Source organism: Pocillopora damicornis, chromosome 9 (assembly GCF_964200805.1).
Source record: "Pocillopora damicornis chromosome 9, jaPocDami1.2, whole genome shotgun sequence".
NCBI classification, from domain to species: Eukaryota; Metazoa; Cnidaria; class Anthozoa; order Scleractinia; family Pocilloporidae; genus Pocillopora; species Pocillopora damicornis.
The window spans coordinates 16,251,266-16,524,348 of record NC_142678.1 but is presented as its reverse complement, the minus strand read 5'-3'; the positions used below and the strand labels follow the sequence as shown (position 1 = coordinate 16,524,348).

The following is a 273,083-nucleotide window of genomic DNA, read 5'->3' as shown; positions in this document are numbered from 1 at the left end:
GAACTTTGCAAGGTATACGAGCCGAGTAAGAGAGGGAAGTTTCGGGAATTTCTCAACTCATCTTTGCAGAACACATCTTGTGTTCTGATAGGATAAGACGAGTGGTTGTATGTCGTTAGGGTTTTTCTGTTCAAAACAATGTTTATGGAATTCTTTCCTCTCCTGAATCTGACCACAATAAGCCACATGATGTCTTTATTTACCCATTTTTACTTCTCTTGGTTTTGTTATGGAACTTTTACGTGTTAGTGATAGTTTTCATTTTTTTTTCAAATTCTTCTGTAAATTGCAATGTCTGCAAGCCCATGTTACAAATAATAAATCGGTTTTTTTCATTCATTCCGTCGGATGAACTATAAAGCTTATTGAATTCTATATTCAGTATACGAGATCTGGTATGACACATTTTACCTAATGGTTATTTTGTATTCTTCCAGGTGATAACGAAAGGCCATACGTTTTTGCGTGAGTCCTTTTTTTGGATATTCATAATTCTCTCATTTCCTTGCGTTGATAATTACGAAGAAAAAAACTTGATAATACATGATACGCCAAATGTTCGTTCACTTTGCGTTGTAACCATTACAAGTTTTCACTTTATTGTTTCAGAAAACCTTTTTACTTTATAAAATTTAAAACTCAAAGAATCCGGAAAGATTAAAAAGGTTGTGATATCCAGTAGCATTATCCTCTTCCCTCACATTTGAAAAAAAAGAGTCAGCTCATGACAGCTTTATTAAATCTATTGGATTAGATTTTGAGCCGGTAAAGATTATCTCTGCGGTTGCAGTGACAGACCTACCAATATTGCAAATGCAGATCAAAAAATATTTGATATTAATGACCCCAGTGACATCTGTTATCCCTTCAGCCTGAAATAAACGATGACTACTTTCAGCTGCCTTTTTAGTTATTTTGTTAATCTTTATTAGTGCTGTTTCTTCATATATCTATTTCTGTCCACCTCCGGCTATAGAGTATTTTATTTTGTTTCAATTTGAATTGTTTAAACTACATAGAACGTTAACATATTTTGCTCTGAATTTTTATTCTCTGTCATTTATTTATTATCATTTTTGTCTATTAGAACTGCTGATATGCAGATCCTAGTCTTTACGGGTAGAAATTTAATTCCAGTCATACAAGTAGTGAAGATATATAGATGGAGAGGAAAAGTAATGAACACTATTTGACGAGTTGAAAGTTAGGTTCCCAACAAGGAAAACAGATGGATAAATACAGACGAAATATTTATATTTTCAATAATATAATTAATAATTGTTGATAATCGATTAATCAGTAGTTCTTTTTTGAAGGTTAAACATATTTCAGTTAAGGAGTTAACAATCTCTGATGTAAAAGAGTGATGAGACTTTGGACCTTGAAAGAAAACGGAAAAATTCCAGTTATTTCTTCCTCATGGCCAAAAACGAAAGAAGTTCAATTGCCTTATGTTTTAGCCTTTAGTTTGATTGTTTCTTGTGTAAATATTTTCAAATTTTCCTAGAAGTATAGATCTTTGATCGAGAAAATATGCTATCCATTTTGCTACAAATAAAGATCGTGGCATTTCAGCAATTTATATTTCTTAAAACTGTGACATGTTAGTGTCATATCATGAGACTTGTTTATAATCCTAATCACACGCTGTTTTATCGTGGCATTCCTTCAAAATTTGTTTATTAGCTTGATGCCTATACTAAATTACAAAGATTAAGGTATGAATTAAGGTTTTGAGAGGTAGAAACTAAATATAAATATTACACAAACAGATTTGGATATTTGACTTGCTAAAATAATTACGTAAGACTTCCAAGTTCAAGTTTTATCCAAAACTACTTGAAGGCCGACTGCTTCATTGAATTGTGCAAGTTAAAATTGATTTTAGTCACAATTAAAGCACTCATCAAGAAATTTAAATAGGTCTGTCGAATAAATATCGTCTCTAAATAAGATTAAATCAAGCTTTGAAGTGCTACTCAAGTGATTCATCTTTATCACAAAAATGGGACCCAGAATTGACCCTTGTAGAACCCCACAGTTTATCATTCGAGATCTGCGATTGAGTTTGTCCAGCAGCAAACTGTCTTGTTTCTGAAAATAGCTTTACACCCACTTTAACGAAAGACCACAAATACCTTAATTATAAAATCTATCAGAAAGAATTTCGTGATTCAATGTATCGGAGACTTTAAAAAGATCTGTAAAAACTCCAGTCGCATACACTTTGCGATCAAGAGCAGAAGAAATTTTGTCATTCAAGTCCAAAAGTAATAGAGTTAAGGCAAACAACAAGAAAATCGTTAGATGGCTTTATCCCCAGCTTTGAAAATGTTAATCACGCAAGCGATATGTCTGGAATAATGCCATGTGCACAAGCGGGACAGATCTGATATTTAAAGACAGCTTTACTTTAGACATAGGAATTCCTTCATTGCTACCATCGTTCCCTGACCAAGACTGTCTTGAAAAATCAATAATTTATTTTTCCGTGTGCCAAGTTTTAAAAATCAATAGATTGGATGTTCTAGATGAAATGCTATTATGGGACATGTTAAATTGTATTCCTTGGCCAAGGTTGGCCCGATGATAGTTATCAATAGCTATTGGTCGATATTGTGTTACCTGCCTTAAAATTTGTGTTTAAAGAAATAAAAAATGCGCAAAAAGGCAAGTAAATCATGAAGGACAGCAATAAGGCATGACGAAAACAAAAGAGCACAGTGCAAATTAAAATATCCAGCCGTCCTGCAACGAGGCAGCTTAGAAACGGGGTCCTTGTAGAATACTGCGCTTGAATCAAAATGATCGAAGTGTTTCGAACGGGGAGAGAGCTAAATACTCGTTATTTCCATCTCGAAGCTTAGGTTGAAATTAGTTTGGAATACCTCCACGAAATTCATAGTATTACCCTCGGTGCACGAAGATTACTGTACTCTGGTCTAAAGAGAAATGTTTTCTCTGCTTCTCTTGTTGTTGTTGTTGTTTTGCGCTATGTTTCTATTTGCGTTTTAAAGTCCTTTATTGCTTGACAGCCCAACTGAATGTCTTTCTTAAGTTTCGTTTTTGTTTTCTGAATCCTTTCGAAGAATAGAAAACTTTCTGTTGGGCTGATCCGAGTGTAAACGTCAATAAAGTCGATTGATTGATCGGGTAGGAATATGGCGTGTATTTATATGACCATACTCTGGGACCCTGCTCAAAATATTTCCTTAACTGGTATTGCCTCAAACAGAGCCCCCAGCCCTCAAAATATTACAATTGCAATGTTGTGGAAAATATATCTCACTGCTACATCCTGAGCATAGCTGAATTTTGTCACCACTGTAGCGAATCAACATCTTTTCTATTATCAGAGAAAGTGTAGAAATTTGAGCCCCGAAGAATTCACGCTATGCTGCAGCTTGAGGCACTAAAGAACAGGGCATAGGAAATTCATCAAAACTAGAGTAAGTCACCTCATTCAAAAACAGACCCTTAGTAAAATTTCATATTCCTTCTATTTTCGATCTCCTCGAGTAATATGTGTGTCAAAGTGAGGCAAGTTTGTTGCATTTATGTTTGCTCTCTCTTCCAACTCCCATATTTATATTGCTATACATTTAGGATGAACTCAGTACCATGTATACGTGATCTTTATCTTCAGTTTCGGAACAGGATCCCGCACCTATTAAGGCTTTCGTAACATTTCCTTTTGTATAAGATTTTTTCGAACGACGCGGCACGTGCTCTCAAAAGCTAGAAAGCAGTATGCTGTGACAATGATGAGGCAACTTTTTCAGTTTTTGCTCAGGAGGTAAAGTTTCTCATCTCAAGTTATGCGTAACCTGAGAAGAAAATTTGCTATCAGTAAAAAAAAAAGATTATTATGCCACTGCAGTAATTTATTCGTTTAGCTAATTTGGATTTCTTCGGTGATACAGCATGTTTTTTTCGCCTCAGTGAAACGCTCTAAGACAGACAGCCTTTATGAATAGTCATTTTCCAGAAGGACCATAAAAGGTGAAAGAGGATACTAGAGCAATACTTTTCTCAACCCACGATGTAAGTCAAAATATGATGTAAAAAGACCCTTCCTATTTAGAGATTATTTAGATATTCAATTGCAAGGCGGCTTTTAAAAGTATCTCATGTGGTGAAGCATGGGATCCCAGTTTGTCCTCTTAGAATGAAATTTCAAAAAGATTGAATCGGAAATTTTTTCATTTTTGTAAACAGATGTCAATTATTTGGGAAAAACTAATGAAAGAAAAATCTGAATTACTGCAAACTACAACATTTAGTCAAAACATGTCGTATTGCAGTTATTTGCTGATTCATGTATGCGTAAGTTGGAACAAGACCAAACTCAAGATCTCGTGGTCTTGCGTAATACAACGTAAATGTGGTAAATACTCGATGGCAGACAATCTTCATAAATAGTTTCCGTCATTTTCCAAAAGGACCATAATAGGGGAAAGAGGATACTAAAGCAGAACTTTTCTCAACCCACGATGCAAGTCAAAATAAGGTGTGAAAAGACTCTTGCCATTTAGGGAATTTCCGAATGATTCTTCGAGTATAGGCCTTAAGAGATTTAGTAATTACTCGGTCCAAATCCCTCAGTTTGGAAATGAATGCCAAACACTTTGTTCTCGTACAGCCTGTTGTAAGTTAACTATAGTAAGTAAGACGAGTTTTAAACTAACTCGGAAGTCTTTTATTGTTGCTTAAAATTTTTCGCACCTTTTCCATGAAATGTTGGAAAGTTCAGACTTTCACAAGCTCAATCAGATCGTTCAAAAACTAAAAAAAAAAGTAAACAAAAGAAAACTTTTTTATGATAAACAAAAAAGAGACTGACTTTATTATGGCTGATTTTAATGGTATTCCTGGTCTGATTTTATTCGCTTTTAAGAGTGCTAAACGATACATAGCCAATATATAGCATATGTTATTTATACATCCATTCTTAGAAATATTTCAGAGGAAGTGGGGGAAGTCTTTTCGGTGGAATATCTAGTGATAGATTATAGTGATAAACCTCTTAATTTTCAATCGATTCACCCTATTTTGCATATCTTTTTCATTAGAGATCATGACCTCAGTAGAAACGAATCACAACTTTTACGAATTAAAATCCAAGGACAAGTACAAATTAAGCAAACCGTAGTTTCATTTCAATTGATACATTTTTCATGCCGTGGCTGTACATTCCTATATTTCTGCTACACTTAGGCTAAACATGTCCTCGATCGTTCACATGGATTTTCTTATACATTGTTTTTGGTCTTTTGAGGTCACAGTTATTTTTTTTATATCTTTCTATCAGTCTGTTTTTTTTAATCTGTATTGCCAATTGACAGGTCATGTCTACAGTCAGAATTCACCAAACTTTAGTTGCACAATAAGGTTCATTTAATTTGATTTTATATCATTCCATTTTTTATCAACACGCTTAAATATCATGAGAGAAATTTTGAACTGCATGATCGAGATATTTCAAATACTTGTCATCTTAACACAATCTTCAATTGGCACTGATTGATTTGAACTAAAGCTAAACGCCTTTTTCGCCCACTCACTCAATGACTAGACAAATAGGTGTAGTTATACATGTTACCGTATCCTTCGGTTTTCTTCGCCTCTTTAGAGATATAGTCGAATTTATGGGGCATATTTTACATTTTGAGCGCGTACATTCTTATTGACGAGATGAATAATGACCTCCACGAGCTGTATTCAATTATAAGGCGGCTTTTAAAAATGTCTAATGCGGTTAAGCATGGGTTCCTAGTTTGTCTTCTTAGAATGAAATTTAGGAAATTTTTTCACTTTTGTAAACAGATATCAATTACTTGGGAAAAACTAATGAAAGAAAAAAAAATCTGAATTACTGCAAACTGCAACATTTAGTCAAAACATGTCACATTGCAGTTCAATTTGCCGATTCGTGTAAGCGTAAGTTGGTACAAGACCAACCTCGAGATCTCGTAGTCTTACGTAAGACAACGTAAATGTGGTGGCGAAAATCTTGTTGGGATCGGCACTAATAAGTACGACTTCTAGTCCGGAAAGCATCAATGTGACACGCCGCTAGATATTATAGCTTGACCACACGATACTCCGATACGAGTAAGCGCGTGTAATTTCGCTAATTCAAAGGTTACGGAAAAAATAGAAAACTGCAGAGTCTCAAGGCTGAAGACATTAATCAGAGAATTATTGAAAAAAAAGGAAAAAGAGGAAAAAAGACAATGCTCTTGATATATGGACACCATTGGTCACCGATAAAGGAGGTAAATAGTTTGAGGAGAAATTCCAATGGCTTTGGGACGTAGAAAATTCGTAATGTTTTTATAATCGTTGAATAACTTCACTTGTCCTTACATGTCAGTACAACGAAAGAATTACCCATCAATGTTCTAATTGTTTGAATGTTTATTTTTTGTTTGTTTGTAAAGGATTTACGATCTCAGCAAGCGGAAAAAAGAAGTGCATTCATTTTTTTAACGTACAAGCCGGCTCTACGTATTCAACCAAGGTCAAGAACAATAGCATATTGATTTTTTGAGATGTGCACATTGCGAAACAATACAGCCGAAAACACGAACAATTCAGCTCAACAAGATTATATTCGAATATTTCTTTTTAATTCCCTCGGAATATAACAGAATCCATTTTAAGACCCCTCAAGATTTCTCCTCTGTGAAAATTTTCACTTGACAGACACAGTGCCTGATTTTCAACCAACAATAAAAATATTGTCATTAACTGTTATCTCTCAAAAGTAACAAAACTCTTGACGAACAAACTGATAGAAACGATGAGAAAGAGAAACAGAGGAAAAGAACAAGAGGAAGAAGCATTCAAACTGACGAAGAAATCAAAACGCGATGGAAAATCACATTTGCGCACAAGCAGTCATGTTGATGACTAAGCGAAACAACGTTAAGCCATATCTAAGAGAAGCTCAACATAATTATAATTGTTCTCCACGGGTTAGTGTTACGGTATAATCTAACCGACAGAAAAACACTACAATCCTACAAACTGTACTTCTTTATTTAACAGCAAGTAATGTTCTTAACCAGGAGCGACTCCTAAAAGAAGTACAATACTTATTGTTAATAAACTTAAGCTCACCACAGTCTATATCCTAGCACACCACTGACACCATCTCACTGCTGTCTCCAAAGTTCCTTGAAATGAGCAATCTTCTGCAGTAACTCACTCCCTCGGTATATGGCTTTCGAAACAGTCGTCGCTCCGAAAACAACAACAACTACTACTGCTTCTACTATGACATAGGTGAGTCTTAACATATAATCACAAAGTGTTCTGCTGGGTACATTCCAAAAGCTCATGTAAGAACTATTTTAGTAGTATTTCGTAATAAATAAACGTGACTTGATAAAATGTTCTAGAAAGTTCTATGGTATGCAAGTCAACATGAATAAATAGTCTGGAGATTTTTGGAAGCTTGTATTTACAACAATAGAGACCTTTAGATCCGAGAACCAGGACCAGGACCAGGACCAGTTTTGGCCGCGCGCGCAATGGCACTACAGACTTGTCCTCGAACTGGTACGCGTCAAAATGGCAACATTTAGATTGTAAACAACCAGTGCCGGTGCGAGCTTTTTAGTTTTCAAGCTGCTTTCTCCCTGATTTGACCATGTTATATATTGACGATGTATTTGAAGAGGTGGAGGTTATACAGATTATCATGGACACAAAAAAGGACAATTTGTAATTTTACAATATCTTTCATTTCTTTTTCATTAAATTGTTCCCCGCAATGGCCATAAAGCTTTCAAGAAATATTTTAATAAAGTATTGATACTGCTTTAGTACTCTCAATTTATCTTTTAAAACAAAAACGCAGTTCGCAACATATCAACTTGGCCTCATTTGTTTACATAACAAAGCGACAAAAAATCAGCTCTTCTCTCTTCATTTGTTTCAAATTGGATATCAACACTATAGTTTACACAACTGAAAATATTTTTTTAATGTCTTTTGAAAGATAAAAGCATTGTCAACAATAAGTAAACTTAACCTAAAAAACTGGTTTCGGGAGGGTGACTTTTTAACAAAAACTCGTCGTCGACCACTTAGGGAGGACGAGTTTTTCAGGTTGCCTGACCGTGACAGACCTAGTGTGATGCTCAGTATGCGCGCGCGTAACAAAACTGATCCTGATCCTGGTCTTGGTTCTCCGATCTAGAGGTCTCTATTAACTCATATCACTAGATGTTAATCAAATCAGATTAAATTGACTCCGAATTACTTTTTCCAAAATAACTCTTCCCTCACATATTTATTTTTATTTTCTCCTGTAGAAATCATCCCGTTGTGGTATTGTAAATGATGTTAATTATAAGTTCCTTTCTGAAGAGAGAATTTTGGAAGAAAACTAGTATTACTATGAATGCGATGGAAGGAACGAAACTATTTATAGTGGTAATAGGACCGAGTGGAGTCAAATTTTGTCTGTAATCATACAAGTGATTAACAAAATCGGATGAGTGCGAAGCCCTTTAACTGTCTTATAACATTGTGCAATTACAAGCATGACGCGTGCAGTCCTATCAGTGTTAAGATCGGGCTGGTGATAATCAATCACATTCTAAAGTTTTGTTCTAGTTTTGATTAACCTTGGTCTAAGTGGGAACCGTGATGAGACGCTATTCTTAGCAAAGCAAGCAAGACAGGCGTACACATGACAAACCAACACTTCTTTAAAAAAAAATCGAATAGTGTACGATTACAAAGAACCACACCAGTTATTCGCATTATAGAGCTAATTGAATTACTAATATTGCAACTTTTTGCAATGAGTTAGGCTAAGCGTAACATAGGAAATACAAGGCTCTACTTTGCTTTGAACCCTTGTCGCTTACATGAATCCTTTTCAGTTAAGGAGGGTGAAACGAAGTAATCATGAAATAACAGATATACGTTGATAAGTTGCCATGTGAAAATGTGGTTTTGAGACCGAAAAAAACTGTCATGTAAAAAATCCATTATCTTGAATGATGTTACTTGTCCCAGGAAGTGTATTTGAGATGCAAACTCAAGCAGACGCTTCATTATCTTATTTATAACACGTTTCACCTCCCCCTCCCTCAACACCCTGCTCCTCATGTGATATACATTTCGCTTCTGAAAGTATAGGATTAATGGATTTTGTAGATATCACCAGGCTCTTTGCAGTGCAATACTCAGTTTTATAAACATGGGTAACTTGACAACGTATTGAGTTAATTTTCTACCATGTTTACGCCACAGTTTTAAATTAGCAACGTATTTGTGAGTACATATTTTTTCAGCGTAGGAGAGGCCACTTAATGTGTTTAAAGCTACATTTTTTTGTATTTGCATCACTAATAGTCATCAAGGACAAAGTGCCATCAATGTTTGTGCCTAAGCACCTTGAATTGTGTGTATATGTAAAATAGCCAGAATCACTGTCACGAGCTTCAGTAAAAATAAAGGCATCAGCAGTTTTGTTATTGCAGCCATTCTGCTGTTCCTGTGAATGTAATAAAAACGTAAAATTAATTAGGGAAGATCTTTTCCAGTTTAAGGCCAATGATAAAAAATGCAAAGCAGTTTAAGTCCATTTCTCTAGGAAAGGAGCGATAAGAGGTAACTACTGTTTCACTGAGTGTATGAGGATATGAATTGAAGTACTGTTGTTCATTGTTAAGTAAAGGCATGAAAGAGTGTACAACTCCTTCGTTACATCTTTTATCGACCACGATGATTATATCTCTGATATTGTTTTGCGATCTGCTCACCTCAAAAATGATGCTGTTTATGGAGTCAACCTTCATTGCATATTTAACATGGCTGGGTGAAGTGACTTCAATGCACTTTGTAATGTTTGGGGTTGACTTATAAACTCTAACAATGGTAAATCCTACAAAAAAAAATAATTACCCTTGTGAGCTATCGTTTTTCAAAAGGTATCTCCTTGCACTCATGACTTTAGTTAGATACAACTAGTGTCTAGGTCTGTCAAATCGACGTCTTATTCATGATATCGCCTACGTTATAGCTAAGTGATACTCCTTTCTCTTTGAGGCCTTCTTTCCTTTGTATCATTTCACATTCTATGTCAAGTTCAATGTTAGGATCAGGCATTCTAAGTCTCTTTCGCTTTGATCTGATGGACACGAAAAGCAGGCCAATGAAAGCTGATTACATACCACCCTTAGACGATGATTTGGAAATCGTCATTTTAATGGTATGAGGTACTTTAGCCATCAGCATTTATTCCCATCATTTTTCATTTTTCATTAAGTCACTTTTTAAAGAAAGCACTTCTCATCAAAATGTGTGCTTGTGTCATCACATATTCATAACCATCAGTTTTACAAATCCCATCCTAGTCTATTTCAAGTCGAAAGATAAAAACACCGACGAGTGTAACGAATTCATGTACACTTTTATGATAAAATAAAATTTTCATAAAAGTTTACTCACTCGCTGCTGGATCTGTGGTCGTTGTACCATTAACTCTAACCTGACATTTCCTCTCACTTGTTGAACACCTCTGAATCTTCATCAGACATGCTTTAGTTGTAAGAGCGTCGCATATCGCTGATTTAAGGGTTTTATTTTTACGTTCGTTTGACTCGCTGAAGTCCACGAGAACTACCAGGCACACAACGACAATCTAATGAAAAAGAAAAATAAAAACACTATGGTGTTTCATCAACACAAAAGAGAAACTTTTTATTCTATTAGTTTTCTTTTTTTTTTTTTTTGCATGCTTTCTTCTATCTTGTTATTTTGTCGTGTTTTGAACTTTTTTTCCGTTTTTCTTTTATTTTATTTTTTTAATTATTCAAGAAAGATAAGGTATCTGGAAGGTCTGATGTACTAAGGAAATATTCTTCAAATTCGTTAACAACCCTCGTTCAGCGTGTCGAGAATTGAAAAGAAAAATCTAAATGATTTCAGATGAATTTAACCAGACATTCAAGATAGCGAGACATATTGTCATAATTTCATAAGAACTTTACCATTATCAAAACAATTTCAATACATTAACCTTTAAGTGACACAGAATGAGCATGTAACTGAAACACATACAGAGTACATATATCCTATTAGACGTTTTGGTGTATTATCGCTGGTACCACACGCCAAAACTAGCTATACTCAGCGATACAACATACCAAAACGTCTAATAAGTTACTTATCATCCAACTGCTTTCTTTTGTGCTAAGTCTTTCTGCTCATTTCTCATAGGGGCGGGAAAAGCAAATAAGTTAGAGAAGAGTAGCGCGCGCAGCTGAATCATTATGGTTAAAAAGGTATTTTTTTACAGTACAAAGTAAACAACTGTCCAAGTAACCGTATAATATCGCAGGATATTTGTGGCGATTCATTTGAAGAACCTATCTGGCTGAAACATTTAAACCATAGAATCTATCAAACTAAATCAAATATGTTTGATATGTGAAATTACCCTAACCTGAAAAGGAACATTCGATGTACAAGCAAGGACTGACAATGACTATATACTTACTGGAAACATCTTTTTCAACTCCATGATCTCTGGTTTCTTTTCTTTCAATTTCAGTCAGCTTTGAACAAGTGTATATGTGAGTTCGTCTACCATATGCCATCTGCCACCTCTTTTATACCTGCATTCTCTTAAAATGATCAGACAACTAACTGCCATGGAATGTATTTGGTTACGAAACTTCACCACTTCCGAAAAACAATTTGCAACAAAAACAAATGCATCAGGATTTGAAAAAGCCTTCTTTGTTGCGAACGGATATCCTTTATTTTCATCGCACGTTTATTGTCTAATAATTATTTTTCAAATCTAAAATCATACAATTTTTCGAATATGAAAGTAATTTCCTTGACTTAATCCACCGAAAGATAAAAAAAAAAGGAAATTAATAACTCTGAATGGAAGGGGTATCTTTCTGAGAATCTACCAGGGATTGTGCTCTCTTCCTTTAGGAAGTCTTCCAGACGGAATTGACTCTTCCTCTCTTGGAGGTCTATCGATGAAGATGAAAAATAACTATTCCTCAGTCGTCTATAATGTGCGAGGAGGTACGGTGAATCCTTCACCACATCAGGAGAAAAACGTTTTGGCTAAATCAAATACTCCACCAGATATAATAGATAAGTTGAACTCCCGTTGACTGAAAACTACAAGGAATTTTTGGTTTGATGGGAGTTCTCTGAGTTATCAGAGCAAAGGACAGGAAGCTTTTACTACTATTCAGTCAGAGTACAACATAATAAAATTATATCATCGTAGAGCAAAGACTATAGAGAGGAAGAAGAAGTCAAGCGACCAGATGGTCAATTGGTTTGTGTAAATAAAGGAATGGGAACAGAAATTAAGAAAAATAATTTACGACTGCGTTAATTTTTGGACTAAACAAAAGATTTTTGTGTGACCCATCATGTATTGAAGAACAAGGCTGATGAATTCGTTGGTAAAGAAGTGTTAAAAGGTCAATTCATGAATGAGAATTACTGTACTATCATACATGGAGTAATTTTTTCTTCTTAGTGTATAAAACGAAGGCAATAATCACTCTCACCTAATTTTCGTGTATACTTCAAGTACAGTAAGAGACAAAAAAAACTTTAAATTGGCTCTTACCTATTAGGACAGGACAGGAAAGTAAACAACGTGGAGCGTACAGGAAAAGCGAAGCCGTCAAACACGTGGCGTGTGGGGCATTGAGCCCAAACAAAATTGAAACTGGGAGTGGACGTAAAAAAGTTTAAGTACGATCAATTGTTACTGAAAGAGATTTAAAGTAATTGTTCATGCAAATTTCCTAAAGCAAGGGAAAGAAATCAAAAGACGAATAAATTAAAGTGGAAAATTGATAAACAGGAAACCAGCATGCTAAAAATCTCTAGTTTAATTGCCGCGCAGAAAAGACTCCATAAGCACCCAAATTAACTTCAAGATTTCTTCACATGCCCTTTCACTACCTAGCTTGTAGTTGTGGGCATCAACGATTAAAAAAAATTGTCACTTAGTTATGATTATAATTCCAGAAATTGTAATATTTTTCAATTAAAATCAAAGTGTTAGTTTGAATCAATGTATGCTTACGCGATAACTTTGGTCAAATTAACTAGTGCCTATTTGGAGTAAAGACGCTCGCATAGTTTTTAAACTGTTAACAGTCTGTTTGCATTTGAAATTTCTAATCTATTAATTACAAGTTCTAAACTTCAACTCGCCGATGTAATGATCGTTTCATTAAAGAAGTAACAAAACATTCATGGTAACAGGTTATTTGTCGGTTTGCATCATCATCATCATCATCATTCGCGTTCAAGTTTAAGTAAACTTGAAAAAGTGTTTTTCTATTATGTTTTCCATCTTCGTTTTAGGGAAGCTGGACTAGCGTGACCTAAGCGACATTCCCGATGCATGACTCCCGCTTAGCTCTTGCCTCCTCCCCACGATTAAAGGAAACGGAGGAAAAAAACCGCCAAACAGTCTATTTTGAGATTCTTTAAGCGTTTTAACAATTACGGGCGGTTCATCCTATACTATTAGCAAAATCTTTCCACAAGAGTAGTCCGGAAGGAAACATCAATGTACCCAAGTGTAAAGAATTATCTGGCACGCGAAAAGAAAAAAACAGAGTTATTTGATAACCCTACAATGAAAAGAATTTGTTTCTGTCTGAGAAAGAATTGTGTAGGCGGTAATTCTTCGCTTGAGCAGACCTTGATCGTTAGTTTACTGATAAGGCGTTATGGTACTGCAAAATTTGGCTGAATGTTGCTTTTTTTAACGATCTCACTGAATCTATCTCCTTTCTTATCATCGAAGGTACGAGAGAGATAAATGGGTATGTTTCTAAAGAAACTGTGGTGCTGCGTCGTAGGGGGTAAAGCAAGATGATTTGGAGCTCTAACGAAGGGCTAACGCCGATTTTACGAAATATTATCCAATCTGTTGAAAAAACCAACTCTATGAGAGAGACAATTCGACATAGAAGATGTCTGACTTGTTCAGAGTTATCATATCCGTCTTCTTCATCCAAGATTCTTAAAGACTTCTCTGCACACTAATTTCCACAGGTGACGCAACTAAGAACCCATCACTGGGATCTGAATTACTAACTTCGGACAGAGTTACTCAAAGGTGCAGTGACGCAAAAACGAGCCACGTTTCGAAGAATACCTTTCCCAATCGTGTTTCGTATTCTCTATATTGGATGTTACATACGTAAATAAACGAGGTAAAGATGTTCGCCGTAAATGATAACTTTGGTGCTAAAATACTTGCAAAAAGACGCTACCTGCATTACTCAATCCGCTAATAGGAGGTTTCATCTCCCTATTGATATATATCAATCTTTGGCGCTAAATACTTAAGAGGCTACTTGCATTACTCAATCCGCTAATAAGAGGTTTCATCTCCCTCTTGATATATATCAATCTAAATTTCAAGTAATCTGTTCTGGATTGTCTCAGGATTAGTTTGTTTTGTAGTTCGGTATCAACTCACATAGCTAAAAAAAAGGAATAAGGAAGGTCCAGGAATGGACACAAACTCTAAATGGCAACTCATAAAAATACTTTCACCGCACAAATCAAATTGATCCTTTAATTTCACTCATAACGGAGGGAGTAATTTTGAGAACGTCATGATTGGAAAGGATGTCTTATGAATGGCAACTATTTGTATATTCGAGTAAAAACGCAGAAATTATACTTGATTGTGGTCTGGCAACTTCTGCTTCTTTATCAAATAAATCGACACTGTGGATTCACTCCCGCCATGTTCATCTACATGTTGTTCGTGTCCTTGGAGACTTAAGTTTTGCAATCATGTCATTTGCAACCCGTTAAATCTTATCCATGTGTTATCATCCTCGCGGCCCAATTTGCCTCGTTCTTTCCATTCGTGTGTTTTCGAATTCTGGACCATAGCAACATTTTCTTTCAAACTCTCAATCTCAATTTTCCTTCGTTCATTTGACGCTCATGTAAGATGTGGGGTGTCACTGTTATGAATTAAAGCATTTGTGTTTCGACCCCCATTTGTTGGTAGATCTATTCTTGCGGGAAAAAAAAGGAATATAATAACTGTAAAAAACATAGAAACTGACAAACAAGCGAGCATTTACTGAAAACTGTAAAGCCATGGGACAAAAAGTAAGAGATACGTAATTTCTGGAGGATAAGAGAAACTGAATTGAGACTGCATGTGAATACACAAAGGGACTTTGAACCCCAGCATTAGTAGTTTGGAGATGCATGTATGATAGAACTTGCAAGCTTTAGAAAAAGGGGACACCAATTCTTTAAATGGCTCACGGTTCAGTTACGTTGGCTAGTGAAATGAACCGGCGTGGGAGTGATGGCTAGTTGAAAATTCCACCCACAAAGATGTAAGTCGCTTGTATGTGGAGGTATGAACTCGGTAAGACACGGCATACGTGCCGGCACGTCTAATACTTCTTTTGGAATTCAGCTCAGTTTCGCTCGAATAATAAAGCCTGTGATGGAGCTTGAAAGCGATAAAACAGCCTTTGATTCACACGTAGACTGGCCGTTTAAGTCTAATTGGAAAATAAAATTTACCTTACATCTTAAACCTTCACTTCCTAGGGAACGGAATCGCAACTCGAACGGGAACTCAAAACTTAATCAAAGTGCTTTGTGAGCAAACTCGTGAATTGACAGATGACTTACATGATTTTCGGATTATATTTAATGTTATCTGGTTAGGGAATTTTGTGGTTGATTGTCATATTTAGAGTACGAGCAGTAGTTAAGTGTTCGCTAATGTAGCAAAGAAACAAAGTAACGTTGGGATGAGAAGGCATCACAATTGAAATGATCATGCCATTACATTTGGCAAGGGTGGATGATGTCATGTGTTTTAAACATATATCATTTTTAATTCTGGTTCAAAAGAAAAGGTTGGAAGTAAATGTGGGTAAAAAGTGAAATTTACCGTCTATCATGAAAGACTCTTACTTCAAAACAAACGATGCCAGTATATTCGCCAGGCTACATTCTGAACCATTTACGCCGAAGATCTTCAGTGTGAATCTTTGCCTTTTTCCATATAATCCTTAAAAAATCTTGGCGTAAATTTAACAAACCTTCGCCGTGACCTTTAAGTGGAATGCATCTTGCTATATTCGGCGGAACGGGTGGTTCATTTACGCCAGCAGAAACATTATGAATACAAAACTGTCGAACGTCAATACATCCAAGAAGAACCAAGAATAAAAGCTATAGCCAAAGAAAAAAGCCATTTCTCAAGGGAGTCGACTTACTTCCAGTTCAAACACGACTACGGCACTCGCACGATGTACACTAATTTGAGCCCACGATAGTCCGGGCTTTAATTTTTTTTCCATTGGTAAGCGGCTCAACAAAGAAAAAAGTTCACAGGAATCGACAAAGCGCTTTTTTTCCCCCACACACCTCTTATACTCATAAATGCTACGCATTCACTCGTAAAAATGAATAGATCTGGGCGTTTTTCATTTTTCCATCAGCTTTTAACACATCAGCGAAGCTTTCCCCAGGAACAAAGTAGCTAGAAAGGCATACGAGCGCACGAAAATTCATCACTATTGAATGAAGACAAGCGTAATCTTTGCTCATTAAAGCTCAGTTATGCTTGAGACGTTCATTTTGTCAAGCTGTCTGAAACGTTTAAAATCCCGGCTGTACCTGAACATTTCTACAACTTCCTCCTCATCTTAGATGATAATCAACAAATCGTTATTTTTAGTCGAATAAGTGTATCAATACAAGTCATGAAAATGATACATTACAACCGGCCCTTAGGCAGAGATACTTCCCAGCATATATTTCTTTATAGCGTGGGTAAACCGGCAACAGGTCACTTTTTAATTTTTGTGATAATGCATCATGCATATATTTAACTAAACAACTGAGTAAAAACGTATCTTTTGTTGAAAGAATCTCTGTTACTTTCATTCTTCTTGTGCATCCTATTGGCTAGCACATGCTGGGCTATGGGGTTTCCGTAATGGGCAAAGTCTCTGAAAACCAGAGCCACTTGTACATGGTATAAATAAGGTGTATGGGTGAATTATTTTCAAGGAGAATCCCGAGAAAGATCACACAAGCTGGTGAACACACAATGGTGTGCCGAAAAATCTTGCTTGTAAGTAGCTAAAAGAGTATTATGATCTTATGCAATATCTTCAGCCTGCTCCTACCAAACGATTTAATGATTTCTTCCATTTTCTTGACTTTACATAACTCAGATGCTTAGTTTGAATGAGGAATAATTTGTTTATAGCAACAATCACTTCCCCGCTTTAGAAGTGATCCTTTACAAAGACGTTTGGCTCTTTCTTTTCTTCTCTTGTTATAACATTGATGAATTTCTTCATCTTGTTTTAATGGTCATTTGTGGTCTACCTGTTCATTTCACTTCTCACGTGATTATGATTTGGTATATTTTATTCGACCCAATATTAGTCTCAAAAGCTCTTAAATCGGCCTGGCTTTAGTTAACTGATCATGAATAATAAATAAAATATTTGTCGGCGAATAGGATTTTTATGTTTTGGCCCTCTGGGTTTATTTCTTGTTAAAGTCACGTAATAATGCGTGACACGGGTTACAGGGTGGTGGAGAAGGAAGTCAATGCATCGCATCCACTCAAGGCAAACTGCTTGCTCAGTAACCTCGCTAACGTGGTCGTGCATTAACTTGGTTTTTTCCACCGAGTAAGGACGTTTATTTCCGACGCAAAACTTCCTCAGCCACCCTGTCGACAAGGTGGTCAATCAACTCAAAAGACTTCTATCGTAATTGCCCTGCCCGACTTCAAGTAGCAATTGTTTTTATTCTGGCATGTTTGTAAAGACGTTTTATCTCTCATTCTTACGATGTTTGAAAATTGCTAAGATTTTTTTCAGGACCAGTTTAATATTACAACTTCTGGATGTCTAATAAAGATTCAGACTTGTGCATCCGGTGGTAAGAAATGTGACGTTCGATTAAATGAGAAATGGAAGACAGATCCAACAACGAGTCGCTGAAACACCCAGGCACGCACCAAAAGAATAGAGCTCTATGGTTAATTAAATAATTCTGCAGGCGATAATCATGCCAAGAAACGTCTTTCTCCAGAGGTACAGTAATCATGGGCGTCATCGGAACGCACAATAACAGATATAGACAGCAAGTCACTTTAATCCACTGCCCAAATGGTGTCGCAGGAAATTTGTGGCATGTATTGGCACGTAATTAAACAAATCTCGTGGCAACTAATTATTTTCCAATGCAAACACTGCTGAGGTGATCATACCATTTTTCCATGTTCAATACATTGTTACGTTTCTCGATGACAAGTTCGAATTCATTTCTATTGGGTTGAACGAAAATTTATCGTCGTCATCCGGGGCCTAGCGCTTGGGCAAGAACCGCAAAAACTCAGAGCACAGAGTAACGTAATAAGTCACTCATAAATTCTGCGGTAACGAAGGCTTTCCTTTAGAACTCAAATTTAAACTGCTTCTCTAAATAAACAGTTTCCGTACGTATCTTAATATGTTATAATTGCCGATAGCGTCGGTTAAAATTTAAATGCTAAAAGACTCGTGTGATAACCAAACTAGGTAACCAATTCGAACAAGCCAAAAAATACAGGAAAATAGAGAACCTCATATTGCATTTTCATGAAATTCACTTTATTTTGTTGATACTTGTCTAACATATTACACCCATTTTCTGAAATAGCAACGCTTATCATTAATAGTTGTGTTGTGTAAGTATAACCTAGTGTCGCGACAATCTGAGGATACTCCAACGCACGTTGTGTCACTGTGCTTGTACCTGTACAATCGAGTCGTTCCCTCTACTCTAACCTCATCAAAAAGGAACTCGCTGCCGATGGAATTGTTACACTCCCGTTTCTGTTAATAGGATCAAGATACGCTTATTAAAAATTGCAAACTACGGAAAAAGTAAGTAGTCACTTGATTATTATACCATTCTAACAGATTATAGCGTAGCGGCTTATGCTTATCTTACACGGTGTTTTTCAAAGCCTAAGAGTGAAGGTGACTTACCAAATTTGACTCAATAAGGTCAAACTAAGCCAATAAAAACGAGTTTGGGTAAATATGTCTACAATCAGAATGATGGGTCATTATCTGTAAGTGGTTATTGCGCTTGAATTTTGTCATACGAAGGGGTTCGTTTTAGTGTTACGACTCTCGAATTGAAAGCACCCTACACTGAAGTTTTATTTACGATAGATTTGTCACTTACCTCAAAGACGACATCATTTGTTCTCTTAGTTACTTTCAATGCATACTTCGTACTTTGGTCAACAGTGAACTCAATACATCTCTTTCCGTTGATTTTCCTGACTGAAAATTCTAGATGACCAAATCAAAAATAATATTTAAAAACATACTTATATATTTCTTCCGAAAAGGTTAATAAGGAATTTTCGCATATGGCGGTTCTTGGGAAAAACAGTTAACTGCAGTTTGAAGCGCTGGTGATGATAAGGTGATGATGATATGAGGTCTCATTTGCCTTACAACAGAGCATCTTAGTTGAAATCTGCACCAGAGACTCGATGTCCTCGTCTTACGCTTGCGCACTACATCTATTTTGCATCTTTCTAGAATTTAGCATTTTTTTTATGTGCAGGTTCCTTATTCAGAAGTCATCCTTCCTCGGTTATCAAAAACTTTCTGGAATCTTCTTTTATTGAGAAGCGCTTTCTAAACAAGGACAATGCAACTTGTGGGGCAATCAGAGTATGAAGGCCTTCTTGTCAGTTAAATAATTAACCTTAAGTACTGACTTCAGTTAGATTTCACTGACAATTATCACTCACTTGTGTTGTTAGCTGTTTTTCTTTCACCATCGCACTTTGCCCTGCAAGGCCTTCCTGAAGCTTGACAAGCCCTATCTACGTGAATTGTCATGAGATTGCCTCGAAAACATTTTGTTTCTAATCTAAATTTTGACTGAAGGTGCACCTTTCTCGGGTTTGATAAAGTTGCTGTCTCAGCCAATGAGAACAACATTAGAACCTGTGTAAAAAATCAAATAAGCTCGAAGTCACCTTACCCCACTGAAAAGAGGACGATCATGTAAAAACGTTTAATCACTTTTAGGGTAGGAGGATTCTGAAAATGCCCGTTGCCAATTACAGTGATTGACTCTTTGACAACCCATAACTTGGGTCAACAGAGAAAAATCATGAAGTTTCAGGTTGCATGCTTAGGTCAGGAATTACTAGAATCCAGTTTAGAAAAACTCTTTTCGTATTCCAATTAGCATGTTTTCCAGCCAGTTTTGAATGAAACGAGCGACGCCTTAATTTACGACAGTTGTACGAACCGGCAAATTAAAATGTCAATCAAGTCTAAATTAGTAAATAAAGGGAATAAATCGATAAATGAAAGGAAAAGGCCTTGAGTAGCAGAGAGCACTTTGTTTTGTTCTGTTTCTTTGTTTGTTTGCTTGCCTGCTTGTTTCTTGATTTTGTTTCAGTTAGGAAGGCTTTTATGCCAGGCTTCTGAGATTTTTCAGAAAGGATCTTTTCCAGCAGCACCACATAAAAGTAAAATACTACCTACCAGGAGAGTGCATGAACGATCCCTCAGGCCACTGTAAGTTCTCATAATATTTTACGCAGGTCTTAACAGGCCAGCAACCGAATGTGCTCGCATCCTTGCTCGTATCCATATTTATAGGCAGTGCCCTTAATCTCATTTTCGACATGCAGAGTGTCGAGGAAGTGCTAGATTTGTTTTGGTGTAAGAAGGGGGCAGAGGTCTAATAGTATGTAACTTTGCTTTTAAAACCATGGCTTCCTATAGTTACACATCACTTTTCCGCTGTCCGGTGGTCTCTCAATACACATTATTACGATAATTTCTAAAGGATGTGTTCATTTACTTTCTCTATCCCCTGAATAAACAATTCCAAGCACCCACGAAGAACTTCGAATTTAAATGTTGCTTCTGGAGTTTTTACCGTTGCGTGGGTTGAAAACCAACACCATTAAAAAAAAAAAAAGAAAAAAAAAAAAAAAAGAAAGGAAGAAGGGGGCGTTTTTGGTCGCTGAAACACCCAGGCACGCACCAAAAGAATAGAGCTCTATGGTTAATTAAATAATTATGCAAGCGATAATCATGCCAGGAAACGTCTTTCTCCAGAGGTACAGTGATCATGGGCGTCATCGGAACGCACAATAACAGATATAGACAGCAAGTCACTTTAATCCACTGCCCAAATGGTGTCGCAGGAAATTTGTGGCATGTATTGGCACGTAATTAAACAAATCTCGTGGCAACTAATTATTTTCCAATGCAAACACTGCTGAGGTGATCATACCATTTTTCCATGTTCAATACATTGTTACGTTTCTCGATGACAAGTTCGAATTCATTTCTCGATTGGGTGTCGTCACGCATGGGAAGTCACCTTATTGTCTTTTTCCTTTATGGAGACTCTTATATCAGAATAAAGGGCGGGTCGCACATTGTGTGCTATACCTTAATAAACAAATTAATGACATGGAGACGAAAACTTGACATTGCGCTAATAGTACATCCAAAACAGGAAAAAAATCTTTAATTTGCGTAGTTGATTAAGATGCTTAATCCTAAAGTATACTTATAAATGTCAAATATTTCCTTTTAGTCCTTGTAAAGCTCAACAAACACAGTGAAATCAAGCAGAGATATAAATCGTGAGAGTTCAATGGCCGGGAAATTTCCTGATTTGCCTCCATTTCATTTTAAGTTAGCAAAGACGATTCGGGAATAACAGAGGTTCATAAATGCATAAGTGAGGGATGACTGTCAAAATTTAAGAGTATTTCTCTTACAGTCAGTAGAGTTTCACTTCTGTGAAAATAGTGGTAATTGAAGTTTCCTATGTCAACTTCCCAAAGATTTATTGCTACAAAGGAAGTTTCCTGAATGGCAAGGTTCAGTTTAAACCATCACAAAATGGTATAGGTTTTTAGGGGGAATCAGAAAGAGAAAAAAACACATTTTATTTACATCACATCATTTTGCAGTGTACCCAGCCATTTTAGGGAAACCAGGCACATCCTGCGGAACTCAGAGTTAAACCCAATAGACAGACACCTTTTGTTTCTGGTGAAGTCATCGTTTTCGACAACTTTATTAAAAAAGTTAAATTCCAAAGCGCAATTAAAAATACCATGTAGAGCTAAAGAGCTAAATCAAGCTTCCAAGTTGTCCTCAATCAAAGTTATACATTCCGTTTTTCTGAATATGCACAATAGTAAAGTTGCATCGTAATAAGTTAAAACACTTCCTGTTGTTCAAAAAGGTATGGAAATTCAAGCTTCGAAGAATTTAGCGCTTTGCGGTTTGCGTTGGAAGACGGCTGGCGAAAAATCGGCGACATAATTCATTTTATCACGTACAGCAAAAGTTCCTGCTTAACTGGTCAAATAAGTTAAGAAAAATTTCGCCCAATACCTCAGTAGAAACAAGAGGTTTTATTTTAGCTCTCGAAGGTGTATTAAAGTGATAACCCTTCCAATATTGCCAACACAAATCTGCATGTGAAAAACTTTGAGGTTATTGACCCCATTGGAAAGTGTTATCCCTACAACCTGAAAGAAAAAAGTAACTTCATTTAGTCGTTTTCGATCACTATATAAAAATGCATTCTATTATTATTATTGATGCTTATGCACATATTTCTGAAAAACTTCCGCTTTAAAATATTCTCTGTTATCTTACCTCGAATTGCTTCGACTGCGGAGAACATTAACTTATTTATTTTGCTCATATGCGGATCCTAGATAAATAAAAATTTGTATCACTTTCTGTCATCAAAAGGCAAAAATTACCAAGCTTTTCAGTGATAGCTTAATATTGCCTTTTTTTCTTACACATGAAAACTAAATTCCAATACTTGATTGAAGACAAATAAATGGAGAGGACACCCATGACTAACATTGACTTGAAAAGTTAGGTTTACAAACAAGCAAAACAATATGGATGTGTATATAAAAAGGATATTACAACATTTGTATAACATTTGTAAACTACAGTAGAGTTAACAACTTTTGATAAAAGATTTATTGAGTTTTTTTTTTTTTTTCATGAAGGTTGAAGCAGTAGGAAAGGAAATAGGAAAGCTGACAAAGTTTAGAATTTACGATTTACCCAAGCTTTGAAGTACTTGACCTTTGCGGAACCCTACAGTAAATCTTACTTAACCAACTACCTTTCCACTGAAATTGGCTTTCGTTTACTTCAACGCCAGACCACGAATACCATAGTGATATAGTCTATCAAAAGGAATGTATGAAAGATCTATAAAACCTTCAACTGCATACTCTTTGATCCAGAGAAAAAGACATGTTGCCATAGAAGTCAATAAGTAGCAGAGTGAAAGCAAAGAATTTGAAAATCGTTCACATATCTTAAGATATTATGGTAAAAGATCCCCAGGAGAGGTCAAAAAGCAGCTTTGAAATTTTCTATCACGCGAGCAATACGTCTGGAACAATGCCATACTTTATGGAAAAATTACAAGCGTGCTCAAATAGGTAGATTTACCCGCCTCCCTAAAGAGTGCTTTACGCTGGATATAGGGATTCCATCATTGCCCACAACTTGACCTCACTAAGGCTGGCTTGCAATAGCAATAATTTTTTTCCTCCATTACCAAGTTTTTAAAAATCGATCGATTAAAAGTTTCAGATAAATGCGGCATTTGTGGGAGATGAATGCCTTTGCCAAGTTTGGCCCGATGCCAGAAAATCATGGACAAAATTTGTTTGCAATAACTGTGTGATCCATCGTTTCCTTCTTATCTGTTTTAAAAGTTTTGTTTCGCTTAGACTTTTTCGGTGCCCCCTTAAAAGAGGAAGACGAAGAAGAATAAAAAAAAATTACTTGAAAACAGAAGAGTTCGTGCTTGATTAGTCAAATAACTATTGCAATTGCAGTGTTACAGAAAATATATCTCACTGCTACATTCTGCGCATAGCTGAATTTTGTCACCACTGTAACGAATCAACATCTTTTCTATTATCAGAGAAAGTGTAGAAATTTGAGCCCCGAAGAATTCAGGCGGTGCTGTAGCTTGAGGCACGAAAGAACAGGGCATAGGAAATTCATCAAAACTAACTTAACATGCTCAACAACACTTCAAAGTTGAACACACAATTTTTGAAGATGGAAAGGAAACCGAAGAACGCTGTTGTGATACATAGGCTTTCCTAAAGTAAGTCACCTCATTCAAAAACAGACCCTTAGTAAAATTTCATATTCCTTCTATTTTCGATCTCCTCGAGTAATATGTGCGTCAAAGTGAGGCAAGTTTGTTGCATTTATGTTCGCTCTCTCTCTTCCAACTCCCATATTTATATTGCTATACATTTAGGATGAACTCAGTACCAAGTATACGTGATCTTTATCTTCAGTTTCGGAACAGAATCCCGCACCTATTAAGGCTTTCATAACATTTCCTTTTGTATAAGATTTTATCGAACGACGCGGCACGTACTCTAAAAAGCTAAAAAGCAGTATGCTGTGGCAATGATGAGGCAACTATTTCAGTTTTTGGTCAGGAGGTAAAGTTTCTCATCTCAAGTTATGCGTGACCTGAGAAGAAAACTTGCTATCAGTAAAAAAAAAAAAATTATTATGCCACTGGAGTAAATTATTCGTTTAGCTAATTTGGATTTCTTCGATGATACAGCACTTTTTTTCGCCTCAGTGAAACGCTCTAAGACAGACAGCCTTAATGAATAGCTTTCTTCATTTTCCAGAAGGACCATAAAAGGTGAAAGAGGATACTAGAGCAATACTTTTCTCAACCCACGATGTAAGTCAAAATATGATGTAAAAAGACCCTTCCTATTCAGAGATTATTTAGATATTCAATTACAAGGCGGCTTTTAGAAGTGTCTCATGTAGTGAAGCATGGGATCCCAGTTTGTCCTCTTAGAATAAAATTTCAAAAAGATTGAATCGGAATTTTTTTCATTATTGTAAACAGATGTCAATTACTCGGGAAAAACTAATGAAAGAAAAATCTGAGTTACTGCAAACTGCAACATTTAGTCAAACATGTCATATTGCAGTTATTTGCTGATTCATGTATGCGTAAGTTGGAACAAGACCAAGCTCAAGATCTCGTAGTCTTACGTAATACAACGTAAATGTGGTAAATACTCGATGGCAGACAGCCTTATAAAAAGCTTTCGTCATTTTCCAAAAGGACCATAATAGGGGAAAGAGGATACTAAAGCAGAACTTTTCTCAACTCACGATGCAAGTCAAAATAAGGTGTGATAAGACTCTTGCCATTTAGGGAATTTCCGAATGATTCTTCGAGTAAAGGCCTTGAAAGATTTAGTAATTACTCGGTCCAAATCCCTCAGTTTGGAAATGAATGCCAAACACTTTGTTCTCTAACAGCCTGTTGTAAGTTAACTATAGTAAGTAAGACGAGTTTTAAACTAACTCAGAAGTCTTTTATTGTTGCTTAAAATTTTTCGCACCTTTTCCATGAAATGTTGGAAAGTTCAGACTTTCACAAGCTCAATCAGATCGTTCAAAAACTAAAAAAAAAGTAAACAAACGAAAACTTTTTTTATGATAAACATAAAAGAGACTGACTTTATTATGGCTGATTTTAATGGTATTCCTGGTCTGATTTTATTCGCTTGTAAGTGTGCTAAACGATACATAGCCGATACATAGCATATGTTATTTATACATCCATTCTTAGAAATATTTCAGAGGAAGTAGGGGAAGTCTTTTCGGTGAAATATCTAGTGATAGATTACAGTGATAAACCTCTTAATTTTCAATCGATTCACCCTATTTTGCATATCTTTTTCATTAGAGATCATGACCTCAGTAGAAACGAATCACAATTCTTACGAATTAAAATCCAAGGACAAGTACAAATTAAGCAAACCGTAGTTTCATTTCAATTGATACATTTTTCATGCCGTGGCTGTACATTCCGATATTTCTGCTACACTTAGGCTAAACATGTTCTTGATCGTTCACATGGACTTTCTTATACATTGTTTTTGGTCTTTTGAGGTCCCAGTTATTTTTTTATATCTTTCTATCAGTCTGTTTTTTTAACTTGTATTGCCAATTGACAGGTCATGTCTACAGTCAGAATTCATCAAACTTTAGTTGCACAATAAGGTTCATTTAATTTGATTTTATATCATTCCATTTTTTATCAACACGCTTAAATATCATGAGAGAAATTTTGAACTGCATGATCGAGATATTTCAAATACGTGTCATCTTAACACAATCTTCAATTGGCACTGATTGATTTGACCTAAAGCTAAACGCCTTTTTTTAGCCCACTCACTCAATGACTAGACAAATAGGTGTAGTTATACATATTACTGTATCCTTCGGTTTTCTTCGCCTCTTTAGAGATATAGTCGAATTTATCGGGCATATTTTAAATTTTGAGCGTGTACATTCTTATTGACGAGATGAATAATGACCTCCAGGAGCTATATTCAATTATAAGGTGGCTTTTAAAAATGTCTAATGCGGTTAAGCATGGGTTCCTAGTTTGTCTTCTTAGAATGAAATTTAGGAAAGTTTTTCACTTTTGTAAACAGATATCAATTACTTGGGAAAAACTAATGAAAGAAAAAAAAATCTGAATTACTGCAAACTGCAACATTTAGTCAAAACATGTCACATTGCAGTTCAATTTGCCGATTCGTGTAAGCGTAAGTTGGTACAAGACCAACCTCGTGATCTCGTAGTCTTACGTAAGACAACGTAAATGTGGTGGCGACAATCTTGTTGGGATCGGCACTAATAAGTACGACTTCTAGTCCGGAAAGCATCAATGTGACACGCCGCTAGATGTTATAGCTTGACCACACGATACTCCTATACGAGTAAGCGCGTGTAATTTCGCTAATTCAAAGGTTACGGAAAAAAATAGAAAACTGCAGTCTCAAGGCTGAAGACATTAATTAGAGAATTATTGAAAAAAAAGGAAAAAGAGGAAAAAAGACAATGCTCTTGATATATGGACACCATTGGCCACCGATAAAGGAGGTTAATAGTTTGAGGAGAAATTCCAATGGCTTTGGGACGTAGAAAATTCGTAATGTTTTTATAATCGTTGAATAACTTCACTTGTCCTTACATGTCAGTACAACGAAAGAATTACCCATCAATGTTCTAATTGTTTGAATGTTTATTTTTTGTTTGTTTGTAAAGGATTTACGATCTCAGCAAGCGGAAAAAAGAAGTGCATTCATTTTTTTAACGTACAAGCCGGCTCTACGTATTCAACCAAGGTCAAGAACAATAGCATATTGATTTTTTGAGATGTGCACATTGCGAAACAATACAGCCGAAAACACGAACAATTCAGCTCAACAAGATTATATTCGAATATTTCTTTTTAATTCCCTCGGAATATAACAGAATCCATTTTAAGACCCCTCAAGATTTCTCCTCTGTGAAAATTTTCACTTGACAGACACAGTGCCTGATTTTCAACCAACAATAAAAATATTGTCATTAACTGTTATCTCTCAAAAGTAACAAAACTCTTGACGAACAAACTGATAGAAACGATGAGAAAGAGAAACAGAGGAAAAGAACAAGAGGAAGAAGCATTCAAACTGACGAAGAAATCAAAACGCGATGGAAAATCACATTTGCGCACAAGCAGTCATGTTGATGACTAAGCGAAACAACGTTAAGCCATATCTAAGAGAAGCTCAACATAATTATAATTGTTCTCCACGGGTTAGTGTTACGGTATAATCTAACCGACAGAAAAACACTACAATCCTACAAACTCAACTTCTTTATTTAACAGCAAGTAATGTTCTTAACCAGGAGCGACTCCTAAAAGAAGTACAATACTTATTGTTAATAAACTTAAGCTCACCACAGTCTATATCCTAGCACACCACTGACACCATCTCACTGCTGTCTCCAAAGTTCCTTGAAATGAGCAATCTTCTGCAGTAACTCACTCCCTCGGTATATGGCTTTCGAAACAGTCGTCGCTCCGAAAACAACAACAACTACTACTGCTTCTACTATGACATAGGTGAGTCTTAACATATAATCACAAAGTGTTCTGCCGGGTACATTCCAAAAGCTCATGTAAGAACTATTTTAGTAGTATTTCGTAATAAATAAACGTGACTTGATAAAATGTTCTAGAAAGTTCTATGGTATGCAAGTCAACATGAATAAATAGTCTGGAGATTTTTGGAAGCTTGTATTTACAACAATAGAGACCTTTCGATCCGAGAACCAGGACCAGGACCAGGACCAGTTTTGGCCGCGCGCGCAATGGCACTACAGACTTGTCCTCGAACTGGTACGCGTCAAAATGGCAACATTTAGATTGTAAACAACCAGTGCCGGTGCGAGCTTTTTAGTTTTCAAGCTGCTTTCTCCCTGATTTGACCATGTTATATATTGACGATGTATTTGAAGAGGTGGAGGTTATACAGATTATCATGGACACAAAAAAGGACAATTTGTAATTTTACAATATCTTTCATTTCTTTTTCATTAAATTGTTCCCCGCAATGGCCATAAAGCTTTCAAGAAATATTTTAATAAAGTATTGATACTGCTTTAGTACTCTCAATTTATCTTGTAAAACAAAAACGCAGTTCGCAACATATCAACTTGGCCTCATTTGTTTACATAACAAAGCGACAAAAAATCAGCTCTTCTCTCTTTCAAATTGGATATCAACACTATAGTTTACACGACTGAAAATATTTTTTTAATGTCTTTTGAATGATAAAAGCATTGTCAACAATAAGTAAAATTAACCTAAAAAACTGGTTTCGGGAGGGTGACTTTTTAACAAAAACTCGTCGTCGACCACTTAGGGAGGACGAGTTTTTCAGGTTGCCTGACCGTGACAGACCTAGTGTGATGCTCAGTATGCGCGCGCGTAACAAAACTGATCCTGATCCTGGTCTTGGTTCTCCGATCTAGAGGTCTCTATTAACTCATATCACTAGATGTTAATCAAATCAGATTAAATTGACTCCGAATTACTTTTTCCAAAATAACTCTTCCCTCACATATTTATTTTTATTTTCTCCTGTAGAAATCATCCCGTTGTGGTATTGTAAATGATGTTAATTATAAGTTCCTTTCTGAAGAGAGAATTTTGGAAGAAAACTAGTATTACTATGAATGCGATGGAAGGAACGAAACTATTTATAGTGGTAATAGGACCGAGTGGAGTCAAATTCTGTCTGTAATCATACAAGTGATTAACAAAATCGGATGAGTGCGAAGCCCTTTAACTGTCTTATAACATTGTGCAATTACAAGCATGACGCGTGCAGTCCTATCAGTGTTAAGATCGGGCTGGTGATAATCAATCACATTCTAAAGTTTTGTTCTAGTTTTGATTAACCTTGGTCTAAGTGGGAACCGTGATGAGACGCTATTCTTAGCAAAGCAAGCAAGACAGGCGTACACATGACAAACCAACACTTCTTTGGAAAAAAATCGAATAGTGTACGATTACAAAGAACCACACCAGTTATTCGCATTATAGAGCTAATTGAATTACTAATATTGCAACTTTTTGCAATGAGTTAGGCTAAGCGTAACATAGGAAATACAAGGCTCTACTTTGCTTTGAACCCTTGTCGCTTACATGAATCCTTTTCAGTTAAGGAGGGTGAAACGAAGTAATCATGAAATAACAGATATACGTTGATAAGTTGCCATGTGAAAATGTGGTTTTGAGACCGAAAAAAACTGTCATGTAAAAAATCCATTATCTTGAATGATGTTACTTGTCCCAGGAAGTGTATTTGAGATGCAAACTCAAGCAGACGCTTCATTATCTTATTTATAACACGTTTCACCTCCCCCTCCCTCAACACCCTGCTCCTCATGTGATATACATTTCGCTTCTGAAAGTATAGGATTAATGGATTTTGTAGATATCACCAGGCTCTTTGCAGTGCAATACTCAGTTTTATAAACATGGGTAACTTGACAACATATTGAGTTAATTTTCTACCATATTTACGGTACAGTTTTAAATCAGCAACGTATTTGTGAGTACATATTTTTTCAGCGTAGGAGAGGCCACTTAATGTGTTTAAAGCTACATTTTTTTGTATTTGCATCACTAATAGTCATCAAGGACAAAGTGCCATCAATGTTTGTGCCTAAGCACCTTGAATTGTGTGTATATGTAAAATAGCCAGAATCACTGTCACGAGCTTCAGTAAAAATAAAGGCATCAGCAGTTTTGTTATTGCAGCCATTCTGCTGTTCCTGTGAATGTAATGAAAACGTAAAATTAATTAGGGAAGATCTTTTCCAATTTAAGGCCAATGATAAAAAATGCAAAGCAGTTTAAGTCCATTTCTCTAGGAAAGGAGCAATAAGAGGTAACTACTGTTTCACTGAGTGTATGAGGATATGAATTGAAGTACTGTTGTTCATTGTTAAGTTAAGGCATGAAAGAGTGTACAACTCCTTCGTTACATCTTTTATCGACCACGATGATTATATTTCTGATATTGTTTTGCGATCTGCTCACCTCAAAAATGATGCTGTTTATGGAGTCAACCTTCATTGCATATTTAACATGGCTGGGTGAAGTGACTTCAATGCACTTTGTAATGTTTGGGGTTGACTTATAAACCCTAACAATGGTAAATCCTACAAAAAAAAATAATTACCCTTGTGAGCTATCGTTTTTCAAAAGGTATCTCCTTGCACTCATGACTTTAGTTAGATACAACTAGTGTCTAGGTCTGTCAAATCGACGTCTTATTCATGATATCGCCTACGTTATAGCTAAGTGATACTCCTTTCTCTTTGTGGCCTTCTCTCCTTTGTATCATTTCACATTCTATGTCAAGTTCAATGTTAGGATCAGGCATTCTAAGTCTCTTTCGCTTTGATCTGATGGACACGAAAAGCAGGCCAATGAAAGCTGATTACATACCACCCTTAGACGATGATTTGGAAATCGTCATTTTAATGGTATGAGGTACTTTAGCCATCAGCATTTATTCCCATCATTTTTCATTTTTCATTAAGTCACTTTTTAAAGAAAGCACTTCTCATCAAAATGTGTGCTTGTGTCATCACATATTCATAACCATCAGTTTTACAAATCCCATCCTAGTCTATTTCAAGTCGAAAGATAAAAACAGGGACGAGTGTAAAGAATTCATGTACACTTTTATGATAAAATAAAATTTTCATCAAAGTTTACTCACTCGCTGCTGGATCTGTGGTCGTTGTACCATTAACTCTAACCTGACATTTCCTCTCACTTGTTGAACACCTCTGAATCTTCATCAGACATGCTTTAGTTGTAAGAGCGTCGCATATCGCTGATTTAAGGGTTTTATTTTTACGTTCGTTTGACTCGCTGAAGTCCACGAGAACTACCAGGCACACAACGACAATCTAATGAAAAAGTAAAATAAAAACACTATGGTGTTTCATCAACACAAAAGAGAAACTTTTTATTCTATTAGTTTTCATTTTTTTTTTTTTGCATGTTTTCTTCTATCTTGTTATTTTGTCGTGTTTTGAACTTTTTTTCCGTTTTTCTTTTATTTTATTTTTTTAATTATTCAAGAAAGATAAGGTATCTGGAGGGTCTGATGTACTAAGGAAATATTCTTCAAATTCGTTAACAACCCTCGTTCAGCGTGTCAAGAATTGAAATGAAAAATCTAAGTGATTTCAGATGAATTTAACCAGACATTCAAGATAGCGAGACATATTGTCACAATTTCATAAGAACTTTACCATTATCAAAACAATTTCAATACATTAACCTTTAAGTGACACAGAATGAGCATGTAACTGAAACACATACAGAGTACATATATCCTATTAGACGTTTTGGTGTATTATCGCTGATACCACACGCCAAAACTAGCTATACTCAGCGATACAACATACCAAAACGTCTAATAAGTTACTTATTATCCAACTGCTTTTTTTTGTGCTAAGTCTTTCTGCTCATTTCTCATAGGGGCGGGAAAAGCAAATAAGTTAGAGAAGAGTAGCGCGCGCGGCTGAATCATTATGGTTAAAAAGGTATTTTTTTACAGTACAAAGTAAACAACTGTCCAAGTAACCGTATAATATCGCAGGATATTTGTGGCGATTCATTTGAAGAACCTAGCTGGCTGAAACATTTAAACCATAGAATCTATCAAACTAAATCAAATATGTTTGATATGTGAAATTACCCTAACCTGAAAAGGAACATTCGATGTACAAGCAAGGACTGACAATGACTATATACTTACTGGAAACATCTTTTTCAACTCCATGATCTCTGGTTTCTTTTCTTTCAATTTCAGTCAGCTTTGAACAAGTGTATATGTGAGTTCGTCTACCATATGCCATCTGCCACCTCTTTTATACCTGCATTCTCTTAAAATGATCAGACAACTAACTGCTATGGAATGTATTTGGTTACGAAACTTCACCACTTCCGAAAAACAATTTGCAACAAAAACAAATGCATCAGGATTTGAAAAAGCCTTCTTTGTTGCGAACGGATATCCTTTATTTTCATCGCACGTTTATTGTCTAATAATTATTTTTCAAATCTAAAATCATACAATTTTTCGAATATGAAAGTAATTTCCTTGACTTAATCCACCGAAAGATAAAAAAAAAGGAAATTAATAACTCTGAATGGAAGGGGTATCTTTCTGAGAATCTACCAGGGATTGTGCTCTCTTCCTTTAGGAAGTCTTCCAGACGGAATTGACTCTTCCTCTCTGGAGGTCTATCGATGAAGATGAAAAATAACTATTCCTCAGTCGTCTATAATATGCGAGGAGGTACGGTGAATCCTTCACCACATCAGGAGAAAAACGTTTTGGCTAAATCAAATACTCCACCAGATATGATAGATAAATTGAACTCCCGTTGACTGAAAACTACAAGGAATTTTTGGTTTGATGGGAGTTCTCTGAGTTATCAGAGCAAAGGACAGGAAGTTTTTACTACTATTCAGTCAGAGTACAACATAATAAAATTATATCATCGTAGAGCAAAGACTATAGAGAGGAAGAAGAAGTCAAGCGACCAGATGGTCAATTGGTTTGTGTAAATAAAGGAATGGGAACAGAAATTAAGAAAAATAATTTACGACTGCGTTAATTTTTGGACTAAACAAAAGATTTTTGTGTGACCCATCATGTATTGAAGAACAAGGCTGATGAATTCGTTGGTAAAGAAGTGTTAAAAGGTCAATTCATGAATGAGGATTACTGTACTATCATACATGGAGTAATTTTTTCTTCTTAGTGTATAAAACGAAGGCAATAATCACTCTCACCTAATTTTCGTGTATACTTCAAGTACAGTAAGAGACAAAAAAAACTTTAAATTGGCTCTTACCTATTAGGACAGGACAGGAAAGTAAACAACGTGGAGCGTACAGGAAAAGCGAAGCCGTCAAACACGTGGCGTGTGGGGCATTGAGCCCAAACAAAATTGAAACTGGGAGTGGACGTAAAAAAGTTTAAGTACGATCAATTGTTACCGAAAGAGATTTAAAGTAATTGTTCATGCAAATTTCCTATAGCAAGGGAAAGAAATCAAAAGACGAATAAATTAAAGTGGAAAATTGATAAACAGGAAACCAGCATGCTAAAAATCTCTAGTTTAATTGCCGCGCAGAAAAGACTCCATAAGCACCCAAATTAACTTCAAGATTTCTTCACATGCCCTTTCACTACCTAGCTTGTAGTTGTGGGCATCAACGATTAAAAAAAATTGTCACTTAGTTATGATTATAATTCCAGAAATTGTAATATTTTTCAATTAAAATCAAAGTGTTAGTTTGAATCAATGTATGCTTACGCGATAACTTTGGTCAAATTAACTAGTGCCTATTTGGAGTAAAGACGCTCGCATAGTTTTTAAACTGTTAACAGTCTGTTTGCATTTGAAATTTCTAATCTATTAATTACAAGTTCTAAACTTCAACTCGCCGATGTAATGATCGTTTCATTAAAGAAGTAACAAAACATTCATGGTAACAGGTTATTTGTCGGTTTGCATCATCATCATCATCATCATTCGCGTTCAAGTTTAAGTAAACTTGAAAAAGTGTTTTTCTATTATGTTTTCCATCTTCGTTTTAGGGAAGCTGGACTAGCGTGACCTAAGCGACATTCCCGATGCATGACTCCCGCTTAGCTCTTGCCTCCTCCCCACGATTAAAGGAAACGGAGGAAAAAAACCGCCAAACAGTCTATTTTGAGATTATTTAAGCGTTTTAACAATTACTGGCGGTTCATCCTATACTATTAGCAAAATCTTTCCACAAGAGTAGTCCGGAAGGAAACATCAATGTACCCAAGTGTAAAGAATTATCTGGCACGCGAAAAGAAAAAAACAGAGTTATTTGATAACCCTACAATGAAAAGAATTTGTTTCTGTCTGAGAAAGAATTGTGCAGGCGGTAATTCTTCGCTTGAGCAGACCTTGATCGTTAGTTTACTGATAAGGCGTTATGGTACTGCAAAATTTGGCTGAATGTTGCTTTTTTTAACGATCTCACTGAATCTATCTCCTTTCTTATCATCGAAGGTACGAGAGAGATAAATGGGTATGTTTCTAAAGAAACTGTGGTGCTGCGTCGTAGGGGGTAAAGCAAGATGATTTGGAGCTCTAACGAAGGGCTAACGCCGATTTTACGAAATATTATCCAATCTGTTGAAAAAAACAACTCTATGAGAGAGACAATTCGACATAGAAGATGTCTGACTTGTTCAGAGTTATCATATCCGTCTTCTTCATCCAAGATTCTTAAAGACTTCTCTGCACACTAATTTCCACAGGTGACGCAACTAAGAACCCATCACTGGGATCTGAATTACTAACTTCGGACAGAGTTACTCAAAGGTGCAGTGACGCAAAAACGAGCCACGTTTCGAAGAATACCTTTCCCAATCGTGTTTCGTATTCTCTATATTGGATGTTACATATGTAAATAAACGAGGTAAAGATGTTCGCCGTAAATGATAACTTTGGTGCTAAAATACTTGCAAAAAGACGCTACCTGCATTACTCAATCCGCTAATAGGAGGTTTCATCTCCCTCTTGATATATATCAATCTTTGGCGCTAAATACTTAAGAGGCTACTTGCATTACTCAATCCGCTAATAAGAGGTTTCATCTCCCTCTTGATATATATCAATCTAAATTTCAAGTAATCTGTTCTGGATTGTCTCAGGATTAGTTTGTTTTGTAGTTCGGTATCAACTCACATAGCTAAAAAAAAGGAATAAGGAAGGTCCAGGAATGGACACAAACTCTGAATGGCAACTCATAAAAATACTTTCACCGCACAAATCAAATTGATCCTTTAATTTCACTCATAACGGAGGGAGTAATTTTGAGAACGTCATGATTGGAAAGGATGTCTTATGAATGGCAACTATTTGTATATTCGATTAAAAACGCAGAAATTATACTTGATTGTGGTCTGGCAACTTCTGCTTCTTTATCAAATAAATCGACACTGTGGATTCACTCCCGCCATGTTCATCTACATGTTGTTCGTGTCCTTGGAGACTTAAGTTTTGCAACCATGTCATTTGCAACCCGTTAAATCTTATCCATGTGTTATCATCCTCGCGGCCCAATTTGCCTCGTTCTTTCCATTCGTGTGTTTTCGAATTCTGGACCATAGCAACATTTTCTTTCAAACTCTCAATCTCAATTTTCCTTCGTTCATTTGACGCTCATGTAAGATGTGGGGTGTCACTATTATGAATTAAAGCATTTGTGTTTCGACCCCCATTTGTTGGTAGATCTATTCTTGCGGGAAAAAAAGGGAATATAATAACTGTAAAAAACATAGAAACTGACAAACAAGCGAGCATTTACTGAAAACTGTAAAGCCATGGGACAAAAAGTAAGAGATACGTAATTTCTGGAGGATAAGAGAAACTGAATTGAGACTGCATGTGAATACACAAAGGGACTTTGAACCCCAGCATTAGTAGTTTGGAGATGCATGTATGATAGAACTTGCAAGCTTTAGAAAAAGGGGACACCAATTCTTTAAATGGCTCACGGTTCAATTACGTTGGCTAGTGAAATGAACCGGCGCGGGAGTGATGGCTAGTTGAAAATTCCACCCACAAAGATGTAAGCCGCTTGTATGTGGAGGTATGAACTCGGTAAGACACGGCATACGTGCCGGCACGTCTAATTCTTCTTTTGGAATTCAGCTCAGTTTCGCTCGAATAATAAAGCCTGTGATGGAGCTTGAAAGCGATAAAAACAGCCTTTGATTCAAACGTAGACTGGCCGTTTAAGTCTAATTGGAAAATAAAATTTACCTTACATCTTAAACCTTCACTTCCTAGGGAACGGAATCGCAACTCGAACGGGAACTCAAAACTTAATCAAAGTGCTTTGTGAGCAAACTCGTGAATTGACAGATGACTTACATGATTTTCGGATTATATTTAATGTTATCTGGTTTAGGGAATTTTGTGGTTGATTGTCATATTTAGAGTACGAGCAGTAGTTAGGTGTTCGCTAATGTAGCAAAGAAACAAAGTAACGTTGGGATGAGAAGGCATCACAATTGAAATGATCATGCCATTACATTTGGCAAGGGTGGATGATGTCATGTGTTTTAAACATATATCATTTTTAATTCTGGTTCAAAAGAAAAGGTTGGAAGTAAATGTGGGTAAAAAGTGAAATTTACCGTCTATCATGAAAGACTCTTACTTCAAAACAAACGATGCCAGTATATTCGCCAGGCTACATTCTGAACCATTTACGCCGAAGATCTTCAGTGTGAATCTTTGCCTTTTTCCATATAATCCTTAAAAAATCTTGGCGTAAATTTAGCAAACCTTCGCCGTGACCTTTAAGTGGAATGCATCTTGCTATATTCGGCGGAACGGGTGGTTCATTTACGCCAGCAGAAACATTATGAATACAAAACTGTCGAACGTCAATACATCCAAGAAGAACCAAGAATAAAAGCTATAGCCAAAGAAAAAAGCCATTTCTCAAGGGAGTCGACTTACTTCCAGTTCAAACACGACTTCGGCACTCGCACGATGTACACTAATTTGAGCCCACGATAGTCCGCGCTTTAATTTTTTTTCCATTGGTAAGCGGCTCAACAAAGAAAAAAAGTTCACAGGAATCGACAAAGCGCTTTTTTTCCCCCACACACCTCTTATACTCATAAATGCTACGCATTCACTCGTAAAAATGAATAGATCTGGGCGTTTTTCATTTTTCCATCAGCTTTTAACACATCAGCTAAGCTTTCCCCAGGAACAAAGTAGCTAGAAAGGCATACGAGCGCACGAAAATTCATCACTATTGGATGAAGACAAGCGTAATCTTTGCTCATTAAAGCTCAGTTATGCTTGAGACGTTCATTTTGTCAAGCTGTCTGAAACGTTTAAAATCCCGGCTGTACCTGAACATTTCTACAACTTCCTCCTCATCTTAGATGATAATCAACAAATCGTTATTTTTAGTCGAATAAGTGTATCAATACAAGTCATGAAAATGATACATTACAACCGGCCCTTAGGCAGAGATACTTCCCAGCATATCTTTCTTTATAGCGTGGGTAAACCGGCAACAGGTCACTTTTTCATTTTTGTGATAATGCATCAAGCATATATTTAACTAAACAACTGAGTAAAAACGTATCTTTTGTTGAAAGAATCTCTATTACTTTCATTCTTCTTGTGCATCCTATTGGCTAGCACATGCTGGGCTAAGGGGTTTCCGTAATGGGCAAAGTCTCTGAAAACCAGAGCCACTTGATCTTATGCAATATCTTATGCAATATCTTCAGCCTGCTCCTACCAAACGATTTAATGATTTCTTCCATTTTCTTGACTTAACATAACTCAGATGCTTAGTTTGAATGAGGAATAATTTGTTTATAGCAACAATCACTTCCCCGCTTTAGAAGTGATCCTTTACAAAGACGTTTGGCTCTTTCGTTTCTTCTCTTGTTATAACATTGATGAATTTCTTCATCTTGTTTTAATGGTCATTTGTGGTCTACCTGTTCATTTCACTTCTCACGTGATTATGATTTGGTATACTTTATTCGACCCAATATTAGTCTCAAAAGCTCTTAAATCGGCCTGGCGTTAGTTAACTGATCATGAATGATAAATAAAATATTTGTCGGCGAATAGGATTTTTATGTTTTGGCCCTCTGGGTTTATTTCTTGTTAAAGTCACGTAATAATGCGTGACACGGGTTACAGGGTGGTGGAGAAGGAAGTCAATGCATCGCATCCACTCAAGGCAAACTGCTTGCTCAGTAACCTCGCTAACGTGGTCGTGCATTAACTTGGTTTTTTCCACCGAGTGAGGACGTTTATTTCCGACGCAAAACTTCCTCAGCCACCCTGTCGACAAGGTGGTCAATCAACTCAAAAGACTTCTGTCGTAATTACCCTGCCCGACTTCAAGTAGCAATTGTTTTTATTCTGGCATGTTTGTAAAGACGTTTTATCTCTCATTCTTACGATGTTTGAAAATTGTTAAGATTTTTTTCAGGACCAGTTTAATATTACAACTTCTGGATGTCTAATAAAGATTCAGACTTGTGCATCCGGTGGTAAGAAATGTGACGTTCGATTAAATGAGAAATGGAAGACAGATCCAACAACGAGTGAGTAGAGTGAAAAAAGGAGGTAAGTTTCTAGAGAAACTGTGATGCTGTATCGGTGAGAGGGTATGGCAGGGTAAGTTAGTGGTATCAACTGAGTTGATAACGTAAATTGGCCACCGTAGAGAGTTCAAGTGACATTTCGAGCGTTAGCCCTTCGTCCAGTCGAACGACAAAACACTAGAAAGTCAACTTTTAGACTCTTTACGATGGCTTATTTACGTTATCAACTGAGTTGATAACGTAAATTAGCAAGTGAATAAAGGCTGGTTAAACTTTACTGATACAGAACACCACTAGGAGAACTAAATAAACTCAAGCTTGATGAACTTTGTTGCTGTGGAAATTTTCCTCGTTGGAAAGACTAAACCAGTGTCAGTACAATCAGTAAGTGTCATTCAGTAAGTTGATCAAGTTGTGAAAAAGATTGCTCCTACAATGCCAGACTAATAGATCCATATCCAACATACCAGAGACGGTATTTCTACTTTTAACGGCAGAAGGATTATTCATCATAGAGTCTTTATTTCATTTCGTCCAATGCTTTTTTTTAATGGAGTCATCATCGTTAACATCAATAAAACAGCCAAAAAAACTGGAAAGTGCAATGAATTCACTACAGCCAGCCGAGTTGAATATGCGCTGAAGTCGACACTACGACTATAACATCATTTGTGAGGTGAGTGATTATTGAGTAACCTGACTCTGACAAATAAAAGGAAGCTATGGGATTTTGATAAGGTTAACTGACTAATTTTTTTTTGTCGCCATGCATTTGTTCATTCCCTCATTTACGAGTCTGCACACTGTCCTATTTCATGCGTCTGTTATATTGATTTAATTCCATAAATTTTAATGTTAATTTTGATTTACCCAGACATTTTAATAATTGTAGGAGCACTGTCTATGTCATTGGTGTTCTACGATGAGCAAGTGGTCCATTCAAAAAAGCCAATTCCTTTCTATACTGTTTACTTAAAATAGTCAATTCAGAAATATTTATTGTCTCCGCTACTATGATTGATCGATTTTCATGGAGATTAAGGCATACTCTTGAGGAACATCTTTTTCATTTTGATGCTGAGTGTTTCAAATGAGGGGTCAATATCACGTTCGATAGCTACTGTTGTTGTTGTTATAAAAACGGAACGTTTTTTAAGAGATTGAATGAAATATCCCTTCTCTTCATTCACTATCATTTGTGTTTGTATTTATAGCAGCAAAATGCCTGTCATAAAATCATTCCCGAAGGGTTCATTTTAACAGAAGCCAGAAGCTCTGGATATTTCATATATTCGCAAAAAGCGAGTTGTCTAAGTAAATACCCTAATGGTACCTTGTCTGGAATGAGTTTGAATGATGGACAAAAATATACACCGTATTCAAATACTTTTGCTAATAGCAAGCTTTCACTAACTGCGTTATAATACGAAGCCTGAAGGGAGATTTTATGTCGGTTTATAGTATGTTACTGAGCTCTCTTTTTATTTTAATTTGTTCTGTTGTTATACGAGGCTAAAGCCGTAGCTGTACATGTCAAGAAGCCGTTTACTCTGTTGTAGTAAGTTTGGATTAAGACATTCCCTCTCGATCTCTTGGTATAAAAAATTTTGCCTCGATAAAATGTTTCGTTGAAGATGTTATTGTAACTCACTCAACAGTTTTTTTTAAAAGACGCTTTCCTTGTAATGCTTCAGTTTCAGCTCAGGAGATGCACATTTCATGTAATTCTAGATTTCAAACGCCTCATACTGCCAGCATAATACTAATCAAACTACACATATTATTATATACTCTCTACGTAAACACTGGCCAACCCATTTCCCCTTTGCAATGAAATCGTTGCACGTTCAACACGTGAGGTTACCACGGTAGGGATATTAATCCGCCTGAGGCAAATTTTTGGAGCATTAGTTCATTTCTTTTCCGTAATCAATTTAAATTGGAACTTATCAGTGATCGCAACACACAACGAGGACGGAAACCCTGCGTTTGTTAATGTGAGCGTCAAGCTTTAAATGAACTTTCAGAACTCAGTTTCAAGTTCCTTCGTATTTACCTGTTTTATAGAGCAGAATCAAGCCTTTTACTCTGAAGTTCAGCTAAGCGACCGGTTACGATGAAGTGGTCGGCGATTTACCAAATGACACTCTCCTTAATTTACAGGTAACATTTTACGACAGCGGAAGTGTCTCCGAAAGAAACTAATTTCTGTCCAAAGTTTCATTGAGGTATATAAAAGGGTCCGAACAAAAAATTTATTTGGCTCACATTAAAGCCGGGCTAAGCTTCCTTTTTACTTCTTAATCTGAATCATCAAGAGGTTGGACAACTGTTGGCTCGCTTCATTGATGGTTCGCGATTGACCCCATCGATGGCCTCTAAATATGGCTAAGCATGGTTATGGCGATGTGAACATTTAAACAGGAAGCGGCGCCACGTGCAGCATGTTTCCTTGTTGAGGGTATAATAATTTGCATCTTTGAGACATTGTGTTGTAGAAAATGATGAGATTTTTAATCATGAAAAAAATTAAAGTTGTGTGATCGCAAGGAAGTGGTTTTCTCGGGATGATAGTGTCGCTTTAAGTAGTGGAGAGCCATAACTGAAATAGCTCAAAGAAAAGCTTCTTATGCTTTGAATGGCTAGTCAACCGCAGATAAAGCCTCGGACATATTTTGGCTCTAATTATGCTCGGCTCTGGGCGAGCTCAACGAGTACTCGCTCTCTACTTAACAAATACGTCCCAAGTTTCCGTGCGTCTCTGCAGTTACGGATCACAGACGACAAAATGTAGTAACACTTAGGCTTTTACGTACCAACTGAAATTTTTCTTTGATCGACCACTGAGCAGACTCAACAACATGGAATCTATTTTTTTTTTATCGTGTGGAGGCTCGAACCGTCATTAATTAATGAGAGCTAGGCGATCTCCGTGACCTTGACGCTGGCGGGTAGAAGCCATTGAATATTTTTTTTTGCTTCTTAAAACCTCAGAAAAGATTCTATCAAGTAAAATTACTTTTACTCACAACGCCTAAAAATAACCAGGCTTAAACGGAATGCGATTGCATGACCGCAACGCAATTCCCCTCCTCAACTGATTAGCCAACTTTATTCCAGCACTGAAATGTAAGATTATCACATATTTCTTTCCACATATTCATCCCTCTCAGTCATAAAGAATCAGACTTTTGTCAATTTTTAAATGGCTCGATGGATTAGTTGGCCAGGGAGAGTTACGGCGCCGATAAAGGGACTCAGAGTCATGTGTTCAAGTCTTTTACAGCAAGCCTGAACCTCAGGGGTACTAACTTGACCTTCAAATTTGGGAATTTCTTCATACTTTTTAAATATTTCAGTTAATTAGCAATAAACGTGAAGTCAGTAATTGCAACTCCTTTACCAAAAGTGAACCGAAAACTTTTAATTCTGCCTGAAAGCTTGCTTTGCTGCTAATTCAGTTCGATATTTTTCGAACTCTCAAATCCACTGAGCTTACTATAGATAGAAAAAAAAAAGGCTGAAGCTTTTGATCACAATTAAAATTCGCCATTTCATTTTTTTCTTGGTTGCCGACTAACTCCTGCTGTGTTATTCCTGGCCCTCACGAAGAAGAAATGTCTCCTATGAATAGAAAGAGAACTTAGCATGAAAAAGTGCAAGATCTCATGCTTTAATTTGATATCAACTGTACATTATAAAAAGTTAATGACGAGGACATTTCCAAGAATATTGCCTCCAGATAGCAAGAAAAATGATACCCATGAATTAGTGGATGGATGAGAGATAAAAAAAGAAAAGGTCGCTCTGTCGTAAGCTTTCCAATTTTGGTGCTATAATACTTCTGAAATAAATGTACGTTTGGAGAACTTGATGTTCTCAGAGTAAATATGATAAAACTATTAACAGTTGCTGTAATTAATTTCTCAACTAATGTTTGAATAACATCCCGACAAAATGACATTCTGGTTCAAGTATGAGATCCTTTTAATAAGTGCGTCTTTCTGCACCTTCAAAACTCCGTACATAATACTTTGACTGCTAATAGCGCCTGCTGCAGAGGTTTTTTCCTATAACTCATCACTCTGAACTCAGTGATGAACATATTTATATTTACCTGTTGTTGATCAAGTAGAAACTTTCAAGACAGTTGATGCTTTCGTAGTGTCCTCATACTCACACTTCCACTGGCAGCTGTAATTCCCTTCATCAACCTTAGTGACGTTAAAAATATTCAGGATAAATTCCTGCTTGCATTTGCTGTGTGTGTGTTTCACTACTATGTTGTACTTCTTACTGCTTGCCAAGGGAACGTGATCATTGTTTTTATACCAATGCAGCTCATCTGGGCAGCCAGTCTCGTCGCTGTCAACTAAACATGTTAGGCTTACGTTGGAAAGCTTGTTTGCAGAGACCATAGATGTTGAAGTGGTGGGGGGCTGTGGTAGAGGACCTGTGTTTCCGCGATAAAAAAGTTTAAAACCATGATAACTCATTAACAATAATTAAGGGGCTTTGGTAACCTTTTGATGTGTGGGGAGTGCTTTTTCGTTATGAATTATTCTGAGGCAATCATATCTTATAGACAACAGTGGCTAACAACAGTGGATAATTTAAGGAAATTCTTCGTCTCAGTGTTTACCAACAGATATCAAAATTTTTTAAACATGAACGTTCTTGCATTTTGAGAATGCCCGCTCTTACTTGAAGCAGCCTGCAGCCTGCCCCTATCATTGAATGTTACAATATGAGTGGATTTACCTGTGTGTGAATACCACCATTCATTCATAAAGCATAAAAGTGTGTAATAGCAACTCTGATAGTCAAAAGCTACATATCAAAAAAAAATGAAACGGTCCATAAATCATGCCTACACTCGTGGTTTTGAAGCCTCTATGTTGGACAAAAGTGATTGAAATGACTACTTACAAATGAATATTAGTTGTACCATATAGGATTTATTGCTGGACCAGCCTTGAATACTATCCACTACACTACAGGTATAGAATCCTTCGTGTTCCTCGCTTCCTGATGGGAAACGAAGGACACTACGAATCGCTTCTTCTTCATTGACCCGTATCTTCTCCAGAGATTGATAAATGCCTTTGGTTCCGTTCATCAACGGTAAACGCACTCTATTAGTATTTGGCAACTTATCCTTGTACCAGTTGACAACAGCAGGTAGAGGCCAAGCCGAGAAAACGCATTCCAGTTCATTTTTTTTGTCTTTTGATATAATATTTGGGGAACTACTTCCCCAAAGAAGATTAACAGCACCTGGATATAATAAGGATATTACTTCACCTGAGGTGTCAACACTTGCCTAATGAATTCTCAAGAAATTGAAATCGGGTTGGTAGTTTAACATGTGACTAGCAATCGACAAAGCTGCTTCCTTTTCCCAAAAACGAACCCCTTTTCAAGCCATGTCCATAACTCTAGGCTTCTGAGACACTTGGCTAAATGTAAAGATACACTATTTAGTTCAAACGAACAGCAAAGGTGGTTAAACATTTGCAGGCATAACTTACAGTTCTTTTTTTTAATGAGAGTCGAACAACGATAAATACAAATGAGACAGGAACAAGGCCCCAGTGGGGGCTGAGAACAGTTTCAGCCAAGTCAAATAAATGAGGAGCTGCTTACGTGTAAAATGTACAGCGGTGCACTGGCAGATATACTTCCCATTCTTTGATTTCCCCTTTTCTTGTAAGACCAAATCCAATGAGCCCTTGCTTTCACCAATTTGCTGTTTTGCTTGCTGCCAGGTGTGGATGTTTCCCTTTCTTCTCACGTTGATGGCACAGTTGGGTGGTATCTTGAGACCTGGATTTACTGTGATATTCCTTGTGATTTGGCAACTGGCTGACTCTGAACAGGAAGCCTTTACTTCGCATTTCGAGCTAGGCGCAGATGACACATCTGATTCACAGAACAATAGAAAAATGAGTTTGTAATCTCTTTCAAACGAATGGATGACTTACAGCCCAATCTCTATGTGGGGGAGGAAAAGAGGATAGAGGAGTGGGGAGGAAGGGAGGTTAAAAGGGCGAAAAGGATAGTTGACACATAAACTAAAAATCTATCGAAAATCGTTTTTCGAAAATGCAAAATCGTGCCCCCTAAGTTAAGAGTGAAATTAAGCAACAGCAACATGAAACTGAAGAATTAAGAACCTAAGTGAAAAGTGCTTCTCCTTGCGATGAAAGTCAACAATGCTTTACAAGATAATACTTTTCTCTACATTTCACAAAGAGCAGCATTTGAAATTTTACTGACTATGATCCACTGAACACGCACATTTTGAGATTCTTCTGAGAAGTTTTTTAGGAAGCCCCCCTATATGTGTACATTCCTCTTTGAAAATAAGAAGCGCAATTTTTAATAGGCAAAACAAAAATAAACCAAAAAACAAATACATGAATAAAACAAACTGAATAAAATTTTCGTAATTGATGCTTGGGTAAACGTATCTCTTATTTCGATAATTCGATATGCGCAAGAAGATTTTGGATCAATTAAATTACAATGCAGCTTTGATACAAACTGCGCTTTTTATGCTTTTGCAAATTACTGATTTATTGTCATATAGCCGTTCACTCCACGATCAAATTGACACAAGGAATCCAGAAATTGCTCCGTTAGGTCAGATAAAAGGGTCTACCTTTATCTCTCTGGCTATGGTCATGAAATCAACATCTATAAGAATTGTCTGAGGCAATTGCGCAAGAATACAGCAAAAGTGGAGGTGGAGAGCCACACATTTCTTAGGCACTCGGAAACAGTAAAGGGGGACATTACACATTGCCGAATCTGACACCACAACTTGAAAATGACGAAGGTTGCGAGATCTCTAACTGGCACTTATTCACAATTACCAGACCCTTTTCATATTAAATTTGGTATGAGTAACAGAGTTTCCATGCTGAAAACAATTTTACTCCTTGATAGAGATTGGAACACAACTCTTTATTAAGGTCGACAAGATTTTCACATTAAATTGAACGAAAAAGTAAAAGAATATTTCCTCGAAAAATTATTTTATCAAGTGATACGTCTTAGAACTGCTAAGCGTACAAAGAAACACGTGAAGAAAAGGAACTGCTAGATAAATAAACAGAACAATTTTAGTTGTTCAATCAATCTCCTTACCTTGAAACAAAGTAAATGACAAAACCAACAGCAAAGAGACTTTTCTCGACATGAACCTCACGTCTTGTTCGAAATACTGATTCTTCATGCTCTCTACAGCGTGGTTTAGCGCGCCTACACTTCACTTCTAAAATCCGATGAATTTATACCCCCCCCACACTTTTTCAGAATTATGATTTAATTTTCTTTAAAACAAAACTTATTTATTTAAGCACCATAGGTACCTATTGAGTTCCGCCCCTTATTACGTCAGGGAGGGGATTTACCCCGGATTAAGAAAGCGTCTGTTCAACCAGGTTTAAGAAGACGAGTAAGAAGCTTAAGGAATGAAAAGAAAACGATCCATCATGACTGGGAATTGATTTTCGATAAGTATTACTTTGCTGACATCTTTGATGCAATGATGAAAATACTCGAGAATTTTCAGTAGGAACAGCGAAACAATAGCATAACAATATGCATCACAACAGATATAGGAGCTTTATTAAAACAGGATATATTTATGCAGATGAAAAGCAATTAGCCCACTTTGGAGAAGCTTTGTTTAGAAAGGCGGGGTAATGAAAAGGAGTTAAAAATTACAAAAAAGGTGGGTGTGTGTTGATTTTTTTCTATTATCATTCATCAAAAAGCTGATCATAGGAAAAACAATACTTTTTTTTGTGTGCCCGCGTAGCTGGTGGTTTTGTGTGCGCCTTGGAGGGCTGCGCGGCGGAACCGCAAAGACGAACGACAAAGCCGCTAAAGACCCCGCTCATATTCACGCTCCACTGCCCATCTCTTCATCCAGCGCTCAAAGTATCGCTAGCTAGACAGGCAAGATATAATAAGTCGGAAACAAAAATGATCTTTGTCGCGCAAGATACTTGCAAACCTGTGGGCACAAAACGTTCATCGTTCTCTGCAATGTAACTTCATCGAAATACAGGTGTAAAGATGGCTAAACATTTATTTGGAATCGATCTGGCCACTTCTTATTTCACGAAACCCGAAAACAAAATGAAAAAACAGAATAATAATTATAATAATATTAATAATAAAAATTTCTAGTTATGTGCATTTTGCTTCGTTCGAAGTAATTCGCACATTTGACCCCATTATAAGGAAATCCTAGTACAGCTATTGAGCGTAACGTACATTTTAAGTTGAAAATCCCTGGTTTGGTACAAACATGCGACCTTTATCTTCAATTAGAATGCATATTTTCTTCCCTAAATTTATTAGACCTACTCCTTAAAGAAAATATGAAACAAGAACGACATAATCACTGGAAAATAGAAAGGGGGGAAATTTGAATTGAAAGTGGAGCTCGGGTCTCCTTCTAAGTCTGATAAAATGGCTCGTGGCTCGAACTTTAGTCACGGTTAATTATTACCATTAACATAAGTTCCTAACTACTTACAGAGTGTTTGATGACCAATTCTGCAAAAACCGCGGCAGGGGGCTATGTTGCCTAATTTTGCGTGGTTCTTTTTCAAAAAAGCGTGTGTGTTTCCTTTTCTTTTTGTTAATTACCGCAACATCCGCTAAAGGGGTTGTTATCAGTCCAACGTGGGTCATCTACGTCATTGGCACTTAGAGTGTCTCTCATCACCCAGTAACTGATAGGAAACAGGGGCAAGTAGCAATGGCTCACTTACAGCGTGAACTTGGGAGAAACAACTTTTTAAGTTTCATTTCGTTTATAGATATCGTTTCGAAAGATAATGATGGATTATTGGCGATACGTCCGCCCTTATGAAATGAAAACTTCATCATTCCTTAAACCCATTAACAGTCAATCCGCTTTGGGAAAGAGAGAACTCGTGGCATAGGGCCAAGTGGGTGATAAACAAAAGAGAATTGAAATGTACAGTAAGCGAGGGGCCTGTATATGCTCGTCGATAGATGATCCTATTTTATCTTTATCAGCATAAGAAACACTGGGATTGAAGCATACTCCTGAGTAGCGTTTAAATTTAGCTTACTCTCACTTTGAAGTTAGAGCTACAATAGGAAGTCTATTTATGAATCGATAACAAAGAGCATCAGTGTTACAGATTGATAAGCTTCTGTGACGCGCAAAGCAGATGAAGCTCAGACTAAATAGAAACCTCAAAGCTGGTCTTAAGCAGGCACTGCTAATTATTGAGGTCATATGTGGCAATTTCGCAACCTGTTTTGAAATATTTATGTGACGATGACTTTGGTTAAAAAAAGAAACACTTTTCTGTTGGGTAAACAACGCCCACTAGACAGGAACTTGGAACGCTAAGTGGAAAAGAGTGGTCGGACTCTACTATTGTTCAAAGGCACACTCTTCCGTTGTAACTGAGACTTCCTTCTTTGTTGCCGACCAACGTAGGGCCAACCAAGCACGTGCTTGAAGGATACAGAGGACGTTTTTGAGCAGTCAGAATAATTCATAATTGTTTTTTAACATCACACGACGATGGCATGATAGTTGAATAACTCACATACTCACATTTCTAGCCCTCGAAAGCAGAATTCTTATGTCCAAAAAGACGTCCGCCGTGTAGGAGATAGACGTTCCCGACCTAGTTTTAATTTAACAAAATGTATGTTATCTTTTGGCAGATGAAGGTAATCTAAGTTTAAACGACTAAGTTAATTTGACTTTGAGAAAACAAACCTCAATGGTAAACTGCTGAATTCTCTCGTTTCTTATAAGTTTGACCCACTTAGCGTAAATGACCCATCGTGACTGATATGTGGAAAATTGTTGCGAACAGAAACTGAATTTAAAAAAAGAGAGATATTAAAATCGTACAATCCCATGGGGATTGGCTGAGCGGGAACATTTTGCTGAATATCCCACATTTATTTCTTTATCATTTTATATGATTAAATCGCTCTTGAAGTATATGAGTGATAGAAATGTCGAGCTATTTGTTGGATATTTCATTCCTAGATTCACTTATTTTCCTCTATAAAAGTATACTTTGGATGCTCAACTATCAACTATTTTCGTACTTTAAACTGGTCATAAGAACCTTTCGAAAAATCTGCGAAAGGAAAAATCATTCCATCTCGGAAAAGACAAAGAAGTTTCTTTGTCACGCGGGGGTGGGCGGATGAATTTCATGTGATGGGCCATAGGAAGAGGTTTCACCTTAAGGGGCAGCCTTAAACACGCACTGCTTTTATTCATTATGCAACTTTGCCGGTGTCCACCACTTAGGATTTGTTCCCACGATGCATGAAAGGTAGTCGAACTCCAAATAACAGGAATCACCAAATCGTTGTACCAGCGCCTCACTAACAATGGTGTTCTTCGATTTAAAGAGCACCATTTCAATACCATGTAAACCACGAGAGCCTGATCCTTCGTTACTACTGCCCCAGTTTTATGGAACAGGTTACCCTAAAGCGTCAGATCAACAAAAGATCAAGAAATATTAAACGTGAAATTAGACGATTTTGCATCTTAAGACCTTTTGCTCGTAAACAGATGTGAGTTGCAGTGAATGACATATGAGAACATCCAATTATCCCCACCAAAAGGGCCAGTTAAGATTTTTTTTATTTTAAGGTTGGTTTAGTTCTAAATACCTTTTTGCGTCGGCCTATATGCAAGTGTGTCTCTTACATGAGCTCCTGTCGAGAAAACGAATTGGAGCTGACCTACTAAGAGGAAAACGAAAGACCTGTTTGACAGTCATGCTGAAATTTTGACACTTTTGACGCATGGAAGAATTAAGATAAAATTTACGTTAGATTGAAACTGATAGCTGTTAAACTACCTGATGACTAAAGTAACTTGAATTCAGCAAAAAAGCCACCATTTTTTTTACTTTTTTACATTTTTTTATTGGTTTATAAAATTCAAATTTCACCAAAACTACGTCCTGCTGGACCATTCTTCTTGGTGAAATAAAAAACGTCGAGGAAACCGTAGGAGGATTCTCAAAATAGCCATTTGTTTTTAATGTATCAAAAAAACAATGCCATTTGGAATAAAAGAGGCAAAAACAAAACAAACAACGCTTCCCGTCTCTAATGGGGAACGTGCCGCGCTGATTAAGCTTTCAACTAGAAACAAAGAGCGCAAGTTTACTTTGGCAAGGCTAACTTGTTAAGTAAGACCGTCTTAGTGGTGTTCAAGAACAACACCATGCATGTTCATGAATCCAACATTTTGTTTTGATTTTCCCAGAGACTGTTATTGTAAAATTCTCTGTGCTCAACGAACTTAATTATTTCAATGTTTATAGAGCTATCTTTCGCTTATTTTTATTCTCAAAGTCATTCATACATCGCGCCGAATGCCTATTGTTCTCGCAAAAAAAATATGGATCTGTTGTATTCGCAGCGAAGCGTAATCTGGATCTCTAAGATGGTGACCTTATGATTATCATGACAAGCCGGTTCAGGAATAATAAACATTTCTGTAAGGCAGAGCTTTCTTCTGTGGAGACATCAGTCATTCTATTTCCTTTCCATTTCAGTTGTTTTTTTTAGCCAAAAGAACTCACCGGGAAAATATTCATTATAAAATATCACTGGTAGAGACATTCACTTAAACAGAGGCGCCTTAGCATCGTCTTGCTTACAGCTGCGTCTGTGACAATTGACTGTTGAGTTGAAAGATTCCATGCTAATCAACACGCCTAAATGTACGGAGTAAATCAACCATGGAAGGACATTTTTTTTTTTTTTGAGCAACGCAGCTGTCATGATTTGGGCCAAATGTAGTAGCTTCTTACAGTGCCCATCCTTTCGGTTGAGTGAAATTTACTCAAAGACGAAGCTACATAATAGGGTGATTATTTGAGATCTCTTCTTTTATTCTCGTTTAACAAACACAAAGCAGATCAAATGGGGTTCTTCCGACCCTAACTAAGCCGACAAACTGCACGTTCTTACGTTTTTCTTTTGTCTGATTTTTTCTTCTGGGCGGTTTCGAAAAAGGAAGTGACGTGTAAGGTTGGACAAGTTATTAAATAACACGAACCATCTTATCGGCCCAAGTGCCTAAAACAAAGAAAACATTTAACCATTTGAATTCTTATTGACAACCTCTTCCTATGGGCTACCTTCTTCAAGTTCCTTGACCTTGCGGGCTGGCCACTTTGGCTAATTCGCGTTAAGTGTAAGCCATTATTATTCTGGTATATCTACCGAGTATAGGATACTTATACCAGTTTTTGGCATAGTCACACTCGTAATATGATGTTCAAAACACATTAATATCAGAACATCAAAAGGCTACCTTTAGTGGCTGCAGTTTCAAATAAAACCAATTGGTGCTCCAGCTTTTGGGCCTTAAAAAGTATTGTCTATTTATCACCTGAATTTTTTGTTGTATCTGGGGTTTACCTCTTTGAAAACTCAATGTGTTAGCCAAGATTCTTTCCCTCCTAAATTATTTCCAAGAATAGGAAAATTATTGGTGATGCCGAAAAATATTTCTTACGTGTGCTTATAGGATCCACCAAAAAAAAATGCAACAAGAATTCAAGGAGAATATCTGTTTCTTACTTAGTCCAGGAATTACTACTTTGCAGGTGTTTCAATCCGAATATGATGTAGTCAAATGATTAGGTTAAAAGGGTAAATATTTATTACAGGCTCGAACTTAGCGTCTTAAGTACAAGTCATAAAAAAGAGAAAAAAATACTCGAATGTGGTTGTAACATCAATCTTTTATATAAATATCTTGAAAGTAGGTCTCCTTTGATATGAACAATCGTCAAATGTAAAATAGCGATAACATTAATATAAAAATCATCACATACGATGATGATTACAATAAAGATAAAAATACTGATCACCTTAACCATCAATCATAGGCTAGTTCTAGAAATCAAGTCTACTTATATTTATATTTATGTGTACCTCAGGTGAGTGTATTTGCATTGTTGCTCATTGCTTGGATCGTTAGTTGTTTTTAAGAATAACGTGCCATCTTTCCTTGCAGCAAGGCACTTCGAGTTATAAGTATATGTAAAACTGTTTTTGGATCGAATTCTAGATTCTTTAAAAACGAAGTCATCAGAAATGTTGTCGTGACAGCCATTCTGCTGCTTCTGTGGGTGCAACCAGAATAAGAAATGAGCCAATTTCTAGCAGATATGTCCCTGCCTTATCCTTAACAAACTACGAACAAATCTTAATTCAGAAAAATTGTTGTAAAAAAAAAAAACCAAAAAACCCCCTAAAAAACCACATGTACCCCACATGCAGAGACTGGCGTGCATTCGATGGGTTTCAATTAATTTAAGGATCAAACAGAGAAGTTCTCTGGGAAGAGAGCGTCCCAGTGGGGTAGGAAATCTGCTGTTTACAATACGTTATCCAGGGACAAGAAAGTATCTTTATTTTTTAAAATGAAACCAAGCAGTTTACGCATCATTAAAAGTTGGTCAAACTAATTAAGGTTAATTTTGAAAATCCGTTTCTTACTTAGTCCAGGAATCACTACTTTGCAGGTGTTTCAATCCGAATATGATGTAGTCAAATGAATAAGCATCGCTCACCTCAAAAATGATATTGCTCATAGTGACGACCCTCAGGGCATACTCAACTTTGCTGTTTGTTGAAAATTGAATGCATTTTCCTCTTTTCATGCCCGACGAGTTCTTGATCGTGACGATAGTAAATCCTTGAAAGAAAGTACAATCATTTCGTCAGCAAGCTCGTGTCTTGGATAACATCATTCGCCTACATCTAGGCAGTACGGAAAGCTGCAAAACACTAGAACAAAATTTTCTTCCGAATCGGCATTCTTAATCTCCACGGTATCAACGAGCGCTTTTCATATAACTAATTTATTCTTGTTTTTTCGACACCATATTCTCACCAATAGGGTAGCTCGATATTCTGCACATAAACCCACATACAATCCACAATTCCTCCGATCACCCTGACGAAGGGCTAACGCTCGAAACGTCAGTCTTTAAACTCTTTAGGGTGGCTAATTTATATTTTCAATTCAGTTGTCAACACTAGATTACCAGGGTCCTGAAGTAGTCTTGTTGGACTCCTTTATTTGAAACAATTAATCAAGAAAACCTGTAGTTATTTCATGCACTACCGCTTTAGGACCTTACGAGCTCCCCTTTCAATGTTGAAAGTAGATATCTTGAAACGAGTTGTGTAAGTTTGAATTTTAGCATTCAAGCAGAGACAATGACATACTTTTTCAGTGACGTAAAGGTGACAAAAATGTTTAAGGAAGCTGCTTAAAAGTATGGGCTGTTGAGAGAACCGTTTCAGATTTATTTCAACCTATAAGCCGATTCGTTATAAACGAATTTTAGAATTTCAAGTCTCAGTTATGTTTAAGTCAGTCTCAGGTGATCAGCGTATACTCACTTGTTGCCGGATCTGTTGTATAGGCACCATCAATGCTGACTTTTGTTCTGATCGTGCTGCCTGAATAACTTCCAATCTTCATTAAACAGCGATTAGTTTTTATCCAGCCACAGAAAGCTGACCTGATGTGTCTATTCTTGCCCTGTGCTGATTCGCTGAATTGAACAAGCTCCAACAAGCACATAACAGAAATCTAAAGGGAGAACAGAATATTCGTATTTCGCCGTCTCTCAACATGTAGTGCAATTTCAAAAAAATACTATAAAAAAGTTTTTTTTTCTTAAAACTCCTCAATTAGAGGCAGTATTCGCTGAGGGCCATTAATGGATTCCGTTCTAAATAGAATCGTATATATCTTGACCAACGGCTAAGGTAGAATAGGACGTAGTTGTTACCACTGTAAAAGTTAAGCCAACCCTTACTGGCCAGGCTAAAGAGCTATGCCAAGCATCATCAATATAAACTGACGGAGATCATAAGTAGATGATATCAAAGAATCTTCGAAAAACATAGTACCGTAGCTTAAGTCTGGAGCCACGATAACAATAATGAAACAGCTAAGCTACTTACAAGAAAAATACTCTTGCAATCCATTTAGACAACCTTGTTTCCACTGCTTCTCAAATAAATCACGTATTTTTTAATGAAATTTCCATAGAACAAGGGTCTTATTTATACCATTTCAAGGGCAGGATTTTTTTAACGTGCCAACGTAAGAGTAGGATAGTTTGTTTTTGTTTTGAATTCTTGTTATTGTATACGGAACTCGCAATTCAACCCACTGTTGTAGGGTGGATTGCGGTAACAGAAGCAAATGTTATTTCAACCTCTCTGAACGGAAATTTTGTAAATCTCTAAAAAATTTTGTCGTTGCAGAAATAACCATGTGTTCTTCTTCGTTCATAATTGGTCTAAATATAGCCAGTTTATCAAGAGGTTTCGGCAAGAACTTTGCCAACAAATACAAACCGAATCAACGATAATTATGCAATTTCATTGAGTCCAGGTAAAGCCTGAGCTGTAAGCAACAGTTCCCCCCTAAGGATCTGGCTGTAATCAGCGACCTGTATTTTTATAGATGATATCATGAGAATATGCCACCAAAGAGAATTCGTAACATGTGAACCCTGGGTTAGCTGTTAAGATTGCGTCACTTGAACTCAACAGGGTTGTAGTAAAGGAATTACAAAATTATGCGAGGAGATGGGAAATTTGAAAGGCTATTTTTCTGTATTTCAGTGCGTTGTAATTTTCGATCGATTGCGGTTGAAGTCAAAAGACAAATAAACCGCAGGTAACAGGTGCTTTTCAACGTCCAAACGTTCCATGTCCCTCTTATCACAAGTGGTATCGGAAGAACGTTGGTGTCCTAATAAAGCATACAGTTGAAGAAAAAGTGTAAAGAAGAAGCAATGTTCAAAGTTTCAAATGTGAATTCAAAGTGGACAATTTAACAAAGTGAGCAATTTTGGTGAATCTGTAGATTCAAGGAATCTCGAATTAGGGGATGACGGTGGCCAAGTGTTTCCCGGAATGGTGCCGTAAACAAGGAAGAAAAGCAAAGTTATAGTTAAAACGGATATCGCTGTGTGTTGGAGTTTCACAGAATCAAGGAGAGAATTCGCTCATGGTTCTGGAAGGCCCATTGGGGTTGTGATCGACATCTAAGATAAAGACAGGCCATCCGTAAACTTAAAATTAGGGGATGACGGTGGCCAAGTGTTTCCCGGAATGGCGCCGTAAACAAGGAAGAAAAGCAAAGTTATAGTTAAAACGGATATCGCTGTGTGTTGGAGTTTGAAGACTTCCCCCCGTTTCTTGTCTTACAAAGGTATCCCACATACAAATATTTTTACGATTCCCTGAGCCATTCCATTGCTGTAACGTTAACATCATAATCGGTACGTCCGTGAAACAGGAATGAAGTTAGTGATGGCTGCAGATACTATGCGGCATGCCACACCGCGTAGTTCCGGTCACGCCACATAAGTTCAATTAACCGTGAAACATTTCCGCCCGTTTCAGGGGAAATTCAAAGTTTCTTTAATCGGAACCTTTTTATCCAAAATCGCTTAACCCACGCAACTACTTTCTTCGAGACAAATATTCATCCATCTAGAAGGTTTCATTTTAGAAAGTGGTTGCTTATCTACCTGCTTGTTTATTTTCCGACTCTCAATGTTATTTCATACATATCTGATCTTAATCTTACTTTGCGGCAGGGTCCCGAAGTACCTCCCTCATCATTCTAAACAGTATATGGCAGTTTGCGGCCTTTCCCTTCATCTTAGCAGCTCGGAGAGCTGCAAAACACTAGAACAAAATTTATCTTCCAAATCGGCACTCTTAATTCCCACGGTATCAACTAGTGCTTTTCATTCAACTAATTTATTCTTGTTTTCTCGTCGCCATACCCCCACCAAAAGGGAAGCTCCATTTTCTGCATATAAACCCACACACAACCCACAATTCCTTCAATCGCCCCGACGAAGGACTAACGCTCGAAACGTCAGCCTTGGAACTCTTCAGGGTGGCTAACATTTTCAATTCAGTAGTTAACACTAGATTACCAGGGTCCCGAAGTAGTCTTGTTGAACTCCTTTATTTGAAACAATTAATCAATAAAGCCTGTAGTTATTTCGTGCACTACCGCTTTACTATTTTTTTTTCCTTTTTTAATTTTTGAGATTTTCTCTCAATGTTTTTTCACTATCTTATATTACTCATGTTTTCATGGTATTTTACATTGGTTAGCTGACCTTTTTGAACCGGCTACTTTTGATTATAAACTACACAGTGTGTGTTATCTGTTCACGGTATCTTCTTTGTATGTCAATACAAAATGTTAGTACCAAGTCAAACAAAATGCTTTTAACTGAATATTTTATGTGTCGTCTTGCTTTCCTTTTCTAAGGGTGAAATGTCTTTACCCTCCATATTAATGAAGAGGCAGCGGAACCATCTAATCGGGGAAACTTACGAGCGATCAGCGCTCTCAAGATATGAGAGTTGGGCATTGGCTAGCTCTGGCTGGGTATAACTTACCAAATACGACAGTTGTTTTCTTAGAGAATATTATGATGATTGTTTTACAGAGTGGACACTATACTATTAAAGAGAGCGCAAGCAATCCTCATGAAATAACAGTGGCCTTCTGTACAAGGTTATTTTCATGGGTGCGTAGAGCGAGGTCAGGCAACGATGAACACGAGAGTTTCAATCATGCCTATTTTCTTCGTGAAACTTCATTTTATCTATGATTAGTAACATATGTAGTTTCCACAGTTAAAGGTAGGGGACGGAATTGAGGCCTTTGCCATTCGAAAAAACCAAATTTCCAACGTGTTGGTATCTTGTTTTCTGTTGTTTTTGTTGTTTTATTTTTTCTGGCAACCTGAAGGCCTTATATAATTTTGACGAAGCCAATACGTATTTATCATTATCCCCCGAGAAAATTAGTCTAACTTCTTCTGCAGTTTTGTCCCTATTTACTCACTGAAAAAACTGCTGCCACATTCTAACTGGAATCGAGGTTTACACAGAGCACAAAGGTGCCATAGTATCCCTTTGGCTGCGGGGCCAACAGAGTTACTCATAAATCAACTCATTGAAGCACCAAAAATAAACCCTAGTAGTTTCATTATCTCTCTAACAATCTTCTCTTTCCGGAAGACACCTTATTTATGAATGATGTTATCATTAAGTTATGGACTAAGAAAAGCACTACAGAAGTAAACCTGAACATTCTGGATCATGAAAACATTGTCGTAGATCAAATTACTTTTTCCCTACGTGACTCATCGTCTCAGGGAATAATCTGTATCGTTTGGTAAGTTATTTTAATTCCTGTCACCGAAACTTTAAGCTAACAGATCACGACTGTCTTGGCTTTAGGTCTTTGTGCGTTGAGCAGGTCGAGGAATTTAAGTGAAATTTCCCGTAACTTCCCTGGAATCCGTAGCATTTTTAAGCCTTGGCACCATGCGTGTCTATGGAAATAAAGAAGAACAAACAAAACAGAGGCAAAAAAAGGGAAAATTGGGAAAATTATACATTAGCTACCCTTACATAGCTCTTATTCCAAGAGTACCTTCTCTTCTTTCACAGAAAAGAAATAATTATTTCGACTCTTTCGTCTATCAAGAGACCCTTGAGCAAAAATCAAATGGAACTAAGTTTGCGATCTGAGATATGGGGGATATTTCAGCCTCTTGTCGAGGAACTGATGAAAACGTGACCATTGTTATCTATGCACGTCATTATTAAAGTGCCTTACCTCATCTTGTGTAGTTTGTTATTTACTCAAATCCCTGATTATGAAGGCTGGTTAGAATTTTTGAAATTTTGAATCTTTTGGGTATTTGACAACACTTGTGCACAATTTAAGGACTACGGAGTTATTTCGGAACCCTGGGTATCCGCTTTTTCCTCTTTTTTTTTTTTTCATTTTGCTTTAGGAGATCTTAGGTAGGCAAGTGAAACTCAAGAGCATTGTACAAGTGTGTGATGAAAAATCCAATCCTAAGCCATGCATATTTTATATTACGTCATCAGTTACACCCACAATCCACAAGAATGGGCGTCAAATATACAAAGAGAAAGCAAGTGACGCAGTCGGAGGCTACAAAGTTTGATATATCATGATTAAATCGTTTAGAGGCCCTTCCATGGAACATAACTTATTGTTCTACTTGGATATCGATACTTTCCTTTCTCTCTTGACAGGCCTGGCTCAGGTATACTGGGAGTGATTCCAACCACACCTTTACTTCGAGATAGTCTTCCTCTCCAGAAAACTCTTTCACGTTCCCTGCCGCATTACAGAGTTCTTTGCAAAGTAAAGCTATCTCTCTCATTTGAATCATGTAGTTTCTCTACTTTACTTGTAATTTCGCCAAAGGAAATGCATTTCTACGTCTGCCACTGAGACCCAGTTATGGTCAAGATGAATATCACCTGGGCGCCGGTTTTAAAATCACCGTCTGAGGAAAGGACGTTGTGACACTAAATATTTGTAACGTGCTGCTGAAAGGTGCTCTTGCTCCAGTTTTCCAGTGCTTAAATTTTTTATGTGCTTCAATTTGAAGCTCTGAGCAACCTCTGAAGAAATTGCATGCTATTTTATACTCTTTTCCCTCGATCAGAGTCGATCATGGAAACATCTAGGAAAAGTGATCAATTATTTGTCATATCCTCCTGTGTTACATTGGAGAACGTTGAAATTTTGAAAAAAACCAGGCTGTTTTATGCAGGTACCTAATTTCTTGTAAAATACTTTTTGTTTTTAATTGCAATTTTTTTTTTATAATTGTAACGGGAGAGACTTTTTTATCTTCCTTTCACATTTTACTTGCGTTTATATGAGAAAACTCTCAAAGAGGCAAATTTCATACAAACAAAACATCACTAAGTTGACTGCCCATGAGTCACACAGGTATATCTTTTCATTCCATTTTTTCAATATAATAGTTTCCTATAAAAAAAATTCGCTTTTTGTTTAAAGAATGCTTGGCAGATACGATTTGCGCTGCGACCAGCTTCTGATAAATCGACGAAGCAAATATGATACAAATTCAATTATTCGAGACATCAGCCACTTCTGTTCAAGCTAATTTAACTATTTCAATTCCTTGGATGAATTATCAAATTTGCCAACAGTTCTTATGACCATCTCTATTCAGCCCAGATAAACAAACAAAAAAGCTGTTTTTGCACTTGTTTTAAACATGTGAACAATTCATACCATAACAAAACAATATACTTCTTGAAAACTACCCAATTAACAAGAGACAAGGAATCTTGTTTTAAACGACAGTTCCAAAAGTGCTCCCGATGTAAATTCAGCTGATCACATGAACATTACATCGAGAGGGCATCAATGGGGTGATGGGTTTTTTCGGTTAACCGTTAAAATTTTGGCTTTTTTACGGCTAACAATTAATTTCTTCAATCACAGCTAAATGAAAATGTCTGCGCTTAACTTTTTTTTATGACCTAGAGACCCTTTGTGCTTTTTCTGGGCCCAGCCTAAAAAACCCTTTGCGTTTAATTCAGTCTCATAGTTTTATACCCCCTCAACCGGTGTCCTGAATTATGTTTAATCATGCCTATCTTATTTTATGTTGAACTTGCGGAGCCCTTACCCCTAAGATATTGCACTTAGATTTAGGACGTTATTTTTCACTTCACTCTTTAACAGATTCTATCAGGTCAAAACAAGCGTCTTTTGGATTGTTTCCAAAAAGCCCACGATGCTCCCAAGCAAGGCTCGCATTATTAAAAATAAACTAGAAACAGCTGGAGCGGATATCAAGAGAGATAAGTTACCACTGGCAAGTATGCATCACGCGAAGTTTTGAACCATCTGCGCTGATCCGCTAATGAGAGGTCTACAATGGAAAACAAACATAATTAAAAGAAAAAAAACTGCAAACTATGGCAATAAATTGGCTCGTATAAACAATAAAGAAGGATTTGTCAATACCCATTTGCCTCAACCGCTAAGATTACATTTGACAAAGCCTTCTTCCGATTAGTTTCCTTTCAAACATTTTTCCTACGTTGCATCCGTATATGACGATTTTGGAAGTGCTGATTCCCGCAAATTTCAGTTCACTTGCCAAATGAGAGCACAGCGCCTTTTATGGCTAAAAGCTTGCCAGAGACATCTCTAAAACTCTCGATTTTGTGTTTGGAGGCTAACAACTGTGCCAGTGGATAGGACTCGCTAGCGCGCCACGCCATCTGCGTGGTTGATGTATGACAAACGTTCATGTTCTCCAGCCAGAATTGGTTTAATCGAAACCATCCTTTGTGAAGATCGCTTTAGAAAGACGAGAAATCTAGGTTCGGTCGCTGATGAAGGATACTGTTTAGATTTTAATTTTACATGGGCGTGGGGATAAGATCACACGGTTCCGGTTCTGCCCAAAAGGAAGTTCTTAGCAACTCACCCACAGAGACCTTGTCCTTGAGCCGTGCCATAAACTATTTTAAGTCCCTATTAAACAAGCGGGCTGCTATATTTTTGCTGTTCAGTATTTTAAGAGGATTGGAAATTCCACTTATGTGTGAGGGATTTTCACTGATTGGAAAGCTAAGTGGAAAACAGGAACAAGGAAATACCTTTTTGAGTATTGTCTTAAGATGCAAGGTCGAGTTCGTTCTTCAAGCTGGCCAGTGTCTGATTACTCAACAGGGTTGTAGCAACGGAATTACAAAATTATGCGAGGAGAAGGGAAATTTGAAAGGCTATGTTTCTGTATTTCAGTGCGTTGCAATTTTTGATCGATTTCGGTTGAAATCAAAAGACAAATAAACCACAGGTAACAGGTGCTTTTCAACGTCCAAATGTTCCATGTCCCCCTTATCATAAGTGGTATCGGAAGAACGTTGGTGTCCTAATAAAGCATACAGTTGAAGAAAAAGTGTAAAGAAGAAGCAACGTTCAAAGTTTCAAATGTGAACTCAAAGTGAACAATTTAACAAAGTGAGCAATTTTGGTGAATCTATAGATTCACCAAAAGGTCACAGAATCAAGGAGAGAATTCGCTCATGGTTCCATGGTTCTGAAAGGCCCACTGGGGTTGTGATCGACATCTAAGATAAAGACAGGCCATCCGTAAACTTAAAATTAGGGGATGACGGTGGCCAAGTGTTTCCCGGAATGGCGCCGTAAACAAGGAAGAAAAGCAAAGTTATAGTTAAAACGGATATCGCTGTGTGTTGGAGTTTGAAGACTTCCCTCCGTTTCTTATCTTACAAAGGTATCCCACATACAAATATTTTTGTGATTCCCTGAGCCATTCCATTGCTGTAACGTTAACGTCGTAATCGGTACGTCCGTGAAACAGGAATGAAGTTAGTGATGGCCGCAGATATTATGCGGCATGCCACACCGCGTAGTTCCGGTCACGCCACATACGTTCAATTAACCGTGAAACATTTCCGACCGTTTCGGGGGAAATTTAAAGTTTCTTTAATGAACCTTTTTATCCAGAACCACTTAACCCACACGACTATTTTCTTCGAGAAGAATATTCACCCATCTAGAAGGTTTCATTTTAGGAAGTGGTTGCTTATCTACCTGTTTCAGGCTCTTGTCTTTCCGAGTCTTAATGTAATTTTCATACATATCTGATCTTAATCTTACTTTGCGGCAGGGTCCCGAAGTACCTCCCTAATCATTCTAAACAGCATATGGCAGTTTGCGGCCTTTCCCTTCATCTTAGCAGCTCGGAAAGCTGCAAAACACTAAAACAAAATTTGTCTTCCAAATCGGCATTCTTAATCCCCACGGTATCAACGAGCGCTTTTCATTCAACTAATTTATTCTTGTTTTCTCGTCACCATACCCCCACCAAAAGGGTAGCTCCATTTTCTGCATATAAACCCACACACAACCCACAATTCCTTCAATCGCCCCGACGAAGGACTAACGCTCGAAACGTCAGCCTTGGAACTCTTCAGGGTGGCTAACATTTTCAATTCAGTAGTTAACACTAGATTACCAGGGTCCCGAAGTAGTCTTGTTGAACTCCTTTATTTGAAACAATTAATCAATAAAGCCTGTAGTTATTTCGTGCACTACCGCTTTACTATTTTTTTTCCTTTTTTAATTTTTGAGATTTTCTCTCAATGTTTTTTCACTATCTTATATTACTCATGTTTTCATGGTATTTTACATTGGTTAGCTGACCTTTTTGAACCGGCTACTTTTGATTATAAACTACACAGTGTGTGTTATCTGTTCACGGTATCTTCTTTGTATGTCAATACAAAATGTTAGTACCAAGTCAAACAAAATGCTTTTAACTGAATATTTTATGTGTCGTCTTGCTTTCCTTTTCTAAGGGTGAAATGTCTTTACCCTCCATATTAATGAAAAGGCAGCGGAACCATCTAATCGGGGAAACTTACGAGCGATCAGCGCTCTCAAGATATGAGAGTTGGGCATTGGCTAGCTCTGGCTGGGTATAACTTACCAAATACGACAGTTGTTTTCTTAGAGAATATTATGATGATTGTTTTACAGAGTGGACACTATACTATTAAAGAGAGCGCAAGCAATCCTCATGAAATAACAGTGGCCTTCTGTACAAGGTTATTTTCATGGGTGCGTAGAGCGAGGTCAGGCAACGATGAACACGAGAGTTTCAATCATGCCTATTTTCTTCGTGAAACTTCATTTTATCTATGATTAGTAACATATGTAGTTTCCACAGTTAAAGGTAGGGGACGGAATTGAGGCCTTTGCCATTCGAAAAAACCAAATTTCCAACGTGTTGGTATCTTGTTTTCTGTTGTTTTTGTTGTTTTATTTTTTCTGGCAACCTGAAGGCCTTATATAATTTTGACGAAGCCAATACGTATTTATCATTATCCCCCGAGAAAATTAGTCTAACTTCTTCTGCAGTTTTGTTCCTATTTACTCACTGAAAAAACTGCTGCCACATTCTAACTGGAATCGAGGTTTACACAGAGTACAAAGGTGCCATAGTATTCCTTTGGCAGCGGGGCCAACAGAGTTACTCATAAATCAACTCATTGAAGCACCAGAAATAAACCCTAGTAGTTTCATTATCTCTCTAACAATCTTCTCTTTCCGGAAGACACCTTATTTATGAATGATGTTATCATTAAGTTATGGACTAAGAAAAGCACTACAGAAGTAAACCTGAACATTCTGGATCATGAAAACATTGTCATAGATCAAATTACTTTTGCCCTACGTGACTCATCGTCTCAGGGAATAATCTGTATCGTTTGGTAAGTTATTTTAATTTTTGTCACCGAAACTTTAAGCTAACAGATAACGACTGTCTTGGCTTCAGGTCTTTGTGCGTTGAGCAGGTCGAGGAATTTAAGTGAAATTTCCCGTAACTTCCCTGGAATCCGTAGCATTTTTAAGCCTTGGCACCATGCGTGTCTATGGAAATAAAGAAGAACAAACAAAACAGAGGCAAAAAAAGGGAAAATTGGGAAAATTATACATTAGCTACCCTTACATAGCTCTTATTCCAAGAGTACCTTCTCTTCTTTCACAGAAAAGAAATAATTATTTCGACTCTTTCGTCTATCAAGAGACCCTTGAGCAAAAATCAAATGGAACTAAGTTTGCGATCTGAGATATGGGGGATATTTCAGCCTCTTGTCGAGGAACTGATGAAAACGTGACCATTGTTATCTATGCACGTCATTATAAAAGTGCCTTACCTCATCTTGTATAGTTTGTTATTTACTCAAATCCCTGATTATGAAGGCTGGTTGGAATTTTTGAAATTTTGAATCTTTTGGGTATTTGACAACACTTCTGCACAATTTAAAAGGACTACGGAGTTATTTCGGAACCCTGGGTATCCGCTTTTTCCTCTTTTTTTTTCATTTTGCTTTAAGAGATCTTTGGTAGGCAAGTGAAACTCAAGAGCATTGTACAAGTGTGTGATGAAAAATCCAATCCTAAGCCATGCATATTTTATATTACGTCATCAGTTACACCCACAATCCACAAGAATGGGTGTCAAATATACAAAGAGAAAGTAAGTGACGCAGTCGGAGGCTACAAAGTTTGATATATCATGATTAAATCGTTTAGAGGCCCTCCTATGGAACATAACTTATTACTCTCCTTGGATATCGATACTTTCCTTTCTCTCTTGACAGGCCTGGCTCAGGTATACTGGGAGTGATTCCAACCACACCTTTCCTTCGAGATAGTCTTCCTCTCCAGGAAATTCTTTCACGTTCCCTGCCGCATTACAGAGTTCTTTGCAAAGTAAAGCTATCTCTCTCATTTGAATCATGTAGTTTCTCTACTTTACTTGTAATTTCGCCAAAGGAAATGCATTTCTACGTCTGCCACTGAGACCCAGTTATGGCCAAGGTGGCGCCGGTTTTATCATCACCGTCTGAGGACAGGACGTTGTGACACTAAATATTTGTAACGTGCTGCTGAAAGGTGCTCTTGCTCCAGTTTTCCTGTGCTTAAATTTTTTATGTGCTTCAATTTGAAGCTCTGAGTAACCTCTGAAGTAATTGCATGCTATTTTATACTCTTTTCCCTCGATCAGAATCGATCATGGAAATATCTAGGAAAAGTGATCAATTATTTGTCATATCCTCCTGTGTTACATTGGAGAACGTTGAAATTTTGAAAAAAACCAGGCTGTTTTATGCAGGTACCTAATTTCTTGTAAAATACTTTTTGTTTTTAATTGCAATTTTTTTTTTATTATTGTAACGGGAGAGACTTTTTTTATCTTCCTTTCACATTTTACTTGCGTTTATATGAGAAAACTCTCAAAGAGGCAAATTTCATACAAAACAAACATCACTAAGTTGACTGCCCATGAGTCACACAGGTATATCTTTTCATTCCATTTCTTCAATATAATAGTTTCCTATAAAAAAAAATTCGCTTTTTGCTTAAAGAATGCTTGGCAGATACAATTTGCGCTGCGACCAGCTTCTGATAAATCGACGAAACAAATATGATATATATTCAATTATTCGAGACATCAGCCACTTCTGTTCAAGCTAATTTAACTATTTCAATTCCTTGGATGAATTATCAAATTTGTCAACAGTTCTTATGACCATCTCTATTCAGCCCAGATAAACAAACAAAAAAGCTGTTTTTGCACTTGTTTTAAACATGTGAACAATTCATACCATAAAGAAACAATATACTTCTTGAAAACTACCCAATTAACAAGAGACAAGGAATCTTGTTTTAAACGACAGTTCCAAAAGTGCTCCCGATGTAAATTCAGCTGATCACATGAACATTACATTGAGAGGGCATCAATTGGGTGATGGATTTTTCGGTTAACGGTTAAAATTTTGGCTATTTCACGGCTAACAATTAATTTCTTCAATCACAGTTAAATGAAAAATGCCTGCGCTTAACTTTTTTTTATGACCTAGAGACCCTTTGTGCTTTTTCTGGGCCCAGCCTAAAAAAACCTTTTCGTTTAATTCAGTCTCAGAGTTTTATACCCCCTTAACCGGTGTCCTGAATTATGTTTAATCATGCCTATCTTATTTTATGTTGAACTTGCGGAGCCCTTACCCCTAAGATATTGCACTTAGATTTAGGACGTTATTTTTCACTTCACTCTTTAACAGATTCTATCAGGTCAAAACAAGCGTCTTTTGGATTGTTTCCAAAAAGCCCACGATGCTCCCAAGCAAGGCTCGCATTATTAAAAATAAACTAGAAACAGCTGGAGCGGATATCAAGAGAGATAAGTTACCACTGGCAAGTATGCATCACGCGAATTTTTGAACCATCTGCACTGATCCGCTAATGAGAGGTCTACAATGGAAAACAAACATAATTAAAAGAAAAAAAAATGGCAAACTATGGCAATAAATTGGCTCGTATAAACAATAAAGAAGGATATGTTAATACCCATTTGCCTCAACCGCTAAGATTACATTTGACAAAGCCTCCTTCCGATTAGTTTCCTTTCAAACATTTTTCCTACGTTGCATCCGTATATGACGATTTTGGAAGTGCTGATTCCCGAAAATTTCAGTTCACTTGCCAAATGAGAGCACAGCGCCTTTTATGGCTAAAAGCTTGCCAGAGACATCTCTGAAACTCTCGATTTTGTGTTTGGAGGCTAACAACTGTGCCAGTGGATAGGACTCGCTAGCGCACCACGCCATCTGCGTGGTTGATGTATGACAAGCGTTCATGTTCTCCAGCCAGAATTGGTTTAGTCGAAACCATCCTTTGTGAAGATCGCTTTAGAAAGACGGGAAATCTAGGTTCGGTCGCTGATGAAGGAAACTGTTTAGATTTTAATTTTACATGGGCGTGGGGATAAGATCACACGGTTCCGGTTCTGCCCAAAGGGAAGTTCTTAGCAACTCACCCACAGAGACCTTGTCCTTGAGCCGTGCCATAAACTATTTTAAGTCCCTATTAAACAAGCGGGCTGCTATATTTTTGCTGTTCAGTATTTTAAGAGGATTGGAAATTCCACTTATGTGTGAGGGATTTTCACTGATTGAAAAAAAAACTAAGTGGAAAACAGGAACAAGGAAATACCTTTTTGAGTATTGTCGTAAGATGCAAGCTCGAGTTCGTTCTTCAAGCTGGCCAGTGTCTGATTTACTCAACAGGGTTGTAGCAAAGGAATTACAAAATTATGCGAGGAGAAGGGAAATTTGAAAGGCTATTTTTCTGTATTTCAGTGCGTTGTAATTTTTGATTGATTGCGGTTGAAGTCAAAAGACAAATAAACCGCAGGTAACAGGTGCTTTTCAACGTCCAAATGTTCCATGTCCCCCTTATCATAAGTGGTATCGGAAGAACGTTGGTGTCCTAATAAAGCATACAGTTGAAGAAAAAGTGTAAAGAAGAAGCAATGTTCAAAGTTTCAAATGTGAACTCAAAGTGAACAATTTAACAAAGTGAGCAATTTTGGTGAATCTATAGATTCACCAAAAGGTCACAGAATCAAGGAGAGAATTCGCTCATGGTTCTGAAAGGCCCATTGGGGTTGTGATCGACATCTAAGATAAAGACAGGCCATCCGTAAACTTAAAATTAGGGGATGACGGTGGCCAAGTGTTTCCCGGAATGGCGCCGTAAACAAGGAAGAAAAGCAAAGTTAAAGTTAAAACGGATATCGCTGTGTGTTGGAGTTTGAAGACTTCCCTCCGTTTCTTATCTTACAAAGGTATCCCACATACAAATATTTTTACGATTCCCTGAGCCATTCCATTGCTGTAACGTTAACATCGTAATCGGTACGTCCGTGAAACAGGAATGAAGTTAGTGATGGCCGCAGATATTATGCGGCATGCCACACCGCGTAGTTCCGGTCACGCCACATACGTTCAATTAACCGTGAAACATTTCCGACCGTTTCGGGGGAAATTTAAAGTTTCTTTAATGAACCTTTTTATCCAGAACCACTTAACCCACACGACTATTTTCTTCGAGACAAATATTCACCCATCTAGAATGTTTCATTTTAGGAAGTGGTTGCTTATCTACCTGTTTCAGGCTCTTGTCTTTCCGACTCTCAATGTTATTTCATACATATCTGATCTTAATCTTACTTTACGGCAGGGTCCCGAAGTACCTCCCTCATCATTCTAAACAGCATATGGCAGTTTGCGGCCTTTCCCTTCATCTAGGCAGTTCGGAAAGCTGCAAAACACTAAAACAAAATTTGTCTTCCAAATCGGCATTCTTAATCCCCACGGTATCAATGAGCGCTTTTCATTCAACTAATTTATTCTTGTTTTCTCCTCACCATATCCCCACCAATAGGGTAGCTCCATTTTCTGCATATAAACCCACACACAACCCACAATTCCTCCAATCGCCCTGACGAAGGACTAACGCTCGAAACGTCAGCCTTGAAACTCTTTAGGGTGGCTAATTTATATTTTCAATTCAGTTGTTAACACTAGATCACCAGGGTCCCGAAGTAGTCTTGTTGGACTCCTTTATTTGAAACAATTAATCAATAAAGCCTGTAGCAATTTCGTGCACTACCGCTTTAGTATTTTTTTTCCTTTTTCAATTTTTGAGATTTTCTCTAAACGTTTTTTCATTATCTTATATCATATTTTCATAGCATTTTACATTGGTTAGCTGAACTATTTGAACCGGCAACTCTTGATGATAAACTACACTGTGCGTGTTATCTGTTCACGGTATCTTCTTTGAGCGTCAATACAAAACGTTAGTATCAAGTCAAACGAAATGCTTTAAACTGAATATTTTATGTGTAGTCTTGTTTTCCTTTTCTGAGGGTGAAATGTCTTTACCCTCTATATTACTGAAAAGGCAGCGGAACCATCTAATCGGGGAAACTTACGAGCGATCAGCGCTCTCAAGATATGAGAGTCGGGCTAGCTCTGGCTGGGTATAATTTACCAAATACGACAGTTGTTTTCTTAGAGAATATTATGATGATTGTTTTACAGAGTGGACATTATACCATTAAAGAGAGCGCAAGCAATCCTCATGAAATAACATGGCCTTCTGTACAAGGTTATTTTCATGGGTGCGTAGAGCGAGGTCATGCAACGATGAACACGAGAGTTTCACTCATGCCTGTTTTCTTCGTGAAACTTAATTTTATCTATGATTAGTAACATATGTAGTTTCCACAGTTAAATGTAGGGGACGGAATTGTGGCCTTTACTATTCGAAAAAGCCGAATTTCCAACGTGTTGGTATCTTGGTTTCTGTTGTTTTTGTTGTTTTATTTTTTCTGGCAACCCGAAGCGTTCTATAATGTTGACGACGCCAATACGTATTTATCATTAGCCCCCGAGAAAATAAGTCTAACTTCTTCTGAAGTTTTGTCCCTATTTACTCACTGAAAAGATCGCTGCTATATTCTGACTGGAATCGAGGTTTAAACAGAGCACAAAGGTACCATAGTATCCCTTTGGCAGCGGGGCCAACAGAGTTACTCATAAATCAACTCATTGAAGCACCAGAAATAAACCCTAGTAGTTTCATTATCTCTCTAACAATCTTCTCTTTCCGGAAGACACCTTATTTATGAATGATGTTATCATTAAGTTATGGACTAAGAAAAGCACTATAGAAGTAAACCTGAACATTCTGGATCATGAAAACATTGTCGTAGATCAAATTACTTTTGCCCTACGTGACTCATCGTCTCAGGGAATAATCTGTATCGTTTGGTAAGTTATTTTAATTCCTGTCACCGAAACTTTATCACGACTGTCTTGGTCTTAGGTCTTTGTGCGTTGAGCAGGTCGAGGAATTTAAGTGAAATTTCCCGTAACTTCCCTGGAATCCGTAGCATTGTTAAGCCTTGGCACCACGCGTGTCTGTGGAAATAAAGAAGAACAAACAAAACAGAGGCAAATCAAGGGAAAATTGGGAAAATTATACATTAGCTACCCTTACATAGCTCTTATTCCAAGAGTACCTTCTCTCATTTCACAGAGAAGAAGTAACTATTTCGACTCTTTTGTCTATCAAGAGACCCTTGAACAAAAATCAAATGGAACCAAGTTTGCGTTATGAGATATGAGGGATATTTCAGCCTCTTGTTGAGGAATCGATGAAAACGTGACCATTGTTATCTATGCACGTCATTATTAAAGTGCCTTACCTTATCTTGTGTAGTTTGTTATTTACTCAAATCCCTGATTATGGAGGCTGATTAGAATTTTTGAAATTTTGAATCTTTTGGGTATTTGACAACACTTCTGCACAATTTAAGGACTACGGAGTTATTTTGGAACCCCGGGTATCCGTTTTTCCCCCTTTTTTTTTCATTTTGCTTTAAGAGATCTTAGGTAGGCAAGTGAAACTTAAGAGCATTGTACAAATGTGTGATGAAATATCAAATCCTAAGCCATGCATATTTTATATTACGTCATCAGTTACACCCACAATCCACAAGAATGGGTGTCAAATATGCAAAGAGAAAGTAAGTGACGCAGTCAGAGGCTACAAAGTTTGATATATCATGATTAAATCGTTTAGAGGCCCTCTATGGAACATAACTTATTACTCTCCTTGGATATCCATATTTTCTTATCTCTGTTGACAGGCCTGCCTTAGGTATACTGGGAGTGATTGCAACCACACCTTTCCTTCGAGATAGTCTTCCTCTCCAGAAAATTCTTTCACGTTCCCTGCCGCATTACAGAGTTCTTTGCAAAGTAAAGCTATCTCTCTCATTTGAATCATGTAGTTTCTCTACTTTACTTGTAATTTTACCAAAGGAAATGCATTTCTACGTCTGCCACTGAGACCCAGTTATGGCCAAGGTGGCGCCGGTTTTATCATCACCGTCTGAGGACAGGACTTTGTGACACTAAATATTTGTAAAGTGCTGCCGAAAGGTGCTCTTGCTCCAGTTTTCCTGTGCTTAAATTTTTTTATGTGCTTCAATTTGAAGCTCTGAGCAACCTCTGAAGAAATTGCATGCTATTTTATACTCTTTTCCCTCGATCAGAATCGATCATGGAAATATCTAGGAAAAGTGATCAATTATTTCTCATGTCCGATTCCTGTGTTACATTGGAGAACGTTGAAATTTTGGAAAAAACCAGGCTGTTTTATGCAGGTACCTAATTTCTTGGAAAATACTTTTTGTTTTTAATTGCATTTTTTTATAATTGTAAGGTGAGAGACTTTTTTACCTTCCTTTCACGTTTCACTTGCGTTTATATGAGAAAACTCGCAAAGAGGCGAATTTCATACAAAACAAAGATCACGTTTAAGTTGACTGCCTATGAGTCACACAGGTATATCTTTTCATTCCATTTCTTCAATATAATAGTTTCCTATAAAAAAAATTCGCTTTTTGTTTAAAGAATGCTTGGCAGATACAATTTGCGCCGCGACCAGCTTCTGATAAATCGACGAAACAAGTATGATATAAATTCCATTATTCGAGACATCAGCCACTTCTATTCAAGCTAATTTATACTATTTCATTTCCTAGGATGAATTATCAAATTTGCCAACGGTTCTTATGACCATCCCTATTCAGCCCATACAAACAAACAAAAAAGCTGTTTTTGCACTTGTCTTAAACATTTGTGAACAGTTCATACCATAAAGAAACAATATACTTCTTGAAAACTACCCAATTAACAAGAGACAAGGAATCTTGTTTTAAACGACAGTTCCAAAAGTGCTCCTGATGTAAATTCAGCCGATCACATGAAAATTACATCTAGAGGGTATCAATGGGGTGATGGATTTTTCGGTTAACGGTTAAAATTTTGGCTATTTTACGGCTAACAATTAATTTCTTCCATCACAGTTAAATGAAAAATGTCTGCGCTTAACTTTTTTTTATGACCTACCGTTGAAATGTTTCCATTGTTTGCGGCTAACGGTTAATTTGTTTGGCTGTTTTACGGCCAACAGTTAACCCCATTGAGACCCTTCATCAACAGTTCCCCTGACATTCTGCTAAAAAAAACCTTTTCGTTTAATTCAGTCTCAGGGTTCTATCCCCCCTCAACCGGTGTCCTGATTAATGTTTAATCATGCCTATCTTATTTTATGTTGAACTTGCGGAGCCCTTTTCCCTTAATGTTGCACTTAGATTTAGGACGTTATTTTTCACTTCACTCTTTAACAGATTCTATCAGGTCAAAACAAGCGTCTTTTGGATTGTTTCCAAAAAGCCCACGATGCTCCCAAGCAAGGCTCGCATTATTAAAAATAAACTAGAGACAGCTGGAGTGGATATCAAGAGAGATGAGCTACCACTGGCAAGTGTGCATCACGCGAAGTTTTGATTCATCTACACTGATCCGCTAATGAGAGGTCTACGATTAAAAACAAACATAATTAAAAGAAAAAAAACTACAAGCTATGGCAATGAATTGGCTCTTATGAACAATAAAGAAGGATATGATATGTCAATACCCATTTGTCTCAACCGCTAAGATTACATTTGACAAGGCCTCCTTCCGATTAGTTTCCTTTCAAACATTTTTCCTACTATACATCCGTATATGACGATTTTGGAAGTGCTGATTCCCGAAAATTTCAGTTCACCTGCCAAATGAGAGCACAGTGCCTTTTACGGTTAAAAGCTTGCCAGAGACATCTCTGAAACTCTCAATTTTGTGTTTGGAGGCTAACAACTGTGCCAGTGGAGAGGACTCACTAGCGCGCCACGCCATCTGCGTGGTTGATGTGTGACAAGTGTTCATGTTCTCCAGCCAGAATTGGTTTAGTCGAAACCATCCTTTGTGAAGATCGCTTTAGAAAGACGGGAAATCTAGGTTCGGTCGCTGATGAAGGAAACTGTTTAGATTTTAATTTTACATGGGCGTGGGGATGAGATCACACGGTTCCGGTTCTGCCCAAAGGGAAGTTCTTAGCGACTCACCCACAGAGACCTTGTCCTTGAGCCGTGCCATAAACTATTTTAAGTCCCTTATATTTATGCTGTTCAGTATTTTAAGAGGATTGGAAATTCCACTTATGTGTGAGGGATTTTCACTGATTGGAAAGCTAAGTGGAAAACAAGAAGAATGAAATACCTTATTGAGTATTGTCGTAAGATGCCAACTCGAGTTCGTTCTTCAAGCTGGCTAGTGTCTGAAAAGTTATCAGTCTATTTGTTAATAAGCGCGAGCAGGAGAATATAAATTGTTGATATTCTCTTAGCGCGAGCAATTATTTTTGACACGAGTTAAATCCGTAGCTTTTGTATGGCCTTGTGTCTGATAAGATAATCTCTCAGCCCGTCCGTGCAAAGACTTGTTTGGAAGAGAACGCCTTACTCGATTATCTGTGGAAACGGTAGATCTCTTGGTCGTTGTTGAAAGGCACAATTCGCTCTTGGGAAAACAAAATCCATACAATATTTTATTGTAATCAAGTATGACTGAAAAAGTAATATTTTAACCGCAATAGCAATTAGGGAGTTTAATAAGATCACAGCATTCGACAAGAAATTGGCACTGAAGTGACGGATGCATAAATCAAAGATAGAGTTTAACTTTTAATCCAATTATTCCGATATAAATATCTATACTGATAGACTATTTCTTTACGTGGTACTTTTTCTGTAGCTGTTGAATAAGATCCGCATGATGTATCATTTGCGTGCAGGATCATCGAAAGACATTATCATTATTCTTTTTGAAATAAGGTTAGGGTCTCCTCAGCTTTCGTCCATTCTCACCGAATCTTATCAAGGCTTTCTTTTCTTGCACAATCAGAAAAAAGCAACTGAATAGACGTCAGAACTTCTGGTGAAGTCTAAATCAAGGTTTATAGGAAAATATAAGAATTTCATACAATTAGCTAAAAGCCATCCGCCTTTCAAGAAGCTCCCAACTTAAGCTCCGACAGTCCTCTTACATATTTCTGGGAAACACAGGTTTCGGGTTTTATAGATTGTTGCTCCACATACAGGTTAAACCAATCATGAAGGATATGCCTTTAATCGGTGTAGGGTACCTGTACGACTGCCAAAGGTATTGCATGGTGATACCATTTATCCAGGAGGTAGTCATTACTTATAGTTGTGACGATTCCTCTCAATAAAACGCTAATTATCACTAATCGCTTCATATCCCTATTAACCCGTAATTGGAATCCAGTAATCGTGGGAAATTTGCTAACTTTGGTAAATTTCTTCTGCTTGCAAGCTGAGTCTCAATTCAAACTGTTGAGGAATGCCTTAGAGTTGCGCTTCATTTGCCAATCTCTCAGAGTGGAAAGAGGGTCTGTGTTGGAGTTACCGGATATTATCAGAGTTAGGTGGGAAATAGGGCACGCCAAGAAAAATCGCATGAAAGAATTTTCAAGAGTTACACTTTAAGTCAAGTTTTAGCTTGCAACATTGGCCAATGTTACATTCTTCGAAAAAAAAAAAAAAACGGGAAATAACACTCCAAGTGAACCCTATGTAGTTTACCCCCCTCTGCATTGAAACAAATCCCACAGTCGCACTGAATAATATGTTTCATCTGAGATCATCCGGTGCAGCAATGGCAATCGTTCCCGTCTTTGTCACGAAGGTCACGTCCAGAGAAGTTTCTCACTTCCGCACAGAGGATATAAAAAAAAAGAATCAATACAAATCTCAGTTGCCCTCAACACACAGGAGCTTCAGTATTGTAGACCATTGTGCGTAAAAGATGGACTCAAAACTTACGGTGGGTATGATGGGCAAATTTAATATGTTTTTTTACAGCTTTACCGGACTTTGCTTAAAGCTTGTGGCACGCACATTCTAAAATAATAGTTTTTAACGAACCTCATTATAAGTCCCAATAGTTCACAGGTCTTCCTGATTGCTGGTTGGATAGCGCACCCCTGTAAGCTGTAGATCAATGTTATAAATCCATTTCGATAAAAACTTTTTCCTTAGTCCAGTTAAATATAAAGTGTTTTGATCTTCCTGATTGCTGGTTGGATAGCGCACCCCTGTAAGCTGTAGATCAATGTTATAAATCCATTTCGATAAAAACTTTTTCCTTAGTCCAGTTAAATATAAAGTGTTTTGATTGCAGATTTTAGCCGTCTTTTTGGTGCTTTTGGCGAACGTCGAATCAAGGTCAACTGTTCGAAGCCTAAGCTCAGTTTACCGTGGACAGAATTGCAGAGGAGGAAACCTCCTTAAGATTCATACTGAAAAATGTTCAACGTTTTCAGGAAAACGGCACTGTGTAGCAAAATGTGATGGTTCTCGTACTTCAGACCCTACGACAAGTAAGTTAGGTGTCTGAAATCTTGGTGACATGGAGCGCAAACGGAACTTCAAAATCATAGTATAGAAGCGGCAATTGACAAAATTTGACCTATGTGACTGACGCCAGTAAAAAAAAATCTTACAAAGAAGTAAATTAAGGGCAAGATGAATAAGTTCGTTGATTTTTCTAGTTCTTCAAGAACCGATTTTCACGAAGGTAAAGTTGATTTAGTGTATTTCCCATTTCAAAAAGCAAATTGAATACTTTACTATGTTTATCCTCTCCTTTTTTTTTTCATCGAGTTTTTGTTACACCAATATCAGTTGTAGTTTGAAACGATCTCGCAATTTATCAAAAGGATGTTGCCGTTTAATCAAAGGTAATATTTAACGCCATATTTTCGTTCATAATCTTGTTTTCCTCTCCCATTATCAAAGGAATTAAGATTGAGTCCGTGGGAGGAAGGAAGTGCATCCAATTCACTAAAAACGAAAACGGAACTCAATACCTATATGCCTTAAAGGTCGTCAACGGGACCAGTGTTGTTTTTGAGGTGAGTCAGGAAGTCTTTTGAGAATTGTTCGTGAGCAGAAGTACTCAACATCTCTGGCCACTCCTCAAGAAAACAGCTCATTTAGATCTTTGTTCTCGTACTTGAATTTGGGAATGGTAGACATAAATAAAAGAATGTAAATGTAAGTGTCACTCTGTCAGATTTCTAGAAGAATCAAAAATAGTAGCGAGTAGCATTGATATGTAAAGGTCACGTAAAGGTTTCAGTCGGGGAACAAAACAGTCTTAAAGTGGACTCATTCTGAATTACATAAACAATCGAATTTGCTCTGCATTTCTTCAAAGTTGTGGACTAAAGTTTCCTTTTATGGCAAAGCTGAGAAAGTAGGTGGTACTCGTCTACATGCCTTATTAATGCTCATTGTTCGTATTCATCAATTGAATGTTTATTAATGTTTATTGACATGTATTTTTGTTCTTCTTTCACAGGAAAGTGGTTGCCAAAAACCAATTGAGGACGGTTTCCTCTTTGAAGAGTCAGTAATAAGGATAAGAAGTGGAAACTCGAAACGATTTGTGTATAAAAAATACAACACCATGTGTCTAGCCACTGATTGCGACGGAAATCTTTCTCTAATTAGTACAACAAACAAAATTAAGAGCATGTGCAGGTTTCTTAAGCTTAAATAAATAACAATCATCTGTTAAAGCTGATGGTAATGACAGTAATCTGTTTTTGATTTTACATCTGTCCAGCACTTATATCGCGACAATAACAATTCAGGTAGCGTAAAAGTAATTTACAGAGGAGTTTAAAAGGAGGCTAATAAATGTTATTCATCTGATAACTCAGATGTGTGTCTTTAGCTTTTACTTGCAATTAATTATGATAAACATTCCCCAAGATTCCATGGGAGGGATCAGTCTTGGTGGCCCTAAAAATGACGCGTCGACTTCCGGATCAGTAAGTCGGGTCTCCAGCGCCGGTCAGAGTCAACGTGCTTTTTCATTGGCCGGTTAAGTACCTAACTCTTACATTGCCTTTCATCTTCCGGGGATAAACAATATTTAGAAGAAGAAGAAGACTTTTATTTATTCAGGGTAGCCCATTCAGATGCCTCAAGCACTGCTATCAATTGGAACCTGATAAAAATTAAAATGATAAGAACTACACAATCATGCTAATAAAAACCACATAATCTCAGGGAAACCCTAGCATAAAGGCTATGGACCAACAAGATTAACTACTGCTTTTCTTTTAATTCGTAAGGCAAGTTCAGCCACCTACTGTTTATTTTACGTTCGCTCCAGTCTCTGGGTTATGATCATCGCAGTAATGAATTTGCGGGGTGATTATATTGAGAACGCAAAAATTTTATCTTAACTCGCTCTTTTTTCGTTCTCATCTTGGTTTTTAGTACTGTATTTTTTCTCTGCCTCCCCAGTTACAGTACCTTTTTTATGAATGACGGCTTTCCCGCCCAGTGCAAACTTCTACTAGAAAACAAAAATAATTAGGTCAACATTATTTTCCTTTAGAAGCATGTGGATACAGGTGCCAGATCCAATTATTATCTTTTCATTTTTAAGATTTAAGGGCAAAAAATTTTTCATCTAGCAGCCACTTCACATTCCAAAAGGAAGCGCATTGGAGTTTCCTTCAGCTCTTACATGGCCTGAAAACGTTTGCTATTGATCAAGTCTAGATTTTTATGCTTCTTCCTTAAGTGTTTATTTTTGTTTCGTCACCGAAATATGACAACAAATTAACTAACCACGGAAACGATACATCCTTAAAGGACTCTTCATATGATTGGAAGCGCTTGTTCTCTGTTTCTACTGATTCCCTTCTTTAAAAAAGCACACGATACTTAAACTGATTTCTCTTTTGCTGGAGAATTTCAGATCCTTCCATCACGAATGCATTCTAAAACTCCAAACTTCTCTTGAGGAGATATGCAATGTTTTGACAAGGAACGACTGATGCGCTAAACTAGTGGAATTAATAACAACCTGAAGTAACCAATACAAGACATGAAACTTGACGGGCAGCACGAACGTAATTCCAGAACCATTAACATCTCCCCTGGCAAGCAATCAATAATTTATTGATAAGATCGCATAAACTAGAGGAACCTTAATCAAATAGGACATTTTTCAGGTCGAAAAGGCAATAAAAGGTAAGCCATCGGTATTTTACAGAGTTTGTGTTTCGTCACTGCAATGAATTTGAACTTCACCATTTCTTCCTACAACTTAATGTGTTTTTGTCAGTCAAAAAAACCTAATGCTGGCACCATTAGCATGATAAACCATTTCGACCATCCTAATATTTGGTGATGTTTATAAATCTCTTCCTTTGCTAAGAACCCTAATCTATATTTTTCTTCAAATCCGCAGGAACATGAAGGTCCAGTTAATTTTGTGCGTAGCTGTTCTTTTGGTAGCTTCCGCAGCCGCGAGGTCTCTCGAAGGTAAGCAGAATTAAAAAAAAAAACAGTGCACTATTTACTTCATTTGACCTACATATGACAACTTTATAAATGTAAAACAATAATCCATGTAAAGTGTCAAGAACACAGATAGTCACAGTGCATATGGCCTGAACGAGGAATAATTGTGGGATACAAATCTTCCTGACAGAAGGGTAAATTGCTTGACAGCTATTCATACAAAGTCTTTCTCGAAAAAGGGGAAGTGAAAGTTTATTCAGACGCTCTTTGGCCTTTGGTACGACAAACAAATATGTCTTTCTAAGATGTAATTTTCTCAAAATTGCCTAAGTTCGATACTTAAGTTTATCTCTGAGAGGAATGAATCGTGAATCGTTTAAGAAGCTAGCATGAAAATAACACCTCTGAAGCGATACCTCAAGTTATTTTTACTTAAGCGGTGAGCCAATGTTTTCCGTGGAGTTTTCGCGAAATAAATCTTTGCGGTAGATTTAAATTTAAACTGGTTGAGAAGTGTCGTATCTATGACATAGAAATGATCGCATCGTTTTGAAAAACCATGAAAGTTAATCTGAGATATTCGGGTCAATTAGAATACTATTGACGTATCATGTCCGATTATCTCACGACCGTTATAAGGAATTCCAGCTGAGAATGAAGGCAAAACGAAAGACGAACGATGACTTCAGAATACATCTGTAATCTTTAGGTGACCCCACTAGTTCCACTCTATCTAAGATCTCGGAAAAAAACTTGTAATGCGGGATCCTATCTCGAGTGAAATTCATCAACTGTTGATTGAAATATATGCAAGAGAATTATCTTCCGCTACCGCCATGACCACGATGATGGTCTGTTCCTGTTCTTTAGAGTGGAGATAAATCAGATTGAGAAGAGAAAATCTTTAGATTTAATTGAATTTAGAGTTTTTGGTACCGTCTTCATGGAAGTGTCTTTAAGTAAAATGATTCTGCAGACAGAATTCACCGGCTAAGTTTCCGTCGACTACTAAGAATAACTTGACGGGTACCTGATTTAAAACGGTAAATAAACAAAATGTGTTCAAAGAAGGTATTAAATTTTTCGTCCAAGTTTAAAATTTAAATTTTCCATATAGTCCATCCCTACTTCTAGACGCTCTGGAGCGTAATGGACAAGACAGCCTAACCACTGAATTAAATCATAAGTCTTGAAGGCTGAAATGGCAATCATTTACCCCTATGATATTTCCTCTTTGCTTATCGTAATGAAGTACTATAATATTGATATTGGTATTTAACAACAATGTCTCGCCATGTGCTCACCTTAAATGGTGACGGAACGATCAGTTGGGCTCAAAGTAGCAAGTATATAACATTGTGGTATTGATGCATGTGACGTTTCCTCAACTTTTTTCAGCCTCAAAGAGGTGTTGTCCACCACCTCCACCTCCCCCACCAGCCCCGCCTGTTGTGGGACCCCCCGGACCTCCTGGCCCTCCAGGAGCCCTCGGCTGCGCGGGCCCTCCAGGATCCACTGGTTGTCCTGGATGGAAAGGTGCTCCAGGAGTAGCAGGACTAGCAGGACCAATTGGACTTCCTGGAAAACCTGGTCTTAATGGCGCAGTCGGAGCACCCGGCCCGATGGGACCCATGGGACCATCCGGATGCCAAGGACTTAAAGGCTGCCCTGGACTCAACGGTGCCCCCGGCCCAATAGGACCTCCAGGACCGCCAGGACCACCAGGACCCCCAGCTCAACCTTGCTGCGGTTAGGGTGCAATCCAGAAACAGATCAATCACCAAAACCTGACGCAACAGCAGACTACATTGAAGATAACTGAGAACCTGTTTCTATATTAGTCCTTCTTTCTCCTTCGAGGAGACTCTACTTTCAACAGAAATCGATTAAAGATCTTTTTGAATTACAAAAAAAGTGATGTACCCTCTTTCACCGAAACGTCTAAACTTTGCCTCCACTAAGGTGTTTCATAACCTTACACACAGAGTTGCTAGGGGACTCAGTTCACTCAGCCATATGATCAGATTTCAAGAAAAAGCTACACACATTTTCAAGCTCTCACCTATACATAGCTTATCAGGCACGTAAGGCTAAATTCAAAATATGAAAAACATCACACATACTTAAAGAGCCTTAATTAATAAATTATGCCAGAGAATATTTTTTTACCGAAAAGGCCCATGAATTCCACCACTCCATCTACCTCATAAACAGGACCCCAAAATCACTTCGACAAACCAAAGGTTACAACCAGAAGTGACAGCGCAAACATAACTCGCTCGAAATTTCATGAAATGGAATACCTTCTCTGCTTGCAAACTTTTAAGAATGGCTGCCTGTTAGGATCGAGAATCGTCCGTCAACGACCATTTTGGTGAATTGCTCATATTTTGCCCAACGATACCCTTTGGTAAACTATTTTCAAAAATCAAGTTTAAAAGTTCCGACGATTATTAAATTTTTAGAAATTGGCGAAAATTTGAAAACGCGGTTTAAGTGCGGTTTTCCGCCTATCAAATTGTCAAAAATTCACTGCAAAAACCAAGCTCCGTTGAAGGCTTAAAATGAATTCAATTAACACCAAACTTCACACGATATAAGAAAAAGCCTTCCCATCCATTTTCGCTATGTTAATTTTTCTGTACACATTGATACTGAGAATTTTTAAGTCTTCTTAGCAACACCCTCAAAGAGCGCTTAATATGAAAGCAAAAAATAGGTTAAATTTAACGCGATAAAAGTGTACCTGGTACCTCATTTTTCAATTTTTTAACTTGATATTCGTAATATAATGATACTATTTATTTCCTGAGTAAACTTTGATGCTTTGAATCGGACCGCTTCCCCTCGAAAATACCACAAATGTTTGTGTCCAGAGCGAGCAAAATGATGTGTGTTGTGTAAACAAACGCTAATCTTATCATTCCTTCCCTGGTGGAAAAAGGTTTTAAAATAAACTTTAATTCTGGAAATGTTTGACTTGCATTCCACAAAATATTGAGTTATAGTGAAGTCGTACATTCAGAGTTGTGTGAGAGCTGAGAGAAAATAAAATCACCGTCGAAAATGTTCTTACAGTCATTTCATCGATCACCATTACAAGTATTACGATTACGAAAATTGTGACAATTTATCAGTCTGTTGAATGACTCTTAAACATTTCAGCTGCAAGGGCTTTTTTTTAGTTTGTTTTAGATATATATATGTATATATAAATCAAGAATTCCAGCAAATACAGAAGGAGAACAGCATTCTTTACAAGCAGTTCAGTGTATTAACGCGAATTGTTCCTATTTATCATAATTAACCGACATCCGGTCCTAACAAACACTGGCCGCACCACATGAGACCCTAAATGGGCTGTCATCATGAAATATACCAAAGACTGAAAACAAAAACTTTACTCAAGGTCTGATAACTACACGATAACACTATTATACTTCAATCTCAGATGTATTTTCATTGAGCTTCCAACATCTCGCACCATCTTGACCAAGATGCTGTAATTCAAACACAATTTTCTCTCGTGATAAAGCCTGTCACGTCATCACTGCCCAAGAAGCTCTTGCGCAAATGGTTGAAATTTCGTAACAGATCTAAGGAAAGTTATTTCACGGACGAGTCTTGAGCTTTCATATGTGCTCTCATCAGAAGTTATTATTTCTTGTCATTTTATGGCTCTCTGTAGCTATATAACGCTAGTTGGTAAGGTGACCCCTTGCGGGCGATCTCCTGATTATCCTGGTCAGGTGGAATGCATTTCACTGGAGGATTGCACGAAAGATGTAACTGGACATCTATCGACTCTTGGACTGAGTGCAGATGAAGGTTCTAGAACTGAAATGAAGCCAGAGCCGGTAAATATTGATTTTGTGTGTTTTCAGGTAACCTTATTGTGCTTATGAATGAGTGCTGCAACAGATTTAATTGGTGTTACATTTTTTACAGGTGTTTTCTCATTTGAGCAAAAACATCTTACCCTGACTATTTGCCCACGCCATAGGGCAGACTTTGGCATACGTTGGAGGACTAGGAAAACCCTTTGTGCAATTCCCAAGGATCTAGCGACACATAAGTCCTCAAGTGCCAAAGGAAGCAACCGTGTGGATAGCCGAAAATCGATGTATATTTTTTGCAACACCAACACCTTAGTTCCAGTTGGGTCGCGTAAGTTGAATTGCTTCTGTTGATAAATGTTCTCATGAAATTGCTTTTTCTCACGTTTATTTGTAATACCTTACACACAAAAAAAAGCACTATAAGTTTCAACTTTCTCAAGCTAGCAAATTTTATATTTGTGAGGAAACTTTGCAATTTATATTGTCAACGTTTTTTTCTCGTCTGAGTAGCTGATAATCCATTGATTGATGACAGATTGATTACTTTATACCTAGAAATAGTAATTGATATGAGTTATTTACTTTGCTTTTTTTTAATAAAAGCAATTTGTAGGCGATGCGACGAGTTTATCTGCAGGCAAGTTGCAGATGAACAGACGCCGGCGGAGGGCGTTGGAGCAAGTACTGTGTCTACCCCTAAAGAGCCTCGAGTGGTGCAGATACCCGAACAACAGACAATGGTAAGCTTCAAATATTAATTGATGATCTCAATCTTGTTTTTTAAAAGGAAAAGAGTCATTTTTAGAAGAGCATAGAAATTGGAAAAAGAAAAAACACGTGACAAACACAGTTGTTAATCCGGGACAAGGCTCCTTCGTTGACCAGTAAAACTCACTGCTTTTCGGTCACTTTTTTTTATTCGAGGGGTGGGGAAGGGGAGGGGTGCTATGCCGCACTTTGGTAGGTTAATTCCTGTCCCACATTTGTTTGTTTTCTGGATGTCCCGCAACAGTACCTGGTGCTGCTGAGATTTTTTATTACCCGAAACTGATTCCCTACAAACATATACAAAGAAATCGGTTTTAGAGATTTGATGCTTATAGAGCAAACCTTTTCGTAGGTTCATGAGATGGAAACAGACCGTCCAGGAGAGGAATCAAGTGCTGGCAGTGAGTCATCTTCTGATGGTCTAGAGACGGACTTGATGTTTCTGGAAATATCATCCCAGGGGTTGAAGGATGACGAGACGTTTCTCAGTCCCGATACTGCAAGCCTCGTCTCCTCAACGAGTGAAGAGAGCATCACCTCAAAGCCAAATTCCTGTGAAAAGTTGAACGAGTATCTGGTGTCCAAAAACATTGAACCTGTCTCTCAACCTTGGGTTGAGTGGGAAAAGGCCAGTGATAGCACTAAGCTTCGGTATACTAGACGAACCGCAGAGATTTTTTCTTCTGTGCTCCACGACCTAACACCCAGTTGTGCAGGTTCTCTTTGGAAAGCAGTCGTCTCTTATCCTGCGATGAACGAAGCACTCGGGCTGGACGAACTCTCCGAAACTTCCAAATGCTACCTCCAGGTCTTAGCTGAGGCATATGACAAAGCCCATGGGTGGGACACAAGACGGCAAATTCTTTCGATAATGTGTGGCGTTTCCAATTATAATGATATCTCGAGACTCATACCTGGCTTAAGTAGATATCGTTTTACCATAGCTAATCTGCATCGTCTTCAGCACGGAAGCGGCGCTTCAGTGACCCCCCAGCCTTCATCAAAGATAAGAGTCGACCCAAGACAACTGGATCACTTCTTATCTTATATAACAAGCCCCCATTTGGTGCAAGATCTGCCATTTGGACAAAAAACACTGAAGCTCTCCTCTGGACAAATGGTTGAAGTACCCAATGTTATTCGCACCATGATACCGCAAAGGATAGTGCATCAGTATACCCAGTACTGCAAAGAGACTGGATTTGAGGCGTTCAGCGAGCGGACGATGCTGCGTGTTCTAAATGAATGCAAGGCCTCGACCAGAAAGTCTCTCCAAGGCCTTGACTATTTTGCAGCAGACGGGGCGCGTGCGTTCGATGAACTAGAAGGCTTGGTTCTTCAATTGGGGGAGCTTGGTCTTGGAAAGGAGTGGCAAGTGCGATACGTGAAATCATTAAAGGTGGCCAAATTCTACCTGAAGGGTGATTTCAAGGTAAGCAACCGAAAGTGTCAAGAGTTCCAAGAAAATTGGAGTATGTTTTTCAAGCAGGGTGATCTTATTTCACAAATGGATGGAAGTATAGCAGGAAAAAACCGTTCCGATGACAGGTCCACCCTGACTGGGAAATATACGTCGGTTTTTGCTCTTGGTATTCGTTTTTTATCAGTATAAATTATGCTTGTAATAGATTTTATCTTCTCAGATTATTGAGGTTATTCGATTTAGATAAAATGAAGCATACACATTGCATATATTTTTGGTCGTTAATGTTGCAGTAACATGGTAATCCATGCTTTGTGTCAAGCTGTGTTTCCTATTTTCACTCAGGTTCACGTGAGCTCTTCTTCTCCCGTTGCAAGTCATTGCAGTGTATTTGCTCTGAGTGACACCGAAGATTCTGACCTGCGGCAGCAATGCAAACACAACCATGACGAGCTCTGTGACCAATGTGAAAGCTTGCATTCGACCCTGAACGACATATCTACTGCGGTCGATGAAGCATCTTTTACCACAGAAGAAGACAAAGACGAAACTTTGTTTCTCGTTAGCTCTGCTACGCTTGCCATACAGTCATGGAAGTGCCATTTGCTGAGGTCGACCCATCAAGATCAGGCTCGTTTGGACGTCATCGATGCCCTTCACTCTGGAACAGTATTCATTGTAAATGACTGGGCCATGAAGTTCTTGCCTCAGAGATACTGCGAGTCACAGACAGACTGGTTTGGTAAGCGGGGTATTTCTTGGCACATATCTGTGGTATACAGACGAATAGAGGGTGTGCTACAGTGGCAAGCCTTTATCCATGTGATTCAGTCCTGTACCCAAGGAAGTTCTGCTGTTACCGCGATTATGCAACATGTTTTAGCCACATTGAAGCAAGAGTATCCTGAAATCAACAAGGCCTACTTCAGGCAAGATAACGCAGGCTGCTACCACTCCTCCCGCACGTTAACGAAGTGCCAAGAAATTTCAGCGAGCACCGGAGTGAAGATAGTCCGCGTTGATTTCAGCGACCCGCAAGGCGGGAAAGGGGCTGCAGATCGACTAGCTGCGAGCTGTAAAAGCCACATTAGGGCGTTTATTAATGAAGGCCATGATGTCTGCACCGCCAGCGACCTGAAGGAAGCTTTGTTATCCCATGGCGGTTTGGGAGGTGTACGAGTGGTTTCTCTGGATACCATCGAAGAAACGCCAGACGATGTGCAAACCATTACAGGAATCACCAAGTTGAACAACTTTGAGTTTTGTTCAGTGGGCTCTATTTCCTGTTGTCGGCCAAGGGAAAGTGATCAAAATAAAAAAATCCTCTTCTGGTGAGTTAATGGTTCTTGAATGAGCCCAGGCCTTTCTGCTAGTTTATGACAGTCTGTTCTGTAAGGTTTCTATTAATAAGGGAAAAATTTTATCGCAATGCATCATAAAAGACTTTCCATAAGAGGTTAAATGTTTACAAAACGAACAAAAACAAACAAAACACAAGAAAAAGGGGTGAGTATTTTAAACCCCTCTTACACGGTATTCTGTCGTGGGCTGCCTTTGAGGGTTACGCGTTGATGCAAGATAATTATTTCTTAGCTGTGTGGCTGTCATATTTATATTTCTCTTATATCTTTTGAAGGTCCTGGACAAGGGATTCTGCAGCCATCATTTTCTGCAGGAGATTTCCGTTCCTATAAAAGTATCCCCCACAAATCGTCAGGGGAAGAAAATGTGGCTGAAGAGACAGCTTCCATAGAACGTGGCCAGGCAGCAGGGGTGTATTCATGTCCTCAAGACGGCTGCACTCGTGTTTTTCAAAGGATGTCAGCCTTAGAAAAGCACTTGTCACTTGAAAAATGTACCAGGGTACCAGAAAAAAATTCTTTAATGGACTTGGCAAAAATTGGCTACAAATCGTATTTGGAGGAAGGTGTGGGAAAGCTGCCATCGCTTCAAGCCCCTGTACGACAGGAAGATTCTCGTGTTTCTCTGAAAGAAGGATGGGCTTTTAGAGTAGTAAGGAAGGCTTACAGGTTCAGTGAAAAGCAAAAGTCGTACCTTTTATCTAAATTTCGAATAGGGCAGACGACAGGCCACAAGCTTGACGCAGAGGTAGTTGCTCGAGAAATGCGTCGTGCCCGGGGCACCGATGGTGCACGACTATTCCAGTCATCGGAATTCCTCACAACCACCCAGATCACCTCCTTCTTCTCAAGACAGAGTGCCTTAGTACGCCAGAGAGATCCTGATGAGGCTGATATCCGAGCAGCTCAAGAGGAGAGTAATTTTAGCGAAGCAAAGGAGACTGTTGCGTCAATACAACTTGACCATCCCCTGATCTACGATCAGTACGATCTTTGTGAAATGGCGCTAAATGACTCTTTGAAGATCTTGAAGCTACCCATGCTGCAGCACATGTGTGAAGACCTTGGCCTCGATATACTATCAAAGCCCATGCGTAAAAAGGCCCCGTACTTGGCTCTACTGAAAGAGATTGTCAGCAAATGTACTTGCCAAAAGTCATCGTGATGCTGACTTTCTCTTTAGTTTAGCAGAATAGAAAAGTGAGGAAGAAACGAATTAACGGTGACTCGTTCCTAATCGTCAGTTACTAGTTATCTCATTTTTAAAGCTCGTAGAGTAATTAGAAGTTCTTTCGTTTTGTTCTGTTTTTCTTTTAATCATGCCAATATTGACCCTCACTTTCCTTTTCTGGTCTTCACATCGGTAATGAAGTTTACTCATCTGGTAGCCGACACATGCAAACTGACAGACGTGAGAGTATTCAACCTACATTCCTTTCCGCTCATTTTGAAATGCGGGATTTCTTTCCATAATTTAACGACATAATTATTTCATTTGCGGTTTCTACGCGGGTATGTTTCAGTACCCCCGACACGTTTCCAATGGCGTTACGTTGCGTGACATTGATAATCACAAGGATAACAAGAACTGTCGTCTTGCATTTAATTACTTTGAAGGTCAAAAGTCGCCCTTCCATGTATTTAAACCTACAGAAAATGAGTTCTCAAAGTAAAAGATAAAAAAAATATCTAATTTATCAGCATGGAATCAAGTACTAATCTACTGAGTAGCTTCTCTCGAATGTATCTTTTGCATTACTTGAATGTGAGTTGGTGCTAATGTAATATGTACTTCACTTGCAGATTTTTAGCCAAAAAATTTTTTGTAGAACCTTTTCAAATATCTTACGGAATAATTTACTTGTCCCTTTACATTTTCCGAGCTACAAACCGACACAGCAGAGGCCGGATTTAATTTGGAGATTTAACAACTCGATATGATTAAATTACCGTGTTGTTTGTTTACACACTTTGCATCGTTTTGCTCGCTCAAGTCACAAACACTTCTGCCATTTTCGAAGGGAAGCAATAAGATTCCGAGCATTACACTTTCCACAGTGAATGGAAAATAGCAATATTTCACGAATATGTTGTTGAAAATCTAAAATATGTGGTACCAGGTACATTTTTTTCGCGTGAAATATCACCCGTTTTTCGCTGCCATTTTACGCGGTCTGTCAGGATGTTCTTTCAAGGGCTTAAGTAATCCCAAAATCGATCTGCCCAAAAAAAATCACTCACTAGAATTGAATGAGAATAGCTGTCCTAATATCGTATGAAGTTTGGTGTTGATTGATTCCATTTTCATCCTTAAACGGGGCTTGGCTTTTGCAGTTAATTTTTGACTGTGCGTCATGCGGAGCCTGAGCTCCGGAAGCCTGAAAACCGCGTTTTCAGATTTTCGCAAATTTATGAAAATTTAATAATCGCTGAAACTTAAAAACATGATTTTTGAAAATAGTTTATCAAAGGGTATCTTTGAGCAAAATATGAGCAATTCACCAAAATGGTCGTTGACGGACAATTCTCGATCCTGACAGGCAGCCATTCTTAAAAGAGCTGAAAGTTAGTTATCCAAGATCATAGGAAACAATAATTCCGTTTCTATTACATGAACGCATTACGGTGAAAGATTCCGTGTACAACAAAGGGCAAGCAACAGCGGTCATATTATACACGCTAAAAAAAGGCAATTATTTCCGATCTTAGCATGATAATGGTGGTCATAAACTACCAAATCCTCTCTTTTATCAGTAAGTGTGGTCTCTGAAAGACTATCATATTATCGCCTCAGAAGTGACTCACCACCACTGACAACAATTTCTTTCAGAACTCAACTCACCCGGAATATCAGACCACACCGAACTATTTACATCAATGCTTGCAAACTGTTACAAAAATCAGTAACGGTAACATATTCCACACGATTCTTTACTTATCATGTCTTGGAGCGTAGTTTCGGGAGAAGATAGCATTGGAACTTTTAAAGCTTTTATATGAAGAAAGCTGAAGAAAGGGCGGCCACCTGTGTCCATTATAAAGCCAACTTACGCGCGGACAATTGAGATTTTATCCTTTTTCTTAAATTAAAAGCTTTATCCGAAATAAGGCTAAAATGACACTTTGCTGAGCTGATGGTGAAGCCTGTATTACCGAACAAAAACACATCTTTTAATCAGTAGAACCCTTTGTGTCCTTAATCGAAGACTCTGGTGGCTAAAACTCATTATAAAAATCATTGTCCTTTTCGCACCCAAACGATTACCAAACCTGAGATGAGGTAAAAAAACAAGAAAAGAGACCGTATTTAAAATAAATATTGTTGGATCTGATTAGACCACACACCTTTACATCATGTTTTTCTCCCTATAACTGTATTTCAGAATACTGGATAGAAACGTATGCAAGGAATTAGATAACTTACAATAAGAGTCAGACTTGAAAATGAACAAAAAGTAATACTAAGTATCTGTAAGATAACCAAAGAAGATACGAACGATAAAACTATCATCGCTTGAAATAAGGCATAAAGGTAAGAAATAGTGAGGTAAATGGAAAACAACTGGAAAAAATTCCGTAGTTTGCAAATAGTAGAAATGCAAAATCAAATCTATTACACCAAGTGCTAAGCAGGCACTCAAGAATTTCACACCTGTATATATATCTGCTTGTTCTTTCACACCACAGACAAATGGTTTTGGAAACACAAGACACCTTTCAGCTTAAGGAAAAGACAAATATTAGGATATTTTTCTCCAATCATTTTTCAATTCATTTCTTAAAACAACTCACTCACCTAATGGGAATATTACTTCCCGGAATGTTTCGTCTGGTTAAGAAGCCAAGATCGTAGCGTATTATATGATCTCAGCATTTTTAATAATTTAACAGTACAGGCGTATTCATATATACGATAGTCGTCTCAATTGCTCAGACGGGTATTTGGTCTTTACACACCGTTTAGGTAAGTGTTCCCTCTAAGATATATCTTGAGTTTCGTTTTATCTGAAGACTCGAAAGATGTTTTTAATCAGCGTTTCACTTTTGAGTTACTTGATCTTCATCTAACCATAGACGATACGTGTCTAATACAAGAGCGAATATTCGCATCTGCAAGTAGACTTAACAAAAAGCGTCCGACAGGCTCTGCATTATATGATATCTCTGTGTTAACTGATGATGAATTTATTTTGTTAATTGATTTCATCCTAAATTCTTTGTATTCAAGTCTACTTTCACGTCCTCATAGACAGGCCTAAATATGAAAACTCAGCTGGTATGGTGTTTCGCAGTCATCTTCGTTGGCTCCGTGACCGCCAAGTCAATTCATAGTGGTAAGTAAGAATATTTCTCTATTATAAATTGCTCTAGTACACTACACTCATAGTGGAGACGGATTACGACCTACCAAGGTTTTACGAATCCAGATGCTTAGAGCTGGCGTACATTAATGCAATTCAAAAAATGTATTTTGACTTTCCTAATCCGTTCATCGTTTCTCGTCAAGTAATTAATAATTAAAGCAATTAAAGTGCCAGGAGACAATCTATCCTTAACCATAGTGGCACTCTTTAGAAATCAAATCAAATCGCGAGGACTCAGCAAAAGGATTATGTGGAATTGTTTTAGCTCAAAGACTTCACTGCCTATCTTTGTAGGCTCACTTGGTATCCAAATGACATATTTGCCAAGTTATGTGAAAGAATTGATTCTTGCGTACTTTCATCCCGCATTATCCGCTAAAAAAAATCCGTTTCATCAATACATTTAAATTGATACAAATTCCAGAAAACGTTGTTTTCTCGATACCATGATCGCGTGATAGCTTTAGAGTTTTCCAGTCTAGGAACATCTCATATGTATTATATGAATCTAATCTAAAATTACAAATGCGAACTCTTTTTCATGCCAAAATGAAATTCAAACAATCATGTTTGATCATCTCGACCACTAGCATTAATCTTAGCTCTGAGAATGTCCGTACAAAAAAAACCCAAGATAAAAGGCACAATTTACGTTTCAGGATAAGGTTTGTTTCATTTCATATACATTTTCCACGGTGGAGAAGTATCAAATATGATCAAAAACTAATTGTAGATTATATTTCAGTCGCCAGGCGATGTGGTTGCACATCTGCTGTTTGTCCACCCCCAGATGCACCTTGTCCTCCTCCACCTGCCCCTCCAGCACCAGTACCACCTGGCCCTCCAGGGCCTCCCGGACTACCAGGCTCTAACGGATGTCAAGGTCCTCCAGGGATGGCCGGTTGTCCTGGGCTTAAAGGGCCACCAGGCAGTGGAGGGCCACTCGGGCCACCGGGGCCTATTGGACTTCCCGGTAAACCCGCTCTTCCCGGTCCACCCGGGCCACCTGGCTACATGGGATTACCTGGCCTCCCTGGATGTGCGGGAATGAAAGGACCAGCAGGACCAGTTGGGCCGCCAGGCCCGGTAGGACCAGCAGGACCACCTGCCCTCCCAGGCCCTCCTGGACTACCTGGAAAAATAGGCTGTGCTGGTGCTCCCGGATGCCCCGGTTTCAAAGGGGAGCCCGGAGCGATGGGACCCATAGGACCTCCAGGAGCTCCAGGAAAACTCGCTCTTCCTGGCCCTCCTGGCCAACCCGGAAGTATGGGACCGCCAGGTCTCCCCGGTTGCAGCGGCCTGAAAGGATGCAACGGCAGTCCCGGAGCCCCAGGATTTGTTGGCCCTGCTGGTCCTCCAGGACCCCCAGGATCTCCGGGTCCACCAGGACCACCTGCTGAGCCACCGTGCGCCCCTTGCGGTGGTGGCTGCTGCGGTTAAATTGCGCATGCAGCCAAAACAGTACGAGTTATTTCAAGAGCGATCATTAAAGCCTTGTTAACGAGAGATGGAAAGGACGATAAGAAGATGTTTTTCACATCAAAATATTCCTTTATTTTGTAGTGCATGTCACGGTTGAGCAATAAAAAGGATGCTGACCCATTCTCTAAACGTAGTGTCACGACTGTACAGGGGCCGTATGACATCTAAATAGTAGTCCCACATAATTATAGGCAGTAGGGCTACCTTAAGTTAACTATCCTTACGCCCGATATCCAATTATGTTTTGACCCTTTGCACCCTAATATCAGTGTGCTTATACATTTCCTACGGTACTTACGAGGATGGTTTTTGAAAATGATCAGCTCCTTAGGAAGGCAATCAGTTTTTCTTTTTTATTTTCAAGACTCAGGAGTGTTAATGTAAGGAGAAAAGCTAGTCACCTTTAGGGGTTCAAACGTTAAAACACTATGTAAGGGTTTCGTCGTGCAGCAGGCCACTCGCATATCCCTATATTGAAATTTCTCAAGAAGTGAGAGAAGCATTTTAAAAAGTAGTTGTAAAAAATTTTCTCTTTCTCCTTTTTTTTTTTTTTTGCTTCCTAGAGAGTCCTCCTCCTCTCTCGGCAAACGAAAAAAATCGCAAAACACGTCTTGAAGGTCTCCAAAACCATGAATTAATTGCGACAAGCCTCGTTAAATTTACTTTGAAATTCTTTCTTATAAAATTTTGCCCTTTATTTGTTTTGCTTCAACTAGTAGGTTCTAGATGGCTGCATGCTGGTAAACTTCCTTTTTTCGTTTTTATGGACCTTTCTTAGCGTCGGTCCCTGAAAACTAGTTATCTTCTTCCATCAATGATATCCATTTATTCTAATAAATCTACCTCACGCTTGGTTAAGGCCACATAATGATATTTCGAAACGTTTTCTGTGAAGCATAACATTACCTAGGGTAGAAATCACCGAAAAACTAAAATAATCTAGAGCAAAAGGGGACGGATTAAGGATGCACCTAGAAAGGGTTAACACGGTTTGGGGGCTGTGTCCAACTCACACAAAAAACGTAAGCTTAACATTTCAGGATACACAAGGCATGAAATAGCTGTTCCGATCCTCCTCACAGACCACGATTTAACTGAGATATACGAAGCACGAATTCACTAGACGAGAAAGAATTTTTGTTCATATCAAATTGAGAGTTGAACTTTTAAATTTCATCAAATTATCGTTAAAAAATCTAACGCGTTAAAGAATACCAAAAATGCTTTCAACCTTGCTTGTGTTTGACACTGGACCAACAGACAAGAATGCAGTGACTTTCCTGCAAAACATATTTCAAAAACTTGCCGTAAAACAAATACACTGAGTATTTCTCTCCTTAACCGAAAAAGAATTCGTGTAATGAGTGCTTGTGTTCTTGAGATCCACATAGAAACATCTCTCTAACAGTGATTTCCTGACTCGAAAAAACGGCTGTCGAATTTCTCAGTCATGGTGGGCGGACTGCAGTGAATCATTAGCAATACCTTTTCTGCACGTCCTCATTCATATAACTACTTCAGTTATTACAGTGGTAGTACATGGTAACATTTATTAAACGAACGAACAAACAGAGTAGTTTTCTTTAAAATCACTTTTGATTTTCGAGAGATAAGCATCAAGACACCTCAAAACATAGTTGAATCTATAAAATACAATATATATATTTTGTTAAAAAGCTTGAGGCTTCCTATGCGCATATTTAAACATATTTATGGAACCATGTTGTTCCATAGTCATTGCACATCTATATCTGAGCGTAAAATGTCTCTCAGCGAGCACAAATCTTGGACAAAGGGAGGCCTTACTGGGAGATTAGGAACCAACAGCAGACATCTGAATTCTTTCATTTACAATTTAACAAGTTTGACACATTTAAAAAATAAAAAGAAACAAGCAAACTCTGTGTTTGACGAGTTGTTTCAATCATGCCACCCTATTTCTTAGGTGATAAAAGTTTTTATCACATGAAAATCTGCTTAAGGTCAGAATTTCTTTTAACAGCTCCTTTAAAAATTGGCTTGAAGTGGAAAATAACTTTGGGATGGCGTAAAGAAGCATTAATCAGCTAGCCGAAGCGTGAAACTTTGATAAATAAACTGTGCCAGAATCATTGGAACTCATCAGGATTACCTGTAATTACCAAGTGAAGAATGAAAGCACAACCTGCCCAAATATTTACCTTAGCTTTTCTCCTACTAATTTTCCTCTGTAAAATGAGTTGTAATCTTAACTGATGGTTTAATTTCTGTTTCACTTTCCTTATATTAGTGGTTCTTTTCATAATTACGAGGTTTAATTTTCACTTAATCCTATCATGTTACAGGTGAAGTATTTGTTAAGCAGCATTTAACTTGTCTTTAAGGCCAAATGGCAAAATGTGCCTCGCGTTTAAAAAAACACATTATCTTAAATCTGTTTGCAAACGGCCTTGTAATAGAGTGTCTTTAACATTTGTAACTCATCATTTTCCCGCACTTAGATTTTTACAAACAAAACTCTAACACTATCCATAATATTTAAAACGAGAATAAAATAGCACACAATAGACCCAAGTCAAGCGTGACAAAGTGGGCTTGACACATTACTATTTAAACCACTGCCCATTTTAGTGACACCAAACGAGTTATTTTACAACCTAACGTCACCTGCTCGTTATGAAGTTGTTGACCAATCAGAACCCAACACCACCAACTTAGCCATTTAAAATTAATCACTTTCATGTCGGTAAATACTACTAGCGCATCAAAGTAGGTCACATTTTAACCGACTTTACAGGATAGGAAAATCGGTGAGTCTTACATTTATATGTTGCATAGTTTGAAACCAAGATTTTCACAGATTCGCTGAGAATTTTGATGGATGTTTCCTGTTATAAAGACTAAGCTATTTAAGAGTAGTCACAACATTATTATTTTGTCTATGTTATCTTGTTGATTTTTTTTAACATGACCGCGGTTCCATTTGATCTATAACATGATCGAATTCCTGAGATCGATTACCCTAAATCAAACACTTTCAAAGTTCAAAATGCTCCTTGTCGACCTTTTTCTAATATCTTTTTAGAACTACATCGCTGTGACTCTTCTTCCACTATTTCTAACTTAAACTTATGAGAAATAGCTGAGGATACAGCCTTACTTCATCTATTTCATTATTATTTTAGGTAAGATGAATTCCAAGATAATATTTTTATTTGTTCTTGCCTTCGTCTGCTACGCACATGCTAGGTCGACAAAAGGTAAGTTCGCTAGTTTATTTTGTAAAGTTTGAAATAGGTCAAACGTGAAACATAATAGCTTTGATAAAAAACAATTAAGATGTTTATCCTAAGATAATAAATCTCTGCCAAACTTTTGCAAGTCAAAATCATCAGCTTCTGCAACAGATTTTCGAAGCAAGAACCACGAATGCCTAATATTGAGAAAAATGATTCCATCAATTTTCGTCAAACTGTGTAATCTATTTTAGACCTTTGTATGGGATGATTGTCTAAGAAAAGTGACTTACTTAACACAAAGCACACCAGGTGGCATCAAATCGAAAAGAAAACCAGTTCTATCACCGAATACAATCCTAAATATAATTTAAGTTCGTTTCCTGCCAGTTTGAACTAAATTTTTCGACCCGATGATCTGAACCAATGAGAATTAATAATTTTAATGTAATTGGAACGATTGATGATTGTCATATTTCAGGACAGGAAGCAGCTTAGGAAGAAGTTCATTAATCTCGGCAGAGTTTTACTTATCGAGTTCATGGCCATTATCCTTTCGTATCACGAACCTTTTTTTTTTTTTTCATCTTCTTCCGACGATTTAGACCGTAAAATTAGTTGATACCCGCCTGTCATAGCGAAATCATGTTAGCAGGTGGTACTTTTCTCAACAGCTTCTTTGGATTGAATCAATTGTTTTTCATTTGCCTTTCTACGACGAGGTCGCCTTTTACATTGCAACGTATTCAAGTGAGGAAGATTTCACTTCCATTTACCCTTCCTATTCATTTACTCCTCTTAGTCATATGAATTCAATTTAAAATGGAAACCTAAGTTAATTTATTATTTTCTGGAAAATGTGTTTACTAATAAGTGTGGATGCAGGTGGTCATTCAACTGTAGAGTGACTGGTGAGTTAAAAAGGCAGTGCTGTCACTGGAGTAGGGTTATAACGTTTCACGATGCTTGGGCGAAAGGTGCAATATTTTTTCTTTTGCACTCCCTTCATTTCAACAGGCTCCAAACGTTGTTGTCCCTGTTGTCCACCTCCTCCACCACCACCACCACCAGTTCAACAGGTCGCTGGACCACAGGGACCACCCGGACAATCTGGATGTTCTGGTCCCCCAGGAGCTCCCGGATGCCCAGGATGGAAAGGATGCCCAGGACCAGTCGGTCTCCCAGGACCTCCTGGTGCCCCTGGACCTCTCGGACCAGTAGGACCAATGGGACCTAAAGGATGCGCTGGAAGCCCAGGCCTCCCCGGTTGCCCCGGACTCAAAGGATGCCCAGGATGTGCCGGTCCACCAGGACCTCCAGGAGCTCCTGGACCTCAGGGAGTTCCCGGAGCTGCTGCCCCAGTCCCATGCCCACCTCCACCACCTACTCCATGCTGCCCTGCTCCCGCATGCTGCAAGTAATTGGTTCCTTTATAGATTGAAGGAATAAAAACGATCGACACGAACTTTTAATAAACTTCACTTTTTAAATCACAACAAAAACTGTCAGTGATTATTTTACCTCACGAGAACATTTCTAAAATAATGTCATCACTAGAAAGCTCAGTATACCTCAGCTACTACGAAATGAATAGAATACGTGCGTGAGTTTCCTCCCCGACTGTCAGAGATAAATATTGAACATCGGCTAAATAGAGCTCACGCTGCTTTTTCTTTCAAATCATATGTTATGATCCCTTTGAGTGCATACTTTAAGAGGAAAAGTCCACATTTCGCTCCAGAAAATTCAGTAATGCTTATTTTCATTTACTTCGTGAGGCACAAGAAGACGCCAAAAGGGCACGGGAAACCACATCATTTGCACAAGTAAACCAAGAGAAGCAACGAGTTAGACAATTACATTTTAAAAAAAAAGGTTTGATTGTTTTAAAGCTTTTTAATCATGAGATGAACAAGTTTCACTTTTATTTTCCTTTTTCCCGAGCATACACTCTTGGACTAATTGGGTTTTTTGTTTTACCTTTCAGTGTTTTACTTTAAAAAAACAGTTGAACAGCAAATGCATGCTGTAGAGCTTGAATTCTGGGGAAAAAACACGGCAGCAGGGATGTAAAACACGATGTCTGAGTACAGTTAATAAACAAAGGAAAAATGAGACTTCGAGTTCTTCCTAAAATATATCGACATGTCGGCATTAATCAGTCAAAAGACTCCAAATTTATGTTGCTCCTGGATTCATACGATAGTGAATCTCATTGCCTTCAATTTTCATGGCCCTTTGGCCTTTCAGTATCATTGTTGCAGGTATTCTGTCTCGCCTTAATGCATCTATTGTTTCACATTTCACCCATGTAAGATAATCTAAAAGGGCTCTTCCTTTCTAATAAAGCAGGCTAGGTTATAAATTTTCAAGTCAACTCCACCTGTGGGTTCCAATAATAAGGCACCTGTGAACTACACCTTAGTGAACTCCGCTGTGTACAGAACTGGCTAAATCCTGTTACTTCAGGGTAACCAATTCACATCGCATAACTTGCATAGGAAAACTACACAGAACTAAGTATAAGGGAACCCTCTTTCTCTCATCATGTAACTCTCAAAATATTTCCTGTGTCACAATAAATAAAAACCCAATTATATATTGATCAAGTGTTATAACTTATTAACTGGTCATTTTAATGAATTAAAATTCCTTTAAAAAACAACGCCGGTGTTAAGATCTGCACCACATTGCTTAGTAAACCCTGATTGAAAATACTCAACCGTAAGCCGTTGAAAAGCTGAAAATCGAATCCTGGATAATGGACAGCATATAGTTTCCAACGCAAATTTCTGTGCACCCTACCCTCTTCCCCGCTCCATTGCAATTGAAAGCTATCTTAGAATTTTCATAACCGTTCTTGCTCGAGTGTTAAGTGTTAAATTCCAGAAGGAATTTAGAGTAAAGTGTTCGCGATTTTTCTGATCATTTCACCTTACCTTACGAGGGGCTCTAGTATTAACTTCAGCACTCCAATTTGGAATTTATTGTTACTCGGCGTTTAATGAAAAAATTATGGCTGGGAAATTTCCCAAAATCAGCCCTTTATGTAGGAGGAAATATTTTCTGGAGCATATCGAACAAAGGTTCTATCGGAAACCTTTCTATAACCCTTGCATGATTGGCTAAAAGAAAAAATCATGAATTTGCTAAACCAAACAGTTTGAATATTTCATCGTCTGTAATTGATCCACTGGTTGATTCACTTGAAAATATGTTCAGTGCATTAGCTCCTATGGCAACCAATATATTTCATCCTAAGTATGAACTCTTGAACCAATCAAATTTTGATAACTGTTTTGGTAATGGCCATTACGTAATCAAATAAAAGCAACAGCAAATACTTTTAACTCACCGAAGAAGTAGTAATTTAAGTCAGTGGTAGAGTCAAAGTCAGTTGTTATACAGCCTTAGCAGGAAAAAGAAAGCTGGTGAGTATAGTCTTTTTAATTTTATCTCCTTAAGTTTCTTTTTCAATTCATTTCATCTATAATCTTCAGTAGCATCGAAGAGAAGTATTCGGGACATATTTTTTTTATTGAAGTTTGCGATTTTCGAAACTAACTAACATGCTTATTTTACTTTCCACCACACCGATCTATAATAAATTCGATTTCCTTTCATAGTTTACTAAACTTGAACCACTTTCCAAAATACTTTGAATTCCTTTTCTTCGCTGTTTGTTACTCTTTTAATTATTTGCCTTCCTTGTTATTTTCTCGTGACCACCGAGTCTAAGAACCTATTCTAAGGACCCTTTTCGATTTAAAGAGGGGTTATATTCAATACAATCAGCTAATGGTTTTCTTGTTTGCAGGTAAGATGAATTGCAATTTACTGACTGTTTTACTCGTCGCATTAGTGGGCTGTGCACAGGCAAGATCGACAAAAAGTAAGAGTTCCCATTCTGACTGTGTGAGTGTTTAACGTGTCAACCATGTCGTTGAAAGAGAACCACTTATCAAAAAAATTCCAGTCACTAGACAGGGACTGGAGAGTAACAATTATTAAAGGGAGAATAACCTTGAAAGCTTTCAAAACCGACATTGAGCTTCTCGACATATTTACAGAGCTACATTCCGTAATAGAAATTTATTACTTCTCGTCAAAACTATGTGATGACGTTGGCAGGTGCCAATGTCGAATTTCCTTTCTATTCTTAATATTTTCCTCCTGATTTTAAACCGAAGTTTTAAAATTTGGTTTGAAACATTTTTTTACACTGGAATGAGAACGATCCTAATGATCACATTCCAAGCTCTCACTTTTTCAAATTTAGTCATAAAAATATATAAATTACTTGGAATAAAATCATTATAAAATTGTTCAAGTTTCAACTATTTTATAATGCATCTGGCCTATCCTGTCCAATTTTCCTTCATAAACAACCCGTTGTTAGGTACTTTCTCCGTCGAGGATAAATTTCTGCTGAAAATAAGATTATCTTTACCAAATCTATCAATCGCTGCCATGTATCAAGCGAAAAGCTAATTCTTTAAACGATATTTCATCAGATGCAAAAAGCTGTTGCCCGTGTTGCCCACCTCCTCCACCGCCAATGATGCCACAGATACCGGCGCAACAGGGATGTGGTGAGCCCCCACGAGGTGTCGGATGTGCGCCACCCTTGCAAGCTCCCTGCCCTCCTGGACCACCGATAGGAATGCCCCCAGCAGCACCCCCGTGCATGCCAATGGCACAACCAATGGCACTACCGGTACCACCACCATTAACTATGGGACAAACTGGTTGTCCTGAGAGTCCTCGTCAAGGATGTGTTGGTCTCCCTCCTGCATCACCCCCATGCTCACCTCCACTTCGTGCACCACCAGCACCATGCCCACCTCCTCGAGCCCCTCCTTCTTCAAAATGCTGCCCTGCCCCGGCATGCTGCAAAAAATCGCACAAATCGCATTAACTTGTCACAGATCAATAATGTACCGTCTTTGACTTCTTGAAATAAATATTACAATTAGATCAGACCAGGATTGGAATGCGTGAAAGACTTAACCACTGACCAATACTTTAGGGTTCCTCTAATACTTTCTAGCTATACAGAACAGACAGAACCACAAAAGGTGCAATCCTGGCCGAAACGTTCGGAACACTGGTAAATAAATTCCTTGCATTCCCCCTTCTCCTTTGATCTAGCCACATTGGAAGTCAGATGTTTCTTTAAAATCATGAATAGGATATTAACTTCAGCATTGTCCAATGGGTTTGTGAGTAAAATCTTGGCGAGTTTGTTTTCAGTTACAACTGAAAATGAACGAGCTTGTCCATTATATACGAGTAGGACTATGTTCGAGAAAGGGGAGCGTTCCCAAACGTTTAGGCAGGATTATTTCATTTGCATTTGCCAAATGCATGACTCAAAAATAGTTGAAGTCGTAACTTGCTCTAAAAAAAAGGGGAACTGAAAAGGTTCCGAAGCGATCCAATCCGAAGGCTCATAGCTTATGCACAATGTTAAGAACGTTGGAGGCAACAACGGAAAATTTTCAAATTTAACCCAAATGGGTTTACTCTGTTTAAATATTGGCATTCGAGGGGGGTATAATTCGCAGATTTAAAACGTACCCCTTGAACGTAACTGATTAGCGTTCTCTGCTTCCCATTGCAATTAACCTCACTACTTGATGTATGAAATGGACATGAATACGATTATAATTGAACAACGGCAGTTCTTTTATCTTTACGAGAAACTGTAATTGATTCAATTACACTCACTATCACACTTTTGCCAATGAAAGTGCAACAGTGCATGTAAGAAGTGCGAGAGAGAGCCTTTCTCGATTTCAAGTCATAATCTTCCTAATTGCATTATTTACGAAACATGATGATGATTTTCTTTATAACTGATTATATCTCCTTTAATCTTTTTTTCAAGCTTTTGCTTTTATCTGCCTCTTAATCACGTGCAACAGTCCCTAAGAGAATTTACGACGATCATAACTCGTGAAACTGGATACAGGGAAATCGTTGAGAAGAGCACTCGATGTAATCATTTTTATACTCACAAAATCGCGCTTGGAGCATCTCTTAGCTAAGACACCAAAAACAGCGTGTCTTAAGCCAAAACGTTCTGTTTGGATTACAGAAGTCATGAGCTATAAAACACTCTAACTTTACAGTCAAAATCTAAACTAAGGAAACTTACATGTACATAGTGATGATAATGCGGTCTTCAAGGTGAAGGTTGTTGTTGATTGTGAAGTTGGATCAATATCAGTATTTGAGCAACTGCGCACCAACCTCCCCTCCCGCCTCCTACCCAACATTAAACCTTACCTTTTGTCAGTTAACTATTGTTGAATTGGGGAAGGGTAGGTGAGCAAATGCTAAGATATTGACATTGATCCGAGAGGTTGACACAAACTTAAGAGAAAAACTCTGTAGAACACCAGTTATGTTTATGAACAGAGGTGTTCAGCAGATAGCGTCAGACTTTTCAATTTTCACTAACAGGTAAAATAATGCAAGATAGTTGAAAACGTTCATTTCACCTCTGTTAGGAAAACACGTAGACAGGAGGAAGTTGGCAAACTTCCAGAAAGGTGGAATTATGATATTATACCGACTTCTTTCTTGAAAGTTTTACTTTTTAATTTCTGCGGCTATTCCTTGGTAGTACTAATGATTGTTTCCTATTTCCTTTAATAGGCCGCTCAATCAAAATGGACTTTAAAATTATAGTTTTGGTGGTGCTGATATCTGTGGTTTATGTCTCCGAAGCGAAACCATATGAAGAATTCCGTAAGTTGCTTTGTCTTTTTAAAAGAATCATCCTTTAGTCCGAGTTTAAGTCGTGAAGTACCAGCAGTATCTAAAATCTCTTTATTCCACGATGCATCACCTATCAAAAACGTTTTCAGAACGAACTTAAAATTACCTGTCAACTCTAGTAAATCTCACACTCAACCAGTAGTTTGAAATTGACGAAAGTAGGAAAGAAAGTTTATGTAAAATCAGAAATTGGTATTTGTAAAATCTTCAATATTTTGGTAACACAACACTATAATAACGAGCAAAGATGCTCCCATTTCCCTATGAAGGTCCATAAGTTATATTGATACTTGACAAAGACACCTGTTTGTAGTAAGCATCGTAGAGAAAGCATTTTCAACTTTTCATTCACAGAGATAACTATATTAAAGTGATCAGAGTTTTCCTTATATATTCCCGTTAGTTCCTAACTGCGAGAACAGTCTTCCTCATAAAAAGTGTCGCCAAAATCCGCAAAAGAAGAAAGCTGCTTTCGAATCAAACTTACTTTTCTCTTTTGCTCCACTTATACTTACGCTGGGTTTTTTGATTAAATCCGGGGGAGATTTATATCTTTGTTCATAAAAATTTAGTTCTATACCATAAAACTAATAAACTTTTCTTGCATTTTTTCAGTCAACAAGGTCTTAAGAAGTAATCCACTGCCTTGTTCTCGGTCCTGTTGTGAAAAGTGTTGCACAAACGTTTGCAGAAGAGACTGTATATTTTCGTGTTGTGCAGCCCGTCCACTCGGCCCATACCCACCTCCTCCTGCACCGCCTCCCCCATACCCAGCCCCAACACCACAGCTCATCCCCGGACCGCCAGGATTCGCAGGAATTTGTGGATTGCCAGGACCTCATGGACCTAGAGGATGCCCCGGCTGCGTTGGACCACCAGGACCACCCGGACCTCCGGGACCCCCGGGACGCTAAGTACCTGATAGAGAAGTTGTAAACTCTACCAAAAACAACTGAAGTGATTGAATAGCGTTGGGAATCACAGTCTCGATCTTTTCGAGAAAACAAACTCGTTTCGTCGTTCCTTTCTGGGTTATAACGCTACTTCATTTCCACAATTTAAATTAACATCACGCCGCATCAGTTTTTTGCATTCTATTAGTTCCTTCTGGTGTTGTGGCGAACACCTGGTTGTCTGCTTTAGAGAAGGCGCTCCTTGTCAAGAATCACTTTTTATTAATTTTTTTTCCTGATTTTTTGAAGCAATATCGCTGACATCGTTCTTATATATTGAGAACAAAACTCAATAAAATTTTGAAATTCCTTTTACTCCTATAATGTTTGTTCACTTCTTTTCATTTGTTGTTCTTTGCTATTTTGTTTCAAACCACGCAATCAGGCACTCACGAGAGTAAATTTTATGGGAACACTGGGAATTTCCAATGTTTTTTTTGCCGTTGTCCTCAAAAAGTACATGAGATCCCTTATAATGATGAGGAGACCAAACTCCCCAAACAGCTCGCAAATCATAAAATAGGTAGAACAAAGCGGTATCAAGTTAAAGAGAGAGTACCGTGATCAATATTATTTTGAAGAATATATATAGTTATAGTTTTGTCATTTCCCTACGACACAATTTTTGTCATCCCCAACATATCGAATATTTGCACGAAGATAAGTGTTCAAAGCAAAACAGCTCACAACCAACTTTTGGCAGCGGTCAATTTCTTCAATAAAGAGACAATTTCACTTGTCTCGGTCAAGTTTATCCATTCCGTCAAATTAAAGTGAAAGCTTACGTTTACACTTATCGTTATTTAACCTGATTAAAATCAACTGAAAGGGGGCAGGTAAGGGATTAGATAAAATATATGATCAACGCAGACTAATGAATTGCAACGTGCACATCTGAACTTTCCCCGAGTTCATCGGTTTGGATCACTCAACCTCAGACAGAAACTTTGACGTGTCTGTCAAGTGCCTGAAAAAACATCCACATGCATCATAGATGCAAGCAAATAACAGTGAAGTTGCGCATCAGTTCTTTTATATAACAAACTTTCAAAAGGCTCATACCAACATCTCATTCCTTCACACGTGTTTCCGTTATATTACTTATGCCCTGAGAAAAAAATACTGCTTCAATCTGAATCTCATCGCTGTCTCGTTGAATACACCTCAACCTTTCTAAACGGAATCAAAATTTATCAAAAATACCATGAAATACCTGCCATTTATCAAAATTTTGTTTACAACTTTCACTTCAAAAACCTGCTGCACAAGAATGTAATCAAAACACGTAACAATAGAAAAAAATTGATAACTCACCGCCGATTTAACTCATTAAATAGTAATAGAGGACATCTTTGAAAGTTGCTTGCCTCTTCGTGATCGTTGGATAATAGTGTCAGGTAAGACGTGTCATTCTTCTCTAAACAGAAATATGATTAAGAGTGTTTATTCTCAAAAGAATATGAAATTCATCGGAAAAAATACAACTATCAAGATACCAAATTTAAATTTGGCAAATGATATTATTCAAAATATACAAATAGCTTTATGATCAGTGGGGCTCATTGAAATCAGTAGTTAGCACTGAAAGGATGATTTCTCATGGGTGCATCTAACGAATCCTAGTTTCCTTTTGTTACAGAACAAATCATGGATTATCGGTTGGCTGTACTATTCACCCTGGGGCTGGCCTACACCGCCTCGTCGATGCACAGTAAGTACAAATACAGTTTGGTATAGATCTTATCACCAAACCCAAATACCAAACCAGTAACTTTAATTGATAGAATAAAAAGAAAAATAAGCTAGAAACTTAGATTTAAATAATGAGATGGCGTGGAAGCCCAATGTAAATCTCTCGGACTTGCTTTGAGCTTACTCGGTATTACCAAAATTCTTCGCTGATTTTTTTTCCATCTTTAAAAAGTACTATCTATACAACAGGGCTACAACCAACACAATGAATTGCCTCGAGATAGCGGTTTCAGAGAATATTTATCGCTCACTTCCTCTATATCTAGAAAAGTTTGCGTTCTGAGGTCCAGGCACACAAGAGCCTCGAATTCTGAAGAGTCATTAGCATGACCGAGCTTGCATATATCCACAATTTTGACGGCTGGCTCATCAAAAACCTATCCAAATTTATTCCTTTTATAAAACGATTGGATGGCGAAGGCACTAACTGACTGACCGACTGACTGGCTGACTGATTGGCATCTTCCTTAAAAGACCTTACCAAGTAACCGATTGACTGAATGAAAAATTAATCATCTCGCTTTTTGACTGACCGACTAATTGACTGACTGACTGACAGAATAGAAGTCGAACTCTAAAAACGACCCTAGATATTATAGCAATCGAACGTGTATGAGCTAAATGGAATGAAATGCTTGTTTCATAGCAAAGCGTGCAGCCTTCCCATGCGGAGCTGGCTGTCTTCCACAGTGTGCCCCAAACTGCCTTGCAGACTGCTGCGGCAGTCCTCCACCAGCACCACCCGACCCACCTCTCCCAGCCGTGTCAGACATGATGAAGCCTCAGCCAGCACCTATCGTTGGACCACAGGGACATCCTGGGTCACAGGGTTCCCCAGGAGTGATGGGACCTGTAGGACCCCCGGGAATTGGCGGAGCCCCCGGACCTCCGGGACCACCCGGACCACCAGGACCTCCTGCACCCCCTGCTCCACCTGCTCCTGCGTGTTGTGCGGTGCCGCCCCCAGGGAAGTAAATCTGTTTTGGAATCGTGTATAACCATCACAACTCTTTTTTATTCTATGTACCAGCTTACCGACTTGATAAGACATTCAAGAATTGTTGTTTCGCTTTTGAAGTGATGTAACGAAGGTTATGCGTTCCATTTTGTTTATCTTTTACGTCCACTTCTAATATTTACAACATTGACAAGAATACTATTAATAAAGGTTATATTTATGATGGTAATGTTATAAGATTATCATTAGTTTTAATAAGTTCTTTTTATCGCATTAGTATAATGTTGTTTTGCAAGAGAGGTGCTGCACACTACTAAAAAGAAGTTATCAGTATGAAAGTGAATTCGAAAAGGGAAAATTTACTAACAAGTATAATTAACATTATCTTGTAACATTGACTCGTGCGAGGGATTTGTACTAAATTGATGTAACAAGAGCCAATAAAAAGATTTAACAAATAAATCATAGTAGCCTTCATTATCGCTTTGTCTATTGCGATTTGAATGCTTTCCTTTAGTTTTCACAGCAAACTCTTTTAGCGTTTTGGTACGTCCCATTAACTCAAAAAATTAAATTTGGCAGTATATGCTGGTCGAGAATTGCATGATATTTTCTCTTTTAATAGACTTTGAGTATTTTGGTATCACCTATAACATGTCAGGTTTGTTAAATCCTCAACGTTAGGAACGAGCTTCCTCAGGCTCTTCGCTGCCCAGCCACTTATGCAGTTTTTATGCGGAAATTCTCTAGTCTACCGCTTTCACCCTCAAATACTGATTGACGTAACGTGATAGATATTTTCGTGTCTTTAAACCGCGCGCGCTTAAAAATTTGTCACGCTGTATCTTATGAAGTTATCCTACTTACTTCACGTGTCACCAAAACTACCAGTCGTTCTGCTCAACTACAAAACGCACTCACTCAACCCAAGCGAAGATCAAAAACGACAGCAGTAGAATTAAGACACCTGCAATAAACTAAAACTGTGTTCACCAGTCGTTCCGCTTCAGTGTTTTTATTGTGAAGCAGTTCTCATAAAATGCGCCCACAATCAATATGCCACCTTCAGTTCATTAGGGCAACTGCGCTTTAGCTTTGCGCGTATTTCCCTTTTCATGAAGAATGCAAATAAAATCAAGGCAAGAAGAGACTCGCAATCGGCCCCGTTTCCTACTATAACTCAAGTTGTTCCACTCCTGCGCATGAGCGCGTTGTCGGGTCGTCTGATAAACGTAAGCTCTCAAATATGTTTTGAATTACGTGCTTGAGAGGTTGAGATCACACAATAAAATCATTGAACAACAGAGCGTTAAGCAGTTTGTTTTGAAGGAGGGACTAGAAGGTAGGTCCGTTCATCGTTTGAAGCCGTGAACATATCTATATATGACTAATAGAGTAGTTAAGCTGGAAAGGTATTCAATGAAAGAAGACCACGGAAGACCGTTTACGTAAAAAGCAGAGCCGTCACATCATTGACAAAAGAAAATTTAAGAGTACGGGTCAATAATTCTGTCGAACATTCGTTTAATTCATTTACATTAAATTTAAATTTTGTTTTTGTTTACTTGAGACTAAACATGAATATCCGGATTCTGCTGTTGATTGCCATTGGACTGGTACTCTGTGCCGCTGATCCAATCAAGAGTAAGTAAAAATGCTTATCAACATATCTTATTTCCTTCTCCATAGCAAAGCCCTTTCGACTCTAAAGAGAGTGCATCTTTTATTAAATGGTTTAGCCGTAAAATTTAATAGAAAATCTGGAACGACAAACCCACCCTGATGAATTTTGCTTATTATTTGTGCGTAAGAAGTGGGTATAATTATATCTACACAAGGCCTTTCTAAAATCCAAAGATATCACTACATTTTTTTTGATAACCTGCATTTAGACAATTTTGCAAAATTCCAAGAGATAGAGACTTGAGGCAGCTATTACAATTTTTTTCCGCCAAAATGACAATTGTCCCCAAATTTCGGTTGCTACTAGAAAACCTCATACTCAGATTTGTGCAGTGTTTGGTGGAAAATGTAAGGTTTTTAAAGAGAATGAGTGACTGCCGTTTAGTCAATTTGAATTGGGTAAAGAATGCTTAAAATAAGCAATATAAATGTAGTCGCAATATGTGGCCTCGTAGTTCCATTGAAGGCATCAGTGAAGATTGACAGTGTTTTGATTGCTTTTCCAATTACTGGACCATTTTCTTCCTCACTCTTCTGCTATTATTTCTAACCCTCCACTGTTTTCTCGTGAAAATTATTTTTCTTTTAACAACAGAAATATGCTACAAATGGAAAAATCTGAATATGTCACTTGTTGTTATATCCAAGAAATATGTCTTTGATTAGGCGAAAAGGCGCACACAAAACCTCTGGATGTAAGGAACAAAGTCACCTATGATCTAAGATGGCGGGATTAAGACCGGATCAAGAGGAACTTGAACAATTATCTAGAACTACCTCGAAGTGATGAACTACCTACTTCCTTCATAATCTCAATATATCATGCAGAAAACATAAAATGAAAGCTGACAAACTTAAAAACCGCGAGCAAGGAGGGTTGTCTTGATGAGACAATAGATTTAATGACAGCTGGTGAGATCTTGAGAATTCAAAGTAGTTAGAAAGCTAAACGTTGATTTTGCTTGACATTTCAGCCAAAAGGGATGCGCAATACAATTACATGTATCCTGGTTCCGAAGGATCCCAAGGCCCTCAAGGCCCTATTGGTAACGCGGGAAGACGAGGACCAACCGGAGATCCCGGACCACCAGGACCACCCGGACCTCCTGGACCACCCGGACCACCCGCTCCACCAGGCCCCGCCGGAAGAAGATAAATGAAGAATTTACAGAAAAGAAATGCGAAAGAAATTTTGTACTTCTCTGCATTTCGTTCAATGATTGTTAGTTCATATTGGAACGAATTAAACTGATTTGAAAGCCAAAATAAAGCCATGTGAAATTTCGAAGGAAAAAAAATTTATAAAAAAACCATATCGAAGACTCTTAATCTATTGTATTTGATTTGACGTAGTTATATTTTCTTTCTTATACCACTAAAACTTTGTTTTGTTCTGGTCTTCTTCTACTCAGTCAATAACATAATAGCATTCAACTATCAGAAATCACACAGAGGGAAAGACTTTTTCCATATTACGTATAGCTATTTCATGTGAAAACGAAGAAACTAACTTACGAACACCTCGTTAGCAAAAAGTTTTCGGCTTCGCTTAGGGTTATTTTCCTAGACTATTTTAACTCTTGATTTTTGTTGCTGTTGTTGTTTTTTTGTCTTTATGTTCTGCTGCTGGAAATCTTAATATACCTAACACATTGTGTACCTGCAGAAACTGCTTTATAGTTCATTCGCTGGCCCACCTCAACGATACTCAGTATAAAACAACACTGATTGGACGCTTTTTACCCTAATAAAAACACTCCACAATTGCATAATATCAACCAGTTAATTCAGACTAGAGAGTGACTATGATCATGTTCTATTTCCCGCCTTTACGAAAAGACCCAAAAATGTTGAGATCGTAATTACTGTTTTTTCGTGATAACAGACAGTGAAAGCACAGCTTTGCATGTAATATTCGCAGTAATGAACATTACTTAAGCAGTAGTGAAAAGAAGCACTGCACCGGTATCGCAGAGGTCATGGGTTCAAATCCCGTACAGGCCTGAATTTTTTTCAGGACTTCTTTTCATTACTGAGAACGTCGCTATCATATTCACGTCTTTATCCGCAGTTCAAATATATGACTTTCATATTTCCGCAGCCGTTTATTCACCACTTCACGGGTTTATTTGGAACCACCTACCAGTTGGCTTGTTAGCTCATTTGGTAGAGCATTGCACCGGAATCGCAGAGGTCATGGGTTCAAATCCCGTAAAGGCCTGAATTTTTTTTTCAGGCCTTCTTTTCACTATTGCCTAAGTAGTATTCATTACTGCGGAGATCGCTATCATATTCACGTCTTTATCCGCAGTTCAAATATATGACTTTCATATATTCACAGCCGTTTAGTATGCCAAGTTGTTCGAAAAGCGATTAGAAGTACTAATCGATGTTCTCGTTTAGTTATCCAAAGTAATCATATGGGCCAATCAGATGAAAGGAAAATGTCACGAGAAGCCAATGAGAACTCAAAGTAAAAGCAGGCAAACTAACTGAGCCAATCACAACAGAGAAGATCAAAACCAAAGCGATCCCAGGTTGCCTTCGACAATCAATCGAAAATTGCTCTAACGGACTCGGTGTCCAAACTCAGTTAGCTGAGAATACCGACAAAGTTAGTTCCTAATTATTTTAATTTTTCTGGTCCGATAATGAGATTTTTAATTCATTTAATAATCATAGATCGAGGATACAGCTTCTCTGAAAATAAAAATAGTGTAGCCTGAACCGATACGAGCCTTATGATACCTTTTCATCTTTTTCAATACCAGCACGAAAAACCCACCAGCTAAACGCATCAAGGGATAAAATGTTTGTTTAGCAGTCTCCGGTTGTGAGCAGACGATAAACGTATATAATGGCCAGATTATCCAACTGATTTTTCAAAACGCTCACATAAGAAAAAGGCTAATTATTCTGCATGAAGGAAGCTTTTACGTTGGCAAGTCTCAAAACAGCCCGGTTCAAAAATGATTGAAAAAATTGAGAGAAAATCTAAAATTAAAGTACCAAATCGACCGCAATCTATTATTAATGGCTGAGAATCAGCGATCGCCATTCAAAGAGAATGCAAACGTCGATAGGTTTTCACAGTTGCCATTTTAAGTGTTTGTAAGGTTTTAAATTGAATTAGCTCGCGCATAGATATACTTTCCAATCTCGGTAAGAAAACGAAAACCTCTTCGGAGTAGCTTTTGAGGCTTCTGTCACCAGTGTTACATTACTTGCTCGACGTTATCTAATATTATCAACACCTTGGCGGATGTTTTTTTCTCTACTTCCATCTACAATTCTGTCGGTTCTTTTTCAGATTTCATCCTCTTCCGCTTCTTGAATTGATCATCAGTGCATGAGTGATTTACTTAATATAACCGGCACGACATTTGGCCTTCGCTTGCTCGCATCCAAGTGAAATCTAATAACATTTTAGACCTTGCCTGGTCTCTATAAAAAATTGAACGGTTCAAAAGCTAAAGAACAATGGTTTGAACCGGTACCGTGAAGGGCAGGTCAATAACCCTTGCTTATTCTTACATCATGAGTAGATAACGAGGATTATTCCCTTCTATTTCCCCCTGTGGTAAAATAACAACAAACAGCATTTTCTCTTGGGTGGAAAAGGTTATCGGAAGAAGGTAAAACGTGAAATTTAAGCGATAGAGCCATCTTAATTCACCTTTAGCGAGCTCAGAATGTGTTTAAGTCCGTGACGCATTGGAAGGCACTTAAAATTTCGGGTTCGCCTAAGTTGTCCTCAGCTCTTCAAGTTGGTGAACCAGAACACTTCCGAGCCAAAACAATTATGGATTGTACGTAGATCTGAGTTAAATTGTTTCACAACCTATGACGAGTTCTTTCTTTTCAATCCTTCAGGAAAATGGGGATAAGATTTTTCGTATTTGTTGTCCTTTTGGGACTAACACTTTCTACATTAGACGCCAAGTCTTTAAAAGGTAAGAGGGTCTTTTCTAAAAATATTTATGGTTGTGTCCTAGTTTCAGTTGATATCATAGAAAGTTTTCACAAATCTCTGAAGTATCTTCTTTCCTCTTCTGAGAGCAAAGAATTATTTAAATACACTTCACCGTGTGCAAAGTGTGCAATCTAAACTTGAACCACTTTTGAAGGCCACGGTTGGATTAACTAAACAATTTAATATTTTATCGAATGCAATGTTTCCCTCTTAATCAACTTAATAGGAGGGGTTTTTCAGCGTTAATCTCTTCCCGATAGTGCTATGAAATTTAACTGTAATTTAGTGCGTAACACTGTGACAGTTTGAGAAAAATTAGGTTGAATCAAGCTACCACAACAAAACGTAAAACCATCTTAGTTACAACCATTTTAACTCCTTAAATTTGTGAACTGTTGAAGAAGAATACTTAAAACGAAGAATTTAAATTTGCATAGTTTCCGACTTTTCACTTTAGTTAAGTTTAGTTAAGCGGTTTGATCTCTTCTCGAGTATCTGATGATCAGGGTAAAAACACACGTGAGAAGACTGTCTGTGATCTGCGTCATAATTGACTTTATGTGTAAGGTTACTTGATACTCACAAAACTCTTCACACAATGGCTATCACAATTTCTCAGAAATGATTAGTGAAAGAGTCAAGTTATTTAAGGGAGTTAGGTATAAAAGTTCTTTTATACCGCTAACCTTCTTTTAATTTTAAATTTCTTTTTCTTCTCTCCCCTACAAAAGGACACAAGAAATCCAAGCACGGTAAGCTCCTTAAAGCTCTCATTCATACGGGGCCCGAGAAAGGTAATCAATGAATCGCTCATTTGCATGCCCATGTTTCAACTGAAATTTGCATGTGGAACGGACACCGTATGTAATGGCTTGTGCAGATTTGCTATGGTTAACGTTACTAAGAAAAGATTAGAACTGCAATTCCCTAATTCCGCACTTACTTTAGACTGCTGAAGCTTGGAAGTGGTTCCAAAAGGTACGGTGATGCTTCCGAAATTTAAAAATGAACATGACAATAATTTGAACACCTCACAAGATCACGAATGCACCTCTTAATCTTGATTGAAACGATTAAAGGCAGCCGAAACACTGAATTTAATGTTAGAAAAACCTCCTAGATCATGTTTGCTTTACTATGCCGTACACATATACGGTCAAAGAAACCAAGGTTACACTACTTTCTGCAAGAGCGGCTTCCTTGGGAAAATCGCGATAGTTTCTGGCTTTTTTCGTTGCTTGTCAGAGAAAGGCCGTGCAAAATGTTCTGATTTCCTCTTAATTTGTCATAGACGAAGACACAAAGAAGAATGATGAACCTGCTGCCGAAGAAGCCTCAGGAAGTGCTGCTGGTAAGTGGGTAGCATGTGCACATTTAGGGCTTTAGCCTGTTAAGACGTTTTTTACATGTAGGCAACATACACACACACTTGAGGATAGCATCCGTGATCTGAAAATGGTCTCCACTAACACATTTTCGCCTAGAATCCAGACCTGGCGAGCGTGTCTTTGCTCATCCGCCATTGACTTGGAAAAATAAAACTCAAAACAAAGTTTGATAGGAAATAAAGCAATGCTCAATGCATCTGTCATATCTGCCTTTACTCCTCGCGGACTATTCGGGTTACGTTGTGTCAATTATCAAGCTCAAAACTTTTTCTCGTTCAAACATAATTATAGGTGCATCCGCAGCCGGAAGTGGAGAAGAATCCGGCTCCACCGAAGAAGGTATGCTTGTTTTGTTTCTTGGAATATTGTCCAGATTACTTTGAGCTTTTTTGCCATAAATCACTCAAGGTAATTTGATAACCTCTATGTGGTAAAGCGTCAATTCTCGTTTGTCATAAGAGACAAAAAAATGAAAGAGATTAAATTTCTAGCAGAGCGTTCGAGTAGACTTTAGGGTACTCTTGGTGTGTAAAGGGGATTCGAGTTTTTTTGTTTCTTTGATTCGAGGTTTTTGTTTTCCTTACTAAGAAGCAAACAAAGTGTTAATTATTGAAACGAAAAACTTAGACTGCTAAATTAGTTTTGCAATCAGAGGGAGTAATATACAACACTGTTACTATTTCGGCTGGTGCCTAATTGACATTCAGTTCACATTTCATTACTGCAGTAGGTGTTTTCTGTCCACAGCCTTTTGCACAGATTTAATTTCGTTTTCCTTATTCTGTTCTGACAGCTCCACCAACTGAAGGTGAAGGACCACCTCCTCTCGTAGTCCCCACCCCTGCCCCTGAACCCCGAATCTGCCCTGGCACCTGTCCCCAAGTGTGCGCACCAGCCTGTATGGAGAATTGTTGTCAAACACCCATGCCCCCACCCTGCACACCACCTGGTCCTTGCCCTGCTCCCTTGCCAGTACCAATGCCTGCTCCTTGTCCCTCAGTTTGTGCACCAATGAATCTTCCCTCATGTTGCCAAGCTCCACCCCCTCCACCCCCTCCCCCACCCCCACCTCCACCACCAGCCGGTCCCCCAGTTGTTCTTTGTGGAACTACCTGTGTTGATGGATGCGGACCGACTTGCCCACCACAATGCTGCAAGCACCACAAGAGAGGACAACTAAAGAGAACTTCGCACAAACACTGAGACTTAGTCAATCATCTCTCAGCTGTAAATAGAACTGTGATGGTACTCCTTGGATGTCCAAGGAATTACATAGCTGATTTAGAAATCATTCCAAGAATGCTATAGTTAATACAATAATTGAACTTTGATAATCAATGATTTTTCAACGAAATGTAATTTAAATTTAGATTGGTTTACGGTTAGGACAGATTGATTTTATAATATGATTTGAAGGAATAAATTTGTTCTGATTAATGTTTTGAGACAAGTTTCTTGAGAATTCTCTGTTCCTCTTCTTGAACGTTTGGCAAGGCTTCCCATCTTTAACTTCTGGCTCAGTTTTCTATGCTTGCATGTTTGACAACAACTTATAGAAAGGAAAGAGGAAGCACATTTTGAAAAGCGAATGACCTGATCATTATCGTCTGCCACCGAGTTAAAGCTCGGGAGCCTTGACTCTTTGTAATTTTCACTAAATTTTACACTTTTAGGTAGAATGTATCTACCGCAAGTGCGATCTCTTTCGACAAATTACTGTTTGGCAAAAAGAAATATAGGAAACATAAAGTCTAACTGTTGTCAAAAATGTAAGCTAATCCATTTTCTTTCCTTTCCTTTCGTAGCTGAGGCAACTTCGACGCCTAAACTACCATATAAGGTTGTAGGTCCTCTAGGGGGACACCCACATCCAGGTCCTCCAGCTGCATACAATCCGTGTCCCCAGCCTCGATACTGCGACCCCGCCAGGTGCAAAGATCCAATTGGATGTGCTCCATCGTGCTCTGAGACTTGCTGTGCCGATATTCTTATTCCACCACCTACTCCACCCGTCGGTTCTGGGGCAGGTCCGTGCCCTGATGCATGCGCACCGACATATCAGCCTTCGTGTTGCATGGGTGCCCCTCCCCCTATGGCTACCCAGCCATTCCCTCAACCCGTATATCCCCCTATGGGACCTCAACCAGGATTCGCACCCCCAGCTGGTTATGGTCAACCTGTAGTCATTCCGCAGCCTCCGCCTGGCGGATGTGGACAGAGCTGCTTAGCCACAAATTGTGCCCCACCCTGCCCACCGCAGTGCTGTCGAAGAAAGAAGTCAGTGATTCACCACCACGACCGTAAGACGAGATCTTTAACGTCACGCTTTGCAATGTGCCACTAGTCTTTCAAAAATAGATTTACACGGGTCAGACATCGTGGAAGACGAAGCGAGCATGTTTTAATATGCTTATAGTTATCAATCAGAAAAAAAGGTGTTCATACTTCTCTTTCCTAAAACAACTTCCCGAGCTAACTCTAGGCTTTGGCTTAACGGAATAGCTAACAATTTGTATTTAGAGAAGGTTATAAAAAATTTGGAATTTAGGAAAGAAAAGCCACACATAAAGACACTTAACTTCAACATTACTGTGGCTTTCGACGACATAGATTATGCCTGTTTCTAGTATAAGGGTCTTGAATGTTGGTAAAACGAAGGTGATTTCTTTACTACGGTTATACAGGTTTTTCCACATCATAACCCTTAAGAAGACATTTGGTGATATTAAAGAGCCCGATAAGTATCTGCTTCTTGACAGGAGTGTAGATAAATTGGGTCTGCCAGACTTTCTTGAAGGTCAAGAGGATTTATTTCTTCTTTCCCTTTTTCGAAAAAATAAAAACGAGTTCATAGTTCAGCAATTTGTCTTGTCTTGTCAAATTTACACTGGACGTAAAGCAAAGAGTGCAAGGTTATCATCCTCTGCTCTTGTGGGGATACATATCATTGGTTGAAAATAGAGGAAATATACAATTTATTCACAAGTTTCAATTGATCAACCACATTTTGGACTTAATTTTCAATTATGGACGAAAACATAATTTCTATCATCACTGCTCGCAAGTCTGAAACAATTGCCAACAAAAAATGAATAATAGATATCTATGTAATCGTCGCCGATTAGCTCTTGAGCACATAGGAAAACCTCTTTCCTGAATATGAGTCATCACAGAAAAATCATCATTCACCAGTTGAGGTCGTGCTATTTATGAAAACAACGTCCCCAAAGGAAGCATTCCTCACATCGATGCAAATCAAAGGCTTCCCTGCTAGTTAAGACATGTAAGATAGTTTGGGTAAATTATATGAACGAAATTTTCCCAGAATGCTCCATGAACCTCGGCGACCCTCGGCTTGTTCCTATTGTTTCGGATCAACACTTACCCTGGAAACCACTATCTTCTAAATCGGAGTTGTAATTTGAGTATATATGGTTTTTTTTTCCAATTTGAACATGTCTTTACTCTCCATGGTCAACTTTCATAATACATATTATGGACGCTTTTACTATAGATTTTCTTCCTGTGTTACAAAACTTTTATTCTTACGGGCTGTAAATTATTCATGAGGAAATTAAGTGCACAGCGCTACTCAACCAAGAGATCGCATAAAGGCTCTGGCATATAACGCCAACAAATTTCAAATTTGGGTTCATTAAGTTCTTGTAAACTTACAGAAATTTCGCTTATCTGGTGTTGAGAAGATTTTACTCTCGCAGGCAGGTAAAATGAAGACATCTCGTAAGTAAATTCAAACTGACCGGTACCTGTTTCAATGGCATTTACTTCACAACTGAGAGAAACGCAAGAAAAGTTTCCTTGCCCCGTAAAATTTTCCAAATATCTTGGTGTTTCTTAAATCAACGCGATCTTAGGTATTGTTGGACAATTTGAAAGCGGAAATGATTCCCTGCCGCTAAAATTTCTTTGTCCGTTTTATAAAGTTTTTCCACAACAGCTTTTTCCGTTCAAATCTCTTATTCCGGGCGACACCTCAAGCAATACCTGCAAATGGATGTTAGAAATTCATGATAGATATCTGATCTAATGGAACAAGGCCTTTTGCGACTGTGCCCTATATACGGCGCTAAGACACGAGCCAAGACGTAGTATTTGACGGCAGTCATTAATTTACTTATTGACTAGCAAGTTTGCTTTTTCTGAGTCATCTGTGTGTTCTCATTGGATAACACGGACTTGCGACATAACGGGTATCTACGAGTAAATGTGGTAGTTAATTATTCATGAGGAAGACCTTTGTGGTAGAGCCATTGAGGTGTCTTTGTTTGATCTTGAAAAAAACCCTTCAACATATTTCTGACATGATTATCTAAACCTTGAAAAGTTCTTTTTCTACCATAGCCATAGCAAAATCAAATTGCTTCTTCGTCGATTTATTTACAAAGCAAAAGAGGTCAGAATGAAAAGATCTATTCTTTGTTTGCTGGTTGTGCTCTGTTGGTCAAGCTTTGCACTAAGTGCTCTCGTGGAGGACCCTGATTTCATAGATGAAAAAGGAAAAGCGCTGAAAAACTTTAAAGGTAAGTGTATCTGTGCTTTATCTCTCCCCAGAACTATTTACGCCTTGTCATTTTAATAAGGACGAAACACAATTACTCTGTCAGTAGTAGAGAATACAAACTTGCACTCGTGGAGTCATTTCACCTGCGGGTCAATGAGTAACCACAGGGCACTATCCTCCTTTAAACTGAAGCGCGCTGTTTCTTGTTTTGATTGTCAAATTAGGAAAAAATTTTTAGCAAAGGTAAGAAGTCAGTAAATAATTGCACTACATAGAACAATGTCAAATAAACAAAGTAAGTAAGTAAGTAGTTTTATTGACGTAAACGTCGCCAATAGTCACAGCCCGGCAGATGATTATGATTCACCGATTGTTCCTAATCAGTCGTCTTCCATTTTAATTAAAGTCATGAGGTGGACATATTTAGAACTTTAGCGGTATGAAATATTCGCCAACCAAAATGGGTGGTCGTTGTATTAAAGGTGTGAGTTGATTAGCGATCATTATCAACATAATGAAAATAAATCCTTGAATGGTTTCATCTGGACCGTATCAAGGTTAAGCACATCTGACACAAAAAATATCTCCGAAGCCTTAGCCACCATTGCCTTTGTACCGATGATCCAAAGTTCTTCTCGAATCCCCTATGTTTCACAAAGGTAACAGTTGGCTTCTGAAGCCTCAAATTCCAGTAGTAATGGCATGATTTAATACATATACATTTATGGAAGTTTTTGTCTCCCGACACCAAACGGTGACTACAACCCATTTTGGTTTGGAAGGTGCGCTCAATGAATAGTGAATGCGCTTGAATACAGAGCGAGAGATCGGGGTTCGAACCCTCTCTGGTTCATCGCGTTGTGTTCCTAGGCAGACACTCTACTCTCGCACTATCAGAAGGCTTTGTAGAACTTCGCGATTTGATAGGGGCGTCCTACAATATATTAGCGAGCCATTTAGGAGGATAAACAATGTTTCTAATCAATTATGCTTAGAAACCAGGATACGCTCCGACGGTACTTAGAAGCCAGGTTCGTAAGAATTAACGCGCGTATTGTCTAATTTAAAAATTGAGGGGAAAACGCATCCTATATCTCCTTCTAAGCACTGGTCGTATCTTCTAGCTTCAGATTATTCCAGCTGAGTTTGTTTCGTCTTGTTTTTGACACCAGAATCTTGAACCTGATTATGGCCCCATAAGGAGTGCCCTATTAGCTAACGAGAGATCTTAAATTGAGACATTTGCAAGACCAAACTTGATTTTACTTTATGCTTGTTTTCCTGCTGGTAAATGAAAGACGCCTCATTTTATTTCGCGCAGTGGTTCCAGGCTCAAGAAGAGACAAAGTAGACTACCACAACGTAGAACAAGAGGCAGGAAGAGCTGTTCTTAAATTGCTTGACGCCAAAATAGGTAAGTTTTTGTTGATCCAACGACTAATTCGGCTTACTCGCAAATATCTTTTCTATATTTGACAAATATTCACCGAAGTAGAAGCAGTTAGTGATGGATATTTACCGCGCTAGCCACTGATAATGAAGTAAATTGTTGTTTTAGTATATTCTAAAACAGTGAAATAATACAGCAAAAAGTACGATTGAATCTTATTTGTTCATGAAATGATTTTACTACTTTCGAGCCTAAATCCCGCGCGCGTTTCTCGAAGGTGAATAGCAAGGGAATTGGGAGTTTGAATAGCCAATCAGAGCATGCATTGAACGCCCTCCATATATACTAAATATGGATATTCCTTTCATGGAAGCTAATCTAAGACAACCATTAGTTTTCAGCTTTGCAACGTTTATGTCTCGTCATTTCTAGGAAAGAAGGTTAATGACGCTGCAAAAGAGGTCACAGATTTCCTAAACGACGCAGTTGGTGAGAATTATACTAATTTTTCTTTTGTAAAAACAGGCGCTTAACACGTTCTTACGGCTGTAACACAACTGTAACACAACGAGTTAACCCTTTAACCTCTAAGAGTGACTGGCATGTAATCTTCCCTCACAATATTCAAGCATAAGCTTAAGGGAATAATGGAAATGATCTCTAACTAAAGCAGTTCTTTCTTGTTAAACACTAAAATTCTCCTCGATAGCACCTTAGGAAATTTATAGTGATCAGTATGGAGAACATGTTGGGATGTAAAGGGCTTTGCGTTTTAAGAACGTTAATAGGCGCTTACTCAATGACTAAAACAATTACTTCCGTTTTCTGTGTTTGTTAGCCTCATTCACACATGTTCACGCAGTAAAATCTTTGTATTCATCGTGACAAGGTGCTACCACGCACAGTAGCATCATTAATGTTATGCGTGTGGCTAAAGCCATTTCTCACGAGAATTGAAATTTTATAACATATCAGTCGAGCCTGACTTTGAATTTCATTTAAATTAGGCACAACTCCGTCATCAGTTATCTAAAAGTAGGATGGATCAAAACAGCCTCGTACTAAGCGTCGCTACCACTATGTATATCAGACTTCAGTAACCCACTTTAGAAACATTTTTTAACTGACTCACTGAACAATCAAGGTATTAGATTCAGAGACTTTAAATTGTTAGTAAGCTCAATTGAATGATATATCACGTCGTGGACTAACACTTCACCCAAAATGGTGGTCATGTCTACAGGTCATCACGCCCAACAAAGGACAAAAGATATACAATCCGACAAGCAAAAAGGTAAAAAATTATCAGACGCCTAATATCTTTTAATGAAAATGGAAAACATGCCGCAAAGATATTTAATTACAAACTTACTTCTCTCTCAACTCCCCTGCCCCCGCCCAACTGTCGTTGATTATTTGTTTTCATCGGCTCTCACTGATTTCTTTGCCTCGCAAGGTGAAGATTGATAGAATGACTGGCATTTTTTTAACACAATCATGGTTGGCGTTTTGCGATTGAAATTATCAGTATCGTATCTTTCTACACCTTGCAATTAAAGTTTAAAATGAAATATTGTCCATACTTGTTCTCAATATTTTCATTTCTTTGTTTTTTTGCATCCTTATAAACAGAAATGTCCCTTCTTCACCTTGGTGCAAAGAAAGTTCTCGACAATAAAGATGAAGAAAACAAGCCTAAAAAGAATAAAGATGGTTCCTTTCTTGTGCATTTTAAAGTCCCATATATTGTGACACCTGTCGATGAGAAGAAGAAAACAAAACCAAAGAAGTATCATCACAAACACGGGAAAAAGCCACATTTGAAGAAATACCATCACCGCATTTTGCATCACGGACATCATCATCACCACCATCATCACCCAGCTCATGCAGCAGATGCAAGCAAACTTACGCCGCAGACTCCACAAGCCCCATACAATCCGCAAGGTGAGAGAGCGACGTTGGCTGAAGTCGCTTACCAAGTGTCTTAGCAGTCTTTGCATTGCAACAATCACTGCATGCTTGAATATCAACCAAGTTTCCATAGTTACATGGATGACTGTTTGCATAGCTGCATTGCTGTATGGTTGCATGATTGCAGTAATTCATGTTGGCATAACGCGTTTCACTTTTTAACCCTTTGGTTAAAAGGCCTAAATTATATTGTCGTTTCCTTACAGCACCTCAGGCGCCGCCCTCACAACCCAACTACAATGCTATTGATTTAAGCTTTAACGGTTATAACTGGACTTACCAGTATAGTAATGACACCAGTTCGGACATGATACCCTGTCAGGGAAATTGCATGGATCCTTGCACAACACAGTGCTCCATGAGGCAAGATTGCTGCTGCTGTGATCCCAATATGATGGCTCAAACCCAGGCCCAAGCAGTCGCTCCGCCTGCTGCACCAGTGTACCCTCCAGTAAGTTAATAACGTTCCTTTTGACAACAACTGACTTACACTTTTTACTCTGATCAAAAACAAACACGAAAAGATCACACAAGCTCTCTGGTGGTCTTCCTTGTCATGTTACAGTACCATTCGTAATCCTGGGTTCTGACTGACTAGTGCCGTCGTTAAGTGTTAGATCACACGTGATGTGTTAAAAATCGTAAAAAAGGCATCAAAAAAGATAGGAGGATAAAATTTTACACTGAATTACCTTTTAGGTTCAGCCAATGGCCCCTATGGCTCCACCTCCTTTCCAGCCTCCTCCTATGCCAGCATTCCCTCAATCGCAATGTCCCTCGGCCTGCAAAAGAAACTGTTTTACGTACTGTCCGCTTGATTGCTGTGGAGTAGCAGGGAAAAGGGACAAGGTTACAAAGAAAGGAGCATCAGACAGCGAAGAGGAAACCACCAACAAAGTAGAGAGCGACGAAGCAAGTGGTGACGAGAGAGTAAGTGAAGAAGAGACCGAACGACAACATAAGGTGGAGGATGACATCAAAATACCACAAGAGAAAAATAAAGAGCAAGACAGTGGAAAGTCTAAAGAACAAGCAGATAATGAAGAAACCTTAGAAGGAAGCTCGGAGAGCAAAGACGACAACGAAAATGACGATTAAGTTTCGAAAAGGGTTGTCCGACACAAAACGATTTCATTGGATTGACCTTCCAAGTGGCTCAAGCTCGTATACTAGAGTCGGCAAATCTCCGGAAAGAATGCAAAGGACAATGTTTAAGACGGTTTATACATACTTAATTTGTTCCGTAAACTTCAAAACCTCCCCTAAGTGTCGGCTGGGGTTACTCCCATGCCGAAATGAGACCTAACTTACTAAGCTCTAACTTTTACAAAGTGTTAAGCGTACATCAAAGATGATGTCTGTTTCCAACACATTTATGAAAGCATCTGGAGGGATGAGATATTGTTGTAAAGTACCTCAGGGAGAGAGGTTGTTATTTCAAAATGAACCTCGACTTTTAACCGTTACTGCTCTTTGAAAAGCCTTGAAACTTTCAGTGCACTCAATACCCCCAGGCCAATACATTGCTGATTATATAGATCTTCCTTCAGAGGAGACATTTCCTATAGTAAGGTGCACCTGTAAAAATCTATAAGGTAGGGTGTGTATATCAATGAAGTAGCTAAAATGAAAAATATTTAATAAGTTCAAATAGGGAAATGTAAAAGAGATTGTGTTTTGCCCCTTTGATCAGTTTGTAAAAAGATATTTCTTTGACTTAATTAAACATCAAAATGATATTTTATTTCTCTCAGTTATTGCGGTTTTCTTGAAGAGTTTTCTGGGCATTTTTATCGAAAATTTGGAAATAAAACTTTCTGAGTAATCACGAAGAATGACGCCATTATGCTATTGCATAAAGAATTTCGTATGCCAAAACAATGCGTCGTGAGTTTTAGGTGAAAAATTACAAGTTTTTAACGAATGTTATTTTAAATAAAAAAAGCTGCACTTTAAAAGTCGACGAGAAGGCAATATGTGCAAACCAGTTTTATATTCCGGTAAAAGGAAATGCACAAAACCTTTCAAAACTTGCAAAAAAAATCCCGGATAAAGTTACCGGAAGCCACGATAGCTTGTAATTCTTAAAGTTCGCAGAGACCAACCAACCATCGTTTTGCAAAAAAACAAAGAAAGAAAAGAAGATGATATTCTGTTGGTCTATTTTGTAAGTTATTTACCAGTCTGACATCAGGAAATAACCATGCTGCATAGGTTTTGTTTTGAAGTTATCAACCTGTAAACTGCACGCATCAGCGCGCTCATAAAGCGTCCTCTTCGCGAACCGTCTTTTGTTGAAGCCGGTGGAAACGTTTTTTTGCGTTTTTCATATCTGCAAAGGAAAACTAAACTTATATGAAACGTAGTAAACAGTAGATGAATTTCTCACATAATTTTCCTCCCAAAAAATGTCCCAGTGACATGCGACTGGTGGCGTATTTTTTTATTTGTTTCGTTTTCGTACTCTAAACAAAAGATGAAAGCTTTTTCGAGTTCATCTTCTTTCCTACACACGCTTGACAATTCATGGTCCCTGTGATTTGGAGCACGTGGTTCTTGTGTTAAAGTCTTTGACCCCAGTCTACACCACAAGCAAAGTTTTTTTAACTTGTTACCCAAAGCCGTTAGCCGTGCAACTTTGACTCTGTTTACTCGCTTGGTTAACTTATCTCTTGATTTATTAATACTACCCAAAGACGACGATTCTCTGAACGCACATCAGTCTCGATAAGCTACCAAGTTTTTTCAAAGCGCGTCGAAGTCCAACGAGGGCCAATTTTTTGGCCATGATTGTATAGCTTTTGAATATTTTTTTTAATCATCTGTCAAATAACGTTTCATTTTTTTTCCGTGGAGGATCATCTAGTCTAATATTATGAAGTCAAACAGTTGTTTTGCCGTTCCACTTCTTCTGTGTTATTTTATATGGATCTGTGTCAGCAAAGAGACAACACAAAGGCCCGAGAAGCGATTTGACATCAGAGGTAAGCTTCAGCGGCTATCCAGTACTAACTTACCAATAGCATCACTCTAGTAACCTCATAGCGAAACTCAAACGTCCCTCTTCGCCACAGTCATCGTTGAAAGTAAGTCATAAATATTCATGCAAATACCATCCATTTTACCACATATAATTACTCAGATCTCTCGAATTGCTCTTAAGAATTACAATTATGTCTCATACACTCTTGTAGACTTTGCCGAGAAATCTACCAACGAGAGTGAGGATAGTTTACACTGAGGATCAAAATTGGCGTTCACTCTTAACGACAAAACATTTCAGTAATTCAGCCGGTATTGGCTGGTATTTCCTTAGTCGTCAAAGTTTTTGATTCCCAAAATCTTGTTGTCCGGTATTAGCGAGCTTACACTTAATAAATATCTTGCTATTTCTCGTCCTTTAAATTACTTCCGTCAATCACTAAATTAACTTTGGTTGCAAACAAGTGTTCTATCATGTCGCCAATGTTTACCCCGAGGACGGACTTCATATTTCTTGGATAATAAATCATCGGATTTATATGTCATCCTGCGTTCTATGTAGCTGTGAAGTGAATGGATTTCCTCTTCAATTTATTAGAATTATCACCACAAAACTTGTTCCCGACTAAAGAACTGAAAGTCTCTTCAGATGGAAACTACGGAAATACTTCATTGCTTTACTCGCAAAAAATCATCATCATCGCAGTGAAATTTTCTTGCATTCCTTGTGCTCTTGTGCAAACAAAAATCTGATCATTTTCATTGTCCATTCAACAACCTAAATTCTAGAGGGAATTTGGAGCGAAGTACACCGTGCCATGTTTCCGACCAGGGTGCATCTTTCCCACTCAAAGAAAACACCAGCAAGAATCATTCGCTGAATCACTGAATCACAGCTAGACTGTTAGCCAACAATCACAATTCTTGACTCTCGGGCAATAACATCATACTTTTATTAATGATATCTTACATACTTTAAAATTTGAGCAGTTAGATTATCATAAGTACAAATCAACAAATGAATCAATCTCTCTTCGTCCTGTGACTGACTGGTGACAAATTTATCCCCCCGAAAAAAGGCGGGTACTGCAACAATTGGATTTAATCCTGCCTCTCATACTGTTCAGGTACTTCCACTATTTGAGCTACGATGTGTAATTTTAGGAGCATATACCATCCTTAATATAAAGTCATTCTGAAACAGAATTTGCAGTCGTACAAAGAAATGTCACAAAAACCATTTAGCATTAGACGCAGGGAAAATTACTCGGCTTAGAACCTAACTTTACTCAAATTTAACTCAGGTTAATCTCGTGGTAAGCTGCAAGTGTATATTATATTTATAATTTCTTGTCTAAATCCTTTAGGAAAGGAATGGGTAGCAGCACAAAAAATTATCAACAAGTTGGTTGATGAAAGTATTGGTAAGTTCTTAGCAATTGTTGTTGTTATGTGTGTTGTTCAGTGTTGTTCAGTGCTTCTTAGCTTAAGAACAAACAGACGTAACTACAGATTTAGGTTTCAGTCTTACTAAGTTTGCTTTAATATCAGTTTATTTATTATAAAGCTAACAGGGTTTCCGAGGCGGAGCATGATGTTGAGCGTTTACTGGAGTCCAATATTGGTGAGCGACTTCTTTAGCTTTCAACTTTTAAATCGTTAGTTATTTTTATCGGTCTGTGTTAATCACCACTTAAAGAGAAGTGTACTAGTGGAACATAGTCTGTAGATTAAGCTAAGCCTAAAAGTAGTTTCTTTGTTGGTATATCATACCTGGCTTACCGTATTCGAATCGAAATGGAATATCATCATCACTGCTGTTGTGGTTCAGTAGAAAACGAATCATAAAGAAAGGCTTACCTCCCAGGAAAAGATGATGCGTCTATTTTCCAACTGAAAACTCTGTTATCCATAAGGACGTACCATTCTCAGAACCGAGGACAGTGTTGAGCAAAATATCTTGACGAAAGCGCCATTTCGTTTCTACGTCATCGGAACACTGCGGGCACATTAGTCAGTGATTGACAAATGTTTCGTGTAAATCATTCACAAGGGAGCCTTAATAGAGGATAACACTAGAAACACGCTAAGCTTGTCAAGTCCACGCTGAGCGTCCAAGTCCCAGACTTTCCATATCAAATCAACAATGATATGGGGCCTTGCCCAGCAAACCCTACATAAATCAGACAGAAACATGCATGTGACGACCCCATCAACAAGTTCATTAGAAATTTGAGTTACATCTTATCCAGATTGTAGTTAAGTTTTTCCCCTTGAAAACGGTTTTAGAGCAGAGAGTTCTTCTATTTAGTCGACCAGGCTAGATTCGAAAGGTTTTTTTGAGCTGGACTTGATTGATCCACATAAAAGCGAATAATCTTTAATACGTTTTCATTTCAGCTGATCACATCAAGAAAACTGGTAAAACGCTCCTGCGAAAGTTACCAAAAGGTGAGGAAAACTGTTCTTGATTCAGCTTACAACGATAGAAGGCACATACACTGGTTCTTAATGTCACTTTCAAGCTTTATATTTTTGCGAACTCTATGCACTAGGGCGATGTAAGTTATCATGAGCCATGTATACAAATACGTAATTAGCCTATAACTCCCATGAGTGACCAAGACAGAACTTCTCCTTACAACATCAATGCGCTATCCAGCAGACGAATGATGAGAATAAAGAAAAATATAAATTATGGGATAATTAGCTTATCCAAAACCAAATTCTCCAAACTAACATCATAGGAACTGTATGGAAGACAGTAAGGAGAATTACAATGAGATCTTGAGAGTGAAAGTGTTAAAGAGCTCATTAAATTGAGGCCTAAATGGTAACAAAACATATAGTTCATAGAGAACTGAGTATCAAAGGTTTTCCTTCTCTTCAATATTTTTCATTATTACCGAGCAAAACATTCTTAAAAATGATTTGAAAAAGTAAAACAATTTAGCCCCATGAGAGATTTGAACTCTCGACCCCTGGTTTACGAGACCAGTGCTCTAACCACTGAGCTAACGAGGCCATCGATGACAATGAAGTAGAAATAAATTTGATCGACTGTGGCTCGGGAGGGGTTTGTTACCGACAAGTTTTGCTTGAGTGTGATTTTTTGGGGAGGAGGGGGTAGTGGAATTGACCACATAATAGATACTCAATGGTAGCTTATAGTGTTCAGCCGTGTTAAACGACTCGCCAAGTTGATTGGAGATGTACTTGAATATAAGAGTTCGCAACTGAATTCTCCTCACAGAATGTACAGATAAAATTGAGCACTGCTCCGCTCTCGCCAAGTCTGGAGTTTGCAAGACATCACCAAAGGCCATGCATCAACATTGTGCGAAAACCTGTAACTTATGCGGTAAGTCATAAGTTATGATAGGTAATGATTGTAAAACTAAAAACTAGATAATTGTTGAGTTAAAAAGCCTTGACTGAAGTGGTTACTGCTGAGGTAAATTCTCGGAACGAGCTACAATTTTATCTTTTATTTCAAAGTAATGAGTGGATATAAGTCTATTGAAAGAGTAAACTTTTACTGTGACAATGCGTTAAAAAAAATTAGTCGCCGAAGATTTCTTTTCAGCCGCATATTGATGAGTTTTTCATTCGTTGTCTCTTTGTATGCCTTCATTTACCGGGCTTATACTACTTTCCGTCTTTCCGCACTGAGGGTGAGGAATTCTTGACAATACTTCATAGAGGGAATCATTTATGTAGGCTAGAAATCATGGGCTAACCTATGGCTCTCTCTGTTTTAAAGAGGACAATTTCTTTGATGCCACACCCCACATCGCCATCGCGCTCAAGAAAGAACCTGAAAAACTCTTAAAGAAACAGCCAGTTGCCTCGGTCCTAAAAAAGACTTATCACAAATCTTTAAAGGATAAAGTAGTGCCAGAGAAACCAAAAACTGAACAGTCTACGAGGAAGCATGAATTAGCAGGAGAGGGATTTATTCCAGCTGATACGATCAAAATCCTTCACTCTATAGAGCCACTCCTGTCACAGCAATCCAAAGGGGTTATGAAATTCCATGAAAATGACTTGAGCCCAGAAAACGAGAAGATCCGCGATGCACAGAAGCTGCTAGAGTATGTAAAAGTTCTCAACCCACCGAAGAAGATGGCTATCCTTGAAGCAAAGGTATCTTTAGCAAACGACAAGAAAAAGTCTACTACTAAGAAACCAAAAAAGATTGTCACACACGAAGATAAAGACAAAGAACAAGAGGACAGGGAACAAAAAGACGAGGTGAAAAAAGAAGAGAAGTCAAAACCCAACCACGCACCCAAATCGAAAGTTGCAAAGAATAAGCTTAAAGTTAAGGGAACACCGCTGACAAGTTTATCAAAGACAGTGACTTACAAGAATCACAAGTACAAGATCACACCAGTCGTGGACTGGGAGCGAATCTCTAAAATGCTGGAAAGTCTTGGCTACAAGGCTGTTCATATTGTTGGCGTCAAGGACAAAAGCATCCACAAAGATCTTACGGAACATCTTAAAAAGCACGGGGTTGACAATATTTTGTCACACAAGATAAAAGGAAAGGCCGCTGCGGAAACGTTTGTGTCAGCTGTTCACCGAGAAAAATCTTGGCATAATGGTAAGGTTTTTTAATGATAAAGGTTGTTTATTCTTTAGTCCTGTTTTTGCTATTTTGATGGGAGGTCTGTCGAAAAAGGGGGATTGGCAGGTACTCTCAATACTTTTAGACCAACAAGTCACCTGGAGATGAAGGATGAAGGTTCAAACTTTAAACTTTGGAAGTATTAATGAATTCAATCTCAACTTATAATTGTCGGTTAATTATAACTGATATTTTTTCTGTTAAGGTAACGATGAACTCATAAAATGTCCATCTGTACAAATTTAATCCCTCACTACCTGATGTCTGTCGCTTTGTTCTCGAAATTGTATCATTTGCGAGATCATTCGGAATTTGAAGTGCAAATCAGTTATCATGGTGGCTTCTTCTGGTATAAAACATGATCAAACACTAAGAGTGTTTATTTTGCAGACGAATATTTTAAGACACACTGCCATCCAAAGTGCCTCACGAGCTGCGTATCCTCTTGCATGCCGGGATGTTGCCGCGAGCACGACAAGGTTTCAGTCAAGACAGGTCTCGCCAAACATTGCCACGCATCCTGTTTGACGAACTGCCTGCCATCCTGCGGTAGCGGCTGCTGCTCGGCTGACGAGGAGCGAAAGAGGGGCCACCACTTCTTACATTATCAGAGGATAAAAGACTACCACAAGGCTAAGGATGAAGCGGCTTCCAAGCAGCACGACCAGCCCAAAAAAGACGCTAAAAAGCTGGAAGACAAAGTGAATCCCAAATGTCATCCGCAGTGTAAAGAAACGTGTATTTCGTCCTGTGGCAAAGGCTGCTGCACAGACGAAGGCGAGAGGTTGAGAGACGAGAATGAGAGAAAGATGAAAGATCAACAGGAAAAATATAGGAAGGAGAAACAAAAGAAGCTTCTGGAAATGTACAAACCTCAGCCCAGGCTCTGCCCGGCGCCGTGTCCTCAGGTAAATGAGCTGAAAATATTTTTCCGCGGTATCAAAATTGAAATTAAAAGATTTCAAAAGTCTTTAATTGTTTCCTGATATAAAGGGAACAAATAAGATTTAGAATCTCGATTCCTGGTTTACAGAATCAGTAGTCCATCCAATGAGCTTTCATGGCGACACCGCTGTGACAATCTTCTTATGAAAATTAATATGGAGGTAAAACTCTCAGAAAAATATTCTGCCTGTTGAAAAGGATAAGGAACCCCTATCCAGCGAGGGACCATCCAGAAAAAAGTAGTGGGTCAATAACTGAAATCTTTAATGTTTTACACAAAGATATTAAGTTGTTTTGCAGTGGTTTTTTTTTTTATTTTTTTTATATATTTGTTGCTTTTCTTGTTTTCATGTGCTGTTGCTGTAGATAGTTACAATGCTCCTCTAAATTTCGCGGCTGTTAACGTTACTGCTCCTGGTGCTGGTGGTGCTCTCACAACTGCTTCTACTAAGAAAGTATTCATTTCATCTTGCCTTTAATATTTTCACCTTCTCCCTCCTTCTTTTAGGTCTGCGCTCCGGCTTGTGCTGATGACTGCTGCGCCTTTGGAAAATATGCCTCACCACCTGCGCCAGGAATCCCTGCTAGTGACCAACCCCATCCTGGTCTGACCCCAAACGTTCCATATCCCCACTCCAAAGTCATTCCTCTAGAGGCCTATGCCTGTAAAGAAACCTGCAAGTTCTCTTGCACTTACGACTGTCCCCGCGATTGCTGTCAACCGGAAGAGCTAGCTCAGGAAGAAGCTCATGAAGCTGCCGCTCTTGCACCTTCTGCTCTTTCATCTCCCGCTATAGGATCTCCAACCACAATAGGAGCGCCACAAGCTATGGCTTATCAAGACCTCGCTCCTGCGATGGGGACATGCCCGAGTCCCTGTCCTGGTGGTTGCTACCCCTCCTGCACTGTGGCTTGCTGTACGTCGGCTCTGGGCCTTCCCCAAGAAAATCAGGCAGAGTTGAGCCCAGAGGCACGTTCTTCCACTAAAAGAGTACTGCATATTACTCACCTGGTGCGACCAATCACGAGTTTAAATGGATGCGCACTATCCTGCGCCACACACTGTACACCAGCATGCGCAAGATCTGGCTGCTGTGATTCGTCGAAAAGAAAGAAAAGATCTGACTGAATCGTTTCGTGACGAAAAGAAGAAAAAAACATTGCATTTAAAATCCATTCATCTTAAACAATGATCGGGATTGAAGATGTAAATGCTGTTCAGCGGAAAACCCTAAAAAGATGAAGAACTTTTAAAAGCACCGCACATTAATGCCAAAGAGAGTGTAGGAGAAACGATAGTTGCTACACTCCATAGAAACAAACTTAACATAGAAGTTATCATACATCCTTTCCCCCTTTTTTTCTATTCTTAAAAGCCTGCTTCAAGGCTTTAGAAATAAATATTGTGACTCACCAATACAGGTTTAAAAACGTAAAAGTTTGTTGAGTACAAATTTAAAGCTATAGATATAAAATATAAAGATCAACGAATCGAGAAATCTTTTCACATTTTAGGTGTGTTCTAAAGATATTGAAAAGAATTTTGCTCTATGTGTCAAACGTATTCTATTCTTGTACATTACCATAAATGGTTGCACCTATCAATACGATATTTCTTTAAAAAATAAACTCTTTATATTATGAAAACTCTCTTTTGACAACGTTTCCTTTGCTGATGCGATCTCGAATGGCGAAAAAAGTGAAAAGCTTGCCCCAATTCTGTATGCTGGACTCAGAATGCTGAGTTTTATTTTCATTTCCCTGCCGAGGACTTTTGTCTAGACTTCTTAGGCGATACGCTATTCCCCCACAGTGCTCCTCGCCACGAATGAGTGTGAAAATGATACCGAAGTGTTGACAGGGAAACTTGAGTGAAGCCACGTCCAGGAGAAATTGGAGAAATTTTGTCCTTCAATGCCCAGAAAACTGTTTGATTTAATTAATCGTGCCTGGGTGTGTTAATTTTGCCAAAAATTGAATAAGGTGAGTAATCAATATCCGGTTTTGGCTAGCACTTATGCATGTAAAAAGAGTGATTTTATTGTTAGGTTGAGAGAACCCTTGCAAAGGACATTTGTTCTAAGGTTTGAGTGGCCAATTCAACAACCTGAGTGGAATTCATCATCAGTAAGTAAGGATCAACGTTTACGGTATTGAATCCAAGCAAATGGCCTTGATAGATGAATGAATAAATTAGATAATAGAATGGTGCGATTAATGAGCTTTACGAACAGGCGACGTGAAAAAAACAACCCAATTAATTACTATGAGCACCCCTTAAGATCAAAGAGCTCCAAGTAAGTTCATCAAATCAACCACAACCGCTGGGAAAACCGATCGCAATCAACTAGGATAAGATAATTTATTTAACGTCAATTACAAATGGAGTGGTCTCGCAATCTCTTGAGCGCGAAGCTCATGATATCAGTGTTCGATAAGCTATACAACTATGGACTACAAATGCTAAAAACTAAAGAAAAAATAAAATTAATACACTTAAGATCTATAGACTACCTATATCTGCATAATTAATTGGTCAAGTCGGAAGTAATTGTGTCATAGTGAGTAAGAGTATTCATGAGTATCAGAATATGAATCTAATTAAGACAAAAACTAGGTACTTTTAATGTTTAGTAAAAAGTTACTTGAAAGTAGGGGAGGAAAATTTGGATAGGATTAGATGGTCTGTGCTTTGATTTTGGCTCTGCTTCCAAGCTCCACTCTACATTACCTGACCTTAGTTTTGCAAGTATAATCATATCTAGTATACATTGATTACAACGAGTAAATAGGAAAGTTTTGAAATCTTGATAAAGTATTACCAGCATTAAGCATTGAACAATAATCCCCGTAGGATTCTGCAGTGTTTGTAACTCTTACAAAGAAAATCAATTACGATTCGATTAGGTATGACCACTTTCAGTTATTTATTGTCAAAGGAAAAGGTGAAAGTCGTTTTCTTCGATGATTTTGTGAGAAGGACTCGAAGGTCATCCCATGATTACAACCGGCCCGTCAGAGGACCTTCGATGATTAAGGTAGTAGAGTTCAGATAGTGCTGCACTCTAAAGCAGTCACAGTACAGTACATTGTGAGGCATGAATAGACACAGGCAGAATTTTGTGACATGGATTATCGTTTACACTGCACTTCCCCTCCATGCACCACCCAATCAAACACTTCAATGTATTATTAACTGTAACATAAGAGGCCCGTGAAGCGTTTATCTTGTAATATCATTGGCAACTATTTCTCTAAATTAATAGCACGATTACAAACTTGGCAAAACCTTTGATGTATTTGGTTACAAATACAATGCAGTTACACAAAGCACAAAATCCACTTTAAAGAAAACTCGCACTCAGACAAATAGACGAATGATATGATTACACGCCTTGTCCTTGTTATCTCCTGGAACACAAAAATCAATGGAAAGGAGCAATTATGTATTTGCATCCTTCACATGACAACCATTTGACGCTTTATGCGAATTTTTGTCGCTTTATCCACCCAGGTCAACCTCAGCAACATTGTTTACACTTATTTGAAAATTCCATGTCCCTCTCGGTCGTTTATCACTTAAACACCCGTTAGAACGAATAGCATTTCTTTATCACCGAGAACAATGGCTCGTAAATAAGTTATGAGTTGTCTTGAACAAAGGATCACAAAGGAATACCAAAGCTTTCGTGTTGGCAACATCGAGACGCCTTAGGAAAGGATATTACCGAAAGCAAAAGGGTAAGAATATCTCTTGCGTTTCTGAAAAAAATTCAAAAACATCACCATGCTGTGAATTAGATTAACCCACATTTAATTGGGCTAAGGAGAGTCCCCTAAAGCGTTCCTCAACAGCCTCGCTTGAAGGTTTTAGAACAAAAGTCAACTAATGTTATTTTGCCCTAAAAATCTCGATTTTTTATACGAGTATTGAATCATTTTTGTAATATCTTCGTTTTATTAAAAAAAACAGCCCATGCACGATTCCCAGATTCTATTCGACTACGTTTCACAGACAATCTTCTAACCACTCAACTTTGGATTTAAATTGAAACACAACAATTAGCAAGAAAATCACACTATATTTCATTTTTTTTAAATTCGAGAACAGAAATCCCATTTGAATTACTTGCTCTTTTTCTTCAGATGGACAAGAGACTGCTGAGTATCGGGCTACTTCTTGCACTGGTTTTTATCCTCTCAACATGGACTTCTGAAGCGAAACATCACAGTAAGTTAAATGTTTAATTTGCATACGAACCTTTTACAAGTCCAACCCTAGTCTTGATTATGCTAATTTTGCCACAAGACGGGAAAAGCGCTTAATTTTTGTCGCTTACCAACCTTTTTTTTTTTTAACTCCCTTTGGAGTTGACTCAATTAAGGTTTTTGTTTAGTTTAAGCGATCAGTTACAGAGCTGATAATTCTAATAGATGAGCAGAGGCCATTGAAGTTGGCCACCACCTAGGTAACCAAGCATTTAAAAAGCTGAAGAACAACAGTTCTCTCAAGTGGTTTAATATTTGCTTTTTGGTTATTCACTGAACCAAAGATCTGATCACTGAACCAAATGATCTTTTGATAAGATACTGACCTAGGGAAGAAAATAATTACTTGTGCTGCTCGGACAATTTTCTGACCCAAGACACTTACAAGTTCATCCAACATTAGCAAAGCCAATTCAATGTTCCATCAGACATTTAAACATAACTGTGTGGTAAACGCGATAATTCTGATGATATAGTTTCGCTCTAACAGTGGCTGAAAATCAATATAGTTACCTTAAGCGAGAAACTAAATAAACTAAATGAATTATTAATTTGCGGATTCTATATTTCGTTTAGGTGCTCTATTGAAAGAGCCTTAAAAACTGTTATAGCACTTTACATGTGTTTTGAACAGGAATTGTTACGCAGTTCTGTAATGGAAATTAGAGAATGTTACCCCATAAGCAACGATTAGTTTTCTAACGATTCGAACAATAAAAATTTATGCCTCTTGAAATCAGTCGCTAAAGAAATTACGATGACATACCCATACCTCAGATCCATAAAAATTACAAATGTATCCGTTTAAATGTGATGAAATATAGCGAAACTGACGTCGTTCAAGCATCCAGCAACAGCTGAGTGCATTCTAGAATGTAGTTTACAATTTGATTAAAGACTTTTGAAAAATAACAATTCAGACCAAGTTTAGGCTATGAGGACCTAACTCAAAATATAATAATAAAGATTTAAAAAGAAAATATTGTATAAAATGCAGGCTTCCCCTCATCGACCATTCTGGTGTTAGGTTTTAGTTTTCTCCCGTAATTCAAATGAAAACAATAAAGATACAGACTGAAAATTGTTGTCGAAAAGTGAGGCTTGTCTCTATCGACCATTCTCTATTTAAATGATAGTTGTCTCGCAAAAGTTAAGCTTAATACTCCACTCTGTATCTTTAATAGGACATCACCATCTTAAAAACATACTTCGACACAAAATTCAAAAACACGAAACGGACAAGAAAGTGAAAGCCAAAGCAGAAGATAAAGCAGAGGATAAACCAGGTGGGAATGATGAAAAAAGTAAGTTTTCCTGAAAACTCACCGATACCCATTTATCTTAAGGAGAGATAAAGATACTGAGAAAGGAGAGAGTCCTGGTGTCGAAAAAACAAAGATAGGACTGACACCAGGACTTCATTATCCGCAGTTCAGCGGGCTAATCATTGATTGGGTCATAACCTTTTCACACCCAAGAGTGACCAGGAAAAAATCTCTCCTTACAATATCGATACAATATCAAGCAGACAAATTATGAGAGTTAAGAAAAATATCATTAAGGAGATTTTTAGTAGATCCAATGACAAATTCTCGGAACTAACATCATAAGAATTGTATGGCAGACAGTAAGGAGAATTACTCATGAGATATTGGGAGTAAAAGTGTCAGCGATCTTCCATCCTATGATGACCAAGCGGTTATTACACTGAGCAGCATCAAGAAGTGTGACTGGGTTCCGCCAAACCTTCAGCGAAACCTCACTATATGCTGGGAGTGATCTGTGATCGACTAGCATACCATTCAGGCTTCATTTAAATGTTGAAGAATAACGAATTGAAAGTTCGCCTATATTTTAAGTTTCAAGAAATACATGTATGTAACCAAGCAGCTCATTCATGTATCTATTTAGAAGAAGATGCGAGTGGAAGTGGAATCGAAAAGGATGGTGCGCCGGATTCTGAAGAAGATGATAAAGGTGTGTAAATGGGCTACTCGAAAAAAAATAATTTATTTTTCAGTAACTAGTTTTTTAACTAGTAACTAACAGTAACTAATTAAGAAAAATTAACAGATTTACATGCTCCTTTTTATTAGTCATATGGATGTATCATCGTTTGCTGAAGGGGTCATAGTCAAGTCCCTTTTTCCGGTCTGTTCTTGAGTAGCTCTGTGGCCTCTAACAAAACAATGAGGAACAACTGATTACATTAAAATTAAATTTGCTGAATTTTTTGTTACTTTATTATTTAATTTAAATGTAACATTAGCAGACGATGAGGAAACCAGAGAAGAGAACTTGAGAGATGAAGAAGAAACCAGAGAGAAGGAAGAAGCAGAGAGAACGTCCAAGAAAAAATTGCACGATGAAAGTAATGTATCAAAGTTTTCTTTTTATTCGTTCTTTCCGTGGTAACTAGTTACATAAGGCTAAGACAACACCTAAAGATAAAGCCTGAAAAAAATACAGTAACAACCAGAAGAGTAGGAAAAGGTAACGGAACGTGTCGCAATTCCTTCTCTAATTTTGCGTCTGGGTGATCGAGAGTGGCGCGAAAATAAAAATTGATATCGATACAAAATTGAATCAGGCTTTCTCTTAAGGGTATTTTGTCTCTTAGCTGCATTATCTCTCAATTTCAAAATGTCCCAAGGAATCTCACTTAATGAATACTATGTTATTTCCAGTCGAAGCCGATAAAGGATCTCTCAGGGAACTTCTAGACTCAAGTATAGGTATATTTTTTTCAATTTAGCTTTCACATTTTTGCATCTTTTCGCTATAAAAAAGCCAGTTTGCTGACCCTGTATCGTTCCCTTACAGAAAACCTTGCCAAGGCAGGAAAAGCGATTCAGGCTATCTTGGACGCTACAGGAAAAAACAAAGGTGATTTACACGTTATTCAGTCGATGCTTACAAACATTTCCCCTGCTGGTTTCGTCCAGTGGTAAGAGTACTCTATCCGTTAGGGTGGCCGAGGCTCGATTCCCGAGAGTGACGTGGCATTACTCATGGGTTAAGTTTTTTGTTGGTTCTCGTCTTTCTCTTCAGATTCTCCTTTTTTCTTCCATCAACCAAATTAACAATAAGATTTAATTTAGTCACGAACAGCCACTTATCAGATATCACATGACCAAAATCACATTAACATATTGACTTATTCATTCATTCAAAATCGAACTACTTTCGTGGGACATTACAACTACGTGACGGTTGTTCATATTTTTAGATAGCCCCGAGCCCAAAATTGTAGAATTCATTTTCTACCCTTCGCGTTGTTTTTACAAACCTAAGGCTTCTTGTCCTTTCTCAAAAATCCCATGTAACCTCCCTTGTGAACTTAATTGTTTTCTAGTGAGCCAAACTTGTCCTGGAACATGCCCGGATGTGTGCGCACCCGGATGTATCTCGACCTGTTGCAATCCAACGGCAAGTCCTATGGCTCAAACTGCAGCCCAAGCTCCTTACCCTAGTGCTTATCAACCTGACCCATACCAATATGCCGCAGCTCAACAACAGTACAGCCAGTATGGTCAGCTACCACAGGCTGCACAAGCAGCACAGGTTCCTCAGGCTCTCCCAGCTCCACAGACACCCCAATACCCTCAGCAACCATCAGCACAGCAGTGTCCACAGCAGTGCTCTGTGATCCCATGTCCTAGCGCCTGCCCACAAAGCTGCTGCAGTGCACAGCCACAGTACCCTCCGCCGGCTCAACAAGCGATGAGTGCACCAAATTTTCTGGTCCTTCCTCCCGCCCCAAAGAAACCAAACAACACCCAGTCGTCCAGCTGTGCTTCACCATGCTCTCAATCGTGCGCTCCTTCTTGTCTCCCAAGCTGCTGCTCCCCCTCCATGGGCATGCAAATGGCAATGCCTTATCCACAGCAACCACCGATGATGCCCCAAATGCCTCCGATGCCTCAGATGCAACAACAAATGCCACAACAAGCATGCCCACAAGCGTGCCAACCCGCTGCACCCGGTGGATGTGCACCGCAGGCTCAATGCCCGCAGCAGTGTTGCCCAAAAGGGCGCAGATGAATTTCTGTTTGAAGTCAACAATATCCACTCATAAAAAGTAATAAAATGAAAAAGAATTGAATCATATTTCTAAGAAAGGTAAACCGTTGGATTTCGGGGTAACGCCTAAGGCGTTCAAAGAATGTGTAGCTATAGGAGCAACTGTGTGGATTTTTGGCTTGTGTTCTTAGGTACGTGATGTACAAAAAAACTATTTGCTTTAAGAGTTATTTCATCATTAGAGCTCTTTATGCGATATTAGATTAGTTAGTTTAAGCATCAAACGTATGCAAAAACGGAAAACACCAAAATTTATTTCGACATTGCTCATTCCCTGGTCTCCTTAGATTAAATTTGTATCAAAAATAATCGAAAATATCCAGTTTATGCAAACCTTTCAAATTAAGTGTACAAACAGCTGAAATAAGACTAACAGAAGTTTCATTTTTTCATCATTTGCTGCCTACCGAAAGAGTCGTCCTTAACCTTTCTCATGGGCAGATTAGTCTTCACATAATTCCTGGCTATAGAAAAAGTGCCAGACATCTATAGATATTGAATTTATATAACCGGTAAAATCCTAATTTCTAGACCCGTTTGTGCAAAGAATGCCGTTATCACAATATATGAAAAGTTACAAGCATCCTTACGAGGCCCTCTCCGACATTCTTAAAGAGTAAGAACTTGTGATCGGGTTATACATCAATTACGTTATGTGTTTCATGCGTTTATTTTTCATTCTGGTCGAACATTTTTTGTTTTGTATTTATTCTCAGAAACGTGGAAAGGTTTCCGTGGCTTTGTGTCAATGAAACTACAGCACCGTAAAAACAGTATTAATTTTAGAAAGTCTTAAGTCGTAAGTCCAAATAAATTGTCATGAACATACCATGACTCCTGTTTAGGGAAAGTATCACAATTTCAATTCTAAACATGCCATGTTTTAATAAACAGTGTTTCAGTCAAATGCGAGTTGTGTGTTTTTTTCTAGTACAGGTTTCTGACCAAGTGAACCCAAAAGACGGCTCAGATGAGAAATTGACCTCAAAAACTCGTTCCACTTACCGAACCGATCGCTGATGCAAAACTTAAAACCAATCAAGACTTAGTGACCCGCATCTTCCCGCGTATCGGGGAATTTGCTTTTCCAGTTTTGATTCTCATTGGCTCTTTGTAATATTTTTATCTGAACTGGTTTTGGATTCACCCTACTTAGTAGAAAATTGCTCTTACTACATAAGGGATTTGATTTACCTGCTGGCAAGGGGAGGGAGGAGGGAAGAGGTATGCACTGTGAGTCCAGCTCAAGTACATCATCGGCACCATTATCATGATCCTCCACATGTCTTTTGCCAAATATAGCTGACTTTCCATCCAACAATAATGTGTATCCCAACTGAGGAAAGGAAGTTTATTTCCTCTCGGGCTCACCTTCCGTCACATTTTATACTTTTAACCTTTTACTTCCCAAGATCTTATTTTTAATTCTTTCCTCTAGCTGCTATACATTTCCTTGTAAATTAGTTAGGGGAATTTGGTGTTAGATCAGGATAACGACTTCTATCTGATTATATTGAGTATTCTCATCACCCTTTTCTGAATAATGTATGAATATTAAAGGGAGAAGTTACATATTAATCACCACTGGGAGTCAGAGGGTTAAAAGTCCTTTTTTATACTGTTTTGAAAGTCTACGAATGTGTCATTGGATGGAGCTTTGACAAAGAACACGAGTCACCCAAAGTACAACATGCAAATTAAAGTCCAGAGGTGCCCTTCACGATAAGAGTCAAATGTCTTAATAAATTTGAAGCCTATATGTAGACATTTAAGACATCATGAAGTAACTTGGCGTTGCAGAGCTCAACTGAGAAAAAATGTTGCACAATAAGAGCATCAAAACAATAATGCGTTCAATCAGATTTTGCACATTTAACTCGTTATATCCCACAATTTAATTAAATTGTCACGTTTGTCAGTGTTTGGCTTATCTAGGAGGGAGGTGATAGAAACGAGCCAACTTATCAACTTAAGGGTGTTATTTTAATAGAAATCCCACTTCTCTTTACTAAGGTACAGTTTAACGTAAAGAAACTGGAAGGGAGAATTGCTCTTTTAATCTTGGGAGTGTGAAGATTAAACACTCCCATATATGGCTGGCCCCAGAGACAACATGGCAATATAGGTGAGGCGGTAATCAGTTATTTCTCAAATGTGGAATCAAATAGAGTTCATCGTAATTTTTTTTTCCTTTTTATTAACTTTAAAGTGATCGTCATAAAATTTTTTCAACATATTTGGCTAGAGAATATTCAGGAGGTCAAGAAACGAGATCAGATTCTCATCCAGTCAATGATCTTATCGTCAGATGACTCACAAGGTCAATGCGCAGGCGTAGTTTACAGAGAGCGGGGCAAGTACCAGCTGAGCGGAATAAATAATTCAGCGAAAAAAGGATTTTTCGGAAAAGTGATTTTGTTAACAACTCTCCTCTCCTCTTTACTGCTGGACTAAAAGAGGAAAGGTATGATGTTTTTATTCTTATTTCGTTATTATAGATGTGTAAATGTGCTGTGTCTCAATGCAACTTACTCGTGGTACCGTACGAAGCGATTTAGACAGAGAGCCACACGGTTTAATGGTCCGTCATATAAATAGTAGTCTTGAAGTCAATAACAAAACGTTTAATAACGGAGATCGCTCGGCAAGACGCCATGAACATACGCTGCTCTCTTCACCCCGACTGTCTATCAAAGAAATCTCATAAACTAAAAACGCCGGATCATCAGTTCTACTAATTTGTACCTTAACTTTGTGCCCACATGTTAGAAGAAGAAATTACAAATCACCTGTTGGCGATTCTAACTTGATTTTGTTCCCCTGTGCTCTTGTAAATCTAAATCCCTTATGTCTTAGAAAGTAAAAATCTAAACACCAGCATCAAACATACTGCTTGACCTCAAATTCATAGATTTCGCCACAATATTTTCCGGGTTGATATTTCACAAAATCTCCTAAGCGTTCCGATTGACAACGTACTTTCTTTATAAGGAGATTTGAAATACGATCATGATTAGCCCCATGATTAGCCTCATGATTAAAACTTAATGATAGTCGATTTAATAAAAAAAATGCTATGGCTGGTTCTGAATGAGTCTTTTTTTTTGTCGTATCTAGAAGGGTGACGAGTATGAATATCAAATTCATGAGCGCGCTCTTAGCCGCTCTAATCTGCCTGTCATTTACCAGCCACCTCGTGCGGGCGAGAAGTTTAAAAGGTAAGTCTTGATGTTAAAACTCATGCTGTAAATTTCCATAGTAACAGAGGGAGCACTATGGTTCTCTTCATATCATTAAAGGAACCAGATGTATGCTGCACGATATATTCGATATGTATTTGAAGATTAAATTTGGTCTCGCCACCCGTAGAGCACGACACAGACTGAGAACTTGGAAGAATATGGCCTCATTCAGTTCGTTTAAGTAAAACATTCATTTTTGAGCGATTTTTTTAAATTATCTATTGCAAAGCAAATTCAACTGAATGAAAATGTTAGATTTGTTAGGTAACATATGTACTAAGTCGCAATCTTATGTTTATCTCTTCTAGATTTAGCAAGTATTTCCAAAGGTAAGACTCTTCGATCATTTACCGCTCGAATCTCAGCGTTTGTTTCTGGACGCAAGGAAGGTGAAAGGATGTTTTGACAATTCAGTGTTATTTGACATGAAAGACAGAATAAAAATGTCCATTTTTTCCTTTCTGTAAGAGGAAGGTATCGATAACGAGGCTCAAGACGACGGTGACGAGGCTACAGACACAGCTGTGGATGAAGTGGATGCGGACAGCTTAGACGGAGGTATGATAGTGGAAATATAGACTGCCTACTGAGTAAATACACAATATGTCAATGTAGACTTAAATGGTGTCATTTCTACAGTGGAAAATCTGCCCGTGCTATACATTGGAATAATTGTAATCATTTGTTCAGCGGAGCTACGGCGCATCGCATGCGCCCTAGCGGAGCCTCATATCTGAAGAAAAAGTCGCTAACTCTTGACCAAGAAAATCTATTTGCCACATGACCAGAGATCCGTGCTGGCAAATGCAGAACCGTTTTTCTTTCAGTCCAAAGCTTAATTATAAACACAAACCTTTTGACAAAAATCTGAAAATTTTGCTTTTATAAAGCTTGGCTAATCGGATCAATTTCAGTATCTGGGCAACTGCCCACCTACCCCCTCCCCTAACCCAACATTAACCTTAACTTGTTGTCAATTATCTGTTGTTGAGTTAGGGGAGGGGTAGGTGGGCAGTTGCCCAGATACTGATATTGATCCGGCTAATCTTATATCTTACTTTTAGATGACAATGAATCAGCGATAAAAAGAGGCCACTTAACTGACGAGTATGATTACTCAGGTGAGAAGGCTTGATGAGCTTGTCATTTATTGAAAAATATTCCTATCACGTCAAATACTGAGTGAAACAGAAAACCAACATCTTAACAAAGCACATTAATGGCTACTTGGGGAACATTTGTATGAGATCAGTAAGTTCAAAAAGTAAGATCTCCTCCAATAAAGATGAAAATCACATCAACGTTCTCATTGTAAGGTGGAGGGAGGTTTTTTGAAAGAAAGTATTATGTTTAGTATCATACCATTTCTTTTTGAATCACAATGAAATGTCAGATGTCAACTGATAAACAAACCAGATGTAGATGAACAAACAGGCAATTGATGCATGCATTGAAAGTAATCAAGAAAGGGTTTATTAAACAATTGCGGATGGGAAAAAACGAAGAAGTAGAAAAGAAAACTTGCGAACAAAGGAATTTTGAGAAAAACTGAAATCACTTCTTGTTTCGGTGTTGCCGTCTTTAAACTTCTTTGTTTGACCTTTTGCCTATTTATGTGGTCTTTCCGCTGTGGTGAAATAAACATATGTCAGTCAATGGTAACCTAGGTTTTACTATACGATCATGAATTGTGCAACTTTCTCCTGGACATGCATTGCAAGAAAAAGAACATCACGAAAGAGAAGTGTTGCCTTATATCCCACCCACTCCTAATCAACGTATGAACGAAACACTTTCCTATGAATGAACTTCTCGGATGTTACCAAAATAAAAACATTCTTTTAGCTAGCCTTTCAGAAATTTTTGGATAAAAAATGAAATTCTTTGGTCAACTCCAGTTTAGATAGATGTATAACCCTAAAATGATAGTCGTTGTCCGATATCGGGTGGTTATGTTTCTTTAGTGATGCTCTCACCACTGAATTAATTGTACCATTACCAACCCTTGGGGTTTATCCATGAACTCATTGCTTCACTACATTTATTCACAATCAAGTTGGGGACGCACATTTTAAGGTATATTTGGTATACTTACTTAACAAATGCTAACTGGGGATATCACCATCACTGAATGTCACCTACAGATAACACTTAAAGAGGGCTCGCAAAGGAATTTTATGGGGCAGCTTGTGGGTTTGCTTGCTGTTTCGATTATTAGTCGGATAGGGACTACTTGTAAAAAAGGATTTATCTTCACCTTCAAAAAAATACCATTAGGTTGTAGTACGTTTAGACTAATAATCTAACAATTACCAGAACTCCATAAAGTAAAATGCTTACCATACCAATGGCACCAAAACGATGAAGACCATCATAGGATCATCACATGACACCGTCACCTGAGTTCCTACCGCGTTTTAGAGAGACAAAACATCGGTCACACCGACATATGGCTTTGCGGGTTTGTAACCCTCTTTCTCTCTCTTACTTGCTACTATTTCTTTCTTATTTTCTTTTTGCGTTCGACCATAAACAGAAAGGAAACATAGATTCTTAGAAAATACACATTCTGCGAAAGCTTTCTTTGGTTTCTTTGACTCAGTTTGGTTTGGGTAAATATTATTTCTGGAAATAGGATACTGTGGACATCGATCAATCTTTTACATAAATATCAGCTTAGAAGGGAGGTAGAAACCATTCGTTTGTGCTATTCTTGCCAAAAAAGCTAACTGGTAACAGCCTAATATGTTACCCAGACCCTGATGTGTGATTTCTCCGCTTGGCTGCAAGAAGTGTGGGTACGAAACTAATTATAAGCATTTATACATGGATGATCTCGCTCTCTTCTTGTTATATTCTACCTGGTCACTGTGAAAATCAAAATAATTCCAGAATTGATATTGAAATAAACTACGTTGCTAAATTCCTAACGCTTACTAATCTGCTTAACCAAGTTGAAAGTAACCACCATTACTAATTTCGTAAAACGCCACCTCTAAGTCAACATCATTAGAGCACAGACGTCTAAGTATAAAATTTAGCAGCAAACGCCGCAATCTATCTTCAATAGGAAAGACTAAACAAATCTCTCGGTTTCAAAAAATGATCAGACATTAGAATACAAGCTTTTAGGCTATCAAGATTTTATTCAAATTAAAAAACCAAACGTCTTAATAAACTTTTCTTTGCCTCTCCATGCCTTTCTAAACTTTCTTATTCCAGGTTTTCAAACTTTTTCCCCGAAGCCATATGTAGTGTGTTTTGTCATAAGACCAAGACGAGTCATTCCCATCAAAAAGCGTCCAGCACACCCAACAAAATCGCCAACAGGTACACCAATGCACACCTAACATGCATACTCATTTTTTTATGGTGGTGACGGCAGAGGTATATGGGGTAAGCTTTAGAATAAATTTGTTGCTGGTGAAGGACAAATCCTTTTTTATTAGATACTACTTTCACCTTGCTATTTGGGGGCAGGCACTCGGAGAGGGAAGAGTATTTGCAGAAACTACCGTAAAGAAATTTCGTCCACTTTTCTCCGAGTGTCATGAAGCTTAGTCGCCCGACATGACTCGATACCTAAATCTATGCGCCCGGCCTGCAAACCATGCAGAATGGACTGGGCAAAGCGCTGCATTAAATTTTTAAGCCACAAATTATCCTCTTCTAGATAAAGATGGAAAAACCTGGAGGCAAAGTGCAATCAAAATTGCAATGTAACAAATCTACTTAATCTAAACTAAGGTCAGCTTTTATTCTGTATCTAAGAGCAGAAATCTAAATTAGAATAACCGCCTTGAAAAAAACTTGCCTCAAAGTGAAATCCTGAAACGGCGGTGAAATTGACACAGATCATTTGATTGGCAGATGAATCTGCAGAATCCGGAAGTGCTGCGGCAGAAAGCGGAAGTGGAGGTGAAGAGGAAGCAGCCCCTGAGAGTAAGACATATGTTATATAAGGTCGTCTCACTTGTTGAATTATTACGTGTTATTCGATACCATTTCGGATTCACATAGTGATGATGTAGGGCGACCCTCTCCCATATGACCTTGTGATGTTTTGATGGAGTTTCCATCTAGCTTTGAATTTTTGCAAAATTTTAAAAAGAAACTGTTTGTCCACTAAAAAAGTTATTACTTCAACTCTTGAAGTTTTTTAAAATGCACAAATCTAACTTAATTGCTTTATCCTTGATATACAGCTGAACCGATGTGTCCTCCACCATGCATCCGTCCTCCTGGCCCAGAGCACTGGGTACCGCGACCCCGCTACGAACCCGGCCCAGCCATTCCTCCCCCGCCACTTGAGCCACCCCCACCCCCTCCTCCATGCCCACCGACATGCATGCAAGTGTGCGCTCCTACCTGTGACCCAAGCTGCTGTGGAACACCCGTAGCCTTACCTCCACCCCCACCGATGCCAGCTTGCCAACCATCCTGCGCACCAACTTGTTGCCCAATTCCACCCCCACCACCTCCTCCACCACCGCCACCACCACCACCCCCACCCCCACTACCAATGATTTGTCCTCCAACATGCCAGCCCAGCACCTGTGCCCCAGCCTGCCCTCCAATATGCTGCAAGAGAGGAGACTAATCTCCAGTCGAGTTACCTTCAACCAAACTAGAACTTCGCGATCATGATGGTACATGCGATAGTGAAACGCAACTTGACTTTCTCGTTTTTCTGTCAAGAATATGGTATTTCTGTACATACAATGACGTTTTAAGGTCTTTTGCTTTTTATCTGAGAGCATATTGTGACAAATTTATGTTTTAAGTATCGTTACTGGTTCAATAAAGTATTCAAGTTTATGTGATTGTCTGGCCATTTGTGTCAATGTATTAATCCATGTTTAAATTGCATAAAGACCCAAGAAAAGCATTTTCCCTAAAGAATCCTGAATTTTCCTTTTCCATAATTAGGCTTAAAACACTTTGCTATAACCGCTCCGTCTTTTCCAACTTGGTCTTTCAACCAACGCGAGTTGTTTTGAAACAGGAGTCATTACCCTATACACTTGAAGTAATGCCCTGTAAAGCTAATTCTGCAGTAACCAAAATGTAAGGGAAAAATGTATCAGAACACGAATGCCTTTAGCAAGTTTCTTGGAAAATAATCTAGGCCACCTTCGAATTATTTTTATTTCTTCTGAACGCATTCCTTTGTTCTAGATTTACGGAGGTCATTAATTAAGCTTCCTTCTCCTTTGGTATTGGAATATTCTCAAGATGAAAGTACCTGTATAAAAAGAATGCAGTTTGCAATTGGAGGACTACTAAATTTTGTCATTCTTGTTCACTGTCTTTATTTTAGAATTAAAGTATATATTTCCTGATTCTAGCTGAGCATTAATAAGCCAATTTGATATAATTCATAGTTTTCCCTGATGAAGAAGATATGTACCTTGACTGAGAAGAACAGATAAACACGCTAAGTAAAAGCAATTTTTCAAATCATTGCAGGAAGGTTATCAGAGTTTGTCGATTCCCTATAGCTGCTAAAACTAAGCATATACACAATCTGGGTTGTTCAACAGTTCCTCCCCATCCAGGGGATAGGGACCTAAACTCTTCTCCAGGAATCAGCGGTTTGAAAATCCAAGAAGACGGCGAAGTAACTGAGTGAAAATTATATCTGCTGAGGGTTAGTGTTATGCGCAAAACGTTTTTTTTTTTTCGCAATGTAGCGGGCCAGGCTTACGGAAACTTTTGATTTGAAACTGTATTTGGAAAACTGTCGACTGTCCTAACTGGAACGTATTGACAACTAAAAGTAAGATTGGATATTTCAAAGGAGAGGAGAAGAAATCTTTTAAAACGAACTTTTCACTGCATCATGTATCACATGGCTTTTCTTTCCTTTCAAATAAATCGATGTACTTTCCTTTAGCGATTCTATGGATTCTTTCTCAAAACCTTTTCGGTCAGAACTACCGGCTGGTTCGAGATTTGACGAATGAATTTTTAATGTTCAAAGGCAAACCACCCGTAAGTTTCAGCTCAGATTGTGTCCGGTGCACAAATGCCAAACAAACTACAGCAGCGAATCTAAGGATGATGTAATGCACTCGATTCAAGGTTACTCAGCCGTGACAGATATTTTTATCTTTTATTTTCTTGTCAAGAATTAAAAGAATAATACAGCTGGTAAGTGTTTCAGAGTTTTTCCCCGTTATTTTGATTTCTAGAGAAAGATTCTGGCTTATTGAAACGTGTCGACACTTTTTTGTGATTCACCTTCCAATGAGGTGGTCAAGATTTCTTTTGGTACCTGTCGATTTGTCGATTTCACGCCTGTATGGTCCAAATTTTACTTCTTCGCTTCAGATGTTCTGTTCTTAACAAGATGACCAGGTTGTGGCTTGCTTCAGCGACTTTGCTTTGCTTCGCGGTCACGGTCCTGAAGTGTGAGGAGCTAAACAGTTACGAATCAGGTATGTGTAACAAGCTACTTATCAACCGTGAATATAACAATTATTTTAAGTGTGTTTCTCGAGGCCATGCCGGAAGAAATCCTTTAAGCCCCGGGCCTAAATAAAACTATCGAAGTCGGTCAACAATTTTTATTAGCTTATATTGTATAGACACTTGGACTGACTAGGACAAATTTTATACCAGTAAAGGCAGACTTAGTGGACAGATCAACACTACTGAGAGAAAGTGCAGAACTGTATTGGTAAAAATTTGGAATTTCAGATGGTCACTGTTTAGAGGCAAAAGGAAAATTAAATAAGAGGAAACTTTCCCAAGAACAGCTGCTTCTTAACAAGCTTTCAATTGGTATTTAGATCAGATCTAGAAGATCACTGAGGTCAATTAGAGGTCAATGTTGTAAAACAAATCAAATGATTTTCTTCGTAATGAACGCGGGCAATCTCACTTAAAATCAAACAGGTCCATTGTGTGAGTTAGCTCAAATGAGAATTTTAAGTCAAGGATTAACTTTGCAACTTCCTCTTAATGCAGAAAGGCTATTTGTAAAAACAAATTGATAATAACATAAAACAAATGGGCAGAAAAAAACCTTTTTCTCTAAGGATGTCTTACTGCTCTAATATGAGTTGCCAAAGATGGTTGCCAACGAGTTGATATAAATGATAAAACAACAACTGTAATAGGATACATTGGCAACTTTTTGGGATCAGTCTTACAACGGAAACATTGCTGCGTGAAAAAATGTTATGCGATACTGTAACTACATCTAAGATAGACAGCGAGAATTTTGTCTTTCAGCGTTCGCAACTGGGAACGTAAGCTTCCTATCCGATTTACAAAAGGCATATTTGTGTATTGTAATAACTGCTAAGTCACCAGTGTTCCCATTGTTCCCAGGGCTTCTCATTACTCGACTCGTTTGCGAGGAAAGTTTCATACATGGGGACGAGGTTGAGTCCTATTGGTTTCATAGTTGTTATTAGATTATCCCAACAGAGCTCATAAAAAAGCGCTCAATATGTGATTGTGCGAAGATCCAAAAAAAACCAAAGATATTTTGATATAACCGATCCTTGCGGACTGGGGACGAACCAAGGGGAGTTACTTTTTTTATTCAAGGATTACGACATTTGCAGGCAGAATTGATCACTTTTTTATTCCATTTTATTCTTGAAACTAGTTTCAAACAAAGCTAAATAAAATTTGCAACCCAACGTCAGACCAATATTTTCGTACTTCAGACCACACGAAGCTTTCCTTTAGTAAGTTGTTATTAACTTCACCTTTCTTCAAGCCCCTGTCTCTGAGCTTTGGAAATTAGTAAGCTCCCCACGGGTTTATTGGGGCGGTTATAACATGAGTTCTCTATCCAAAATTTTGAATGTGCATTATTTTTTTCAGGCAGACCAGACAGAAGCGTACCAGCCGTGCAACAAATCTCTCGTCTGGATGATCTCCGGAGTCAAATCGCAAAGCCCAACAAGGGACAAGAAAAAAAGGGTAAAAATAATAAAGTTAATGATCACAGTGATGATGACAAAAAGGCAGACAATAAACAAGAAGTTAAAATCGATGATAAGAAGGAAGACAAAAATGAAGCAAAAGAAGTTATCAGAGAAGATAAACTGACGAATAAACAAGAGAAGCAAGATGACAAACAAGGAGAAAAAAATGAGGACAAAAGTAATAAAAAAGATGATGAAAGCAAAGACAAATCAGAGAAAAGCGATGACAAAAAAGAAGAACATGCAGAAGACACAGAAGAAAAAAACAATAAGCAAAAGGACAAAGACAGCAGCCCTGATGAACAGAAGAAAGACGAGAAAAAGAAAGACAATAAACAATCCGGTAAAAGCTGAATTGTCTTGGTCGCTGCTCATCTCTCTCTGCCAAAACTCTGATAAAAACTAACGAGTCGAATTCTAAAGTAAACTAACATTCCTAATAACCATTGTTCTAACGAAAAAACTGACCAGACGCTAATTCTAACCAAAACTAACCCTTTGACGTCTGTGTTATTTTTCAGGCTTTACTGACATTGATAAGTGTGAAAATTAACTGCGTTAATTGTTTTTTCTAGCTGGCATACCCAAGAAAGACAAGGCCAAACCGAGCCTTAAAAAGCAACAGGATAAAGCAGCGACCGCTCCAGTTAAAAAGCCCGCACCAGTGGCAAGACCTCCCCTGCCCCCACGTCCCGCCTATCCACAACCACGATACCAACCTTATCAACAGTCTTACAACGCGTTTCAGTCCCCTATGTCTCCTATGTCTGCCATGGGCGGAGCATGTTTAGCGCAATGCTGGAAGAAATGCACACCTATCTGTATTCAACACAGGTGTTGCTTACCTGGGATGAACAATTATCCAATGCCTGTTCCTCCACCCCCCGCTATTTATCGTCCTCCCCCACCCCCACCTCCCCCACCCATGATGATGTATCCTCCACCTCCCCCTATGCCTTCAGTCTACCCTCAAATGACCTGCCAGCCCTCTTGCGCTCCAGCTTGCTGCATGCCACCAGTACCAGCTCCTCCTCCACCGCCGCCGCCGCCACCTCCACCTCCACCTCCACCTCCACCACCCCCTCCTCCGCCAAGACCCGTCTTACCCCGTCCCAATCCATCATGTAATCCAGCATGCGCTCCTCAATGCTGCATGTCAGTATCATACCCAGCACCCTACCCTGCACCGATGCCTTACCCCGCTCCTTCGCCCCCTGTAATCACAATGGGATCCCCGGTTCAAAGCGGATGTTCATATCCTAGTTATCCTGGATATCCCTGTGTAAGTAGCCCTGGAACGGTAGCACCCGTAGTGACCCCGAAACCTGCCACTCCAAAGAAACTATGTAAGCCGATCTGTCTCAAGTTCTGTCTGACAGTCTGCCCTCAGGATTGCTGCAGTGCTAAGGTGACAGGTGTGCAAGTTGTTAAACCGTCAACTTCCGTTACTGCAGTAGCTACACCATCCACTTCTTCATGCCCAGCAAGTTGTGCTCAAATATGCGCAACTCCGTGTCCTCAGGTGCGTCCAAAACGCTTCTAGTGCTGCAAATTTTTTTCTTTGTAAGACCACCAGTTTGATTCAAGTAATTAGCAAGGAACTGCGTAGCAGCTTTATGAGGAAGTTACAGATAATCAGATTTCACAAGTCATACGGTTAAAACCGCACAAGGGAAAAACTAACAAAGAAACACTTTTTGTAAACAGAGCTGTTGCTTACCCACAAGCAAACCCGCTAGCACAGCGGCACCAGGCACCACTAAGCCAGCTTCTTCAGCAGTAACAGGTATGGTAATCGTATAACACTCTCAGGCACTTGTTGTGAGAGTATAAGTACTGCCATTAGAAATCATAATCCGTCTATGCATCTATGCGTCACACAAACTGTTCCGCATAGAAGGATAGCATACAAAATTCTGAACATCAAATGGGACTACGAAAGATGGGAAATTTATACAACTGAGAGTTGCAACCGATTTTCAACTATTTAGCCCCACCGGCTGCCATAATTGACAGTTTTGGCAAAATTGGTATCTAGCTGTTAGCAAGGGAACGAGTACTTAGATTAGTTTATGTTCTGCTACAGAGAGCAGAGGACAGACGCCGAACTTAAAATTCAGATAGGCTCGCCAAAATTAGGATGTAATGAAGGGATTCAAAAGCTAGATAAGAAATAACAAGATCTTGAAGAACTAAGAAGAGAATGATTTCAAGTTTCTCGACCTATTTTCCAGGTAGAGTGTTTTTTTTTTATAACGTACCAAACCAACGTTAGCGAAGGGCTAGTCAGAACGAAGAAAAGTACCCAGATATCAGAGGAACCGAATAAGTGCTTATTCAGAGAAAATTTTATGTAGAGATAAACAGCCGCATGTGAGCAACTCAAGATTAGTTTTTTGTTTTAAATCTGAGGGTTCGAGAGGGCAGCGCGAGTGAACAACTCGACAGTGGTTTAGCGTGATCTGTACTCTTATTCACAAAGACATTCGTCATCAGTGTCATGTCATCCAGTCACACAAAATATTGTGGTGTCACGAGGAGCAGCCGAGTGAGTCCACAATAAATTTTGACCTTTGTGATAACGAATATCGTTTTAGATAAGAGGACAGACCACGCCAAACCACTGTCAATTTGTTTTATTTGTTTCTTTTAACACAGTAACGACGTCATATAAGACAATTCTTTCGGTGCGTGACCATTGCGTGACACGTAGAAGCGACAACTTGTCTGTACTCTTATCGAAAACGGCAAATTGGCCAATCAGATCACGACATTTCTGCCTATTGTGGTAAAATTTTTTATCAACACCGGAATAAGAATTGTTTTAAAACGTTGTCACTCTTTAGCCCGGCCAACAGCTACCCCAACGTCAAAGAAACCAAAGCCTGTTTCGTGCGTGGCGCCTGCCTGCTCCCCTCAGACGTGCCTGCCATCGTGTCCCAAACCATGCTGTACTAAGAAACGCTTTCACGATATGGAACTAGTTGCGGGATGCCCTCGTGTTTGCTTTTCGAGTTGTGAACAAGTATGTCCCAGGCGCTGCTGTGGTCCTCACCCACCAATCAAAGCTACCATCAACCAGAGGCCCAAAATCAATGACATCCCCCAGTCCCCAAGGTGCCCCAAGATCTGTGCTGATGTATGCGCTCTAGAGTGTCCGCATAGATGCTGCGGCCCTGGCTCCATGAAGAGGGCGTTTATTTCAAGACCGTTTCCTCGTTTGGCTTACATGAAGAATCACTATGCATTTAATCAGAAAAGATACCAAGTACCTGTGTCGCGATTCAATAATCCGCGACGATTTGGATTGAAGAAGAAACGAAACACCATTCACTAACAGACATGGCGTGCTGGCTTGCCTATAGTAAGCCTCGATGGTTATGCTCGACGATGGCTTTGGCTGAGAGAACAAAGAGAAAGAGAAAGGTTCCTGGACAGAAGAGGTGCAAAGTTGACTGAAAAGATTGCAAGAGAGGTCTTGTACAATGACTTTATATACGGATACGACCACTTCTACTAAGACTGGTTTCTAGGGATAAGATATATCTGGGGATACAGCATGTTGACAATTTCCCTATTGCAATTTTGGATTATAGCATTATTACATATTAGAATTATATAACACTAGCCATACATATATTGCACTATATAGCGTTACGTTATAGGCTTTATCATGTACATATCGCGTTAAATATTATTACTTCAGCATGTAACATGCCATGCACATATTCTACCAAAATTTACATGTTTTCTCGTGTACATACTAAATGCTTCTTGTCAGAAGCGTTTACTTAAAGTACTATCGTTGGTTTGCAGCAAACTGTAATTAAACTTTTCCCAGTTAGTTTGGCTTCTTCCAGTCTGGTTTCTGGTTCAGAAACAGTTAGAACTGACGAGCAACTTGAGGAAAACAAATAAAAATCACACTTTTAAGTAGACGTAGCTATGCTTCACAGACTGTAAATTAATGCACAGAAATAATCAGATAATAAACATGGTATTTTTCAATTGAGATGAGCTGAGATGTAAATCACATTGATTTCGCACCTGTTATTGATGCTGTCTAAGAAATACCCAAAGTTAAGGTTCTCGATATCTCTAACCTCCTCGTATCTTGGCCCGGTGAAATAATTCGAGATACATACCCAGAGTTTGCGACATCATGTAAAAAAATCAGTGGCGGCACACAGATACAACTCAATGGCGTTACCCGTTTGCGTCAATAACCTCTTTATCAACTGAGATATGTAAAGCTACATGTCTGAACTTATTCTTACGTCTTAAACGTGCGAAACCTATAAAAACAGTTTTAGCTCCGTAAACAAGTTTATCCAGGAGCCTCAACAATCAGTTAACCTTTCTTTGAGGAACGTGGAGTCAAGCAATTGACAAAACCATAAGAGCACTTGCCCAATAAAATAGCAAAAAAGTAAAAATTAAGAAAAAGGTGCCCCAGGCCCAAATGAAATAAAGACAGTCCCTAGCTCCCAGTTGAGCTTTCCGCGGGAAAACGCGAAAAACCAAGTCACGTTTGGATTTCTGTTTTGTATCTCATTGGCTGACAAGATGGCCGCATTTTCCTCGACCAATCACAGAGGGAGTTAAAGCAAAATCAGAGAAATCTCACATAACTTTCAACCCGTGCAAGCAAACCTCAAATAATTTCAATGATCAGAGATAGAGGACTTTCCTTGAAATTTTTAATTTCAAACTTTGTCTCTGACAATCACTTGCCAGGCGACAAGAACAAACTCTTTACCTTGCTATAATACAACTATTACTCTAGACATAATGCTCTTACATAGCAACTTGCAAATACAAAACATTTTTAAAGTGAAGCATTCTTAGGAAGCCAAAACTCAAAACTAATTAGTTTCTCCTAATCAACGAGTGCCATATATTTTAAAAAATCTTATGCTCTATATTCTCTAAGTTCGTTCAGTTACTCTTGTCGAGAACTGCACTTTAAACTCATACCAGTAAGTTGCTGAGTTTTAGTTAAAAATGCAATTTCTAACAATCTCAATCGAAATTTACACATAATACAACATATGGTTCCAACAGAACTCCATTGAGCCGAAAAGGGAGGTAACCAATAACGTCTTAGTCGAGGGCAAAGCTAAAGGGGGCCTGAGGGTAAGGGATACCCACCCACATAACAGATACAAAGGAAACTAGTTTAACTACTACGCTTTCAAACCATAGTACTTCCAACTAAAACAAACCTAATCCTAAAGGCAGATGAAAATGACCAAGAACCAAACCATCAAAACAAAAATTGTTGAAAATGTAATAAAACAGATTTAAGAATTTTGATGTTGATCCTGTGGACACAGATCCCAACTGTGCTCACATTGTAGCTGGCTCTTTAATCCCCTCTTGCTGCTGAGATAATTTGAAGGATGTACAAGAACAAGTTGACGATATCCAAGTACAAGTTCAGTGCAGCAAATATGTACTCTTCTGGTGAGATGGAGTACATTTTGCCTCCACCCATCATGATCTGTGTATCATACACAAGGTACTGCAAGATGAAACACACCTCAACAGATAAGTTATAGCAATCTCCTGCTTTGGAAGCCAATGCATTGACTCTCCCAACCAGTGACCAGCATCATGTTCCACGAATTATTACATGGTAGCTTGAAGGGAACTGGTAAACACATTTCTATAGCAACAGGTTATGTGGTAACTATTACAGCAAAATACTAACTAAAGATGATCTGTATGACTGTTTAAAAAGTAGCATTTTGGTCCATGCTGTCCCCAAAAATACAAACTACACTGTAAATAGAGGGCATTAAATGGAGCTCCACAATAGACCTTTTAGCTAAAGTCAGACTTCTCTGGGTCCAAAACATAACTTTATTAATGGAAGGTAGACATTTGGAATTCTCTGTCGGGCATTTTGAGAAAATTTATCAGATCGGAGAAGGCATTTCAAGGTAAACAAAGATTTTACACCTCAAAAATGTGGCTGCAAATTACTTCAATAGAAAAAGTTTTTTGTCCATGACTTGGTTTTCTGTAAGGCACCATGCAAGAGCGTTCAACGGGCTGGACTTGCAACCAGAGGCCCCATGTGGAAGTCATATGTTATGAGGCCTCTTGCAGGCTGTCATTTTAATCTTTACTTTCTTTCATTTGAGTCACTAATTTTCTTTGCCCCTCAGGCCTTTTTGGTACATGTATGAGCAGTGCTAAGGAAAACCAAATCATTCATTTTACTTTTTAAATTAATTGGACACAACTCCTGAAGAATGAAAGCAGCACAATGCCTGCTATTTTTCCAAGAAACATACCATGGCAAATATGAGAGCTCCAAGCGAAGCATAGACAACTGAAAGAACCTGAAATATTATGGAAAATAGTTACCAGGTTTAATACAAATTTTTCAGGTTGACAACTTGGGTTATAAAATTAGTAATCAACCATGATTTTCTACTTTTGGTCTTTCTGAACTGTAATTAGTATGACAAAGCTTCAAAGGAAACTGTAAATTCAAACCAAATTCAACTTCTGATATTACTTTCACCAAGAATATGTGGAAAGTATTAAAAAGATAAAGAAAGCTGTAGAGAATATGTAAAAAATTAAAAGACAAATCCCTTTCTTTGTTTTTTTTGTCTTTAACTTAACCTGCTCTACATAATATTCTTGACCTACTTTTGTTTTGGTCCCAAACCAAACCCATGGAATATAGGGCTACTACTGACAACAACAACAACAACAACAACAAAATTCAATTCTCTAGGGATTGAAACATACATGAAGGGAAGAAGAAGACCCCCCCCCCCCTTTCCTACTTATATCACGCTTTTCCATGACTCCCTCTTGGATAAGAGGAAATGGAAATGGCTATTGTGCAGGCATAGTGTAAAGTATACATCTTACCCTGCTGTGAAAAAAGATCATCAAAAAGCCAAAGCAGATGAGAATAATCAAAGCCACGAACAGAAATCCGCCCATCATGGTGAAGTCATACTGTCAAGGACAGAGCATATTTAAAGAAATTGCTGTTAAAAATTAGGTAAGCAGACCTCTCTAAAAAGCAAAAACTACCAAAAAAAGGAACTTGGTGCAACAAAGCAAACAGGGCCTCATAGCATATTTGCCAGCAGAAATCATGTAATGTAGAAATCATTCATTTGAAGCCAGGAAGTACAGATCTATAAGCTCTAGGTAAACTGACTTTCTGGTGAAACAAAATAGGAAAGGGTGGAGAATGTGTGTTAGGAAATGCAATGCAAAGTGACTCTCTTTGAAAACAGAAAGTAAATGTTATTGTTTCAATGGGAACCCTTGATTCTTAAAGCTGACAAAAGTGCAGATCATTAACTCAAGCTCTGGGACTAAGATTAGCTAACACTACCTTAAGTTTACTATAAAAACAGCAACCATGGTTCACCTGAAAATTACAGGCCCTACAAAATGAAACACCTACAGCTGAAACTTGCATAACATCTGTTGAAAAGTTATACTGACTTGAAGGGTTACTAGTCTCTCACCTTAGTCTGGAATGCAAAAATGGTAATTGCCAGAACGACAACCTGTAAAAAAGTTTCACAACAAGAATTATTGAAAAGTTAACTTTTAATTCACATAGATATTGCACAGTCCTCGACCTGCCAATATCTCTTTCCACAGCAAAAAAGGTTTCTCACAATCAAACTGCAAAATTTTCACTACCTTCAGCCAAATGAAACTCCACAAGTATATCAGCTAGTATCAATTGTATTTTAGTTATTCAAACTCATGCTAACTCAAAACTCATTCAAATCTAGTCATCTAACCGTATGTCTCAAGGAAAAATTAACAATTTCTAATTTGGGTTTCTCTCCTAATCAATATTCTCCTCGCATACTAGGAATTTAGTTTCTGCTAACCATACAATATTGCTTAGCTGACAAAATTTTCATGGCATACAATTAAAGTCACATTAACTTCAGTGACCATACTTAGGCTGGTTTAAACCCCTACAAAAAGTAATCATGACTGGTTCCATCAGCTGCATTTTAAGTATTTTTTTAACAATCTTCCTTCCAGAGCTGTCAACAAGAGCTGGTGGTGGGCCAAAACCCATGGCTAGTCTGCCATTTTATAGCCAGCCACTTCCAACCACTGCAACCCTTTCCTAGTTTTTAGTGGAATTACATGTAAAATTTACCAGTAAAGGGCTACATGTAGATGTGTTAATCAACTCCACTTTCACTGCTTGAAGCTTTGTGCAAACTTTTTGGAACAACTGGTACATTTTAACTGAACAGCTCACAGCACTGAGTGTAATTTGATGAAAAACATGGTATCCACAACAACCTGGCTGTCTGCTATTTCTTTATATTTGACTTCTACTTCAACTAATAGACAGACCTGTTCCTCAGTTCTATCTTTATTACAGCATATATCATAAGAACTCAAAACCAAAAAGGCTGCAACTTACTGAAGTTATTCCAACAGCCATAAGTACCTCATCTTTATCATAAACACTGTGGAAAGTTGATTTACATGTAAGAAACTGTTGGTATTGTTCATATAATACATAATAGTCGTGTGTATATGGCTAAAGTGAGAATTGCAACAAAAATTGGGTATCAAGTGATAATTAATGCAAAAGAAATTTAAGTATTCATCTATAAATAGTCCTAAGTTATCTCCATCTCTAAAAATTGCAACCAAAATTTGAAATCCATTGACCATGATCAAAGAAAGGCAGATTATGATTCAGTGATTCTGTTAAAATATTATAACAGAAACAATAGTGAGGAGAGGGTCATCAATTTTTTCCAGCTCAAGATTGTCCACCTGATGTAATTGTCCACAAAAGCAGACTACAATTTACCTTGATACAGCACCAAGAAGATATCCTTCACAGATGGTCTAAATAACAACAAAACAAAACAAAATTCAATACAACTTAAACCTAAAGAACATTTAATTACGATATCAAAACACAAATAGACAACAAAAGGGTGACACCCTTAACCCTTTCACTCCCAATATCTAATTAGTAATTCTCCTTACTATCTGCCATACAATTTTTATGATGTTAGTTCAGAGAATGTGGTATTAGATAAACTAATAATCCCATAACTGATATTCTTCTCTATTCTCATCACCTACCTGCTTGATATTGTATTGATATTGTAAGGAGAAATTCTGTCTTAGTCACTTGTGGGAATGAAAGGGTTAAAATTAATTCATTCAACTACACTGCACACTTATCTGAGCATTAAACGAGTCAACAATAATGGAAATGCAGGGATTCTGAGGGCAACAAAGTTGAAACTAATGAAACATACAGCAAGCAGAAGTTTGCTTAAACAAAAAACTTCTCTATCTTACAACTTAATGAAAAAGTATTATTAAAGTATACAGTTTTTATAATATATTACATGAAACATTCAATTAACATATCAAGTGCAGAATTTCAAATTTTCCAATTCAGTTCTAATTTCCCCTCCAGTGTTAATTTTAGACCAAAATGAAGCATTCAGTCTTGAAGACAAATCACAAACTCCATTTACAATGCAGTTCAGTAACATAGGGGGAGTGAAATGTGACAGTCTTTAGGTTACTTTAGGGGGGTGCTCACTGATAGATGCAGGAATTAGGAATACATTACACAAATGAAGTAGAAGGTACTCACAAAAATTACAAGAAAGATCATGTTAGTTGGGAACTGCCGCCTAAAAGGAGATCAAACAAGTTAACAACATCAGCTAACGTTAAGTATCTAAGAAAACATCAAACAACAACTAAGAGAAGTTGTTTATATTGATTTCATAAGCAACTTCTCTTTCCAAGGTTCAAACCTTTTTTCAGAAACAAATTTCAAGGTTTTTTGCAAAACTTTTCCAGGACTCAGGTCTCCAAATTTTACCTCAAACCCTTTCATTCCCAAGATTTCCATATCAATTCTCTTAAGGGTCTACATAATTCCATATGGCATAAATTCTAAAAACTTCATTGCTGAAGTTAAACAGATTTCCAAGACTTTGTAAGACCTATTAACATTATTCAGGACTTTCCAGTCCTGAGAAATGTCAAAACAAAATTCCAGGATGTTCTAGGTTTTCTAGCCCTGTACAAAACCTGTCTCTGCAACTCTAAAAAAATTTTCAGCATTTGCATTCCTCACTAAAATTGATTTCTCACAAGATAGAAAACACAGAATAAGCACTTGTGAAACTAAAAAAAAAAGGACTTGAGACATGCCATGAGACAATCCTATTATATTCTTATCGCAAAACATACTATGTTATAGTTCCACAGCAAGAAAGGAATTCTTACCTTACACTCTCACAACAAGCCATAGCAATCATTGTGACAAATGTGACAGCCCTGTAACATGACATTGAAAAAAGTGAGAAAAACTTTGGAAAGTGTACACCGCTGTAACCGAAAAGAGCAGTAAAAAGAGTAAACTATGTGGAAGTCTTTTAAAGTTAGTGGCACAAATATCAAATGTATTATCCAATATTTATGAACATGCAAATAATGGCTTAGGTGACAGGATAAGGTCCTCCATGCAGGGTGATTTTAAAGGTGAAGAACTTATTTTCTACATGGCTATCAATTGAAATGATTTTTGTGTGCTCAAAAAGAAAAACATAAATACAAGACAATGCAGTTGCTCTGACCAACAATCACTTGTTTTTTAGTAGTCATTTTTCATCAAACTAACATAATTAAACTCAAAAGGTTCCAGTAATTGTCCAAGGGATTATTTGACAATTACTATCCTGCCTTACATACATGATTGATGTTAATTTACTGCAGCATTTGTATCTAACTAAAATCAAAGTTAATAAACTAAAAAAAATAAATCACACTTACAAAGCTCCATAAAATAATCCTACATGATTCATTGCATATTCCTGTACAGGCTCACTGAATAAAGAAAAAAATAAGGTTAACCTTAATATTATTACAAGAAGGTGCCTAAAGTGCTTCATCCAATTTTACATCTCTGCAAATTTATTTTTCTTACCAATACAGGAAGAAACAGATGAATGCCATTGTTATGACAAGTTGGCCAAGTAGAATAGCATAGACCTATAAAATAGAAATAAACAAAAACATTACTGATAATTATGTCCTGCAAGAGCACATAGCAGTCACTCTCTAGGTCTTACCAGCTACCCCAGATGTCAATTTTAATCACTGAGTAAAACATTGTGTTTGAGTCTGCTTGTTGTTGTTGTTTTCTTGTTTTGTGGGGATTGTTTTGTTTACACAGACAATGTCAAATTGGCCACAATTACATGTCTACAACCTTAAAAAAACCATTGGAAAATTGTATAAATAGTACAAATTTTTCCAGCAGCTTAAATTGAGAACTTATATAATTCCAAAATAGATTCTATATTGCTCTATATCTGTTCAGTAAAATAGATCACAGATGGTGTCAAAATGTGGAAAGTGTGTTACTGAACTAAAATGCTCTTAACCCTTTAACTACCAAGATCTCATTAGTAATTCTCCTTACTGTCTCCTCACAGTTCTTGTGATGTTAGTTTGGAGAATTTGGTGTTGTATCAACTTATAATCCCCTAATTGATATTTTTCTTCATTCTCATCACTTGTCTGCTTGATATTGTATTGACATTGTAAGGAGAATTCTGTCTTAGTCACTCTTTGGAGTCAAAGGGTTAACATGACCTATTTGTTTTATATGATAAAGAAGCAAAAAATTGTTGATGGTAATGTCATCTAAGCATCTGTCCTCCAACAGATCACCAACAAAAGCCAATAAAAAGGCACCCATAATTCATATTATTATAAATAAGTGTATGCATCATGGACAGTAGTGTCACAGAGCAGTTTACACTTCATGCCTGAGTAATCAGACAATATGCATCAACTGCACATGCTGTAATATAGCGAGATACTGCGCTCATTTCATGTTACAAAGGTCCCCTAATTAATAAATTACACATAAATTTACCCAATGCGTATTTTGCTTCACTTTCCAGTTTTTATATTGTTTTCATACAAAAGGATCATCAGCAACATCATCTAATCAAACTGCCCAGAATCATACTGTCTAAAAAATAACAAATCGGACTCCCACCAATTTTGTTAACCCCTCACATGATAACAGACCAGTCCATTAAAGATGGAGCCAAGTGGAGATTTCCTGTCAGAGGGTGTATGTAATTCAGTTCCCTTAATTCCGTCCCTCCTTTCACTATATATAAATGTCGACGTTACGGTTTGAGTGGTTTAAATAGAGTTTCTGCTAGAAATCCCAAGTTAATCATCACAGCACTTGTACGTGGGTAAGTGTACGTTCGTTTAATTGGTGTCATGGCGAAGTAAGGATAAAAAGGAAAAAATGTCGTGAATATAATTTGTGATAACGAAGCTCTATATTTATATTACATTTTCTTGACAGTCAAAGTCAAGAGTATACTTTATCCAACCTTCGTATCTACCCAAAATAAGGGTAGTGATTTTTAACCGATAATATAGGTTACCCTTATGTGTGCGCAAGTATATGCATATAAATGACAAAATGAAACAGCTGAATCAAAATACAAACTCTAATCAACATGCACCGAACACAGGCCAAATCTTACCTTTCGAATGAAGCCTGTGACAAAAAGCAAAAAATACATCATTTAGTAACCTCGAAAAAACTAACAACATATCACATCTAATTCAACCAGTTAAAAATTACATTTATAACCCTTACCAGCGCGAATTGAGGAGTCGCTGAAAGCCATTGTGTTATCGAATTGGCTATAGTCGGCCCCGCCATATTTGTTTGCCTCTGGGTCGTACATTTTGAAATAACTGTTTCTTTTGCCAAAATACCCTTTTCGCTCCGAGGAAAAAAATTATCTATCTCCTCAGTTATCGCCCAGTTTCATAACTATATATGGGGTAATAATAATTGCCCAGATGAATATTTGTACCGTTGGAAAGCAAAACTCTTCCGGGAAAACTAGTACCATTTGTAGCATGACGTCACCTTCGTGATGATTGGACAGTGTTGATAAGCAGGGCTGATGGGAAAGTTAGTTCCAGTCGAGTGACTGAGTATCCAAAGTACTCATGACTTATTCATCAATACACAAGACACGTCTGTGCTATGATTGGCTTTACTCAAATAATTTCGTGGTGCACCTCAATTCACGTGAGGAAACCCGACCGCAGTTAGCTGCTAGCTGGTGGATTTCTCTAGGAAGACTGGAATCTTAACTAAGTAACATTTATTAGCACTATACGCCTCATTCAGTGTAATTCCTAACTAGAACAATAGAATAATTTTTCTAAGGACCTAAGGCTAATCTTGTCAAACAGAAGGCATCATGAAACCAACCTCATTGCTAGGTCAGCTAGAAATACAACACTGTTAATATTCCTATTGCTACAGTCAAAGAAGTTTGACAGTACTTTTAATTCATTCGCAGTGCATATATTTAAATGTTTGAACAATTTTTGGTACCTCTCTGAGAGGAGCTCTACTTCTCAGCGAATTTCTATCACTAAAAGTAATCGATATGGTAACGGCCAGGGTTAATTTTCAACAGATTAGCGAGACTCTCCTTGCCAACATCGGTGATCTGATTAGAGCTCAAATCCACTGTAGTTACCTTACATGTTTCTGTCTGTAAGGCTTGACAAAGAGTGTCAACACCGACATCAGTGATCTGATTAAGACTAAGATCCAGTGTTTTCACCTTACAAACAGCTTTTTGTAAAGCTTGACACAGACTGACAACTCCAGCATCAGTGATCTGATTGAAACTCAAATTGAGTGTGGTTATGCCACATGTTTCTGTCTGTAATGCGTGACACAGACTGACAACACCAGCATCTGTGATCTGATTACCACTTAGAACCAGTTTTGGTAATTTACTTGTTGCGGTCTGCAGTACCTGACATAGACTGGAAACACCGTCATCAGTGATCTGATTACCACTCAGATCCAGCGAAATTGCTCTGCATGTTGCTTTCTGCTGCTCACAGATTGAATTATTCCTGCCCGACTCTCCTTCTGCATTCAATTTACTCATAATATCCAAAAGAAAAGATACTGTAGTGCAACCCGTATCAGTCACATTCCTGAAAACAATTGTGCCTTTGCGATCACAGAATTCATGGAAGCGCTTCTTTATGACACTTTTGGCAAACTCTTTGTCTTCGTACTCCATCAGACAATAAGCTGTTAGAAGCTTCCTCCTGAAAAAGTATTCAGTGCTGAATCCATTAAGTATTTGTTCCATAAGTGTGTGGTCTTTCTGCTTTGACAGAATACCGGACATGTATTGAAGTACCACTGATGAAACATTTCCAGGAGGAATCTCTTTCCTCTTTACAAACCAACGAGCCGCTAGGTACTCTTGGAGAGTCAGGTGGGTGAAGCAAAAATATTTCGTCGTTTCAGAAAAAGATTTTCTGAAAGGAGGACCGCAATGAAGAAGACCACTTGCGCTCAAACTTTCAACTTCCTCTAGACCAAACATTTTCACATCCTCTTTGGCGAATAGAAACTTTTTCTCCAGGAGCAATAGGGCAGCAAGCTCTGATAGTTTATCCAAAGTTTCCTCGTGAGACAGTCCCTTCTTTTTGCTGTGCTTTCTCACAAACATGTTTACCACTTCATAGTAAAGGTCACTTGTTTTCACAGGAAGGGTATCACTGCTCGTTGATTCCGTTAGAATGTACTCAAAGTAGGAACACATCAGGAAACAAAGCACAGGAATGTGGGCAAAGCTGACAAGATTGGCGTTCTTTGTCATGTGGTCCAGTACTGTGTTTTTCAATCGCTCGTTTCCCCTGAAATACTTCTCAATATATTCCTTCACCTGCGGTTCAAAAAATCCTGTAATTTCAACGTATCGATCAAAGTCAATTTCATCTTTTATTTTGTCAGATTCCTCGGGTCTTGACGTTACCATGACAACGGAACCTCGCAAGATTCTTCCTTTGATGAGTTTGGCACACAGGGCGGCTACTGGCATCTCCTCTCGGGCGTTGTTTGGAAATTCCTCATCCAAATCGCTAGCGATGAAATCTTGCTTTGAATACTCGTCATACCCGTCGATGACGATCAAAACTTCTGCCGGATGACCAACCATGTACTCAAACAAAGAATCGTCAATATTTGAGTGGTCATCTAACACTGACGATCGGTTCAGGACTCCTCTCAAGTTGACAGGAGTGTCTTTAAGTAAATCCAGCTGACGAAAGGTCAGTAAGTATGCGAACTTTAAGTCGGGAATGTTTGTTCCCGAGGGAAACTGAAATAATTTGCCGTCGGCCCAATCTCGTATCAACTTCTGACAAAAGAGAGTTTTACCGATGCCTGCCTTTCCAGTGAGGAGAATGGATTGAGGATTCTTCTCATTGCCATCGGTTGAAGTGAATATTTCTTGGCAATGCTTGACTGGTTTTCCTCTTATTTGACCGTATTGGCGAAGATGCTTCTTTCTTTCCATGTTATGGTCTTCAACGGGTTTTCTTCCATGTTGAATGAGAATATTTGTGAAAATGTCATCTGTTTTCACATTTTTCTTGGTTTGAGAAGCGAGACGGCAGAACTCAGTTTGGCTTGTTATTGATTCCTTCAATGCGTTCGTATATGCCGTTACAGCTGAAAAGAGAATCCAGAGCCTGTCTTAACTTTGATTAACAAATTATTTTAGTACATTAAATGGCTTTTACCTTAAAGTGACGGTGGTAACATTTGTATTCCGACCGTCCAGGTGAGAGTAGTCCATCCAAGTTACTTGACCCTGGTGATACTTCCGTTAAGATTGTGAAGACGTCACTCATTGCTTCTGACAACAATCCCTACCAAGACTACTCTCACCGGGACGATCAGATTACACCTTCTTAAGTATTAATTGGAGTAGTATTGGATATTAGATATTGAATCATCTGTTCACTCTTCTCTTTTACGTGAAGAATGGCTTCTCGCACACAGGGTTTAAATTTATCGAAATGTTTACCCAGTCTGAAACTCTTCTGACTCCTGACAAACTAGAGGAAGCCCAAAATTTGAGGCCATGTATCTCTTTGATTTGTGTTGTTACGTTCCCTTAAAAGAAAACGTCGTCAGTTTAGAGGCGACTTGGTTCATCGGCGAAGGCTTCCTTTCATTGACAGGCAGAAGAGAGAAGAAAAAGTGCCCCACCCCCTGTAACCTTTTGCAAAGGTTTGAATTTGACAAGTGTTTTTGGAACAAAGAAACACCCAGGCCATGTAGTTGATGGAAATTTGAGCCTATCGATCCTCCCTATGCTCCTTATCTTTACTACAAAAATCATATCTTTTCGCATACCTTCAGCTCCTATTTCTCTTTTGGCATTCGCCATGGCCTCCTTTAATTCGTCCAACTTCCTATCAAACTCGCCGAACTCTCTCATCATTTTATCCAGTTTTTCAGTCATGCTGGCTTCATCTTTAACCCACTGTTCAAGGAGCTCTTTGTAGTGTTCCTCAAAATCACTGTCAATACATTGACTTTTCAAGTCATCAATAGCACCTTGGTAACCTTCCCCTCCAGTTCTCACTAGTGCACTCTGGATGTCCTTCCAGTACTGATTGAACGTTGCGTCGTCAATCGAGGCCTCGCTAGCATGACTATGAACGGTGTTTCTATAGCACTTGATGCGAACGATATCTGCCTCAAGGGATGTGTCATCTGGTGGAGGAAGTGTATCCCAGCCAGTAGCCGGAGGATTAAGACCACAAAGATTCCGCAGCAGAACCATCAGGGTACTGATATCAAAATGCTGTGATGAAACTGAAGATTTGACGGCGGGATACAGTTTTTGCCATTGCAAACAACTAAGGACTTTCTTCTTTCGAAGTATTTGCAGAACGGAATGCACTGAAGGACTTGACAAAACTGTGTCCAAATTTCCTGGTGGACGCTTCGCGTCGAATATCTTTCTCAAGACATGTGATCCGACATCCACCAGAAGCCTGCACAGCCGAGCATAATTAGTTGTCTCTTTCGAGGAATGAAACGACTGTTCCATTGCAGAGGCCATCAAATAAGACTGGTTTCTAATATAAATAAAGAAGAGATTTAAAAAACAGTACTTACATTGCCTCCCACCTCATATCGCATGAGAAAGGTTTCACCTTTTTGAAGGTCAAGAGCAAACTACGCTACATTTCGAGTTCGCTACATGTACGCTACATTGAACATCGAGTTCGCTACTCGCGTGACACACGTACCACAATCTCTCCGGGAAAAACATGAATAACGGCCCTCCCTGAATAATGTCTCATAATTTTATCTATGCACTAAATCTATACCTGGAATAAGAGTAAGTGGAGCGAGCGAAAGTGAAGCGAACTTGAACGTAGAGAACTCAGCGAACTGTAACCGGCGTAAATTATTTTCATTTGTTCTTACTTAAGAGGACAGACACATAGATGGCGTCACCATTAGCAAATGCTTGCTTTTATATCGCATAACTTAAACAAACAGATTTTATGTTGTTGTGGGTCGTACAGTAATACACCTCAGAAAAAAATTAAAAATTACTTCAGTGCAAACTCTATCCTTAAGAATAGTTTGTATCCTTGTTTGATTACTAGTCAGCAGTTAGTTATACCAGCCGTGCAAACTTTGAAAGAGTGCTATCAGTTTGTTTTGGGTCAGAGCGGGTGTGTTTGAACCATGTCAAAATAATTTATTATGAGACTCAGTTTGACTCAGGGCACATCAGTAGCAGCACGACGACCGAACAAAAAATTATTTCAGCTCATTTCTTAAATAATGATTCATTCCACTGTGTAAAAATCCTTATAAAAATGTTTTCTTTCGTGTTCTTCATCAAATCTTCTAGCGTTACTTAAGTAATCGAAAACATAATCTGATAGAACTCATATGTTAACCGATGGAAATTTCAGATGATTCGGACTGTTTTCAACTAAGAACCAAATATTGCAACTGTTTTCAATGTCATAGAAAGAAAAACAAATTAAAGCATAAATCACATCAGACAAGTCTTCACGTTTGTGTCCACAGGTTTACAACGACAAATTGGTCCAAAATATTTTAGGACTATACTGTCGCGAAAGACTGTATTCAAGTCGTAACCCTGGTTATTTTCTGCAGACTCACAATTAATTAATACTACACAGTTACAAGAGGAAAATTCATCGAAGCCTTTTTAGGAAGATTTAGGAGTAAAAGGTAACGCTATAAATGTATGGGCCACGAATCCTACCTCAAAGCTGCCTCTCAACGAAAAATGCTCCTCTGCGCGACAGGGAAAGATCGATGGTCTCAGTAGCGTGTAAACACTGGCTAATATTCCTCAGTTGTGATCTGTTTCATTGATCTCAGAAAACACTCTGACAACCAATTCGATAACAGTTGATTTTTAAAATTTGGTCATCTCTCCCTGAAGTAAACTAATAAGGTTAAGTAGGCAGAGTTCATAACCAAATAAAACAAAGTCGGTATGAATTATTTATTCCGCTTTCGAAAGCTCAACCCTTTTCGCTCTATAAATAGACTCTGTCATCATCATTTGAATATTCATATACCTTATCGTTAGCAGAATAGAAAATGCATCAAACTGGTTTTCTATATTTCGAGTGCAACATTGAACCGATCTAATCTTTGGTCAAAGTGGCCCTTCTCAGAATTTTTAAACTATAGAAGTGATGTAAAATAAAAAAAAGAATACGTGTATCTATGCTTGACTAGATATGCATCTTCTGGCATTGATCGACCTGAAAATTGATCTATTACCTTTCACTTGCATAGTCCGTTCTTGGATCACGCAATCTGGCCTGGATTTACTAAGACGGACTTTTTTACTAGAGGAAAGAAAATCGGGTTGTTAGGCAAAGTTACGTAGGGTAGAAATATCTATCGCTGCCTTGATACAGTTAAGGGTTTTCCAATTTGTTTACATGCTGTTGCATTTTCTAATATCACTTTAGAAAACCCTAAACTCCCTCAGGCTCCGCAAACTGATGCTAAATGGGTGACTGAATCAACAGAAAAATATATGTACACATGGACACGTGGTTATGCCAGTTTAATTTCTTCGCCAAGATATAAACGCTCTAAGTTACACTTCACTTTTGCATCTCAGTAACAGAATGTGACTTCCGATTCGTTCACAGCTTAATTCTAGAAATTTCTCTGCCGTGGCCTGAAACAGAAAATCACCAATACAAACATATTTTGATGTCAAATGACGTAAACAGAATTATAAAGGCGTAGCATTTCCGTTTCGAAACCCTTACGTTCGCTCCTTCCTTTAAAAACAGTCCACGTCACTAAATGACCCACACATCAGGTAATTACCCATCTGACTCAAGATAAAAAAAAATCGCTGATTTACAATAATGAACAACAAAAAGAATCAGTCCTTCCGTTGTTGAAGATTTTGTCAATTTCTATACCCTAAATTTTAGTGCTACATTATCATTGGGCAGAATGTTTATTGTTCTCGCGACATTTACTTGAAGTGGCGAAAATATTATACATCTGTAATATTTGCGGCGTAGCGTAACCAGGAAGGCTCTCGTTGGTCGAGGATTGCGCGCGCTTTCCTCGGAGGGGAATACTGCCTTAGCTCATTAACTCGTCAAGGTGGAACTAAGAAACGAAGGCCTCTAACTTATTGTTCTGATATCACACTCAGCGCGCGCATACTTGAACCTGGCTATTCCATGCGTTGGATCTGTAATGGCCATATGCGTTCGATTTTTACTGTAGAAAATTAGTTGTTTATATCTCGCTAAAACTTAATCAACACACATTTCGCTTCATATCAAGTCCACGACAGTTTGATAAACAGCGGGTTTTTTCTATTATTTTCCGCCTAGGATGTGATTGTCAGTCATCGAAAAATTACTTTTATCGTAAATGAAGGACAAAGTTTCCGAATCGCTCTAACGTAAGTGTTTTTGAATCGAAAAGGGAAAAAGCTAACAAAGCAGAACATACGAACAAATTCGCTATTTTAGGACCACAGTTTCTAGTAATGATTACGAGCCAAAACGTGGAACGCGTCGAACATGAGTAGTAGTCGACGAAGATCAATTCAAATGTCTCATTTTCGGTCCGAGTTATTTGGACTTAAAGTAGTCTGTTCTTGGCTGGTCTAAGTTGATCCCCTATACCCACTTAACTATTTCCCTCACCATCCACCGGGCCACGAAAAAAATAATGAGAACGACAATTCCTGTCTATCAAAGAGGTTAATCCATTAAGCAAACTTTTACTAGAAAAAGACTCACCAGATAGTTTAAAAAAAGGGAAAAAAGATAACCGTGGATTTGTTTAATATGTGCTTTCCTAGAAGGAAAATACATCAAAAAGGTGATTGACTATTGGAGGAAAAGGGCTTTTCCCAAATTAGTTACTACGGATCGTCACCAAAATGTTGTTGCACATGATCCTCGAAATTTCTCTGACCATAACTTTCAGGAAAAAACTTTTCACACATTGGACATATTTTGCCGACTACAGGAGTTGCACCAATGAAATCCTCCTCATCGATAATTTCAATATCACTCTCTCCAGTCCCCGTGTTCTCGGCCAAAAATGTTCCCATGGGAACTGCCCTTCCTTCGGCTCCATCCGAAGAAGCCCTCGAGATCGGAGATAAATATTTTTCTTTACTCAACCTTCGACCAAAGCCAGTAGCTCCAATTTCATCTTGATCATTATGTCGGTGGTATTCTGATGCTTCTTGTACGGCTTGAACGGGAACGCTTAGAGGGGCATCTTCAGCGACTAACCGTTCGAAATTTCCCACTTGTTCGAATCGATGCCTTTCGGTAAATGTCATCTCTCCCTCCTGCGGCCTTCCAGTACGGGTTTCTGTCGGATATCCCGAAGATTCAGCTCCGGCTGACCCGGCTTGCGAAGCTTTAATTAATTTCGTGAAATCTTCATTTGTTTTTTCCGTAAGCTCCGCCAGCTTTTGCAAGCTATTATTTTGTGAATTCAAGTGTTCTCGAACTTTTTTCATTTCCAGTACATGTTCTTGGGCTGTAGACAACATGGTCTCTACTCTCTTCTGAAGTACAACATCTGTTTTTGTTGGCAAGACTGTTCTTTTTGCAGGGGCTTCTTCTGGTTTTGAAGCTTGTGGACATAAAGGAAAATAAACAAACTTTAGACGAAGAATATATCGTAAATATCGCTCCCTTGCTTTGCCCTATTAAATTGAATAAATGTAAACTTATTTTATCAGAAAATTCTGAGTGAAAGAGAGACTGGATGAAGTCAAAGTCTAGCAAAGCTGCCGACTAAGTCGACTAAAACCACAATTCGAAATGCTGAGGTGAGACCCTGAACAAACACAAAACCAAAAATGAATCCGGAGAAACCTAATCAGATTTGTTCAATGATGGTTAAAGTCGGAGTTGAACCAGATTACACGAGTCGAGTAAGAGGAGACAATGATAGTCCGCCATTTTGAAAACCGTGAGGGGCTTGGGGGAAGGTTTACGGACTTGCAAAACATCGTAGCAAGGCGCTTACGGTCCACAGCAGGCGCAGAAACGCCAAACAAACAAATCTGAACACTTGATTGCCCCCAGAAAGCGCTTTACCACGATCTCTCGTTTTATTCTTCCTATTTTCTTAGATAAGTTTCTGATATAAATACAACCGTAACAACTCTACCTTCAGTCACTCCGCCGGCTTCTGCTTCCTTCCTCTGTTCCTTGGTTCGTAATTCTTTATTTTGAACCATTACCTCCTTAAATATCTTGTAAAACCGATTCAGTTCCTGTGCCTGATCTTCAATTTTATGTTTCAATAATATAGCCTCCGCTTCAGCATTTTTCCGTCCTCCATCTGACAGTTCACATCCCCCTGTACGAGATACCACTGCTCCTGTTTGGTTCGCGTTATTTCCTCTAGTTCTTCCCTGTATTGTAACAGTTATATATCCTTCCGACTTTTCCTCAACCCACTTTTTCAGATTATCCCCATCTACTATGATAATCCATTGCCGGCTATTTTCTTCTTTAACTTCTAGACCCATGGTTTTCAACTCCTCGCCTAAATCTGTATATTTTTTTTCTTCTTGTTGTTCTTCCTTTCCGGAAGTCGACCCAGACCGAGCACCACCTTTGGCCTAAACAATTGAGTTAATAAAATAAATAAAACCAAAGACGAACAGACAAGGAGAAAATAAAACATTTTCTGTAGAATAACTAGTTCTGCGTCGATAGCGAAGTAAAACACGTACTTACTTATCAATTACCTTGTATGCAGAGTGAATGAGTAAATAATTAGCCAATATGAAATTTTTTTAGAAGACGACGTTTTAAGAGTAAACCCTTTATCTGAGAAAAATTATGAAAGGCTTTCCAATTTATTCGTCATCTTATCCGTGCAAACTGAAATTACAATGCAAGGCTGAGTCAGACAGACCTTCAGACAGACAGATGACAGACACCTTTGGGCAGACCTTCAGACAGACATGTCATCAAAAAACTAATGACAGATATGCCATCAAAAAACTAATGACAGGCATGCCATCAGACTGAGCTCCAGGCAGAGAGACACGAAGTAAGACAACCAGATACTCGAGTAGTCACAGATTGTCAGACAGTGTTCAACATATAGACAATAAGGCAGACTAAGAGTGGCATACAGGCAATCAAAACAGTAACAATGTGATTAGTTATGACAGCCAGAAATGGGTCAAGGTAAAGAATCCGATCCTACCAACACGTGGGCCGACTGTCGATTGACTGTTGGCCGACGCGTTGGCCACCGTTTACCCTTAAACGTACAAGATGCGTCGGTGGTGTGTCGGTGGTATGTCGGTAGTGCGTCGTTGGTGTGTCGGTGGTGCGTCAGTGGTGTGTTGGTGACCTTGTTTGAGCCTTACTTATATAAAGCAATGCTAAACCTTTCTTTTCCACACTTATCTTTAACGTCTTCTTTGGAAAACTTTCAATCACTAAATGAAAACGAATAATTTCCTTTTGGCCGCCATCTTGTTTGTCGTGTTATTGGAACCCAGTCCCTCCTCAGTTACTTATCCTAACCGAGCATTAGATAAACATTTCCTATATTTTTCCTTAAGGACACGTTAATATTCCAAACCGACACCCGTCGTCGAGTTTTTAACTTTTTATCACCTAAAGTACTGCAATTATATTACGTTGGACTTTTTCATTGACTTTTTCAGACCTGGTGGCTCTTGAAGGTGCCTATTTTTTTGGTGACAAAGCCCTCTTCGCCCTTAAATAGCGACGATTTAGAGTTCCTTTTCTTATGCGGTCGATCTTATCAACGCTTCGGTAGTGTGTCGGCCAACGCGTTGGTCGATCTTACCAACGCGTACCATGCTAACTCCCTCGGTATACGACCCTTAAAAAAAAAACTAGGAGAAGACCTAGGTATTAGTGTTTCGTTCTCAAAATGGCGGTGATTTAGATTTCTTTTCTTACGAGGTTGCCCTTATGCGTTCGATCTTACCAACGCGTCGGTAGTGTGTCGGCCAACGCGTTGGTAGTGTGTCGGCTGAAGCGTCGGTAGGATCGGATTCTTTACCTTTACCCAAAATCCAACAACAAAATCAAGAGAGACAGATGAACAGAAATTCAAAGAAACAAGAGGAACAACACAATCACATAAATTGACTGATGAATAAAGGGATACCTTTATATTAAGTAACCTCTACCCCCTGTTTTCTGAACATAGAGACTATGACAAAAAAATATTGAAATTACACACCTGCATCATGCCTCCTTGTGCTTGTTTCTGAGAAAGCTGTAATTCTTGAATCGTCTTCTTCAGTTTTTCATTCTCTCCAAATTTTTCTTCAAAAGCAAGATAGCTGTTATGTAAATGACTCAACAGAGCATCTCTTTCTTTATACACCTGTTCATGAGATCCTTTTCTATCTCTCTGTTTTGACTTTGCTGTTAGCTCAGATACCTTTGCCTCAGCCCCATGTAAACGCCTCTCTACAGCACGAAATGCTGATGAGATAGTTGAAAAAGAAAAACATTTAATCCTTGCAACTGTAATAAATTATGTTTTGCTGAGGAAACTATGAGGTTATTTACAGGGTGCAATTGTAATGCAGTTAGGTGCATCATTATCATTTGAATTAAAGGAAGCATACATTGATTAAAAACAAAGTTTAAACAGAATGTTAGTGCGACTATACCAATAATAACAATAATTTAATACCCAACACTGGAAAAACTAACTACAAAAAAGATACAAAGATGAAAAGGATCTCACTATAAAACTTCTTTAAAATTTACGCCTTCAGTTAGCCAAAACCTGGACTTATAAAAGCTATTCTTTGCTAGAATGATAATTAATGATATTTACTCTTTGATGTCAAAACTTATGACTACAGCAATGATTACTCATTGATTGATAGATCATAGAAAACTGTTTAAATACCCAACAGCTGGGCATCAAATGCCCTGCTGACCCATAACAACGCATACCAGCCAATTCAACACCAAGCAAGAATTCTTTACATATTAATAGTTTTGGGTGTAAGTGAGGGATTGCGTAAAACGTTATCAACTGGGTTATTACTCAAGTAACAGGTATTCATGGAATGTTTATTGTTTATAGTTACCGTTCAAATTTTCTTTCAAATGGAAATCTGATCATGCACACTCACAATCACAATCACAATCACAAAATTAATCAATCACAAGCAATCACAAAGTATGCCCCTTTGCTAATACAGTGTCCAAATGAATGCTGTGATTGGCCAACCCTGTCCCTTGAACCTTTGGGATGTCTACAGTCATTTTTACATTTTCACACAGATCAATGATCTTGTTTATCCTGGAAAGGAAAAAAAGGTCTGCAAACATACAACTTTAAAATAATTTGCAATCCATTTTCAGAGATTGAGGCTGTGTTAATCAACCAGGGACCTGGTTAGCCATCCCAGCATTCATTCTGACCCCAATACAGTATTGGCAAGGTTGTTTAGTAACTCAACTCTACAAATTCTTTAAATTTCTCTTGGTCAGGCATTTTTTAAGATGTCTATCCGTTGAAATTGCCATTTGGTAGACAGTAAAACTTTTTTTAAGCTAATTTTAAAAGGGATTAACTGGGTACAATTGTTTAATGTATCCAGCTTGAGGGAAGAACAGAATAGTTATCAAGGTCTACAGACAAATGACGTCAAAGCAAGAGCTTGTCCTACAGTATTGTTGAATCTTATTGGAGACAACAATTACTGATGGACATAAAGCTTGGTTCCCACTGGATCATGCAACCTTTTATGTGTTCTCTTCATCATCAGGACACATTATTTCAAGGAAAACTAACTTTCCCAGCAATAATTAAATAATTATGTATTATCCTTATCATTTCCTCAAGCCAAAGGTACATATTTAGTATCTAAATCTTGACCTGAAATCTTACAAACCCACAATTTTCTATGTATCGTTTAGTTTATACTGCTTAGTCAACAAATACAATCTCCCTACAACTCTTCAGGACTATGTAAATTTAAACTTGAACCAAATACCTTTTCTTAGAGCAACGTATGCCTCTCTTGGCACAGGTCCACTTTCATCACTATAGTCGTCTAATCCAGCGTAGTCAAATACACCTTCCTCCTCTAATGTTTCGCTGCGAGGCGATGCTGGTCCCTGTTTAGAAACGAACCTTCTAGCCATGAGATGCTGAAGTATGTAATAGATATGATCACATCCTAAAAGCGTGTGAAAAATTAAATTCAAGAAATTACGTCGTAGACGTAAATAACTTTGCTGTCCTGCCAAATGTTTAAGTGGAGAAAACTGGTTCTGCTGTGTGAACACTGACGTTTGAAACATACGAGTTTGAAAGGGTAGCGTAGACTGCGTATCTCAAAAGAATCTTAGTAGAGGTACTTCCGCGAGCACGTCTAAAACCGAAAGCGTGCGCTAGCAGAAATTTTTTTGAGGATCACTTTCTGAAGGAGCTTAGAAACCAGGCTCAACTCAAAAGCCGAGCCTACTGAATTTGTGCCCAAGCCTTTTCCTGCTTGCGTGACCTTTTTTGTCCAACATGATCTCGAGACCGAAATAACGATTATCGTTATTTCTAAATTGGCACCAAATTTATCAACATGATCTCGAGACCGAAATAACGATTATCGTTATTTCTAAATTGGCACCAAATTTATGGATATAGTAATTTCGTGGCACTCTTTACCAATGCTCTTTACACGTGTTAAATAAAGAGAAGGACTCGGTTCCACTGTCTTACAACATTCAAGATGGCGGAGGAAAGGGGTAAATGTGCGTTCAGTTGTGATCAGCATGATCTCGACACCAAAATAACGATTACCGTTATTTCTAAATTGGCCCTGAAATAACGAATATCATAATTTCGGTGCATGTCTGAGACCTTCGGGCTCGAAGCTTGGGAACTAGTATTCAGGGAAAGATAAAATGGCGGCTTACGGCGGCGAAGGTAATCTCAGTAGTTTAATATTTAGCGTGAAAAGGCTTGGGTGTTGTGATCTGGTTCTCAAGTAAAAAAAAAATCACGGTCTGCAATGGCCCTACCACCTTTTGAACAACAAGAAAACATTGAAACGGTGGTAAAAAGCAGCAAGTTTCGAAGTCTAAACGAAAGATGGGTAAGCTGAGTTTCAGTCAAATATCATGACATTTGGGATGTAATTTCGATACCGAATAAATAGTTCTACATGGTTATACACGCATAGGATTCTGTTGTGTTCACGTGAAGGCCATTTCAGCCATTCCTGCCACTTGTAAGTGGTAGGAAATAAAAGATATGTATAGTTGTTTCGTATTGAAGCCCTGTGAAATCACAAATTTGATTTATTTCTTCTTTGTTTTAGGTGGTCATTATCCATTACTTTTGGAAGTCGATGCTGATGAGAAAGAAAAAATGTTTATGATTATTTCTTCTCTCGAACATTTTACTATTTAGGTACCAAATAATCTTGATACTGAAGACCATTGCATCCTATTATGAAAAATTTACCCCTGATTACTTTGTCAACATGTATGATGTAATATACCTTGAGATTTGTGGGATTTTCACATGTAAACTAGAAATACCTGTAGAGGGTAATGATATACTTAATGCAAAGTGTTTTGGTACAAAGTCTGCTTTGCTGTAATCTACCTGAAGGTGCTTTTTATATGCTAGTAACACTTGCACAGCCCAGTCAAAATGTTCTTTAGTAGTAGACAAGCTGGCTGTTGTAATTATAGGCAGCAGAGGCCAAACCTCATCCTGAAAAGCAGTCTGAAAGGTGTGAAGTCAGTGGAAGATACTTCATCGTAGGTGGCCAAATTGCAGGCTGTCAGCCCATTTTGAGTGAGTAGTTAAACTCAAGATCAGCTATTTTAACTAATTTTATTGAGAGCCAAATCCTGCAAGGCTTATATTCTGTATTAATTTGAAGTGTTACTTTTATGTTTCTTATTTTGCAGTAAGTGGGCTTGTTGTGGCCATTTTTCTCTCAAACATTTTTTTCAGCTTAGTCAAAACGTTTTTTAGAAGTAGGCAAGCTGGCTATAGTAACAGAAGGTAGAGACCAAACCTTGTCCAGACTAGACGCCTAACAAATGTTCTGTGTGGACAGCCAAATCCCTGGTTACTGGCACATTTTGACTAGGCTATTTGTTATTTAGCTACTAAGTAATCTTATTATTAAAGATTACTGCATTCCTTTTTAATAATTTGCTGCCAATTTTATGCTGTATATAGCTTATGATTTGTGTGATTTTCAAGAGTAAATTAGAAATACCTGAAGATGGTAATGATGTACTAGATAACGTACTTGATGCAAAGCAATTTTGGCACAAAGTGTATGCCTTGTCCTCAGGTGATTTTAACATGCTAATAAGATTTGTTATTCAAATAATATACATCAGCTGGAATGGGAATATTGAAAGAAAAATAATAATATTTAACCATAACAAGTTTTGGTTTTATGTCCAAATTAAGCACTTAGTTGAAGATCACTGCACTGATCAGGCCCCGAAGGCCAAAAAAGTGCTGTCTGCTGTTAGTTTAATTTTTGTCATTTCTATTGATTTATTTTATTTATCAATGTTTCTTTGAGTTATAATTCATTGACCTCTTTCAATAGTGCAGGTTCGCTCATGTAACCTAATCCCACATGTATGTATGTACAATCTCAGTTGAAATTTTGAGTGGCAGGCAAGCTGACAATAGTAATAGGCAGCAGAGGCCAAATCTTGTCCTGAATAGAAGTCTGACATGTATGAAATTGGCAGCTATTTCATTGTAGGTGGCCAAATTGTTGGCTGCAGCACATTTTGACCTGGCTGATTGTGTGTGTTATGTATGTGTTCTTCTTTTTAGGTGTTAAACAGGTCAAAGTACTGAAAAAAACCTCTGATAACTTGGTAGTCTAAGATGTAAAAATTTTTAATAATAAGGTAAAGCTTGATCATTCTTAAGAGTTTGCATCTGTTCTAAAAGTTTTGGGAAGAGTTAGGGGAGCATTATTTAAACAAATGTATTTAAAAAGTAACAAAAAAATAAAAAGAACTAGGGCAAAATCTCAATTTGCTTTAAAAGTTTATTTTATTAAGAGCATAATTCTGGATATAGCTTGGGATTTGTGTGATTTTCACAAATTGTTAGGTTGTTATGTAAACTTAATTTACAGGAACCTTGTTAATTTTCAGCTTCAAGAACAAGTACATAATTGCAGGAAAAGCTTGAAGATTGAAAAATTGACTGATGAAACTGGAACAGATGTCATGAGATTTGTACAATAGGTTGGCCTGGGAGGGACCAAGAATTAAAGAATTCATTGATTCTCTTACACCTTTTGTCTGCATAGTGTGCTTCTGTAGAGCTTAGTTATTGCTGTAGAAAACGTTTTTGGAGGGCCCTTGAGATCACTCACTTTTGAGCTAGTTGCCCCTAGGGAAGAGGATATCTGTACTTATTATCTCCTTTAGGGGGGGGGGGGGGTGAAGGGTTAAAGACTGATTCTTCTCCAGTAGCCACAAGTACCCCTGCATATGGAAATTTTGAACACTATTAAAGGGCTAGTACCCTCATTTCATACTTGAATTTCTAATTTAGTGTAAGTTATGACAAATAATGAATGTAAATTCATCTTGGTTGTACAGGTTATATCCAGCAGTCCTTAAAAAAAATAAAAAGGTGTTTTTCTGAATTAAAAAAAAAGTGTTCTTGCTTCAAAGTAAGTGCATGATATGTCATTCAATTAATGCTCTAGCAGAGTTTTTGTTTGAAATGTCAAAATCAACTTCATGAGTAAGGACAAAAAAAAAGGCAATAAGCAAATGTTCTTCTGTATCCTTTATGTCAATTTGGGCTGAAAAACACGTTTTTTTTTCCTTTTGCAAAAATTAGCTTATTTCACGACCAAAAACGATGCAAACAAGCTTAAACGTTATGTTTTCAGCAAAACAGCGATAGAATCTGCGAAAAAACAATGGAGACAAGCTAACACACAGTGTTCTCAGTAAAATTTGGGTAAACAAAACCTTAAAAACCAAAAAAAAAACAATTGTGCTGACTTACCCATTTTTTGCCAAGATAACTGCCAAAACACTGAAAACTAGCTTGAAACTACATGTTTTTCACAAGATCGCGACGAAATCTGTCTAAAAACTCCAAAATACGGCAGAAATGTACGATTTTTGCAAAATTTTTCGCTAAAGTTGACAAAAACACTAAATTCGACTGAAAAACACGTTTGTTTTTTTTTTTACAAAAATAAGCTTATTTAAGTTTTAAAAACGCTGCAAAAAATGTTCTCAGCAAAATAGTTTAAGAGTCTGTGGGAAAACACAAAAACCAAGCTTAAACCAAGTGTAAATTGATAAAAAGGCCCGAATTGCGCATTTTGGCAGTTATTTTGGCAAAAAATGGTATATTTTGATTTCAAGCAAACTTTCAAGTAGTTGTTAAAGTTTAGAGCCAAACAATACTAAAAAAAAAATTGGATGTTTTCAGAAAAAATTGTGACCCTCAGCCTAATCATAATCCCACCCTACCCAAGCCCTAACTCTAGCTGCGAGCTATCCTAACCCTAACCCTAACCCGGGGTTAGGGTTAGGGCTCGGGTTAAGAACGGAACTTTTCACTCCAGTCAAAATGATGCAACTGATTAACATGGTCCAACCAGCCAAAACAAGATAAAATGGTTTAAACGGTGAAAAGATTTTAATTACGTGACATGGTCCAATCGGAAGAAACGATCTCACTTAGTAAAATGGTGCGACTGGTCAACATGATCCAACTTGATAAAATGATGCCAATATCTAAAATGGACAAACTGGTTTAAATAATCCAACCAGTTGAAATGGTCTAACTGGATAATGCATGTGTAACCAGTGAAATTGGTTCAAATAATTCAGGTAAGGATGGTAACATTAGTTAAAAAGATCCAGCATATTAAAGTGGTTCAACTGGTAAAAATAATCATCCAACTACTAAAAGTTATTAAACCCCAATCAAAATTAATCCAACCGCTTCAATAATCTAACTGGTAAAAATTCTTCAGGTGGTTATTTAAGTGAAAAAGGTGACAAAATCTTCTTAAAAATATTTTTGAAGAGGCTTACACCCTTACCCTAAACACTAACCCTACCCCCAAACCCTAACCCCAAATCTTCACCCTAGCCCTAACCTCAACCGCAGACCCTCTAACCCTAACACTAAGCCTAAACCCTAACCCTAACCCTAACCCTAACCCTAACCCTAACCCTAACCCTAGCCCTAGCCCCACACCATAACCCTAAAACCTAACCCTAAACCCTAAACCCTAACCTATAGCCCTTAACCTAGACCTAACCCTAACCCTAACCCTAACCCCAACCTTCTCTATCTATCCTGTAAGTGTACCAGTCGGCCTATCGTTTGTTTTTCAGTAAATTTTCAAGTAGTTACTGAAATTTACAAACACAATACCAAAAACCCTGCAATTGAATGCTTGTAGAAAAATATTAACGCCAACCCTAAGCATAGCCTCATCCTAGCCCTAACCCTAATTCTAACACTAAACCCCGCTAATCCTAAGCATAATTTTACCCTAGCCCTAACCCTGATTGTAACACTAAACCCCTCTGACCCGAAGCAACCCAAACTCTAATTCTAACCAGGTAATGGGCTACTGCCCTAACCCTATCCTCAACCCTGACTTAAACCCTTTACCATAGCTTAGGATTGGTTTGGGGTTTGGGTTAGGTTTAGGATAGCACAGAGTTAGAGTGAGCACAGGACGAAATAGCATGATTCCGTAATTCGGAAAAATGAAACTCTATGTTTCCACATCATTCACTTCTTCCTTGGACCTGTTATGTTTCCGTTATGATTCCTGAACGGAAATATGACGACACGTTTCCGTTGCATTTCTGTCAACGGAATATTATCGTCGCCTGTTTCTGTTACATTTCCTTGTACGGATTCAAACTTTTACCGTCAAGTAAAACATATATATATAAAGTGCTGTACAGTTCTTACACCACGTTACCATGAAGACGTGATCGTTCGAGGACAACAAAGGCAAATTGACGTGCATTAGGTGTGTACGTTCGTAGGAATCATAAGAAGTCCTAGAAGCTTCGATGTTTTACACTGAGCTATGTGCATGTTAATTTTGGAACTGTTTCGAAACCTTACAAAATTGAATCTTTTAAACTTACTCTGTGCTTAGATTTTTAAGCAGCTGGATCATTTGAGCCAGTTTAGTCACTCAAACCAGCAATAAAATACTAGGCTAACTGGATAGTTTTAGGGTTAGGGTTAGGATTTTCAAGTAGGCACACGCAGTTGTGTGGATATTGTGGTACATGGAGTTTAGTAGAGTGTAGATTTTAGCAGTATTTGCCAGTGTTGACATATTTATAAAATTATGGTTCCAAAGTGCGTGTCACTGTTGAGAACCCAAGAAAATCATGAGAAAGTCGCCGATGGATAGCCATAAAAATAAGCCCGACTCTGAGTCAATGCCAAACCACAAGAAAGTTGTAAAACTCGCGCCAATGTAAAAAAAAAACAACAACTGAGGTTCGAAGTATGGGTCGCTAACATCCTATGAAAATCATGGGAAAGTCGAGGAGATTGGTCATGGTACCAACCAATGCCACTTTCCCATGAAAATCAAGAAAGCTGTGGTAACTAGCCAACATATGCTAGAATGACAATCTTTAATAAAATTCATATCTAATAAGGATGTGTGAAATGGCCAATATCGCTCTTGGCCGAGATACTGGTTTGCCGTGTTTTGGCAGTTATTTTGGCGAATATGGTTAAAATCAAATGTGTGTAAAAACAGTAAAATCAACGAATTATTGAGGTTCGTCAACATAGGGAGGGTCCTCTTAGTCTAGAGAAAAACTTCTGCCCACGGCTAAAGGCGTTAAATTAATAAATTGATATATCTGGGCGGCATATCAAACAGCAACACTAAACTTCTCCTTTCTCACAGCTTTTTCCCCTTTAACATCTTTGTTCATTCCATTTTTTTTAAAGTAAAAACTCGTTTTGGAGGCATAAAGGTCCCTAAAGCAACGTTACAAGATTTTATGGCGATCTTGTGAAAAACATGTAGTTCCAGCTAGTTTTGAGGGTTTTGGCAGCTATTTACACAAAAAGTGGGTAAAATCAGCCCAATTTGTTGTGTTTCTGACGGTTTTTACGCGTTTTTTACCCAAATTTTACTGAGAACACTGCGTTTTAGCTGGAATAAGTGTTTTCACATGGATTGTATCCCTATTTTGTTAAAGACATCGTGCTTTTGAATGTAAAATAGGCTGATTTCTGCAAAAAAATAAAAAATCGTGTTTTTCAGGTCGAATTGAGCGCTTTTGTCAACTTTTGCGTAAAATTTGGCAAAAACTCGTGCGTTATGCCGGATTTTGGTGTTTTTAGATAGATTTCATTGCAATTTTACGAAATACATGTAGTTTCAGCTAGTTTGCAGCGTTTTGGGCTTGAGACCGGCAAGAGTGATGGTAGATACTCTTAGCAGAGATAATTGTGCCAGCAGATATTAAAATTTCACCTGTAAAGACAATAAATTAATTGAACACAAGAAAAAGGAAACTTGATAAAAAAATTAGAATAATGGCGGGGAGAAAAGAGGGCTGCACTAAAGATTATGTACTTGTGTTCTTGAAGCTGAAAATTAACAAGGTTCCTAACAATTTTTGAAAATCACACAAATCCCAAGCTATATCAAGGGTTTTCTCTTAATAAAATTAACTCTTAAAACAAATTGGGATTTTACCTTGGTCCTTTTTTTTTACTTTTTATGTACATTATTTATGTATAAATAATGCTCCCCTGACCCTCCCCCAAATTTCCAGAACAAATGGAAACTCTTAAGAATGATCAAGCTTTACCTTATTATTTAAAATTTTTACATCTTGAATTATCAAGTTATCACAGAGGATTTCTTGGTACTTTAACCTGTTTAACACCCTAAAAGAAGTGCACATATACTACACACAATCAGCCCAGTCAAAATGTGCCACAGCCGACAATTTGGCTGCCTGCCACAATATAGCTGCCGCTAACTTCACACTTTTCACACTTCCATTCAAGACAAGGTTCAGCCTCTGCTGCCTATTACTATCACCAGCTTGCCTTCCACTCAAAAACATTTTGACTGAGCTCATACATACATACATACATACATAAGTGGGAGATTAGGTTACATGAGCGAACCTGCACTATTGAAAGAGATCAATGAATTACAATTCAAAGAAACATTGATAAATAAAATAAATCAATAGAAATGACAAAAATCAAACTAACAGCAGACAGTACTCTTTCAGCCTTCTGGACCTGAGCAGTGCAGTGATCTTCAACTAAGTGCTTAATATTCCCACTCCAGCTGATGTGTATTATTTGAATTACAAGTCTTATTAGCATGCAAAATCACCTACAGACAAGGCACACACTTTGCACCAAAACAGCTTTGCATCAAGTACATTATCTAGTACATCATTACCATCTTCAGGTATTTCTAATTTACTTGTGAAAATCACACAAATCATAAGCTATATACAGCATACAATCAGCAGCAAATTATTAGAAAGGAATGCAGTAAATTTTAATAAGAATATTACTAAGTAGTTAAATAACAAATAGCCCAGTAAAATTGTGCCCGTTGCTGGGAATTTGGTTCTCAATAAAATTAGCTAAAATAGCCAATCTTGAGTTTTACTGCTCACTCAAAATGGGCTGGCAGCTTACAATTTGGCCGCCTACAATGAAGTACCTTCCGCTAACTTCACATTTTTCAGACTACTTTTCAGGAAGAGGTTTGGCCAGCTTGTCTACTACTCAAAAACATTTTGACTGGGCTGTGCAAGTCTTACTAGCATATAAAAAGCACCTTCAGGTAGATTACAGCAAGCAGACTTTGTACCAAATGCTCTGCATTAAGTACATCATTACCCTCTTCAAGTATTTCTAGTTTACTTGTGAAAATCCCACAAATCACAAGGTATATTACATTATACATTCCAGTTGACAAAGCAATTAAGGGTAATTTTTTCATAATGGATGCAATGATCTTCAGTATCAAGATTATTTGGTACCTAAATAGTAAAATGTTCGAGAGAAGAAATAATCATAAACATTTTTTCTTTCTCATCAGCATCGACTTCCAAAAGTAATGGATAATGACCACCTAAAACAAAGAAGAAATAAATCAAATTTGTGATTTCACAGGGCTTCAATACGAAACAACTATACATATCTTTTATTTCCTACCACTTACAAGTGGCAGGAATGGCTGAAATGGCCTTCACGTGAACACAACAGAATCCTATGCGTGTATAACCATGTAGAACTATTTATTCGGTATCGAAATTACATCCCAAATGTCATGATATTTGACTGAAACTCAGCTCACCCATCTTTCGTTTAGACTTCGAAACTTGCTGCTTTTTACCACCGTTTCAATGTTTTCTTGTTGTTCAAAAGGTGGTAGGGCCATTGCAGACCGTGATTTTTTTTTTACTTGAGAACCAGATCGCAACACCCAAGCCTTTTCACGCTAAATATTAAACTACTGAGATTACCTTCGCCGCCGTAAGCCGCCATTTTATCTTTCCCTGAATACTAGTTCCCAAGCTTCGAGCCCGAAGGTCTCAGACATGCACCGAAATTATGATATTCGTTATTTCAGGGCCAATTTAGAAATAACGGTAATCGTTATTTTGGTGTCGAGATCATGCTGATCACAACTGAACGCACATTTACCCCTTTCCTCCGCCATCTTGAATGTTGTAAGACAGTGGAACCGAGTCCTTCTCTTTATTTAACACGTGTAAAGAGCATTGGTAAAGAGTGCCACGAAATTACTATATCCATAAATTTGGTGCCAATTTAGAAATAACGATAATCGTTATTTTGGTCTCGAGATCATGTTGTTTTTGTCACATTAGAATACAAGGAACTTCGGCGAGTAGTAAACACAAGCTCAAATTTTTAAAGCAGCAAAGAGAAAAACGTTTTGAGACTGGAAGGTAAGTAAGTAAGTATTTTAGTGTTTTACAACCTAAATTTAGTGTTTCCTTTTGTAATTTTACAACGTAAATTGTCAAATCAATAACTCGAAAAGCTTACAGCTAAAATTAAACTCTTTATTAATAACCTTATACTTTCTTGATCTGATATCTCAATTAGCGATAACACCAGAAATAATTTGCTTTTATGGTATATACTATATGTATACCTAACATGTTGAAGTACGTTGTCATGAAATAATGCACTTAGCAACAATTAATCTGATTACACAAAGCTGAGTCAATGTTTAAATTGTTCCCTGGACTGCCTGGACTGCCTGGACATCTGAGGCAACTGGTAATGCATTTTGGGAGTGGTAGGGATGCTTACTTCATAGTGGCTATGGCTGTACCTGTCCTTGAATTTGCCCTATTGTTTGTAATAGACTTTTCCATGCAATGTCTGTTATTTTTTTTCAGGGAATTTTAGTCTGAAAGAAGAAAATTCTTTTACAGAAGAATCCTTTTCCTGTAACGTTTGCAACTGTTGCTTACGTTTGCCATATTTCTGATATTTTTATCATAACAGAATTTTTCACAAAAATTATTTGACATTGAATTCTTATACAAATAACACATAGCTGCTTTGGGGGAGGGGAGTGGTAAAGTTTCAAATTTGGTTAAGAGTATGCAATACAATAATAATAATGATAATAATAATGATAATAATGTTAATAATGTTAATAATAATAATAATTCATTTTTTCCATCCTTTGTTGCAAATGCATCTGACCCAGAGTCATTATTGGAACATACCAGAATAGCCTTTTTATTAATGCAAGGCCTCAGTGGTGCACAGATATGATATGAAAATAATTTTTGTGTGAGGCATCAGTCAATTTAGGAATTACCAAGTGTAAAATTTCAAGTCAATATGGTCCAGAAACTACTCATTTTTGTAGAGGGTGGAGCTGGGAGGGGTGGAGGGGTCGAAATTATTAGGTTTGCGTACCGTTTTCACTCTTTGCACCCTGAGCACTCATACACGCACACTTCAGATGGATGCTCAACACAACAGCGTCAAAAAATAATCAAGCAAATGACTAAGACGTGCAAAGCTTCCACGGTTAATATAAATTTACCGCTATAAAGAGTGAAAAGGCCTTACAAATTTTACACGTAGCTTCTTTAAAGGTACAACTTCCTATGACGTTCTAACAAGATTATCAAGTTGTCAAATACGTATTTTCATATGATTGATACCAATTGCTATATTAAGTCGAAATAAGCTTAATGTCAAGAATAAATAAGCGGATTACTACACTTACGACGAATTTTGTGGTCCGTTAAAAAAAGTACTTGGTTCAGTTACGTAGATCACAGAAAGGTTAATTTTTTTTGCCACTCTATGCACTTCTTCGGTTCCATTTGACCGTGAGTAGAGTTTAGAATTCTCGAAGAAAGCGTGTTTTAGCCAAAGGCAGAAGATTCGTATTTGAATGGAGCGCAGCGAGATAAAGTAATATTCTTTCACGCGAAAATGAAAAAAAATAGGGTTAATAGATAACTTCCCATTTGTTTTTTCTCGCGCAAGTAACAAAAATGTTCCCTTCCCTGTCCCCATCCAATCGCTCTTCAACCAGTCGGGGGAGATGAGTATAAAATTGTAAAGAAATCATCAGAAGGCTTGGTTATCTAAGCTCCTTCAGAAAGTGATCCCAAAAAATTTCTGCCGTGCGCTATAGGCTGTTTACCCTTTGCAAAAGGAGAGGGACTGGGAACGAGTTTGCATGGGAGCGAGGTCCTATGGGTCTCTCGCGGGCTTTTCCAAGTTTTTACATAGCAAAATGGCAACTTTGACAAAGCTTTCAGAGAAAGATATACCTGGGGCTTCGCTATCTGGACGCAATCCTTCAACCTTCAAGACAGATGAGCTTTGTTCTGGTTAAAATGTAGGGGTGAACCAGCGAAAGGCCTTAAAACCAAGGCACAAATGGTTAAAAGTAGGAAGATTGCGTTCGTGTTGTTGTTGTTCTCAGATGGCTGTCAAACTAGTACACGTGAAAATATTACAGAGACCAAACAAAGGAATTATTTTTATCGTGTTTATTACCAAGAAAACCATCAATTTAACCTGTTATTTTTTTATGTCTGACTCAATCCGTTCAATATGAGGAAATATTTCAATACTCAGTTTACAAAAATTTAATACGATCGCCAAGATGTGATTTCCCGTGTTTATCATAACTCTATAACTGGTCATATTGCCTGAGTGCAGTACAAGGTAGTTTGCAACTGAATAATTTTTTAGTATTATTGTACACTTAGGGTACAAGAATATATTGATTCGGGAAAGGATAAAGAAATTATTGACCCTGACCTGCAGCATCTGTATACGAAACGCAAAAGAAGACTAGATGCTTTGCAAAAGGACTTTTAACAAACGACACCTACGAACAGGATAAATTTGAACTACCCGTCTAGAGGCTGGTCAAAAAGTCTTCTAAGAATGCCTTTGTTTACCAAAGGTGAAATGAACAGGCATATAGAGCAATCAGGTAAAAATTTTGGTTCATTTTCTAAAATTCACTCGGTTCCAACAAGTCTTCGTAAAGCAAAGACATTTCTAGAAAATGAGTATTTAAAGGAAATTCAAGCTGCAAGCGATGACCATTGCTTCAACTTCAAAAGCCTGTACTATCACAGTTTTAAGAAAAGTGAGCCTCCACATGAGCTCCACATGAGCTCCACACAGCTTTGTCCATAGTAACAGGGAAAGTTTTACATGCATCCTGTAGTTGTATTTCTGGCAAGAAAGGCTTCTGTAACCATGTCCTAGGACTCTTGATAAATCTTTGCAACTTCTCCACATATGAATGCAAGGATATCAGACAGCTCAATAAAGATGGAGACATGACTCCTAGAGTGGAATGCACTTCTGCATTACAAATGTGGCACAGATCTGGTAGAGAAGACACAATCAGACCTCAGCCAGTCGTGGAAGTGGTTGTTAAGAAATCAAAACTTGATATGGCACACTCATCTGAAGGATTGAAATGCTTGCTGTATGAATCTAGAAATAAATGCAAATCTCAAGTCTCTGCAGAAACTCATCTAAAGGAGGAACTATCAAAAATCATTCCTAAAATGAGTTTATGTGAAGTAGCTAATTCTGAATCAGTCAACTCTGTGGACCCAAGGTTTGGTAAATCTCCTCTTGGATCATATGCCAGCTACCAACTGACATTTACAGAGTCTAACTTTAAAGTTTACTGCAACTTTGTTGTCCTGTAAACCGTTGAAGTGGAGTAAATTGGTTTTTCTGTATGAACACTTAAGTTTGAAACACACGAGTTTGAAAGGGTAGCTTAGACCGCGTATCTCAGTAACCAAATATACAATACACACAACATGAGGAAAATCTAAAGATCAACAGGCCATCTTAAAAAATATAATTGAATCACAACAACATCTATTGTGTTGTAAATGCTAGTACTTCTCAAGAAAGAAACCAGTCCTAGATACAGCTTACCAGTACTATTACCAGATGCCAGTACTTCTCAAGAAAGAAACTTCCGCAAGCGCCCTAAGCATGGTTAATTTTGTTTCCAGGCTTTATGGGATAGAAAGCTATGCGCGGAAACTTGGGTACCATTCATTGATGCGAAGCGACGCGCGAGTCCCGTGCGACCTGGAAGTGGAGTAGTTGTACTTCCTTTGTCATCCTTTATAGGTATTGCAAAAGAGTAGCAAATATTCGAAGTGATTGCAGTGCTGGAATTGCACGAGAACAAGTTGAAAGAGAAAATCGGAAACGCTTGAAAATCAATGGTAGGTTTGTCTCCAAGTTTTTGGGCTGCGTTTATGAGCTTGCGGCGGGTACATTTGCCGAATGTCAACCGCATAGAAAAATAGGAAATACCAAAGGGTAATAATCAAGCCAGATTATTTAAACAATCTGAATAAATACGCATCGGTCCAGGGGGCCTAGATAAACGTTACACTGTGATCACATTTTTCAGCGTTAAGCGTGGCATCGGGTCGAGATAAGACTTTCACGACGTGAAACGTATTGTTTCACATGAACGCGTTTCGATTTGCATTTACAACACAATGGATGTTGTTGTGATTCAATTAGATGTTTAAAGATGGCCTGTTGATCTTTAAATTTTCCTCACGTTGTTTATATTGTATATTTGGTTGCTGAATCGGACTCCATGGAAGTAAAAGTACGTGCAAGACGTGTTAACTAAACAAGCTCGAATTACACGGAGGGGGCGTTTTGGGGGGCGTATCACCATTGGTCTACATCTCAATGAGTTAGTCACCCACGACTGAGTAAAGAACTCAGGAAAGATTATCATTAAGACCCATACTATTTCAGAGCAATTTTCCATTGTTTTCTTTTATCCAAGAATTGTAAGGATAATGAAGTGCATGTAAGGAATTGAACAGAAACTGAACTGAGAATCCAGAAAAATTAATCAAGTTAAGAGACAGTGGAATTCACTCTCATTGGCTGTGGTCACTCTAGAGACTTTTACCACAGGAAGGTGATTTACTGAGGGAAAATTACCTGAATTCACCTGTGGTTAAAAATTCCAAAATGGCAAAACATTTTGACATGGAATTTACATTGACATAGTGGACGTGCTTGAAACTCAAAAATATCAATGACTTTTTTTTCCTCTTGATCAATTTTGATTTTTTCAAAGAGCACAGGAATTAAGAGGATTTTTTCTACTCTATTTGATTGTCAGCATGCACAACAAGGTTGCTGACCCATATCCCTTGCCAACAATAGAATCATCATTGTCTTTTGGTTGGAATGTAAGCTGCATCTAGGACAAAAATTAATGTTTTGATAGAGCTTAGATCACCGAGATTATGAATACTTATTGTTTATTAGATAAAGTTACCAATTGAACTGCTTATGATTTACAGCATGTTAATTTGAGTGAGGTGAATTGGATTTATTAAAGAATTTGTTTGTGGAATAACCTTGCTTGGATCACTTATTTTCAATACTTTGTAAATCAGCCGACAAAATGAAAATTATCTACTGTGTACAACATCCACTTTGAACAAGAACTGTGATTAAATTGCACAAACAGCTAAAAGACAGATGAGGTTACTTTGAATTTCTTGTCAATTTCCATAGGCACAATTACTTATATCTTTCTTTTAAGTAGTATTCAACTAATAGAGTATTATTCTAATTTAAAGTCAATTTGCTGAAATGGATCCTACCTCAAGAGACCAGCTATTTGTGAGAAACCCACATTTAAAGGAGCTTGAAGATGATGTGCTGTTTCATATAGGAATAACAGCTGGGGACCATAAAAATCTCAAAAATATGTTTGGTGATGTCAAGGTAATTGAAAAAAAAAATGCAAATCATGAGCATGTTCGTTTGCTAATTAGATTAGTGGTAATTTGTATTGTAAGTGGAAAATACAACTGAGATTTTCACCCAAGGAGTTTTGAGATGTTCTTCACTTTTATTTTGTGTGGGGTTTTTAGAAGCTCTTTGTTTTTCAAGTAAATCTTGGCCTACTTTCCTGGAGAATTATAGGCTGGTTTCTTTGGCTATTATGCTTAGATCCATTAGGATCTCCTATTTTTTTACGTTTGTTTATTTATGATTCAAAGAGTTTGTTAGTGAATCTTCTAAAATAAAAGAGACAGCAGAAATGAAAAGCAATACCAGAGAAGTAACTGTTTGATTTTTTTTTTATTGCAGTTTGTCTGCATGGGAGGAAGTACAAATCGCATCAAACATTTTGCCAAGTTTATTCAAGGAGAACTCAAGGACTATTTAAAGGATGACAATGAACCTCTTAACATGTCAAAGTCTGATCGCTATGTGCTGTACAAAGTTGGACCTGTCCTGGCTGTAAATGTGAGTTCTTTTAAGTGATGTCCATATAAAAGGTCACTTTGCTTATTAAATTGTTAGTAAGTGTAGAAAAAGAAATCACTACTAACAGTCCGCAAATCTTGACTGAGATACAACATTTACTAAACTATTTACTTACTTTTTATTTTAATCTGGTGTTCATCATTGCTTTGATTCAAATTTAATCATACCTCATCAAGCAGACATAATGGATAAGCCCCCATTGCAAGTTTGTGAGCAAGTGCCTATGTTTGATGTTATGCCTTCTGTAGTAAAACTCAAACTGGTTTGAAAAACTTAAAAGGAAGAACAAATTGAAGCACAATATACATAATTATGTATGACTTGTGAGCTTATTTTCTATTTATCACCATTTATTTTCTTTGAAGCTTTCTAAAGTTCTTTGCTATTTTTTGAGACAGAGGTGTAATTACCACTTAGCTTTACAAACTGATCTACCTAGCCTTCAGCTAGGGTCTATTACATTAAGAATTTTTTTTCTAGCTTTCTCTAATATGCCAAAATATTTAAAAAACTAAGTGGCTGAACTCCAACATACCAATCAAGGCAAACAGAAGGCCAACAGAAGGCTGACAACGCAGTCCACACTCTGAGCATTTAAACAGACAGAATCCAGAATCCAAATCCAAAGATTTTAGACAAGCGACAGCGCAATCCACCAAAATTTTAACATCAGCCAATCTTTGTCTTAGATACCCCACACTACTTAGTTAAGATGTGTAATATGGTACACCAGGCTACAGGTACTTACATGTACATGAAATATTTTCTTGATCTACAGCACGGCATTGGAACCCCTTCTTTAGTGGTTATCATGCATGAAGTTTTTAAACTCCTTCACTATGCAGAAGTAGAAGAAGTGAAATTTTTCCGCATTGGCACATCTGGAGGCTTAGGTACTGATTAGGTAACAATTATTGTGTCACATAATAAGTGCTTTTAATAATCCCAGGAAAATCATTTATTCATTTCTATACGGTGCTTGTAATTGTACCATAGAGGGTAGAACTTGAGACCTATAGGTCTACTATACTGTCAGTGACTTTGGGTGATATTTTGGGAACAGTTTTGGCATCAATCCAGATCCTAGAGTCAGTAATTGAACTAGACTTTTGAGTCATATGATTAACAAATATTATTATAAAATTTGGATATAATGCGCACTGTCATTGGTTGAAACAGCATGCTCTATCAGAGTCTAAAGCATAGAGCCGAGCTAAAGCCATCACACCAACTGCCAAATTGTCTGACTTTCTCCTGGACTTATATCTAGCTTTTTTTTTTTGTTAATTGAAAGTGAAATTTCAGAACAAGCGAGCTGGCAAGTTATTACAATGTGGGCAGAGAGATGAAAATCGTCAAAATGAAGATGTTAAATACAGTTCACTTGATCCTGATTACCAGTGACAATAGTCCATTTTTACCTCATGCTAGGAGGTCATTCATGTTAGGAGGTCATTCATACAATGAGATTTCAGTATGGACCTCACTGACACTCACTCATTCCATTCTGATCTGTTAGACAATTAATTTATTTGCATTGAACATGGATCAAATTTGTTTTCCCCTGCCTTCCCTGCTAGGCTTTTTTCTGTCCTCAAAGTTGTGCCATTTTCTGATCTTTTGATATATCTGGGAAGGGGTGGGACAAAGGAAGACATGTGTTTTGTCAAGATTAATTTCACTTGGAAGATCATACCATGTAATTATTAATGTCTGTTTGTAGCTAGATAAAATGAAAACTTGTTATTATGATACCAACAAATGCAGAGTAATTTTATGGGGCCTCAGTTAGTCAATTAAATATAAAAGTGCAGATTTAAAATTATTCAATTTTTCAAATATTATTTTAAAGGCCTAGAACCTGGGACTATTGTGATCACAAGAACAGCAGTTAATCCTCTTCTAGAACCTTTCAGTGAGCAGGTTAGTTTCTACATAGAAATTGTTTCCTGGTTGATGGACAGGTGTAAAAAAGACTTTGATTTTCAGTTGTATGTTCAAATATTTGAAGAGCCTTTTTTTTCCCTTTGGACTAATCTGTGTACCGAAAGTAATAAACTTCTTTCCAACCTTGTGTGAGGGCTACTCTGGGGAATATTGGCCCGAGTTTGTGGCAGTATGGACCAAGCACAGCGAGGTCAGTACAAGAACGAGTGAGGGCCAATATTTTGCAGTAATGCTCAAGCAGGCAAGGTTAAAGTAAGTAGCTTATCATATGGCACTTGCAACAAACTTGTTTGCTTTGAATTTGTCAGCTTTTCCTATCAAAAATATATGGCTTATGACCATTTCTGTGGAAACAGTTTGTAAGGCAAAATCCAGACCAAGAACCAATCTGAACCAATATGAACTCTCAGACTTACCTTAGGACTATTTTGCCACATAATAAAATAAAATTTGTCAATCAAACATTTATGTCAAGTACAATGTAAATTTTGCATCATCTTTCATCCCAAAGTATTTCAGCCTTTCTAAGCACTACAAAATCTTACAGTACCACTCTCCACCCATGGTTAATGATAAGTAGCTTGAGAAACCTGACGAAGTGGTATCTAGTACCAGTGCTGTTCACAATACTCCTGCTCACTTTATGATATGAAAATTGTGTTATGTTATGCTTTAATTAGCAGGTTGATAAGTTTGGCTCATCTTTGGTGCTTCCATTTGGCAATTAATACAGCTCAATTCTTTGATAATTATTTTCCAGTTGACTTTGGTCTCCCCCTATTCTCAATCCTTCAGAAATCTGATTGGTGTGAATATCTTTTTCTTTCTTTCCATGGGTGATTAACTGTTCAACTCACAAGATCTGATTGTTAATTCTCTCCTCTTGCTGCTCCACGATTCCTTGTAAATTAGTTACAAGAATTTGGGGTACGATCGAGATAAAAACTTTTTCCTGAGTATAATGAGTATTCTCATTAACTGTTTGCTAGAAAACATAATGGTATCATAGGGAGAAGTTACATGTTAATCACTTCTGGGAGGTAAAGGGCTAATTATGGAATAATTGATTATAGGACCATGTGTCAAACTAACTACATACAGGAAAAAGTTTATTTATCCAATTCCTATTTCAGGTGATCTTGGGTAAAGTGCTAAAATTTCCATCAAATCTGGATGAAAAGTTACAGAAGCAAGTAATGGATTGTAGTGATGGTTTACTAACAGCAGTTGGAGACACAATGTGTGCTCATGATTTCTATGAAGGTATGTCAAGGGTGTGGACAAAGCAGGTAGGATATGAACGATACCTGCAAACCCCTCTCTCTCTCTCTGGCGATAAAACTTTAAAATTACTTTCAAGGAAAATGCCAAAGTGAGAGGAAAACAGATGAAGAAGGAAATCCAGTAATGTGCTAGCATTTTTTTTTTTAACACGAAAAACCTTATAGCTTGCTGTGTGGCAGGCATGGAAGGAGAGAAGTACACATTCATGGGTGAAAGGAAATGCTGGAGGGGGAGAAAGAAACTGGCCCCCTTCTTCTCCTCCTCTCCTACGATAGCATTTTTAAAAGAAATTAACACTCTATATTTGAGAACTTGTTGTGCATGATATGACATGTTAAATTATCAAGAAGCTTAACCCCCTATTGCTACCCTTCAGGCCAAGGAAGGCTGGATGGTGCCTTCTGTGACTACACGCTTGAAGATAAACTTGAGTTTCTTCAGAAGATTTATGATGCTGGTGTGCGCAACATTGAAATGGAAAGTGTTTGCTTTGCGTCCATGTGTAACCGTGCTGGGGTCCCTGCCGCTATACTGTGTGTTACACTAGTGGACCGTCTCAAAGGAGATCAGGTAGAACTGACACCAGAGCAACATGAGGACTTCCAGATGCGGCCTCCTAGGCTTGTGGCTAGATTTATCAAGAAAATGTTAGCAGATCAAAGCAACAGCTGTGAGTTTCCTCTAAGGAAACGACAAAAGGCTAACTAAGTGTTTCACAATCACATCATCCTTACTGATTTGAGTGTTATGTTGGTGGAGTGACTTAAAATCAATTAATAAGAATTTTCTTGAAAGGTGTCTCTTGCTTTAGTGAATTTAAGGCAGAACCATTATGGAGAAGCAAGGAATTATTAGGACTGTAATGCATGTAATGGACTTCTTTGTAAGAGGCATCAATATCTTTATTACAGGCTGGGTTCCATATTAAATAATGTAGCATTAAAATTGCTGGTCAATTGCTTTTTGTCAATAGGGCTAGCCATATTTCTCTAGAAATGATTCTTTTACTGTGCTTTAATAATTATAAAATAATATATTATTGGTATCACTCAATTGGTATTTTAATATGAGAAGGTAAATAGATAGTAAATAGCAAAGTTATTTATTGACACAATTTAATATAATAACTTCATGTACAAATTTATTTTCAGTTTCAATACTGTATGTCATTGTTATTTGGTTGTAAATGCATTATTTTCATAACACAAGGATGAATGTTTTATAGAGTGTGGTTTATATGGTGAATAAAAAGTAGAAATACTGAATGAAGCATCCAAAGATGTGTGGAAAATGGTCTTCAAAATTAGGCCCCCATCATGCACACCTGGGGCACTAACAGTGGATATTTCAGGAAGTTCAGAGCAACCAGATTTCTTTTTAACTCACTTTTCCCCTTTGACAAGTGCAGTATTTAATTTACTGGCCCAATTAATATGTCCAAAGTTAGCTTTAAGGTTTTGGCCCAATTTTTGGTAGTCTGATTGGGCAACTGAGATCATTGTGTTTTCCTTGTCTGAATGGAAAAGTTACCTTCCTTAGACATTCAAATGGCCCAAGTTTCCTGCCCATTAGAACAAATGAGAGAAATTTTGCTACAGTTAATAGAGTTTAATTTTGAACTGGGGCATGATAAACCATTAGAAAAAGATCATTTCATTAACTATAATTGTAAAAATAGGCTGCATTGAGACCAATACTCCTACCCAGTTGACCTTATTGAGTGAAGACTACCAGTAGGCAGGAATTATTCAGTTGAAACACAACATTACACAGCAGAAGTCAATTCATTGTCAAACAAATAACACTTTATTACTCTACTTTAACAGTAACGTTATATATATATATTTTTGTTCACACCTTGCAAAACCACCTAGGTATGTAATCAAGGCCATTCTCAGCCATTGCAACAACAACTGAAGTAAATAATTGACCTTCTCTTCAACATAATTATTTACTGAATTCCATCCAAACTTGTATGGTGAGTTATCTGACTATACACAGAGCAATAAAAAAGCACTGGCTGGTGGAAAATAGCCATAGGCCCTCAGTGATGTTTGAGCAGAGACTGATGGCTGACACTCTGCCTGACCCTGAACAGCTAACATTTTTGTAGGAATTTTTCTCTTGTTGACATCATTTATGACTGCGAGTCTAACTTAGAGTTCAAGATTACACAAAACCTCAATAACTAATTCAAAGTGGTTCAGATTCAAACCAAATTTAAAGCCAAAAGGGTTAAAACGTTCTGTTTTCTGTTTTCTTCACAAATTATCCCTGTAAACATAAATTAGTTTTATGTACAAACTTTCCGAAACTTTTATGTTGACCCTTAGCTTCTAACATATACATAAATAATTTACAACACTTTGCAAAACCTCAGGTTAAATATGCCTCAGGTGGTTAAGCCTACACCCCTACATATACCAGAACAACTTTGCAAGGTACCAGTGATAAACAGGAAGACTGTAGAAGTTGTTCTTTGCTGACAATATTGCAAGAGATAATACTGTGCAGCTCTAATATCACCTTTGGCTGGTTAACAAACTGAGTAAGCAACACACTTCTGCACTATACCCCTGACAGAATAAACTTCATATCTCCTACGTCTTTCCTTTGCATTTTGCCTGCGTTTTAAGGTACTCCCTTCTTCAAAGGGAGAGTTTATCACACAAGATCTTAGATTAATTCTACCAATGTCACAGCAGACCAATATTCTCACACTGGTATTTTTGGGTTCACTTCATGTATATTTACTGCTGCAGTAGTCCTTGGCTGTTCAAACTTTTGAGAGCATTGACGACAATCTCTTGCAGATACTAAGATTAAAAAGATTGAAGAACAAAAATCATTTTGGTAACAAAAACATATTCTATTATAAAGATCACACCCTCCAAACCTACCATACAAATATTACATGTCTATAAGATAGTTTGCTATATAGCTGACAATGCCTTTGGGCAAGATGAAGCAAATCCTGTGTTCTGATTGGCTACTCAATCTTTGTGTGTGTCTTTAATAAGGACCAATTCAAAATAGACCTTAGCCAATATCCAGCCATCTTGACCTCATGCTTGGTCAATAACATGTAAGTATAGGTAGCTTAATTTAAATCTGGACTGTGTGAAAAGGCAAGAATAGAATAGAAATTCTCTGGTCTTACCTGAGGTTTGCAATATTCTTCTAGCCAGCTGAATATACATGCTGACAAGGCTTCAAAATTTGTTACATTGACAGAGGCATTAAATGTCATGAATTGCTGTTCCATGATCTGTCGGAACTAAGAAAGGTAAAATTAAAAATAAATGAAACTTCACCTTCCAAATATGCTGTAGAAACTAGGAGTTAGAATTTTTAATTGCAGATCTATAAATTTGTTAAAATTTGTTTTAAAACAATAAGGTAGAGAGGTCATTCTTTAAATGCTACACCATGTACATGTGTAATAGTACTGACAACTTACCACAGTAAATTTGGCTTGATCTGGTACTGTTTTCTGTCCCTGTGCTGGCTGTGAAAATTAGAAGGAAAAGAAATGAAATGATGGAAATAAAACAAAAAAAAAAAGATTCTGTTTCAAGATTTTACTTCTTTCTGAAATAAATATCCAGTAGAGATGTGCATCCAATACCAAGATATGACCTTAACCCTTAACACCCCATGCATATTTTCCATACTGTTCTCCATAGATTTCCCAAGATGCTGACAAGGAGAATTTGTTTAGCAATCAGGAGCTACTCTAGTTGGTGATAATTTCATTTTTTCTCATGATGTTAATGAGTGATTCACACTGCTCTTCATAGATTGCCTAAGCTGCTGACAAGGAGAATTTGTATAGCAATCAGGAGCTCCCCTAGTTGGTGATCATTTCCTTTTTTCTCATGACCAGTATGTATGATTCAGGGGTAAAACTGTAAGGAGAAATTAGATCCTAGTCCCTCTTAGGGGTCAAAGGCTTAAAACAGGGTTACAAGTTCAGCTGCTGTACCTGATTCTGGTGTGCTTTGGCTATTTGCTCATAATTTCTGAAAATAATGGGAAAAAAATGCAGTATTTATCTCTAATCATAAACTGTTGTATTGAAACGGAAGTAAAAGAATGTATGGCGTGCATAACCAGCAAGTTAAATCAACAGTCTTACGTCTTCATAATTTTTAAGGCCATCACTTCTTTCCTGAGTGCTTCCAGTTCCTCCTCTTGTTTCTTTCTTTGTTGATGCAAGTACACTATATATTCAATTGCTGAAACAACAACAACAACAACAAAAACAAAAAAAAATAAATAGGGGGCATCTTGAATGGCCAATTACTCCTGCTACTGATTTTAAATGTTTATACAGTGTCTGAAATCAAGGGATTGTTAAACATTTGTGTCTCAGATGTCAGATGAAAGAATCTTGTCACAAATAATGTCTAACACTTAACAATTTACAGCAAATGATAATAGGAAAAATGTGATGTTTAGAGATGTTTGTTTACATAAAACATATTCTTTACTATTAACTATCACCAACTGAGGGTAAAACAGCCCATTGACAAAAATGATGCATGTTTCCTCTCTTGAACACTAGTTTACATAAAATTCAATTCAAGTTGGTTTCCTGCTTATGAACAGCATTAAAATTCTGTTGGGCAGCAGTAAATTTTTCTCCACATTAGTGACAAGCCGGTCACAATTTTGAACTTAGTTACAAAATCTTTGCTTTTAAGAGCTCATTGTCTTACATTTTTGCAGAATGATTGCCTTGCTCAGCTTCTGCATAGCTGCTGCATTGTTAGGTTGATGACAGGTCGGCACAATTGTCTGTAGGTCATCATAACCTTTCTGAAAAGATAAATAAAAATTTCATGAACAAAAAGGCACAAATTGTTTGTTTACTTACAAACTTCTCTAGAAACATAAACTGCAAAATAAAATAACAACTGACTCGTATGGCATCCCTCCTTTTCTGCTCTGCTGCACTGTGTGCAAACCGCCTCTGTTCTTTGGCAACTGTCAAATCTGTGTCTTCATCAGGGGAATCTGCAGAAAATAGATAACATTGATGCACATGTTATGTTCACAAGTCAGAAACACTTAACCCTTTTTACTCCAATGATATACATATAAATTCTCTACTCTGTCTGTGACATAATTTCAGTCTTGAGAATTCTATATTAAGTGGAACAAAATCCCTTAATTGACATTTTTTTCTTTCTTCCACTGAACTTGCACTTAAAAGATGTATTTCTTTACTTAGTATCATATGAAGAAATATCCTCTTAATCACTCCTTGGATTAACAAAGGATGGATCACCACTCTATAATTGGGCCGATAAGTAAATCAACCCTCAGTTTGTAATACATCCTTTCTTAAAATCTAACTATTTTGTTGCCATATCTACAGAAATTTGAGAAGGTGGCTTCCCAATACATTAATCTTTTCTTAAAGAAGGAATAAAATTATGTGACTGAACAACACTTACACCACTCACATGACCATACATGTATGCACACCACTAAAAACAAATGACTATAATTACAGTACTGTATTTATGCTATTGACTATATGCTGTATACATTATTTTCATCACTCAGATGTAATACTTAAATTATATGCTCAATTTACTGACATTTATCACTACTACACTTTGTATTATACCCCCTTTCACTCCCACTAAAAACTAATTTCATATTACAATATTTACCAAATAATACACGTTTTATACCCCCTTTCACTCCCACTAAAAACTAATTTCATATTACAATATTTACCAAATAATACACATTTTCAAGTGAAAAGGTGGCAAAGAAAACAAGAACGAAACATAAATTTTTATTTCATACCAAATTTTCAAAGCTTAAATTATAAGCAATGTATGAAGTACAGTGTAAAGAATTGATATTTTTACCTTGGGAGTGAATGGATTAATACGTACAGAAAATAGTGATAAATAATAATATTTTTCTTGTACCAAAGTGTGTCCTTGATGTATCCTCTTCAGGACTGGCTGGCTCAGACTTGACATCAGTTGCATCACCTGAGATATGAACAAATACTTAAATGCAAAAACAGTTATGTCTGGTTTCCCAGATCAGTTAATTTTGACTTTGCAAGAGTCTGAACTCCTGAGAATGAAGTGATAAGAAAACATCACGGCTTATGGGAAAACAGGACCATCTGTTTTCACAAGGAACAGAACAATTGCTTTGTTGTACATCCATAGAATGAGAACCAAACAAATGAGCATCAACAAATACACAACTTTCTTTCTCTGACCGATGCAAATATGTGACAAGTACATCATGAAAATTACCTAATATCAAATATAGACAAGACACAACCAAAGGTCAAAGAAAGTATTTCTTGTTTGCCCATAATAGGGAAAAAGCACTAATCCTCACAGGTGGACTGTACTTGAATAAAATACAGATGAAGAACTGGGTTTGAAACCTTTCCTCTCAAGAACTAGTTAAGTACTACCACTGATTAAGCAACAAAGCCAAAAGCTAACAGCAAGGAGAACTTCTTTAGGTTTTCCTTTCTCCTTTCTTTCCTTTAAGGTTGGTTTCACTAGCAGGGAAAATCCTGAATGGTCAGGGATTTCATTGTCTTCCCACCATCCCAGAGTTTAAAGACTTATTAAAATTCAAAATTGAAGACATCCCCTACTGCCTGGGTCAGAGACAAATTTGAAAAATCAGGAGCATTTCTATTTTCCCAACATGTCCCAGATTTCTGCAACGATTGAGGATTTATGAAAACTCCTATTTTTACCATTGGGGATATTGGCCAAAGTTTTAGCTCACTATCAATCACTATCAATCCCCTTGGCTCCATTATCCTTGAGTCACAAATAAAATGGCATCTGTATTCCACCAAGACAAACATCTGGCGATCTCCTGATAATTATGTTTGCAACATCTGTGACGTTAGGAAAACAGTGAAATCACCAAATGGCCTGGGATTTTCCCCACATAAGAAAACTAGCCTTCACTTCTTGCCCACTAACCATTCCCTGAAATCTCCAATGCTTTCATAAAAAGAATTAACGAAAAATCAAATCAACAAAGTAATTAAATAGGTAGCTTACCTGGGTCATCATAAAGCTGGTCGGGGCCCCCTGGAATAACCGTCACAAGCTGAAAGAAAGGGATGGTTTACTTCAGACATAAGCTGTGTTTCTGATCCTCATATCAAATAAACAATGCTTGCGCACCGTGCAAAAATTGATCTACACACACATATATGTACTCTGGTTTATATTTAGAATACAAGCAACTGAGATCATGGAAGTCTTCAACGACAGGAAAAACGTACTTCTTAAACAAAGAATACGGACAAAGGAATTTCAGGAAAAGGAAAATTAAGGAATTCCTCCTAAGTATAAATGGACATGAGTGAGCCACATGACTTTCTGAGTCGATCGATCGCAAAATGATGCTACGGTGAATGAAGTGTTCCCTAGTCAGCAGAAAAATGAAACACCACTAAGAAAAGTCTGTAATGAGAGAAAGATCCCACACAAATCAATCTTGAACTGAGATTCCCTAACCTGGTGATTCGAAGGCCAGTCCTCGTCCTCGGCCATTTTGAGTCCTTACCACCTACCGGATGTGATTGCATTTCCCGTATGTAAGTGGAGGTTTACAGAGCCTTGTGGGTTTGCTCCTCCCAGAACATTGCCTGATTTGGTAAAAAAAGCTGCACAGACAATCAGCTGAAGACTGGTTGGAGTACTTCGTATATTTTACGCTTGTCACAGCGTTGTTCGTCAGTGTGGTCTGTGAATAACGAAGAAAACCCTAATTTGTGACATTGAGGACGTGCCAAAATGAATCCATCTTGTGCCCGCTGTCAAAAGACCGTCTATCCAATGGAAAAGCTGAATTGCTTGGATAAGGTGGAGTAAACTCATTCCATCCCATGTTGGCAGTGAGAGCGTGGTGTTCGCTCGTTATAAGGCTTCGCGATGTTGGCGTGTTTTGTTCTGACATCTTGCTTCTGTTTCTGCTTTTTCAGTATTGGCACAAAGGATGTTTTTCTTGCGAAGTTTGTAAAATGACGTTAACGATGAAGAATTATAAGGGGTACAGCAAGCTACCCTACTGTTCAGCGTAAGTCAGTAAAACTGTAGTTAATTATCTAGAGTCCTGCCACAGCGATTTCCGTCTGAATATTGTTACGCATGCATTTCACATTTGCATAGAAATAAGCGTTAAGACTCCCTGTGTCTACAAAACGGTTATCGATCGTGAACCGTTCGTTACTTCAGGTTAATTGCACTCACCAACCGCGCTGTGCTCTTCCCTCAATTAAAGTCACTTTCGAAATATTCAACGGTTACTATCCTTCTTCCTTAGTCCAGTATCGTTCAAGACTGAATTGTTTGTACGTTCTTTGAATATTCTCGGATCGTGTGCATTATTTTGCCACAGTATGGAGTATGTGAATAATAAAGCTAATCTATTTGACATTGCACAAATCTGCCTGTTATTGAAAACGCTGTAGCGATAGAGTAGATTGGAATCTCAATTGCGATAGCTAGATTTGCTCTCGTCAAATCGTCACACCTTGTGATTTCTATTGAAGGTGAAAGGTGAAACTTCTGCAGAAACTTCTATTCAGCTCACTCCTGTTAAGTTTTGTTTAAAATCAAATGAATATCGTCAGAAATAAATTAAAGTTTTCGTCAAGAAGGTGATGAAAAATCTGTTCATTTGTTCGTACAGTATTGATTGTACACAGTTCTCGCCACGTTATCATGGCTGTCGGAGAGACTTTTTTGTTTATGTCTATTGTTCCTCTGTTTTGATTAATTAGTAATGGTTCCCTCGGTCGAAAGAATTAGTAATTAGCTGCAATCCTTGTTCGTTATCTGTAAATTGTTCCCCCTGTTTTTGTTTACACAAATTACTGATTAAGATTTCCCTTCCAAGGGTTCATTGAAATACATTTAATAAAAATTTATGGAATTTTTGCCCATGGGTGTGAGACATTTACATGTGCTTTGCATGGTTGGTGTTGTGTCATGTAATTTCACAGAAATACCACCTTTTTGAGGAAAACTTGAAAATGGGAAGGACTACTATTTGTTGCTTATTGTAATGTTTGATTTTACTGGTTTGGCACTTTACAACTCAAGAAAGATGTTAACATAGGTTACCATGGTGAAATACAAGCCTGAGGCTATTTTTCGTTTTCCAATCATTTTTAACTGTTCTCCCAACTTTGTAAGTGAGTTTTTACACAACAGATCAAAAAAGCACAGCCTGTGAAAAGCTCATTTATCTTGTAGCAAACATTACCTTTTCTGTAGACCACATCCCTTTTTTCTATATGTTGCTATTGTAGAGATTGCAACGGGAAAACAGGTGTTTGGGCCTGTAGCCCCTAGTTTTTAATAGTAATGTCATGCCAAATGGTATGGGCCATTGCAGATGCAAAGTTGGTAAGCTGGAGGAAAGGGAACATGGGTATTTTTGTTAGTGATATAACTCAGTTACACAGTATCCTGCTGGTAGCAAAAGAATGAAAAAGTTTTATTTACGTGTCACTGAAAGAAAACAAACTGAACAAGTGTCCTGTTCAGGTGAAGAGCAATCAGTGCATGATACAGTACTTATGAACTTAAGGTGTATACATCCTTCCTCAGTTGAAACAATCTTGTTTAGTAATTGTAACCTAATGACATGAGAGACTCAAATTGATGTTTAAATTTTCTAATGGATTATTTAAACAATCATTTGCCAAAGTGAATGTTGTTGAATAATCCTGAGAGAAAGTCAAGGGAATTATTTAACAATGTTCACTGAGCCCAAATAATTATTTTAGTTTAATTGCTCGGGTGCTTTTTAATTCAATTGTAAATGCTGTAAATAAAGAAAGCATTGGGCATATTTTATTACAATCACCTACCAATCAGATCATGTGCATCTCTATAATCAGGTGAGCAATTATACTAAATCATTTTAACAATTGTCAGAGTTACAAATATTCTTCTTTGTCAATGTCCACAAAATATCCTGAGCCAAATGTCGTGGATTGCCTCGCTTTCTCTTTTAAAATGATTTGAATATGCTTTTCAGGCACTACCCCACTACAAAATTTACAGCAGTGGCTGATACACCAGAAAACCTACGGCTGGCTTCAAATACAAAGAAACAGAGTAATGTGAGTTGACTTTGTTTGCTAATGAAAAGGGGATAAGTCTCTAAAAAAACTGTGAGGCATGCTGGTGGGGAGTACAACAAGATAATTTTGTTGTAATCAACTGAGTTGATAATGTGAACTGGCCACTGTAAAGAGTTTCAAAGTTGGTGTTTAAAGCATTAGCCCTTCATTAGAGAAAAGGCTGTTTGCATGCATTCAGGGAAATTTGGTGAATTGTTTTAAGGTCATCCTGTGAAGGACTAACATCCTTTCTTAATGGATGAGCAAAATTTCCTTTACCCCTATGCCAACAAAATTGGGATAAATTAAGAACTCAGCGTCTTGCAATAAAGATTGGAGTAAGAGGGGTTTTTCTTGGGAGATTTTGGAGAAACAAGCTATAAATAAACACTGCTTTGTTCAATTGAAGTACCATGTGCTTTGCTATCACTTACCCTGCAAGAACATACACTGCTGCTGCTGGTGGAACACCAAGGCTCTTATGTGAATTATGCAGTAAGGGGCTAGTAAGGATCTCTTGTGCATCACTCTTTCTATCAATCTTTCAGATTCAATATCACAAGGACTTTGAAGCTCAAAAAGGGCATTACACACCAGTTGCTGATGATGCAGAGACAAAGAGGGTTCAGGAGAGCAACAGGATTGCAAGCCAGATAGCGTACACTCAACACTCTTCAGGACAGAGTCGTCTTGGCATTCAACAACGTAGCCAGGAAGGTATGTTTTTTTTGAGTTGTGGGTAGATGTTTCCAAGTTCAAAAAATGGCAAAATATGTAGGATGAAAAAGTGGCTGGTTTGGGATAACTGGGCTCTGAATGCTATTGTCTAGTAGAAAAGATATGAATGTATGCCTGAATAACCTGAGAAGTAGTGAAATAAGTGAAATAAAAGGTTGTTTTGAGCCACTTGTATATATGGTAATCAGGAAGTTTAGTAGCCTGGCATATAGACAAGATGATATTGACTCTGTTTGACTCTTAAAAGTTCACTTTGTCTTAATTCTACTTTGCAACAGTGTTGATTTAAATGTCATACAAAAATTGCAATTTCATTAAAAAGCAGTTTGTTTGGAAATGACCTGGTTAATTATATTTTGGCAAATTACTGTTTCTTGCAAGGTTAGTTTTAATCCCATCACTCCTAAGAGTGACAAGCATCCAATATCTCCTCTCACTATCAATGTTGAATCAAGCATTATAATCACAAGAGGAAAGGAAATGATTGCCATTTGAAGAAGTTAAACAAATTCTCCTTTTCAGCCTCTGAGGAAATAAACATATGCTGATTTTAGGGTGTAAAGTGTTGAAGTGAATGGGTAAAGTTCTGATATAATAAGTCATGATAGAATCAGTTTTTAAGTGAGAAGAATTAGTATTTGGCTGAAATTTTCTCTTAATCCATCTAATGTACCCAAGAAAACCTACAATTTCTGGCATCTTGACTCAGCTGTTAAACCTTCCTTTGCATTATTAGAAGTGAGACAAATCCAGACTCAGCGGCGCATGTCTCAAGAGCATCCAATGGCAGCAGATCATTCATATCAACCTCCACCACAAGCGTATGTGCCAGAACCTTCACCACCAGCACCAAATCCTACTCCAGTATCAAGTGGACAGGTTAGTTAATGTTTTTCTGAAGAAATAGCTTGGTGCTGGGTTCTTTGCTAGAAAGCATAATCATGTAGTCTTGTAAAAGTAAAACAGAGCAATGACATTGGGCAATCAGATTGAAAGAAAGTACCAAAAGGAGCCATTGACTGGGTTTTCATGAGGTGGTGGAAAAAGTTCAGATTTTGTGTCAGCTACTTTGTTAACTGTGAACAGTTTTGAACTGGTTCTAACATTAATGTCTGTGTAAAAAGTTACTCAGGTATGCCTCAGAATGCTGGAAATCACATCTCAGAGAGTTTCACCCTTTTAAAATTTTTCCAGGGGAGCATGCTCTTTATGCTCTCCCACCTTCCTCTAGAAGGATCTATTACATTTGTAATGTTAACCCTGCACTGAGAGTTTGTGGTAAATAACAGAGAAACAACTGGAATTGAAGGAAACACAAATTAATATGTTACATTCAGAATTGGTTTTGTATCTGATTTGTTGAGAGCATGGGGCAAGTTTTTCTCTACCTTCTCAAAACTGGATTGCTTTTCATGCTCACCAGAAAATTGTTATAATGGTTATCAGTTATGCAAAGTTCATTTCCATAACTTCAGATTCTTGTGGAAATTTTATCAAGGATGCTTGAAACATCTTATAGAATTGGGTCTTGAATTTATTGAATTACTGATATGTTGCAATGAGACCTAGCAACACAAACTGATCAAATTTGCATTTTTCCTCTGACAGAAATATGTGGCTCTGTATGACTACACGGCAGCAGATGATGATGAGGTCAGTTTTATGGAAGGTGACTTGGTCAGCGATGTTACAGTGATTGACGATGGGTGGATGGAGGGACGAGTGGAAAGAACAGGAGAGTATGGAATGCTGCCTTCAAATTACGTTGAGTCAATCTGATGAAGAGATGCAGCTTTATTTTGCCTTTGGGCCAGATTGTTAGTTGCATTTGTTAGGAAAATAATTTAAATAGTGTGTTGGACTTTTGTTAAGGGTGACATCAGTAGAATTTTCTTGACTAACATGATAATATTGATGACTCATTTGGTGCTTGAGCCTTTTACCCAAGATATTTCAAAGTTGTCACAAATAGGAGATTAGCCATGTAAAAAATTAAATTCACCATAGAAGTTTAATATTACTAACTCAGTTAAGAAACATTCTACAACACTGAACTAAGAAAATATTAGACAAGCGTGAAATTGATTACACCAGAAGAAATATGAATGTGACTTTGCAGTGGTTCAAAGATCATGAATTATCACTCAAACTGATTCTCCTCCATTCTTAATGGAAGGAAACATTATAAATGTGGTGATGGCTTGGGCAGTGAGTGTGAGCTTTTGTATGTTCATGTTTGTTGATCTGTTTGAAGAATTGACTGAAAGCAGATGGGTGGAACCCTATTTCTTAGATCTGTGTTCTGTGTAAGCCATAAGATGCTGTAATTTCATGGGTGTCTACAGAAAGAGTAACTACTGAGAGAAATTCATGTACTTCATTTGAGATATTCCAAGGTATCAAACAGTAAGAGAAATACATCTAGGTACATGTAGGGTAGAATTCATGCCTTATGGAACATGAGCCCCAAACTGGTGTTATCGCATGTACCATAAGAGCTTTGGCTTGCTAAAAGTTGAAGCAGTTTTTTAGGGGAAAAATTTCCTTAATATTTATCATTAAAAGGTCATAACTTTTGCTTCATGTGAAAGGTGAAACATTTTGTTTTCTATTAATTTTGAAACCTGCTAACAACTGAACAACAAATCCAAATCCACTTAGGCATCAGTTAATTTGAAGTGGGAAAGTCAGCCATCACAAAATGAATTGGCTGCTAGAGATTTCAAGTAAGACATTTCAGTGTCTGCCACTCAGGCCTGTTTTTCCTTCACTGTGCTGGCATAAGTGTCCATATCAATCAAAAATTTTTCAATCAGTATGCATGTGCTTGCACTTATACTTGCTTTGAGGCAGTTTTTGCTGGGGAATGAGCACTTTTATGCATTTTCTTTTATCAGTAGTGCAAACAGGTCTTCCAACTGAAGGTTCATGACAAATCACATGCAACAAAGAAAGTAAAAGGTCTTGACTCAGTTAAAGCTGATGCCCAGATACAAACATCAATCAGGGATTTTGTGTCCACTGTTTGCTTTTTTTAAAAATACAGTTAACTCAATGTTTACATTTAGTATGGTAGTTTTCTGTAAATCACCACTAAATACTTAATTTAGACTCTAGGGGATAGGTGCTGTCCTCACCAATCTAACCAGCATTATTTCAGGAATGTTCTTTCATTTTTTTCCTTTTAATAATCTCCTATTCTGTATTGCCTAAACGTTTTTCTTATCACAATTTTCTCCTTGTGGGAACATTTTTGTTAAGTGTAGTATTACTGCAGTTGAATGATCATGTTCTTGTATGATATCCAAAAATAGTTTTCCGTTTTGCATGTAAAATCCATACATGTTGAACCTTTAGTTTGGTTATTTTGTCTCTCGTTGAGCGCTCTTTGACTGGCTGTCGTGGAATCAACACCAAAGTGGCCAATGAGGAGAAAGAAAGATATTCTAAGGAGCCAATAAGATATCAAAGTAAACTAAAGAAAACTACTATAAGTGCGGGAAAACGTGAATGATTAACGATTGGCCGAGTTTCATTTTGCCTAATCATCGGACGTGGAGAAGCAGAAGCCGTTCAATTCCGCTTTACTTTCAATATTCAGTAGAAATTTGCTCCAAGACAAGAAATTGGCTTTTGGGTAGAAATTAAAACTTTCAGCAAATAACAGTGTTCTCCTTTCTAGGTGGTAACCGGTAACACTTACCGCCTGTAGTACCTCTTATTACCGTTTAAAATTGCTTGGAATTCTTGAAAATTCAACAGGTAAAAGGATCGCTTTACCGGTTTGAAAATTTATTTTACCTGTCATGCGTAAAATAAGGGAGAACACTGAAATAAATGCAGGGTTAGTACGGGTCCTGGAAAGCGTAGAAAGTTTTCAGAATTTTCATGAGAGGAAATATATGTAAGACAGTAAGGAGAATTGATTTTGAAATCTTGGTAATGAGAGGGTTTAAGGTGATAATCGAAGCCGTGGAAAAATCAATCTTAGTCCTTGAAAAGCCGTGGAAAAGTTCTTCAAATTTGTTTCTGAAAATGGGTACAAACCCTGTTAATGATCATTTCCGGCGGAGCCCTTGGGGTTTTTTCAGTAGATTACAGTTTAACGTGACAAATCTAAATCGTGCCCCTAAATTCTTAAACTTCCCCACCAAGCTTCAGAGTTGAAGAAGTCGTTAAGTGGAAACTCTTTTTACAGGTGATACATGTGGTACCCGGCTGCTTTCCCCTTAAGCCCTCCCTCCCCACCCCTTTCCCCTCCCCACCCCTTTCCCCTCCCCACCCCTTTCCCCTCCCCACCCCTTTCCCCTCCCCACCCCTTTCCCCTCCCCACCCCTTTCCCCTCCCCACCCCTTTCCCCTCCCCACCCCTTTCCCCTCCCCACCCCTTTCCCCTCCCCACCGCCCTAATTCTTCTTGTAATCTGAAATTGAGCCCCAGGACTACTCTACAATAAAGGCTCGGTTACTTTGTCTCCTCGTCGAAGAGGGTACTGAAGAAGATCGAAGATGCCGTTACGATATCTTCTCAGGTTAGTCTTGAAGCCCATTTACCAGTGTTAAGTTTGTTCTGTGGTAGAAATTTCCAGTTTACCATTGTAATTAAGTTGTGGCACAACTTAAATAATCGTAAGGAAATTTCATCACATGATGTTGAAACGTACACTGTACAGTGACAGAGTGAACCTTAAGCTGGAAACGTCAGCTTTGGCTAAGCTGCAGAATACCTTGCTACTCATTTTACATGTCACTGAATAGGAATAACGTTCATTGTATTGTGCCTCGATCTTCAAAGCCTCCCGACACATGTAAATGAGGTGGACCAAAGTGGCAGGGTATTCTGTAGTTGCTCTCCCGTTCGTTAATTTAAAATTCTAAGTAACTTTTCTGGGGTGTTATTTGCAAATTGATTTTGTTTCCATGTTTTATAGTTTTCTGGCCAATGAACAAGTCGTTGAAAGAGTAAGTAATGAACCTATGAAACTTATTGAGACAAAGCAGTCTTAAGTGCTGAATGCATCATGCATTCAGCACTAAAGAAAACATTCACTCGAACATGATTAACTAAATCTTGTTCGAGTGAATGCTTTAACACAGATGTTAAAGGCTTTAAAAATTTTTTAATCCACCTTCCCACTATCATTTATTCTCATAGTTTGGTTGTATCAACTTAGTTGATAATCATAATGTGAATTGATCATGGTTAAGAGTTTCTGAAGCTGACATTTTGAGTGTTAGCCCTTAGTTAGAGGGAGAGTCTGATCCAAAGGGCTAATGCTCAAAACGTCAGCTTTATTGTGGTTGAGTTACATTATCAACTCAGTGGATAAAACCAAAATTATCTTGTAATACCCCCTACAGATGCAGCACAACAGTTTCTGTCAAAACTTGAACCATTTTATTTTACACTGCCTTAATCTAAACCTACACAAATGCTTTTTCATTATTTTGTGAATATTCTTATATTTTTTTATTTTGTACATTAAATTGTACAATTGTATTTTGCCTTTCTTTTGAGAGAATGAATTCAAATAGATATTCAGAATGTTATTTTTGCAAAGATCAATAGTATTTGGACTTACCTAGTGACTTTTTTTTTTTAATGATCACCCTTTAATTTACGAGATGAAATTTAAAATGTATTTGTTATTTACAACAGTCATAATTTTAAGGTCTTTAAACAAGAAGTAAATGCTTGACTAATTAAGGGTTGCTGTTGTTGACAGCTTGCTAATTCATACCCCATTCGTCGTCTGGCTCAGCTGACACATTACACCTACAGACAGGTAACACTGTGGGGTAAGTTTGTAATTAAGACTTTCATTCTCTGGTGTGACTTAGGAATTTATCTGTAAATTCTAGAGCCTGTTAAAGTTCCTGGTTGTTTGAAAGGTGGGTAACACCATCCTCTGGATAAATCACCTTCTGTTGGATAGTGCAGTATGTTTTGTTAACACCTATCTGTCAAATAGCAATTTATCCATCCTTTGTGCAAATCAAGTTAAGGTGTTGGCTTAGTAAAATGGAGCAAAATGATAAATAACAAGATAGCAGTAGCAGTAGTCTAATTTCATTTTGTTAATAGTTCACTAGTAAAAGCCTCAGAATTTTAAGGAGCCATGCTAGTCAGGAATAAATCAATTGTTGTTATTTAATTGTGATTATTATGAGGATCATCATTACAGCTTGAGAACCAACCTGCTTTCAAGTCAAAAATGAAATCACTACCCCTCTAAATTAAATCAGAAATAATTTAGTCCCAACTCAAATACAAGAATCTATTTATTTTTGTTAATAGGTAATGATGCTCTTGATAAAGCTGTCAAATCAAGGGAGGCTCCAGAAAACATTAAGAAAAACAGCCAGATGTCAAACAGAGTTGTTTCCTTCTCAAGGAATTTTTTCAAAAATGTTCAGGAAGAGATAGACAAGATCCAACAGAAACCAAGACAGTGACATTATCACCTGTCCATTGGTAGTCTTGTGTGAAATCTTGAAGGGGTTAACCTTTTGCCATTTTGTTCTAGAACAGAATGGAGAAAGTTAGAAACTTATGAGATGGTTGTTTAAAAGTGACAGGGTGCAAAGAAAATAGATTTTTCAGCTTGCCCTATGAAACCATTTCCAGCTAGCCCTAAACCTCTTCATACCAGCCTTTTCTCATCTGCAGACAGAAAAGTGTCAATCTTTTACTTGCCCTTAACGCAAGTGATATATTACAATCCACCAGATCAAGCAGAAGATCAGCTTGCCTGGGGCAAATGGTCAGGACTCTCTCTGCATACTGCTTGAACCCTGCCTTTGGATTATTTTCCAGTTGTTTCAACTTGCAAGACCATGGGACCAAAGAAATGTGAACAGACAAAAGGAAATTTAAGTTCCCTTTTTCCAGAGGATATGGTTAAACTTCAAAAGAATCATTTGAAAAATATATGTAAATGCAAAGAGGAGCATGATAATGTTAATTTTTGGATGTTGCTAACCTTTGAAAACTGGTTTTCAACAGACAAGCCTAACCTTACTGAACCACAAGTGAAATGAAGGGATATTTTTTTTTTACCATTGATGTTTTTTTTCTTGTCTTAAAATTTTTCTGGGGTGGAATGTTCAGTACAGATGGTGGCCAAAGTCAAAATGCCCTTGCAGACTCCAACATACCATAAGTGGAAAATTTTCTTTTGCTGCAAATTCTTATGTGGTAAAACTGGGGTTTTTAACTCTTACAGGTGGAACCATTAGATAAGATTATAGAGGAGCCTATAGAAAGTTAACAAGAAAAAATAATACCCATTGACTATGTTAATGTTTAAGATATTTTGTGTAAATATTGATGCATATCTGAATCTTTGAATTACAAAGTGGATTACAAGTGGCTAGATATCAAATGGTCTAATCCTTGACCTTCATGTCACAGTTTCCTAAATAGTTTTCATCAGAAAATTTACACAAGATACTGTCATACTATCAAGTACATGCGTAGAACAATGTTGTATTTCTCAGACTGCATAAGAACCATTTTGTCAGCCACCTTCATTGTTTTTCAGACCATAAACATGACTGTGGTAGCATTGTACAGATAACCAGGTCCAAATTGCAAAAATACATGTAAAGGTCAAAAGATGCATGATATCTCACTGGAAATCATGAAAGTGATCTCCTTGGAAGCCTTTCTCACAACATGCTCCCAGAGAGCATGGTGCATGACAACCCAAATGAATAAAGGGGGTTAATTTCTAAAGAAACTGTGGTGCTGTGTCGATGGGAGAGTATAACAGGGTAATTTAGTATTATCAACTGAGTTGATGACAATAAGTGGCCACTGTAAAGGGTTTTAAAGGGACAAAGGTGATGAAGGGTTAATGCTTGAAATGTCAGCTTTGAAACTCTTTATGATGGCCAATTTATGTTATCGACTCAACCCAAATGACAGCTCAGTTACCTTACTCACAACATACCCCTGCAGAGCATAACCCATGACCACCCAAATGACAGCTGCTGAGGAAACTGACATGAAAACCATGTCAAATACTTCATCTTCTTTTAACCCTTTGACTCCTAAGAGTGACTAACATTTAATTTCTCCCTACAATATCACTCCTGAGTCACACTCTAAGGTCATGAGAATAAAGGAAATGATCACCAACTAAAGAAGCTCTTGATTGTTAAACAAGTTCTCCTTGTCTGCAAGTTGGGCAACATGTAGAGGACAGTATGGAGAATATGCATACTCATGTTAGAGTGTAAAGGGTTAACTGAACATCTATCATACCACTGTATGCAATGCGAGGGTAAACAACAACAAAATAGTATTGTGTCTCTCTGAAAGCATGGCATCCTATAGTATCAGGTTGAATAGCTGGTACTAATGCCCACTTAGCAGTCACTTGAACTCACAATAAAGATGAGAACAGTAAATGATAGTCTTCTTTGATCAGACAAACACACTAAACTAATAAGTTGTGAGTGGCCATGTCTTCAAATTTAACTTTCAGTTGCACTTACAACATTTAACAGATAGTTTCCAACTAACTGAACCAACCCTGCCCTCATTTGAATTTCAAACTAAAGCAATGGTAATTTGTTACAGAGCTATGTATTTCCTTTTTTGCAATTGTTTAGCAAGTGGCTGGATGATGTGAGGTTTAAGAAGCAGCAATTCTTTCAAGGGTTTTCTTATAGTGTGATTCCAGCTCTTGGTATAACTGCTCAAGGTGCTGCATTCGTTCTTGTGGTGTCTGCATGTTGACAGTTGCACTCAGTTCTTCAGGCTTCAAGATTAGCTTCAGCTTTTCCATATCAGCTTTTTCTTTCTAAATAAAATAATTTTATGAAAACCACTGTTCACTACTATTCTGGCAAGGTACACTTATTTTAGAGTCATTGGACAGATAAAATACCACCTTGATATACATGTAGCTCAAAAACAACTTTTCACACAAAAAAATATAAAATTTGCACTCATTGTGAATGTAATTTCCTGATAAAATTAGTTTCTGAAATGAATTTCTTAAAGCTATTTGCTAAATGGTACATTTTAGGCGTCAAGAAGTCAGATTTTGTGTGTGTTTCAGCTATGTTTCTCTGGGTATGTAGCAATACATTGTACAGTATACCTGAAAAGGAACATTGAGCCTCTTTTTCACTTCCAGCCGGAAAGACTTGTAATCCTCTGCATTGCTAAGATCTGTGACCCGAAGACGGAGAATCTCATAAACTCTTCTGCACTGAATCTGAAATAAAGAAAGAGAAAGGTCTATTAACAAGTTGAACTTCACTTTAATCTCTCATAAGCTAACCTAAACATTACCAATGCTTAACTTACCTCAAATTTTATCTCGCAATTCATGCTGGGTTAGTTGTTTAGAAATTAATTAATGCCCTGCTAAGAGAATGTATGCATCTCCACTATTTTGCCTTTTCAATCACAAAACTTCTCACCTTGTTGATTTTCAGTTTTTCCCGAGCCTCTTCCACCATTTCACCACTAAATCCATTGCGCAGGTTCTCTTGTGAAAATGCTGACAGATTAATACAAGCTAAGGCATCTACATAGTCTCGCAATCTCAGGAAGTCAAAGGAAGGATCCTCAACTGTAAAAGAAAAAATAGTCAAACAGGTAAAAACAAGTGATGAAATCATAACTACTGCTCACTGCCACTGCAATGGTGAGACTGATGATTTTGTGCTAAATAGTAAGAAAGGAGACCCAACCAAAACAAACATTTGCAAAGGAGAGGGGTGGCATGTAGTTTCATGCCCCAGCTCCTTCTATCCTATCATTGCTCACCTGTAATGTCCAAGACTTGTGGGTCCTTGATGTAAAATCTGTCAACTGTCTGAAGCATCTGAGCTACAAAGGAGGCAATCATCATAATAGTATTGTCATCATCATCATGATCCATTGATGCAGAGCAAAAGTGCAAACTTAACAGGAACCCAACAATATTCCACAAAAGCATAAAAAGCAGTTAAAAATTGCAACTGATGAGGGGCAGATGAGTTTGGTAAGTTCAAAGCTTGGCCAAGGAGTTGAACTGAGAGCAGCAAAAACAGATTCTGTAGGTAACAGGATGAGGGACTTGAATGCATAGCTAACAGTTACCTAACCACTTGCAATTGGATAGTACTCAAGAAAATTTGAATTTGGTTCTTTATTTTTAGGTGAAATGGTGAGTAAAATTTAGTTTGTTCATGTCATATGGTAATGTACTTCAAAGTGTCTTGAAGCTTACTTTGAAAACATTTTATTAGGCAAGAAAAGCTGAATACTGAACACTGGACACTGAATGACTAGAACTTCCTTGGTAATATCAGATATTACCAACTCTACAAAATGAACTAACCTCCATGGCCTTGTCTTTTAAATGGAGGAAGAATCAACATTTGACTGCAAAAATAAATCAAGTTTTACCTTAAGTAATTGTGTCCACTGATGAATTGTTCAATGATGGTATTTGACATTATTTTGATGTAATAAGCTTATATACATACTAATGAATTGATATTTTCTTGAATAAGTACCCATGCTCTAAAGGCACCCTCCCCTGAATAAATATCCACCCTGGGCCACAATGTCAAACCAGCACTCTCCCTTCCCCCCTTCCTCCCTTACTTTCTTAAATAATAGGGAAACAAGGAAAACCTGTTTCTATTGCTACTTTAATAATAGGGAAACAGGGAAAACCTGTTTCTATTGCCACTTTATTAGTAACTTCTTAAGCTTAAACTACAGCAGAGTCATCATCGACACAAGAGAATAATAAGTGACCCCCTCAATTAATCGCCCTTCCTCCAAGAGGTGCCCCCACGCCCTTCTTTTAGAAGAAATTTTAACCCTTTAGCTCCCAGAAGTGATTAACATGTAACTTCTTCCTATTATATCCTTACATTTTTTGGCAAACAGGCAATGAGAATACTCAAACTTATCAGGTAGAAGTTGTTATCTTGGTCTGACACCAAATTCTTGTAATCAATTAAAAAGTTGATGGTCAGCAGCAAGAGGGAGAATTAACAATCAGATCTTGGGAGTTAAAGGTTTAACTAAATGTCCAGAGGCTTATTTGAGGAAATATGGTACATGTACAAACCTAATGCGAGGTCTAATCTTATCTGGATATGCATAATACTGGTACACTGTCATGTATCCAACCAAACTATAAAGTGTCTCTCCAGCTTCTTTCCTTTTCTCAAATCTACAACATATTAGTTACAGACAAGATGTTATTGCTCTTTTTGCACGGGAATCATAGAACTATCACTTTCTGACAGGTTGAATGATGGAATAAGGTGTACTTAAGGCATCTGTCAATCGAGTATTGGTGGATACTATCGATCAACACATCAAACAAGTGTCCATCCATATATATCGGGTGATACTAAACTGACATATGAACCAAGTACCTGTGGGTATTGGGAAGGGGCTAGGAGAAGAGCCCCATTCCAGCAAAACAACAGTTAGCAATACATATATACCACTGACAGTCCACTGATACACCACCAACACTTGACAGATATGCTGCCAACTGTTGATCCCAACATAACTGTTTAGGTGTCCATGGAGTGTTGACTGATGGTGGCAACTGACATTCTACCAAGTTGCATGACATGGCAACTGACAGTCAGCTGACAAGTTGACTTAAAGTATCATTCAATACTTTGTTGACTGATGCCTTAAGTACATGTAATCTGAATAGATTAAATACATACAAGTACACTTTTTCAGCGCTTGATAAACTATTTTAACTCTTAAAGACCCAAGAGTGACTAGTACCATGGGAGACATACAGAGAATAGCATGAAGAATATGCATGCTGATGTTGAGGTATATAGTGTTAAAACACTTGTAAAGAGGGAAAATCATTGGACAGTAATGATATCTTAAAAGCATGTTATTTAAATCAATTGAACATAGTGTGGCAAACTTACAGAATGAAAAAGTGCCATCTTTCATCATCAGTATCTAATGAAGCAAAGCATACCAAGGTAATTATTTAGCCATTTTTAACCTTTGACCCCTACCAGTGACCAGCATTTAAATTTTCCTATCCATATTACCCCTGAATCAAACATTCAGGTCATGAGAATACAGGAAATGATCAACAACTAAAGAAACCCTTGATTGTTCAACAAATTCTCATTGTCAGCACCTTGGGAAATGTGTAGGAAACAGTAAGGAGATAAGCATACTGATATTAGCTTGACTTGTCTAAACAGCCATGCTGGCAAGATGACCAATTGAAAAAACCTGATAATTGATTGAGAATAATAATAATGAAACCACAATCTCGTACCTATATATGATGATGCATCAATGAACCATAGCAAGAATGTCTGGAGTCTTTCATGGTAATCCCTGAGTCTTGGAGTAGTTATATCAGCCTAAATATAAAATTATGATATTGTAATAATTACAAAAATTGTAAAATTCAAACCAGATTAATTCTTATCTTCCATAGTTTCAGACTGCAGTAATGAATATAAGATAAATGATAAAACTGAAACTGGTTTGAGAAATCTGAAACCAAGAAAAATTTTTAACCCTGCTTAAACTAGGCTGCAGAGATAAAGGGGTAAGTTTCTGAAGAAACTGTGGTGCTGCGTCAGTGGGAGAGTATAGCAGGTAAATTAGTGTTATCAGCTGAGTTGAAAACGTAAATAGCCACCGTAAAGGGTAAAAAAGTTGACATTTGGAGCATTAACCCTTTGTCAATTGCTCTGATGAAGGGCTAACGCTCGAAATGTCAGCTATTTTACCCTTTATGATGGCTAATTTACATTTTCAACTCAGTTGTTAACACTAAATTACCTGCTAGGCTGCAGAGAGCTCATTAGTGAGCTACATTAGGGCTGTATGTTACAATCCTTAACAAAACTATTGGGGCACTTGCAACAAAATAGCTGAAAATGAACACATTTTGAAACCTTGAAGCCACCAGTGCCACCCTCCTCTCTGCAATGTCTGGGGTTTCAGGATGGTTTGCAAAGGCACAGCTCTATGCTTTTGCTCAATTTGTTTAGCTTTTTTGCTCACCCCTTCCCACATTTTTAGTACATAATCATTCCAGGGGACCTGGAGATGAGCTATGGCTCAGTTGCCATAGTGACCACAGTGGCCACTGAGGAGATTGTTGCCCTCCCTTACTGCTTCCTCAATCCATTTACTCCCAGAAGTGATTAACATGTAACTTCTCCCTATAACATCCAAACACTATTCAGCAAACAAGAAATGGGAATTTTTAAAGTTATCAGGAAGAAGTTGTTATCCTGATCTAACACTAAATTCTTGCAATTAATTTATGAGGAAATTTGTAATAGCTAGAGAGGAGAAATATCAAACAGATCTTGGGAGGTAAAGGGTTAACAACACTTACCCTATAAACCTATTGAAAAAACTGTTTTGATTCATATTTCATTATGTACCAATAGGAAAGATAACAGATTGCTAAGTGGAAAAATCACCTGATACATCTCATATTCAGCATCGTTTTGCTTGTATGAATGCAGCAGTTCCCCCATTGGTCTGAATTTCCTTTCACCAGGAAGTTTTGCAATAAACTGATCCAAATTTGTCAGAAATCCTAGGAGAATACAAAGCAATAATGGTTTATAGAGTGAAGAAATCATGGTAAAAAATGAATGATAGGTTTCCTCATTACCAGCTGGGTATCTCTCTGCAACAATACTCATAACAGGATCAGGCTGAAGAGAAAATAAAATGATAAATATGAGATAAAGAGATAATAAGTTATTACATGGTACTCTACTTTTCTATGAATAATTTCAAAATTGCTAGCCTATGCAGCATCATGCCACAATTACAGCAATTTTGAAATACTCCTCAAATTTCCTGAAATAGGAAGCCCCCAAATCCTCTCATTCTCTTTTCTTTTCAGTTTTTCCCCTTCAATTTATCAATTTAAGTTATGACATACTTAAATTGCCCTGTTACTCTGAACAAGATTCTAATTTATCATGGGTAGGCACTCTGGTATCCGCTATACTCCTAGGTAGAACAATAGTCTAAGTAAGTAACTTAATTAATCAAGATCACAACGCAAAAAAACTACTGCTAGAGATCAAACTAGGACTCTTCTTTCAAGAGTCCAGCACAGTGATCTTAAAATAAAGGTAGAATTCTGGAAACAGGGTACCTCTTACCTCTAATCCTTTGCTATTAACCTGCCCATCATGTTTCATGCCTATGTAAGTAAGAAGGCTTCCAGCATGATAGTACAACTGAAAAAAAAAAGGGAAAATGACACAAACTGTATTCACTGAGCATCACTTAGTGACTAGCAACTTAACTGACAGATAAAAAAAAAAACTGCCTGAGTCACTAACTAATGGACTGATGAACTGACTGGCTGACTGACTGATGGACAAACAGACTTGCTGGCTGACTGACTGACCGAAAAAATCAACCAAGTATAACTTATTACCATGTGCAGTATTACAAACTGCAGGCTTACTTACCATCATGCTTCATTTCATTGATTTAGAGATTTACCTGCACTTCCAAGTTGCTGTAACCAAATATAGTTTCACTGCAAAGAAAAAAATTTAAAAGTTCATTTATCCTTTTTACTTTGATGTCTTATTGGCTCTTATTGATAATATCCATTGATCTGATTGGATTTGGTAATTCAAAAGTAACTCAAAACGCACTCTACACCTTAATGACAAAAATGGTAACTATATCTTTGGATGAAGCAAAAGAATTCACAAGACTCACTTGTCACCGAAGTACTGGTGTGAAAATGTTGGATGGAATTCTTTGCCCTTGTCAAATACATCATTCTCACATTGAACTGCAAAAAAGGGAAAAAAATTGGTTGCAGAAGATTTGTAACTTTAAGGAGCGTGACAACAGTTTGCTTTCCTGAGATAGGGAAGATCATCCTGAATTTAAAACCGAGAGACAAATTGCTCAAATAAAGCGTTGATTTCAATTTCATTTCTGAAAAATCACTTGTTTCTGTACTTCACGAGTTTCCTGTTTTTCTCGATTAGAACATCTGCAACAGAGCTTTAGTTTTTTTATTCTCACAAACGCAAAGCTGTATGAATATTCATTGCAATACGCTACTGAGACAGTTAAATTAATATCTCCCTCGAGAACTCCACTGACAGAACATAAGTTGACTAGTGCACTTAAATTTACACACGAGAAAGTCGATTGAAGGCTTACCGAGCTTGAAACGTACAGCTGTGTTGGAGTCGCATTTATAGCGAGCAAGAGCCTGGTCTGCCATGGAAACTAAGACATAACAACCAAAATATCACTACGTTGTACCACAAACGAAATTAGCTACAAATGTAGCGTTTTCCTCCAGAAATGATCGAAAAATTGCTCACCATCCATGTTGCCGGTTCGCGCGCTTTCTACTCAAATGTACTGTCAACTGACTAGTAATGACTGTGGGACTGTTTCCCAGTCTCTCTTTGAAATGCCACAGGACACTCAAGCATATTTCTTTTCTTTTCTTTTTTTTAAATTATTTTTATTCATTTCCTTCTTTCACCCCTTTTGTTTCTTTTTCATTCATTCTTTCTTCTTTACTTCTTTTATCCCTTTCCTTTTTGGCCTGTTGAATGGAAATAGTTTTCTATAAGATAATTTTCCTTGGAATTTCCTACAGCAGATTTTCCCTCACTTGGTTTCAGTTTTAGCGAGTAACTAACTCTTCATGGAAAGTTTTTTCGTATTTTCCATCTGCATTCACAAACTTGCCCGAGATATTTTTTTTATTTTAATCTTCACTCCCACGATAAACTAATCAAGGGAAAACCGTCATGAGAAGACTCTATTTTTCATTTCTCTTTTTAAAGTTTCCGATACTCACACGCAGAGTTTGATCTATGCGGTTGCTTTACAGAAGGAAACGTAAGAAGAAGCCACAGTGATTCATCATTTCTCCTATATGTGATCGTCATAAGAACCATTAGAAATAATTCAAGCGTAAATCGGTAAAGGAAAACGCCAAAGAAAATAAATAAATTAGGTCTTAAAGCCCATAAACTCTATAGTATTTCTAGGATTATCAAGAAACAGAAATGCAATAACTTTTTCATGTGAAGATCTCCCGAAAGGAATAAAAGAATTTTAGCCTTTAAAACGAAATAAAGGAATGTATGATTTATCTAACATTTCGGCTTGCAAGAAGGAAGTGGTAACATCGCGTTGATGCACTAATAAATTCTAAAAAGTGTGAAATCTGAGTTGAAGTTGTGAATAAAACGTTTTACTTTTCCATACACTTGTCCGTTCTCTTATTACGCCCAGTCGGTTTGAATTTTGATCTCTTTTACAGTTCTTAAATACGTTTTAAGTTACATGTAGATTTGAGGTTACCAAAGTAGAAGGCTAGACGTATTTCAGTAAATGTTCATCTCAAAAATGATCGATTTTAATTGGAATTTAAATTAAATGTGTAAAAAAAAAAAACAAGTTAAAATACAAAATATTCTTAAAAAAAGGTGAATACGACCGCCGGTCGGTAAAAACGCCTTGATTGACTTTAATTAGGTCACCCTAAATTGTAGCCCACGGATAAAGATTCGAAAGCCATAACAATTTAATAACACCAATACGGCCACTTGAAAGCGTAGGAGCTTAAGACTGCAGTATAGAAATTATGTTCGTTTATGGTTGAAGATAAATTGTCCCGACCCTTCCCCACTTAAACGTAGGAGCTTAGGCTGCAATATAAAAATTAAGTTTGTTTGTAACTCAAGATAAATTGTCACGCCCCCTCCCCTAGACTATCCCATTGAAACGATATCACCTGGCAAAGAGATAAAGACACTACACAGATCACAAAATTAACAAGCATTCTTCTCTGCAAATGAAGATAAAAAAAACTAGGATTTTTCTGTCAATACACAATGAACAATTCCTTGCTGGAAAATTCAACGTTTGCAAACGCAACCGAAGCCTCCAAATGCATTCCTTTCAGAAAAGAAGATTCTATCTCCGTGAAGGCCACTAAAGCCGCATGCTACATAGTTCTGATGTTGCTTTCTTTTTTTGGAAACGCGGCGGTCATCGCCATTGTTGCCAAAACCAGGCAGATGCGGACCACAACGAACTATTTGATCGCTAACATGGCAGTGTCAGATTTGCTTCTTTCTGCATTTGCGGTGCCCAGAGAAATGACGGAGTTGTTCATTGGTTTTCAAGGATGGTTGTTCCACGGTCTGTTCGGTGCCGTTCTTTGTAAAACTGTTTATTTTTTTCAAGACATTTCAACCGCTGTATCGATACAAAGCATTGTTGTCATTACGATTGATAGATATATAGGGTTAGTGTCGCCATTTCGGAAGCCTTTCATAGCTCCACGACGACGCAAGGTGGTGATTGTTTCCATCTGGTTAGTAGCGATGAGTCTGCACGGCATTTATCTTTACATTTATCGCGTGCAGAGGGTGAATGGTGCGAATGTATGTATTTTCAGCTTTGAGCCAGCATTTGACAATTTACAGGGATTAAGAGTTAACTTCATAATATTGTCACTACTTTTGATCGTCATTCCTCTTGGCATTCTTATTGTTTTATATTCACTTATATTTAAGGCTTTGGAAAAGCGGAAGTCCTTTTGGCGAAAATGTTCCTCTTCTCTGCTAAAGACCCGGCAGAAGGAGAATACTCAAGTCATCAAAAAAATTTTAGCGATTATCTGTTTGTTTATGATCTGCATTTTACCCATAGATATTGTAGGTTTTTTATTTCTTTTTGCATGGCACGAGGGAATCCCGTGCGGTATGGACAATTTAAGCTTCGCAGTCAAGTTTATTTTTTACTCCAACGCCTCTCTCAATCCTTGCGTTTATTTCATCTTAAATGAAAGATATCGCCAGGGTCTACGAAACCTCTTCAAAGGCCACAAATGGTTCGCACAGGAAAGACTGTTAAAAAGCGTCGAAATGACCACATTTTAATAGCTGTAGCTCATTGACCCCTGGTTTGAATAACGCTTTATTTAGAAGACAGGCATAATAACTGAATTCAATGATTGTTTTCCTTTACTTTGCTCGCGGTCGCTTAAGCTCGTCAACAAGGGTAGAAAAGTGGATTGTTCCGTGAGATAACATGGCTTTGTTTCGAGAGTGGCGTTGAAAAATAAGGGTTTAACAGGGATTTGAATGGACAGTGTTGTCTGACACTCTTCAAAGTCGCAAACCAGATTACGATAATCGTATATATGTCCACCGACAGATTATAAACTTTTTTATCTACACAATTCTGTGACCAATTTTCAGAAAATTATCATGTAAGGCTTCTAATACCATATGGACGTTTTTTTTTTTTTTTAATGCACCTGACGCCACTAAGTCTAATTTCACAAAAAAACTAATAACGGACTAAGTAGTTTTCACTCGTTAAGTAATTAACAAAGTGGTCAAATTCAATTAAACTATATGTAAATCCACTAAAAAAAAAAAAGTAAGATTGAACATTCGAAGATAAAATCTTGTCATTTTCGAGCTGAGTTTGTGTTAAAACCTTGAACTTAAGTCTTTTTTCGAAATATTGGTTTATATTTTTCCTTTTGTATTTGTTGAAAGCAATTAAATTGCATAGTCAGTCTTTACGCGACATCTATGTTCATTTTAAAGAAACCGTAGAGCTTTAGGTGTGAGAACATTATCTTTTGAAGAAAAAAAGGCACTCTTTTCGCGTATTTTTTTTTACCCTTGTTGTTCTTTCGTCTTTTGCAATTTCTTTTGTCCCCATACCAATTAGGTTGATATCTATCAAGAAAAGTAATGAGATATTACTTTTTTTCTCTTGATATATTCTTCACTCAATAGCGGATAGCAAATTAAAATCTCCCCGGAAAAGGCTTTCAAACGGAGCCGCACGAAATTCTGGAATCTTGTGGGCCGATACAAACGGGTTTTTATTAACTAATCTTACTCGCAAGCTTAAGAATTGACTCGAAATTCCTTACAGTGGGTCCCATTACGCCTCTAGTAGTATTTGAAGTAATCGTTTTTCCTCACGGCAGCCAGCGAGCGGGTCTATTTGCTATAATCAAGAAGCCAGTCCTTAACTAACACCTGCGGGGCTGGGAGGGGGGAGATTTTTTTAGGGTTTTTTTTATAGTTTTAAGGGAGAACAGAGTGGGGGGGGGGGGGGGGGAAATCAGTCGCCACTTATATAGTTTAACAGGGAGACCAGGGAAAATTGATTGTTTCTCTCCGTGTTCCCATTCACCTCCACGCCCCTCTCCTCTTCCTCACGAATCGAGCACCGTGGTACTCAGGTACTTTCAATAACAGACCTCTGGATGCTGAATGAAGATTACGCTTTAGATAATGGTAGCTTACAGATAGAAACTAATCATTGGTGAAGTTGATTTATCGATAGGTGAAATTGATTAGGTAGTTTTAATGGCGCGAGAGGTGAAATAAATAAATTATTCTTATAAAATGATTTTATCACCGGAGGTTCTTCTACCCCACCCCCACCCCCACCCCCACCCCCACCCCCACCCCCACCCCCGACCACCCCCTTCCCCTTCCCAACCCCGCATATAGTTGTTGCACATCAAACTGTATATCAATGAATATTTGCTAATTCATGGGTGTTTCAATTTCTCTTTTCTTCAACTCCTTTTGTTCAAGCTCTTCCTAAGCTAACAGCTATGACTCCTGTTATGACTCCTGCACATGCATGGCGATCCTTACAAATTTCTTTGAGGAATTTTGCGAAAATTTTATAAGAAAACCATCGACTTAGGCTTTTTTTTTTTTTTTACCTATCAAAGTGTTTTTTCACACATACTATTTCAAAATATTCACTTCTACTATCCAACGGTTTGAATTTCACATGTTCGCTATCTTGTGCATGTAGGTGACGACTTTGAGGGGGTTTTTAGCGGCGAGGCCGCGCGCTCAAACTCCCGCCTCGCCTTCATTCTCCTCATCTACCTACAAACCCGCTTGACTCCCACTTTAGATTTCGATGTTGCGATGGTGAAAATCTCAAATATGATTCCCGACTAGACAATTATCAACGCAAACAGAGAGTAATGTTAGATCTTTTTATCTCCGTACGGAAAATGGTTTTGAAGACGTTTACGATAGTGCACTATTATGACGCCAATACCAATATTGTCTCGAGTTACGGGTTAATTTCGAAAATTGGGGCCGCGCTGTCATCCAAGGGCGGTAAATTAATCCTTTCCAGAAGTTTATCCGAGCACTTTGCAAGTGAAAAGTCCAATGGTTTCTCACGATTGTCTTTAAGTCATTTTCATGCTCATTTGTGGGCAGAAAGAAGATGATTATAGCTTCACTGGAAAATCCATCATTTTCGAACCCAACCGAAGCGTCTGAATGCATTCCTTTCAGTAAAGAAGATTCGGTGTCCGTGAAGGCCATCAAAGCCGCACGCTACACAGTTCTGATATCGCTTTTGTTTTTGGGAAACGCGGCTGTCATTGTTGCCAAAAACAGACACGTGTGGAACACTACGAACTATTTGATCAGAAACATGGTAGTGCCAGATTTACTTATTTCCGCACTTGCGGTGCCCAGAGAACTGAGATAGATATTCATTGGCTTTCGCGGGAATGGTTGTTCCACGGTCTGTTCGATGCAGTCCTTTGTAAAACTGTTTACTCTTTTCAAAACATTTCAACCGCTGCATCGATACAAAACATTGTGGTTCTTACGCTTGATAGCTAGATATACCGGGGTGGTGTCGCCGTTTCGAAAGCCTTTCATATCTCTTCAAAGGTTAAAATTCGTAATTGCACTCATCTGGTTAATATCGATGGGTGCATACACTAGACATTTCTTCATTGCTTGAATTTAACGGGTCATAGGGTCAAAGGAACCATTAGTGTTTTTTTTAGCAGCTCTGAGCTGGCTTTTGACACTGTTTGCGGGTTAAGTTCGCTTCATAATACTCTCCACGTTTTTTTACCTCTTTACCTTCATTGGCCGTAAAAATTGTTTTGAACTCGATCATGTTAAGAGATCTAAAAAGAGAGAGAACTTGCTGGAAAAATATTTCATCTTCATTCTAAAAAGTCCACGAGAAGAAAACAACAAAATTATTTGGAACACTTTGGCCATAATACTTCCATTTCTCATTTGCATTTAGCCTACAGATGTTATAGGTTTTTCTTTTTTTTTGCATGGAGTAAGGAAATTCTTTTTGCGATCGACAACTTGAGCTATGTAGTCAAATTTATATTTAATTTAAATACTTCACTAAACCCATAGGTTTTTTTTCTTGTATTCAACGAAAGATATCGTCAGGGCCCCAGAAATGTCATGAAAGGATATGAATGCTTAGCATCAGGGGCAAGGGAGAATGAGATTGAAATGGAAACACTGTAATACTTAAGTCTGATAATGATGTCAGGGGTTTTGCTCACAAGCATGTTGTTGCCTGTTCTTGGCTGATGGATAGAAAAATAAAAAAAATGATGGTCCTTTTCAAACAAAACAAAACCGCTCTTTTTAGAGAGTCGAAGGTGACACAAGGCTCTAAGTTTGTTTTGATTGGTGCGAAGTGGTCGACCCGGGCGTTATAAATTGTTCAGTATTCAAATGCATTAGGATTCAGTTGAGTTTATAGCGTGCAACATTCGGCGTGCTTGAAAATTTAATCAAATATTTCATTTAGTTTAATCGAGCCGGTGTACCAAAAGCAACTCACAACGAAAAGAAATTTTCATTTTCATTTATTGTTTTTGTTTGTGGAATGATACTATCTAATAAATTACTTAGGGAAACGTCAAATCCATTTGGGGGTAGTTATTGGAAACCTATAGTGGTTGTTATATCAAATAATATGCACTGCGTGGTGTACCGCATTGGTGATGTTTTTTGACTTGTTAAGTGGAAGAATGCCTGAAGGCAGAGTTGATTTCCTGAGAGACGGTAAACACTCAAACATGTGATTTTACAGTTTCTTTGGAATAAATGATGCTTTTATTTTTTGTTTTGTTATTTTCAAGGCTTGTCTCTTTTCCTGCAAAACAAAAATTGAAAAATTAAAAGCGGGGTAAAATTTTAGCAATTTCATATCAAATTCATCATAATTAAAAAAGGTCCCTAAAGGGTGTTATTTACGCAAGTTAACCTTTCTCCTGAGAGCACTTTGATCAAAATTGTTTTCGCAGCCGTCAAGACAACACAAATACGCCGGAAAACGTCTACCCAATAAACGGTAAAATTCAAATTTTAAGGTAATGTAATAAAATTGAAACCAACCTACAAACGGCGTGTGATTGATTTCTTACTCTCTGCGCTGAAAAAATTAGTCAGTAGAACAAGCAATTTTAGCCTCCTGGCGAGTGCAAGTAATCGCACGCGTGTGTAGCATGTGGTGAGGGAGACGCTCGTCTTCTCGCTTAACTCACGCATGATTCATCCCTAAAAAAGGAACTGCGCTTTAAGAGAAACAGGCAACAGGGGTTCATATCTCTTTTCACAAGACTTTATTTCTTCCACTAAATCTCATCTGTCTTTTGGGTTGTTATTTTACATTTTCATTGTTCGTCTCCTACACTTTCCGCTTTATTCGAACACAACGAAAAGCCACAAATAGATTACACCAGCATTTGATTTTCGTTGTCTTCCTACAGAGGCGGAAAAAGTCGCGAAGTAAGACATATCCTAATAGAAATAAATATGAGCGTAAAGAAAATGGCAAATAAAGAAATCATGTATCGAAAGATAAAATCAAAGTCATCTCCAAGAGTGGAATACAAATACATCTTGAGGAGACTATGCTGGTTTTCAGTGCTGGAAGCAACTTCTGTTTTCCTTTATTTACGGCAGTGGTCGGTTACGACTGAGCCAAAACGTTAATTTTAGGAGCCACCATTGGCATCTTATAAACTAACTAATAAATAAAGATATGTTCACAACAAAACTACGTCTTGGCAAAGGCGTTCTCGAGAAGCTTGCGCAACCGGAAGTGAAGTGTCAAAAAAGAAAAAATCCAGTAGTCTTCCATTATCCGTTAACGTCTCAAAAATATCAACACTCGCGTTCCCTAAAGATCAAGAAGTTACCCTCTCTTAGGCTCTATATGGTCTCTCTTACCCGAGACAACCCTCCTTCGAGACAACTTAACGGAGCGTTTATATGAAGTTTTGAGTTGTGACAGCTGTTCCCTTTAAAGTCTCTCTAAAATTGTATGCCGACTCTTCTCAGATAAGAGCGCCGAAGTATTTATATAAGAAAAGGGTGTCTCGCCTCCCGAGACGACTTCACAATTTTTTTGTGTAAATGATTGGTTGAATTTTTCAAAGAAGTAAGCGGAAAGTTAGCCCTGCCAGGATAACTCGAGGGAAAGTTGTCTCGGGTACCCGAGACCATAACAATGGGCCCCAACAACCTTAACACTCACTTAATAGTAGATACACCTGATTTATCTCGTATCCAGATCCAACCTTGTAACCGTAACTGAAATGCTTACTCGTGGAAGGTCTGGGCACGAGACTTATTAACACCTGACAGCTCAGTGAAAATGAAATAACCTTTTTAACTACAACATAGACAGCTACGAGAATTCAGACAACGAGCTCAAGATTATCAAATCGAGAGTTTTACCTTCATCTCGCGATACGCTTGTTATTCATTCATCGCAGTTGGAGTATTGAGGCGTGTCGTTCAAGCTTGGCAGAGATAATTAAAAATGTTTCCCTATTACCTAACTAATCATTTGCTTAATGGATAAAGAATCTTCGTAGAAAAAATACAATACTGCGATTTTGAGACTATTCATTCCCATCCCTAACGATAAATACAAAATAGGGTTCCTTCCTATGTTTTAATAATAACAATAATAATAATTCCTTGAGGTTACCAAGTCTTCGGAGTGACTTGATATCGAGAAGGACTTAAAATCAGACATCTTGCAAAAGAAAAAATGGCTGTACGAGGCCACTGGACCAATCAGTGGCGAATTCCCCACGACACCTTGAAGCAATTGACAGCTTTTAAAGATGAGCCGATTGAATTCCGATTGAATTCCGATTGAGTTCCGATTGATTCCGACCATTTGCCGGTACGGTAACGAATACGACGAATAGAAGAAGGAAGTACGCCAGCAGTGTCACGTTATTGGTTGGTGTTTGTTCTCTTCTTCTTCCTCCTTTTGCCGCGCCTGCCGTTCTTTCTCTAACTCACACCAGCGGTTCTTGTTGGATTCTGCGCCATCAAGGAGAGGTCGAATCTTTGGGTTGAATGTAGCCAAGCACTGAAAAGGGAAACAACGAGTCAAGGAATGTAACTCCCCGCTTCACTTATTAACCATTTAGCCCCTTATATCAGTCTGCTTATTCTCCATATCTTTCTTTAAACAATTCCTTTGGCACTGACAAGAGAATCTGTATATCGATCGAGAGCTTTTTTCGTTTAGCGATCATTTCCTTTATTCTATGACCTTAATGTTGGATTAAGAAGTGATATTGTAAGGAGAATTTCGATGCCAGTCTCTCTTTGGGATTAAGGCTTAACAAGTGCTCAAATCACACGCGTCAAATATTTCTTCTAGAGTCCCTCTCCAAACTTAACAAAAATGTGTTTATTCGTTGACAAAGCAAGACTGTTCATTTGCATTACCAATCTAAATTTTAGTAAGCTCTGAGGATCCCTTTCTCCATGAGCTATTTTTCTCCCTATGCCTTTTTCTACTCTGAATAGAACTGATCAAACTTTCATCTTTTTGTTGGTTTTTGTAAAAGATCTGGTACATATGGTGGTAACCAACTATTTAAATGAGGTTTGAAGACAATGACATTGACAGAGGGGTGACTTAAACCTTTCAAGCCTGCAACAACGTAACTATGCATGAGTTCTGACAACATATTCATAATTGCAAGCGCCGCATACCTTGAAGACGGGAATTCCTGTCGTTTCGAAGAACTGCACCTGGAGTGCAGGTAGTTCGTCGACCTTTTGCCTGTCCATGAGGGCCTACAAAGACAAATGGTTATCATAGACGGTGAACAGTTTGCATTTGAGTATGGCAAGTAATCAAGATTTGCTGGAAATCACTAGTCGCGGGTCATTGCCTATTAAATTTATATAGGCGGTAGCTTTAAGGTCAGTGTGTTGGACTCCGGGTCGAGAGGTCTGGGTTCGATACCTGGCCGGGTTATTTTGTTGTGTTTCTTGTCAAGGAAGCCTAGTGAAATGCTTGGGGGGGAGGAGGTAACCTTAAGATTGACTAGCATCTCGTCCAGCGGGGAGAAGTAATTGTTACATACTTCTGGTCGCTTCATGCTAAGGAAATCGGGATGAACTCCGGCTTCTTGGGCCACTTGGGTTAAGTACAGACTTTTTCTTCAACTACTGATGAAAATAGCGGTTTCTGTACTTAATCTTTGCCTTCGATTCACCAGAGAACTGACACACGGCTTGCAACTTGACAAATCGTTTACTATGCTTTTTTTGAATAAGGCATACAATTTTGAAAATATAATTGTTGCGGACTTCACAAGTGAGGGCATCCAAAGTAGACTTCAGGAAACATTATATATAAGAAAAATGTACAAAATACTATATAAATTGCCCAAACTAAACGTGATTGTTGGCATACTACGTGCCAACATATAAAATATGTAATGTATTTATGTGTTTTTTACTCACCGACGGTTCCATCTTGAGTGTGCTTCGCTCAAGATCTCCTTGTTGAAAGAACTCGCTTGTCACAAGATGGACAACCTGGAAAACCAAATCTCAGACGTTAATAATCTCCTAGATAAAATCGTTTCTATTCAGGCAACATGAAAGCTTTTTTGGTCAACATTTCAACTTAGACTGTTTGCGACTACTGGTAACTCCGCCTATGTCGGTCCCTAGTCCGCCAGGATGCAAAAGGAGGAGGGTTGGGCATGGGGCTGAAAACCTCATTCTGAAAAAACCTAAGCTCGCAAAACCAACTCTAGAGAAATAACATAATGATGGACAAAACAAGCCAGGGAACTGGAGAGAAGACAGAAAACCGCCAAACCCGGCAGGGAGCTGGCAACCCAACAGAGGATTCCTTGAAACCAAAGCAGAAGACGAGAGTGACTAGCTGAAACGTCAGAACCCTGTGCCAGATCGGAAAGCTTGACAAAGGCTGTTCATAGGGGCAGCATGACCGACTGGCAAATGACAGAAATTAAAGGTGTTCTCTAGCCGTGGCTTTATGTGCATGGACACACGGAGGGGACCGACTAACTAACTACTACTAATCGCACACATAGTTCCACCATCTCACCTCTTTCTGTATTTCCCATGGCTTTGTGGTGCCATTGAGGTCACAAGCAGTCATCATCATTGCCCTTAAAAAAAAAACAACAAGACAATACATTAATTTAATTTGGAAAACTAAGTGGTTCAGGAAGTAACGTTAGTAAGTAAGTAAGTTTTGCATCTAACTAGTTAACGACAATCACAGAGTGAAGGAAAGTAAGACCCCGCCAATGTGCTCTCGAGTTACATGAACCTCGCTGCATTGAAAACTGCTCTACTCTGCAATATGACATTAACAACTGCTAACTTCCGGGTAATCAAAGCAAACAGAGACTCCTTCATAAAAAGAACCTTACTTGAGCATGTCTCGGTGATCCGGGATTGTGGGATCCAGCTCTCCTCTTTCAACCAGAGGAAAGAGAATTGACCGCTGCCTAAAGGAAAAAGAGAAGACAATATTGATATAAACCCACAGCAACCGGGCAGTAAGCTGAAAAATCAAGAGCCAAGGTAGGCGAGAGAGAAGCAGTCTCTTTCTCATTATCAGAGTGACACAAGCTGGAACACATACGTGCCAATGAACGAGTGCAATTGTCTCGAATATCTTCGCCCTGAAGTGTCTTCTTTTTTTCGGTTTTTTAACACTGGTTGTTTTAAGTTAATAACTTGGGCTGGCCTTCACCATTCTCTGTTTTCTTCAAAGATTGAAGCCTAGTCACACAATGGTCCATATTGTTGGAGTAGGTTAGCCTACGTTGAAAGCGCTTTTCAAGTACAAGCTCTGGATTGCAAACTCGTGAAAATGAAGCTCTCTCACTCTCTTCTGCGCGCGACTTGTCGCTCGGTCTAAGTCACACGCATCAGGTAAACTTGTGTGTCTTTTACACAGACTAAAGTAAAACCGCTTCTTTGATCCAATGAAAAATATAAAGAATCAAAAGAAACCATAAAAGGTAGCAAAACCTCGACATCGGCATACGTTATTCTGAACAGTTTTCCTTATGAAATTGTCAGGGACAAATTTTTGTCTCAAAACGTTGACAGATATGAAAAGGTTTAGCGCACGCGATCTGGCGCGATGTACTCACCTGAAATTGACGGCTAAATCCGTCGACAGGATCGAGTGCTTTATATAACTTATAACTTGTCTGTATTCGTCTGCGTTTAGTTTCTGGAAAATGTTGTGACCCTTCCAAAGCAAACAAAGAAAATAAGTAGCTGTTGAAAAGTAAACTAATTTTAATTCCATTTTAGGCGATTTTTAATGATGAAATGTTACTGAACAAAATAAGTGTTTAGTCTCACCTCTGTGCTAAGAATAATCACAGCATGGTTGAAGTGATGATGTTCTAAAGTAGATGTGGTGTAAAGCTTGGCTAACGGCGAGTCAGTTCTGTTAGTGAGGAAAATTGCACAAACACAATACTGAGAATGCGGATTACTTTATTAAGAATTCAGGCAGTAGCAGACAGGGTAAGCAGAATATAAAAGCGTGGGTTACCGATGAATCTTTTGGAAATATGGCCTTATAACTTGTGTGTGTGTGTGGGGGGGGGGGGGGGGGGGGCCTACAATGTACAATGGGTGGAGTACCTATGGACCTGCATACCACACATTTCACTTTCGTCCACAGCAACTGGTCATAAAACTGATTAAAGTATCATAAAGAGGATTTCAAATCACAAAACAACACTGTTAAAAACATAGTTTAACCAACAAATGAAATGACACACACAAAAAACCATATAGCAAGGTTTGTATAGGGGCAATGCGCGCGCAAAAGTAGAAAAGATAAGAAAAACATTGTAAACTTAAATGCACGACTTCGGGCAGAAATTTTTTAACTTGCTTATTTACTGATTCATTCATTTTATTTGGTATGAATACGTCCTTTAAAAGATAACAAGAAAGTATTATATTTCTTTGCTAGGTTTTCTCATATGCATCGATTGATTTCATGAAAGGCTCAAAAAGCCGTAACACTGTTCTCGGTCTGGTTAGGGATTTTAGATCATTAAGAACACACCGGGGCAACTTACTTGGTCTGAAAGGCGTTGTTGGTTCCCCTGTGGTCCAGGTCATGACACAGACACCCAACAATCAATCCAAGACATTCCAGATTGCTCATAAACTTATTCATACCTCCAGTCTGTTAAACAGAAATACGCCAGAAATGTAATATCAGTATCTGAGCAACTGCGCCCCTACCACTACCCCTCCCCTAACCCAACGATAGTAAACTGATAACAAGTTACGGTTAATGTTAGGTTAGGGGAGGGGTAGGTGCGCATTTTCGTTACTATAAGCCAGCAGAACTTAACCTACCGTGAGCATACAAAACATTGACTGAGCTACATTGAAGGCGTGTCTCCAGTTGTGGTAAATCACATTTCTGTAATTCTTCCGAACTGTCAACAACCACCTACATAAAATCTGAAAAAGAGAAAATTTTTTCAAGAAATTGATCTCACGAAAAACTCCGCTCCAAAAAAAAAAAAAAACGAAACAAAAAAGGAGCAACAGCAGCAATTACAGAAACTTTGCACTGTCATAACCTCCCCTGGAACCAATGCCCTTTTTTTCTTTCACTCCCCGGGATCTGATCACTGACTCTCCTTCTTAGTTTATCTACATTTCCCTTTAAATTAGCTATGAGAATTTGAACTTTCCTCGACCAAGAAAAGTTGATCACAATGTAAGGAAAAGTTACAAGCTATAAATCCTCTCTAAACAGAAGGTATTAATAAAAACACTATGAACTCGATTAGTAGCCACTAAGCAGATCTTTTCAGTTATTCCTGAACGTTGCGCCCGTCTATTTTACGTTTGTTTACTCAGTCAAAACTCAGTCATATGGAAACAATAGCCTCCATTTTGCGCGAAAATATACTCTGATATTTCCCCGCGAACAGTAAAAAACAGTGAAAAGTGAACATTTTTGAGAGAGCTAGGTCCGAGGAAAACTGTGTGCCTCGAAAATTCTTGGAGTACTGAACGCAAGGTTTGAAAATCGGGGAATGTCATTGGGGAAATATCACCAGATATCCCCCAGTTTTAGCAGGGGTATATTCGGTCAAGTGATGCTTTTAGACTAATCACGTATGTACAAAAAATGGATGGATTATAAGTAAGAACAAACCTCATAGTCTATGTGAAATTCATCAATGAAGCCACAATCAATGAACATCCTGAGTGAGGCTTGAAGCATCTGATCAGGCTCCAGCGAAAAGTCATCAAACTGAAAACTGTCTACTTTGAATTCTTCAGCTTTTGACACTGTTGTGTTCTGTAATGGACAGAGGACGAAAAAGTCGTTACACAACTAACACATGTAAAATCTGAGAATAATCTGCCAGCTGTCTGAACAAAAGATAGAGGGATTTGATCAGAATTTCATCTTAACTAACAACTTTTTAGAAGAGAAGTAAGCTCCAGAATCTCCGCCGTTGACAAGAAGATGACAACAAACTATGATTTGACGCGTTTTGAGATTCTGAATGTGATACAAATTCGCCCATTGACGCGGCCATTTTGAAAATAACTCAATAACGTGACCATTTACACTCGAATGATGTGGAAACTCCACGTGCGACTGCGATTTCCGTCGTGGTCACCAGAAAATCAACTGCGGTCAAGAATGCCTTTTTGTGTAGCCCTTTGACAGATAGAGGTGGAAAAAAAAGGATGAAACTTTACGACGAAAAAAACTGTGGGTCTTAAACGCACGTCACTCGTGATGTCAAAAAATTAATTTGTCAGTGTCCGGCCTTACCTTCAATCTCTCAAGTTCACCTCTCTTAGCAGCAGCATGATAAGAAAGAACCTGGGTAAATAGATACCAGGGAAATTAAAGATCATGGACTATGCAGACTAAAGTTCACTTACGCTTTAAAGTAATATCACATGACTTTTCAGCATCGATACGATCATCGTAATGATGAAACCTAGCTGAACTTTAACTCCAAAGCTCACTGGAACCAAATAAATGTTGAAATAGAGCAGTTTTCAACTGGGTGTCGAAAAGTAATACGAAAGTACTTTGGTATTGCTTGACTTCGCTTTGGGATTGGTTCACTGAGAAAACTTGCGCCAGCTTCTCAACCAATCAGATTCAAACTAAAACCAATTGCGATTTGGTCGCACGCGTTTTCCCGCGTTTTACGCAGTGTGCTTGTTTTTTACTTTGAGTCCTCACTGGCCAACGTTGATATCGACCTTCACTGCGATTGGCTGTATGATAACTTCGGTTTTGGTTTTACGACGATCAATCGAAAAGTGCACCATTTTCTAAATTAATTGTTAATTCTCATCTACAGTGAGGGACCTTGTTAACCAACTGATATTGTCACCTACCTCAATTGCTACTTGTTGCTTGGCTTTTGCCTTTGCCATTTGGTCATAAATCATGGTGTTGTGAATCCCAAGGCCACAAAAAATGGCAAATGCCTGACAAGAGGAAAACTGGACTGTGAATCAAACTTTGATAAACAAAACTAACTCTGTTGCTACAGCCTGACTAGACCTTAATCATTTGGTGAAATATTTAATAATTATTCCATGAGCGCGTTCTGGATATGTGATGATAAATAGCCAACGAGGCGCTAGCTTTAAACAATCTCGTATTCAACAAGTGCGAATGAAATAGTTTTTTTTAATCAAATTTCGTTAAATCCTGACAGTTTACTTAGTTAGAGCTTTTTGTCATCTCCGTAACAGTTGGGGCAATGCATTTCCATATATGGTGACTCGGATCGTAACCGGATTTGAGTGATCCCATCAGAACACTAGAAATGCAATATTGAGTATTGAAAATAAAATGAAATTTATTTGTAAATTTCTACATACTGTCATACCTCAAATAAGGTTTCATCGCTCTCATCAAATGGTTTGTTGTTCAGTTTGCTGATTAACTGAGCAACACCTGAAATTGAAAAAGAGCTGACTGAGTTCTTATAATGATTACTACACGTAGCATGCCACGCCTTAGAAAAATAACAATGTCTTATTAAGAATTTGTCAATTGGCTGTTTTAGAACCAAATCCACAGCGATCACAGACGCTAATAAGAAGAAAAGATTTATTACCAGGAGCTATTTGAGAACCTAAAGCAGAGACATGAAAATAGGTAAAATGCTAGAGTAACTATAAGCCCTGACAGCTTATGGGTTACAACCGCTGGCTTGAGACCAAACAAAGCAGAAGCAAAGTACACCAAAACCAAAGCAAACCAAAATTGAATATTAGTCTATGGCTTCATAATACAGATCAAGGACAATTAAGAGACAAATGCACTTGATATGTTTTGGGCAAGTGATTCAAACCATATTTCCTAGGCCTCAGCCTCACGAGTAATTCAATCAATTCCATGACCATCAAACACCTCCAAATTTTGTGCAGATGATCCATGACGACATTGCTATATGATAATATCTCAATTACTTCATCTCCAAACTAGACAATGGATTTTCTGTGAGCCAAATGAATGAAATGATATTCTCACCAATAATTTCAAACTTGTTGTTTCTAATTGGCATACACAATATTGGGCGACGAGCATCAACACCATTGTCAGAGCTCATTGCAATCTGTTGGAAATAAAAAAAATTTCTTAACTTTCACCATTTGCAGAAGAGAATGAGTATATCGATACTTCAAGGTATTATGTGCCAAAAGTTATAGAAGCACCAGCAGCTATGAAATCTATTTCAAAGTGTTATGGCTTTTTTGATATCCACTCAACTACCGAAACAGAAACGTTTAAAAAGGGTATGACTCTTAACAACTTATATGCTTATCTCTAAATTAGCTGATCCAAAATGCCGTTGTTTCTAGCAAACACTTCATTTTCTTACAAAGTATAAAGATCACTGATATGTACACACTCAACGATCTTGGTGATGCAAGGAATCTCACGCTAATGAACATTTGTAAATGAGGCTCTCCCCCCAAAAAAGACAAAAACACAAAAATGGAAACCAAAGCTACCAGTAAGATTTTCAGTCGAGAAAAAGACTTAAATCAACTTTCCCTCAAAATTGTGATAAATGTCGGTGACCATGACCTTCATCGCTGCAATTTCTCTTCAAAGTATTGTATTTTCATTTGTATTTTGTGATATTTAGACAGGCTGGCCCAGGTCAGCTTAAAGCTGGTTTAAATGGGGGGCCTGCGTAAACAGTGACAAGGCCAGACCACAACACCGGGAGTTATGTTCCCTACTCTTTGCGAGAAGTTTGTGGGTTCTTTTAGATCCCCTGCTAGCCAGTACAGAGAAGAGGCAAGAGACGGCCTACAGCTTATCTTCCTTATCCGAGGAAGACTATAATTTCTCACCATTTATCGATGTCAAAGCTAAAGGCAGCAAAATATCCTCAAATATTTTAAAACCCTGAGTGTTTGTTAGGTCTGGGGATTGAAACCTCGAGCTCCCTTGCGGCTGTGCGACGCTCTACAACGTGAGCTAACCGCCAAGAGCGGTATAAGTGAGTAATTCATACTGGTTTGTTATTTCCGAGCAAAATTTTCAGTGGAACTAAAGTCACCCAAGTTTCAAAACATACTTTCAAATCATTACAGCCATAATACTCCTTACTAAATAATCTTGTTTTCTCAGTCCGTACTGTAAGAGAGGGACCAAGTTTTTTCCACTCGGAGTTATGGCTCAAGTGCGAAGCCTACAGGCCATAAATCCAAGTTGGGAAAACAAGGTTCTGCAACTTACAGTATGGACTGAAAAAAAACGGTTAGTAAGGTGAAAATTTTATCTGTGGGTTCAAATAGACGGAAAAAGATTTCAATTCAAACAAACTTTGGCCTACTAAGTTGTCCAATCATAGTGCCATACCGACTGAGGGATATAAAGAACTCTTTCTTGTGCACGCACTTGTGTGAAATTTGACTGTCCACATGAATAAATCTCCAGATGGTAGACTACCCTTTACACTAACTTTTAAGCCAATATAATTTTATCTCTGTAAATCACAATGACTTCAATCGTTATTTAACGACTTACAATTCTCTTCAACCTCTGATCTTGTGCAGCATCAGGAACATTAAGAGTCTTAAAAAACATGATTGAACAAAAAGGTGAACTTGCAATTCATATCAATATGCACTAACTTTAGAATCTAACAACGGGACATTCAATGAATGAATTAAAAAATGATATATTTTGAGCTTGGACCTCAAAAGGCACCACAAGTAGTGCCACCATAGGGCCCCTTTACTTCAAAATATGTTCTTCAGGGACTGTGATGGCCTACAACATGAGTTGACCATCTATTAAAAGATGAACTTATGTCACAAAAATTTCAATTTCAAAATTTCAAGATTATTACAAAGGAATTGTTTTCGTCGGGGAAAGAAATGCACAAAATTTATCTACAATGTATCTTGTTTGGACCAAACTAAACCTAAGAGGAAATACAGATTACAGGTCATTGCTGTTACCTTTCCAGTGGATGCAACAAGTTTGGCTATTCTAGTACTAAAAGAACCATCATCTCTTCCTTCACTATAACTACAGATTGAATTAAAAATTAAAGTAAATCAGACAAAGTAGAACCTCCTTTTTAGGACACTTCCAATGAGGGACAAACTCTGGTGCCAAATAACAAAATGCCTTATGTCTCTTGTTACCATCTATCAATGGACATTTCTTTTCAGGGGACACTTTTTCTAGTTCCAAGGCTGTCCCCAGAAGGAGGTCCAACATAAAATCAAATAATGAGCTCTCAGCAAAAAGATCTTGACAGGGTATTGATTGTTGAGCAGAACTTAAGTGTTATGCAATCATTGTATAAGGTAAATTCAATGGGAATTTTTTTGTGTTTGCCTGGATGAAAAACACTTTAAAGTGGAGATGCATAATGGGTTGATTAACCCTTTAACTCCCAGATCACATTTGTAATTCTCCATACAGTCAACCATACAATTCTTATGGTGTTAGTTCAGAAAATTTAGTATGGATCAACTAATTATCCCCAAATTGATATATTTCTTTTTATTCTCATCACTTATCTGGTTGATATTGTATTGATGTTGTAAGGAGAAATTCGACTTGGTCAGTCATGGGAGTTAAAGGATTAAAGCTGGCACTTGAGTTGAACCATGTAGATCCTTGGAACTCTTACTTTCATCTCAAATAACATGACAGCATCAAATACTTCAAATTTTTTAAATTCAAGCACCCGCCACCACCTGAGATGTTTAAATTCGGTTCTCAGAGAGCATCAAATACCTTACAGTTTACAGTAACAGAAATTAAGGTAATAATTTGGTGAAAAGGAACTTACATTGTGCTATTACTGTTGCGACCTCCTGACACTCGCAGATTGAATACTTTAGTAATTCGTAAATCCTAAAAATAAATAATCAAAATGAAGAATAAACTTGACTTCATTTGTATCACATCAGCGTCTCAATCTGTCAGCTAATGGGTGTTTCATTCATTTTCTATCCATATGGCTTGGTTCAGGCAATCGTGAGGAAAACCATGATGAAAGTTGACATGTGTAAGGCCGATGAGTTAAAGTGAGCCAAACTGGAATATGCTTTCTGGCCCACCCTTGCAAAACTCTGTTGCATTTTCCAAGAATATAAGTTCCAATTGTGGGTTTTAAATTAAAATGAAACAGAAATGACAAAAAAAGTGGCCTTTTTCCTTCAATTTTGGGTTTCTCAATCTGACTCAATGAAATGACTGCTGAGAAGTTTTTCAATAGATTGTTCTCAGTAGTTGTCCAGTACTAACATGTCTGATGTAATTCCAAAATTTTTGAAGATTTTTGGGTCATATGATAATACAGTTACTGACTGAGTATGGGCTCATCACATAGGAAAGCATATGGCACTCAGTCATTACGTACAGCTAGAACTTGCTCCGCTTGGTTCATAAATCATGACCTTAGGCCAAATATTTTCCCCTGCCACCCCTTCCACACGGTTCATAATAACATAATATTAATTTACCTGTGATCTTTCCTCTGCCAGACTGTTGCCAAGGACTGGATGCATCAACAGAAGAACTGAACATCGTTCACATTTCAGCATTGACAATGCGCGTCTCATAATCTTATGTACTACCTTGTCCAGAGAGGTCTGTTCTTCAAAGATGTCATGAACAAGCTCCAGCAATGCCTAATTTCATAAGGAAAAGGAACACAGGCTAATTTTCACCATTTGGTATGTAAAGTTTTTTGTGATTCCTGAACTACAGATGCCAAGGATCACAATACCATTAATTGAATGGGCTAACATCAAAAAATTGTTGCAATTCATTGATACTGACTTCAGGTGAGGACATTTTTGAGGTTGGGAGACCCCACAAGGTGTTATGGGAATTAGCCCTCAAATGAGAAAATAACCCCTCAAAACCTGAATTTCTTCCACTCTGCTTACTTAAGCTTTGTACTAACTTGTACAGTGAACACTATTTTACTATAAAACTTTCTAGACAAGTGCCATTTAAATCTGAAAAACCCTGTAACTCTTCACCATGAAATCTGCAATTAAAATCAGACGACCACTAGGCAGGAGTCTGATTTGTCAATCACAAAGTCCTGTTACCAATTAATCTTAACTGTTACAATTTCTGTAAAAAAAAAAAATCTAGAACAAATATCTCTAATGGACACAATGCCTACAGATAAAAATTCCTCCATTTTGGAAATTCCCCAGTTTTTCTCAGGATGAGTGGTTGTTGCTATGGTTACTGTGATCAATTCTGTTGTTTAGCTGAGTGGATTTAGTATGATTGGCTGCTTCAACTGTCCAATTGCAGGTGTCCATTTACTGCCAACTGTCTGATTTCATTGTCCCCTTACAACTGTACAGAATGATTAGTGAAAAATAAAGCAGCTAATGCACCAATCACATTTGAGGAAGTTGTAATCGTTATGATTATTGCGATATTTAAGGGAGGAAAATTCAACTTTAATATGGTCAATGAATTGTTTTAACCTATTTACCCTATTTCTGTTGAATTCCTTTGCTGATAGCTCAAACAGCTTTGCATTGGTGATTCCGATTCCACAGAAAGTCAGATACATTTCACAGACCTGAAAAAGGTAATAGACCATAAATAAATAGTTACAACCACCTCCTTCTCTAGTGGAAACTTCACTATGTAGCAGAGTGCAGCACTTAAGCGATCAGTGGAGTGAAGGGTTATGAGTTCACCACAAGCAACTTGGAAGCAAATACATCTTTCTCATATGATTTTATTTGACCTATGTCTAAGATTGGAACAGACGAAAGCAAACACAAAATTAATGCACCTCTTCATCTTCTTGTGTAAATGGTACAGGTCCAGGCATTTTGTTGATTATCTGAGCCACACCCACCACCTAAATAAAAAAAAAAAGGACAAAAGAAAATACCAATATGTAGAGGGTGCATCAGTTACAGCAAAAAATTGAATTGATTTCAGAAAAGAATAATGTTTGTCAGGGAAATGTCATGCCACTTAAAGGAGAAGATTGCTTGAAAATTAATACCTGTTCCCTCATTATTGTATATCCTTAAATCATGATTATTTTGGTATGGTTGAAAGTCCAGAGGGTGACTGAATATTCTTTAAAGACACAAAAGGCTGATTTAAACAAAGTAAATTCCTGCGGTTAACCCTCTAACAACAATTAGGAACCTTCACAAATTAAAGAAAACTAATTAACATGCATTTTCAAATATTTTCAGGAATTAAAGATGAGATAGCCCATTTTCTACTTTTTCAGTCCTCTGTTCTTTCATCAGCAGACAGACATGAGAAAAGTCTCTAGATCCCCTTTAAATGAGCCATTCAAGATTATCGCTAGCCACATGGATTTGATAAATAAAATGATCAGAATTTCTCAGCCTGATTTAAGATGGTTAGTTTTCTCTATTTCTTTATGCTGTTTAATCTGGATTTTCACAAATAAAAGCAGCAGGAGAACAGAGTACAATAACAAAAAAATCCTATACACGTCTAAATAAAAGTAGCTGATGCCATTGAAATATAGAAACATAATTTGTTGTAGTACAACACAAGAGAATTCTGCAATCTCTGGTGCTTATAAAAAACACAGTGTTTTGTACCATCTATCTCACCTGTTCTGTATATTTAGAAAAAAAGTTAAATGTTATGTTTTCAAAAGTTTCATTCTGCTGGCAGTCCTACAAGCTGCCCCTTGAAGCAAGCTTGAGGCACTGACTAGTTAATTCAAAAATTAAAAAGTTGCTTTCATTAGCTTCTTACCTCCCCTTCATTGTTCTTCACTGGCTTACATAGCAAGCTCTTGGTATGATAACCTGTCTGGCGATCAACCTCCTTGTTGAAGCGAGGATCCTGTGAGAAGAAATGACCAAAATTATAACTTGATGCAGTCAACCAGATGATAAAGAAATGAGACTATTTTCTTAATTTTCTGATACAACACAGAGAGGACAGTTGTATCCCATTAAATATTGATTATAAACAGGAGAGACTTGAAAAAATTGGTTCAAAATGTCCTAGTAAAATCATAAAGTGACGCTCTGACTCATTTCATCTTTCAAAAAAATGCACACACCCTCTGAAACATTGGAATGTTGCCTTCCATGCCCACAACCTGATGGACAATTGCATCATAAGCATTTTGGATAGTGCATTTAAAACTACAAGACACATAAGGATTCTACTTAACTCTTCAGGCAAACCCAAACAGATATACTTGATGTTGTTGACATTTCAAAGGAAATAAATTCAAATGGCGAAAGTTCAGTTAAAAGAATGCTACAAAATGGGATTTGATCAACTCTTCATTATCTTATACTGGCTAAGTGAGAAGTGTATCTGAAATATGTTGTGAAAGATCTTTAACATACTTCTTTGAGGAGCCTACAGTTACAGGCCTTTTCTCATAGAGAGAAAATGGTTTTGACCTTAAAATGAATTAAATTTTCTTTATTCTTCTGTTTTTTTTCTTTTTCTTTTTATTATTTTATTATTATTATTTTTTTATTTCTTTTTAAAGAAAGAGGTCTCTATGTCATTCTACTGTATCAAAAACCTGCTCCAATAACTAGCTCCAGATTCACTCCACCTCACTACAAAATTTAAATTTTACTTTGAAGCTTCTACCCTAAGAAATTTTTAAAAATATGAGCTTTATATTGCTGATGGTTTTTAATTTTGCACTGATAGGTATTTTATATTTGCAAGTTATTTTGTGGGTACAAAGTTATTTGATTATCTTCAGGGCCAAGACCAAGAATCTTGGTAGATTTAAATAATGACATGCTGTTTTATGTTAAAAAAAGGTATAGCATGGTAAAAAAGCTAGAATATGATACTTTTTTAAAGGACTGAATGAAAAAAAAATCAATAAGTGTTGCTTTTTTGGTTGTTGTGAAAAAGGAAATTTGAAATATTGTTATGAATGATTAATTATCCAGTGAAAAACTAAAAATGGTAAAACAAAACACAAACATAAAAAATTAACAAAGAAAGATTTTTTTTTTGTTAAAAAATAAATTTTCACATCTATCCGAACAATTTTAGTGCAAGTGACAGTCATGGAAGTACTTCTCAGGAAATTACGAGAGAAGTCATTTCCATCGTTCTTGTGGTTCAGAGGGGCTTTTCAAAAGGTGAATAAAATTGAAAGAATCGTATGCAAATAGGTTTTGAGACAAGCCCATCGCGTATTAACGCACAGAGAACCTGCACTGCTTAAATAAGCACTCGCGGGGATCTCGCCTGTCAACAAAGTGCTCTGGCACCCGATCAGATTAAAACCAACCGCTTCAATGTAAATCCGTCATCGGAGGCACGCTAAACAGAGCGCTTACCAGACGGTCCTTAATGTCTGGATACAAGTTGATTGCGCTTCACTGATCATCCAAATCACGTATAAGAAGACAGAACGAAATTGTAAACTACTGTAGTGGAAGCCACAACAAACAATAAATGTCGAGGAGCTTGAAAAATTTCAATTGCAACAGAGGCGCGGTAACACTGCTGATTTCATTCCGCTGTAACTTAAATTTTTAAAATTCTCAGAAGTTGAAAAAGTGTTGTACAGAAAAAAAAGTATGACGAGAATCGATCGCTCCTAGAAATGAAAACAATCAATTCGCCCGCTGAAGTGCGAAACGTGAACATTGTTTTCGCGAACGCATAACTCGTTGTGCATAATTTCAACTTTATAGCTTAATAAGCCATCATAACAATCCCAGACCGGTTGGAGAAACGTCGCAGTGATAACATTATATCGAATTTGAGTGAGATTTGATAACTCGAAAGATTTAAAGTGTTTTCAGCTGACGACACGATTTTTCCCCTAGATACGACCAAAAGAGCTAATGCAAATTTAAAAAACCGCGAAATCATGATTCATCAGCTGGAAAGACGAAAGGTGCATTTGTTTTTTAACATGCTAAATGTTAGTTTCTTGTACAATACCTTTCAGCATTCGCGGGATTTTATCGAGGGTAGTTTCCGGACTATTGTAAAATCGAAAAGCGCGGATTTCCTACAAAGCGTTTAAGTTCTCGTTTGCCTTTCTTTGAATGCGCTTCAGTTGGTAAAATACAAATAAAATGGAACTGAATTAATAGCGAACAAAAATAGGTATCCATCCCACTTCGTTTGATCCGGGCCATCCCATTTAATTTCTGCAAATGGTATTCGGTCTTCCACGTCCATACAACTCCAAGAAAGTTGCAGGACCAAACAAAGCAGCAAGTTTGGTATAAGCTATCTGGTGAGCGTACAAAAAAGCAAATCTGCTTGCTTGAATCGAAAGCTCGAAAATTAGTCTCGCGCGGTACGAGATTCGAACGACTGATCAAAATAGGAAGACACACTTGATTGCATCGATTCGAATGCACTGGTCCGATAACTTATGGTCATGTCGCCTTCTTACACGACTTGCAAGAAGGTATCGTTTGCAAGAAACGTTTAATCAACGGCGATTCAAGCGAGCGAATGTGGTTTACATACGCCTAAAACCCCTAATGATTTATTTATACTTAAAACGTTACAAACCGCATACGCATCGGGGATGTTAACTGTCTCTCCAGTTTCAGCCGCGTATCCCACCAGTCCTTTGCCCCAAGGCACTCGAATTTCCTTCTGCTGGTCTATGAAATCCTTAATAGAAGTCGAGTTCGGCCCTCCAACTTGCACATCAAAAACCTTTGAAACCAGTGACTGTTTACCTTTAGGTCCTTCCACGAGAAACAATGAGCACCGATCAGCATTTGTTAGAATCCCAACATTGACTAATATTTTATAACTAAGAGTCGTTAGGTCCAGATCGTTCGCTATGTCCCGTACAATCTCAAAGAAGAATTGCCTTTCATTGTTATTCTTTAAATCTAGCTTTGTCTCGGCGTTCAGGCCGATTGAAGATGGTAGACGAATTTTTGACTCAATTAGTGCCCCCAATACATGCTGTTGTCCACAATTCGGCAGCGATTTCGTTTTTCGAAGCAGTCGTGAAGGGGGACTTCTCACTCGTCTTGTTTTTTCCTCCCGAATTTCACAAGTACTCAGATCTAGAGAATCAACAACACTGGAAGATACTGGTTTAGTAAAAAACTGCTTGCCTCCATAACCCAAACCAAGTTGCCGCTTCGGATTCCCCTGACGCTGCGGTTCAGAGTACCTGCGAGTTATAGGTAATGACCGAGCTGTTGGCTGACCCGCTTCACTTTCCCCTTCCTCGCTCGCATTTATAATATCCACAGTATCGTTGAAACGAAAGTTTTTTTCTCCGATTGTTCTTCTACCGCAGTTCTCAATAAGTTCAACATTTGTGTCGAAGACATCAGCACACTCTTCCCTCGCTTCATTCCATAGTTGAACCATTCGCGCGGTACCTTTACGCACAAAATATTCCTCAGCGTGTTCTGGATGGTCATCGAGCCACTGTTCCACCTGGGTGAACGATAAAGTCATTGTTTAGCCATACTTCGAGGTCAATTCAATCCTGACTGGCCACACATTATGGTAAAAGCTGAAAATTTCCCCGCTCTGTGCGGCTAAGCCGTCACTTTGTCATCAAGGATGCGATAAACCTCGGTCGATCGCGCATGTAACTTATGTAGAGAGTGTAAACAAACTGAAATTTGGCCACACTGGACGATGCAAAATTCTCGAACTGCGCCGCGATGGAAGATTCTATCCACGCATCACACAGATGATTTGCCTATCACTCCTCAACTTAAATCAAATGCTGCTAAATCAGGCTCTTGTACATGTAACAGAATATCTGAGCAGTGTTACACAGATCTGTTGATAAAACAAGGCATGCAAGAGAGCAACGATACACTGATGTCACGAGTCAGTTGTTCAACCGCAGACCACTGCAGGATGTCGAGTGAGCCTTTGTCCGCTTGCCGTCTTGATTCGTCTATTCGTAACTCATGATAAGGTTTCTTCTGATCGCGAACGCCCACGAAAATATCGCATAGAATATTGATAATTTGTATTTAATATCTCCCTACTTCAATAACAATGAATCGGCCGACCGCTTCGGAAAAATGAAACAGACTCCTGATTTCAATTTCGCTGCGGTTGTTGTGGTCATGTGAGAAGAGAGAAGAACCAATCAACAAAACGACTTCGCGCCAAATCGCAAATTTGTGAAATATACATTATCCAAGCTGTTTGACAATAGTTTACTTGGCAAAAATAGCCCCCAGAGAAATATGTCATTTGAAGTTTCAGGTGGTTAAAACCGATACCATCTCCGCTCTTTTGTCGCGTCTACCATTTGGTATTTGAGTCACGCACTAAAATAGATAGCAAGCGATAATTCTGCAATAAAATTATTTTCGTCTGTCACTCGTAATCATCACCAAAATTCCCTTGAATTTCCTTGTGCAAGGTTAAAAGAAGTGCATTTCCTTAAAGAAGCGTAAAGATTCGTTCTTATGTTTATTCGGTTTATTTAATTTTGTCGGCTTTTTTGTTTCGTCACCTGCAACATCGCGTAATCGGTGTCTTCTTTTTTTTTAGCCCAACGCGCGCGGTCTTGAGTCTGTCTAGAATTTAATTTGAAACTGATGAAATTGCAGCTGTAACTTTGCGTTGGTCTGGTATGTTTACTTCCACTGACTATCCAGATTCCCAGGAAAGATGTTCAGGTGCGGAGATTTGGTTTTTGTAGTTGTTATGCATACGCTCTCGCGGCCGCAGAAGATGAAGAGGCGACTGACATTGAATTCGATCGAATAGAGTTCTCAAAGCCAGAACTCAATTTACAAAAGCTTAAAGTAAATAGAATCTTAAAGAGTAAAAAGTGAAAAAAAATGTTCGAAAACGGTTTAAAGAAATTCATGTTCCTAAACACGAAATTTGACAACAGTAGATCTAGAAAAAGAGAAAATATAAAATGCTTCACTCTATATAAGGATCAGTGGACTCGAATCGACGTTAATTCATCGCAGCGCCGAACGTTGTACTTTCAAGTTTATGAACAAAATGGGAAAATCCGACTTGAAACTGATGAATGAAATAGATCTTAGCGGAAAGAACTTCTCCTCTCATGAACGCGTTTTAATCTTCCGACTAAAACTTTTAGGCGGATTAGCTACGCAATCAGCAATGCACGAGCAAGTTTATTTTTATACACATAGTGACCACTTCCGCCCCATTGTGCGTTGATCGTTTTGTTTTCAGTGTCAAGTGGACTTAAATCTTGACGCTAACAACCATCACGCGAAAAAAATGTTTCACTCTCCAGAGTCGAAGAAGCATTCAAATCGGTTGAATGGATAAAAATGAAACGTCAACTGTTAGTAAAGACTGATTTGAGGAAAACAACTGCTTTTCGGACAGGTATTTGTGAGAGCCTCAGCCCAGATTCTCTTGAACAAGATTATAAGGATATAGAAGCAAATACGTAAGTTGCTAAGTTGATAATGATAAGCCAATTATATTGAAACGCATCGCAGCATTCAATCCTCTTAACACAGTTTCCGTTGACAATTAGTCTAAACAACTTTGATGAGAGCTAAACGAGAAAGAAGCTTAGTTATCGATTGAACTTGAACAATGGCAAAGGAAACAAACGTAACCAAGCGCTGAAGATTCCCAACTGTCCAAGAACTATTGTGCTTATGAGTGTATGCACAGCAAGCAATCGCATTTTGTTTCATCCCTGCGAGAAATATTGTGAACACAAACGTTGAAGTGATTTCTCTCAGCGAGAGGAAGTTCTTGAAAGCTTTTGTTCACAACATTCCTCACACACGCAGAGAGTTGACAACGGACGAATGCCTGAATTTCTGCATTTACATAAGAGTACTCCTTTCACATGATCCGTCTTGACATAAAGAAGACTGTGTCACTCAGACCGGGGAAGGCAAGAAATAAAAACAAAATTCAGTGTGTGGACATTAGCATAACTGAGAAAAAATTTGCATCCATCACTACTCTTTTTATTTTATTTTATTTTTCACCATCATTATCATAAAACGGTTGGGTTAATCTGTATGTATATTTATATATATATATATATATATATATATATATATATATATATATATATATATATATATATATATTTTTTTTTTTTTACATAAAACATAAGCGAAGACAGGCATTACCTTGGCAAGCCAGGGTTGAGATCAGGTAGTTCTATATCGCGATATAGCAACACAATTGATTAAATGCTAAATACACTGTAGTCAAGTAAGATAACTGATCGACCCATGAATTTAAATCCAGCAAACATAAGTGATGTATTTAAGAACAATCGCCACTAACTACAATAACAACATAAAAAACTTAGATACAACAAACGAATAAGGATGTGGTACTCCGTCTGTTGGTCGATAATTTGATTTCATCGAGTGAGTTGATAATGCACATTGCCACCGTGAACAATTTTTTAAAGTTGACGTTTCGAGGGCTAGCCCTTCGTCCTGATCACCAGCCCATCGTCTAACGAAGGGCTAACTGGCCATGCTAACGCTCGAAACATCAGCTTTAGAATTTACACTCTTAGCGTTGGTCAATTTGCATTATCAACTCTGTTGATAAAACTAACTTATCATGGACGCGAATAGATCATTTAAAATGGAAAAGCCGAGGGTCCAGTTATTCAAATGGAGGATAAAACTATCCTGAGGATAAATCACTAACCAGCGGATAACTGTTAACAAAACGGATAGAGATTTATCCAGTGGATAATGTTATTCGCCTTTCGAACAACCAGGGCCAGGAAGAGAGTGTGTGGAAAAGTAGCAAGTTGTATGCTAATGAGTTGATTTCTGAGGGAGTGTTGCTATGTTCGGCTAAAAAGCTTAACATGTGCTTAAAGTCTCTATGTTTCTCGCAGTAATCTTGTTTGGGACAATAAAATAGTTTGTCGCTAGCAAAGCGCTATCATCGGTTCAATTTTTGTCCAAGCAAAGCGCCATTATCGGTTTAAGTTTTGCCCCAGCAAAGCTGTCATCGGTTCAATTTATGTCTCAGCAAAGCGCTATCATCGGTTCAAGTTATGTCCGCTATTATCGGTTCAATTTCTGACCATTTATGACCTAGCTAACCGCAATCATCGGTTCAATCTGCGTCATATGATCTTCATGTAATGATCGGCTTGAACCTGAAATTGAAGCCCGTCTTTCAATGCCTAGATTAATGGTTAATGAAGATTACAGCGGAAATGGAATGGATTGAGAAAAGAAGAGTCGCAAACATGAGGACTGGGACAGAGATGTTCACCTGAACAACCAGGGCTTAATTAAGATGGGGAGGTGAACCACCAAAATTAACAAGTTAAACAAAATCTACTCTACTAATGATTAAGTTCAGGGACTTTTACTAGTCTTATCACGTTTAAGGTTGTTTCTCTAGACCCTGGCAATCATCCCGGTTGCTTTATCAAATAGAGTTATTCATTTTGGTTATTACAGTGGTGAATCCAGGGTGGTTCAAGAGGTCACCCCACCTGCCCCTCCCCCCTCTATGGTGCCTGTATTCCTTTTTCTTTTTAATTTTTTTCGGTTTTTTTTTTCACTATTTGTCTGACACAACAAAATATTGCCGACGCCGACAGGATCGCGCGTACTTTTTAACTTAATGTGAAGTATTTCAATAACTTCTCTTGAGCATGAAAGAGACATTAATTAGCTTAGGCTGTTGTGTAGAGGAAGAAAAATGATAAAAAAGATCGCAGTTTTTGTGATCAAAGTTTGCCTCCTTAACTTGATATTTCTGGATCCGCCCCTGAAACTAGACTCATGAAATGGACTATCGATCTATCGATCCTCTTGACCTTAAACAATCCGATGATCATGAAAATAGAATAAAGGCTTAGTGCGATTATAGAGTAAATAAATTGCTACTACTAGAGAAAGGACCTTATCGCAGATGGCAAAATATGCATCTTCAGATTTGATTGCATCGAATGGCATAAACTGAGGCACGGAAATCTCAGAGTTAGCCAGTCCTGATCAGCTGGTCCTTATCTTCGATATCTTCTTTGGTGCCAATCACCAAGATAAAATGTGGAAAATTGAAGTCGCTATAAACCGACTCCATGGCCACAGGAACTCAGAAAAGTTCCAAATTGACACAAGGCAAATATTGGATAACCATATTATGCAATTTCTTTTCCACGCCTGTAACTGAAAGAAAATTTTGGCGCATTCTCATAAATTGTTTCAGTCGCTCGTGAAACGTATATGGCAAACAAAGCCTGAGTTTTAGAAAATGGATTTGGTTTTAAAGAGGATGTTTTGCCGTCACTGTGTCACCACGGAGACACCACAATGCGCCAAAATTTGTAAATTGAAAGACCTACAAAATGACGTCATAAGTGAGTATGGCCCGGATGAGATTGGACCTTCATTGGCGACAATATTGTTCACGCATTGACCTTTTCAAACCCCTATTACTTTCAGCTGAGAAAAATGTAGTTTTGCACTGGATGTTAAGAAACTGTATATCTTCCCAATACTGGGGTCATTGTTTGAACCTCTGACAAAAAAATACTAGCCCTTGTCCTCTTGTTCCTAAGTCATCCAAAATCTGTGCGTATGAGCAGTTTTTCTAACTGTTTTGTCATCACTGATACGAATTTTATCGGCTTGAAACTTTCCGTAAGCGTCATTTTGCATCCTTTCTCTCCATCTCTTCCGGCGGATTTTTGTGGCCACTGCCTCCTTGAAGGAGACTAAGCCACATACGTTATCAAGATGAATGGTAGTAAATGACGATAGAAGCCGAACTTCACCCGACTTCACCCCATGTCACTTATCGTTCGTTTCCTAGTACCTTCGTAGTTAGCGATTATTAAGCACAGCATCCACCTAAGAGAGAAGAATGCGTTTGAAACAAGTTTATTTTGTGCTTAAGAACACCCAACATATTATTTTCTCAGTGGTTACCGTTTGAATCAGCGAATTATGCCCTACACAACCGAAGATGTAATTTTTCGGCTCTTGCAGTAACACACGACAATAAGTATCTCACAATCATTTGTATGACACGTGATGAAAAACAAATTCCTTACAGAAATATATCAATGAATGAGATTGGCGCATCATGAAAACAAAGAGGAAAATGTTGTCCTTGAAGACAGTGCATCTCACCGTTTGAATCAGCCAATTATGCACAGTGAACCCGAAGATGTAATTTTAGTGGCTTCTACCTCCTATGGGAGGCGATATAAAAAATCCATTTACGAAAAAGGAGGCTAGAGTCCAAATTCCGTGGAAAATATGTTTTAAACTTGGTAAATGAACCACAACATTTGGCTGAAATAAAAACTCTGAAACTTGTTAAAATTTCAAACAAAGGAGCAAGAAATTTACGCGAACGAAAGCTCAAAAGCAACTAACTAAAGTTCATAAACAAACTAAGAGTAAGCAAAAATGTCCACGTCAGTTTTCTGATGTCAAGGTTAGAGTTCTTTGACGTGTTGGCTAATTTGTGAAATCATGCGCGCCGCGTGTCAATACAAAAAGAATACAACGAGGGGAGAGAAAGATAAAAATTGTTACTTGAAATTTAGAAACGAAATAGATTTTCACAGGCGAAGCTACAGATGTCGTCGAAATGAGTGAGTGAGAGAGTGTAACAATAGAATTCCGGTCTTGACCCAATTTTGACCCAATGTTTCCCAGTGGTACTTATTGTTTGTTTCGGAGTACTACAGTAGACAATAAACACCTCACAATCACTTAGGATGACGCGTAAAAAAAATAAACAAAGATTTTCCTTGTCTTTCCTAGACATATCCTAAAAAGTGTGATCGGTACATCATGAAAACTTTAACATGCGAGACAATTTTCTGCAACACCACCTCTTAACATCATTATACAACTGACCTCTTGTTATTTTTAATGCCATAAAAATTGTGCTATACCAGCCATATGCAATCTTAAACTGCCTATTTTTCGCAAAGACGCTAAAACGAGCGAAAACCGAGCCGTGATAACTTCACCCGTTTTTCTGCCCCAAGCCATTCGCAGCACCTTACCTCGTTTCTCGACGCTGTAAAGCGCGCTCAAAACCGCCATCTATACAGGAAAAGGCTTTCATGACAAAGCCGAAACAGAACGTCGACCCTTTCCCGGTGGAATGACGTCGCAAGTGCATGTCAAATGACATTCCGTGTCACGTTCGCAACCGTGACACAGCATTCTTTATATTTTCTTCTATGCTTTTCAAGCACTGGAACGAAAGAACGATATTGAACCGGAAATCACCCCGACAAAGACAATTTCAGACAGAAACGTGTTGTTTGAAAAGTATGCATATTGTCTTTTCAATTCGCACAGTTCATTCAGCAGGTAAGATTTAAAGTCCTGCTAAATCGTCGGTGAATATACGTAAAGGAAATTCGGTTGAGGAGAAATTCTATTTTACGGATTATTTATTTGAAAGGGAAAACTCTGCAGGGCGATGATGACTCAAAAAAAAAAAAAAGAAATATTTTGATTCAAAAACACATCTTTTTAATTCGAAAGAACTAAAATGGACAAAACTTTTCGGCGCTGCAGAACGTAGACTTAAAATTTTATCTTCGATCCGTGATCGCGCGTCAGGTGTTCGTGACACTTCCGCAGTACGTCAAAATATTTTTAGCGCACTTGTTCAAAATTAGCATCTTCCCACGCAAGCAGACAAAAAATCACTTTGAATCTAACTGGGATTTTATTTGATAATTGTCAGGTGTTTAGGAGTCGTCTCAATATTGATACCCGGCAATATCGTCACATATATAGATTGCCGCCCACGCATCGCTCTGCGTGAACAAACGTTGAAAGTAAACGTGACATATGTCAGGTTGGTTTGTCATGTTGCGTGCGTGTGATTCTTACAGTATCACCATTATCCCAGAAACAAAAACAAAATAAGACAAAAAGAAGCCAAAAAAAGAAGAAAAGGGCAGATGAAAGAAGACAAAATATCAGCTGTTGCAATTTGGGATTATTTTTAGAGCGTCTGTGTTGATACGTCTTCCTTTTTTTAAAGTTTAAAAAGGTTTTCGTTTTCAGCCTGTAGCTATCATTATTCTTTTTTTATTTTTTCTTCACTCTGAGGTGTTTCTCCCGCTTAGATAACAAGATTCAAGGTTTTAATTTTTTTACGACGCCTAAAAAATTTTTAGAAACTCGAATTTGCGTGACATTCCAGTTCCTTTATGATTTTCCGTGATTGCAAAAAGCACAATAGAAATCGGTCGTCTTCAGTCTCATTAAAACCATGAGAAGAACAGGAATTTTCGTGTCTATCCCAAACATAGTTTGCGCTTCCTAAAACTATTGGTGTTATAGCGAGTTTCAATCGCTCAAAGATTATTGGAGTAAAAAGACGTGACTAGAACTTTTGACGTCACGGATTTAGAACAATCTTGTGACGTCATAACGATATTGCCTAATCCGAGTATATTTCAGCCGCGAGGGTGACTGGAAGAGCCCAAATCGAACTATAGTTCAGCTGAAGAAAACTGTTCAAAGAAACGAAGAAATGTCTCGTTCAGACGCACAGAAGTTGAGTGCGGAGTTTATGACCGAAGCTGAAAAAGAAACAGAGACAGATAGACTTGTGAGAAAAAGCAAACAGCAACCTTTCATTCCAGTCGGTGAGTTGAGCGATCGAGCTTGCATCTCGAAACGTAAATAAGCGTAAAATAAACATCGTGAATTCTTACCCTTACGTCTTCCATTAAGATTTCCGCCATTTAACTCTTTTAAAACTGCCACTTTTGAAACGATTTCTATGGCTTTTACGATCAAGCCTTTTCTGTGTCAATGATTTCGCCGGCCGGCTGAAAATGTCACCGCCTGAAGTTCTACTTTGCTTATGCAATAGAATAACTAATTGTTATATCGGGGCGGTTTTAATGATCTTATATCTACATGAAGCAGCATTATAAACTTCTGCAAAAATTTTGTTTTCGTAGAAACCAATCTATGGACTTTACACTTTACACTTTATCTCGATTTAGTTTTCAAAGTTAATATTGATAGGCGTTAGCATATATTTTTAATGTAACATCGCTCATGTTGAAATTAAATACTGTACACGAGTGAGGGAAGGATCGCACTTATTGCTTTGGGTGAAAATTGTTGTCTCGAATACTTCAGTTAAATTTGTCAGTGTCGTTCTATTCGGCGTTCTTCGTTATCTTCGATAAATTGGATTCAGCGCTGCCGATTTCCCCTTTTGCGTGTAGTTAACACAGAAATTTAAAATTTAAATGATGCAAGGGTTTTGTCTTCCACAATCAAGGTAGCAACATTTTACTCTAAGATTATTTCTAGTTAAGTCACCTTATTTTCCCCTTGTTTTGGTATTTTCAAGTTTTTTTCCTTCAGAGTGTCTTACCTCATGCAGTCTCCTAAAATAATTTGTCTTCTGTTATATCTGCTCTGAATGAAGGTCTGATAGGGTTGAATTTACACTCAAACACCTTTGGAAGGTTTATAATAATTTTTTTGGAAGGTCTCTATACAGAAATGAACTGATAGATGTTTGTTTATGGCAGGAATTGCTGGAACAGTGGCTGCATGTGTATGGGGTGCAATCGCTTACAAGAATAGAGGACCTGCCATGACCACTAGCAGATATCTCATGAGATTACGAGTTATTGCACAGAGTTGCGTAGTGGGTTCAATTATTGCTGGTATTGGTGTAACAGCATTACAAGAAAAACTTGAAGCAAAGGCTGCAGAAAAGAAGGAGTGATAGCAGTGCTACTTTGTATTAGATGGACTTAAGAGGGACAATAATATTGTTATTGGGTTAAGGGTTAAGAAACAGAAGTTCTGTTACTTTGTGTATATAATGCCTCAAAGTCATGGAGTCAAGTTATGGAAGAAATGGAGGAACAGGTGAATAAGTAGCATTCAATGCACAGAATCAATGGAAAAGTTACAAATGTTTGGTACATTTAGAAGAAAACTGACAAGATTTTTTGTTCTAGCCTTCAAGAGTATAACAATGTATAATACTTTGTATATAAAATTTTTATCATTGTGAATATTTAATTCTTAATTGGCTTTAATGCCAATTCCGCAGCGCCTGATGGCTACAACCAGTTCACTAAGTGATAACTTAACTTTCTAGCTTTTTCATTATGCAATTGAAGATTTAAATGATTTTTTGTTTGTGTGTAGCTGGCCTAATGATCTAAAAATGTTATTTCTATTACAGTGACTATCTTGAATCAGCAAATTGTTGAGAAAAAAATTTTTGATTAAGATAATAAAATTTATATTTTAGCCTTTAAAATGGTTAACTGTTGTTATTGTTTACAAGTTTCATTTGGTTTTGACTTAAAAAATCAATCAATGGAGAGGTAAGGGCCTGCTTTGATGAAAACACTCTAACTTGGCAGATTATTTAATTTTAATGTGTGAATAAGAGTAAATTTCTAAAATGCAGAAAAACAACCTTTACAAAATATACTAACAAACTTAACCCTTTACCTCCCAGAAGTGATTAACATGTAACTTCTCCCTATAGTATCCATACATTATCCAGCAATCAGGTGGTGAGATTAGCCCAACTTATAAAGATCAAGATATTATCTTGATTGAACACCAAATTCTCATAACCAATTTACTTGGAAATGTGTAGCAGCTGGAGGAGAGATTTAACAACCAGATCTTGGGAGTTAAAGGGTTAAGACTGAAGAGTAAACACAAGATACAACAAGACAAACACCTTACCAAATGCTGAGAGAACTATATGAAATACGAAACACTTGCACAGAAGGGGTTTAAATAGAATGAGAATAAAACACACACGGAATATATACAGCAGTGTAATTTACATAAAGGGCAAAAGTAATGGTGAATTACTGTTTGAGTAAAAGGGCAAAAAAATTAATTAATTGGTGCGAGAAGCATAAGAAATGTGAAAGAAAATCAAGAAATTGAAAATTTCCTCAACGCCTTGTTAATTATTTTGTTGAGCCCTGTGCATGGATTCCTCCAATATTTAACAAAAAAGGAGAGGGGTTTCTGAAATACTGCACTGAATAAGGAACCATCCAGAAAGCAGACTCTCATAGGGCACTTAATGAAGATGTCACTTGAGTGACCTGAAGTGCTTGCTTCCTGTTTGCAAAACCACAGAACACCAGAGTTCACATTGACCCCATAAGTGTGGGGTCATCAGATGACATCTGATGGCCCTGATGATTTTTCTATGTTGTTGGCGTGAAGTAAGACAGTTAGTATGTGACAAAATTTGTAATACATCATCCAAGGCTGTTTTTCTTGACATAATAAGAAGTATAGACAGCAAAGCTGTCAATATTGTGGCACCAAATTGAGTGTCTCTCCTGTCATGAAACTTAACCCTATCAGCAGTTCATTATGTTTTAGGCGGACAGGGGTATTTAGACACCTGTCAGAATCTTCCTGATAGAGATTTTCTGTGTCTACAATATTGCTAGCAAGGCTTTATGTCTTAATTAGTAAGAATGATCTGAACCATTTTCAGGTTTTGTAAGCTAAGGTTGGTCAAATAACAGCCCAGGCACACCACACAACAATTTGCTGTGTCACACATTGATGGAATGAACAATTGCAACATGCCACCTACCCCTCCCCTAACCCAACAACAGTAAATTGATAACAAGTTAGGGTTAATGTTGGGTTAGGGGAGGGGTAGGTGAACAGTTGCCCAGATACTAATAATGATCCTGCAATGGATTGTTTGTTTGACATGGATAATTTTCATAAAAATTTATATCTCAAAGAGGTAATTTTTTTTGCTATGTCAGTGTCACTGATTGATTAAACAAACCCAAAAAATCGGTAATGAACTAAGCCTAACAACAAATTATAGATCAATACCACAACATTCACTTTTATCATAATCCATCGTTATGGATTTAATTCATCCATTTCATTCTTCAGACAATAATAGATTATTTTCTTTAATTCTAATATTATTTCCTTAGAAAATATCAAGCTAAAGTCTAGATTACACATCACATTAGGGACAAATTTAAAAAAAGTATTAACTTGTGGCAAAACAATAAAATCATTTCACAAAGTGGCTCTTATAATCAACTATGTCCTTAAACAAACAAAGGCCGATGAATTTGAAGCTTCAACATCCCCCTGGTCAACCTACTGGCATTTTACTGTTGCCTGTGTCCAGGGGTGGGGAATTTGAACCTTGCCTGGCTAGGGTGGGTAGTTTGAATCAGAAGGGTCGCGTCTTTGGAATACAAGTGTTTTATCTTTTAACGTGGAGGTGTTTAGAGGTAGTGTTCACTTTCCTGAGTATTGGCTCAGAAGAAATGGTCTACAAGGTATGGATTTTAAAGCTTGGTCACTGCTCTTGGGTAGGTCATTTGAAAGGCTCAGAGCAAGAACGACCCCTTGATTTTTCGGCCATTTTTGAAAGTCTTCAGAAGTAGTTGTCAACTACTTCTGAACACTTTCAAAAATGGCCGAAAAATCAAGGGGTCGTTCTTGCTCTGAGCCCTCCATTTGATCCCAATTTTTGCCCAAATCTTCAATGAAATTTCACACAGGGGTGTGTGTTGAAGCTTTGAATTGATCGACACATCTCTCGTGACAAAGTTTACATGCCTTGAATTAAATCAAGGCACAACGCTCGCATTTATTCATGCAAAAAAAAAATTCATCATGGTGAGCTCAAAGGAGGCAGAAAAAAAAAACCTAATATCTTCTGAAAGAGTATATTCCATGTTTCCATGCATCTGTTCCGTTATAGATCACAGATCACACAGATCACACAGATCACACAGATCAGACAGATCACACAGATCACACAGATCACACAGATCACATTTTTGGTAAAACAAAATTGTGATTTCTTCTGTGATCTATTACTGAACTGACCCATCCCAACATGGAATTTTTGTGTTTCACATAACAAAGAAAAAAGTTGTTAAAAGTGAAATCATCTGTCTGTCTGTCCTCCAATAGATCATAAGACCCAATCAAAATCTATGCGTAATTTGGCTTAATAAAAAATAACTAATTAATTTAATGTCTAAAATGACCCAACATCTTTTTAAACAAGTAAATTATTAATAATGGTAATAGGACCAAGTGGAGTCCAATCCAGTCTGTAATCATACAAGTGAGTCTGATTTGTTAATCATGAGTATGAATACAGACAGAACTGGATGACAGGAAGTCCTTTTACTAATTAATCATAACCATTAAATTTCCGAAAAAAAAATAAAACAAAACATTTGGGATGAATATCTCCAGTTGGAACAATGTCTAAAGTAAAAAATTTGGAAATTTCCCAGTTTTTTTTTCAGTGCAGGTGGTTGTAGCTATGGTTATTGTGATTAATTCAGTGATTGGTGGATTTAGCTAAGTGGACTTAATATGATTGGCTGCTTCAACTGTGGGATTACAGGTGTCCAATATCAGCCAACTGTCTAATTACACTGTTGGATTACTACTGTACAGAGTGATTAATGAAATATATAGCAACTGATGCACCAATCACATTTGAGGAAATTGTAATGGTTATGATAAATAAAATATTATATGAGGTCTATAACCCCTAAAACAATTTGTGCATTGCAATATATTTTTTTGTGATTCTGAGGCTCCTCAGTAAAGGTTCCCCATTTAAAATTTTATTTCTTGGAAGTTTATCATAAGTTTCATAGTAAAAAATTCAAATCTTCAGCCAGGTAGCCAATCAGATCACAGAATGTACTTTATTTTACCCACTCCTGGGTCAGCCTTATAACATCAGTTCTATTTGAATGCCAAAATGGTTCTTTGATTAAATTGGAAACTACTTCTATCATTAAGATATCAACCTTGAAAAAAAAAACAACAACAATAACATGAAACACACTTGGAAACAACACAAATTGGTATTTTTTTTTATCACATACTGAGAGTTATTCCCTATGTAAGTCTTCTTTTACCACTAGCATATGATACCAAAGCACTTTGATTTACAGTAAGAAAGCAAATAATAAAACTCCATGTTTAAATAGATCCAAAGCAACTAGTTAACTTCTCCTCACCCAGAATGGCCATCCGACCCTAAGAATGAACTTAACCTAACTTCTGTGCTTCTTGTTGTAATCAGCTATCAAATAGAATATCTTGATTCGTAATGAGGCTCTCTATTACAAGTCTTTGCAATTTCATGTCAGTAAGAACATCTGATGTATCAGAATCTGGAGCTCTCATGAGTGTTGGTCCAAAAACAATTGACAGATTTTCCTCAGTCATCATGTTAGCTTCTTTCTTTTTGGCTACTCTGTAAAAAGTACAAAGGATAAAAAAAAGAACAATGTGATATAAGTTATTATTAGGGGCCAGTTTGTTCCTATAAAAAGACACGAGTCAAGCAAACCTCAAACCAAATAAAACTGGTTTTGAATTTTGTTACAACCATGGCTCTCCCGATCTGAATTTCCTTTCACAGACCAAAGGTTTGGTTTGAGGAGATAGTTGCACCATCTCATAGGCACTACTTATCATTTCTACAAAAACTGAGAGAATATCACTGTTGTCATGTATTAGGTAACAATGACCAAGAGGTTTTAACCTTTTAACTCCCAGATCAAATTTGTAATTCTCCTAAATGTCAACCATACAATTCTTATAATGATAGTTCAGAGAATTTAGTATTGGATTAACTAATTATCTCCAAATTGATAGTTTCTTTAATCTCATCACTTATCTGGTTGATATTGTATTGATGTTGTGAGGAGAAATTCTGTCTTGGACACTCATGGGAGTTAAAGGGTTAAGGGGAGACAAAATAAAAAAGCACATGGTGGACTTGTTTGTGTGCATTCGTGTTCTTCATTGGCTATTTATGTGGCAAGGTAACACAAACTCTGTCTTGATCTTCATCAGGACACAGTGAAACATCTGACTAACTACTGATATTGAGCCCACTTTTACATGTAATTACAAACACTAACCTGTACAAGTGTCCCAAAAGGAACTTTAGTGTTTCGTAATGTGAAGCAGGAAGTTGTAACAGAGCCTTTGATAGTTGCTCCATCTTCTCTTTTCTGCTTGACAATTCTGGATTATGGATAAAGTATTTTTATTAACAAAAAACAGGTTGGTCTTTGGTAATTTCCAAATGAGTGTTGGTAAAACTAAAGTATCACAATCATAAGACAAACCAAAGGTACTCTATCACAAGAACCAAAGAGGATTGCTAAGCTGATATGCAGTTGAATCAGTGAGTGCACATGCCTAAAGGTTCTAATTTTGAATCTCTGAATTTCCCAGCTTTAAAAGAACTCTCATTCACAAGTTGCCCAAAGACAATAATTGAAGCATTTATGGAAATAAAAGTATCAAATCAGAATTTCAGTTTACTAACTTGCAGCATCTATAAATTTGCTGTATAAATCAAAAGTGATGAGTGGAATAGGAAGCATACGGAAATACTGCTTGAGCGTCCCAGAAATAATGTTTATGTCTTCATACACTGACAAGTCCACCTGGTCTCCATCTAAATAAAAAGATCAACACACTATGAACAGCAGCAGCATAAACAACAGTGACAAAAAAAGGCAACAGCCACACCAACAGTAACATCAACAACAACTAAGAAATAATTTGTGAATGGGGTTTTTTTAAGGTCTTACACCATCAGAGTTACTAAGTACACATGTTTCCAAGTAATTTAAATATTTTCTTTGTCAATAAGCAGCACCATCATAAAGATTTCTAGTAAACAGATTGTGTTACAAATGAGGCAGTACAATGTAGTGCTTCAATGCTGAAAATTGAGTCACATTTTGAAGTAGAAAGTAAAATGCACTGGCTGCCTGCTAACTTTAACAATCCTGAATATGTAACCTAAACTTCTTAATATCAGGGGGGGGGGATTATACAATAAACTTGAATTATACCTATTAATCAGAAAATAGCTGACTCCCCCTTTTTGAAGGTAATTTTTAACTGGGAAAAAGATTATATTTAAAAAATCCATCTGATTCTGACACCACAAAAAAGAGTGATTCACCAAGAAGATACAAAGCTACAGGTTGCAAGCAAGGCAAATCTTAGAGGCAAATTTTATAGTTGGTGTTACCTTTATCAAAAGAATTTTTAAGTGCTTCAACATCATCAGCAAAACCTGATATTCTATAGATTCCCTCACTGTCTAATCCTGCAACATTATAGAGATGACTGAAGGTTATGCTAGCCCAGTATGAAACTTGTTGCCCATTGAATGCAAAGAGTATGATTTTGTTACAAAGTACATGATAAATATATCCATGACAAGGTCCAAAATTGCAATCACCTGATTGGCAAAGTGACTGAAAATTGAATTTTGGTTAAACTTTCATCCACTAAACTGGTGATTGTTAATGATTGAAAATAAGATTTACACAAAGAAATTTCATTAACACTTTGCAGTTTGTTTCTCACTGTGTGGGGCAAAAATTTTTTAATCATACCTTTTCAAGCAGCCAGATTGTTTAATCCAGCTGTTAAATTAACTGATTAATCTCCACTTGGGTCCTTTTAAAAATAATTTCTTTTGGACTCTAAACAATTTTCCAAGCAGTTAACCCTTTACATCCTAGCATCAGTATTAATATTCTCCATACTGTTCTCTGTACATTTAACTAAGGTGTTGACAAGGAGAATTTGTCTAACAATCAAGAATTTCTTTAGTTGGTGATCATTTCCTTTAGTCTCATGACATTAAAGTGTGATTCAGTGGTGATATTATAAGGAGAAATTAGATGCTGGTCACTCTTAGGGGTTAAAAATACCTTAAGAGCGAAAAAATACCTCTTCTCTCCACTTCCCTAATGCATGCTTCTACAACAAAAGGTCTCTTGGTGTTATGAAGTTTGACGAGTGTTGTTAAGTCGACACCAAACACTGCAATGTAAAAATACAATGGCAAACATTGACATGTGACGCTGTTGTCTTTGATCACTAAGTCTGTACTTTTCCTGCAGTACTTCTCAGTGCATCAGTGTATGAAAATTCAATAATTCTTAACATCTGATTAGTTTTGGGAATGGGCTACTAAAAACTCAAAACTTGCATGTACACCTACAAATCTGACATTTTCACATCAGACCCAAAAAACTTAAACAAAAGGACTTTAAATGACAAATTTAGTTACACTCTGACCAGTGTCACCAAAAAATTAATTTTCTCTCTCTTACCTCTTTTCACATATCTCTTATCTGGTTGGCAGTCTTCACGAACAACTTCTCCACATTGCTTGTGTGCATTGAAGCCACAATCTGTAATTGTTCAGAAACATGTTTAGAAAACAAGTAAGCCTCCCCAAGTCATTCTTTGGAGGTCACCATCTAAGAGTTCAAGAAGTTCTTGGAAAAGATGAACAAATTCACATTTACAAAGTGAACGTCTTAACTTGCAATTGTAGAGGTCAGCTGAAAACTATGCCTTTTAAGTGGAGAAGATGAACATTTTTGTGGTTATTTGATAGGAAGCCACTTAACAAAGAAAACAGTGGTCTTCAGTGGGAGATTGTTCAACTCATAACCACTATCCTCTATAACTTACTGACCTGAAAAGTCTATGAGCATTTTGCTTGCCATGAAGAATAATACCAAGAAAACTTGCTGTAATACAGTTTTTATCACCTTACCTTGACACCTGATACCTTGCATAATCAAACCCCACAAAAAATTGCGACAAGAGTCACACCAATGAGGTCCCTTAAATGTGTGAATCTGGAACAGGAGAATAATACATCAGTCCACAGGTCTGTTTCTTGAAGCTCCCATTGACTAATCAGACCTGTAAAGCTGTTCAGTTTTCATTCAAGATGAAGGTTTAAAAAGTTTTGAAAATTACACAATTAAACTTTCAACCAGTGAAACAGTAAGGACTAGTCAGGTGCCAGAACCTGCTTCTCTGATTATTTAAATTTGGACTCTAAAATATACCTTTTGGCCCAATAATTTCCTGGGACTTTTGCAAAACTAGCCCCAGGTTATTTGACATAAAGGTGGGGTTATTAGCGCAACACCAGATAAATTTCAATACACAATGGAAAATTAGTATTACCTTAAAGTTATGCTTCTTTACATAAGCAGATGGCTTTACACTCTCCCTTCTTCCAAAACTGAGCTTTTGATCCTGAAAGTTAACGAGGAATAAAAGTTACATACTCAGCCACTATAGGTGCATGTTCCAAGTTGCCAGGAAACCCTCTACAGCTGTTCAACCCTGTTTGACCCCCCCTCCCTCCTCTAAAAAAAACCTGTTTTTACCACTGTCCAGTGGAAATCAGTGAGAAGTGTCAAGTTGGCTATTACAAATCTCATATCCAACAAACACCAATGGATTAATTATTTTCATAAATTTTGCAAAATCTACTCTGTTCTGCCATTTTGTCAGTGTAAAATTTCGCTTCCTGCAAAATTTTCACCTTGCAACACTTGGCACATGCATTTCTATATTAGTTGACTCAGAATATGAACTGATAAATGGAGTTTAATCAATCAGAACACAAGAAATGTAAGGTAATTTAGTGTTAACAACTGGGTTGAAAATGTAAATTAGCCACCATAAAGGGTAAAAAAGCTGACATTTCGAGTGTTAGCCCTTCGTCAGAGCGATTAGAAAGAAAGCGACAAGAAATGTAATATTTGGAGTTAAAATTTCAATAACAAAGGAGAATTACAATTCAAATTCAAATTCAAATACTGTGTGACATTTATGTTAATAGTACCCCATTTTTGCAAACTGATGTAATATAGATCATAGAGCAGGCCATCACAAAATCAGCCTTGAGAGGGAGAACTACAAGAATGCCATAAAGAGTGATTCAAACTTGACTAAATAATCCCACGCCAAGAGGATATATCTGCACACAAAACCTAAAATGTGGCAGACAAGAGCTAACAACTTGTCTTGAATAACTTATTTTTAATTTTCTTGTAATCAACAATTTGCACTACTGGTTTGCACTCAGCCAATCAAAAAACTCTTTGAAGGACTTTGCATGTCTTTCACAAGACTGTTCATCAAAATGCAGAACCACAAAATGTTTATTATCTGATAAAGGTTTTCTTTTTATAGACGTAGCGTGGGAAAGAAGATTGCTTCAAACCATGCTACTGAGTAGTGACTGGTAGTTTCTGTTTCCATTGAGGAAAAAAAAAAAGCAATACGTTTGTCTTTTAGGACAAAATTAGAGAAATTAATCCATACGTTGCTGTTTACTTTCATTCTTCCTGAGCAGTACATACACTTTTGTGGTTTACATTTCTCATTAGCTTAAAATCTTTTCAACCACTTTGTTTATTGCGTCTTTTTTTTCAGATAATTGTTTAAGATTATGGTGACGACAACATTTTAGACAGAGGATTTACTCTGAACTACAACATACTTAAAAATAAACATACTTGAATGAATCTCATTGTTATTCTAGATACCTTAAAAAAAGAGCCTGCCAAAAAAAAATCAGCTTTCATCCCCAATATAAAAAAACATTTATTAAATTAGAAAAACACTAACTTTGATTAAATTCTGGAAAAAATGCATTCTTTATTATTGATTTCACATAGTGAGGTGAAAGTCCAAGTCTACTGCTAGAAAAACAAACTTTAAGTTAAAAAAAATTTAAGTGTCCAAGAAGTGAGGGGAAATAATTTATAGAAAGGAAAAAACGAGAGTCATAATCTAATGCAAACACAGTTAAAATGAATTGGAATGAGACATCACAGTTCCCATGTTTTTTTTTTTCTTTTAATCAAACTCACAGCTGCTGGGGCTTTGCTGTGCTGCTTGCTATACTGGTGTCTAACAACTCAAAGTGAGTGTACATGAAAATTAAAAAAACTTATTAGAAAAAATTTGTTCTGAACAGGATTGTTATAGGCTGTTGGTGAGCACTGAAACCTTGAATTTTATCATGATAAATAAACAAACCACTTCATTTTTCTCCTATTTTTTTCCTTTTTTTTAACGCATGGACATTCCCATGGCCTCCCTTTGAGAGTGTATCTTCATTAAATTTCACATATCTACACCTTGAAAGCAAGGCTTGGGGGTTAAATTAAGTTTTCTAATCAAAACATGAAGAAAGCTTCTTGACTTAATTTTTCTAAATACCATCACTCAGTCTTGTTTAGTGAAAGAGCTTTGGAGAAAGAATAACAGAAGTCATAGATTCAAAGCATCTTGTACCTTTTTTTTTAAAACTAAACTTTGAAGGTTTGCTTACAACTAACATACAGAGGAACTCAATTTGCCAAATATCACAGTTCTCTCATCTCAAGATCTACATCCAATGAATATATTTTATCAAGAATTACAGTTTGTTCCCTCCTCCAGAATTTATAGGATAATGATTTTTGTTAATTAAGAAACTTGAGTATTAGGAATTTTAAAATGTCAATCAAATTCTTTGGTTAAGTTACAAATCTTCTGTTTAGTTAGTCTTCATGTAAGGATAATGGAGAAACATTGTTTTCAGTTTTAATATTATCTCAAAGAAAACCTTGTGAAAGCAGAATAAATTATGTAACTACTAAGAGAAATAATATTTAGGTCAGCTACCCACATGTTATTTTAAGATTTTTGGTGTTTGAAAAGGGATTACAGTGTCGATCATTTAATATTCAAGAAGTGTGGTCTTTTAATGATTACAAATTGATCTAATAGAGACTGGCTGTATATTAATATTATTTCCAATGCAACAGCCCTACTTCATAAATCACTATTTCAATACACTGTATACATAAATATAACTCACTCATAAATACATTTTCCAGTAGAACCATTTTCCCATTTTTTTTTCCTTAGCAAGGAAGGAATTAATCAGTTTTTTGTAAACTACAAACTTCACAGTTCTACAACCCACATAGAGCATCACAAAGGATTTAGCTAGGATTTACATATCTTAAGAATGGTAAATTATTTTAAGAATTCACAAGTAATTTCAGACAATTAATCCTTGTCTTCATCAACAGTGTTTATAGTTAGCGACTTTTCAACATTAGGTTACTCACAAGAAAACAAAATCTCACTGTTAATTTTCTACAATCCCAATTAACACATGGACTGGACTTCAAAATGTTAAATTTGTTCACAAAAAAAACAAACCAATGAGATACTAGCTTTATTTCAGCTTCAGTAGTCAGACTTGTTTGCATAGGTAATGACAGAAGCTAAATTTGGCCCAAACAAAGAAGGCTGAAATATTGTGCTATCTAAAACATAGAACTACAAGTAACAAAATCCAAAATCAACTCAAACTACAGACTGACACATTGACAACAGAAATGTCCACATTAATTGGGATTTTCACAAATCAGAACACTTTTACAAGCTGAGAAATATTATTCAGTTCCAAAATTAAGCTGAACAAAACCAAGATAATGTATTCAAACCTGGTCTTTCCCTGAGGCATCTGAGGTTTCTTTAGCCAGTTCATTATTTTCTTTCATATCACCACCACTTCGTTTTCCCTCATCTTTCTTGGCCTCAGTTTTCCCAGGACTTATCATCATTGTATCAACATAGTCCTTGGCGTATGTATCTATGTACATTGTGATCAGACCATCCGCCACAAGATCCTGAATGGTTTGAAAACGCTTCTCCCCTGTTGCAAAATAAAACTGGGTGTGAGTTTTGTAATTCAATGAAGCTGAACACCTGTGCTCCAAATGCTGTGCAGAAGCTGAAACGAAACAAGAGAAACAGAAGTTTTTATATAGAAAGCAGACTCCTGCTGTGGCAGCCTTCTTAACACAAAAGGAATATTCTGAATAAAACAAACCCCCAAGGAAGTAAACACAAAAGAATATCTACTTTTTCTGGGCTTGAATTTTCATTAAAGGTTATTTTTGTCAAGCCCACTTAAAGAGAAATCTCAAACTGAAGCATGGTTTTAAAACAATAGCTTCAACTAAAAGAATCCTCCTCGAAAATGATTGAGGATAATTTCCGCAAATAAATGATTATATATACTGGTACATACAAATATAAAATTTCAATTCATACGTACATAAACAGAGCAAACAGTAACGTTTCTGTCATTTTAAGTTTTGTCAACAGAAAGCCAAAAGAGGTTTTACATCATACATGTAATACTATTGTTTGATAAATTTCTCAATTCTTCCTCCATCAAACATTCAGAACTCAAATGCCACATGCCAAAACATTTCAATGCCTTCAGCCTTGAAACTAATAATGTAAGGGTGGGAATATTTACTTGTAATAGTATGGGTAACCAGATATCTTGTTTCATTAATTTTTTATTACTTTAAACACAACCAGAACCTTGGTGAACTCTCATTGGGCAACTGGTTGTGTTGTTAACAATTGTTGTTTTTTTTTATGTACGTGTACATAGCATAAATTTGTTTAAGAATTAGCAGAGGAAGTTGAAAATGCTGATTTTAAAATGCAAATGTTTGATTTTCCCAAACAACCCTTGGAAAGCAGTATTTGTCTGATATATGGCATGAGCAGTTCAATCACTTTAAGAACTGCTTCTGAGCAAAGACTTTCAAGACTGGGACTTAAATTACAACTAGACACAAGTCTTGTCATTACCCTAAAGTTAATCTAAACCATTTTTAAGATTCTTAAAATGTAAATTCATTGTCTAATTTTCAAATACAAGGTAGCCAAGGTAGCCTATGAAAGTCTCGATTTTTTATCATGTTAGTAACAATAATTCAAACCTTACAAATTGAAAAAATTATCAAATTTGCCATCTGGAATATAAGAGTCAAATTTATCTACAATAAAAGACATGGGCAATATCTTATGATGATCATATCATTCACATATCCCAGATAAAAATAAAACCACTCCACAAACTATCAGCAACAATTTATTCGCAAAATGGTAATTTCAAATAATGCTGATAGAGGTTTCACATCCAGCACCAGCTGTTGCAGTGTAATATATATAGTAATTATTTTGAAGAGATAGATTTTTTGTTTGTTTTTTCTGACATGTAAACTCTTTACACTCACACATCAGTATGCATATTCTTGATACTGTTGCCCATACATTTCCTAAGGTGCTGACAGGGAGAATTTGTTACACAATCTAGAGCTTTTTCAGTTGATAATCATTTCCTTTATTGTTATGACTTTCATGTTTGATTCAGAAGTTATTTTGCAAGGAGAAATTAGATGCTAGTCACTCTTAGGAGTCAAAGGGTTCACTCTTTGTTTACTATTTCCTCATTTTTAGTTGAAACCTTTATCATTTCCAATGAAAAGGATGTGTTGGAAAAAAATGGCTGTTGGATTTTAACCCTTTAACTCCCATAAGTGACCAAGACAGAATTTCTCCTTACAAGATCAATATAATATCAACCAGAAAGTGATGAGAATAAAGAAAATATCAACTTGGGAATAGTTAGTTGATCCAATACTGAATTCTCTGAACTAACATCACAAGAATTGTATGGTTGACAGTAAGAAGAATTACAAATTTGGTTCAGGAGTTAAAGTGTTAGCCTTATAATTGGGTCAGCCCTACATGTAAAGTACAAATTGTCACTATCACACTTTTTCAACAGAAATGTGCACAAGAGTAAAAAAGGAGGAGAAATAAGGAAAAAGGAAAACAGTATTCACTTACCTACATAGTGAAGTCCATCATAATACAAACGAAAATTCTTTGAAATTCCACCAAATCTGAAAGGGAAGTGAATAGACAAAAAAGATGTGTGCATCAGAGGCAAAATATATATTTTTTGAAGCAAAGTATACTCAAACACTTATCCAAAAGAAACTACTGCTTGACCTAGCAGAGAAACTCAAATAATTACTTCCTCCATATTCTACTTTCCATATATACCCTTTACACCCTGACATCAGTATGCATATTCTCTATACTGTTCTCTATACAATTCCAGTGGAGGTAACAAGGAGAATTCATCAATCAATCAAGAGCTTCTTGAGTTCCTTTCTTTGTATAACCTTAATATTTGATTCAGGAGTGATACTGTTGGGAGAAATTAGATGCTTATCACTCTAAGGGATTAAAGAGTTAATTTTTACCTCATTGTTAAAGTGTAACTTCCTGGTGACCTCTGACTTTCTCGCACAAGGTAACAGCCATCTGCCTCTGACACAAGTTTGTCAGCTTCCTCGCGTGATATACATCCATGAAACCTAGTAGAGACAAAAGTAACCCAAAAACTTTCCAAGAAGAAGGTATTGCCCTATATTAAAGTTTCAAATTGATAATTCTTACTGATAACCTTACAAACTTAAAATGACAACACTTACTCTTTCCCATAATGAGCAGGCTTCAAGGGTATCTGAGGAAAAACAAAAAGACAAAGGCATGAGTTAAACATAATAAGGAATGAACATAGCAGTTTTTTTTCACTTGCAGAGATTCCAACCCCATGTGATGGAAAATAGGGAGTAATTATTAGTGCCAAAGGCGCGAGCTTCTAGGGGGGTCAGGGGGCATGCCCCCGGGAAATTTTGCAAATTTAGGTTCTCTCAAGTGCCATTTCCTGAATTTTGACATCATTCCGGCCTGAGTTATAACATACCATAATGCTCTTCACGAAGAAAGTAAGTATAATATGAGTGTTTCACAGTGACAGATCACCAAAAATTCTAAAGATTAGCAATTTTCCCCTAGTTTTCAGAATTTTATGATAAATCGGGAGAATTTGGTAAAAATCGGGAGAGCGGGAGGCAAGACATCAAATTGGGAGACTCCCGATCAAATCGGGAGGGTTGGAATCTCTGCACTCGCAAAGACAAATTAAAAGTTTTGAATTCAAAATGGACTTCCGATGTAGTACCAATATTCCACTCTGATTATGGAAAGGTAGGCTACAAAGGTATACCACTGGCACTTGGTAGAAAAACAACTCACAAAGGGAATAAAAAAAGTTTAATTTAGAACTAAAATTTATCTGCGATTTATATACTCCTTCTGGAAGATAATCTGATCTCTTTAATAACTGGTTAACTAAATGCAAATCAGTGATGATATTCTGATTATCACAAAGTATCAAAAACTTTATAAGAAAGCTGGTCTAAGGAAAAAATTTAGGTGTGAAACCTAATATTTTTTAAATTAAGTCACTAAATTGTCACTAATTGTGAATGTTCAACATGTGCGCTAAGCATAATTTGTGGTAAATTAAAATTAAAAAATTCGGTTTTCACTTGTTAAGCTCAACTTTTGAAAATGTGTTTTATTGCCCGGGTGCAAGCAAAAGTAAAATTTCCGCACAGCCAAATACTACATTAAGCATTCAGTTCCTGGATAGAGAAAACAATGACAAAAACAATACATGGCCATTGGGAAACAGATTTGTTTAACAATAGTGTGGCGCTGTGCGAAAATTTTACCGCGGTATGCGAACAAAATCAGTTTGTTTAAATTCAAACAGGTGTTTTTATCAGAGCTGCCTTCAATTCGTGGTTTACAAACCATTGTTCGTACAGGAGAAAATTTAACAACGATTCTCTACCTCATTCGTACACACAATTCTTCTTGCCTTGGGGGCTTTCTGTTGAAGTCTGTACACTGGCAAACAAATACAAAAGTTTGTTTTCAAAACACACGTGTCATCAAGTAAAGGCTGAAACTTAATTCCACACAGGCTGTGCTCGTGTTAACATACATGATCACTAAATGTTTGGGATTATTCAGAATTAACCTACTTACAATAAGACTTCCACACCGGTTGTTCGATTGTTTCGTAACAGCGACCGTCTTCTGCTAATTCTAAAATTATTGAAGAGAAAAGAACGCAGTATAGCTTATAAAATATTGATCAATGGTCACAGAGCAGTGTTTGACTCGAAAATGAAAGGCCCTCGTGTGAGGAAATGAATGAACGAAAACGATGGATGGAACGACATAAGATCTAAGAGCAACGAAGACAGTTTAACCGAAGACAGATTTAATCTTCAACACGATAAAGATCCAACATGATGGATAAAGAAGCTTAAAAGCGTACCATTTGCTAGTAATCAAATTGGTATGGCGTCAAAACTTGCATACTGTTGTCATTATGGACAACTTGATAAGTTCGAAACACTACACTTATTTACACATAACATTGCCTACCTTCCGTCATTTTTGTTTGCTCAACCTATGAAACATTTGTTCAGGGACCCTTCAGTGTGAAGGTTGAAGAGCTTTCGGTAGATTCTAAGCTTACGATCGAGAGTGTACGTTATAAAATTATAATTTCCACGACTCCAGTCGACATTCCGATCCAGCACCGCAGTGTGCTACAACTTTCAACCCCCGCCTATGGATCACACAAAAAATATACGCGAGGTCATACAGCACTAGGAAGGAAGGAGAGGTATTATTCTATGAGATACACCTCTTACCGGATGAAAGGAAAAGTCCTTTTAAAGGCGTTCTCTATTCATGACCATCAAACGCAGCTGATCCTCTGTCGCCTTGCCCATCTTTTCGACTTCCCGTGTCGTTCCAAAACTGGTCAGCGGGTTTTCAAGTTACACGTGAGAACGAGGCTAGAGTGAAAACCACCAGGCGAGGAATACAATAATTTTCGCAAGGAATCACTTTCAGGTAGTATTAGCACGCAATAATAATTTTTTTTTTAAATCTGACATTTCGTTTAGTTATCATTTATTTTTGGTAGTTCAAAGCGGTTATTTTTAGGGTTTTATCTTCTGCCTTTGGTCGGATAATCATAGATGATTGTTAAGAATTTTGCTGCATCAAGATGACGTGACATGTTTCTCGTTTGTGTTAAATCATTTCGATCGCATCTTCCGAGACTGTAATGACCTAACGTAGCTTCTTTCTTACCCACTTACTTTTGTGTTTAGCTGATTGCTCTCTTACGAAGAGCTTGGGGTAAAATCGGGGAAAAGATCATCTGATGCTACAACTGCGTCATGCCCTTGAGGTTGCGCTTTGGGATGAACTGACCTCTGGTTCGAAGCCGGCCTGGGGCATTGTGTTTTGTTCTTAGGCGCCTTATCAAGGCCGTAGCTAGAAAATTTTTTCTGAGGGGAGTGAGCGGTAAAGCCAGCGCCCTGTGGCCCGACTTATATGCGTATTTTATCACCACTTCTTCTAGTGATAAGAGCAAAGCACAGATTTAGCGATGGCTGTCTGGCTTTGTCACGTTTGGTGCTATCACGGTTCTGTCCACACTTTTTTTCGTGCTTTTTCTGTACTGTTATGGCACCTGTGGATTTTCTGTCCTCAAGTATATGAATGTTCCTGGTCCTGCACCAAAACCATTTGTAGGAAACATTCCAGATCTGAAAAAGTACCGTGGAATACATTTAATGATGCTGGATTATCTCAAAACCTATGGAAAGGTGTTCGCTGTTTCTTTGGGTAGGAAACCTTCCCTCGTCGTTGCAGACCCTGAAGTACTAAAACAGATCCTTGTGAAGGATTTTTCCAATTTTCGAAATCATCACATTTCGATTCAGTAGAAGCATATTTGCTGCACGTGACGAATATTGGAAAAAATTCCGCAACATGTTGACGCCTACGTTCAGTGCGGGAAAAATGAAGCTGATGGTGCCACTGATCGAGAAGTAATGCGACGTGCTAATGGAGAAACTTGAAAGAATTGCTGCTACTGGTGAGAGATCACTGATTGTACTTTAGCTTTTAAGAAACATCCAAGCTTCTAGTAGGTTAGAAGGATATCTGGTGGATAATTATTTGCGTCGGCCAAATTTTCTCGAAACCATTAATTTATTGACAAAGAGTGGAGAATATGCACCCCTCCTTCCCCATCTCCTTTTATGCTACTCCTTAGATTGGACCAAGATGCTTAGTGGACTCTGTAATCTGTAACCTCTGTTTGGGCCGAACACACGATGGCCCAACACTTAGTGTGTCAGATTCCGGATCGGTCCCAGTGCATCCAAAGCCGGGAATTCTGTGCAATGAAACGTGGTTTGATGTTACTCTGGTTTAAAGATTTCATGAATGTAACCGAGAAGTTACAATTTATAAACCTAATGTTGCAACGCTGCGTTCATCAGGGGTGTGATGAGGGCAATAGATAGGAGTGTTGAAACGTTGGGTCCATGAATTGTAACTTCGCAGTTACATTCATTAAATCTTTACATCAGTTTAGAATCAAACCATGTCTGATTGTCCCCTGATTGCTTTGTGAACTTTTATATCTCCATAATGAAGTTTATTTACCTAGGAGTATAAATGAAAGCAAACTACAAATTTACACTTGCAAATTGTCAAGACGGATACCTGAAAGGGTTTTCGCTTCGATCAGTTGATTTCTAACAAATATGACCGGCAACATCTCGGAGCAGCAGATTGACCGTAAAACGGGGATGAGGCTCCGAAACTGAGGTTTTAAATTTGTTCAATAGGGCAAAGTAAAGAAAACGAGCGAACCCCCTTACGAGAATCTGAATTACTCTTTTTACTTTTTACTCTTTTGAAAACAGAGTGCAGTTCGATGAAATGTTGTGATATCAAAACCATAGTAATTACAACAACCAATCAGAACAAAGAAATATCACAAAGAACCAATGAGAAAAAAAAACACAAGCAACTCCATGGCCTTTATCACTTACTCCCTGGCAACGAATCCTCAAGTCCAAAGTGAGTTAAGAAAAGAAATTCGAGAGGCACAAAAGTCAAATCCAAAGGCGTCAATCTTCGATATCGCCCAAGACATCGATTACCTTGATTGCGTCGTGAACGAATCTCTCCGACTATGCCCGCCTATATTTCAAACGAATCGCTCCTGCCATGAAGATCATGACATTGAAGGTATTCACATCCCAGCAGGAATGGAAGTGATAATTCTAACGTTCGCAATTCATCATGATCCCGAAGCTTGGCCGAATCCCGAAAAGTTTGATCCGGACAGATTCCGAGAGAAAAACGAAGGCACTCGTCACTCGTACCAGTTTTTGCCTTTTGGAGCAGGTCCTCGAAACTGCATCGCGATGAGGTTCGCCTTGATGGAAATAAAGATCGCATTAGCGAAAGTATTGATGAAATACAGGTTCGTTCAGTCACCAGAAACACAAGTTCCACTGGCCTTACATACAGGGGTTATGCTATCGCCAAGAAATGGCATCTTTCTCAATGCGTAAGAATCTGTTTTTTCACCCTTTAAAAGCTCTCCTTCATTTTTAATCGACTTTGAACCGAATTTTAGAAACAAGTAAACAATATTTTTTAATTAGAGCGCATATTTTTAGCTTTAATACGATAATTGACGGCGGGTTTTGATAATAAAATTGTATTACTTTTTTGGGACCGGTCATTATTTATTGCCTGGGGGGAGGGGAGGGGGTGTTAGAGCAATTTGGTTGTTCACGATAAAACTAACCTTATTCCCTCATAAGTCTCTATAATATTCTTATAACCCACCCCTCCCTGGCGGTAAATTTTCTATAGCTTCCCCCCCCCCCTTTATACTCTGTTGACGACGAATGATCCGCCGCTGGTCCCCCCCTCCGTTCCCCATGTGATCCCTCTACTAATCGTCCGACCCCCTTCACTAAGGCTTTTCTTGGGGTTTCTTATTTCCTTGGTCTAACACATTAATTTGGTTTCTGAAAGGCGAGAAGGTAGAGCGCAAGACAGGCAACCTTTCTTAGACAAACTTGTTGTGAAAGAAGAGAAAACTCATCCATCTTTCAAAGGGGCGTAACAAGGGTAAGAGGGCTGTTAGGTTGTCACTGACCCCCCATCTTTGTGAGATGAATTT

General features: G+C 37.7%; 32 protein-coding genes, 2 long non-coding RNA genes, 1 other non-coding gene and 1 pseudogene across 42 annotated transcripts; 24 read left to right on the top strand and 12 right to left on the bottom strand.

Annotated features, from left to right (window-relative positions):
- Positions 1 to 18,700: 18,700 nt before the first annotated feature.
- LOC149040396 (uncharacterized) lies at positions 18,701 to 20,004 on the bottom strand. The gene is made up of 3 exons (XM_089181765.1): positions 19,856 to 20,004; positions 19,276 to 19,385; positions 18,701 to 18,917 (listed from the first exon to the last, which is right to left on the bottom strand). Exons 1-3 carry the CDS (start codon positions 19,944 to 19,946, stop codon positions 18,720 to 18,722), a joined length of 399 nt encoding a protein of 132 aa, XP_089037891.1. The 5' UTR covers positions 19,947 to 20,004; the 3' UTR covers positions 18,701 to 18,719.
- A 21,804-nt stretch (positions 20,005 to 41,808) lies between these two features.
- On the bottom strand, positions 41,809 to 46,063 carry LOC113672413 (uncharacterized). Its single transcript, XM_027188693.2, has 5 exons — positions 45,863 to 46,063; positions 44,357 to 44,632; positions 43,640 to 43,987; positions 42,828 to 43,163; positions 41,809 to 42,334 (listed from the first exon to the last, which is right to left on the bottom strand). The coding sequence occupies exons 1-4, from the start codon at positions 45,948 to 45,950 to the stop codon at positions 42,838 to 42,840; spliced, it is 1,038 nt and encodes a 345-aa protein (XP_027044494.2). The 5' UTR covers positions 45,951 to 46,063; the 3' UTR covers positions 41,809 to 42,334; positions 42,828 to 42,837.
- A 4,895-nt stretch (positions 46,064 to 50,958) lies between these two features.
- Positions 50,959 to 53,905, bottom strand: LOC149040395 (uncharacterized). The gene is made up of 4 exons (XM_089181780.1): positions 53,750 to 53,905; positions 53,180 to 53,372; positions 52,342 to 52,466; positions 50,959 to 51,891 (listed from the first exon to the last, which is right to left on the bottom strand). Exons 1-4 carry the CDS (start codon positions 53,771 to 53,773, stop codon positions 51,691 to 51,693), a joined length of 543 nt encoding a protein of 180 aa, XP_089037906.1. The 5' UTR covers positions 53,774 to 53,905; the 3' UTR covers positions 50,959 to 51,690.
- A 15,674-nt stretch (positions 53,906 to 69,579) lies between these two features.
- LOC149040394 (uncharacterized) lies at positions 69,580 to 71,998 on the top strand. Of its 2 annotated transcripts, none has more exons than XR_016179527.1 (2): positions 69,580 to 69,621; positions 71,293 to 71,998. It is a non-coding gene; the product is annotated as an uncharacterized LOC149040394 (long non-coding RNA). The 2 variants fall into 2 exon arrangements; XR_016179528.1 differs by lacking the exon at positions 69,580 to 69,621 and adding an exon at positions 69,752 to 70,263.
- Positions 71,999 to 73,735: 1,737 nt separating this feature from the next.
- LOC113672418 (uncharacterized) lies at positions 73,736 to 75,726 on the top strand. Its single transcript, XM_027188700.2, has 4 exons — positions 73,736 to 73,831; positions 74,189 to 74,387; positions 74,806 to 74,921; positions 75,371 to 75,726. The coding sequence occupies exons 1-4, from the start codon at positions 73,814 to 73,816 to the stop codon at positions 75,569 to 75,571; spliced, it is 534 nt and encodes a 177-aa protein (XP_027044501.2). The 5' UTR covers positions 73,736 to 73,813; the 3' UTR covers positions 75,572 to 75,726.
- A 980-nt stretch (positions 75,727 to 76,706) lies between these two features.
- On the top strand, positions 76,707 to 79,248 carry LOC113672420 (uncharacterized). The gene is made up of 3 exons (XM_027188702.2): positions 76,707 to 77,061; positions 77,282 to 77,355; positions 78,733 to 79,248. Exons 2-3 carry the CDS (start codon positions 77,286 to 77,288, stop codon positions 79,086 to 79,088), a joined length of 426 nt encoding a protein of 141 aa, XP_027044503.2. The 5' UTR covers positions 76,707 to 77,061; positions 77,282 to 77,285; the 3' UTR covers positions 79,089 to 79,248.
- Positions 79,249 to 81,008: 1,760 nt separating this feature from the next.
- Positions 81,009 to 82,662, top strand: LOC149040393 (uncharacterized; the record flags this gene model as incomplete). The annotated part of the gene is made up of 4 exons (XM_089181561.1): positions 81,009 to 81,162; positions 81,283 to 81,501; positions 81,777 to 81,913; positions 82,294 to 82,662. Coding segments are annotated over exons 1-4 (879 nt in total), but the record flags the coding sequence as incomplete, so codon positions are not given.
- Positions 82,663 to 82,668: 6 nt separating this feature from the next.
- On the top strand, positions 82,669 to 86,021 carry LOC149040392 (uncharacterized). The gene is made up of 3 exons (XM_089181560.1): positions 82,669 to 83,373; positions 83,710 to 84,667; positions 85,001 to 86,021. Exons 1-3 carry the CDS (start codon positions 82,693 to 82,695, stop codon positions 85,888 to 85,890), a joined length of 2,529 nt encoding a protein of 842 aa, XP_089037686.1. The 5' UTR covers positions 82,669 to 82,692; the 3' UTR covers positions 85,891 to 86,021.
- A 2,605-nt stretch (positions 86,022 to 88,626) lies between these two features.
- Positions 88,627 to 90,700, top strand: LOC113672454 (uncharacterized). Its single transcript, XM_089182389.1, has 3 exons — positions 88,627 to 88,689; positions 88,979 to 89,059; positions 89,835 to 90,700. Exons 2-3 carry the CDS (start codon positions 88,987 to 88,989, stop codon positions 90,527 to 90,529), a joined length of 768 nt encoding a protein of 255 aa, XP_089038515.1. The 5' UTR covers positions 88,627 to 88,689; positions 88,979 to 88,986; the 3' UTR covers positions 90,530 to 90,700.
- Positions 90,701 to 93,326: 2,626 nt separating this feature from the next.
- On the top strand, positions 93,327 to 95,646 carry LOC113672417 (uncharacterized). Its single transcript, XM_027188698.2, has 4 exons — positions 93,327 to 93,360; positions 93,736 to 93,810; positions 94,804 to 95,203; positions 95,565 to 95,646. The coding sequence occupies exons 2-4, from the start codon at positions 93,741 to 93,743 to the stop codon at positions 95,614 to 95,616; spliced, it is 522 nt and encodes a 173-aa protein (XP_027044499.2). The 5' UTR covers positions 93,327 to 93,360; positions 93,736 to 93,740; the 3' UTR covers positions 95,617 to 95,646.
- Positions 95,647 to 97,105: 1,459 nt separating this feature from the next.
- On the top strand, positions 97,106 to 98,768 carry LOC113672423 (uncharacterized). The gene is made up of 3 exons (XM_089182391.1): positions 97,106 to 97,217; positions 97,604 to 97,678; positions 98,301 to 98,768. The coding sequence occupies exons 2-3, from the start codon at positions 97,609 to 97,611 to the stop codon at positions 98,702 to 98,704; spliced, it is 474 nt and encodes a 157-aa protein (XP_089038517.1). The 5' UTR covers positions 97,106 to 97,217; positions 97,604 to 97,608; the 3' UTR covers positions 98,705 to 98,768.
- Positions 98,769 to 100,247: 1,479 nt separating this feature from the next.
- Positions 100,248 to 101,846, top strand: LOC149040391 (uncharacterized). Its single transcript, XM_089182395.1, has 3 exons — positions 100,248 to 100,343; positions 100,450 to 100,542; positions 101,188 to 101,846. Exons 2-3 carry the CDS (start codon positions 100,464 to 100,466, stop codon positions 101,484 to 101,486), a joined length of 378 nt encoding a protein of 125 aa, XP_089038521.1. The 5' UTR covers positions 100,248 to 100,343; positions 100,450 to 100,463; the 3' UTR covers positions 101,487 to 101,846.
- Positions 101,847 to 102,843: 997 nt separating this feature from the next.
- Positions 102,844 to 104,697, top strand: LOC149040390 (uncharacterized). Its single transcript, XM_089182394.1, has 3 exons — positions 102,844 to 102,922; positions 103,165 to 103,236; positions 103,924 to 104,697. The coding sequence occupies exons 2-3, from the start codon at positions 103,173 to 103,175 to the stop codon at positions 104,250 to 104,252; spliced, it is 393 nt and encodes a 130-aa protein (XP_089038520.1). The 5' UTR covers positions 102,844 to 102,922; positions 103,165 to 103,172; the 3' UTR covers positions 104,253 to 104,697.
- Positions 104,698 to 105,300: 603 nt separating this feature from the next.
- Positions 105,301 to 107,247, top strand: LOC149040389 (uncharacterized). 2 transcript variants are annotated; one of them, XM_089182396.1, is made up of 3 exons: positions 105,301 to 105,577; positions 105,806 to 105,879; positions 106,893 to 107,247. In XM_089182396.1, exons 2-3 carry the CDS (start codon positions 105,813 to 105,815, stop codon positions 107,072 to 107,074), a joined length of 249 nt encoding a protein of 82 aa, XP_089038522.1. In that variant the 5' UTR covers positions 105,301 to 105,577; positions 105,806 to 105,812; the 3' UTR covers positions 107,075 to 107,247. The 2 variants fall into 2 exon arrangements, with proteins under 2 accessions (XP_089038522.1, XP_089038524.1); XM_089182398.1 differs by having other exon boundaries at positions 105,567 to 105,728.
- A 2,174-nt stretch (positions 107,248 to 109,421) lies between these two features.
- On the top strand, positions 109,422 to 114,137 carry LOC113672464 (uncharacterized). 2 transcript variants are annotated; one of them, XM_027188752.2, is made up of 7 exons: positions 109,422 to 109,553; positions 109,792 to 109,871; positions 110,623 to 110,643; positions 111,183 to 111,242; positions 111,571 to 111,618; positions 112,073 to 112,087; positions 113,085 to 114,137. In XM_027188752.2, the coding sequence occupies exons 2-7, from the start codon at positions 109,796 to 109,798 to the stop codon at positions 113,621 to 113,623; spliced, it is 759 nt and encodes a 252-aa protein (XP_027044553.2). In that variant the 5' UTR covers positions 109,422 to 109,553; positions 109,792 to 109,795; the 3' UTR covers positions 113,624 to 114,137. The 2 variants fall into 2 exon arrangements, with proteins under 2 accessions (XP_027044553.2, XP_027044552.2); XM_027188751.2 differs by having other exon boundaries at positions 110,623 to 110,685.
- Positions 114,138 to 115,488: 1,351 nt separating this feature from the next.
- Positions 115,489 to 120,904, top strand: LOC113672466 (uncharacterized). Its single transcript, XM_027188754.2, has 7 exons — positions 115,489 to 115,820; positions 117,123 to 117,215; positions 117,624 to 117,680; positions 118,435 to 118,485; positions 118,824 to 119,138; positions 119,372 to 119,616; positions 119,865 to 120,904. The coding sequence occupies exons 1-7, from the start codon at positions 115,700 to 115,702 to the stop codon at positions 120,261 to 120,263; spliced, it is 1,281 nt and encodes a 426-aa protein (XP_027044555.2). The 5' UTR covers positions 115,489 to 115,699; the 3' UTR covers positions 120,264 to 120,904.
- A 779-nt stretch (positions 120,905 to 121,683) lies between these two features.
- LOC113672470 (uncharacterized) lies at positions 121,684 to 129,372 on the top strand. The gene is made up of 8 exons (XM_027188759.2): positions 121,684 to 122,149; positions 123,515 to 123,571; positions 123,715 to 123,771; positions 124,548 to 124,598; positions 125,401 to 125,508; positions 125,911 to 126,756; positions 127,171 to 127,688; positions 128,234 to 129,372. Exons 1-8 carry the CDS (start codon positions 122,041 to 122,043, stop codon positions 128,852 to 128,854), a joined length of 2,367 nt encoding a protein of 788 aa, XP_027044560.2. The 5' UTR covers positions 121,684 to 122,040; the 3' UTR covers positions 128,855 to 129,372.
- Trnat-cgu (transfer RNA threonine (anticodon CGU)) lies at positions 125,099 to 125,171 on the bottom strand. The gene has a single exon. It is a non-coding gene; the product is annotated as a tRNA-Thr (tRNA).
- Positions 129,373 to 131,330: 1,958 nt separating the features above from the next.
- Positions 131,331 to 136,984, top strand: LOC113672472 (uncharacterized). Of its 2 annotated transcripts, none has more exons than XM_027188761.2 (8): positions 131,331 to 131,466; positions 131,872 to 131,956; positions 133,179 to 133,280; positions 133,906 to 133,971; positions 134,267 to 134,365; positions 134,682 to 134,729; positions 134,818 to 134,880; positions 135,350 to 136,984. In XM_027188761.2, the coding sequence occupies exons 2-8, from the start codon at positions 131,872 to 131,874 to the stop codon at positions 136,036 to 136,038; spliced, it is 1,152 nt and encodes a 383-aa protein (XP_027044562.2). In that variant the 5' UTR covers positions 131,331 to 131,466; the 3' UTR covers positions 136,039 to 136,984. The 2 variants fall into 2 exon arrangements, with proteins under 2 accessions (XP_027044562.2, XP_089038511.1); XM_089182385.1 differs by having other exon boundaries at positions 134,264 to 134,365.
- Positions 136,985 to 138,404: 1,420 nt separating this feature from the next.
- LOC113672471 (uncharacterized) lies at positions 138,405 to 144,142 on the top strand. The gene is made up of 7 exons (XM_027188760.2): positions 138,405 to 138,541; positions 139,195 to 139,295; positions 139,628 to 139,648; positions 139,788 to 139,877; positions 140,384 to 140,440; positions 143,190 to 143,261; positions 143,525 to 144,142. The coding sequence occupies exons 2-7, from the start codon at positions 139,208 to 139,210 to the stop codon at positions 143,917 to 143,919; spliced, it is 723 nt and encodes a 240-aa protein (XP_027044561.2). The 5' UTR covers positions 138,405 to 138,541; positions 139,195 to 139,207; the 3' UTR covers positions 143,920 to 144,142.
- Positions 144,143 to 145,349: 1,207 nt separating this feature from the next.
- LOC113672474 (uncharacterized) lies at positions 145,350 to 151,277 on the top strand. Of its 2 annotated transcripts, none has more exons than XM_027188763.2 (6): positions 145,350 to 145,472; positions 145,653 to 145,759; positions 147,162 to 147,260; positions 147,841 to 148,787; positions 148,973 to 149,051; positions 150,112 to 151,277. In XM_027188763.2, exons 2-6 carry the CDS (start codon positions 145,672 to 145,674, stop codon positions 150,600 to 150,602), a joined length of 1,704 nt encoding a protein of 567 aa, XP_027044564.2. In that variant the 5' UTR covers positions 145,350 to 145,472; positions 145,653 to 145,671; the 3' UTR covers positions 150,603 to 151,277. The 2 variants fall into 2 exon arrangements, with proteins under 2 accessions (XP_027044564.2, XP_027044563.2); XM_027188762.2 differs by having other exon boundaries at positions 147,162 to 147,608.
- Positions 151,278 to 151,951: 674 nt separating this feature from the next.
- On the bottom strand, positions 151,952 to 160,243 carry LOC113672469 (protein lifeguard 1). The gene is made up of 12 exons (XM_027188758.2): positions 159,963 to 160,243; positions 159,847 to 159,860; positions 158,256 to 158,320; positions 158,102 to 158,155; positions 157,556 to 157,606; positions 156,912 to 156,951; positions 156,105 to 156,142; positions 155,706 to 155,751; positions 154,774 to 154,815; positions 154,160 to 154,249; positions 153,568 to 153,615; positions 151,952 to 152,789 (listed from the first exon to the last, which is right to left on the bottom strand). Exons 1-12 carry the CDS (start codon positions 160,051 to 160,053, stop codon positions 152,634 to 152,636), a joined length of 735 nt encoding a protein of 244 aa, XP_027044559.2. The 5' UTR covers positions 160,054 to 160,243; the 3' UTR covers positions 151,952 to 152,633.
- A 224-nt stretch (positions 160,244 to 160,467) lies between these two features.
- On the bottom strand, positions 160,468 to 166,279 carry LOC113672467 (uncharacterized). Of its 2 annotated transcripts, none has more exons than XM_027188756.2 (3): positions 165,996 to 166,279; positions 163,560 to 164,290; positions 160,468 to 162,869 (listed from the first exon to the last, which is right to left on the bottom strand). In XM_027188756.2, the coding sequence occupies exons 2-3, from the start codon at positions 164,272 to 164,274 to the stop codon at positions 160,759 to 160,761; spliced, it is 2,826 nt and encodes a 941-aa protein (XP_027044557.2). In that variant the 5' UTR covers positions 164,275 to 164,290; positions 165,996 to 166,279; the 3' UTR covers positions 160,468 to 160,758. The 2 variants fall into 2 exon arrangements, with proteins under 2 accessions (XP_027044557.2, XP_027044556.2); XM_027188755.2 differs by lacking the exon at positions 165,996 to 166,279 and adding an exon at positions 165,466 to 165,746.
- LOC113672468 (uncharacterized) lies at positions 166,271 to 173,197 on the bottom strand. 2 transcript variants are annotated; one of them, XM_089182374.1, is made up of 4 exons: positions 172,744 to 173,197; positions 170,964 to 171,211; positions 168,894 to 169,350; positions 166,271 to 168,350 (listed from the first exon to the last, which is right to left on the bottom strand). In XM_089182374.1, exons 1-4 carry the CDS (start codon positions 173,051 to 173,053, stop codon positions 167,623 to 167,625), a joined length of 1,743 nt encoding a protein of 580 aa, XP_089038500.1. In that variant the 5' UTR covers positions 173,054 to 173,197; the 3' UTR covers positions 166,271 to 167,622. The 2 variants fall into 2 exon arrangements, with proteins under 2 accessions (XP_089038500.1, XP_089038501.1); XM_089182375.1 differs by having other exon boundaries at positions 170,964 to 171,049.
- A 13,138-nt stretch (positions 173,198 to 186,335) lies between these two features.
- Positions 186,336 to 193,142, top strand: LOC113672406 (uridine phosphorylase 2). Its single transcript, XM_089182388.1, has 7 exons — positions 186,336 to 186,541; positions 187,937 to 188,084; positions 188,454 to 188,612; positions 189,412 to 189,526; positions 190,486 to 190,556; positions 191,714 to 191,843; positions 192,241 to 193,142. The coding sequence occupies exons 2-7, from the start codon at positions 187,950 to 187,952 to the stop codon at positions 192,570 to 192,572; spliced, it is 942 nt and encodes a 313-aa protein (XP_089038514.1). The 5' UTR covers positions 186,336 to 186,541; positions 187,937 to 187,949; the 3' UTR covers positions 192,573 to 193,142.
- A 505-nt stretch (positions 193,143 to 193,647) lies between these two features.
- Positions 193,648 to 199,463, bottom strand: LOC113672408 (max-like protein X). The gene is made up of 10 exons (XM_027188689.2): positions 199,397 to 199,463; positions 198,935 to 198,983; positions 197,816 to 197,881; positions 196,789 to 196,883; positions 196,586 to 196,685; positions 196,003 to 196,102; positions 195,850 to 195,886; positions 195,325 to 195,372; positions 195,025 to 195,141; positions 193,648 to 194,680 (listed from the first exon to the last, which is right to left on the bottom strand). The coding sequence occupies exons 1-10, from the start codon at positions 199,430 to 199,432 to the stop codon at positions 194,615 to 194,617; spliced, it is 714 nt and encodes a 237-aa protein (XP_027044490.2). The 5' UTR covers positions 199,433 to 199,463; the 3' UTR covers positions 193,648 to 194,614.
- A 154-nt stretch (positions 199,464 to 199,617) lies between these two features.
- Positions 199,618 to 206,028, top strand: LOC113672407 (LIM and SH3 domain protein 1). Its single transcript, XM_027188688.2, has 6 exons — positions 199,618 to 199,744; positions 199,864 to 199,958; positions 201,930 to 202,014; positions 202,563 to 202,731; positions 203,489 to 203,631; positions 204,361 to 206,028. Exons 1-6 carry the CDS (start codon positions 199,676 to 199,678, stop codon positions 204,529 to 204,531), a joined length of 732 nt encoding a protein of 243 aa, XP_027044489.2. The 5' UTR covers positions 199,618 to 199,675; the 3' UTR covers positions 204,532 to 206,028.
- Positions 206,029 to 207,210: 1,182 nt separating this feature from the next.
- LOC113672460 (protein NCBP2AS2 homolog) lies at positions 207,211 to 210,492 on the top strand. Its single transcript, XM_027188745.2, has 4 exons — positions 207,211 to 207,282; positions 207,682 to 207,712; positions 208,477 to 208,549; positions 209,049 to 210,492. The coding sequence occupies exons 1-4, from the start codon at positions 207,260 to 207,262 to the stop codon at positions 209,204 to 209,206; spliced, it is 285 nt and encodes a 94-aa protein (XP_027044546.2). The 5' UTR covers positions 207,211 to 207,259; the 3' UTR covers positions 209,207 to 210,492.
- Positions 210,493 to 211,203: 711 nt separating this feature from the next.
- Positions 211,204 to 218,185, bottom strand: LOC113672459 (histone acetyltransferase type B catalytic subunit). The gene is made up of 15 exons (XM_027188744.2): positions 218,105 to 218,185; positions 217,938 to 218,006; positions 217,482 to 217,557; positions 217,257 to 217,293; positions 216,908 to 216,985; positions 216,406 to 216,448; positions 216,209 to 216,327; positions 215,041 to 215,128; positions 214,676 to 214,709; positions 213,838 to 213,942; positions 213,094 to 213,137; positions 212,538 to 212,600; positions 212,189 to 212,340; positions 211,864 to 211,980; positions 211,204 to 211,560 (listed from the first exon to the last, which is right to left on the bottom strand). Exons 1-15 carry the CDS (start codon positions 218,109 to 218,111, stop codon positions 211,393 to 211,395), a joined length of 1,200 nt encoding a protein of 399 aa, XP_027044545.2. The 5' UTR covers positions 218,112 to 218,185; the 3' UTR covers positions 211,204 to 211,392.
- A 1,318-nt stretch (positions 218,186 to 219,503) lies between these two features.
- On the top strand, positions 219,504 to 220,825 carry LOC113672463 (substance-K receptor). Its single transcript, XM_089182387.1, has one exon. It carries the CDS (start codon positions 219,635 to 219,637, stop codon positions 220,685 to 220,687), a length of 1,053 nt encoding a protein of 350 aa, XP_089038513.1. The 5' UTR covers positions 219,504 to 219,634; the 3' UTR covers positions 220,688 to 220,825.
- Positions 220,826 to 222,894: 2,069 nt separating this feature from the next.
- Positions 222,895 to 224,215, top strand: LOC113672473 (uncharacterized; annotated as a pseudogene).
- Positions 224,216 to 225,190: 975 nt separating this feature from the next.
- Positions 225,191 to 244,482, bottom strand: LOC113672442 (dual 3',5'-cyclic-AMP and -GMP phosphodiesterase 11A). The gene is made up of 22 exons (XM_027188720.2): positions 242,970 to 244,482; positions 240,198 to 240,287; positions 239,239 to 239,307; positions 238,930 to 239,019; positions 237,932 to 238,099; positions 237,256 to 237,320; positions 236,411 to 236,480; positions 235,974 to 236,021; positions 234,462 to 234,546; positions 233,815 to 233,882; positions 233,315 to 233,407; positions 232,734 to 232,784; positions 232,101 to 232,247; positions 231,287 to 231,394; positions 231,001 to 231,110; positions 230,267 to 230,354; positions 230,050 to 230,150; positions 229,318 to 229,395; positions 228,987 to 229,050; positions 228,371 to 228,445; positions 227,612 to 227,695; positions 225,191 to 226,976 (listed from the first exon to the last, which is right to left on the bottom strand). The coding sequence occupies exons 1-22, from the start codon at positions 243,882 to 243,884 to the stop codon at positions 226,833 to 226,835; spliced, it is 2,811 nt and encodes a 936-aa protein (XP_027044521.2). The 5' UTR covers positions 243,885 to 244,482; the 3' UTR covers positions 225,191 to 226,832.
- A 3,244-nt stretch (positions 244,483 to 247,726) lies between these two features.
- Positions 247,727 to 250,556, bottom strand: LOC149040388 (uncharacterized). Its single transcript, XR_016179748.1, has 2 exons — positions 250,420 to 250,556; positions 247,727 to 249,247 (listed from the first exon to the last, which is right to left on the bottom strand). It is a non-coding gene; the product is annotated as an uncharacterized LOC149040388 (long non-coding RNA).
- Positions 250,557 to 251,863: 1,307 nt separating this feature from the next.
- Positions 251,864 to 253,679, top strand: LOC113672444 (HIG1 domain family member 1C). The gene is made up of 2 exons (XM_027188724.2): positions 251,864 to 252,027; positions 252,934 to 253,679. Exons 1-2 carry the CDS (start codon positions 251,913 to 251,915, stop codon positions 253,131 to 253,133), a joined length of 315 nt encoding a protein of 104 aa, XP_027044525.2. The 5' UTR covers positions 251,864 to 251,912; the 3' UTR covers positions 253,134 to 253,679.
- A 2,322-nt stretch (positions 253,680 to 256,001) lies between these two features.
- Positions 256,002 to 269,838, bottom strand: LOC113672443 (N-chimaerin). Its single transcript, XM_027188723.2, has 16 exons — positions 269,728 to 269,838; positions 269,456 to 269,642; positions 269,051 to 269,110; positions 268,854 to 268,909; positions 267,643 to 267,674; positions 267,412 to 267,525; positions 266,990 to 267,045; positions 264,778 to 264,989; positions 261,446 to 261,517; positions 261,024 to 261,108; positions 260,572 to 260,652; positions 260,186 to 260,278; positions 259,476 to 259,553; positions 258,759 to 258,890; positions 258,346 to 258,451; positions 256,002 to 257,672 (listed from the first exon to the last, which is right to left on the bottom strand). Exons 2-16 carry the CDS (start codon positions 269,463 to 269,465, stop codon positions 257,495 to 257,497), a joined length of 1,365 nt encoding a protein of 454 aa, XP_027044524.2. The 5' UTR covers positions 269,466 to 269,642; positions 269,728 to 269,838; the 3' UTR covers positions 256,002 to 257,494.
- A 636-nt stretch (positions 269,839 to 270,474) lies between these two features.
- LOC113672455 (cytochrome P450 3A16) lies at positions 270,475 to 272,604 on the top strand (the record flags this gene model as incomplete). Its single annotated transcript, XM_089181559.1, is given in 4 exon segments — positions 270,475 to 270,803; positions 270,805 to 270,985; positions 271,149 to 271,285; positions 271,896 to 272,604. Coding segments are annotated over 4 exon segments (1,215 nt in total), but the record flags the coding sequence as incomplete, so codon positions are not given.
- Positions 272,605 to 273,083: the final 479 nt, after the last annotated feature.

Excerpts from the sequence above, each read along its gene's own strand:
- LOC149040396 (XM_089181765.1), bottom strand. The coding sequence starts at position 19,946 with ATGACAATTCACGTAGATAGGGCTTGTCAAGCTTCAGGAAGGCCTTGC. Across the intron at positions 19,386-19,855 it reads AAAAACAGCTAACAACACAA|AATTTTCAGTCAGGAAAATC; the intron begins GTGAGTGATAAT and ends TTGGTCATCTAG. Across the intron at positions 18,918-19,275 it reads CAAATGATGTCGTCTTTGAG|AAACGGGAGTGTAACAATTC; the intron begins GTAAGTGACAAA and ends TCCTATTAACAG.
- LOC113672413 (XM_027188693.2), bottom strand. The coding sequence starts at position 45,950 with ATGAAGAATCAGTATTTCGAACAAGACGTGAGGTTCATGTCGAGAAAA. Across the intron at positions 43,988-44,356 it reads CACCGCTGTACATTTTACAC|GTGCTGTTAATCTTCTTTGG; the intron begins GTAAGCAGCTCC and ends TATTATATCCAG. Across the intron at positions 43,164-43,639 it reads GGTACAACTAATATTCATTT|GTCCTCTACCACAGCCCCCC; the intron begins GTAAGTAGTCAT and ends GCGGAAACACAG.
- LOC149040395 (XM_089181780.1), bottom strand. The coding sequence starts at position 53,773 with ATGGATTGCAAGAGTATTTTTCTT. Across the intron at positions 52,467-53,179 it reads TACAACAGATCCGGCAACAA|GATTTACTATCGTCACGATC; the intron begins GTGAGTATACGC and ends CTTTCTTTCAAG. Across the intron at positions 51,892-52,341 it reads TGAGCAATATCATTTTTGAG|AAGCAGCAGAATGGCTGTCA; the intron begins GTGAGCGATGCT and ends TTGCACCCACAG.
- LOC113672418 (XM_027188700.2), top strand. Across the intron at positions 74,388-74,805 it reads TACTTCAGACCCTACGACAA|GAATTAAGATTGAGTCCGTG; the intron begins GTAAGTTAGGTG and ends CCATTATCAAAG. Across the intron at positions 74,922-75,370 it reads GGACCAGTGTTGTTTTTGAG|GAAAGTGGTTGCCAAAAACC; the intron begins GTGAGTCAGGAA and ends CTTCTTTCACAG.
- LOC113672420 (XM_027188702.2), top strand. The coding sequence starts at position 77,286 with ATGAAGGTCCAGTTAATTTTGTGCGTAGCTGTTCTTTTGGTAGCTTCC. Across the intron at positions 77,356-78,732 it reads AGCCGCGAGGTCTCTCGAAG|CCTCAAAGAGGTGTTGTCCA; the intron begins GTAAGCAGAATT and ends AACTTTTTTCAG.
- LOC149040392 (XM_089181560.1), top strand. The coding sequence starts at position 82,693 with ATGAACGAAGCACTCGGGCTGGACGAACTCTCCGAAACTTCCAAATGC. Across the intron at positions 83,374-83,709 it reads ACCTGAAGGGTGATTTCAAG|GTTCACGTGAGCTCTTCTTC; the intron begins GTAAGCAACCGA and ends ATTTTCACTCAG. Across the intron at positions 84,668-85,000 it reads CTGTTGTCGGCCAAGGGAAA|GTCCTGGACAAGGGATTCTG; the intron begins GTGATCAAAATA and ends TATCTTTTGAAG.
- LOC113672454 (XM_089182389.1), top strand. The coding sequence starts at position 88,987 with ATGAAAACTCAGCTGGTATGGTGTTTCGCAGTCATCTTCGTTGGCTCC. Across the intron at positions 89,060-89,834 it reads CGCCAAGTCAATTCATAGTG|TCGCCAGGCGATGTGGTTGC; the intron begins GTAAGTAAGAAT and ends ATTATATTTCAG.
- LOC113672417 (XM_027188698.2), top strand. The coding sequence starts at position 93,741 with ATGAATTCCAAGATAATATTTTTATTTGTTCTTGCCTTCGTCTGCTAC. Across the intron at positions 93,811-94,803 it reads ACATGCTAGGTCGACAAAAG|GCTCCAAACGTTGTTGTCCC; the intron begins GTAAGTTCGCTA and ends TCATTTCAACAG. Across the intron at positions 95,204-95,564 it reads CCTGCTCCCGCATGCTGCAA|GCACAAGAAGACGCCAAAAG; the intron begins GTAATTGGTTCC and ends TTACTTCGTGAG.
- LOC113672423 (XM_089182391.1), top strand. The coding sequence starts at position 97,609 with ATGAATTGCAATTTACTGACTGTTTTACTCGTCGCATTAGTGGGCTGT. Across the intron at positions 97,679-98,300 it reads ACAGGCAAGATCGACAAAAA|ATGCAAAAAGCTGTTGCCCG; the intron begins GTAAGAGTTCCC and ends ATATTTCATCAG.
- LOC149040391 (XM_089182395.1), top strand. The coding sequence starts at position 100,464 with ATGGACTTTAAAATTATAGTTTTGGTGGTGCTGATATCTGTGGTTTAT. Across the intron at positions 100,543-101,187 it reads GAAACCATATGAAGAATTCC|TCAACAAGGTCTTAAGAAGT; the intron begins GTAAGTTGCTTT and ends GCATTTTTTCAG.
- LOC149040390 (XM_089182394.1), top strand. The coding sequence starts at position 103,173 with ATGGATTATCGGTTGGCTGTACTATTCACCCTGGGGCTGGCCTACACC. Across the intron at positions 103,237-103,923 it reads CACCGCCTCGTCGATGCACA|CAAAGCGTGCAGCCTTCCCA; the intron begins GTAAGTACAAAT and ends CTTGTTTCATAG.
- LOC149040389 (XM_089182396.1), top strand. The coding sequence starts at position 105,813 with ATGAATATCCGGATTCTGCTGTTGATTGCCATTGGACTGGTACTCTGT. Across the intron at positions 105,880-106,892 it reads TGCCGCTGATCCAATCAAGA|CCAAAAGGGATGCGCAATAC; the intron begins GTAAGTAAAAAT and ends TTGACATTTCAG.
- LOC113672464 (XM_027188751.2), top strand. The coding sequence starts at position 109,796 with ATGGGGATAAGATTTTTCGTATTTGTTGTCCTTTTGGGACTAACACTT. Across the intron at positions 110,686-111,182 it reads TCATACGGGGCCCGAGAAAG|ACGAAGACACAAAGAAGAAT; the intron begins GTAATCAATGAA and ends AATTTGTCATAG. Across the intron at positions 111,243-111,570 it reads AGCCTCAGGAAGTGCTGCTG|GTGCATCCGCAGCCGGAAGT; the intron begins GTAAGTGGGTAG and ends ACATAATTATAG.
- LOC113672466 (XM_027188754.2), top strand. The coding sequence starts at position 115,700 with ATGAAAAGATCTATTCTTTGTTTGCTGGTTGTGCTCTGTTGGTCAAGC. Across the intron at positions 117,681-118,434 it reads TTTCCTAAACGACGCAGTTG|GTCATCACGCCCAACAAAGG; the intron begins GTGAGAATTATA and ends TCATGTCTACAG. Across the intron at positions 119,139-119,371 it reads AGCCCCATACAATCCGCAAG|CACCTCAGGCGCCGCCCTCA; the intron begins GTGAGAGAGCGA and ends GTTTCCTTACAG.
- LOC113672470 (XM_027188759.2), top strand. The coding sequence starts at position 122,041 with ATGAAGTCAAACAGTTGTTTTGCCGTTCCACTTCTTCTGTGTTATTTT. Across the intron at positions 125,509-125,910 it reads GAAAACCTGTAACTTATGCG|AGGACAATTTCTTTGATGCC; the intron begins GTAAGTCATAAG and ends TCTGTTTTAAAG. Across the intron at positions 127,689-128,233 it reads GCCCGGCGCCGTGTCCTCAG|GTCTGCGCTCCGGCTTGTGC; the intron begins GTAAATGAGCTG and ends TCCTTCTTTTAG.
- LOC113672472 (XM_089182385.1), top strand. The coding sequence starts at position 131,872 with ATGGACAAGAGACTGCTGAGTATCGGGCTACTTCTTGCACTGGTTTTT. Across the intron at positions 131,957-133,178 it reads TTCTGAAGCGAAACATCACA|GACATCACCATCTTAAAAAC; the intron begins GTAAGTTAAATG and ends TATCTTTAATAG. Across the intron at positions 133,972-134,263 it reads TTCTGAAGAAGATGATAAAG|CAGACGATGAGGAAACCAGA; the intron begins GTGTGTAAATGG and ends ATGTAACATTAG.
- LOC113672471 (XM_027188760.2), top strand. The coding sequence starts at position 139,208 with ATGAATATCAAATTCATGAGCGCGCTCTTAGCCGCTCTAATCTGCCTG. Across the intron at positions 139,649-139,787 it reads TTTAGCAAGTATTTCCAAAG|AGGAAGGTATCGATAACGAG; the intron begins GTAAGACTCTTC and ends CCTTTCTGTAAG. Across the intron at positions 139,878-140,383 it reads TGCGGACAGCTTAGACGGAG|ATGACAATGAATCAGCGATA; the intron begins GTATGATAGTGG and ends TCTTACTTTTAG.
- LOC113672474 (XM_027188762.2), top strand. The coding sequence starts at position 145,672 with ATGACCAGGTTGTGGCTTGCTTCAGCGACTTTGCTTTGCTTCGCGGTC. Across the intron at positions 145,760-147,161 it reads GCTAAACAGTTACGAATCAG|GCAGACCAGACAGAAGCGTA; the intron begins GTATGTGTAACA and ends TATTTTTTTCAG. Across the intron at positions 147,609-147,840 it reads GAAAGACAATAAACAATCCG|CTGGCATACCCAAGAAAGAC; the intron begins GTAAAAGCTGAA and ends TGTTTTTTCTAG.
- LOC113672469 (XM_027188758.2), bottom strand. The coding sequence starts at position 160,053 with ATGTACGACCCAGAGGCAAACAAATATGGCGGGGCCGACTATAGCCAA. Across the intron at positions 157,607-158,101 it reads GGATTATTTTATGGAGCTTT|GGCTGTCACATTTGTCACAA; the intron begins GTAAGTGTGATT and ends GTCATGTTACAG. Across the intron at positions 155,752-156,104 it reads CTTCTTGGTGCTGTATCAAG|TGTTTATGATAAAGATGAGG; the intron begins GTAAATTGTAGT and ends AACTTTCCACAG.
- LOC113672467 (XM_027188756.2), bottom strand. The coding sequence starts at position 164,274 with ATGGCCTCTGCAATGGAACAGTCGTTTCATTCCTCGAAAGAGACAACT. Across the intron at positions 162,870-163,559 it reads AAGAGAAATAGGAGCTGAAG|CTGTAACGGCATATACGAAC; the intron begins GTATGCGAAAAG and ends TTCTCTTTTCAG.
- LOC113672468 (XM_089182374.1), bottom strand. The coding sequence starts at position 173,053 with ATGTTTCAAACGTCAGTGTTCACACAGCAGAACCAGTTTTCTCCACTT. Across the intron at positions 171,212-172,743 it reads ATACGTTGCTCTAAGAAAAG|CATTTCGTGCTGTAGAGAGG; the intron begins GTATTTGGTTCA and ends CTATCTCATCAG. Across the intron at positions 169,351-170,963 it reads CACAAGGAGGCATGATGCAG|GCCAAAGGTGGTGCTCGGTC; the intron begins GTGTGTAATTTC and ends TCAATTGTTTAG.
- LOC113672406 (XM_089182388.1), top strand. The coding sequence starts at position 187,950 with ATGGATCCTACCTCAAGAGACCAGCTATTTGTGAGAAACCCACATTTA. Across the intron at positions 190,557-191,713 it reads TAGAACCTTTCAGTGAGCAG|GTGATCTTGGGTAAAGTGCT; the intron begins GTTAGTTTCTAC and ends TTCCTATTTCAG. Across the intron at positions 191,844-192,240 it reads TGCTCATGATTTCTATGAAG|GCCAAGGAAGGCTGGATGGT; the intron begins GTATGTCAAGGG and ends GCTACCCTTCAG.
- LOC113672408 (XM_027188689.2), bottom strand. The coding sequence starts at position 199,432 with ATGGCCGAGGACGAGGACTGGCCTTCGAATCACCAG. Across the intron at positions 198,984-199,396 it reads ACTGGCCTTCGAATCACCAG|CTTGTGACGGTTATTCCAGG; the intron begins GTTAGGGAATCT and ends CCTTTCTTTCAG. Across the intron at positions 195,142-195,324 it reads ATCAAGCCAAATTTACTGTG|TTCCGACAGATCATGGAACA; the intron begins GTAAGTTGTCAG and ends TACCTTTCTTAG.
- LOC113672407 (XM_027188688.2), top strand. The coding sequence starts at position 199,676 with ATGAATCCATCTTGTGCCCGCTGTCAAAAGACCGTCTATCCAATGGAA. Across the intron at positions 199,745-199,863 it reads AGCTGAATTGCTTGGATAAG|TATTGGCACAAAGGATGTTT; the intron begins GTGGAGTAAACT and ends CTGCTTTTTCAG. Across the intron at positions 202,732-203,488 it reads TCAACAACGTAGCCAGGAAG|AAGTGAGACAAATCCAGACT; the intron begins GTATGTTTTTTT and ends TTGCATTATTAG.
- LOC113672460 (XM_027188745.2), top strand. The coding sequence starts at position 207,260 with ATGCCGTTACGATATCTTCTCAG. Across the intron at positions 207,283-207,681 it reads CCGTTACGATATCTTCTCAG|TTTTCTGGCCAATGAACAAG; the intron begins GTTAGTCTTGAA and ends CATGTTTTATAG. Across the intron at positions 207,713-208,476 it reads ATGAACAAGTCGTTGAAAGA|CTTGCTAATTCATACCCCAT; the intron begins GTAAGTAATGAA and ends TGTTGTTGACAG.
- LOC113672459 (XM_027188744.2), bottom strand. Across the intron at positions 216,449-216,907 it reads TTAATAGCAAAGGATTAGAG|CCTGATCCTGTTATGAGTAT; the intron begins GTAAGAGGTACC and ends TTTTCTCTTCAG. Across the intron at positions 215,129-216,208 it reads CTGAATATGAGATGTATCAG|GCTGATATAACTACTCCAAG; the intron begins GTGATTTTTCCA and ends TTTTATATTTAG.
- LOC113672463 (XM_089182387.1), top strand. The coding sequence starts at position 219,635 with ATGAACAATTCCTTGCTGGAAAATTCAACGTTTGCAAACGCAACCGAA.
- LOC113672442 (XM_027188720.2), bottom strand. The coding sequence starts at position 243,884 with ATGACTTTATCGTTCACCCAGGTGGAACAGTGGCTCGATGACCATCCA. Across the intron at positions 236,481-237,255 it reads CGCAACAGTAATAGCACAAT|TTATAGTGAAGGAAGAGATG; the intron begins GTAAGTTCCTTT and ends TTCAATCTGTAG. Across the intron at positions 229,396-230,049 it reads GATTTAGCCGTCAATTTCAG|GCAGCGGTCAATTCTCTTTC; the intron begins GTGAGTACATCG and ends TTTTTCCTTTAG.
- LOC113672444 (XM_027188724.2), top strand. The coding sequence starts at position 251,913 with ATGTCTCGTTCAGACGCACAGAAGTTGAGTGCGGAGTTTATGACCGAA. Across the intron at positions 252,028-252,933 it reads GCAACCTTTCATTCCAGTCG|GAATTGCTGGAACAGTGGCT; the intron begins GTGAGTTGAGCG and ends TGTTTATGGCAG.
- LOC113672443 (XM_027188723.2), bottom strand. Across the intron at positions 260,653-261,023 it reads GCAAGGTATCAGGTGTCAAG|ATTGTGGCTTCAATGCACAC; the intron begins GTAAGGTGATAA and ends GAACAATTACAG. Across the intron at positions 259,554-260,185 it reads TAGGGAAGTGGAGAGAAGAG|GATTAGACAGTGAGGGAATC; the intron begins GTATTTTTTCGC and ends ATAATGTTGCAG.